This window comes from Salmo salar, chromosome ssa15, assembly GCF_905237065.1.
Source record: "Salmo salar chromosome ssa15, Ssal_v3.1, whole genome shotgun sequence".
Lineage (NCBI taxonomy): Eukaryota > Metazoa > Chordata > Actinopteri > Salmoniformes > Salmonidae > Salmo > Salmo salar.
Genome location: NC_059456.1, coordinates 5,343,595 through 5,631,952, shown reverse-complemented (window position 1 = coordinate 5,631,952; position 288,358 = coordinate 5,343,595). Strand labels below are relative to the sequence as shown.

The 288,358-nt window shown below is 44.3% G+C and overlaps 6 protein-coding genes and 1 pseudogene across 16 annotated transcripts; 4 read left to right on the top strand and 3 right to left on the bottom strand.

Annotated features, from left to right (window-relative positions):
• Nucleotides 1-9,356: 9,356 nt before the first annotated feature.
• On the top strand, nucleotides 9,357-27,612 carry areg (amphiregulin). Of its 2 annotated transcripts, none has more exons than XM_014143466.2 (6): nucleotides 9,357-9,484; nucleotides 11,607-11,786; nucleotides 13,163-13,430; nucleotides 13,680-13,850; nucleotides 25,095-25,201; nucleotides 27,190-27,612. In XM_014143466.2, the coding sequence occupies exons 1-5, from the start codon at nucleotides 9,448-9,450 to the stop codon at nucleotides 25,189-25,191; spliced, it is 753 nt and encodes a 250-aa protein (XP_013998941.1). In that variant the 5' UTR covers nucleotides 9,357-9,447; the 3' UTR covers nucleotides 25,192-25,201; nucleotides 27,190-27,612.
• A 50,729-nt stretch (nucleotides 27,613-78,341) lies between these two features.
• On the top strand, nucleotides 78,342-79,736 carry LOC106570900 (granzyme A-like; annotated as a pseudogene).
• A 7,414-nt stretch (nucleotides 79,737-87,150) lies between these two features.
• Nucleotides 87,151-89,384, bottom strand: LOC106570903 (granzyme A). Of its 2 annotated transcripts, none has more exons than XM_045695386.1 (5): nucleotides 89,229-89,383; nucleotides 88,989-89,136; nucleotides 88,673-88,811; nucleotides 88,310-88,585; nucleotides 87,151-87,649 (listed from the first exon to the last, which is right to left on the bottom strand). In XM_045695386.1, the coding sequence occupies exons 1-5, from the start codon at nucleotides 89,290-89,292 to the stop codon at nucleotides 87,488-87,490; spliced, it is 789 nt and encodes a 262-aa protein (XP_045551342.1). In that variant the 5' UTR covers nucleotides 89,293-89,383; the 3' UTR covers nucleotides 87,151-87,487. The 2 variants fall into 2 exon arrangements, with proteins under 2 accessions (XP_045551342.1, XP_045551343.1); XM_045695387.1 differs by lacking the exon at nucleotides 87,151-87,649 and adding an exon at nucleotides 87,667-87,881 and having other exon boundaries at nucleotides 89,229-89,384.
• Nucleotides 89,385-95,428: 6,044 nt separating this feature from the next.
• On the bottom strand, nucleotides 95,429-116,301 carry graa (Granzyme A). 4 transcript variants are annotated; one of them, XM_045695184.1, is made up of 6 exons: nucleotides 116,225-116,294; nucleotides 97,734-97,781; nucleotides 97,494-97,641; nucleotides 97,178-97,316; nucleotides 96,815-97,090; nucleotides 95,429-95,840 (listed from the first exon to the last, which is right to left on the bottom strand). In XM_045695184.1, exons 2-6 carry the CDS (start codon nucleotides 97,756-97,758, stop codon nucleotides 95,679-95,681), a joined length of 750 nt encoding a protein of 249 aa, XP_045551140.1. In that variant the 5' UTR covers nucleotides 97,759-97,781; nucleotides 116,225-116,294; the 3' UTR covers nucleotides 95,429-95,678.
• Nucleotides 116,302-125,221: 8,920 nt separating this feature from the next.
• Nucleotides 125,222-126,694, top strand: LOC106570901 (probable glutathione peroxidase 8). Its single transcript, XM_014143476.1, has 3 exons — nucleotides 125,222-125,582; nucleotides 125,731-125,992; nucleotides 126,531-126,694. Exons 1-3 carry the CDS (start codon nucleotides 125,361-125,363, stop codon nucleotides 126,692-126,694), a joined length of 648 nt encoding a protein of 215 aa, XP_013998951.1. The 5' UTR covers nucleotides 125,222-125,360.
• Nucleotides 126,695-161,501: 34,807 nt separating this feature from the next.
• LOC106570898 (BMP-2-inducible protein kinase) lies at nucleotides 161,502-266,389 on the top strand. Of its 2 annotated transcripts, none has more exons than XM_014143469.2 (16): nucleotides 161,502-162,612; nucleotides 204,834-204,952; nucleotides 219,394-219,499; nucleotides 219,782-219,924; nucleotides 222,408-222,529; nucleotides 223,312-223,393; nucleotides 224,547-224,679; nucleotides 228,612-228,715; nucleotides 228,841-228,920; nucleotides 229,074-229,291; nucleotides 229,513-229,652; nucleotides 232,902-233,054; nucleotides 236,429-236,658; nucleotides 237,672-237,850; nucleotides 239,720-239,848; nucleotides 262,427-266,389. In XM_014143469.2, the coding sequence occupies exons 1-16, from the start codon at nucleotides 162,468-162,470 to the stop codon at nucleotides 264,004-264,006; spliced, it is 3,663 nt and encodes a 1,220-aa protein (XP_013998944.2). In that variant the 5' UTR covers nucleotides 161,502-162,467; the 3' UTR covers nucleotides 264,007-266,389. The 2 variants fall into 2 exon arrangements, with proteins under 2 accessions (XP_013998944.2, XP_013998943.2); XM_014143468.2 differs by having other exon boundaries at nucleotides 237,669-237,850.
• A 160-nt stretch (nucleotides 266,390-266,549) lies between these two features.
• On the bottom strand, nucleotides 266,550-276,998 carry LOC106570899 (progestin and adipoQ receptor family member 3). 5 transcript variants are annotated; one of them, XM_014143471.2, is made up of 8 exons: nucleotides 276,816-276,995; nucleotides 275,336-275,371; nucleotides 274,688-274,925; nucleotides 274,071-274,233; nucleotides 273,493-273,648; nucleotides 269,103-269,300; nucleotides 268,742-268,832; nucleotides 266,550-268,485 (listed from the first exon to the last, which is right to left on the bottom strand). In XM_014143471.2, exons 3-8 carry the CDS (start codon nucleotides 274,873-274,875, stop codon nucleotides 268,343-268,345), a joined length of 939 nt encoding a protein of 312 aa, XP_013998946.1. In that variant the 5' UTR covers nucleotides 274,876-274,925; nucleotides 275,336-275,371; nucleotides 276,816-276,995; the 3' UTR covers nucleotides 266,550-268,342. The 5 variants fall into 5 exon arrangements, with proteins under 5 accessions (XP_013998946.1, XP_045551341.1, XP_013998949.1 ...); XM_045695385.1 differs by having other exon boundaries at nucleotides 275,284-275,371; nucleotides 276,816-276,987; XM_014143474.2 differs by having other exon boundaries at nucleotides 274,688-274,922; nucleotides 276,816-276,987.
• Nucleotides 276,999-288,358: the final 11,360 nt, after the last annotated feature.

Below are 288,358 nucleotides of genomic sequence, written 5' to 3'. Positions count from 1 at the left end.
TTCGGAGGGGAGCGAGATAGAGAGAGAGATTGATGTACAGTGCATTCGGAAAGTATTCAGACCCAATTACTTTTTCCACATTTTGTTACGTTACAGCCGTATTCTAAAATGGATTAAAACATTTTTTTTTTATCCCTCAATCTACGCACACTACCCCATAGTGACAAAAGCAAAAACTGTTTTTTAGACTGTTTTGCAAATGTATAAAAATATAAAAACAGAACTACCTTATTTGCGTAAGTATTCAGACCCTTTGCTATGAGGCTCAAAATTGAGCTCAGGTGCATCCTGTTTCCATTGATCATCCTTGAGATGTTTCTACAACTTAATTGGCGTCCACCTGTGGTAAATTAAATTGATTGGACATGATTTGGTAAGGCACACACCTGTCTATATAAGGTTTCACAGTTGACATTGCATGTCAGAGCAAAAACCAAGTCATGAGGTTGAAAGAATTGTCCGTAGAGCTCTGAGACAGGATTGTGTCGAGACACAGATCTGAGGAAGGGTACCAAAACATTTCTGCATCATTGAAGGTCCCCAAGAACAGTGGCCTCCATCATTCTTAAATGGAAGAAGTTTGGAACCACCAAGACTCTTCCTAGAGCTGGCCGCCCGGCCAAACTGAGCAATCACGAGAGAAGGGCCTTGGTCAGGGAGGTGACCAAGAACCCGATGGTCACTCTGACAGAGCTCCAGAGTTCCTCTGTGGAGATGGGAGAACCTTCCAGAAGGACAACCATCTCTGCAGCACTCCAATCAGGCCTTTATGGTAGAGTGACCAGACGGAAGCCACTCCTCAGTAAAAGGCACATGACAGCCCGCTTGGAGTTTGCCTAAAGGCACCTAAAGGTCTCAGACCATGAGAAACAAGATTCTCTGGTCTTATGAAACCAAGATTGAACTCTTTGGCCTGAATGCCAAGCGTCACGTCTGGAGGAAACCTGGCACCATCCCTACAGTGAAGCATGGTGGTGGCAGCATCATACTGTGGATATGTTTTTCAGTGGCAGGGAGAGGGAGACTAGTCAGGGTCGAGGGAAAGATGAACGGAGCAAAGTACAGAGAGATCCTTGATGAAAACCTGCTCCAGAGCGCTCAGGACCTCAGACTGGGGGGCGAAGGTTCACCTTCCAACAGGACAACGATCCTAAGCACACAGCCAAGACAACACAGGAGTGGCTTCGGGACAAGTCTCTGAATGTCCTTGAGTGGCCCAGCCAGAGCCCGGACTTGAACCCAATTGAACATCTCTGGAGAGACCTGAAAAGAGCTGTGCAGCGACGCTCCCCATCCAACCTGACAGAGCTTGAGAGGATCTGCAGAGAAGAATGGGAGAAACTCCCCAAATAAACAAATAACAACCCAAGGTCCTCTTCTCCGACAATTAATCCACAGATAAAACGGTACACCGAGTTCGTTTCGAGTAATCTCCTCCTCCTTCAGGCTTCTTCTTCGTTGGACTTTATATGTCGGTTGGAAACCAACTTTAAGGTGCATTACCACCACCAACTGGACTGGAGTGTGGACCTCAGTTCATCTTTCAATCACCCACGTGGGTATATGCATCAAGCATCACAAATGGAAAGTTCTAGCTCTAGTTTATCTTCTGTCTACGCCGACTCTCGTTGATGCACGCAAGCAGTGTGGGTGCAATGATTGAATAACATGTATGTGTACATTTATTTCGTAACGCGGGCGCGCGCGACGCGAACGGTGTGGTCAGCATGTAAGGCTGTAACGTAACAAAATGTGGAAAAAGTCAAGGGGTCTGAATACTTTAAGAAAGCACTGTATATAGAAAGTACAGAGTCTAAACTCAAGTATATTTCAAGGTGTGAAAAGTAAAAATAGCCTAATGTCCTAATCCTATTTGAATCCTATAACCTAAACGAATGCACTGAGGTACATGGGTGTATAGACTCATAGACGCCATAGGAGATTCTACATCCATGGTAAAGTGGTTGTATGATGTCATGCTTCCTCTTAGCCAGGACTTCCTGTAAGACATTCCGAGCTGACAAGGTAAAAATCTGTCGTTCTGCCCCTGAACAAGGCAGTTAACCCACTGTTCTTAGGCCGTCATTGTAAAATAAGAATTTGTTCTTAACTGACTTGCCTAGTTAAATAAAGGTTCAATAAAATAAAATAAAAACTGGTTAAAGAAACAACATTCAGAAGAAGGTTATTTATGTAGACACCCTGTTACATTAAACATTCCACTCAACCCAATGTGACTTCCAATGATTCTTTCTTCCCTGATGTTATTTCTAACCTCATAAAAACATACCTATCGTTAAAACACCTCTGTTTCTACTGGCATCATCAACACGACTGTGTGGAAAATAATGTGGCTGCCATGACCACAGACACAGGGAGAACAGGGTCATATTCACCTGTTGATTGGTTCTGCTTGTTTCGGGCTACTACGGTACAATATTTAGTTACCTGGTCACAATATGTCTGTCTGTCTGTCTGTCTGTCTGTCTGTCTGTCTGTCTGTCTGTCTGTCTGTCTGTCTGTCTGTCTGTCTGTCTGTCTGTCTGTCTGTCTGTCTGCCTGTCTGTCTGTCTGTCTGTCTGCCTGTCTGCCTGCCTGCCTGCCTGCCTGCCTGCCTGCCTGCCTGCCTGAGCTCTATTCCGTTCATGTTGCCTTGGAGATATAGATGTGAATTTGCCACTGATCACATGACCCCACGTCATTAAGCCCGTCTCTGACCCCACGTCATTAAGCCCGTCTCTGACCCCACGTCATTAAGCCCGTCTCTGAAATGTGGTGGTGAAAAGCAGAGTCCACCCCATCTGTTTGGCATGCTGAACAGTGTCAGTCTGACTGCCAGGCACATTCACAACATCCGCTCCTCTCCTCACATTGGATGGAATGACATGAATTTAACTCAATCCGTTTCATATCAATCTAAGTGCCAACGCTAAAAAGCTAGGAGAGAAAGCATTGGCAGAGACAACATATAATAGCCATGCAGTCTTGAAACTGACTCCATACAGAGAGTTACCCTGTCCTAGTCTCACCCTATCCCAGACCCCTGCTCTCTTCCTGGGACATTTGTTGGGGGAGTTTAGGGTTATTGAGGGTACAACTGCTTGGCTAAAAGGGTATCTGGGTGTGTGGAGGAGAGCACATATTGTAATGCACAGCTTTCCTGCAGGTCTATCTTGATATACATACTATAGATGTGCCCTCCACCACACACTCAGATCCAACCAGCTCCCCTTGCTCTATGTATTTATATAGGTTATTATATTTCCACAATCTAATTACAGACTGATGAACTGACTGGCTGACTGGTTGGCTGGCTAGCTGACTATCTGACTGACTGGCTGGCTGGCTGGCAAACTGACTGGCTAACTGACTGGCTGGCTGGCTAACTGACTGTCTGACTGGCTGGCTGGCTAACTGACTGGCTGACTGGTTGGCTGGCTAGCTGACTATCTGACTGACTGGCTGGCTGGCTGGCAAACTGACTGGCTAACTGACTGGCTGGCTGGCTAACTGACTGTCTGACTGGCTGGCTGGCTTGGCTGACTGGCTGGCTGGCTAACTGACTGGCTAACTGACTGGCTGGCTAACTGACTGGCTAACTGGCTGACTGACTGACTAACTGACTGGATGACTGGCTGGTTGACTGGCTGACTGGCTGGCTGACTGGCTGGCTAACTGACTAACTGACTGGCTGGTTGACTGGCTGACTAACTGGCTGACTGGCTAACTGACTGGCTGACTAACCGGCTGGCTGGCTAACTGACTGGCTGACTGGCTAACTGACTGGTTGGCTGACTAAGTGACTGACTGACTGACTGACTGGCTGATGGACTGACTGATGGACTCTCTGGCTGACTGGCTTACTGACTGGCTAACTGACTGGCTGGCTGGCTGGCTGGCTGGCTGATGGACTCTCTGGCTGACTGGCTTACTGACTGGCTAACTGACTGGCTGGCTGGCTGGCTGGCTGGCTGGCTGGCTGGCTAACTGACTGACTGGCTGGCTGACTGGCTGACCGACTGGCTGGCTAACTGACTGGCTGACTGGCTAACTGGCTGGCTGACCAACTGGCTGGTTGACTGGCTGACCGACTGGCTGGCTAACTGACTGGCTGACTGGTTGGCTGGCTGGTTGACTGGTTGACTGGCTAACTGACTGGCTGACTGTCTGGCTAACTGACTGGCTGGCTGACCGACTGGCTGACTAACTGACTGACTGGCAAACTGAATGGCTGACTGGCTGGCTGGCTGGTTGACTGGTTGACTGGCTAACTGACTGGCTGACTGTCTGGCTAACTGACTGGCTGACTGACTGGCTGGCTGAATGACTGGCTGATTGATGTTTTCTCCCATAGTGCTATCCCGTCTTTGTATGGAGAAGGTGACCCAGAAGTATGACTCGTCTGGAGACATACTGTTTGAACGGAGAATGTCTCCCACTGCTGGACATCAACGAATACCAAGACACACTACACCTTTAACTGTGAACCAAGGTGATTATAATAAACTAAAACTGAAAATAAAATACAAAATACAACTGGAAAAAATATTTCGTAAACTAAAACTGAAAATAAAATACAAAATACAATTGGAAAAAATATTTTGTAAACTAAAACTTTACAGAAACGATTTTTGACACCAAAACAAAATAAAATAAACCATCATAAATTATGTTCAGTTTTAGATTTTTTTTCATCTAAACTTTGGCCACAAATTAAATGGGGTTTCAAGATTTTTTTGTTGTTATGGGGTTATCGTTCTTTTGAATCTGACTGGTAAACGCTGCCAGTAGATGTTGATGTTTTAAATAGGCCTAGCTTGTGCATCACTGTGTAACGTCTGCTTCCAACGTACACTCTCAAACACATAGATCCCCTGAACACAGCTCACTCTCCAGATCCCAATCACCTGGATTCTGATCACCTGTATGTCATTATCACACTCTATTTAGTTCAGTTCTTTGCACCCCATCATTTGGAGGTATTGTTTGTTTTGATACACATTCTAGTCGGAGCGCTGTTCATGTCCGTATTAGTCCTCCTGTAGTACTAACAACGCCTTTTTGCCTGTTCTTGCTTGTACTTTTACCAATCAGATTACTGTCGTCAACCTCTTGTCTGATATCCCGGACTACGTTATTAGCCTTTTCCCTGGCTGTACTGTTGCCTTTTTGGACCCCCTTTGTATGACATTCTGCCCGCCCCTGGACCCAGCTACAAGCACGAAGCGTGACTAGGCCAAGCTAGAACAGCTCGTGGAGTTGCTGGAGCTCGTTTGTAATCCACACCAACCAACTTCAAACTGGCAGCCAGTCGGTGTCTGATGTGGTGTCGTCCCTTCTCAAGCTTAAGGCACACTTGCAGTCAACTACTGCTGCAAAACAGTTAGCGCAGGTCCTTTCAAAGTCACTGTGTGACCGCATCGCATGCATACTGAATCCTCTGGCAGCCGACTTCGATCCAACCCATGCAGCTCACCGTTAATCTGGTTTATGCCCCTGAATCCCAAGTGTTTGTGGAGAGAATATTCTCTCTGTGAATAACTGTCATCAACCTTGAGAAATTGAACTTCCACCTCTCTCGAACGCAGTCTTCTTGAAGATGAACCAGACATTCATGTTTGGTTGAACACACACACACCTGTACACACACACACACACACACACACACACACACACACACCTGTACACACACACACACACGTACACACACACCTGTACACACACACCTGTACACACACACACCTGTACACACACACACACACACACACACACACACACACACACACACACACACACACACACACACACACACACACCTGTACACACACACACACACACTTGTACGTACAAACAAACAAACACACCACACTTGTACAGACACCTGCATAATGTGAAGCACATTCATACATTTAAAAAAAAAATGGATTTGAAAACACATTGCTATGTCCTGTATGCAAAAGGTTTTCTTCATCCTAGTCTGATGGTGGGATGAGTACTGGAGTACTCTGGAATGCTGCAGCCCGGATCTAGATACGATATGACACATCAACGTGTGGGTGTGTTAAGTTTATGTCTCCCATACAATACAGGAAATGTGTCATATCTATTATTTGTAGATGTGTCACATCGTCGCAATAAATAACATGATTTATATAATGCACTGAACCCAGAACCCCTTGGAAAACGGTCAAGTTACCGAGTGGACTAACCTGGTTAAATAAAATACAAATACAAAAAGGTTGGAGTAATATTGTGAAATTGTGAAAATTATGATAATGTTTTTTTTTTTTGTGTGAGAGCTGTTTGAAAAGACTGTTTTGTTGGGATGGAGTTTATTTAGCCTTTCGTTGTGACATCACCTGGCAATAAATTAGATAAAAGAACAATTAAAAAGAAAGTTGCAAACCAATACTAACAGCAAGCTTTTTCAGTTCTCCCCATTCCACTCAGAACACTCCCAGACAGTCCTACCAAAAGAGAAATTGCTTTTTGCTAAGATGCAATTAATTTTTTTTATTTTTATTTTGACCAGTTTAATAAAAATAAAAAAATCACAGTAAGGTACTTAATGTTTACCCAGAAATGATTGGGCCTTTAAGATATTTATTTCTATGGTAACTTGTAGCTGAAGTACTTTCAGTATAAGAGTATACTGTTAAGATCTCTAGGTCTCTATTACAGGGTAGTACTGTAGCTAATAGTAGTATGTTATGCTGTTATAGTTTGTATTCTCCAGACTCCTGTCATATTTTCCACAAAGCAAGTGTCTCTGACCTTTCCCAAATGACATGCCAGGTATTCCTAACATTCCTTGGCGAAGGTTGGTGGATACTCTGTCAAGGCTCCCCTATAAACAAGCAACTATCCATGTCACCAACGAAACACTGTGGAAGGCAGACTGCATTACAAACATTCTCCAAGTTCTACAGTATACACCAGGATTCCATTGGACTCCACCGTGAAATTAAATGGTGGAAAACAGATGAGACAGACACAGGTAAAGGTAAAAAGTATTCACACCCTCTCTAGTTCCTGTATGTCACCATTTATCACGAAAAACCAAACCCAGCAGTATTCCCCTATATCAGCCCTGCCCTTAAAAGTCCTAACATTAAAATCTCATATTGTTACATGAACGTTCCAATAACATGTTGGGACCGCTTTGGAAAGGTATAACAATGTAACCGACAGAGGATGAAGAAACAACAAGGTAATTTATCCACACCCTCTCTGCAGGTCACATGAAAGAAAACTTCTTCATCATACTTACCAATGCACCAATTCGTAAGTCGCTCTGGATAAGAGCGTCTGCTAAATGACGTAAATGTAAATGTAAATGTACCAACTTTTGCACAAAACCCAGCTAACACATAACGTTCTGAGAACCTTAGAGCTTGGTGAGGGAATAGTGCTGGTAATGTTGTAGGAACGTTCTCCAACTGGTTTGACATTTGGAATTCTCTCAAATCGCTAAGAAATAACGTTCTGTGGGGATTTCGGTATAACTTTTCCTACAGGTTTCTTCATGGATCTATTTAGTCATGCTCTCAAATTGTTCAGAGAATGTTAAGAAAACGTTCCATAAAAAAAACATAATTAAACTTTAGTAACGCCCAGAGAACGTTCTAGGAATGCTATTTAAATACATATACATTCCATTCTCAGCATCAACAAAACTCTCTCTAAACTCTATCTTGTTAAGTGTGTTCAGCTGTGTTTTCCACACCCACTAATTGGTCACACCTGATCTTAATGAGTGGTTGTTTGCTTTGAAATGGGGTCCGTTTGAATTGACTAAAATGAACAGTTTTGTATGCGTTAAAACAGGACATGCTAGCTGGCGCAGTGGACTAATTCCATGGATAGAGAACACAAGATTATAAGCTTGAATCTCACTGATGCCGTGTCACAATAAAAAAGAAATGTGTTTGCATGATTAATACCTAAGGAAATTAATTTCTATGTGTGCTATTTGCACTTGGAGTAAAAAAAAAAGCTAAACCAAAAATAAGCTAGCAGTGTTATTAAAGGTCTTCTCTAAACATTCAGTGAAAACTTTAGGAAAGTTATTAAAAAAAACTAAAAAATAACCTAATAAAACCTCCTAGGAAAACGTTAAGGGAACCATAGTAAGACGTTCTCAGAACCTCCTTGCAACTATACAATTTAACATTCCCAGAACAGGTGAGGAACCGGTCAATGACCTTATGGCTTCGTTCCCAGAACCAATGGGAAACCAAAAACATACATCCCTACAACTTCCATGGAACCAACTGTGTTAAATGGGAATGTTCTGCAAAAGATCAACACCAAGTAAGGTGGAATATTGGGATATTGGGATATTGGAATACAATACATTCCTACTGAGTCATCAAACAACTTTCAGTAGTCCTAACAATACTACAACACTACGACTCTTCTCTGACCTCGACAACCGTAACTTCACCCTGGCAACCATGCTAGAGGTGTGCGTTGGGATCTGTGTGTCACAGCAGGGTGTGTGTGTGTTGTGTGTGTGTGTGCAAAGTTTATTCAGCGGTTGTTAAGTCTTTTACGGCTGTATTAACAGGGCCTGACCCTCAGCAAATATGAAGATCAAGGGAGAGGACCGGAGGTAGGAGCATTAATGAAAGTGCACAGTTTTTTTGTGTGCGTTAAGGACGTGTAGTGACTGGACAGAATACATCAATTAGTGTGTGTCCGTGTGTGTGTGTGTGTCCGTGTGTGTGTGTCCGTGTGTGTGTTAACCAACTAGGTTTCACAGTTAGACGTTTATCTGTGTTTCTCAAACGTCAAATTTCGAAGTGGTTGCAAAGTCAAATTTAGGCCTTAACCCTAACCTTAAAAGATTTGGTGTTAAGTTTTAGGCATTAACTCAGAATGGTTAAGGTTAGGGATAGGCTTAAAAAAAAAATAAAACGCAAAAAATAATTTTTCTAGTGCTGGGTTTGAACTTCCAACCTTTGGAATCAGAGGCAAACACCCTAGCCAAAGGTAACAGCGCTCACTGTTGCCCCTAGTGGCAGGTTTTCACATCATCTCCCGACGTCCTCAGGACTACTGACTTGTATCACAGGTGACCTGGTTGATGTTGACTGTTAGTGAACAAAATGTGAGGATCTTACTCATTATTATTATCGACAGAAGTGTCAAAGAATATAAGAACGTGACATGCATAAATACATCCCCCAAGGCTGGGCAAGTTAATCATTACACTACTGACACACACACACACACACACACACACACACACACACACACACACACACACACACACACACACACACACACACACACACACACACACACACACACACACACACACACACACACACACCCCGTCTACTGAGGCGTTGTCTATAAAAGCCGCCACCCAACCGCTGAAGAGGAAGCAGAGACAGAGCAGGACTAGTCACACTCAGAGCAGAATACACACAATATTAGGACATGAACACTCTCATCCTCTCCTCTCTGCTGTGTTTGGGTAAGTAGTCTGGGCTTGTACAATCATTTGATGTGTTTGTGTTGGGAAGTAGCCTACAGGGGACAGACAGGCAGAGAGATGTGTTTAGAGGGTAGTAGTCTACAGGGGACAGACAGGCAGAGAGATGTGTTTAGAGGGTAGTAGTCTACAGGGGACAGACAGGCAGAGAGATGTGTTTAGAGGGTAGTAGTCTACAGGGGACAGACAGGCAGAGAGATGTGTTTATGTGTTTAGAGGGTAGTAGCCTACAGGGACAGACAGGCAGAGAGATGTGTTTAGAGGGTAGTAGTCTACAGGGGACAGACAGGCAGAGAGATGTGTTTATGTGTTTAGAGGGTAGTAGCCTTCAGGGACAGACAGGCAGAGAGATGTGTTTAGAGGGTAGTAGTCTACAGGGGACAGACAGGCAGAGAGATGTGTTTAGAGGGTAGTAGTCTACAGGGGACAGACAGGCAGAGAGATGTGTTTATGTGTTTAGAGGGTAGTAGTCTACAGGGGACAGACAGGCAGAGAGATGTGTTTAGAGGGTAGTAGTCTACAGGGGACAGACAGGCAGAGAGATGTGTTTAGAGGGTAGTAGTCTACAGGGGACAGACAGGCAGAGAGATGTGTTTAGAGGGTAGTAGTCTACAGGGGACAGACAGGCAGAGAGATGTGTTTAGAGGGTAGTAGTCTACAGGGATGATGGAGTGGAGAGATAGATATTTAGGATTTATTAGAATCCCTATTATCCGACGCCAATAGCGGCAGTTAGTCTTACTTGGGTCCGACACGTAACAAAAAAATACATTACAGAAAAAAGACTTTACAATTTACATACATTTAAAAACATGAACATGTAGTGTGTCTGTGTGTATCTATCAGTACATACACACAGACAGTAGGTCACATGGTGGTGATAGATACACACAGACAGTAGGTCACATGGTGGTGATAGATACACACAGACAGTAGGTCACATGGTGGTGATAGATACACACAGACAGTAGGTCACATGGTGGTGATAGATACACACAGACAGTAGGTCACATGGTGGTGATAGATACACACAGACAGTAGGTCACATGGTGGTGATAGATACACACAGACAGTAGGTCACATGGTGGTGATAGATACACACAGACAGTAGGTCACATGGTGGTGAGTGCCCTGTTACTTTGTTTTTGTTCACTATATGAGATGAGATGAGAGAGACTGTTAATTAATTGCCCATCATTATAACACTGTAAATAGTCATAACATTACATTTTTAAATGTGTCTATTCATTTGAAACTTGTGAGAGTGTAATGTTTACTGTTCACTTTAGAGAGAGAGAGAGAGACAGAGAGAGAGACAGAGAGAGAGAGAGAGAGAGAGAGAGAGAGACAGAGAGACAGAGAGAGAGACAGAGAGAGAGACAGAGAGAGAGACAGAGAGAGAGAGAGAGAGAGAGAGAGAGAGAGAGAGAGAGAGAGACAGAGAGAGAGAGAGAGAGAGACAGAGAGAGAGACAGAAGAGAGAGAGAGACAGAGAGAGAGAGAGAGAGAGAGAGAGAGAGAGAGAGAGACAGAGAGAGAGACAGAGAGAGAGAGAGAGACAGAGAGAGAGACAGAGAGAGAGAGAGAGAGAGAGAGACAGAGAGAGAGACCAGAGAGAGAGAGAGATGTTTCACAACCTGTTATGACTTGTCAGAAACCAGCTGTGTGATGTACCATATGCTAATCTTATTGAAGTATTGAGTGCTCTAGTATTCTGTGTGTACTACTGGGTTGTAGTCTGCACTGCTCTGTGTGTGACCAGTTTGGTCTGTTTGCAGTCCTGATTGATATTTATGATTGGTGTGTTCTGGTTGTAGTTTTCAGTGCTCTGTGTTTGACTGGTGTGGTCTGGTTGTAGTTTTCAGTACTCTGTGTTTGACTGGTGTGGTCTGGTTGTAGTTTTCAGTGCTCTGTGTTTGACTGGTGTGGTCTGGTTGTAGTTTTCAGTGCTCTGTGTTTGACTGGTGTGGTCTGGTTGTAGTTTTCAGTGCTCTGTGTTTGACTGGTGTGGTCTGGTTGTAGTTTTCAGTGCTCTGTGTTTGACTGGTGTGGTCTGGTTGTAGTTTTCAGTGCTCTGTGTTTGACTGGTGTGGTCTGGTTGTAGTTGTTTGCGCTTTAGGTGTCCTGGGATCCGCGGTGACGTTATCGTCAGAGCTGAGCCATGTGACAGATGCGTCAGCCTTGGGGGAAGGGGAGGGGCTGCAGAGCTCTCTGGGTGATGAGGATGAGGAGGAACTGGATGAAGATATGTCAGGAGGTACACCTACAGATGGTTCACCCAAAGGTAGGACTGTCAGACAATCCCTCACCCCTAACCCCTTACCCCTTACCCCTTACCCCCTGGTCCCTAGTACCCCCTCGCACCTAAGCCTTTGCCCCTCACCCCCTACCCCCTAGTACTCCCAAGCCCCTAACCCCTAGCCCCCTCAATCTACACACAACACCCCATAATTACAAAATTATGATACCTGTCTATATAAGGTCTCACAGTTGACAGTGCATGTCAGAGCAAACACCAAGCCATGAAGTCGAAGGAATTGCCTGTAGAGCTCCGAGACAGGACTGTGTTGAGGCACAGATCTGGGGAAGGGTACCAAAACATTTCTGCAGCATTGAAGGTCACCAAGAACACAGTGGCCTCCATCATTCTTAAATGGAAGAAGTTTGGAACCACCAAGACTCTTACTAGAGCTGGCCGCCCGACCAAACAGAGCAATTGGGGGAGAAGGGCCTTGGTCAGGGAGGTGACCAAGAACCCGATGTGGACAGATAGGAAATAAGGTTCACTTTCCAACAGGACAGTGACCCTAAGCACACAACCAAGACAATGCAGGAGTGGCTTTTGGGCAAGTCTCTGAATGTCATTGAGTGGAGCAGCCAGAGCCCGGACTTGAACCTGATCGAACATCTCTGGAGAGACCTGAAAATAGCTGTGCAGCGACGCTCCCCATCCAACCTGACAGAGCTTGACATGATCTGCAGAGAAGAATGGGAGAAACTCCCCAAATACAGGTGTGCCAAGCTTGTAGCGTCATACCCAAGAAGACTCAAGGCTGTAATCGCTGCCAAAGGTGCTTCAACAAAGTACTGAGTAAAGGGCTTGAATACTTATGTAAATGTGATTTTTTAGTATTTATTTATTTTTATTAGTAAAAAAAACTGTTTTTGCTTTGTCATTATGGGGTATTGTGATGTCATTATGGGGTATTGTGATGTCATTATGGGGTATTGTGATGTCATTATGGGGTATTGTGTGTAGATTGATGAGGGAAAACAACTATTTAATCAATTTTAGAATAAGGCTGTAACGTAACAAAATGTGGAAAACGTCAAGGGGTCTGAATACTTTCAGAATACACTGTATCTCCATCTGTCCCCATCTGTCTCCATATATCTATTTCTGTCTCCATATGTCTCCATCTGTCTCCATCTGTCTATTTCTGTCTCCATATGTCTCCATCTGTCTCCATCTGTCTCCATCTGTCTCCATCTATCTCCATCTGTCTCCATCTGTCTCCATCTGTCTCCATCTGTCTCCATCTATCTCCATCTGTCTCCATCTGTCTCCATCTATCTCCATCTGTCTCCATCTGTCTCCATCTGTCTCCATCTGTCTCTAATAATCAGAAAATGAAAATAACTTATCTCGTTTCCCAGCAGTGGTGCGTCACAGTAAGAACAGAAAAGAAAAGGGGAAAGGTCAGAAAGGAAAAGTGAATCCAGGAAAGAGGAAGAACAAGAACAATAGCAAAAGCACCACGGCCTTCAACCCTGAACACACATCAGGACACACGTTGGAGTTCACGGCCGACCACCCACACCAGACGTCAGAACGTGTTACAGAGGACCCTTGTAGCTCCTCTCACCAGGCATATTGTATCCATGGAAGCTGCAAGTACATGGCGGACCTGAGAGAGCCAGTGTGTGTGTGAGTACAACACAAATCTACTTTTAGTACTGTGTGTGTGTGTGTGTGTGTGTGTGTGTGTGTGTGTGTGTGTGTGTGTGTGTGTGTGTGTGTGTGTGTGTGTGTGTGCCGATGGATGGAAAGGATCGATTGGATAGATAGACCAATTCATTGATTCATTAACTGTTTGGTTGACTAACTGACTTGTGTTTTGATTTATTGATTGATATATTAGCTGATTGATGAATTGATTTATCCTCTCCCCTGCAGCTGTGAGAAGGGTTACGATGGTGAGCGCTGTGGCATCCTGCTCCTACCTACAAGGACGGATGAAGATGAGGAGAGAAGCATCGCTGAGGTGGTTCAGACTGTCCTGGTCATCATAGCTGTGGTCCTCTCCAGCATCAGCTGCCTCGCCATACTGCTCATGACCTGCACACAGTGAGTATAGACCTAATACAACCATAACACAACATTAACACAACCATAACACAACATTAACAAAACCATAACACAACATTAATACAACCATTACACAACATGAATACAACCATAACACAACATTAATACAACCATTACACAGCCATAACACAGCCATAACACAACATTAATACAACGTTAATAAAACCATAACACAACCATAACACAACATTAATACAACCATTACACAGCCATAACACAGCCATAACACAACATTAATACAACCATAACACAACCATAACACAACATTAATAAAAACCATAACACAACGTTAATAAAACCATTACACAAACCATAAGACAACATTAATAAAACCATTACACAGCCATAACACAGCCATAACACAACCATAACACAACGTTAATAAAACCATAACACAACCATAACACAGCCATAACACAACGTTAATAAAACCATAACACAACCCAAACATACACACACATACACACAAAGCAAGGAAGCCTTCCCTTTCATCATATACAGATCTCTGATAGAGCTGGTGGAATGAACTCCAGTGATTTTCTTTTTAAAAGGAAATGGCAGACAGGGTGGCAGAGTGGAGAAACAGAAGAGTCATTGTCTTGTTCTTTTAAGTTTTGATGTTGACTCTCTGCCTGACAAAATGATGTTAGGATATTTCAGCTATTCTGTACGAGCTTATGTGCCAAATACATTACGTTGCTACAGGTGTCAAGCTTATGGGCATGTGGCAGCAGTGTATATAGGAAGGTGGTTTCTGGGTATGAGAAGTGTTCAGAAGAACATGAGACAAAGGAATGTATTTATTTTTTCCTTTATTTACCTAGAAAAGTCAGTTAAGAACAAATTCTTATTTTCAATGACAGCCTACTGGGGAACAGTGGGAATGACAATCTAGGAACAGTGGGGTTAACTGCCTTGTTCAGGGGCAGAAAGACAGATTTTTACCTTGTCAGATCAGGGATTCAATCTTGCAACCTTTCGGGTTACAAGTCCAACACTCTAACCACTAGGCTACCTGCCACCCCTGATGTGTAGCATTTGGGCTAGGTGATATGTGTTAATTGTAGGGGTGCCCATGGGGCTGGGAATCAGAAGGATCCGGTGCGAGAGAGAAGCACGTTGAGGTTACCGGGGTTAGAGTAGAACAGAGGGTGTTGTATTCTGAGGCAGTGAAGAAAGTAGAGGAAGATTGGTCAAGACAGGGAGGGAACATGAGAGGAGTGGTGTGAGTAATAGATCTCTATCAGTACAGAGGGATTGGCCGACGAGTGATATACTGTACGCTTCAATAAGATTATTTTTGATGTTGTTGGCGTTCATAGCAATGGTGAGTAAATGTACTGCTGGGATGGAACGTAAAGTCGCAGAAAATAGAGGTTGTGGTGGCAGCCGCTGAGAAATATTTGGGTGTACGAGATATGAGTGTTGATGTCCCGTCTCGTCCTTTCAGGATCTTGTCCTGAGGTAGGACTAGATAGGTTTAAATAGTGTTTTTAATGAGTATAGGGTTAGATGGCAGGGTATTTGTTGATTAATTTGACTTTTTTCAAGCAAAGCATAAGGTAGTTATACTCCAGTCTAGTTGGTGGCAGTAATGCCACATTTATTGGATGCCAACAGCCGTTAAACCTCATCAAGAAGTCTTCCCTTGCTAGTAGTAGCTAGCTGGCAGCCTGGATAGCTGCCTTTAGCCTGGTTAAAAACATAGCAAGCTGACAGCCTGGATAGCTGCCTTAAGCCTGGTTAAAAACATAGCAAGCTGACAGCCTGGATAGCTGCCATTAGCCTGGTTAAAAACATAGCAAGCTGACAGCCTGGATAGCTGCCATTAGCCTGGTTAAAAACATGGCAAGCTGACAGCCTGGATAGCTGCCTTTAGCCTGGTTAAAAACATAGCAAGCTGACAGCCTGGATAGCTGCCTTTAGCCTGGTTAAAAACATAGCAAGATGACAGCCTGGATAGCTGTCTTAAGCCTGGTTAAAAACATAGCAAGCTGACAGCCGCCTTTGGCCTGGTTAAAAACATGGCAAGCTGGCAGCCTGGATAGCTGCCTTAAGCCTGGTTAAAAACATAGCAAGCTGACAGCCTGGATAGCTGCCTTAAGCCTGGTTAAAAACATAGCAAGCTGATAGCCTGGATAGCTGCCTTAAGCCTGGTTAAAAACATAGCAAGCTGACAGCCTGGATAGCTGCCTTTAGCCTAGTTAAAAACATAGCAAGCTGACAGCCTGGATAGCTGCCATTAGCCTGGTTAAAAACATAGCAAGCTGACAGCCTGGATAGCTGCCATTAGCCTGGTTAAAAACATAGCAAGCTGACAGCCTGGATAGCTGCCTTTAGCCTGGTTAAAAACATAGCAAGCTGACAGCCTGGATAGCTGCCATTAGCCTGGTTAAAAACATAGCAAGCTGACAGCCTGGATAGCTGCCATTAGCCTGGTTAAAAACATAGCAAGCTGACAGCCTGGATAGCTGCCTTTAGCCTGGTTAAAAACATAGCAAGCTGACAGCCTGGATAGCTGCAATTAGCCTGGTTAAAAACATGGCAAGCTGACAGCCTGGATAGCTGCCTTTAGCCTGGTTAAAAACATAGCAAGCTGACAGCCTGGATAGCTGCCTTTAGCCTGGTTAAAAACATAGCAAGCTGACAGCCTGGATAGCTGTCTTAAGCCTGGTTAAAAACATAGCAAGCTGACAGCCTGGATAGCTGCCTTTAGCCTGGTTAAAAACATAGCAAGCTGACAGCCTGGATAGCTGCCTTAAGCCTGGTTAAAAACATAGCTAGCTGACAGCCTGGATAGCTACCTTAAGCCTGGTTAAAAACATAGCTAGCTGACAGCCTGGATAGCTGCCTTTAGCCTGGTTAAAAACATAGCAAGCTGACAGCCTGGATAGCTGCCTTTACCCTGGCTAGCTGCCATTACCCTGGATAGCTGCCTTTAGCCTGGATAGCTGCCATTACCCTGGATAGCTGCCATTAGCCTGGTTAAAAACATAGCAAGCTGACAGCCTGGATAGCTGCCTTTGGCCTGGTTAAAAACATGGCAAGCTGGCAGCCTGGATAGCTGCCTTAAGCCTGGTTAAAAACATAGCAAGCTGACAGCCTGGATAGCTGCCTTTAGCCTGGTTAAAAACATAGCAAGCTGACAGCCTGGATAGCTGCCTTTAGCCTGGTTAAAAACATAGCAAGCTGACAGCCTGGATAGCTGTCTTAAGCCTGGTTAAAAACATAGCAAGCTGACAGCCTGGATAGCTGCCTTTAGCCTGGTTAAAAACATAGCAAGCTGACAGCCTGGATAGCTGCCTTAAGCCTGGTTAAAAACATAGCTAGCTGACAGCCTGGATAGCTGCCTTAAGCCTGGTTAAAAACATAGCTAGCTGACAGCCTGGATAGCTGCCTTTAGCCTGGTTAAAAACATAGCAAGCTGACAGCCTGGATAGCTGCCTTAAGCCTGGTTAAAAACATAGCAAGCTGACAGCCTGGATAGCTGTCTTTAGCCTGGTTAAAAAAATAGCAAGCTGGCAGCCTGGATAGCTGCCTTTAGCCTGGTTAAAAACATAGCAAGCTGACAGCCTGGATAGCTGTCTTTAGCCTGGTTAAAAACATAGCAAGCTGACAGCCTGGATAGCTGCCTTTAGCCTGGATAGCTGCCATTACCCTGGATAGCTGCCATTAGCCTGGTTAAAAACATAGCAAGCTGACAGCCTGGATAGCTGCCTTTGGCCTGGTTAAAAACATGGCAAGCTGGCAGCCTGGATAGCTGCCTTAAGCCTGGTTAAAAACATAGCAAGCTGGCAGCCTGGATAGCTGCCTTAAGCCTGGTTAAAAACATAGCAAGCTGGCAGCCTGGATAGCTGCCTTTAGCCTGGTTAAAAACATAGCAAGCTGACAGCCTGGATAGCTGCCTTTGGCCTGGCTAGCTGCCATTAGCCTAGATAGCTGCCTTTAGCCTGGTTAAAAACATAGCAAGCTGACAGCCTGGATAGCTGTCTTTAGCCTGGCTAAAAACATAGCAAGCTGACAGCCTGGATAGCTGCCTTTAGCCTGGATAGCTGCCATTAGCCTGGATAGCTGCCATTAGCCTGGTTAAAAACATAGCAAGCTGGCAGCCTGGATAGCTGCCTTTAGCCTGGCTAGCTGCCATTAGCCTAGATAGCTGCCTTTGGCCTGGCTAAAAACATAGCAAGCTGACAGCCTGAATAGCTGCCTTAAGCCTGGTTTAAAAACATAGCTAGCTGACAGCCTGAATAGCTGCCTTAAGCCTGGTTAAAAACATAGCAAGCCGACAGCCTGGATAGCTGCCTTTAGCCTGGTTAAAAACATGGCAAGCTAGCTAGCCTTTTTAGCTTCCCACATCTTCATCTTAAATAATTCAGATTTATTAAAAAAAAGATATGCCCATGGCAAATATTGTTATACTTTAACAGTGTATCCTAAAACATCCTTCCAGTTTGATAACGCTGCTGTATTAATTCCCATATCAGCTAAAATAAAATAGAACGTCCTCATGTCTTGGTCACAGAGAAAAATAGCACATTGCTAGCTAGTTGGCTATAGCAGGTTCTACCATTTCACAATAGCCTGGAATCAGTAGTTATTACTTCAAAACAAAATACCTTTTTTGGGTGGATAATTGTTGTTTGTTACTCTTTGAACAGTTGCTGAGATTATATTAGGCTATCAATGAAAAATAGGCTACATTGGTAAATAGCCTATAGACCAGATCAAGGAAGCGGGTGACAACACTAACCCCAGGGCTGCGGAAGGAATTATACTGCATGTCTCAATATTAAGGTAGTATAAAAATATGTTGAATGCCGGTGACGAAAAACGGCGTTGCAACGCCGCACTACACTCTAAATCCTGCATCTCCGTAGAGCTTGTAGTAAAGCTTAACACAACCATAATGCAACGTTAATATAACCATAATACAACCATAATGCAACGTTAATATAACCATAACACAACCATAATACAACCCAACCGTACTGCACATGAACTACACGACAGTGAGTATATACCTAATACAACCATAACACAACGTTAATAACCATAACACAACCATAATACAACGTTAATATAACCATAACACAACCATAATGCAACCCAACCGTACTGCACATGAACTACACACAGTGAGTATATACCTAATACAACCATAACACAACGTTAACACAACCATAACACAACGTTAACACAACCGTAACACAATGTGTATTCAACCATAACGAAACGTTAATACAACGTTAATACAATGTTAATACGACCATAACGCAATGTTTGTACAACCATAGCACAATGTTTATACAACACAATGTTAATATAACCATAACTGCCATAACACAACCCAACCAAACTGCTCATGACCTGTGCACAATAAGTAACAATGACACGACGTTAACTCAATCCAAAAATACTGTTCACGATGCAACCATAACACAACATTAACACAATGTTGACACAACACGAGTACGACCATAACACACCTTTAACACAATGGTAGTGACACGAACACTCCAAAACGGCGCTTAAGTCAACGTAGCGCGTCATTAAAACCCCTGCACACAACCCCAACAAGCCCTTATAGACCCCCTCGCCCACGATGATATATGCCTTGATATTGCTCATGACTATATCAAGGCAATACCTTTTAATACTATAAGAATTCATATATTTACTTAGGACATAGCCTGATGAACACAAAGGTAGACTCAGCACACACACACACACACACACACACACACACACACACACACACACACACACACACACACACACACACACACACACACACACACACACACCTTATCAATCAGTAACCCCATTATGTAATTTACTAGAAATGTCTAAATGAGGGACAAAGTGCAAGTCAGAGCAGGTATAAAACATGGGCCTGGGATTCCTTATAATGGCCTGCAGTTTGTACTGTTCAGATAGCAGAGGGGCAGTGGTCTGGTTCAGACAGGAGAGGGGCAGTGGTCTGGTTCAGACAGGAGAGGGGCAGTGGTCTGGTTCAGACAGGAGAGGGGCAGTGGTCTGGTTCAGACAGGAGAGGGCAGTGGTCTGGTTCAGATAGGAGAGAGCAGTGGTCTGGTTCAGATAGGAGAGAGCAGTGGTCTGGTTCAGACAGGAGAGGGGCAGTGGTCTGGTTCAGATAGCGAGGGCAGTGGTCTGGTTCAGATAGCAGAGGGGCAGTGGTCTGGTTCAGACAGGAGAGGAGCAGTGGTCTGGTTCAGATAGGAGAGGGGCAGTGGTCTGGTTCAGATAGCAGAAGGGCAGTGGTCTGGTTCAGACAGGAGAGGGGCAGTGGTCTGGTTCAGACAGGAGAGGGGCAGTGGTCTGGTTCAGACAGGAGAGGGGCAGTGGTCTGGTTCAGACAGGAGAGGGGCAGTGGTCTGGTTCAGACAGGAGAGGGGCAGTGGTCTGGTTCAGACAGGAGAGGGGCAGTGGTCTGGTTCAGATAGCAGAGGGGCAGTGGTCTGGTTCAGACAGGAGAGAGCAGTGGTCTGGTTCAGATAGCAGAGGGGCAGTGGTCTGGTTCAGACAGGAGAGGGCAGTGGTCTGGTTCAGACAGGAGAGGGGCAGTGGTCTGGTTCAGACAGGAGAGGGGCAGTGGTCTGGTTCAGACAGGAGAGGGGCAGTGGTCTGGTTCAGATAGCAGAGGGGCAGTGGTCTGGTTCAGACAGGAGAGAGCAGTGGTCTGGTTCAGATAGGAGAGGAGCAGTGGTCTGGTTCAGACAGGAGAGGGGCAGTGGTCTGGTTCAGACAGGAGAGGAGCAGTGGTCTGGTTCAGATAGCAGAGGGGCAGTGGTCTGGTTCAGATAGCAGAGGGGCAGTGGTCTGGTTCAGACAGGAGAGAGCAGTGGTCTGGTTCAGACAGGAGAGGGGCAGTGGTCTGGTTCAGACAGGAGAGGGGCAGTGGTCTGGTTCAGACAGGAGAGGGGCAGTGGTCTGGTTCAGACAGGAGAGGGCAGTGGTCTGGTTCAGATAGGAGAGGGGCAGTGGTCTGGTTCAGACAGGAGAGGGGCAGTGGTCTGGTTCAGATAGGAGAGGGGCAGTGGTCTGGTTCAGACAGGAGAGGGGCAGTGGTCTGGTTCAGATAGCAGAGGGGCAGTGGTCTGGTTCAGATAGGAGAGGAGCAGTGGTCTGGTTCAGACAGGAGAGAGCAGTGGTCTGGTTCAGATAGCAGAGGGGCAGTGGTCTGGTTCAGATAGCAGAAGGGCAGTGGTCTGGTTCAGACAGGAGAGAGCAGTGGTCTGGTTCAGATAGCAGAGGGCAGTGGTCTGGTTCAGATAGCAGAGGGGCAGTGGTCTGGTTCAGACAGGAGAGAGCAGTGGTCTGGTTCAGATAGCAGAGGGGCAGCGGTCTGGTCACATCCTGGGTAAACGTATACATTATACAGTACTGCTTGCTCTGATTACATGACTTGTGCCTGACAAATGTTCTGGTGCTAGTTCATATTTTAAAGTTCTATTTTTAATGACTGGTATTCTGTTATCGACTGTGCTATTCAATCAAACTTAACACGTTTGACACAGTGTGTTTATCAAAACTATAAATCAATTTGTTTGTTTGCTCTGATTGTTGCCGTGGCAACGAGGAGCAAGCGCTATATCGTCCACAATGTTACCTGAGACTAATTAGTCTGACGATGCTGCTAACGACGTGATTGATAGCAGAGCCGTACACAGTTCAATCGAGTACAGGCTTAACTTAATGACAATAGAGACATGAGTACAATCTGGAATTGTATTGCATCGTTTGGGGTAGGCCTCGTCTCTGAGGAATTTTGCCACAAGGTTTGAGTTGACATACACTACATGACAAAAAGTATGTGGACACCTGCTCGTCAAACATCTCATTCCAAAATCATGGGCATTAATATGGAGTTGGTCCACCCTTTTGCTGCTATAACAGCCTCCACTCTTCTGGGAAGGCTTTCCACTAGATGTTGGAACATTGTTGCAGGGATTTGCATCCATTCAGCCACAAGAGCATTAGTGAGGTCAGGCACTGATGTTGGGTGATTAGGCCTGGCTCTCAGTCGGCGTTCCAATTCATCCCAAAGATGTTCGATGGAGTTGAGGTCAGGGCTCTGTGCAGACCAGTCAAGTTCTACCACACTGATCTCGACAAACCACTTAGTGCATTGGGGCATTGTCATGCTGAAACAGGAAAGGGCCTTCCCCAAACTGTTGCCACAAAGTTGGAAGCACAGAATTGTCTAGAATGTCATTGTGTGCTGTAGCGTTAAGATTTCCCTTCACTGGAACTAAGGGGCCCGAACCATGAAAAACAGACCCAGACCATTATTCCTCCTCCACCAAACTTTACAGTTGGCACTATGCATTGGGGCAGGTAGCGTTCTCCTGGCATCCGCCAAACCCAGATTCGTCTGTCGGACTGCAGGATGGTGAAGCATGATTCATCACTCCAGAGAACGCATTTTCACTCCTCCAGAGTCCAATGGCAGCGAGCTTTACACCACTCCAGCTGACGCTTGCCATTGCACATTGTGATCTTAGGCTTGTGTGCGGCTGCTTGGCCATGGAAACCCATTTCATGAAGCTCTCAACAAACAGTTACTGTGCTGAAGTTGCTTCCAGAGGCAGTTTGGAACTCGGTAGTGAGTGTTGCAACCAAGGACACTCGGCGGTCCCAATCTGTGAGCTTGTGTGGCCTACCACTTCACGGGTGAGACGTTGTTTCTCTTAAACGTTTCCACTTCACAATAACAGCACTTACAGTTGACCAGGGCAGCTCTAGCAGGGCAAAAAATGTGACAAACTGACTTGTTGGAAAGGTGGCATCCTATGATGGTGCCACGTTGAAAGTCACTGAGCTGTTCAGTAAGTCCATTCTACTGCCAATGTTTGTCTATGGAGATTGCATGACTGTGTGCTCGATTTTATACACCTGTCAGCAACGGGTGTGGTTGAAGAAAAAAAATTTAAAAAAAGTATTTAACCTTTATTTAACTAGGCAAGTCAGTTAAGAACAAATTCTTATTTAAAATGATGGCCTACCGGGGAACAAACCTTAATTTGAAGGGGTGTTCACATACTTTTGTAAATATAGTGTATACACACCAACCCCACCCTTCAAGCGTGAAAAACCCAGCAGCATTGCAGTTCTTGACACAAATCGGTGCACCTGGCACCTACTACCATACCCTGTTCAAAGGCACTTAAATATTTTGTCTTGCCCACTCACCCTCTGAATGGCACACATACACAATCCATGTCTCAAGGCTTAAAAATCCTGCTTTGACCTGTCTGCTCCCCTTCATCTACACTGATTGAAGTGGATTTAACAGGTGACAGCAATAAGGGATCATAGCTTTCACCTGGATTCACCTGGTCAGTCTGTGTCATGGAAAGAGCAGATGTTCTTAATGTGTTGTATACTCTGTATATATGATTTACTCAGTGTAAATACTCCCCTTAATTCATGCCCATTGATTGAAAGACAGGAAAGTAATTATTGCACGAGTGAGCCCATAGGTTCATCAGCAACCATGAAGGAATTGCCATGCTCATAGGCTGAGACGTGACGCTATGCTGATGAGGTAACATTATAGACACTACCATAGATACCTGTTATGCTGATGAGGTAACATTATAGACACTACCATAGATACCTGTTATGCTGATGAGGTAACATTATAGACACTACCATAGATACCTGCTATGCTGATGAGGTAACATTATAGACACTACCATAGATACCTGTTATGCTGATGAGGTAACATTATAGACACTACCATAGATACCTATTATGCTGATGAGGTAACATTATAGACACTACCCAAGATACCTGTTATGCTGATGAGGTAACATTATAGACACTACCATAGATACCTGTTATGCTGATGAGGTAACATTATAGACACTACCATAGATACCTGTTATGCTGATGAGGTAACATTATAGACACTACCATAGATACCTGCTATGCTGATGAGGTAACATTATACTGATGAGGTAACATTACACTGATGAGGTAACATTATACTGATGAGGTAACATTATGCTGATGAGGTAACATTATACTGATGAGGTAACATTATACTGATGAGGTAACATTATGCTGATGAGGTAACATTATGCTGATGAGGTAACATTATACTGATGAGGTAACATTATACTGATGAGGTAACATTATGCTGATGAGATAACATTATGCTGATGAGGTACCATTATGCTGATGAGGTAACATTATACTGATGAGGTACCATTATGCTGATGAGGTACCATTATACTGATGAGGTACCATTATGCTGATGAAGTAACATTATACTGATGAGGTAACATTATACTGATGAGGTACCATTATGCTGATGAGGTACCATTATACTGATGAGGTAACATTATGCTGATGAGGTAAGATTATACTGATGAGGTAACATTATACTGATGAGGTAACATTATACTGATGAGTGAGATAGGAAGCGATGTGAATTATATGAGTTTACTAGATTAATGACAAGTGACAATTCATTTCAGACCAGCTTTTACTGATTGAACTTGCATAATCTACGTTATGTTGTTACCTAAGACTAATTGGTTTGACAATGTTGCTAAAGACATGAGTGATAGCAGAGCCATATACAGTAGAAACCTATTTTATTACACAAAATGTAAACTAGCCATGGGTAATAATGAGTCCATGTTCATCTGAATTGATTTTACATTGAACTGTGTCGTGCTGGAATACTGGACTCTAATCGGTGTGAAAAGAACTCCAGTTAGAGGAATTGATTTCTGAATCCTGATAGGATGCTGTGGTAGTGTAGTGGATGTGAAACCAGCCCATGTTGTAACTGTAACTGAAAGGTTGATGGATCGAATCCCCCCCCGAGCTGACAAGGTAAAAATCTGTTGTTCTGCCCCTAAGCAAGCCAATGAACCCACTGTTCTCTGGTAGACTATCATTGTAAATAAGAATTTGTTCTTAACTGACTTATGTAGTTAAATGAAAACCATGCTGTGGTTAATATTCCCTGAGATCTAAAGCCAACTGAATGAAAGACTTGTCTCTTTTCAAACTTTGAATGCAGTTGTGCAATTCAAGCTCCATTTGTGGCAGAACGGATTACACGCCATAGGATTTAACTAACTAACGTCTCTCTCTCTCTCTCTCTCTCTCTCTCTCTCTCTCTCTCTCTCTCTCCTCTCTCTCTCTCTCTCTCTCTCTCTCTCTCTCTGTGTGTCTGTCTGCCAGTTACAGGACTCATAAGAATTTCCTGGTTGCCTACCTGGCCTCCGGCAGTGAGAAGGAACAGCTCCAGAAAACTACACCCTGTGACATCACGGTGTGACCATCAGCAGGTAGGACACACACCCCTCCTACACACACCCGCTAAGACTGCAACAAACCGCATTCAGGCACACGCGTGTGTGTATGTGTGTGTGTGTTTGAGTAGGTGGGTGGGAGTGTGAATTGCGTCATATGAGGAGGTGTAAGAATGCAGTATTAGACTGGATTACTGGTGATGTCTCATAACCACACACACACACACACACACACACACACACGTACGCTTGCCCACACACATGGTCTCTCGCTCTCGCACACATGAATCTCTAAGTCACTGTAACCTCACACACATAAATCCCTTCAGTTAATCAAACTGGCCTTTCAGCATTCTCCTCATACCTGTCTGTTAAAACATGAATTAAAGGCTCCGTCTTGCCTTCACATTCTTTACCCAGATTTTCCTGTTAGACCTGGATTCAAACTGGCGACCCTCAGGTTGCTGGTCCATCTCTCTAACCTCCTGGCTAACATACCTGGCTAACCTCCTGGCTAACATACCTGTCTAACCTCCTGGCTAACCTCCTGGCTAACATACCTGTCTAACCTCCTGGCTAACATACCTGTCTAACCTCCTGGCTAATCTCCTGGCTAACCTCCTGGCTAACATACCTGGCTAACCTCCTGGCTAACATACCTGTCTAACCTCCTGGCTAACCTCCTGGCTAACATACCTGTCTAACCTCCTGGCTAACATACCTGTCTAACCTCCTGGCTAACCTCCTGGCTAACATACCTGGCTAACCTCCTGGCTAACATACCTGTCTAACCTCCTGGCTAACCTCCTGGCTAACATACCTGTCTAACCTCCTGGCTAACATACCTGTCTAACCTCCTGGCTAACATACCTGTCTAACCTCCTGGCTAACCTCCTGGCTAACATACCTGTCTAACCTCCTGACTAACCTCCTGACTAACATACCTCTCTAACCTCCTGGCTAAACTCCTGGCTAACCTCATGACTAACATACCTGGCTAACCTCCTGTCTAACCTCCTGTCTAACCTCCTGTCTAACCTCCTGGCTAACCTCCTGGCTAACCTCCTGGCTAACCTCCTGTCTAACCTCCTGTCTAACCTCCCGGCTAACCTCCTGGCTAACCTCCTGGCTAACATACCTCTCTAACCTCCTGGCTAAACTTCTGGCTAACCTCATGGCTAACATACCTGTCTATCCTCCTGGCTCAACTCCTGGCTAACATACCGATCTAATCTCCAGGCTAAACTTCTGGCTAACATACCTGTCTAACCTCCTGGCTAATCTCCTGGCTAACATACCTGTCTAACCTCCTGGCTAACATACTTGTCTAACCTCCTGGCTAATCTCCTGGCTAACATACCTATCTAACCTCCTGGCTAAACTTCTGGCTAACATACCTGTCTAACCTCCTGGCTAACCTCCTGTCTAACCTCCTGGCTAACCTCCTTGCTAACATACCTGTCTAACCTCCTGGCTAACATACCTGGCTAACCTCCTGGATAACATACCTGTCTAACCTCCTGGCTAACATACCTGTCTATCCTCCTGGCTAACATACCTGTCTAACCTCCTGTCTAACCTCCTGGCTAACCTCCTGGCTAACCTCCTGGCTAACCTCCTGGCTAACCTCCTGGCTAACCTCCTGGCTAACATACCTGGCTAACATACCTGACTAACCTCCTGGCTAACATACCTGTCTAACCTCCTGGCTAACACACCTGTCTAACCTCCTGGCTAACACACCTGTCTAACCTCCTGGCTAACACACCTGGCTAACCTCTTGGCTAACATACCTGTCTAACCTCCTGGCTAACATACGGGTCTAACCTCCTGGCTAACATACCTGTCTAACCTCCTGGCTAACATACCTGTCTAACCTCCTGGCTAACATACCTGTCTAACCTCCTGGCTAACATACCTGTCTAACCTCCTGGCTAACATACCTGTTCCATGTCGCCTTTCTTTTCCTGGAAGTCTAACCCTAACCCTAAATACTGACAATTTGCTCTCTTCTCTTACCCTAGAGAACTTAAAGGTCTGGAACCATAATTTAGAACCATGAGAACCGAGACAATCAGAGGAGAACCTGTGCCGACTCCTGCCCAGCGGAGTGATCTACTGAACGGACGCTACAACTCCAGACAGTAGAGCGTTCTATAGAAGAACCAGCGTAGAACCGTCTTGAAGAACCGCATAGAACTGCCTTGTCGTTTATTTATTTAATTTGACTTATTTATTGAGGACAGAGCTTTGTTTTGACTGGTGTTGTGTTAGATGTGATTGGACCGTGATGTTGAGCATTCCGTCCAATCATTTCACTACTAAGTTATTGCTTATTTATTGCCATGCGTCTCCTAGGGAACAACAGAGAGATACAGCTATCGATAATCCTGGACATAGATGGAATCTATCGGTTCACTAATAAAGTCCTTCAGTGTTATGAGAAATGTCTTTATGTGTGTTTGTGTGTGCCTGCATGCGTGGGTGTATGTGGGTGAGTCCTCAGTCTTGGTTATGTGTTTCCATTCCCTAGTCTGATCGTGTCCAATACCCCTGCCATGTGCTCACACAAACAGAGCAGTCCTGTACGCAAACACAGACACACAGTAAAAGGGCAGAGGGAGAGAGAGAATAACTCGGACAAAGGACCTCAGCACATAGTTATAATATTTCATTCTCTCTCTTTGTCTCTCTCTCTGTGATGTCACAAAGGGATGGAATGCATTATTTATGACATCACCGAAGTAGGATTTTAAAATGGAATGGAAAACTCCGAAGCATCCGATAGGTTCCTCAAACCACGGCATCATAGTTCTCATACATTCTCCTGAGAGTGAATCTGGAAGAAAGTGACATGAGTTGAATTGAAAGGATTGGAACTATCATAAAGATACAAAAGAAAATGAAGCAATCTTGCGTAGGTCACTTTCCGTGCTCTTTTATGGCATATTAATCATGATCCTTTATCTCATTCTGGAGCCAATCGAAACTATGGAAGTTGAAATGATAGAGAAGAAGCATCATAATCATCAAGATAGTTTGATCTCTATGGTTCATAAACTCAGTTCATGTGTCATGCCATCATCCGCGAGGAGGTCAAATACTAAATTCATACATAAAGATACAAAAGAAAAGAAAAACATAAGTTGATTTGGGATCAATCTCCTTGTCCCTCCCTCCCTCCCTCCCTCCCTCCCTCCCTCCCTCGTTCCCTCGTTCCCTCTGTTTTCCTGTTCACGTACAGACCTCTCTGTTACCATGGTGCAGAGCTGTTTTGAATGGCAGAATAACGCCCATTACGGATTGCATGAATGAGCACAAATAGCTATGTGTGTTTGAGTTAGGAGAGAGGGAGTGACTGGGCTATTCTGAGCTACAACAATAAGCAGGTGAGACATGCTGGAGAGACACGTACACGCTGCGGTATATAAACAGAGAGGTGCCTCTAATTACAAGGCTAACATCAGCAGAGCTCAGAACAGACTAACCCTAAAATGTAGTTTAAACTTATCAAGCCCAGCCACTTCACTCAGAACAAAGACTAGCTATTAGTTGAAGTAACAAAGTTATGAATGTTCTCATAAAGGAGTTATGAAGTGGTTATGAAGTGGTTATGAATTTGTTACTAAGTCGAGTGATTCCCAAACTTGGGGGTCGGGACCCCATGAGAGGTCACCTGTAATTCAAATGTGGTCCCCTGAGAAAATCTATAATCTTATCAAACAAATTAAGAACATATTTTCTCTCCTCAGATGAGTATAACATACAACCTTTACGTGTCAACTAAGCCTTTTACACTATTAGAATGTTCTTTCTTGTCATTATTATCTGTTGAGACAGCCTGCAGGAGTAAATATGTTGAGTGAATATGTTGAGTGAATATGAACACACATGGTGTCCCCTGCATTTCCTAGTGTCAGTTTGAGGTTGTGTGCACTGTGCAGAAAAGGCTAGGGAACCCCTGTATGAAGCCTTATAAGGTTAATTAAACACTGCATCATCTCATGACTCATCACTGCTGTTTTATTGTGCTGTCTTTTACTGACCCATGTCACACAGTGTGCAAAATGTGTGTGTGTGTGTGTGTGTGTGTGTGTGTGTGTGTGTGTGATCTGGGTCTTATCTGGGGGAAAGGTGAGGTGAGTGTGGCTACAAGGAATTACTTGTTGGCCAGTCAGGCAGTCAGTCAAACAGTCAGCCAGTCTGTCAGTCAAACAGTCAGCCAGTCAGCTGTCAGTCATCCAGTCTGTCAGGCAGTCAGCCATTCAGTCAGCCAGTATGTCAGTCAGCCAGTCAGTCAGGTACTGTAAACATGGGACCACACACACATGTGCTTTTCCATGTGCTTTGTGCTACTTCTAGCCTGCTAGCCAAGATGTTAGCCAGTCATGCTAGCTCGTAATGTTGTATACCATGTGCCTCGTTTAGGATGGACTATATACACTGAACAAAAATATAAACGCAACATATAAAGTGTTGGTCCCATGTTTCATGAGCTGAAATAAAAGATTCCCAAAATGTTCCATCTGCACAAAAATTGTATTTCTCTCAAAATCTGGGCACAAATTTGTTTACATCCCTGTTAGTGAGCATTGCTCATTTACCAAGATAATCCATCCACCTGTCAGGTGTGGCATATCAATAGCTGATTAAACAGCATGATCATTACACAGGTGCACCTTGTGTTGGGGACAACAAATGCCACTCTAAAATGTGCCTTTTTGTCACACAACACATTGCCACAGATGCCTCAAGTTTTAAGGGAGCGTGCAACTGTCACGCCCATCTGGACAAGAGGAATACCTATGTAAGAATGCTGTTCGTCGACTACAGCTCAGCCTTCAACACCATAGTACCCTCCAAGCTCTTCATCATGCTAGATACCCTGGGTCTCGACCCCGCCCTGTGCAACTGGGTCCTGGACTTTCTGACGGGCCGCCCCAGGTGGTGAGGGTCGGAAACAACATCTCCACTTCGCTGATCCTCAACACTGGGGCCCCACAAGGGTGCGTTCTCAGCCCTCTCCAATACTCCCTGTTCACCCATGACTGCGTGGCCATGCACGCCTCCAACTTAATCATCAAGTTTGTAGACGACACTACAGTGGTAGGCTTGATTACCAACAATGACGAGACAGCCTACAGGGAGGAGGTGAGGGCCCTCGGAGTGTGGTGTCAGGAAAATAACCTCACACTCAATGTCAACAAAACAAAGGAGATGATCGTGGACTTCAGGAAACAGCAGAGGGAGCACCCCCCCCATCTACATCAAAGGGACAGCAGTGGAGAAGGTGGAAAGTATTAAGTTCTTCGGCGTACACATCACGGACAAACTGAAATGGTCCACCCACACAGACAGTGTGGTGAAGAAGGCGCAGCAGCGCATCTTCAACTTCAGGAGACTAAGTTGGAGTACTGAAGAAATTCGGCCTGTCACCAAAAGCACTAACAATCTTTTACAGATGCACAATCGAGAGCATCCTGTCAGGCTGTATCACCGCCTGGTACGGCAACTGCTCCGCCCATAACTGTAAGGCTCTCCAGAGGGTAGTGAGGTCTGCACAACGCATCACCGGGGGCAAACTACCTGCCCTCCAGGACACCTACACCACCCGATGTCACAGGAAGGCCAAAAAGATCGTCAAGAACAACAACCACCCGAGCCACTGCCTGTTCACCCCGTTATCATCCAGAAGGCGAGGTCAGTACAGGTGCATCAAAGCGGGGTCCAAGAGACTGAAAAACAGCTTCTGTCTCAAGGCCATCAGATTGTTAAACAGCCATCACTAACATCGAGTGGCTGCTGCCTACATACTCACTCAACTCCAGCCACTTTAATAATGAAAAATGTATGTAATACATGTATCACTAGCCACTTTAAACAATGCCACTTTATATAATGTTTACATACCCTGCAATATTCATCTCATATGTATATACTGTACTCTATACCATCTACTGCATCTTGCCTATGCCATTCGGTCATTGCTCATTCGTATATTTTTATGTACGTATTCTTATTCATTCTTTTACACTTGTGTGTATATGGTAGTCGTTGTGAAATTGTTAGGTTAGATTACTTGTTAGATATTACTGCATGGTCAGAACTACAAGCATTTCGCTACACTCGCATTAACATCTGCTAACCATGTGTATGTGACAAATAAAATGTGATTTGATTTGATTTGATACAGCCATTTTCAGGGCAATAGGAGCCACCAGAGCTCACCCTGGAGGAGCACCCTGCTACTGTGCTCCCTACTAAACTTTGCTTACCTTTTAATACGTTGAGAAATTGACCAAAAGGTTCTATATAGAAACCCTTTTTTTCTATCTAAGAGTGTATGTTTTTATTAAAGCCTATGTTTCACTTTAAAACCCCCCCCAAACAATAATGAATAGTGTGTATATGTATGGATCTGATATGTCACTTTCCGACATTGTAAATTGGAGATATAACCAATTATATACTTCTGGGCTGCAAGAGCACCATAACAATATGAAATAAAACATTGTCCAGGCTTGACATAGATTAAAGTGAATACTTTTGGAACGCTGAGCCATTGACTGCCTGGCTGCACCAGATGGCAGTTTGCGAGGGCGTTTCTTTTGACAATGAAGCACCGGACTACAGCCATATAGTTTTGAACCTAGAAGACCTATAGACGGGTAATGTTTAGTTGGTCAGAAAAGTATGACAAGGAGCTAGCTGAGTGTCCTTGGTAACTGCCTAGTTTGTTATCTAATTAGCTAGCTAGCTGCATTTTACACTTAGCTAAGTTAGGTAATTATCATAAACCATTATTATCTAACTAGCAACTGTAGTTAACTAGTATGGGCTATGTGGGACGCTAGCCAACAACAAAAATCTCATAATTCAAATTTCTCAAACATACAAGTATTATATACCACTTTAAAGATAAGATTCTCCTTAAACTAACCACAGTGTCCGATTTCAAAAAGGCTTCACGGCGAAAGCAAAACATTAGATTATGTTAGGACAGCGCCGAGACAAGAAAAACCACACAGCCATTTTCCAAGCAAGGAGAGGCGTCACAAAAACCAGAAATACAGCTAAAATGAATCACTAACCTTTGATGATCTTCATCCGATGACACTCCCAGGACTCAATGTTACAAAATACATGCATGTTTTGTTCGATAAAGTTCATATTTATATCCAAAAACCCCATTTTACATTGGCGCGTGATGTTCAGAAAATGTATTCCCACCAAAACCGCCGGTGAATGAGCACATCAATTTACAAAAATACTCATCATAAACGTTGATAAACTTTACAACAGTTATTGAAAGAATTATAGATATACTACTCCTTAATAACCTCTTACAGCTACTTAAGGATAGGGGGCAGTATTGACAATTTCGGAAAAAATATGTAAAATTTCAACCGGACGGTTCCTGTGTCTTGAAAAACGTTTTGGAATGGAGGATCCACCCTCATGAACGCGCGCCAAGAAGTGATGTCATTCCCTGCCTCACCAACTTCCCCACCTTCTCATTCGGTCTCTGTTCATCGTAGACGACTCAAACAACTTTGAAAAGACTGTTGACATCTAGTGGAAGCCGTAGGAAGTGCACAATTATTACTACGTCACTGTGTATTCAATAGGAAACGACTTGAAGAGAGCCCATGCATCCAGATTTCCACTTCCTGGTAGGATTTCTCTCAGGTTTTTGCCTGCCATATGTGTTCTGTTATACTCACAGACATCATTCAAACAGTTTTAGAAACTTCAGAGTGTTTTCTATCCAAATCTACTAATAACATGCACGTCATTCATCCGAATTTCCGAATACTGCCCCCTGTCACTAAAAAGTTAAATATCTGTCAGATGTAAATTAAGCAGAATAGTGGCATGCATGTGTTTGGTGTAAGCTTATCTTGGCCTGACGTTTTTGATAGCCGTGTAATTCTCTGTTGGACAAGTTGAGAATTTGCTGTCAAGAAGAGAGACACGGAAGACCAGCTAGGCATTTTTACATTTCAGTCCTTTAGCAGACGCTCTTATCCAGTGACTTACTGTAGTGAGTCATACATTTTTTTCCCCCGTACTGGTCCCCCGTGGGAATCGAACCAACAACCCTGGCATTGCAAACACCATGCTCTACCAACTGAGCCACAAAGGACCTGGGGCCTGGAAGATGATTGCTAGCTAGCTAGCCTAGCTAACCTATAGCCTGCAGGAGCTGTGTTAATTTTGCTTTATTCCGGGACAATGTGGACCGTCAGGACTTTCAATGTAGCAACTGTTTGCTTGCAGAGGACTACAGGGGCGAAGTGGCTACTCTTAGCAAACAAGTGGCGAACCTACACAAGCTACTGGGGAATCCACGCCCTTCTACTTTTATTTTCTCTTCTAACCCAGTAGCCAGACGCCACGCTGGCCTGGTGGAAGTGTCGCCGCCGTGTCAGCTCTCCACAGCCGACTGGCTGGTACTCTGCAGGGATCCTTCCCCAAAAGGGTCTCTCCCTTCCCTGGAGAATGGAGTTAGTAGGATGCTCCTAGTGACTTGGTGGATTTTCCTGTTTTCGATCCTACCAACCAGCTATGGAGATATGTCACTCGCCGTGGAAGTCGAAAACAGCAACCTTTGGCAATGGGGGCCTCCTTTGCGAAGGTAAGCCCAGACCGGATACTCACTAGAAACAACTTCGCTACCCTGGATCCAGAGGTTCCGGTGCATTACCCTGGGGGCTTCCGATTTGAGATTGGATCAGATCCTCAGAGTTCCTCAGAGTTCCCTGTGATGCCGGGCTATCTACTGAGAATATTGCAAAATGTGCTTTCACCGAAAAGCTATTTTAAAATCGGACATATCGAGTGCATAGAGGAGTTCTGTATCTATAATTCTTAAAATAATTGTTATGTTTTTTGTGAACGTTTATCGTGAGTAATTTAGTAAATTCACCGGCAGTGTTCGGTGGGAATGCTAGTCACATGCTAGTCACATGCTAATGTAAAAAGCTGGTTTTTGATATAAATATGAACTTGATTGAACAAAACATGCATGTATTGTATAACATAATGTCCTAGGGTTGTCATCTGATGAAGATCATCAAAGGTTAGTGCTGCATTTAGCTGTCTTCTGGGTTTATGTGACATTATATGCTAGCTTGAAAAATGGGTGTCTGATTATTTCTGGCTGGGTACTCTGCTGACATAATCTAATGTTTTGCTTTCGTTGTAAAGCCTTTTTGAAATCGGACAGTGTGGTTAGATTAACGAGAGTCTTGTCTTTAAAATGGTGTAAAATAGTCATATGTTTGAGAAATTGAAGTTTTTGCATTTTTGAGGTATTTGAATATCGCGCCACGGGATTACACTGGCTGTTGAGTAGCCCATAGAGGTTAACTGACTTACCTCGTTAAATGAAGGTAAAATAAAACTCCAGCCCATTCATCATCCATGATGGATACTACAGCTGGCTCAGGTCCATTGAGCCCCACTGCCCTTCAGTCCATGAGGGGTTTGGGAAACCACTTGAGGTGGAAGAATGTCATCACAGCTCTATTGTTAAGAAACATCTTGGGTTCCCAGGGCAAAAACCCTTTGCTATCCTGGAGCACGAGTACAGGACGTTACAATGCTGCTTTAGACCATTCTACAATAGCTGCCAGGTGCTGACGCTATCGTCAAATGAAATTAGGAGGGCTAGCTCGGAACTGCTGAAAATTGATTTTCTAGGGAGTTTTTCCTAGCCACCGTGCTTCTACACCTGCATTGCTTTCTCTTTGGGGTTTTAGGCAGGGTTTCCGTACAGCACTTTGTGACATCAGCTGATTTAAGAAGGGCTTTTGATCAATCAAATACATTTGATTGATTGATGAATGATTTTAAAAGAACTGATTCCAAAAAGCAGCCAATTATTTCAGGTCCGGCACCATAGTTAGGCCGCCGGTGTGAAAGATTCAGCAGGCTACTGGCATTATACACCTGGCTAAAAGATTACTGTAGCTCTGTTGGAATAACTTTTATAGATAACTTTGACACTTTCTGGAAAGAGAACATTCTCTACAGGAATAACGGAGGCCATCCAAATCATCTCAGCTCCAAGACTCTGTCCATGTAATCATGTGCCTATGAACCAGAGTCATAATGTTAGCACTGAGGCGGTGTGCCCTAGTAGGAAGTCCACTGTTAGCACTGAGGTGGTGTTCCCTAGTAGGAAGTCCACTGTTAGCACTGAGGCGGTGTGCCCTAGTAGGAAGTCCACTGTTAGCACTGAGGCGGTGTGCCCTAGTAGGAAGTCCACTGTTAGCACTGAGGCGGTGTGCCCTAGTAGGAAGTCCACTGTTAGCACTGAGGTGGTGTGCCCTAGTAGGAAGTCCACTGTTAGCACTGAGGCGGTGTGCCCTAGTAGGAAGTCCACTGTTAGCACTGAGGTGGTGTGTCCTAGTAGGAAGTCCACTGTTAGCACTGAGACGGTGTGCCCTAGTAGGATGTCCTTTGTGTGAAGCTCGCCCGCCCAAAAATATTTTGGGGTTACTACATGATTCCATATGTGTTATTTCATAGTTTTGATGTCTTCACTATTATTCTACAATGTAGAAAATAGTAAAATTAAAGAAAAACCCTGGAATGAGTAAGTGTCTAAACTTTTGACTATTACTGTATGTGACATCAATAGAGAAGTATATTTTCTGGGTGATTTAAACATTGACTGGCTTTCATCAAGCTGCCCACTCAAGAAAAAGCTTCAAATGCTAACCAGTATCAGTCAACCTACCAGGGTATTTACAAGCTGCACAGGAGTTATTATTTTTTAATTTAACTAGGCAAGTCAGTTAAGAACAAATTCTTATTTACAATGATGGCCTACCGGGGACCAGTGGGTTAACTGCCTTGTTCAGGGGGAGAATGACAGATTTGTACCTTGTCAGCTGAGGGATTCTATCCAGCAACCTTTCGGTTACTGGCCCAACCCTCTAACCACTAGCCTATCTGCCGCCCCTTAATCATCAAGAGGTATTGATCATCAACATGTATTGATCACATCTATACTAATGCTGCACAAATTGGCTTTAAAGCAGCATCCAAATCCATCGGATGTAGTGATCACAATATAGTAGCCATATCTAGGAAAAGCAAAGTACCAAAGGCTGGGCCTAATATGGTGTATAAGAGGTCATACAATACGTTTTGTGATGATTCCTATGTTGATGATGTAAATAATATTTGCTGGTCTGTGGTGTGTAATGAGGAGCAACCAGGCGCTGCACTTGGCACATTTATGAAAGTGTTCCAGTTACTAATAAGCATGCACCCATTAATGAAATGACAGTAAAAACTGTTAAATCCCTGTGGATTGACAAAGAATTTAAAAATGGTATGGTTGAGAGGGATGAGGTTAAAGGAATGGCAAATAAGTCTGGCTGCACAACCGATTGGCAAGTGTACTGCAAATTGAGAAATCAATCAGTGGTATTGTTAACAAATATATATATATATATAAAGAAAATGAGAATTGAAAACTGGTTTGACCGTGATCTTGCAGAGTTACTCCATCTCAAGAATTGCATTTGGCGAAAGCCTCGGCACACGCATACTCAGGCTGATTGGCTCTCGTTCAGGCAAATGAGAAATAAGTGCACTCAGGCTATCCGGAAGGCCAAAGTTAGTTACTTTAAGGAGCAGTTCTCTCTCTGTGGGTCTAACCCCAAGAAGTTCTGAAAAACGGTTAAAGACCTGAAGAATAAACACTCCTCCTCACAGCTGCCCATGTCCCTTAAAGTTGATGATGTGGTTGTTACTGACAAGAAGTACATGGCTGACCTCTTTAATCACCACTTCATTAAGTCAGGATTCCTATTTGACTCAGCCATGCCTCCTTACCCGTCCAACATTTCCTCATCTCCCACGTCTTCTAATGCGACTATCCTCAATGCTTCTCCCTCTTTTCCCCTGCCCCGCTACAAAGTTTCTCCCTGCAGGCAGTCACTGAGTCCGAGGTGCTAAAGGAGCTCCTGAAACTTGACCCCAAAAAACCATCTGGGTCAGATGGTTTAAACCATTTCTTCTTTACGGTTGCTGCTCCTATCATCGCCAAGCCTATCTCCGACCTTTTTAACCTGTCTCTCCTTTCTGGGGAGGTTCCCATTGCTTGGAAGGCAGCTACGGTGTGTCCTTTATTTAAAGGGGAAACTACATATTATAGGTTTAGCATTTCGTATTACATGGATTGTTTTGTTGAAAGTTGAATGAGTCGGATTTCATGACACAAGCTGTACAGAACATGGTTCGTGTTAGATTTTAAAAAAGGGATTTTATCAAACAAAACTATGCTACATTTTATCTCTTGGACACTCAGGATGACAAATCAGAGCAATATTACTGAATGAAAGCACATTATATACATTCAGATGTGAATGTATCAAAACTGTCCCTGTGATAAAAGTATTTTGTTGTTGTGCGATATGCTCAAATAATAGCATGGTATTTTTTCGCTGTAATAGCTACTGTAAATTACACTGGGAAATGGGGATACCTAGTCAGTTGTACAACAGAAAGGGAAAGGTGGATACCTAGTCAGTTATACAACAGAAAGGAAAGGGGGGATACCTAGTCAGTTATACAACAGAAAGGAAAGGGGGGATACCTAGTCAGTTATACTACTGAAAGGAAAGGGGGGATACCTAGTCAGTTATACAACAGAAAGGAAAGGGGGGATACCTAGTCAGTTATACAACAGAAAGGAAAGGGGGGATACCTAGTCAGTTATACTACTGAAAGGAAAGGGGGGATACCTAGTCAGTTATACAACAGAAAGGAAAGGGGGGATAACTAGTCAGTTATACAACAGAAAGGAAAGGGGGGATACCTAGTCAGTTGTACAACAGAAAGGAAAGGGGGATACCTAGTCAGTTGTACAACAGAAAGGAAAGGGGGATACCTAGTCAGTTGTACAACAGAAAGGAAAGGGGGATACCTAGTCAGTTATACAACAGAAAGGAAAGGGGGATACCTTGTCAGTTGTACAACTGAAAGGAAAGGGGGATACCTAGTCAGTTATACAACAGAAAGGAAAGGGGGATACCTAGTCAGTTGTACAACTGAAAGGAAAGGTGGATACCTAGGCAGTTGAACAACTGAAAGGGAAAGGGGGATACCTAGTCAGTTATACAACAGAAAGGAAAGGGGGATACCTAGTCAGTTGTACAACTGAAAGGAAAGGTGGATACCTAGTCAGTTATACAACAGAAAGGAAAGGGGGGTACCTAGTCAGTTGTACAACTGAAAGGAAAGGGGGATACCTAGTCAGTTATACAACAGAAAGGAAAGGGGGATACCTTGTCAGTTGTACAACTGAAAGGAAAGGGGGATACCTAGTCAGTTATACAACAGAAAGGAAAGGGGGGATACCTAGTCAGTTGTACAACTGAAAGGAAAGGGGGATACCTAGTCAGTTATACAACTGAAAGGAAAGGGAGATACCTAGTCAGTTGTACAACTGAAAGGAAAGGTGGATACCTAGGCAGTTGAACAACTGAAGGGGAAAGGGGGATACCTAGTCAGTTATACAACTGAAAGGAAAGGGGGATACCTAGTCAGTTGTACAACTGAAAGGAAAGGTGGATACCTAGGCAGTTGAACAACTGCAAGGAAAGGGGGATACCTAGTCAGTTATACAACAGAAAGGAAAGGGGGATACCTAGTCAGTTGTACAACTGAAAGGGAAAGGGGGTACCTAGTCAGTTGTACAACTGAAAGGAAAGGGGGGATACCTAGTCAGTTGTACAACTGAAAGGAAAGGGGGATACCTAGTCAGTTATACAACAGAAAGGAAAGGGGGATACCTAGTCAGTTGTACAACTGAAAGGGAAAGGGGGATACCTAGTCAGTTATACAACAGAAAGGAAAGGGGGATACCTAGTCAGTTGTACAACTGAAAGGAAAGGTGGATACCTAGTCAGTTATACAACAGAAAGGAAAGGGGGTACCTAGTCAGTTGTACAACTGAAAGGAAAGGGGGATACCTAGTCAGTTATACAACAGAAAGGAAAGGGGGATACCTTGTCAGTTGTACAACTGAAAGGAAAGGGGGATACCTAGTCAGTTATACAACAGAAAGGAAAGGGGGGATACCTAGTCAGTTGTACAACTGAAAGGAAAGGGGGATACCTAGTCAGTTATACAACTGAAAGGAAAGGGAGATACCTAGTCAGTTGTACAACTGAAAGGAAAGGTGGATACCTAGGCAGTTGAACAACTGAAGGGGAAAGGGGGATACCTAGTCAGTTATACAACTGAAAGGAAAGGGGGATACCTAGTCAGTTGTACAACTGAAAGGAAAGGTGGATACCTAGGCAGTTGAACAACTGCAAGGAAAGGGGGGATACCTAGTCAGTTATACAACAGAAAGGAAAGGGGGATACCTAGTCAGTTGTACAACTGAAAGGGAAAGGGGGGTACCTAGTCAGTTGTACAACTGAAAGGAAAGGGGGGATACCTAGTCAGTTGTACAACTGAAAGGAAAGGGGGATACCTAGTCAGTTATACAACAGAAAGGAAAGGGGGATACCTAGTCAGTTGTACAACTGAAAGGGAAAGGGGGATACCTAGTCAGTTGTACAACAGAAAGGAAAGGGGGGATACCTAGTCAGTTATACAACAGAAAGGAAAGGGGGATACCTAGTCAGTTATACAACTGAAAGGTAAATGGGGATACCTAGTCAGTTGAACAACTGAAAGGGAAAGGGGGATACCTAGTCAGTTGTACAAAAGAAAGGAAAGGGGGGATACCTAGTCAGATATACAACAGAAAGGGGGATACCTAGTCAGTTATACAACAGAAAGGGAAAGGGGGATACCTAGTCCGTTATACAACAGAAAGGAAAGGGTGATACCTAGTCAGTTGTACAACAGAAAGGAAAGGGGGATACCTAGTCAGTTGTACAACTGAAAGGGAAAGGGGGATACCTAGTCAGTTATACAACAGAAAGGAAAGGGGGGATACCTAGTCAGTTGTACAACAGAAAGGGGGATACCTAGTCAGTTGTACAACAGAAAGGAAAGGGGGATACCTAGTCAGTTATACAACAGAAAGGAAAGGGGGATACCTAGTCAGTTGTACAACTGAAAGGAAAGGTGGATACCTAGTCAGTTGTACAACTGAAAGGAAAGGGGGGATACCTATTCAGTTATACAACTGAAAGGAAAGGGGGATACCTAGTCAGTTATACAACAGAAAGGAAAGGGGGATACCTAGTCAGTTATACAACAGAAAGGAAAGGGGGGATACCTAGTCAGTTGTACAACAGAAAGGAAAGGGAGGATACCTAGTCAGTTATACAACTGAAAGGGAAAGGGGGGATACCTAGTCAGTTATACAACAGAAAGGAAAGGGGGATACCTAGTCAGTTATACAACAGAAAGGAAAGGGGGATACCTAGTCAGTTGTACAACTGAAAGGAAAGGTGGATACCTAGTCAGTTGTACAACTGAAAGGAAAGGGGGATACCTAGTCAGTTATACAACTGAAAGGGGGGATACCTAGTCAGTTATACAACTGAAAGGAAAGGGGGGATACCTAGTCAGTTGAACAACTGAAAGGGAAAGGGGGATACCTAGTCAGTTGTACAACAGAAAGGAAAGGGGGATACCTAGTCAGTTGTACAACAGAAAGGAAAGGGGGATACCTAGTCAGTTGTACAACAGAAAGGAAAGGGGGATACCTAGTCAGTTGTACAACTGAAAGGAAAGGGGGATACCTAGTCAGTTATACAACAGAAAGGAAAGGGGGGATACCTAGTCAGTTGAACAACTGAAAGGGAAAGGGGGATACCTAGTCAGTTGTACAACTGAAAGGAAAGGGGGGATACCTAGGCAGTTGTACAACAGAAAGGAAAGGGGGGATACCTAGTCAGTTATACAACAGAAAGGGGGATACCTAGACAGTTATACAACAGAAAGGGAAAAGGGGATACCTAGTCAGTTATAAAACAGAAAGGAAAGGGGGATACCTAGTCAGTTGTACAACAGAAAGGAAAGGGGGATACCTAGTCAGTTGTACAACAGAAAGGAAAGGGGGATACCTAGTCAGTTGTACAACTGAAAGGGAAAGGGGGATACCTAGTCAGTTATACAACTGAAAGGAAAGGGGGATACCTAGTCAGTTGTACAACTGAAAGGAAAGGGGGATACCTAGTCAGTTGTACAACTGAAAGGAAAGGGGGATACCTAGTCAGTTGTACAACTGAAAGGAAAGGGGGATACCTAGTCAGTTATACAACTGAAAGGGGGGATACCTAGTCAGTTATACAACAGAATCGAAAGGGGGATACCTAGTCAGTTATACAACAGAAAGGTAAAGGGGGGATACCTAGTCAGTTGTACAACAGAAAGGTAAAGGGGGATACCTAGTCAGTTGTACAACAGAAGGGAAAGGGGGATACCTAGTCAGTTGAACAACTGAAAGGGAAAGGGGGGATACCTAGTCAGTTGTACAACAGAAAGGAAAGGTGGATACCTAGTCAGTTGTACAACAGAAAGGAAAGGGGGGATACCTAGTCTGTTATACAACGGAAAGGAAAGGGGGGATACTTAGTCAGTTATACTACTGAAAGGAAAGGGGGGATACCTAGTCAGTTATACAACAGAAAGGAAAGGGGGTATACCTAGTCAGTTGTACAACAGAAAGGAAAGGTGGATACCTAGGCAGTTGAACAACTGAAAGGGAAAGGGGGATACCTAGTCAGTTATACAACAGAAAGGAAAGGTGGATACCTAGTCAGTTATACAACAGAAAGGAAAGGGGGGTACCTAGTCAGTTGTACAACTGAAAGGAAAGGGGGATACCTAGTCAGTTGTACAACTGAAAGGAAAGGGGGGATACCTAGTCAGTTGTACAACTGAAAGGTAAAGGGGGATACCTAGTCAGTTATACAACAGAAAGGAAAGGGGGGTACCTAGTCAGTTGTACAACTGAAAGGAAAGGGGGATACCTAGTCAGTTGTACAACTGAAAGGAAAGGGGGATACCTAGTCAGTTATACAACTGAAAGGAAAGGGGGGATACCTAGGCAGTTGAACAACTGAAAGGGAAAGGGGGATACCTAGTCAGTTATACAACAGAAAGGGAAGGTGGATACCTAGTCAGTTATACAACAGAAAGGAAAGGGGGTACCTAGTCAGTTGTACAACTGAAAGGAAAGGGGGATACCTAGTCAGTTGTACAACTGAAAGGAAAGGGGGATACCTAGTCAGTTATACAACTGAAAGGTAAAGGGGGATACCTAGTCAGATATACAACAGAAAGGGGGATACCTAGTCAGATATACAACAGAAAGGTGGATACCTAGTCAGTTATACAACAGAAAGGAAAGGGGGTACCTAGTCAGTTGTACAACTGAAAGGAAAGGGGGATACCTAGTCAGTTGTACAACTGAAAGGAAAGGGGGATACCTAGTCAGATATACAACAGAAAGTGGGATACCTAGTCAGATATATAACAGAAAGGGGGATACCTAGTCAGTTATACAACAGAAAGGGAAAGGGGGATACCTAGTCCGTTATACAACAGAAAGGAAAGGGGGATACCTAGTCAGTTGTACAACAGAAAGGAAAGGGGGATACCTAGTCAGTTGTACAACTGAAAGGGAAAGGGGGATACCTAGTCAGTTATACAACTGAAGGGGAAAGGGGGATACCTAGTCAGTTATACAACAGAAAGGAAAGGGGGATACCTGGTCAGTTATACAACAGAAAGGAAAGGGGGATACCTAGTCAGTTATACAACTGAAAGGAAAGGGGGATACCTAGTCAGTTGTACAACAGAAAGGAAAGGGGGATACCTAGTCAGTTGTACAACTGAAAGGGAAAGGGGGGATACCTAGTCAGTTATACAACAGAAAGGAAAGGGGGATACCTAGTCAGTTGTACAACTGAAAGGAAAGGGGGGGATACCTAGTCCGTTATACAACAGAAAGGCAAGGGGGGATACCTAGTCAGTTATACAACTGAAAGGAAAGGGGGATACCTAGTCAGTTGAACAACTGAAAGGGAAAGGGGGATACCTAGTCAGTTATACAACAGAAAGGAAAGGGGGATACCTAGTCAGTTATACAACTGAAAGGGAAAGGGGGATACCTAGTCAGTTATACAACTGAAAGGGAAAGGGGGATACCTAGTCAGTTATACAACTGAAAGGAAAGGGGGATACCTAGTCAGTTATACAACTGAAAGGAAAGGGGGATACCTAGTCAGTTATACAACTGAAAGGAAAGGGGGATACCTAGTCAGTTATACAACAGAAAGGCAAGGGGGGATACCTAGTCAGTTATACAACAGAAAGGAAAGGGGGGATACCTAGTCAGTTATACAACAGAAGGGAAAGGGGGATACCTAGTCAGTTGTACAACTGAAAGGAAAGGGGGATACCTAGTCAGTTGTACAACTGAAAGGAAAGGGGAATACCTAGTCAGTTGTACAACTGAAAGGAAAGGGGGGATACCTAGTCAGTTATACAACTGAAAGGGGGGATACCTAGTCAGTTGTACAACAGAAAGGAAAGCGGGATACCTAGTCAGTTATACAACAGAAAGGTAAAGGGGGATACCTAGTCAGTTGAACAACTGAAAGGGAAAGGGGGATACCTAGTCAGTTGAACAACTGAAAGGGAAAGGGGGATACCTAGTCAGTTGTACAACTGAAAGGAAAGGGGGATACCTAGTCAGTTGTACAACTGAAAGGAAAGGGGGATACCTAGTCAGTTGTACAACTGAAAGGAAAGGGGGATACCTAGTCAGTTGTGCAACTGAAAGGAAAGGGGGATACCTAGTCAGTTGTGCAACTGAAAGGAAAGGGGGATACCTAGTCAGTTGTGCAACTGAAAGGAAAGGGGGATACCTAGTCAGTTGTGCAACTGAAAGGAAAGGGGGTACCTAGTCAGTTGTACAACTGAAAGGAAAGGGGGATACCTAGTCAGTTGTACAACTGAAAGGAAAGGGGGATACCTAGTCAGTTATACAACTGAAAGGTAAAGGGGGATACCTAGTCAGATATACAACAGAAAGGGGGATACCTAGTCAGATATATAACAGAAAGGGGGATACCTAGTCAGTTATACAACAGAAAGGGAAAGGGGGATACCTAGTCCGTAATACAACAGAAAGGAAAGGGGGATACCTAGTCAGTTGTACAACAGAAAGGAAAGGGGGATACCTAGTCAGTTGTACAACTGAAAGGGAAAGGGGGATACCTAGTCAGTTATACAACTGAAGGGGAAAGGGGGGATACCTAGTCAGTTATACAACAGAAAGGAAAGGGGGGATACCTGGTCAGTTATACAACAGAAAGGAAAGGGGGATACCTAGTCAGTTATACAACTGAAAGGAAAGGGGGATACCTAGTCAGTTGTACAACAGAAAGGAAAGGGGGATACCTAGTCAGTTGTACAACTGAAAGGGAAAGGGGGGATACCTAGTCAGTTATACAACAGAAAGGAAAGGGGGATACCTAGTCAGTTGTACAACTGAAAGGAAAGGGGGGGATACCTAGTCCGTTATACAACAGAAAGGCAAGGGGGATACCTAGTCAGTTATACAACTGAAAGGAAAGGGGGATACCTAGTCAGTTGAACAACTGAAAGGGAAAGGGGGATACCTAGTCAGTTATACAACAGAAAGGAAAGGGGGATACCTAGTCAGTTGTACAACAGAAAGGAAAGGTGGATACCTAGTCAGTTATACAACTGAAAGGAAAGGGGGATACCTAGTCAGTTATACAACTGAAAGGAAAGGGGGATACCTAGTCAGTTATACAACTGAAAGGAAAGGGGGATACCTAGTCAGTTATACAACTGAAAGGAAAGGGGGATACCTAGTCAGTTATACAACTGAAAGGAAAGGGGGATACCTAGTCAGTTATACAACAGAAAGGCAAGGGGGGATACCTAGTCAGTTATACAACAGAAAGGAAAGGGGGGATACCTAGTCAGTTATACAACAGAAGGGAAAGGGGGATACCTAGTCAGTTGTACAACTGAAAGGAAAGGGGGATACCTAGTCAGTTATACAACAGAAAGGAAAGGGGGGATACCTAGTCAGTTGTACAACTGAAAGGAAAGGGGAATACCTAGTCAGTTGTACAACTGAAAGGAAAGGGGGGATACCTAGTCAGTTATACAACTGAAAGGGGGGATACCTAGTCAGTTGTACAACAGAAAGGAAAGCGGGATACCTAGTCAGTTATACAACAGAAAGGTAAAGGGGGATACCTAGTCAGTTGTGCAACTGAAAGGAAAGGGGGATACCTAGTCAGTTGTGCAACTGAAAGGAAAGGGGGATACCTAGTCAGTTATACAACTGAAAGGAAAGTGGGATACCTAGTCAGTTGTACAACTGAAAGGAAAGGGGGATACCTAGTCAGTTGTACAACTGAAAGGAAAGGGGGATACCTAGTCAGTTATACAACTGAAAGGAAAGTGGGATACCTAGTCAGTTGTACAACTGAAAGGAAAGGGGGATACCTAGTCAGTTGTACAACTGAAAGGAAAGGGGGATACCTAGTCAGTTATACAACTGAAAGGAAAGGGGGGAAACCTAGTCAGTTATACAACAGAAAGGAAAGGGGGATACCTAGTCAGTTATACAACTGAAAGGAAAGGGGGATACCTAGTCAGTTATACAACAGAAAGGAAAGGGGGGATAACTAGTCAGTTATACAACAGAAAGGAAAGGGGGGATAACTAGTCAGTTGTACAACTGAAAGGAAAGGGGGATACCTAGTCAGTTGTACAACTGAAAGGAAAGGGGGATACATAGTCAGTTATACAACTGAAAGGAAAGGGGGGTACCTAGTCAGTTATACAACAGAAAGGGAAAGGGGGATACCTAGTCAGTTATACATCTGAAAGGGGGGATACCTAGTCAGTTGTACAACTGAAAGGAAAGGTTGATACCTAGTCAGTTATACAACAGAAAGAAAAGGGGGGATACCTAGTCATATATACAACAGAAAGGAAAGGGGGATACCTAGTCAGTTATACAACTGAAAGGAAAGGTTGATACCTAGTCAGTTATACAACAGAAAGGAAAGGGGGATACCTAGTCATATATACAACAGAAAGGAAAGGGGGATACCTAGTCAGTTATACAACTGAAAGGAAAGGTCGATACCTAGTCAGTTGTACAACTGAAAGGAAAGGGGGATACCTAGTCAGTTGTACAACTGAAAGGGAAAGGGGGATACCTAGTCAGTTGTACAACTGAAAGGAAAGGGGGATACCTAGTCAGTTATACAACTGAAAGGAAAGGGGGATACCTAGTCAGTTGTACAACTGAAAGGAAAGGGGGATACCTAGTCAGTTGTACAACTGAAAGGAAAGGGGGATACCTAGTCAGTTATACAACTGAAAGGAAAGGGGGGGTACCTAGTCAGTTATCCAACAGAAACGGAAAGGGGGATACCTAGTCAGTTATACATCTGAAAGGGGGGATACCTAGTCAGTTGTACAACTGAAAGTAAAGGTGGATACCTAGTCAGTTATACAACAGAAAGAAAAGGGGGGATACCTAGTCATATACACAACAGAAAGGAAAGGGGGATACCTAGTCAGTTATACAACAGAAAGGAAAGGGGGGATACCTAGTCAGTTGTAGAACAGAAAGGGGGATACCTAGTCAGTTATACAACTGAAAGGAAAGGTGGATACCTAGTCAGTTATACAACAGAAAGGAAAGGGGGATACCTAGTCAGTTATACAACTGAAAGGAAAGGGGGGATACCTAGTCAGTTATACAACAGAAAGGAAAGGGGGATACCTAGTCAGTTGTACAACTGAAAGGAAAGGGGGGATACCTAGTCAGTTATACAACTGAAAGGAAAGGGGGATACCTAGTCAGTTGTACAACTGAAAGGAAAGGTGGATACCTAGGCAGTTGAACAACTGAAAGGGAAAGGGGGATACCTAGTCAGTTATACAACAGAAAGGAAAGGGGGATACCTAGTCAGTTATACAACAGAAAGGAAAGGGGGATACCTAGTCAGTTGAACAACTGAAAGGGAAGGGGGATACCTAGTCAGTTGTACAACTGAAAGGAAAGGTGGATACCTAGTCAGTTATACTACTGAAAGGGAAAGGGGGATACCTAGTCAGTTATACAACAGAAAGGAAATGGGGGTACCTAGTCAGTTGTACAACAGAAAGGAAAGGGGGGATACCTAGTCAGTTATACAACAGAAAGGGGGATACCTAGTCCGTTATACAACAGAAAGGAAAGGGGGATACCTAGTCAGTTATACAACAGAAAGGAAAGGGGGTACCTAGTCAGTTGTACAACTGAAAGGAAAGGGGGATACCTAGTCAGTTGTACAACTGAAAGGAAAGGGGGATACCTAGTCAGTTATACAACTGAAAGGTAAAGGGGGATACCTAGTCAGATATACAACAGAAAGGGGGATACCTAGTCAGATATACAACAGAAAGGGGGATACCTAGTCAGTTATACAACAGAAAGGAAAGGGGGGTCCCTAGTCAGTTGTACAAATGAAAGGAAAGGGGGATACCTAGTCAGTTGTACAACTGAAAGGAAAGGGGGATACCTAGTCAGTTATACAACTGAAAGGAAAGGGGGATACCTAGGCAGTTGAACAACTGAAAGGGAAAGGGGGATACCTAGTCAGTTATACAACAGAAAGGGAAGGTGGATACCTAGTCAGTTGTACAACTGAAAGGAAAGGGGGATACCTAGTCAGTTATACAACAGAAAGGAAAGGGGGTACCTAGTCAGTTGTACAACTGAAAGGAAAGGGGGATACCTAGTCAGTTGTACAACTGAAAGGAAAGGGGGATACCTAGTCAGTTATACAACTGAAAGGTAAAGGGGGATACCTAGTCAGATATACAACAGAAAGGGGGATACCTAGTCAGATATACAACAGAAAGGGGGATACCTAGTCAGTTGTACAACTGAAAGGAAAGGGGGATACATAGTCAGTTATACAACTGAAAGGAAAGGGGGGTACCTAGTCAGTTATACAACAGAAAGGGAAAGGGGGATACCTAGTCAGTTATACATCTGAAAGGGGGGATACCTAGTCAGTTGTACAACTGAAAGGAAAGGTTGATACCTAGTCAGTTATACAACAGAAAGAAAAGGGGGGATACCTAGTCATATATACAACAGAAAGGAAAGGGGGATACCTAGTCAGTTATACAACTGAAAGGAAAGGTTGATACCTAGTCAGTTATACAACAGAAAGGAAAGGGGGATACCTAGTCATATATACAACAGAAAGGAAAGGGGGATACCTAGTCAGTTATACAACTGAAAGGAAAGGTCGATACCTAGTCAGTTGTACAACTGAAAGGAAAGGGGGATACCTAGTCAGTTGTACAACTGAAAGGGAAAGGGGGATACCTAGTCAGTTGTACAACTGAAAGGAAAGGGGGATACCTAGTCAGTTATACAACTGAAAGGAAAGGGGGATACCTAGTCAGTTGTACAACTGAAAGGAAAGGGGGATACCTAGTCAGTTGTACAACTGAAAGGAAAGGGGGATACCTAGTCAGTTATACAACTGAAAGGAAAGGGGGGGTACCTAGTCAGTTATCCAACAGAAACGGAAAGGGGGGATACCTAGTCAGTTATACATCTGAAAGGGGGATACCTAGTCAGTTGTACAACTGAAAGTAAAGGTGGATACCTAGTCAGTTATACAACAGAAAGAAAAGGGGGGATACCTAGTCATATACACAACAGAAAGGAAAGGGGGATACCTAGTCAGTTATACAACAGAAAGGAAAGGGGGGATACCTAGTCAGTTGTAGAACAGAAAGGGGGATACCTAGTCAGTTATACAACTGAAAGGAAAGGTGGATACCTAGTCAGTTATACAACAGAAAGGAAAGGGGGATACCTAGTCAGTTATACAACTGAAAGGAAAGGGGGGATACCTAGTCAGTTATACAACAGAAAGGAAAGGGGGATACCTAGTCAGTTGTACAACTGAAAGGAAAGGGGGGATACCTAGTCAGTTATACAACTGAAAGGAAAGGGGGATACCTAGTCAGTTGTACAACTGAAAGGAAAGGTGGATACCTAGGCAGTTGAACAACTGAAAGGGAAAGGGGGATACCTAGTCAGTTATACAACAGAAAGGAAAGGGGGATACCTAGTCAGTTATACAACAGAAAGGAAAGGGGGATACCTAGTCAGTTGAACAACTGAAAGGGAAGGGGGATACCTAGTCAGTTGTACAACTGAAAGGAAAGGTGGATACCTAGTCAGTTATACTACTGAAAGGGAAAGGGGGATACCTAGTCAGTTATACAACAGAAAGGAAATGGGGGTACCTAGTCAGTTGTACAACAGAAAGGAAAGGGGGGATACCTAGTCAGTTATACAACAGAAAGGGGGATACCTAGTCCGTTATACAACAGAAAGGAAAGGGGGATACCTAGTCAGTTATACAACAGAAAGGAAAGGGGGTACCTAGTCAGTTGTACAACTGAAAGGAAAGGGGGATACCTAGTCAGTTGTACAACTGAAAGGAAAGGGGGATACCTAGTCAGTTATACAACTGAAAGGTAAAGGGGGATACCTAGTCAGATATACAACAGAAAGGGGGATACCTAGTCAGATATACAACAGAAAGGGGGATACCTAGTCAGTTATACAACAGAAAGGAAAGGGGGGTCCCTAGTCAGTTGTACAAATGAAAGGAAAGGGGGATACCTAGTCAGTTGTACAACTGAAAGGAAAGGGGGATACCTAGTCAGTTATACAACTGAAAGGAAAGGGGGGATACCTAGGCAGTTGAACAACTGAAAGGGAAAGGGGGATACCTAGTCAGTTATACAACAGAAAGGGAAGGTGGATACCTAGTCAGTTGTACAACTGAAAGGAAAGGGGGATACCTAGTCAGTTATACAACAGAAAGGAAAGGGGGTACCTAGTCAGTTGTACAACTGAAAGGAAAGGGGGATACCTAGTCAGTTGTACAACTGAAAGGAAAGGGGGATACCTAGTCAGTTATACAACTGAAAGGTAAAGGGGGATACCTAGTCAGATATACAACAGAAAGGGGGATACCTAGTCAGATATACAACAGAAAGGGGGGATACCTAGTCAGTTATACAACAGAAAGGGAAAGGGGGATACCTAGTCCGTTATACAACAGAAAGGAAAGGGGGATACCTAGTCAGTTATACAACAGAAAGGAAAGGGGGATACATAGTCAGTTGTACAACTGAAAGGAAAGGGGGGATACCTAGTCAGTTATACAACTGAAAGGAAAGGGGGATACCTAGTCAGTTGTACAACAGAAAGGAAAGGGGGATACCTAGTCAGTTATACAACAGAAAGGAAAGGGGGATACCTAGTCAGTTATACAACAGAAAGGAAAGGGGGTACCTAGTCAGTTGTACAACTGAAAGGGAAGGGGGATACCTAGTCAGTTGTACAACTGAAAGGAAAGGTGGATACCTAGTCAGTTGTACAACAGAAAGGAAAGGGGGGATACCTAGTCAGTTATACAACAGAAAGGGGGGATACCTAGTCCGTTATACAACAGAAAGGAAAGGGGGGATACCTAGTCAGTTATACAACAGAAAGGAAAGGGGGTACCTAGTCAGTTGTACAACTGAAAGGAAAGGGGGATACCTAGTCAGTTGTACAACTGAAAGGAAAGGGGGATACCTAGTCAGTTATACAACTGAAAGGTAAAGGGGGATACCTAGTCAGATATACAACAGAAAGGGGGATACCTAGTCAGATATACAACAGAAAGGGGGATACCTAGTCAGTTATACAACAGAAAGGAAAGGGGGGTACCTAGTCAGTTGTACAACTGAAAGGAAAGGGGGATACCTAGTCAGTTGTACAACTGAAAGGAAAGGGGGGATACCTAGTCAGTTATACAACAGAAAGGAAAGGGGGGGATACCTAGTCAGTTATACAACAGAAGGGAAAGGGGGATACCTAGTCAGTTGTACAACAGAAAGGAAAGGGGGATACCTAGTCAGTTATACAACTGAAAGGTAAAGGGGGATACCTAGTCAGATATACAACAGAAAGGGGGATACCTAGTCAGATATACAACAGAAAGGGGGGATACCTAGTCAGTTATACAACAGAAAGGGAAAGGGGGATACCTAGTCCGTTATACAACAGAAAGGAAAGGGGGGATACCTAGTCAGTTATACAACAGAAAGGAAAGGGGGATACCTAGTCAGTTGTACAACTGAAAGGAAAGGGGGGATACCTAGTCAGTTATACAACTGAAAGGTAAAGGGGGATACCTAGTCAGTTATACAACTGAAAGGAAAGGTGGATACCTAGGCAGTTGAACAACTGAAAGGGAAAGGGGGATACCTAGTCAGTTGTACAACAGAAAGGTAAATGGGGATACCTAGTCAGTTATACAACTGAAAGGAAAGGGGGATACCTAGTCAGTTGTACAACTGAAAGGAAAGGTGGATACCTAGGCAGTTATACAACAGAAAGGAAAGGGGGATACCTAGGCAGTTATACAACAGAAAGGAAAGGGGGATACCTAGTCAGTTATACAACAGAAAGGAAAGGGGGATACCTAGTCAGTTATACAACAGAAATGAAAGGGGGATACCTAGTCAGTTATACAACTGAAAGGAAAGGGGGATACCTAGTCAGTTATACAACAGAAAGGAAAGGGGGATACCTAGTCAGTTATACAACAGAAAGGAAAGGGGGATACCTAGTCAGTTGAACAACTGAAAGGAAAGGGGGATACCTAGTCAGTTGAACAACTGAAAGGGAAGGGGGATACCTAGTCAGTTGTACAACTGAAAGGAAAGGGGGATACCTAGTCAGTTGTACAACAGAAAGGAAAGGGGGGATACCTAGTCAGTTATACAACAGAAAGGGGGATACCTAGTCCGTTATACAACAGAAAGGAAAGGGGGATACCTAGTCAGTTATACAACAGAAAGGAAAGGGGGTACCTAGTCAGTTGTACAACTGAAAGGAAAGGGGGATACCTAGTCAGTTGTACAACTGAAAGGGAAAGGGGGATACCTAGTCAGATATACAACAGAAAGGGGGATACCTAGTCAGATATACAACAGAAAGGGGGATACCTAGTCAGTTATACAACAGAAAGGAAAGGGGGGGTACCTAGTCAGTTGTACAACTGAAAGGAAAGGGGGATACCTAGTCAGTTGTACAACTGAAAGGAAAGGGGGATACCTAGTCAGTTATACAACTGAAAGGAAAGGGGGGATACCTAGGCAGTTGTACAACTGAAAGGAAAGGGGGATACCTAGTCAGTTGTACAACTGAAAGGAAAGGGGGATACCTAGTCAGTTATACAACTGAAAGGTAAAGGGGATACCTAGTCAGATATACAACAGAAAGGGGGATACCTAGTCAGATATACAACAGAAAGGGGGATACCTAGTCAGTTATACAACAGAAAGGGAAAGGGGGATACCTAGTCCGTTATACAACAGAAAGGAAAGGGGGATACCTAGTCAGTTGTACAACAGAAAGGAAAGGGGGATACCTAGTCAGTTGTACAACTGAAAGGAAAGGGGGGATACCTAGTCAGTTATACAACAGAAAGGAAAGGGGGATACCTAGTCAGTTATACAACAGAAGGGAAAGGGGGATACCTAGTCAGTTGTACAACAGAAAGGAAAGGGGGATACCTAGTCAGTTATACAACTGAAAGGTAAAGGGGGGATACCTAGTCAGATATACAACAGAAAGGAAAGGGGGGATACCTAGTCAGTTGTACAACTGAAAGGAAAGGTGGATACCTAGTCAGTTGTACAACAGAAAGGAAAGGGGGGATACCTAGTCAGTTATACAACAGAAAGGGGGATACCTAGTCCGTTATACAACAGAAAGGAAAGGGGGATACCTAGTCAGTTATACAACAGAAAGGAAAGGGGGGTACCTAGTCAGTTGTACAACTGAAAGGAAAGGGGGATACCTAGTCAGTTGTACAACTGAAAGGAAAGGGGGATACCTAGTCAGTTATACAACTGAAAGGTAAAGGGGGATACCTAGTCAGATATACAACAGAAAGGGGGATACCTAGTCAGATATACAACAGAAAGGGGGATACCTAGTCAGTTATACAACAGAAAGGAAAGGGGGGTACCTAGTCAGTTGTACAACTGAAAGGAAAGGGGGATACCTAGTCAGTTGTACAACTGAAAGGAAAGGGGGATACCTAGTCAGTTATACAACTGAAAGGAAAGGGGGATACCTAGGCAGTTGTACAACTGAAAGGAAAGGGGGATACCTAGTCAGTTGTACAACTGAAAGGAAAGGGGGATACCTAGTCAGTTATACAACTGAAAGGTAAAGGGGGATACCTAGTCAGATATACAACAGAAAGGGGGATACCTAGTCAGTTATACAACAGAAAGGGAAAGGGGGATACCTAGTCCGTTATACAACAGAAAGGAAAGGGGGATACCTAGTCAGTTGTACAACAGAAAGGAAAGGGGGATACCTAGTCAGTTGTACAACAGAAAGGAAAGGGGGATACCTAGTCAGTTATACAACTGAAAGGAAAGGGGGGAAACCTAGTCAGTTATACAACAGAAAGGAAAGGGGGATACCTAGTCAGTTATACAACTGAAAGGAAAGGGGGATACCTAGTCAGTTATACAACAGAAAGGAAAGGGGGTACCTAGTCAGTTGTACAACTGAAAGGAAAGGGGGATACCTAGTCAGTTGTACAACTGAAAGGAAAGGGGGATACCTAGTCAGTTATACAACTGAAAGGTAAAGGGGGATACCTAGTCAGATATACAACAGAAAGGGGGATACCTAGTCAGATATATAACAGAAAGGGGGATACCTAGTCAGTTATACAACAGAAAGGGAAAGGGGGATACCTAGTCCGTAATACAACAGAAAGGAAAGGGGGATACCTAGTCAGTTGTACAACAGAAAGGAAAGGGGGATACCTAGTCAGTTGTACAACTGAAAGGGAAAGGGGGATACCTAGTCAGTTATACAACTGAAGGGGAAAGGGGGATACCTAGTCAGTTATACAACAGAAAGGAAAGGGGGATACCTGGTCAGTTATACAACAGAAAGGAAAGGGGGATACCTAGTCAGTTATACAACTGAAAGGAAAGGGGGATACCTAGTCAGTTTTACAACAGAAAGGAAAGGGGGATACCTAGTCAGTTGTACAACTGAAAGGGAAAGGGGGGATACCTAGTCAGTTATACAACAGAAAGGAAAGGGGGGATACCTAGTCAGTTGTACAACTGAAAGGAAAGGGGGGGATACCTAGTCCGTTATACAACAGAAAGGCAAGGGGGGATACCTAGTCAGTTATACAACTGAAAGGAAAGGGGGATACCTAGTCAGTTGAACAACTGAAAGGGAAAGGGGGATACCTAGTCAGTTATACAACAGAAAGGAAAGGGGGATACCTAGTCAGTTGTACAACAGAAAGGAAAGGTGGATACCTAGTCAGTTATACAACTGAAAGGAAAGGGGGATACCTAGTCAGTTATACAACTGAAAGGAAAGGGGGATACCTAGTCAGTTATACAACTGAAAGGAAAGGGGGATACCTAGTCAGTTATACAACTGAAAGGAAAGGGGGATACCTAGTCAGTTATACAACTGAAAGGAAAGGGGGATACCTAGTCAGTTATACAACAGAAAGGCAAGGGGGGATACCTAGTCAGTTATACAACAGAAAGGAAAGGGGGGATACCTAGTCAGTTATACAACAGAAGGGAAAGGGGGATACCTAGTCAGTTGTACAACTGAAAGGAAAGGGGGATACCTAGTCAGTTATACAACAGAAAGGAAAGGGGGATACCTAGTCAGTTGTACAACTGAAAGGAAAGGGGAATACCTAGTCAGTTGTACAACTGAAAGGAAAGGGGGATACCTAGTCAGTTATACAACTGAAAGGGGGGATACCTAGTCAGTTGTACAACAGAAAGGAAAGCGGGATACCTAGTCAGTTATACAACAGAAAGGTAAAGGGGGATACCTAGTCAGTTGTGCAACTGAAAGGAAAGGGGGATACCTAGTCAGTTGTGCAACTGAAAGGAAAGGGGGATACCTAGTCAGTTATACAACTGAAAGGAAAGTGGGATACCTAGTCAGTTGTACAACTGAAAGGAAAGGGGGATACCTAGTCAGTTGTACAACTGAAAGGAAAGGGGGATACCTAGTCAGTTATACAACTGAAAGGAAAGTGGGATACCTAGTCAGTTGTACAACTGAAAGGAAAGGGGGATACCTAGTCAGTTGTACAACTGAAAGGAAAGGGGGATACCTAGTCAGTTATACAACTGAAAGGAAAGGGGGGAAACCTAGTCAGTTATACAACAGAAAGGAAAGGGGGATACCTAGTCAGTTATACAACTGAAAGGAAAGGGGGATACCTAGTCAGTTATACAACAGAAAGGAAAGGGGGGATAACTAGTCAGTTATACAACAGAAAGGAAAGGGGGGATAACTAGTCAGTTGTACAACTGAAAGGAAAGGGGGATACCTAGTCAGTTGTACAACTGAAAGGAAAGGGGGATACATAGTCAGTTATACAACTGAAAGGAAAGGGGGGTACCTAGTCAGTTATACAACAGAAAGGGAAAAGGGGGGATACCTAGTCAGTTATACATCTGAAAGGGGGATACCTAGTCAGTTGTACAACTGAAAGGAAAGGTTGATACCTAGTCAGTTATACAACAGAAAGAAAAGGGGGGATACCTAGTCATATATACAACAGAAAGGAAAGGGGGATACCTAGTCAGTTATACAACTGAAAGGAAAGGTTGATACCTAGTCAGTTATACAACAGAAAGGAAAGGGGGATACCTAGTCATATATACAACAGAAAGGAAAGGGGGATACCTAGTCAGTTATACAACTGAAAGGAAAGGTCGATACCTAGTCAGTTGTACAACTGAAAGGAAAGGGGGATACCTAGTCAGTTGTACAACTGAAAGGGAAAGGGGGATACCTAGTCAGTTGTACAACTGAAAGGAAAGGGGGATACCTAGTCAGTTATACAACTGAAAGGAAAGGGGGATACCTAGTCAGTTGTACAACTGAAAGGAAAGGGGGATACCTAGTCAGTTGTACAACTGAAAGGAAAGGGGGATACCTAGTCAGTTATACAACTGAAAGGAAAGGGGGGTACCTAGTCAGTTATCCAACAGAAACGGAAAGGGGGATACCTAGTCAGTTATACATCTGAAAGGGGGGATACCTAGTCAGTTGTACAACTGAAAGTAAAGGTGGATACCTAGTCAGTTATACAACAGAAAGAAAAGGGGGGATACCTAGTCATATACACAACAGAAAGGAAAGGGGGATACCTAGTCAGTTATACAACAGAAAGGAAAGGGGGGATACCTAGTCAGTTGTAGAACAGAAAGGGGGATACCTAGTCAGTTATACAACTGAAAGGAAAGGTGGATACCTAGTCAGTTATACAACAGAAAGGAAAGGGGGATACCTAGTCAGTTATACAACTGAAAGGAAAGGGGGGATACCTAGTCAGTTATACAACAGAAAGGAAAGGGGGATACCTAGTCAGTTGTACAACTGAAAGGAAAGGGGGATACCTAGTCAGTTATACAACTGAAAGGAAAGGGGGATACCTAGTCAGTTGTACAACTGAAAGGAAAGGTGGATACCTAGGCAGTTGAACAACTGAAAGGGAAAGGGGGATACCTAGTCAGTTATACAACAGAAAGGAAAGGGGGATACCTAGTCAGTTATACAACAGAAAGGAAAGGGGGATACCTAGTCAGTTGAACAACTGAAAGGGAAGGGGGATACCTAGTCAGTTGTACAACTGAAAGGAAAGGTGGATACCTAGTCAGTTATACTACTGAAAGGGAAAGGGGGATACCTAGTCAGTTATACAACAGAAAGGAAATGGGGGTACCTAGTCAGTTGTACAACAGAAAGGAAAGGGGGGATACCTAGTCAGTTATACAACAGAAAGGGGGATACCTAGTCCGTTATACAACAGAAAGGAAAGGGGGATACCTAGTCAGTTATACAACAGAAAGGAAAGGGGGTACCTAGTCAGTTGTACAACTGAAAGGAAAGGGGGATACCTAGTCAGTTGTACAACTGAAAGGAAAGGGGGATACCTAGTCAGTTATACAACTGAAAGGTAAAGGGGGATACCTAGTCAGATATACAACAGAAAGGGGGATACCTAGTCAGATATACAACAGAAAGGGGGATACCTAGTCAGTTATACAACAGAAAGGAAAGGGGGTCCCTAGTCAGTTGTACAAATGAAAGGAAAGGGGGATACCTAGTCAGTTGTACAACTGAAAGGAAAGGGGGATACCTAGTCAGTTATACAACTGAAAGGAAAGGGGGGATACCTAGGCAGTTGAACAACTGAAAGGGAAAGGGGGATACCTAGTCAGTTATACAACAGAAAGGGAAGGTGGATACCTAGTCAGTTGTACAACTGAAAGGAAAGGGGGATACCTAGTCAGTTATACAACAGAAAGGAAAGGGGGTACCTAGTCAGTTGTACAACTGAAAGGAAAGGGGGATACCTAGTCAGTTGTACAACTGAAAGGAAAGGGGGATACCTAGTCAGTTATACAACTGAAAGGTAAAGGGGGATACCTAGTCAGATATACAACAGAAAGGGGGATACCTAGTCAGATATACAACAGAAAGGGGGATACCTAGTCAGTTATACAACAGAAAGGGAAAGGGGGATACCTAGTCCGTTATACAACAGAAAGGAAAGGGGGATACCTAGTCAGTTATACAACAGAAAGGAAAGGGGGATACATAGTCAGTTGTACAACTGAAAGGAAAGGGGGGATACCTAGTCAGTTATACAACTGAAAGGAAAGGGGGATACCTAGTCAGTTGTACAACAGAAAGGAAAGGGGGATACCTAGTCAGTTATACAACAGAAAGGAAAGGGGGATACCTAGTCAGTTGTACAACAGAAAGGAAAGGGGGATACCTAGTCAGTTGTACAACAGAAAGGAAAGGGGGATACCTAGTCAGTTATACAACAGAAAGGAAAGGGGGATACCTAGTCAGTTGTACAACAGAAAGGAAAGGGGGGATACCTAGTCAGTTATACAACAGAAAGGGGGATACCTAGTCCGTTATACAACAGAAAGGAAAGGGGGATACCTAGTCAGTTATACAACAGAAAGGAAAGGGGGTACCTAGTCAGTTGTACAACTGAAAGGAAAGGGGGATACCTAGTCAGTTGTACAACTGAAAGGAAAGGGGGATACCTAGTCAGTTATACAACTGAAAGGTAAAGGGGATACCTAGTCAGATATACAACAGAAAGGGGGATACCTAGTCAGATATACAACAGAAAGGGGGATACCTAGTCAGTTATACAACAGAAAGGAAAGGGGGGTACCTAGTCAGTTGTACAACTGAAAGGAAAGGGGGATACCTAGTCAGTTGTACAACTGAAAGGAAAGGGGGGATACCTAGTCAGTTATACAACAGAAAGGAAAGGGGGGATACCTAGTCAGTTATACAACAGAAGGGAAAGGGGGATACCTAGTCAGTTGTACAACAGAAAGGAAAGGGGGATACCTAGTCAGTTATACAACTGAAAGGTAAAGGGGGATACCTAGTCAGATATACAACAGAAAGGGGGATACCTAGTCAGATATACAACAGAAAGGGGGATACCTAGTCAGTTATACAACAGAAAGGGAAAGGGGGATACCTAGTCCGTTATACAACAGAAAGGAAAGGGGGATACCTAGTCAGTTATACAACAGAAAGGAAAGGGGGATACCTAGTCAGTTGTACAACTGAAAGGAAAGGGGGGATACCTAGTCAGTTATACAACTGAAAGGTAAAGGGGGATACCTAGTCGGTTATACAACTGAAAGGAAAGGTGGATACCTAGGCAGTTGAACAACTGAAAGGGAAAGGGGGATACCTAGTCAGTTGTACAACAGAAAGGTAAAGGGGGATACCTAGTCAGTTATACAACTGAAAGGAAAGGGGGATACCTAGTCAGTTGTACAACTGAAAGGAAAGGTGGATACCTAGGCAGTTATACAACAGAAAGGAAAGGGGGATACCTAGGCAGTTATACAACAGAAAGGAAAGGGGGATACCTAGTCAGTTATACAACAGAAAGGAAAGGGGGATACCTAGTCAGTTATACAACAGAAAGGAAAGGGGGATACCTAGTCAGTTATACAACTGAAAGGAAAGGGGGATACCTAGTCAGTTATACAACAGAAAGGAAAGGGGGATACCTAGTCAGTTATACAACAGAAAGGAAAGGGGGATACCTAGTCAGTTGAACAACTGAAAGGAAAGGGGGATACCTAGTCAGTTGAACAACTGAAAGGGAAGGGGGATACCTAGTCAGTTGTACAACTGAAAGGAAAGGGGGATACCTAGTCAGTTGTACAACAGAAAGGAAAGGGGGGGATACCTAGTCAGTTATACAACAGAAAGGGGGATACCTAGTCCGTTATACAACAGAAAGGAAAGGGGGATACCTAGTCAGTTATACAACAGAAAGGAAAGGGGGTACCTAGTCAGTTGTACAACTGAAAGGAAAGGGGGATACCTAGTCAGTTGTACAACTGAAAGGGAAAGGGGGATACCTAGTCAGATATACAACAGAAAGGGGGGATACCTAGTCAGATATACAACAGAAAGGGGGATACCTAGTCAGTTATACAACAGAAAGGAAAGGGGGGTACCTAGTCAGTTGTACAACTGAAAGGAAAGGGGGATACCTAGTCAGTTGTACAACTGAAAGGAAAGGGGGATACCTAGTCAGTTATACAACTGAAAGGAAAGGGGGGATACCTAGGCAGTTGTACAACTGAAAGGAAAGGGGGATACCTAGTCAGTTGTACAACTGAAAGGAAAGGGGGATACCTAGTCAGTTATACAACTGAAAGGTAAAGGGGGATACCTAGTCAGATATACAACAGAAAGGGGGATACCTAGTCAGATATACAACAGAAAGGGGGATACCTAGTCAGTTATACAACAGAAAGGGAAAGGGGGATACCTAGTCCGTTATACAACAGAAAGGAAAGGGGGATACCTAGTCAGTTGTACAACAGAAAGGAAAGGGGGATACCTAGTCAGTTGTACAACTGAAAGGAAAGGGGGGATACCTAGTCAGTTATACAACAGAAAGGAAAGGGGGGATACCTAGTCAGTTATACAACAGAAGGGAAAGGGGGATACCTAGTCAGTTGTACAACAGAAAGGAAAGGGGGATACCTAGTCAGTTATACAACTGAAAGGTAAAGGGGGATACCTAGTCAGATATACAACAGAAAGGAAAGGGGGGATACCTAGTCAGTTGTACAACTGAAAGGAAAGGTGGATACCTAGTCAGTTGTACAACAGAAAGGAAAGGGGGGATACCTAGTCAGTTATACAACAGAAAGGGGGATACCTAGTCCGTTATACAACAGAAAGGAAAGGGGGATACCTAGTCAGTTATACAACAGAAAGGAAAGGGGGTACCTAGTCAGTTGTACAACTGAAAGGAAAGGGGGATACCTAGTCAGTTGTACAACTGAAAGGAAAGGGGGATACCTAGTCAGTTATACAACTGAAAGGTAAAGGGGGATACCTAGTCAGATATACAACAGAAAGGGGGATACCTAGTCAGATATACAACAGAAAGGGGGATACCTAGTCAGTTATACAACAGAAAGGAAAGGGGGGTACCTAGTCAGTTGTACAACTGAAAGGAAAGGGGGATACCTAGTCAGTTGTACAACTGAAAGGAAAGGGGGATACCTAGTCAGTTATACAACTGAAAGGAAAGGGGGGATACCTAGGCAGTTGTACAACTGAAAGGAAAGGGGGATACCTAGTCAGTTGTACAACTGAAAGGAAAGGGGGATACCTAGTCAGTTATACAACTGAAAGGTAAAGGGGGATACCTAGTCAGATATACAACAGAAAGGGGGATACCTAGTCAGTTATACAACAGAAAGGGAAAGGGGGATACCTAGTCCGTTATACAACAGAAAGGAAAGGGGGATACCTAGTCAGTTGTACAACAGAAAGGAAAGGGGGATACCTAGTCAGTTGTACAACAGAAAGGAAAGGGGGATACCTAGTCAGTTGTACAACTGAAAGGGAAAGGGGGATACCTAGTCAGTTATACAACTGAAAGGGAAAGGGGGATACCTAGTCAGTTATACAACTGAAAGGAAAGGGGGGATACCTAGTCAGTTATACAACAGAAAGGAAAGGGGGATACCTAGTCAGTTATACAACTGAAAGGAAAGGGGGATACCTAGTCAGTTGTACAACAGAAAGGAAAGGGGGATACCTAGTCAGTTGTACAACTGAAAGGGAAAGGGGGGATACCTAGTCAGTTATACAACTGAAAGGAAAGGGGGATACCTAGTCAGTTGAACAACTGAAAGGGAAAGGGGGATACCTAGTCAGTTATACAACAGAAAGGCAAGGGGGGATACCTAGTCAGTTATACAACAGAAAGGAAAGGGGGGATACCTAGTCAGTTATACAACAGAAAGGAAAGGGGGGATACCTAGTCAGTTGTACAACTGAAAGGAAAGGGGAATACCTAGTCAGTTGTACAACTGAAAGGAAAGGGGGGATACCTAGTCAGTTATACAACTGAAAGGGGGGATACCTAGTCAGTTGTACAACAGAAAGGAAAGCGGGATACCTAGTCAGTTATACAACAGAAAGGTAAAGGGGGATACCTAGTCAGTTGAACAACTGAAAGGGAAAGGGGGATACCTAGTCAGTTGTACAACAGAAAGGGAAAGGGGGATACCTAGTCAGTTGTACAACAGAAAGGAAAGGGGGATACCTAGTCAGTTGTGCAACTGAAAGGAAAGGGGGATACCTAGTCAGTTGTGCAACTGAAAGGAAAGGGGGATACCTAGTCAGTTGTACAACTGAAAGGAAAGGGGGATACCTAGTCAGTTGTACAACTGAAAGGAAAGGGGGATACCTAGTCAGTTATACAACTGAAAGGAAAGGGGGGAAACCTAGTCAGTTATACAACAGAAAGGAAAGGGGGATACCTAGTCAGTTATACAACTGAAAGGAAAGGGGGATACCTAGTCAGTTGTACAACTGAAAGGAAAGGGGGATACCTAGTCAGTTGTACAACTGAAAGGAAAGGGGGATACCTAGTCAGTTATACAACTGAAAGGAAAGGGGGGTACCTAGTCAGTTATACAACAGAAAGGGAAAGGGGGATACCTAGTCAGTTATACATCTGAAAGGGGGGATACCTAGTCAGTTGTACAACTGAAAGGAAAGGTGGATACCTAGTCAGTTATACAACAGAAAGAAAAGGGGGGATACCTAGTCATATATACAACAGAAAGGAAAGGGGGATACCTAGTCAGTTATTCAACAGAAAGGAAAGGGGGGATACCTAGTCAGTTGTAGAACAGAAAGGGGGATACCTAGTCAGTTATACAACTGAAAGGAAAGGTGGATACCTAGTCAGTTGTACAACTGAAAGGAAAGGGGGGATACCTAGTCAGTTATACAACTGAAAGGAAAGGAGGATACCTAGTCAGTTGTACAACAGAAAGGAAAGGGGGATACCTAGTCAGTTATACAACTGAAAGGAAAGGGGGATACCTAGTCAGTTGTACAACAGAAAGGAAAGGGGTGATACCTAGTCAGTTATACAACAGAAAGGAAAGGGGGATACCTAGTCAGTTATACAACTGAAAGGAAAGGGGGGATACCTAGTCAGTTATTCAAATGAAAGGAAAGGGGGGATACCTAGTCAGTTGAACAACTGAAAGGGAAGGGGGAAACCTAGTCAGTTATACAACAGAAAGGGGGATACCTAGTCCGTTATACAACAGAAAGGAAAGGGGGATACCTAGTCAGTTGTACAACTGAAAGGAAAGGGGGATACCTAGTCAGTTGTACAACAGAAAGGAAAGGGGGATACCTAGTCAGTTATACAACAGAAAGGAAAGGGGGATACCTAGTCAGTTGTACAACTGAAAGGGAAAGGGGGATACCTAGTCAGTTCTACAACAGAAAGGAAAGGGGGATATCTAGTCAGTTGTACAACTGAAAGGAAAGGGGGGATACCTAGTCAGTTATACATCTGAAAGGAAAGGGGGATACCTAGTCAGTTATACAACTGAAAGGGGGGATACCTAGTCAGTTATACAACAGAAAGGAAAGGGGGATACCTAGTCCGTTATACAACAGAAAGGAAAGGGGGATACCTAGTCAGTTGTACAACAGAAAGGAAAGGGGGATACCTAGTCAGTTGTACAACAGAAAGGAAAGGGGGGATACCTAGTCAGTTATACAACAGAAAGGAAAGGGGGTACCTAGTCAGTTATACAACTGAAAGGGGGGATACCTAGTCAGTTATACAACAGAAAGGAAAGGGGGATACCTAGTCAGTTATACAACAGAAAGGTAAAGGGGGGATAACTAGTCAGTTGTACAACAGAAGGGAAAGGGGGATACCTAGTCAGTTGAACAACTGAAAGGGAAAGGGGGGATACCTAGTCAGTTGAACAACTGAAAGGGAAAGGGGGATACCTAGTCAGTTATACAACTGAAAGGGAAAGGGGGATACCTAGTCAGTTATACAACAGAAAGGGAAAGGGGGATACCTAGTCAGTTATACAACTGAAAGGAAAGGGGGGATACCTAGTCAGTTGAACAACTGAAAGGGAAGGGGGAAACCTAGTCAGTTATACAACAGAAAGGGGGATACCTAGTCCGTTATACAACAGAAAGGAAAGGGGGATACCTAGTCAGTTATACAACTGAAAGGAAAGGGGGGATACCTAGTCAGTTATACAACTGAAAGGAAAGGGGGATACCTAGTCAGTTATACAACAGAAAGGAAAGGTGGATACCTAGTCAGTTATACAACAGAAAGAAAAGGGGGGATACCTAGTCAGTTATACAACAGAAAGGAAAGGGGGATACCTAGTCAGTTGTACAACTGAAAGGGAAATGGGGATACCTAGTCAGTTATACATCTGAAAGGGGGGATACCTAGTCAGTTATACAACAGAAAGAAAAGGGGGGATACCTAGTCAGTTATACAACAGAAAGGAAAGGGGGATACCTAGTCAGTTATACAACAGAAAGGAAAGGGGGATACCTAGTCAGTTGTACAACTGAAAGGAAAGGTGGATACCTAGGCAGTTGAACAACTGAAAGGGAAAGGGGGATACCTAGTCAGTTATACAACAGAAAGGAAAGGTGGATACCTAGTCAGTTGTACAACTGAAAGGAAAGGGGGATACCTAGTCAGTTATACAACAGAAAGGAAAGGGGGATACCTAGTCAGTTGTACAACAGAAAGGGAAAGGGGGGATACCTAGTCAGTTATACAACAGAAAGGAAAGGGGGGTACCTAGTCAGTTTTACAACTTAATGCCTTCAACTGAAATGTGTCTTTCTCATTTAACCCAACCCCTCTGAATCAGAGAGGTGCGGGGGCTGTCTTCATCAACATTCCACGTCTTCGGCGCCCGTGGAACAGTGTTTTAACTGCCTTTCTCAGGGGCAGAACGATAGATGTTTACCTTGTCAGCTTGGAGATTTGACCCAGCAACATTTCAGTTACTGGCCCAATGCCCTAACCACTAGCCTACCTGCAGTTAGATTAGCTATAATTTAAACTTTCTGCGCCATATAAGACACGTATATGTCCCGGAAAATTGGTTGTTGTTTACAACGACGTTCTAGTCACATTATGCATATTGAGCAATAACTGTCCCGATTTTCTATCCATTTCGGGATACTGATCCAGTAGTTAAACTACTAGCACACAGCTTAGACACCCATATATACCCCACAAGACATGCCATCAGGGGTCTCTTCACAGTCCCCAAGTCCAGAACAGACTATGGGAGGCATACAGTACCACATAGAGCCATGACTACATGGAACTCTATTCCACATCAGGTAACTGATGCAAGCAGTAGAATCAAATGTTTTAAAAAATATATAAATCTACCTTTTGTAACATCGGGGACTGTGAAGAGACACACACACACACACACAGGCACAGACACATGCTTACACACACACATGATAGAATACCCAATATTGACACACTCACACATGGATTTTGTATTGTAGACATGTGATAGTAGAGTAGTGACCTGAAGGCACACACTTAATGTGTTGTGAAATCTGTTTTTAAATGTAATGTCATGTAATATTTTTTTGTTCTCGTATTTAACTGCCTTAATGTTGCTGGACCCCAGGAAGAGTAGCTGCTGCCTTGTCAGCAGCTAATGGGGATCTTTAATAAATACAAATTATACTATTTAAAGAGCTAATACTACACTCATATAAGAAGTGGAGAAGCACCATACAACGGTCTACTGCTGGAATAACTCCCTGTCAGAGAAACCAATTAGATGGTTGGGAAGGAGGCCCTGGGCCAGTGGAGACCGATTAGATGTTAGGCAGGAGGCCCTGGGTCAGTGGAGACTGATTAGATGTTAGGCAGGAGGCCCTGGGCCAGTGGAGACTGATTAGATGGTTAGGCATGAGGCCCTTTGACAATGAAGACTGATTAGAGGGTTAGCCAGGAGGCCCTGGGTCAGTGGAGACTGATTTGAGGGTTAGCTAGGAGGCCCTGGGCCAGTGGAGACCGATTCGAGGGTTAGGCAGGAGGCCCTTTGACAATGAAGACTGATTTGAGGGTTAGGCAGGAGGCCCTGGGCCAGTGGAGACTGATTAGATGTTAGGCAGGAGGCCCTGGGCCAGTGGAGACTGATTAGATGGTTAGGCATGAGGCCCTTTGACAATGAAGACTGATTTGAGGGTTAGCCAGGAGGCCCTGGGTCAGTGGAGACCGATTAGAGGGTTAGCTAGGAGGCCCTGGGTCAGTGGAGACCGATTAGAGGGTTAGCTAGGAGGCCCTGGGTCAGTGGAGACCGATTAGAGGGTTAGCTAGGAGGCCCTGGGCCAGTGGAGACCGATTAGAGGGTTAGGCAGGAGGCCCTTTGACAATGAAGACTGATTTGAGGGTTAGGCAGGAGGCCCTGGGCCAGTGGAGACCGATTAGAGGGTTAGGCAGGAGGCCCTGAGCCAGTGGAGACCGATTAGAGGGTTAGCCAGGAGGCCCTGGGCCAGTGGAGACTGATTAGAGGGTTAGCTAGGAGGCCCTGGGCCAGTGGAGACCGATTAGAGGGTTAGCTAGGAGGCCCTGGGTCAGTGGAGACCGATTAGAGGGTTAGGCAGGAGGACCTCAGCCAGTGGAGACCGATTAGAGGGTTAGCCAGGAGGCCCTGGGTCAGTGGAGACTGATTTGAGGGTTAGCTAGGAGGCCCTGGGCCAGTGGAGACCGATTAGAGGGTTAGCTAGGAGGACCTCAGCCAGTGGAGACTGATTTGAGGGTTAGCTAGGAGGCCCTGGGCCAGTGGAGACCGATTAGAGGGTTAGGCAGGAGGCCCTTTGACAATGAAGACTGATTTGAGGGTTAGGCAGGAGGCCCTGGGCCAGTGGAGACCGATTAGAGGGTTAGGCAGGAGGCCCTGGGCCAGTGGAGACCGATTAGAGGGTTAGGCAGGAGGCCCTTTGACAATGAAGACTGATTTGAGGGTTAGGCAGGAGGCCCTGGGCCAGTGGAGACCGATTAGAGGGTTAGCTAGGAGGCCCTGAGCCAGTGGAGACCGATTAGAGGGTTAGCCAGGAGGCCCTGGGCCAGTGGAGACCGATTAGAGGGTTAGCTAGGAGGCCCTGGGTCAGTGGAGACCGATTAGAGGGTTAGGCAGGAGGACCTCAGCCAGTGGAGACCGATTAGAGGGTTAGCCAGGAGGCCCTGGGTCAGTGGAGACTGATTTGAGGGTTAGCTAGGAGGCCCTGGGCCAGTGGAGACCGATTAGAGGGTTAGGCAGGAGGCCCTTTGACAATGAAGACTGATTTGAGGGTTAGGCAGGAGGCCCTGGGCCAGTGGAGACCGATTAGAGGGTTAGGCAGGAGGCCCTGAGCCAGTGGAGACCGATTAGAGGGTTAGCCAGGAGGCCCTGGGCCAGTGGAGACTGATTAGAGGGTTAGCTAGGAGGCCCTGGGCCAGTGGAGACCGATTAGAGGGTTAGCTAGGAGGCCCTGGGTCAGTGGAGACCGATTAGAGGGTTAGGCAGGAGGACCTCAGCCAGTGGAGACCGATTAGAGGGTTAGCCAGGAGGCCCTGGGTCAGTGGAGACTGATTTGAGGGTTAGCTAGGAGGCCCTGGGCCAGTGGAGACCGATTAGAGGGTTAGCTAGGAGGACCTCAGCCAGTGGAGACTGATTTGAGGGTTAGCTAGGAGGCCCTGGGCCAGTGGAGACCGATTAGAGGGTTAGGCAGGAGGCCCTTTGACAATGAAGACTGATTTGAGGGTTAGGCAGGAGGCCCTGGGCCAGTGGAGACCGATTAGAGGGTTAGGCAGGAGGCCCTGGGCCAGTGGAGACCGATTAGAGGGTTAGGCAGGAGGCCCTTTGACAATGAAGACTGATTTGAGGGTTAGGCAGGAGGCCCTGGGCCAGTGGAGACCGATTAGAGGGTTAGCTAGGAGGCCCTGAGCCAGTGGAGACCGATTAGAGGGTTAGCCAGGAGGCCCTGGGCCAGTGGAGACCGATTAGAGGGTTAGGCAGGAGGCCCTGGGTCAGTGGAGACCGATTAGAGGGTTAGCTAGGAGGCCCTGGGTCAGTGGAGACCGATTAGAGGGTTAGGCAGGAGGCCCTGGGCCAGTGGAGACTGATTAGAGGGTTAGCTAGGAGGCCCTGGGCCAGTGGAGACCGATTAGAGGGTTAGCTAGGAGGCCCTGAGCCAGTGGAGACCGATTAGAGGGTTAGCCAGGAGGCCCTGGGTCAGTGGAGACCGATTAGAGGGTTAGCTAGGAGGCCCTGGGTCAGTGGAGACCGATTAGAGGGTTAGGCAGGAGGCCCTGGGTCAGTGGAGACCGATTAGAGGGTTAGCTAGGAGGCCCTGGGCCAGTGGAGACCGATTAGAGGGTTAGCTAGGAGGCCCTGAGCCAGTGGAGACCGATTAGAGGGTTAGCCAGGAGGCCCTGGGCCAGTGGAGACCGATTAGAGGGTTAGCCAGGAGGCCCTGGGTCAGTGGAGACCGATTAGAGGGTTAGCTAGGAGGCCCTGGGTCAGTGGAGACCGATTAGAGGGTTAGGCAGGAGGCCCTGGGCCAGTGGAGACTGATTAGAGGGTTAGCTAGGAGGCCCTGGGCCAGTGGAGACCGATTAGAGGGTTAGGCAGGAGGCCCTGGGCCAGTGGGAGGTCAGGGGTGAAAGGTCTCTTTCAAGCACATCCACTACCTCCATCCATCTCTCTCCAGGTGCTACAGAGACTGACTGGTCCAAGGACTTCTAGAGCATTCTGACCCACTACCTCCATCCATCTCTCTCCAGGTGCTACAGAGACTGACTGGTCCAAGGACTTCTAGAGCATTCTGACCCACTACCTCCATCCATCTCTCTCCAGGTGCTACAGAGACTGACTGGTCCAAGGACTTCTAGACTTATCACATCTAACATGTGTCCATCCCTCTGTCCCCAGGTGAGTCTGCTGGGTTATGGAACTCCAGAGCAGCACATCAACAAACCTGTAACCCTGTTGTCAGCTATCCACAGACGTTCAACAGACACATTTTGGGGATGGCCAAATGCAAAAAAAAAAAAAAAAAATGTTTATTGTAAGATTACAAAACAATAACTTTTTCATAGCATGTTTATCATGTTGGTCTTCATTTTTGTTTTTTACGAACTTCTGGGATAACTTAAACACCAAGACAATTACAGAGGTAATGATTTACAAGGTCTAAAATAAATGCAATTCTCATGTCCAGAGTGAATATATTTTTATAAATGTATATCATACAAGTATCTCAACTAAAATATATATCCCAGACAACATTAAAGAATGGGACAAAGTTAATATAAATCTGTGCTTGCGTCTGTAACAGTTTATATGAATTACAGGGGTTATATACTATACATGTTGACAGAATGGCAGTGAGACAGAGAGACTGGTGCTGTACTCCCAGGTAAGGCCTTTACTTCTGGAACCACTGAAGAACCTAGTATTCAGTCAGGAAGCTTGAAGAAGATTTGTCACCATCCAAGTCCATGTCACAGCATGAAGTGGCCTGTTAGGGAGATGAAAATAGATGCATTATGTACCTTACATCATTGCACATGTAGCTGAACAATTCTACCTTTTTGTTTGTGTCATTGATATGGAAATTCACATAGGAATAGCATTGACTGTAATACCGCTAGGGTCCTGTGGTGAAAGACTGCTGTGCAAGGTGTTGGGCAACCGCTTTCTTCAAGGGCCAGGATTCACAAAGCGTCTTCAGAGTAGGAATACTGAACTAGGACCAGCTGCCAATGGAATCATTCATTATGATCTGAAAGGCTAAACTGATCCTAAATCAGAACTAGTCTGAGATGCTTTGTGAATATAGGCCCTGGTCTGTCTGCATGCTGCTTTCAAATGATCTAACTCTCTCTCAGTGGTCGATTTTAGCATGAACATCTTGGTGGGGCAAACAAACAAAAACAAATGTTGGGGATGCATGCCAGCAAAGCCACTAAACAACACAAAACAATACATTAATTACACTATAACAGTGACAAACGGTGCCCACAAACTGTTAGGCCCTACATAAAGCTGTCCCAACAGCAGAGTCCCAACACCTTACCACTGCTACACCTGGCTATCAGCAGAGCCTTGTCTTGCAGCGAAACAGTTAATTCAGCCTCTTTAAAAAAAAACTAGGCTGATATGGCTGACTTGCTTAAACAAATGTGGTTTCTACTGACAATTGAGATGTACAAACTATGGAATAAGGGGACGATAAATGGATAAGAGGCAATCTGTAATTTCGATTAACACATTGATAAGCGAGCTAGGACAAACGTAGTCAATATAACTATTTGTTCAGCACTTTTGAAATGTAGAGCGACAGAATTCAGAGCATGGGCCGTTCTTACAGTGTTCTCCCTGTACACCAAGTCAGAACCGTAGGATAAATAAAGGGGGCATATAAGCAGACAAGAAAGCTCTTACAATATTTGATGATTACATTTCTCTAAAACAGGTTATAGGCTACATGTGCACCTCCAAGTCAGAACAGTAGGTAAAATTAAGAGGGGGAAATATACCAAATTATTAGGGTGAGGCTACTAACAGCTTACTACACAACATACAACTAGTATTACTTTCTTAGCTACAGAATACATATCTCCCTGGCATATTACATATTTTATGCAGCAGCGTACAAGACATTTATGGACTCACCTTGTTGAGCTGGGGGTCACTTGATAAGGAAGGTGGCACGGCAGTCCTTCAAGGGCAAATTTTGTCATCAAACTCTGGCATTCTCTGGATTCATGGTGCTTTCAAGACAACTAGGAACTCGGGAAAAAAACAAGGTTGAATCATGATGACGTCACTGATCTTCTGGTCGTAGCTGTTGAAAGAGGCCTGAGTTCACAACTTACAATTCTGAGTAGGATGACCGTTCAAAACTTATTTTCCCAGTCGGAACACGTTGTCTTGAACTCACTGAAGTCAGATTTCCCATTTCCGAGTTAACAGTTGTTTTGAGCACGGCAGAAATCATGCTGCATTGACAGCATGGCCAATGTTGAATGTTTATAATTTTAAGCTTGGAAAAGAAACCCTTAAACCCAGACTTGGACCACACACCCACTCCACTGAATAGCAGGCTAGTGATTGCTTTGCAATGCTTTCAGTTAGACACTGATTCCTTCCAAACCACTCATTGTTGAATTTGCGATTTCCAACTTGTTGTGTAATGTTTATGTCCAATGGCTGATGAGCACTGATACATTTTATCTATAATTTCTCTTCCTATGACAAGGATTAAAAAGGATTTGCCAGTAGATTGTTGACCTGATTCATGATGATGACTGCTAGCTTGCTAGCTAAGATTTAGAAAGTATGATGTTGACATGGTCAGTCCAATCAAAGCACTGTAGATATAATGTGATTTGACCTCATTTTATCTGTGGCCAATGACCTTGAGACTTCTTGGATGGGCACATCTAATGTAACTATATGGCAGCACCCAAGGGGCTTGAATTTTCGAGCTCTACTCTTAGATTTGGCGTTGTCATAGTGTCCCCATGAGTGACAGACCCCTGAACCAATCACTGCGCAACTAGAGAACATTACCAACCGCTAGGCCCCACCACCACAGAAAGCACTGATCTGGGCTGAAAGACCTGCATTTTGGAGCTGCCTTTACTCAAGAAAGCAAAAAAGAGACCAAGTTTGTATACAGCTTCATTAACTCAATGTTTTTCAACTTATTTTTTACATTGTTTGCAAACTTATATGTGACACGTATTAATGTCAGAATAACATGCAAAACAGGCAACACCTCAAAACAGGTGTGGATCTACCGCACCTGCCCTGAATGACGGGTCGACTCTGCTCCCTCTTCATCTGAAATGAAACAAAAACCAAAAACATGACTAAGAATTAGCCTAGTCAGTCAACTTTTATCACTGTCCGATGATAGTCACCTTGTCCGAGAGAGATTTACACTGTTATCACGCCTATACGAAACACATCCCTTATTTGAAATCTTTCTAATATCCCCTGTGGGGAAAATGAATGGTGGAAAAACCATTAGAACCATTTCCTTGTTTGACCGCTAGGTGTTATGGCTATTATGACTCATCCTGTGGTACTCTATAGGCGCACGTTTTTAAGGACACACCAAATATTTCCACCCCTCCCACCTCAGTGCAAGCCAGCTGACGTTAGACAGGTAAATTGCCAAACCTGGCGTTAGGAAAATGCGGTTTTTACATGATGAAATGGCAAACTAACGTGCATCTGACACTTGCGCCTCCTTATCACCACCCGAAAATAGAGCCCAGAGACACAATCACTTACGGGGTGGCAGGTGGCCTAGTGGTTGTTCCACTGGATATCATAAGGTGAATGCACCAATTTGTAAGTCGCTCTGGATAAGAGCGTCTGCTAAATGACGTAAATGTAAATGTAATGGTTAAAGCGTTGGGCCTGTAACCGAAAGGTTGCTGAATCAAATCCCTGATCTGACAAGGTAAAAATCTGTCATTCTGCCCCTGAACAAGGCAGTTTACCCATTGTTCCCCAGTTGGCTGTCATTGTAAATAAGAATTTGTTCTTAACTGACTTCCTTAGTTAAATAAAGGTTTAATTTAATAATTTAAAAAAATGTAGGATGCAGTGTTGGTGAGGTGAGTGTCTCCATGGTGATTGATGGCATAGGGTCAGCCTGTTACCCTTGATGATATCTTGGACAAGTAAATAAATGACTGTGTTATTGGTATTTCCAGTGTCAACAGCTTCCAGGTATGTGTTGTTGTCAGTGTGCATCAAACACCACACTGTCTCTTAAGGCAATAGACATGAAAGTTTACTGATAGCACCACCTAGAGGAACTCAGGGAGAATGTACTGCAGTACAGAGATTCAGAGTTTTTAATAGAAACATGTAAAGTCAGTTGTACAACTGAAATGTGTCTTCTGCATTTAACCAAAATCAGAGAGGTGCAGGGGGCTGCCTTAATCAACATCCTTGTCTTTCAGCACCCGGGGAACAGTGGGTTAACTGCCTTGCTCAGGGGCAAAACAACGGACTTTCACATTGTCAGCTCGGGGAATCGATCCAGCAACCTTGTGGTTACTAGTCCAACGCTCTAACCACTAGGTTCAGGGTTGCAGGTGTGATTGCAGGCAACAGTGAAAATATTAGGCTCCGAGCTCCAACATGCAGGACAAAATGAAATAAAATAAGATGATAATTTTTTTTTAAATAACAAAAAAATAATAAACTCAGCTAAAAAAAAAACGCCCCTTTTTCAGTACTCTGTTTTTCAAAGATAATTCGTAAAAATCCAAATAACTTCAAAGATCTTCATTGTAAAGGGTTTAAACACTGTTTCCCATGATTGTTCAAGGAACCATAAACAATTAATGAACATGCACATGTGGAACGGTCGTTAAGACACTAACAGCTTACAGACGGTAGGCAATTAGGGTCACAGTTATAAAAACTTCGAACACTAAAGAGGCCTTTCTACTGACTCTGAAAAGACAGGACGGACAGCTGATCGTCCTCGCAGTGGGAGATCACGTGTAACAACACCTGCACAGGATCAGTACATCCGAACATCACACCTGCGGTACAGGTACAGGATGGCAACAACAACTGCCCAAGTTACACCAGGAACGCACAATCCCTCCATCAGTGCTCAGACTGGAGCGGGATCGATTTGGAGGTGGAGGGTCCGTCATGGTCTGGGGCGGTGTGTCATAGCATCATTGGACTGAGCTTGTTGTCATTGCAGGAAATCTCAATGCTGTGCGTTACAGGGAAGACATCCTCCTCCCTCATGTGGTACCCCTCCTGCAGGCTCATCCTGACATGACACTCCAGCATGACAATGCCACCAGCCATACTGCTCATTCTGTGTGTCATTTCCTACAAGACAGGAATGTCAGTGTTCTGCCATGGCCAGCGAAGAGCCCGGATCTCAATCCCATTGAGCACCTCTGGGACCTGTTGGATTGGAGGGTGAGGGCTAGGGCCATTCCCCCCAGAAATGTCTGGGAACTTGCAGGTGCCTTGGTGGAAGAGTGGGGTAACATCTCACAGCAAGAACTTGCAGATCTGGTGCAGTCAATGAGGAGGAGATGCACTGCAGTACTTAATGCAGCTGGTGGCCACACCAGATACTGACTGTTACTTTTGATTTTGACCCCCCCTTTGTTCAGGGACACATTATTCAAATTTTGTTAGTCATATTTCTGTGGAACTTGTTCAGTTTATGTCTCAGTTGTTGATTGTTGTTGTGTTCATACAAATATTTACATGTTAAGTTCGCTGAAAATTAACGCAGTTGACAGTGAGAGGACGTTTCTTTTTTTGCTGAGCTTATAAAGTAACACAATAAATAACAGTAATGGGACAATATACAGGGGGTACCGGTACCAAATCAATGTGCGGTGTTACAGGTTAGTTGAGGTAATTTGAACATGTAGGTAGGGGTAAAGTGAAAATGCGTAGACGATAAACAGCGAGTAGCAGCAGCGTAAAAAGAAAGGGGGGAGGGGGTGTCAATACAAATAGTCCGGGTGGCCATATGATTAATTGTTCACCAGTCTTATGGATTGGGGGTAGAAGCTGTTAACGAGCCTTTTGGACCAAGACTTGGCGCTCCGGTACCACTTGCCGTTTATTTATTAATCACTGTTACAGTTGTTATGGTGTATATAGTGATGTATATAGTGATGTATATAGTGGTGTATATAGTGATGTATATAGTGATGTATATAGGGATGGATATAGTGATGTATATAGTGATGTACAGTTGAAGTTTACATACACCTTAGCAAAATACATTTAAACTCAGTTTTTCACAATTCCTGACATTTCATCCTAGTAAAGATTCCCTGTCTTAGGTCAGTTAGGATCACCACTTTATTTTAAGAATGTGAAATGTCAGAATAATTGTAGAGAGAATGATTAATTTCAGCTTTTATTTCTTTCATCACATTCCCAGAGGGCCAGAAGTTTACATACACTCAATTAGTATTTGGTAGCATTGCCTTTAAATTGTTTACTTGGGTCAAACATTTCAGGTAGCCTTCCACAAGCTTCCCACAATAAGTTGGGTGAAATTTGGCCCATTCCTCCTGACAGAGCTGTTGTAACTGAGTCAGGTTTGTAGGCCTCCTTGCTTGCACACGCTTTTTCAGTTCTGCCCACAAATCTTTTATAGGCTTGAGGTCAGGGCTTTGTGATGGCCACTCCAATACCTTGACTTTGTTGTCCTTAAGCCATTGTGCCACAACTTTGTAAGTTTGCTTGGGGTCATTGTCCATTTGGGAGACCCATTTGCGACCAAGCTTTAACATCTTGACTGATATCTTGAGATGTTGCTTCAATATATCCACATAATTTTCTTGCCTCATGATGCCATCTATTTTGTGAAGTGCACCAGTCCCTCCTGCAGCAAAGCACCCCCACAACATGATGCTGCCACCCCCGTGCGTCACAGTTGGGATGGTGTTCTTCGGCTTGCAGCCTCCCCCTTTTTCCTCCAAATATAACAATGGTCATTATGGCAAAACAGTTATATTTTTGTTTCATCAGACCAGAGGACATTTTTCCAAAAAGTAAGATCTTTGTCACCATGTGCAGTTGCAAATCGTAGTCTGGCTTCTTTATGGCGAATTTGGAGAAGTGGTTTCTTCCTTGCTGAGCGGCCTTTCAGATTATGTCGATATAGGACTCGTTTTACTGTGGATATAGATACTTTTGTACCTGTTTCCTCCAGCAACTTCACAAGGTCCTTTGCTGTTGTTCTGGGATGGATTTGCACTTTTCGCACCAAAGTACATTCTTCTCTAGGAGACACAATTGTTGGAAAAATGACTTGTGTCATGCACAAAGTAGATGTCCTAACCGACTTGCCAAAACAATAGTTTGTTGACAAGAAATTTGTTGAGTGGTTGAAAAACGAGTTTTAATGACTCCAACCTAAGTATATGTAAACTTCCGACTTCAACTGTATAGGGTGATGTATATAGTGATGTATATAGTGGTGTATATAGTGATGTATATAGTGATGTATATAGTGGTGTATATAGTGATGTATATAGTGGTGTATATAGTGATGTATATAGTGGTGTATATAGTGGTGTATATAGTGATGTATATAGTGGTGTATATAGTGATGTATATAGTGATGTATATAGTGGTGTATATAGTGATGTATATAGTGCACACCACAGGCTGATCCAACTTTGATGTAATGTCCTTAAAACAAGTCAAAATGAGGCTCGTAGTGTGTGTGGCCTCCACGTGCCTGTATGACCTCCCTACAACGCCTGGGCATGCTCCTGATGAGGTGGCGGATGGTCTCCTGAGGGATCTCCTCCCAGACCTGGACAAAAGCATCCGCAAACTCCTGGACAGTCTGTGGTGCAACGTGGCGTTGGTGGATGGAGACATGATGTCCCAGATGTGCTCAATTGGATTCAGGTCTGGGGAACGGGCGGGCCAGTCCATAGCATCAATGCCTTCCTCTTGCAGGAACTGCTGACACACTCCAGCCACATGAGGTCTAGCATTGTCTTGAATTAGGAGGAACCCAGGGCCAACCGCACCAGCATATGGTCTCACAAAGGGTCTGAGGATCTCATCTCGGTACCTAATGGCAGTCAGGCTACCTCAGGCGAGCACATGGAGGGCTGTGCGGCCCCCCAAAGAAATGCCACCCCACACCATGACTGACCCACCGCCAAACCGGTCATGCTGGAGGATGTTGCAGGCAGCAGAACATTCTCCACGGCGTCTCCAGACTCTGTCACGTCTGTCACATGTGCTCAGTGTGAACCTGCTTTCATCTGTGAAGAGCACAGGGCGCCAGTGGCGAATTTGCCAATCTTGGTGTTCTCTGGCAAATGCCAAACGTCCTGCACGGTGTTGGGCTGTAAGCACAACCCCCTCCTGTGGACGTCGGGCCCTCATACCACCCTCATGGAGTTTCTGACCGTTTGAGCAGACACATGCACATTTGTGGCCTGCTGGAGGTCATTTTGCTGGGCTCTGGCAGTGCTCCTCCTGCTCCTCCTTGCACAAAGGCGGAGGTAGCGGTCCTGCTGCTGGGTTGTTGCCCTCCTACGGCCTCCTCCACGTCTCCTGATGTACTGGCCTGTCTCCTGGTAGCGCCTCCATGCTCTGGACACTACGCTGACAGACACAGCAAACCTTCTTGCCACAGCTCGCATTGATGTGCCATCCTGGATGAGCTGCACTACCTGAGCCACTTGTGTGGGTTGTAGACTCCGTCTCATGCTACCACTAGAGTGAAAGCACCGCCAGCATTCAAAAGTGACCAAAACATCAGCCAGGAAGCATAGGAACTGAGAAGTGGTCTGTGGTCACCACCTGCTGAACCACTCCTTTATTGGGGGTGTCTTGCTAATTGCGTATAATTTCCACCTGTTGTCTATTCCATTTGCACAACAGCATGTGAAATGTATTGTCAATCAGTGTTGCTTCCTAAGTGGACAGTTTGATTTCACAGAAGTGTGATTGACTTGGAGTTACATTGTGTTGTTTAAGTGTTCCCTTGATTGTTTTGAGCCGTGTATATAGTGGTGTATATAGTGATGTATATAGTGGTGTATATAGTGGTGTATATGGTGGTGTATATAGTGGTGTATATAGTAATGTATATAGTGGTGTATATAGTAATGTATATAGTGGTGTATATAGTGGTGTATACACGGATGTATATAGTGGTGTATATAGTGATGTATATAGTGGTGTATATAGTGGTGTATATAGTGGTGTATATAGTGATGTAGCTCCCTACTGAGGAATGCATTGTAGACCTGACTAGAACTGGTCCTAGATCAGTGGAGCTCCTTACTGAATAATGCAGTGTTGCTCTGGCATCCTGACTAGAACTGGTCCTTGATCAGTGGAGCTCCTTACTGAATAATGTAGTGTTGCTCTGGCATCCTGACTAGAACTGGTCCTAGATAAAGAATAGCAGCTCTATCTGCCAACTCTACCAGCTTTTCTTGATAGTATAAAGTTAAATGCAGAACATGAATACAAGCTGCTGACAGAATGTGTTATTAGTATTGATACACAGTTGATTTTTATCTCAAGACAAACCTGTATAAATATAAATGCAGGTTTTTAAAAAGTATTGATGAGTATTAAGAAATATTAAATATCTCCATTGAAAAATAGGTATGCTGACCTTATTATTAACGAAGAACGTAAACATTATAGACCACACATTGTCAGTCAGCATGATATTAATGCTTGGCATGGAAACAGTGCTCCTACCTGTCTGTCTAAGACAATAAATGTACGTGATTTTTTATCTAATAAAGTATGCATTTTATAATCACTAAACATAGTCTTCATCCCCAAATGGCACCCTACTCCCTACATAGTGCACTAGATTTGACCATGGTCCACAGGGAAGTAGTGCAATACTTTTGAATAGGGTACCATTTGTGACTAAAAGGGAAAATAACGAGTGAAAGGTGAAACCTCTGTAAATGATGTAACTTTCTTGTGTAACTGAGTCATTGGGTTTTCATACGAATGGAATTACTTTGTTGTTGGCATTCTGTGTCAGTGAACTCGCTGATAAAGTTGTAATATATTATTATTTCTCTAATTAATTACAGTTGGTGTTTTGTCCCTGCTCCTAGGTGACTGTGCAGAGATCATTGGTGGAAAGGAGGTGACGCCTCACTCCTTACCCTACATGGCTCTACTGGAGGACAACAAAGGAAACAAAATGTGTGGAGGAATCCTGATCCACCAGCAATGGGTCCTGACTGCAGCCCACTGTACTGAGTAGGTCCAATATCAGTGTTGTTGTCCATGTACAGATGCTGTCACTGTAATGGTTTGCTTAGCAAATCCGTCTCAAATGTTAGATTTTTTGGCGTTGTGCTTCTGAGATTGTGTCATTGTAGTTGTTGGGCTGCGTCCTTCAGCTGATCTAACAGAAGGTTGTGTTTCTGTCTGAAGCATCAACAAGGTGTTTCTAGGGGTCCACTCCATCAAACAGGAGGAGAAGGAGACTAGACAGGTCCGTAAGGTTAAAGGTCGCATCCCTCATCCCTGTTATGACCCCGAATTCAAAGTCAACGACATCATGCTGCTGAAGGTCAGTCACTACCGTGGTGTCAGCCATTCTTTAATTCTAGAGACAGTTGAAGGAGAATTGCCACAACCTTCTTCTTTCCAGTTGGATAAGAAAGAAACCTCTAGCGTTACCTGTCCCTGTGGCAGACGTCCAAGCAGGGACCAACTGCTCAGTGTCTGGATGGGGAGCCACCGAGTACAATGCTAAAACCATGTCTGACGTCCTGAAATCTACCATTGTCACCGTGATCGACAGGAGGAAGTGTAACTCTGCAGAATACTACAACATGTCCCCAATCATCACCTACAGCATGCTGTGTGCCGGCTCTGTGGACAACACCAGGGTGGACTCATGTCAGGTGTGTGTTCGTCTCAGAGGAGGCTGGTGGGAGGAGCTGTAGGAGGACGGACTCATTGTAACAGCTGGAATGGAATTATTGGAACGGTGTCCAACACATCAAACAGATGGAAACCACATGTTGGACTCTGTTCCATCGATGCCTTATCAGCCATTACAATGAGCCCATCCTCCTAAAACTCCTCCTACCAGCCTCCTGTGTGTGTGTCTGAGTGAGTGAGTGAGTGAGTGAGTGAGTGAGTGAGTGAGTGAGTGAGTGAGTGAGTGAGTGAGTGAGTGAGTGAGTGAGTGAGTGAGTGAGTGAGTGAGTGAGTGAGGGAGTGAGGGAGTGAGGGAGTGAGTGAGTGAGTGAGTGAGTGTGTCAGTGTACTCGCTGATAAAGTTGTAATATATTTTGCAGGGAGCCAATGATCAACCATTGATTAATGCGTTAAACGGTATATATTGTTTGTAAATGACAAAGTAATCACGTATGAATTGATGTGCTGTGTGTTTCAGGGAGACTCTGGTGGCCCGTTGGTGTGTGTTAAAGTAATATATGTGCTGTGTGTTTCAGGGAGACTGTAAGTGCTGTGTGTTTCAGGAGACTCTGGTGGCCCGTTGGTGTGTGGAGGTGAGCTAAGGGGAGTCGTGTCCTTCGGTATAAAATGTGGCATCAAGACCAAACCTGGAGTGTACACACTCATATCAAGAATGTACCTTGACTGGATCAACAAAACCATGCGGAAGTCATTGATTGACACCTGCTTTCTCAGGCTTTTCTCAATAATTGTGAAATGATTTAATATTTACTGAATTTGAATTATAGCTCATGTGCTGGAAGCTGTGAAGTATGTTTGAACTCTTGCCAATCTTTGTGTGAAGAAGTGCAGGAAGTGTCGCCTTTTAAAACATGAAATAACACCGTGAGAAACGTCTTTCATCTGAAAAACCACTCTTCCTGTCACCGTCTCAACCTTAACCACTCAACCTTGGTAGGCTATGTCGTGGAGTATTGCCTCAGAAATATAACACTCTTACGAGAACTTGAGAATTCAATATAGACTTTAATACAGATAATAATGGAAATGTAATCATAGTCATGAGTTTTTCTCCCACAGCTACAGAAACATAGACATTGAAAACAGCGCCCCCGTCAGTCATCTGTTGTTAACAAAATCGAAAAAACAAACCAAAAATATTTGTAGACAGCGTGAAATTGTTACTCACAAGCCCTTAACCAATAATGCAGTTAAAACCTCTTATGGACAGACGTTCCGCTAGCGGAACGCCTCACCAATATCCAATTATAGCGCCTGGCGCGAAATGCGAAAAACCTTAAAAATGCTATCATTTCAATTTCTCAAACATATGACTATTTTACACCATTTGAAAGATAAGACTCTCCTTTATCTAACCACATTGTCCGATTTCAAAAAGGCTTTACAACGAAAACAAAACATTAGATTATGTCAGGAGAGTACCCTCCCAAAAATAATCACGCAGCCATTTTCAAAGCATGCATATATGTCACAAAAACCAAAACCACAGCTAAATGCAGCACTAACCTTTGATGATCTTCATCAGATGACACTCCTAGGGGAGATTATGTTATACAATACATGCATGTTTTGTTCAATCAAGTTCATATTTATATCAAAACCCAGCTTTTCACATTAGCATGTTTTGTTCAGAACTAGCATACCCACCGCAAACTTCCGGCGAATTTACTAAATTACTCACGATTAACGTTCACAAAATACATAACAATTATTTTAAGAATTATAGATACAGAACTCCTTTATGCAATCGTGGTGTCAGATTTTAAGATAGCTTTTCGGTGAAAGCACATTTTGCAATATTCTGAGTAGATAGCCCGGCCATCACGGCTAGCTAATTTGACACCCACCACGTTTGGCCCTCACCAAACTCAGATTTACTATAAGAAAAATTGGATTACCTTTGCTGTTCTTCGTCAGAATGCACTCCCAGGACTTCTACTTCAACAACAAATGTTGTTTTGGTTCAAAATAATCCATAGTTATATCCAAATAGCTCCGTTTTGTTCGTGCTTTCAAGTCACTATCCGAAGGGTGACGTGCCGGCGCGTTTCGTGACAAAATATTTCTAAATATTCCATTACCGTACATTGAAGCATGTCAAACGCTGTTTAAAATAAATATTTATGCGATTTTTCTCATAAAATAGCGATAATATTGCAACCGCGCGACGTTGTATTCGTTCAAACAGTGAAAGAAAAAAATGGAGTCGTCCCGTGCACGCGCACACCAGTGTCATTGTTCCCAGAAGGACCACTCACAAAAAACCCTGCTGTTTTTCGCCCAGAGACTGGAGAGCTCTCATTCAACTTTCTGGCGCCTTCTGAGAGCCAATGAAAGCCTTAGAAAATGTCACGTTACAGCAGAGATGCTGTATTTTTGATAGAGATGCCCTAGAAGTAGAACAAATTGTCAGACAGGGCACTTCCTGTATAGAATCTTCTCAGATTTTGGCCTGCCATATGAGTTCTGTTATACTCACAGACACCATTCAAACAGTTTTAGAAACTTTAGAGTGTTTTCTATCCAAATCTACTAATTATATGCATATTCTAGTTTCTGGGCAGGAGTAGTAACCAGATTAAATCGGGTACGTTTTTATCCGGCCGTGAAAATACTGCCCCCTATCACAAACAGGTTAAAAAAATAAAGTTAAGAAAATATTTACTAAATAAAATGTAGTAAACATTTTTGTAATACTCAGCAAAAAAAGATACGCCCCTTTTTCTGTACTCTGTTTTTCAAAGATAATTCGTAAAAATCCAAATAACTTCACAGATCTTTATTGTAAAGGGTTTAAACACTGTTTCCAGTGCTTGTTCAATGAACCATAAACAATCAATGAACATGCACATGTGGAATGGTCGTTAAGCCACTAACAGCTTACAGACGGTAGGCAATTAAGGTCAGTTATGAAAATTTAGGACACTAAAGAGGCCTTTCTACGGACTCTGAAAAACACCAAAAGAAAGATGCCCAGGGTCCCTGCTCATCTGCGTGAACGTGCCTTGGGCATGCTGCAAGGAGGCATGAGGACTGCAGATGTGGCCAGGGCAATGAATTGCAATGTCTGTACTGTGAGACGCCTAAGACAGCGCTACAGGGAGACAGGACGGACAGCTGATCATCCTCGCAGTGGCAGATCACGTGTAACAACACCTGCACAGGATCAGTACATCCGAACATCACACCTGCGGGACAGGTACAGGATGGCAACAACAATTGCCCGAGTTACACCAGGAACGCACAATCCCTCCATCAGTGTTCAGACTGTCCGCAATAAGCTGAGAGATGCTGGACTGAGGGCTTGTAAGCCTTTTGTAAGGCAGGTCCTCACCAGACATCACTGGCAACAACGTCTCATGTGGGCACAAACCCACTGTCGCTGGACCAGGGGGGGGGTGATCATAGAGGGACTAGCATGACCATTGGGGGGTGACCATAGAGGGACTAGCGTGACCATGGGGGGGGTGACCATAGAGGGACTAGCATGACCATTGGGGGGGACCATAGAGGGACTAGCATGACCATTGGGGGGGTGGATGACCATAGAGGGACTAGCATGACCATTGGGGGGTGGATGACCATAGAGGGACTAGCATGACCATTGGGGGGGATGACCATAGAGGGACTAGCATGACCATTGGTGGGGTGACCATAGAGGGACTAGCATGACCAATGGGGGGAGGTGACCAAAGAGGGACTAGCATGACCCTTGGGGGGGAGGGGTTGACCATAGAGGGACTAGCATGACCATTGGGGGGTGACCATAGAGGGACTAGCATAACCATTGGGGGGGGTTTGACCATAGAGGGAATAGCATGACCATTGGGGGGGTGACCATAGAGGGACTAGCATGACCATGGGGGGGGGTGACCATAGAGGGACTAGCATGACCATTGGGGGGGTGACCATAGAGGGACTAGCATGACCATTGGGGGGACCATAGAGGGACTAGCATGACCATTGGGGGGTGGATGACCATAGAGGGACTAGCATGACCATTGGGGGGGTGGATGACCATAGAGGGACTAGCATGACCATTGGTGGGGTGACCATAGAGGGACTAGCATGACCAATGGGGGGAGGTGACCAAAGAGGGACTAGCATGACCCTTGGGGGGAGGGGTTGACCATAGAGGGACTAGCATGACCATTGGGGGGGTGACCATAGAGGGACTAGCATGACCATGGGGGGGGGTGACCATAGAGGGACTAGCATGACCATTGGTGGGGGACCATAGAGGGACTAGCATGACCATTGGGGGGTGACCATAGAGGGACTAGCATGACCATTGGGGGGGGGTGATCATAGAGGGACTAGCATGACCATTGGGGGGGTGACCATAGAGGGACTAGCATGACCATGGGGGGGGGGTGACCATAGAGGGACTAGCATGACCATTGGGGGGGACCATAGAGGGACTAGCATGACCATTGGGGGGGTGGATGACCATAGAGGGACTAGCATGACCATTGGGGGGTGGATGACCATAGAGGGACTAGCATGACCATTGGGGGGGATGACCATAGAGGGACTAGCATGACCATTGGTGGGGTGACCATAGAGGGACTAGCATGACCAATGGGGGGGAGGTGACCAAAGAGGGACTAGCATGACCATTGGGGGTGGGGGTGGATGACCATAGATGGACTAGCATGACCATTGGGGGGGTGACCATAGAGGGACTAGCATTACCATTGGGGGGGGGGGGGTGGATGACCATAGAGGGACTAGCATGACCATTGGGGGGGGTGATCATAGATGGACTAGCATGACCATTGGGGAGGGGGTGACCATTAACAGTAAGAATTATAATAAACATAGAATACAAGTATTTTCCAACAACTGATTTGATTTGATTTGACATCTGAAAATACATTACAATCCATCCATGTAGTTTCTGAGAAATGGGACAGTTTAGTTTTCATCTCAGATCTCATCACAATGACAGTCATGGTTGTAATGAACCCTGTGGTTTCACCGTATGGGGGTCTGTGGTGAGTCTGCCATCAAAGCATTTCATCATGTCAGCCATTTCTCTGAACTAGCTGGCACTAACCCTATCCCTGCAACCAAGTGCCAGAGATGCTAGCTAGTGGGAAGCTTGAGACACACTTCTTCAGGCCGTGGTTGTAAATAAGAATTTGTTTTTCATTGACCTACCTGTTAAATTAAAAGGTAAAAAAGGAATAAACGCTGGAGATAATTAAACCACCCTTGAATGACACAGAAGCGGCTTGTTTCATGGATGTGTTGTGTGCTTTCACATTTCATCAGTGAAGCTGGAAGCTGATTGATAGCTGACGATGTTTAGGTAATACAGATAACTCGTCTCAGTAAAACAGCAGCGTTTGTGTTAAAGCATGCTGGGGAACAGGAAGTTCAACAGGAAGCTACAAACGGCACCCTATTCCCTGTGTGCATTACTTGACCAGGGCCCATATGGATTGGGTGTCATTTGGGACACACTCCCCCGTTAGTGTGAGATACATCTGAAGAAAACCAGTGGTGTTTGCAGATGCAGATAGAGCCAGAAGGAAAGCCTGACTGTGTCTGTGGGTTAGTTTACTGACAGCCTGTCAGCTACAGGTGGGGGGATGTCAGAGAGCTGCACAATACAGGCAGGCAGTTATGCTGACTCAGTGTTTCAGGGTAGTTAGTGAGTTAGTGAACCACTGTGTGAGAGGAAACTAGCGAGATAGGGGCTGGGGAGGTGGTGGAGGTCTTCAGTTTCACAATCACTGACAGGCTTGGTGTTCCACTGAGTGTCTCACACCTCACTCTGCCCAGTGTTATGGGAATTGGTTATGATCACACAGTGTGTTTAATTGTATTATATGGATTTATACCATGGCATTGCTGAATTATTTCTGATTGGCTTGAAGGGCATTCTAGAATGTGCACTGCTTCCCTATAATGCATGGTAGAATTCAACGGCTATGACGTTAATTCTTACATGTTCTACGTTTGAGCTGCTTTTGAAAGCAAAAGTCGAAATTGAAAATATTATTGGTGTTGTTGGTTTTTCGATTTTCATAATAGCAAGCCAGCAGCACTGGTGAGCTAAGCTAGCAAGTCTGTTCGTTTGGTTACCAAGACAACTACTGTAGCTATCTGGTATACTTGCTAGCTAGTCTAACTACTCTACATAAGTGGATGTTGAACAAATTTCTAATGTATAATCAACTCAAACCTCTATGCATTCTCTAGGAAAATAAATGGAACTCCGTGGAAAGATAATGTTACGTGCTAGAGCGTCGTGGCATACCTTTCATGCATTATTTTCAACAGAGTGCATAGCCCTTTGTTGATTATCCTTTACAGAATGTATTAATGCATTAATAACTGAAACACTGCTGGTTTGGTAATGGCACCAGAGGGGATGGCTGCCATTTTACGGGCTCCTAACCAACTGTGCTATATTGTGTGTTTAATCTGCATTGTTTGTAACTTATTTTGTACGTAATGTTGTTGCTACTGTCTCTTTTGACCGAAAATAGCTTTTTGGATATCAGAAAAGCGTTACTCACCTCAAACTGGATGAAGATTTTTGTTTTTTTATGAGTCCGACGCAAAATATATACTGCTTCTCCGAGACCATGCCCAAATTCCCATCATTAGCGTGAAAAAAAAAGACGGAAATACATGGGGAAGTGATCGGGGTGCCTTGTGAGAATTCGTCAGCGAGTGGGTAATCTGCCCCTACAATCCGTTCAATTGACCAACGTGTATTCACTGGAAAATAAACTGGATGATCTCACCGAATGAGGAGTATACCACCTCAGTCACCGGCTTCATCAATAAGTACATGGACGACGTCGTCCCCACAGTGACAGTAAGTACATATCCCAACCAGAAGCCATGGATTACAGGCAACATCCGCACTGAGCTAAAGACTAGAGCTACCTCTTTCAAGGAGCGGGACACTAATCCGGACGCTTATAAGATATTCCGCTATGCCCTCCAACGAACCATCAAACAGGCAAAGAGCCAATACAGGACTACGATTGAATCCTACTACACCGGCTCTGAAGCTCGTCGCATCTGGCAGGGCTCGCAATCTATTACGGACTACAAAGGGAACCCCAGCCGTGAGCTGCCCAGTGATGCGAGCCTACCAGACGAGCTAAATGACATATGCTCCCTTCTATGCAAGCAACACTGAAGCATGCATGATAGCACCAACTGTTCCGGACGACTGTGTGATCACGCTCTCCGCAGCCGAAATGAGCAAGACCTTTAAACAGGTCAACATTCACAAGGCCGCGGTGTCAGACGGATAACCAGGACGTGTACTCAGAGCATGCGCGGACCAAATGGCAAGTGTCTTCAGTGACATTTTCAACCTGTCCCTGGCTGAGTTTGTAATACTTACATGTTTCAAGCAGACCGCCATAGTCCCTGTGTCCAAGGAAGCAAAGGTAACCTGCCAAAATGACTACAGCCCATAGCACTCATGTCAGTAGCCATGAAGTGCTTTGAAAGGCTGGTCATGGCTCACATCAACATCATCATCCCGGAGACCCGAGACCGACTCAAACTTGCATACTGTCTGAACAGACCTACAGATGGCGCAATCTAAATCGCACATTGATTCGGTACCGGTACCCCCTTGTACATTGTCCCATTACAAAAACTTTAGGGTGTTTTCTATCCAAATCAAACAATTATATGCATATTCTAGTTACTGGGCAGGAGTAGTAACCAGATTAAATCGGGTACATTTTTTATCCGGCCGTGCAAATACTGCCCCCTATCCCCAACAGGATAACAGTTTTTTTTTTTTTCGATGACTACGTTGGACCCTGAGGATGTTTATGTTTCTGTAGCCTACTAAGGTTGAGTGGTTAAGGTTGAGACGGTGACAGGAAGAGTGGTTTTTCAGATGAAAGACGTTTCTCACGGTGTTATTTTCAAGTTTAAAAAGACGATACTTCCAGTCTTTCACTATCGCATGTGATTTATTTACAACTAGTACAAGACTTGACATGTCAGGTTGAACACACAGTAGTCTATTTAAAAGGAGAGTAAAACACCTGAAATGTCTGTTTGTTTTCACATTTTAATATTTGTGAGCAATTTATTTATCTATATTTTGCCATTTTGTACCTACATCACATATTTAGGTTTACATTACATCACTGCACTTCTTCACACAAAGATTGGCAAGAGTTCAAACATACTTCACAGCTTCCAGCACATGAGCTATAATTCAAATTCAGTAAATATTAAATCATTTCACAATTATTGAGAAAAGCCTGAGAAAGCAGGTGTCAATCAGTCAATCAATGACTTCCGCATGGTTTTGTTGATCCAGTCAAGGTTCATTCTTGATATGAGTGTGTACACTCCAGGTTTGGTCTTGATGCCACATTTTATACCGAAGGACACGACTCCCCTTAGCTCACCTCCACACACCAACGGGCCACCAGAGTCTCCCTGAAACACACAGCACATATATTACTTTAACACACACCAACGGGCCACCAGAGTCTCCCTGAAACACACAGCACATATATTACTTTAACACACACCAACGGGCCACCAGAGTCTCCCTGAAACACACAGCACATATATTACTTTAACACACACCAACGGGCCACCAGAGTCTCCCTGAAACACACAGCACATATATTACTTTAACACACACCAACGGGCCACCAGAGTCTCCCTGAAACACACAGCACATCAATTCATACGTGATCACTTTGTCATTTACAAACAATATATACAGTTTAACGCATTAATCAATGGTTGATCATTGGCTCCCTGCAAAATATATTACAACTTTTATCAGCAGGTACACTGACACACACACACACACACACACACACACACACACACACACACACACACACACACACACACACACACACACACACACACACACACACACACACACAGGAGGCTGGTAGGAGGAGTTTTAGGAGGATGGGCTCATTGTAATGGCTGATAAGGCATCGATGGAACAGAGTACAACATGTGGTTTCCATCTGTTTGATGTGTTGGACACCGTTCCAATAATTCCATTCCAGCTGTTACAATGAGTCCGTCCTCCTACAGCTCCTCCCACCAGCCTCCTCTGAGACGAACACACACCTGACATGAGTCCACCCTGGTGTTGTCCACAGAGCCGGCACACAGCATGCTGTAGGTGATGATTGGGGACATGTTGTAGTATTCTGCAGAGTTACACTTCCTCCTGTCGATCACGGTGACAATGGTAGATTTCAGGACGTCAGACATGGTTTTAGCATTGTACTCGGTGGCTCCCCATCCAGACACTGAGCAGTTGGTCCCTGCTTGGACGTCTGCCACAGGGACAGGTAACGCTAGAGGTTTCACCGCCTTAGTCGGCTTTACTTTCTTATCCAACTGGAAAGAAGAAGAAGACAGTTGTGGCAATTCTCCTTCAACTGTCTCTAGAATTAAAGAATGGCTGACACCACGGTAGTGACTGACCTTCAGCAGCATGATGTCGTTGACTTTGAATTCGGGGTCATAACAGGGATGAGGGATGCGACCTTTAACCTTACGGACCTGTCTAGTCTCCTTCTCCTCCTGTTTGATGGAGTGGACCCCTAGAAACACCTTGTTGATGCTTCAGACAGAAACACAACCTTCTGTTAGATCAGCTGAAGGACGCAGCCCAACAACTACAATGACACAATCTCAGAAGCACAACGCCAAAAAATCTAACATTTGAGACGGATTTGCTAAGCAAACCATTACAGTGACAGCATCTGTACATGGACAACAACACTGATATTGGACCTACTCAGTACAGTGGGCTGCAGTCAGGACCCATTGCTGGTGGATCAGGATTCCTCCACACATTTTGTTTCCTTTGTTGTCCTCCAGTAGAGCCATGTAGGGTAAGGAGTGAGGCGTCACCTCCTTTCCACCAATGATCTCTGCACAGTCACCTAGGAGCAGGGACAAAACACCAACTGTAATTCATTAGAGAAATAATAATATATATTTGTTGGATAACATAAACACACACACACACCCCTACCTGAGTGCAGATATAGAAGGATCATGGTAGAGGTCCAGAAACTGGCTGCTGTAGAGAGGATCATGGTTATTTAACTCTGATGTAACCTCTGTAGTTCAGAGTCTATTGTGCTGTGATGCTCTCTGATCTCTCTCTTTATACTTATTATAGAGGATGTGGTCTGATGTTCACCTCAAAGTGGAAACACACAAGCATGTACACACCCACACACACACACACACACACTTTACTTAAATGTCACCATTCATCACCTTAAATCACAATTTCTTTAAAACAAGATGACTGAATGTGTAAAACAAGATGACAATGACAAAACAAATGATAAAAGGAGAAACAAGAGTATATAATTTACTCCAGTATTATTAGAGCTTTACACAATGACCCTCGATCCACAAAAAGTACTTTACTGTCTAGTTTAGTTTCTAGAATAGAAGTACATGGTTACACTGTTAGCCCACTCAGTCTGTTAAAGAAAATAATCTTTTCACCTGTTCGGGTGGCGGTCAAAGTCGCCGACCTTCTAGCCATCGCTGATCCTCTTTTCATTTTCCTTTGGTTTTGTCTTGTCTTCCATCACACCTGGTTCCAATCCCATTCATTACATGTTGTGTATTTAACCCTCTGGTCCACCCTCATTGTCCTTGTCGGTGATTGTTTATTTGTAAGTTATGTGCAAGATATGTTCTGGTGTGCGACGGGTTTTGTACCACTTGTATTATTTTGTATATTTTGGTTTTCTGAGTTTTTGAGCACTTATTAAACTGCTCCGTTTTATACCAAGTTCGATCTCTTACGCCTGACTTCCCTGCCACCAGCACGCACCCTGGTCAAAGGTAGTGCACTACTTCCCTATGGATCCTGGTCAAAAGTAGTGCACTACCTCCCTATGGACCCTGGTCAAAAGTAGTGCACTACTTCCCTATGGACCCTGGTCAAAAGTAGTGCACTACTTCTCTATGGACCCTGGTCAGAAGTAGTGCACTACTTCCCTATGGATTCTGGTCAGAAGTAGTGCACTACTTCCCTATGGATTCTGGTCAAAAGTAGTGCACAACTTCCCTATGGATCCTGGTCAAAAGTAGTGCAATACTTCCCTGTGGACCATGGTCAAATCTAGTGCACTATGTAGGGAGTAGGGTGCCATTTGGGGATGAAGACTATGTTTAGTGATTATAAAATGCATACTTTATTAGATAAAAAATCACGTACATTTATTGTCTTAGACAGACAGGTAGGAGCACTGTTTCCATGCCAAGCATTAATATCATGCTGACTGACAATGTGTGGTCTATAATGTTTACGTTCTTCGTTAATAATAAGGTCAGCATACCTATTTTTCAATGGAGACATGTCAAAAGCAGCAGCTTAAATATTTAATCATTCTAAATACTCATCAATACTTAAAAAAAACCTGCATTTATATTTATACAGGTTTGTCTTGAGATAAAAATCAACTGTGTATCAATACTAATAACACATTCTGTCAGCAGCTTGTATTCATGTTCTGCATTTAACTTTATACTATCAAGAAAAGCTGGTAGAGTTGGCAGATAGAGCTGCTATTCTTTATCTAGGACCAGTTCTAGTCAGGATGCCAGAGCAACACTGCATTATTCAGTAAGGAGCTCCACTGATCTAGGACCAGTTCTAGTCAGGATGCCAGAGCAACACTACATTATTCAGTAAGGAGCTCCACTGATCTAGGACCAGTTCTAATCAGGATGCCAGAGCAACACTACATTATTCAGTAAGGAGCTCCACTGATCTAGGACCAGTTCTAGTCAGGATGCCAGAGCAACACTGCATTATTCAGTAAGGAGCTCCACTGATCTAGGACCAGTTCTAATCAGGTCTATAATGCATTCCTCAGTAGGGAGCTATATACATCTCTATATATACCACTATATACATCACAATATACACCACTATATACACCACTATATACATCACTATATACACCACTATATACACCACTATATACACCACTATATATACCACTATATCCATTACTATATACACCACTATATACACCACTATATACATCTCTATATACACCACTATATACACCACTATATACACCACTATATCCATTACTATATACATCACTATATACACCACTATATACATCACTATATACATCACTATATACATCACTATATACATCACGATATAGACCACTATATTCACCACTATATACATATCTATATACATCATAACAACTGTAACAGTGATTAATAAATAAATGTCCATTGGGGTGAAGCCAGAGTAAAGACTGTTGAGGGGGTGGGGGGAATGATCGTAGAGGGACTAGCATGGCCATTGGGGGGGCGGTCTATGTATTTACCAACATACATCTGCCTGGTTATACGATGTACCGGCAGGATAGAACAGCTTCTGGTAAGACAAAGGGCGGCGGTCTATGTATTTCTGTAAGCAACAGTTGGTGCACGATATCTAAGGAAGTCTCGAGCTATTGCTCGCCTGAGATAGATCATCTCATGATAAGCTGTAGACCACACTACCTACCGAGAGAGTTCTCATCTGTATTCTTTGTAGCTATTTACATACCACCACAGTCAGAGTCTGGCACTAAGACAGCATTAAATGAGAACACGCTCACCCAGAGGCGGCTCTCCTAGTAGCCGGGGACTTTAATGCAGGTGAAACTTCGGTCCATTTTATCAACTTTCTATCAGCATGTTAAATGTTAAATGTGTGTGGACCACCTCTACTCCACACACAGAGACGCATACAAAGCTCTCACTCGCTCTCCATTTGGCAAATCTGACAATAATTCTATCCTTCTGATTGCTGCTTACAAGCAACAAATAAAGCAGGAAACACCAGTGACCAGATCAATAAAAAAGTGGTCAGATGAAGCAGATGCTAAACTACAGGACTGTTTCGCTAGCTCAGACTGGAACATGTTCCGGGATTCCTCCGATGGCATTGAGGTGTCGACCACATCAGTCATTGGCTTCATCAATAAGTGCATCGATGACGTCGTCCCCACAGTGACAGTAGTCCAGGATCCAGTATACACACACTGTGTGATCATAACCAATTCCCATAACACTGGGCAGAGTGAGGTGTGAGGCACTCAGTGGAACACCAAGTCTATCAGTGATTGTGAAACTGAAGACCTCCACCACCTCCCCAGCCCCTATCTCGCTAGTTTCCTCTCACACAGTGGTTCACTAACTCACTAACTACCCTGAAACACTGAGTCAGCATAACTGCCTGCCTGTATTGTGCAGCTCTCTGACATCCCCCCACCTGTAGCTGACAGGCTGTCAGTAAACTAACCCACAGACACAGTCAGGCTTTCCTTCTGGCTCTATCTGCATCTGCAAACACCACTGGTTTTCTTCAGATGTATCTCACACTAACAGGGGAGTGTGTCCCAAATGACACCCAATCCATATGGGCCCTGGTCAAGTAATGCACACAGGGAATAGGGTGCCGTTTGTAGCTTCCTGTTGAACTTCCTGTTCCCCAGCATGCTTTAACACAAACGCTGCTGTTTTACTGAGACGAGTTATCTGTATTACCTAAACATCGTCAGCTATCAATCAGCTTCCAGCTTCACTGATGAAATGTGAAAGCACACAACACATCCATGAAACAAGCCGCTTCTGTGTCATTCAAGGGTGGTTTAATTATCTCCAGCGTTTATTCCTTTTTTACCTTTTAATTTAACAGGTAGGTCAATGAAAAACAAATTCTTATTTACAACCACGGCCTGAAGAAGTGTGTCTCAAGCTTCCCACTAGCTAGCATCTCTGGCACTTGGTTGCAGGGATAGGGTTAGTGCCAGCTAGTTCAGAGAAATGGCTGACATGATGAAATGCTTTGATGGCAGACTCACCACAGACCCCCATACGGTGAAACCACAGGGTTCATGACAAACCATGACTGTCATTGTGATGAGATCTGAGATGAAAACTAAACTGTCCCATTTCTCAGAAACTACATGGATGGATTGTAATGTATGAACAGATGTCAAATCAAATCAAATCAAATTGTATTAGTCACATGCACCGAATACAGCAGGTGTAGACCTTACAGTGAAATGCTGAATACAACAGGTGCTTACTTACGAGCCCCTAACCAACAATGCAGTTTAAAAAAATACAGATAAGAATAAGAGATAAAAGTAACAAGTAATTAAAGAGCAGCAGTAAAATAACAGTAGCGAGACTATATACAGAGTGGGTACCAATACAGAGTCAATGTCCGGTGGCACCGGTTATTTGAGGTCGTATGTACATGTAGGTAGAGTTATTAAAGTGACTACGCATAGATGACAACAGAGAGTAGCAATGGTGTAATGAGGTGGTGAGAGGCACTGCAAATAGTCTGGGAAGCCATTTGACTAGATGTTCAGGAGTCTTATGGCTTGGGGGTAGAAGCTGTTTAGAAGCTTCTTGGACCTAGACTTGGCACTCCGGTACAGCTTGCCGTGCGGTAGCAGAGAGAACAGTCTATGACTAGGGTGGCTGGAGTCATTGAACATTTTTAGGGCCTTCCTCTGACACCGCCTGGTATAGAGGTCCTGGATGGCAGAAAGCTTGGTCCCAGTACACTACCCTTTGTAGTGCCTTGCGGTCAGAGGCCGAGCAGTTGCCATACCAGGCAGTGATGCAACCAGTCAGGATGCTCTCGATGGTGCAGTTGTAGAACCTTTTGAGGATCTGAGGACCCATGCCAAATCTTTTCAGTCTCCTGAGGGGGAATAGGTTTTGTCGTGCCCTCTTCACGACTGTCTTGGTGTGCTTGGACCATGTTAGTTTGTTGGTGATGTGGACACCAAGGAACTTGAAGCTCTCAACCTGCTCCACTGCAGCCCCGTCGATGAGAATGGGGTCGTGCTCGGTCCTCTTTTTCCTGTAGTCCACAATCATCTCCTTTGTCTTGATCACATTGAGGGAGAGGTTGTTGTCCTTGCACCACACGGTCAGGTCTCTGACCTCCTCCCTATAGGCTGTCTCATAATTGTCGGTGATCAGTCCCAGGGTCGGTAGCTGTTTAGGCAGGTTACCTTAGTGTTCTTGGGCACAGGGACTATGGTGGTCTGTTTAAAACATGTTGGTATTACAGACTTGGACAGGGAGCTGTTGAAAATGTCAGTGAAGACACTTGCCAGTTGGTCAGCGAAAGCGCGCAGTACATGTCCTGATAATTCATCTGGCCCTACGGCCTTGTGAACATTGACCTGTTTAAAGGTCTTACTCACATCAGAAGCGGAGAGCGTGATCACACAGTCTTCCAGAACAGCTGGTGCTCTCATCCATGTTTCAGTGTTATTTGCCTCGAAGCGAGCATAGAAGTAGTTTAGCTCGTCTGGTAGGCTCGTGTCACTGGGCAGCTCTCGGCTGTGCTCCCTTTGTAGTCTGTATTGGTTTGCAAGCCCTGCCACATCCGACGAGCGTTAGAGCCGGTGTAGTACGATTCGATCTTAGTCGGGTATTGAAGACCCAAAAAATTGTCAAAGACTCTAGTCACCAAAGTCATAGACCGTTCTCTCTCTTACATCATAGCAAGTGGTACCGGAGCGCCAAGTCTTGGTCCAAACGACTCCTTTACAGCTTCTACCCCCAATCCATAAGACTGGCGAGCAATTAATCATATGGCCACCCGGACTATTTGTATTGACACCCCCTCCCCCCTTAATTTTTACACTGCTGCTACTCGCTGTTTATTATCTATGCATAGTCACTTCACCCCTACCTACATGTACAAATTACCTCAACTAACCGCACATTGATTCGGTACCGGTACCCCCTGTATATAGCCTCGTTATTGTTATTTATTGTGTTACTTTATATAAAAAAAGTACTACATTTTATTTAGCAAATAATTTCTTAACTCTATTTCTTGAAATGCATTATTGGTTAAGGGCTTGTAAGTAAGAATTTCACGTTAAAGTCTACAACTGTTGTATGAGGCGCATGTGACAACTATTTTTTATTTGATTTTGTTTACACCAGATGACAGACAGGGGGGCGCTGTTTTCAAGCCACCGCAAAGCCATTTTTGATACTCCACTGTAAAAATATACTTTGGGGGCTATAGAAATGCATGTATTGAAGGTGCTACAAATAGGACATGTTTTTATTTTTGCGTTGTAATTTCTGAAAATGTCCATAATAGTTATTCACTGTGTTACTTTCATGTTTAAAAAGACGACACTTCCAGTCTTTCACTATCGCATGTGATTTATTTACAACTAGTACAAGACTTGACATGTCAGGTTGAACATATAACAACTAAAAGGAGAGTAAAACACCTGAAATGTCTGTTTGTTTTCACATTTTAATTTTAGAGAGCAAAGATTGTCAAGAGTTCAAACATACTTCACAGCTTCCAGCACATGAGCTATAATTCAAATTCAGTAAACATTAAATAATTTCACAATTATTGAGAAAAGCCTGAGAAAGCAGGTGTCAATCAGTCAATCAATGACTTCCGCATGGTTTTGTTGATCCAGTCAAGGTTCATTCTTGATATGAGTGTGTACACTCCAGGTTTGGTCTTGATGCCACATTTTATACCGAAGGACACGACTCCCCTTAGCTCACCTCCACACACCAACGGGCCACCAGAGTCTCCCTGAAACACACAGCACATATATTACTTTAACACACACCAACGGGCCACCAGAGTCTCCCTGAAACACACAGCACATATATTACTTTAACACACACCAACGGGCCACCAGAGTCTCCCTGAAACACACAGCACATATATTACTTTAACACACACCAACGGGCCACCAGAGTCTCCCTGAAACACACAGCACATATATTACTTTAACACACACCAACGGGCCACCAGAGTCTCCCTGAAACACACAGCACATATATTACTTTAACACACACCAACGGGCCACCAGAGTCTCCCTGAAACACACAGCACATATATTACTTTAACACACACCAACGGGCCACCAGAGTCTCCCTGAAACACACAGCACATATATTACTTTAACACACACCAACGGGCCACCAGAGTCTCCCTGAAACACACAGCACATATATTACTTTAACACACACCAACGGGCCACCAGAGTCTCCCTGAAACACACAGCACATATATTACTTTAACACACACCAACGGGCCACCAGAGTCTCCCTGAAACACACAGCACATATATTACTTTAACACACACCAACGGGCCACCAGAGTCTCCCTGAAACACACAGCACATCAATTCATACGTGATTACTTTGTCATTTACAAACAATATATACAGTTTAACGCATTAATCAATGCTTGATCATTGGCTCCCTGCAAAATATATTACAACTTTTATCAGCGGGTACACTGACACACACACACACACACACACTCAGACACACACTCAGACACACACACAGACACACACACAGGAGGCTGGTAGGAGGAGTTTTAGGAGGATGGGCTCATTGTAATGGCTGATAAGGCATCGATGGAACAGAGTCCAACATGTGGTTTCCATCTGTTTGATGTGTTGGACACCGTTCCAATAATTCCATTCCAGCTGTTACAATGAGTCCGTCCTCCTACAGCTCCTCCCACCAGCCTCCTCTGAGACGAACACACACCTGACATGAGTCCACCCTGGTGTTGTCCACAGAGCCGGCACACAGCATGCTGTAGGTGATGATTGGGGACATGTTGTAGTATTCTGCAGAGTTACACTTCCTCCTGTCGATCACGGTGACAATGGTAGATTTCAGGACGTCAGACATGGTTTTAGCATTGTTCTTGGTGGCTCCCCATCCAGACACTGAGCAGTTGGTCCCTGCTTGGACGTCTGCCACAGGGACAGGTAACGCTAGAGGTTTCACCGCCTTAGTCGGCTTTACTTTCTTATCCAACTGGAAAGAAGAAGAAGAAGTTTGTGGCAATTCTCCTTCAACTGTCTCTAGAATTAAAGAATGGCTGACACCACGGTAGTGACTGACCTTCAGCAGCATGATGTCGTTGACTTTGAATTCGGGGTCATAACAGGGATGAGGGATGCGACCTTTAACCTTACGGACCTGTCTAGTCTCCTTCTCCTCCTGTTTGATGGAGTGGACCCCTAGAAACACCTTGTTGATGCTTCAGACAGAAACACAACCTTCTGTTAGATCAGCTGAAGGACGCAGCCCAACAACTACAATGACACAATCTCAGAAGCACAACGCCAAAAAATCTAACATTTGAGACGGATTTGCTAAGCAAACCATTACAGTGACAGCATCTGTACATGGACAACAACACTGATATTGGACCTACTCAGTACAGTGGGCTGCAGTCAGGACCCATTGCTGGTGGATCAGGATTCCTCCACACATTTTGTTTCCTTTGTTGTCCTCCAGTAGAGCCATGTAGGGTAAGGAGTGAGGCGTCACCTCCTTTCCACCAATGATCTCTGCACAGTCACCTAGGAGCAGGGACAAAACACCAACTGTAATTCATTAGAGAAATAATAATATATATTTGTTGGATAACATAAACACACACACACACCCCTACCTGAGTGCAGATATAGAAGGATCATGGTAGAGGTCCAGAAACTGGCTGCTGTAGAGAGGATCATGGTTATTTAACTCTGATGTAACCTCTGTAGTTCAGAGTCTATTGTGCTGTGATGCTCTCTGATCTCTCTCTTTATACTTATTATAGAGGATGTGGTCTGATGTTCACCTCAAAGTGGAAACACACAAGCATATACACACACACACACACACACACACACACACACACCTTTACTTAAATGTCACCATTCATCACCTTAAATCACAATTTCTTTAAAACAAGATGACTGAATGTGTAAAACAAGATGACAATGACAAAACAAATGATAAAAGGAGAAACAAGAGTATATAATTTACTCCAGTATTATTAGAGCTTTACACAATGACCCTCGATCCACAAAAAGTAGTTTACTGTCTAGTTTAGTTGCTAGAATAGAAGTACATGGTTACACTGTTAGCCCACTCAGTCTGTTGAAGAAGAGAATCTTTTCACCAATAGTAGAGACAGAATGCCAACAACGAAGTCATTCCATTCGTATGAAAACCCAATGACTCAGTTACACAAGAAAGTTACATCATTTACAGAGGTTTCACCTTTCACTCGTTATTTTCCCTTTGAGTCACAAATGGCACCCTATTCACTACATAGTGCACTACTTCCCTGTGGACCCTGGTCAAAAGTAGTGCACTACTTACTATAAGGTCAGCATACCTATTTTTCAATGGAGATATTTAATATTTCTTAATACTCATCAATACTTTTTAAAAACTGCATTTATATTTATACAGGTTTGTCTTGAGATAAAAATGAACTGTGTATCAATACTAATAACACATTCTGTCAGCAGCTTGTATTCATGTTCTGCATTTAACTTTATACTATCAAGAAAAGCTGGTAGAGTTGGCAGATAGAGCTGCTATTCTTTATCTAGGACCAGTTCTAGTCAGGATGCCAGAGCAACACTGCATTATTCAGTGAGGAGCTCCACTGATCTAGGACCAGTTCTAGTCAGGATGCCAAAGCAACACTGCATTATTCAGTAAGGAGCTCCACTGATCTAGGACCAGTTCTAGTCAGGTCTACAATGCATTCCTCAGTAGGGAGTAATATCACTATATACACCACTATATACAACACTGCATTAGTCAGTCATTTTTATTTATATTTCCCCCTTTATTTAACCAGGTAGGCCAGTCGAGAACAAGTTCTCATTTACAACTGGCCAAGATAAAGCAAAGCAGTGCGACAAAAACAACAACACAGAGTTACACATGGAATAAACGTACAGTCAATAACACAATATAAACATCTATGTACAGTGTGTGCAAATGTAGAAGAGTAGGGAGGTAAGGCAATAAATAGCCCTTGGAGGCGAAATAATTACAATTTAGCATTAACACTGGAGTGATAGATGTGCAAGTAAAGATACTGGGGTGCAAAAGAGCAAGAGGATAAATAACAATATGGGGATGAGGTAATTGGGTGTGCTATTTACAGATTGGCTGTGTACAGGTACAGTGATCGGTAAGCTGCTCTGACAGCTGATGCTTAAAGTTAGAGAGGGAGATATAAGACTCTAGTTTCAGTGATTTGTGCAATTCGTTCCAGTCATTGGTAGCAGAGAACTGGAAGGAAAGGCGGCCAAAGGCAGTGTTGGCTTTGGGGGTGACCAGTGAAATATACCTGCTGGAGCGCATGCTACGGGTGGGTTTTGCTATCCTCAGTGCAGTGGGCAGCTGGGAGGAGGTGCTCTTATTCTCCATGGACTTTACAGTGTCCCAAAACGTTTTGGAATTAGTGCTACAAGATGAACATTTCTGTTTGAAAAAGCTAGCCTTAGCTTTCCTAACTGACTGAATACATTGGTTCCTGACTTCCCTGAAAAGTTGCCTATCGTGGGGCTATTCGACGCTAATGTAGAACATCACAGGATGTTTTTGTGCTGGTCAAGGGCAGTCAAGTCTGGGGTGAACCAAAATAGGTATTGTAGCCCAAGAAATTGGCAGATGGACCTCTTCAGCAGTTTTTTTGCTTCGGGACAGAGACGTTAGCCAGGAGCAGCCACTCGGATAGCATCTAGCTAGCTGCGATGATCCGCTGTCAAGGTTCAGAGCTTGCGATAGGAATCCGGAGATGTGGTAGAGAAAAAGCAGTCCTATATGCTCTGGGTTGATATCGCGCTGTGCAGACTGGCAGGAATTGACCGGGCTGAGACTGGCCGAGTTAACGGTTATGACCTCTAGCAGTGGCTAACTGACTACTAGCTAGTAGCTAGTTAGCTAGCTAGCTTCTCAAATCCAATCTAGTTTATTTGTCACGTGCGCCGAATACAACAGGTATAGACCTTACAGTGAAATGCTTACTTACAGGCTCTAACCAATTGTGTGAAAAAAAGGTATGTGTCTGTGTCTGTGTCTGTGTGTGTGTGTGTGTGGGTAAGTAAAGAAATAAAAACAACAGTAAAAATACATTTGAAAATAACAGTAGCAAGGCTATATACAGACACCGGTTAGTCAGGCTTATTGAGGTAGTATGTACATGTAGGTATGGTTAAAGTGACTATGCATATATGATGAACAGAGAGTAGCAGTAGCGTAAAAAGAGGAGTTGGCGGGTGGTGGGACACAATGCAGATAGCCCGGTTAGCCAATGTGCGGGAACACTGGTTGGTCGGGCCATTGAGGTAGTATGTACATGAACATATAGCTAAAGTGACCCTGCATATAAGATAAACAGAGAGTAGCAGCAGCGTAAAAGAGGGGTTGGGGGGGGGCACACAATGCAAATAGTCCGGGTAACCATTTGGTTACCTGTTTAGGAGTCTTATGGCTTGGGGGTAAAAACTGTTGAGAAGCCTATTTGTCCTAGACTTGGGACTCCGGTACCGCTTGCCATGCGGTAGTAGAGAGAACAGTCTATGACTGGGGTGGCTGGGGTTTTTGACAATTTTTAGGGCCTTCCTCTGGCACCGCCTGTTGTAGAGGTCCTGGATGGCAGGCAGCTTTGCCCCAGTGATGTACTGGGCCGTACGCACTACCCTCTGAAGTGCCTTGCAGTCGGAGGCCAAGCAATTGCCGTACCGGGCAGTGATGCAACCGGTCAGGATGCTCTCGATGTTGCAGCTGTAGAACCTTTTGAGGATCTCAGGACCCATGCCAAATCTTTTTAGTTTCCTGAGGGGGAATAGGCTTTGTCGTGCCCTCTTCACAACTGTCTTGATGTGTTTGGACCATTCTAATTTGTTGTTGATGTGGACACCAAGGAATTTGAAGCTCTCAACCTGCTCCACTACAGCCCTGTCGATGAGAATGGGGATGTGCTCCGTGCACCTTTTCCTGTAGTCCACAATCATCTCCTTAGTCTTGGTTACATTGAGGGATAGGTTGTTATTCTGGCACCACCCGGCCAGGTCTCTGACCTCCTCCCTGTAGGCTGTCTCGTCATTGTCGGTGATCAGACCTACCACTGTTGTGTCGTCTGCAAACTTAATGATGGTGTTGGACTCGTGCCTGGCCATGCAGTCGTGGGTGAACAGGGAGTACAGGAGGGGACTGAGCACGCACCCCTGGGGAGCTCCAGTGTTGAGGACCAGCGTGGCAGATGTGTTGCTACCTACCCTCACCACCTGGGGGCGGCCCGTCAGGAAGTCCAGGATCCAGTTGCAGAGGGAGGTGTTTAGTCCCAGGTTCCTTAGCTTAGTGATGAGCTTTGAGGGTACTATGGTGTTGAACGCTGAGCTGTAGTCTATGAATAGCATTCTCACATAGGTGTTCCTTTTGTCCAGGTGGGAAAGGGCAGTGTGGAGTGCAATAGAGATTGCATCATCTGTGGATCTGTTGGGGCAGTATGCAAATTGGAGTGGGTCTAGGGTTTCTGGGATAATGGTGTTGATGTGAGCCATTACCAGCCTTTCAAAGCACTTCATGGCTACGGACGTGAGTGCTACGGGTCTGTAGTCATTTAGGCATGTTGCCTTTGTGTTCTTGGGCACAGGGACTATGGTGGTCTGCTTGAAACATGTTGGTATTACAGACTCAATCAGGGACATGTTGAAAATGTCAGTGAAGACACCTGCCAGTTGGTCAGCACATGCCCGGAGCACACGTCCTGGTAATCCATCTGGCTCCGCAGCCTTATGTATGTTGACCTGTTTAAAGGTCTTACTCACATCATCTACGGAGAGCGTGATCACACAGTCGTCCGGAACAGCTGATGCTCTCATGCATGCCTCAGTGTTGCTTGCCTCGAAGCGAGCAAAGAAGTGATTTAGCTCATCTGGTAGGCTTGTGTCACTGGGCAGCTCGCGTCACTGGGCAGCTCGCGGCTGTGCTTCCCTTTGTAGTCTGTAATAGTTTGCAAGCCCTGCCACATCCGACGAGCGTCGGAGCCGGTGTAGTATGATTCAATCTTAGCCCTGTATTGATGCTTTGCCTGTTTGATGGTTCGTCGCAGGGCATAGCAGGATTTCTTGTAAGCTTCCGGGTTAGAGTCCTGCACCTTGAAAGCGGCAGCTCTACCCTTTAACTCAGTGCCAATGTTGCCTGTAATCCATGGCTTCTGGTTGGGGTAAGTACGTACAGTCACTGTGGGGACGACAGTGACTGATGTGGTGTATTCCTCAATGTTCCAGTCTCTGATAGCAAAACAGTCCTGTAGTTTAGCATCTGCTTCATCTGACCACTTTATTATAGACCGAGTCACTGGTGCTTCCTGTTCTAATTTTTGCTTGTAAGCAGGAATCAGGAGGATAGAGTTGTGGTCGGATTTACCAAATGGAGGGCGAGGGAGAGCTTTGTACGCGTCTCTGTGTGTGGAGTACAGGTGATCTAGAATTGTTTTCCCTCTGGTTGCACATTTAACATGTTGATAGAAATCTGGTAGAACTGATTTAAGTTTCCCTGCATTAAAGTCTCCGGCCACTAGGAGCGCCACCTCTGGGTGAGTGGTTTCCTGTTTGCTTATTTCCTTATACAGCTGACTGAGTGCGGTCTTAGTGCCCGTATCTGTTTGTGGTGGTAAATAAACAGCCACGAAAAGTATAGCTGAGAACTCTCTAGGCAAGTAGTGTGGCCTGCAATTTATCACAATATACTCTACTTCAGGCGAGCAAAATCTATAGAGACTTCCTTAGATTTCGTGCACCAGCTGTTGTTTACAAATATGCACAGACCGCCCCCCCTCGTCTTACCGGAGTGTGCTGTTCTATCCTGCCGGTGCAGCGTATATCCCACTTGCTGAATATCCATGTCGTCATTCAGCCACAATTCCGTGAAACATAGGATATTACAGTTTTTGATGTCCCGTTGGTAGGATATTCGTGATCGTACCTCGTCTAGTTTATTGTCCAATGATTGCACGTTGGCGCCTTCTGCGCCTTCTGCGGGTCCGGACGAGGCATCCGGCTCTTCGTCCTCTTCGTCCTGCTTGTTGTTGAAAAAAATCTTTGTCTAATCCGAGGTGAGTGATCGCTGTCCTGATATCCAGAAGCTATTTTGTGCCGTAAGATACGATTGCAGAAACATTACAAAATAATTTACAAATATCGCAAAAAAAAAAAAAAAACATAATAGCACAATTGGTTAGGAGACCGTAAAACGGCAGCCATTTCCTCCGGCGCCATCTTAGACCACATCACCCTTCTGTTGGGGGTTCCGGTTCTAAAGTGTAAAAAACAATTGCAGATCCATACCACATCGGGTGAGGCGGATTGAAAGAGAGTATGTTCAGTCCGTAGATGGGAATTGAGATTTTAAAAAAAAATATATGAAATATATACAAAGAAAAATATATATACATGGGACGGGACTAGACAACAGACGTCTGACTGCTACGCCATCTTGGATCAAGGTGAGGTGTTCTAGGAGGGTCAGGAAGGTGAGGTGGTCTAGGAAGGTGAGGTGGTCTAGGAGGGTGAGGGTTCTAGGAGGGTGAGGAAGGTGAGGTGTTCTAGGAGGGTGAGGTGGTCTAGGAGGGTGAGGAAGGTGAGGTGGTCTAGGAGGGTGAGGTGGTCTAGGAGGGTGAGGAAGGTGAGGTGGTCTAGGAGGGTGAGGTGGTCTAGGAGGGCGAGGTGGTCTAGGAGGGTGAGGAAGGTGAGGTGGTCTAGGAAGGTGAGGTGGTCTAGGAGGGTGAGGAAGGTGAGGTGGTTTAGCAAGGTGAGGTGTTCTAGGAGGGTGAGGTGGTCTAGGAAGGTGAGGTGGTCTAAGAGGGTGAGGAAGGTGACGTGGTCTAGGAGGGTGAGGTGTTCTAGGAGGGTGAGATGGTCTAGGAGGGTGAGGTGGTCTAGGAGGGTGAGGTGGTCTAGGAGGGTGAGGTGGTCTAGGAGGGTGAGGAGGGTGAGGTGGTCTAGGAAGGTGAGGTGGTCTAGGAAGGTGAGGAAGGTGTGGTGGTCTAGGAGGGTGAGGTGTTCTAGGAGGGTGAGGTGGTCTAGGAGGGTGAGGTGGTCTAGGAGGGTGAGGTGGTCTAGGAGGGTGAGGTGGTCTAGGAGGGTGAGGTGTTCTAGGAGGGTGAGGTGTTCTAGGAGGGTGAGGTGGTCTAGGAGGGTGAGGTGGTCTAGGAGGGTGAGGTAGGTGAGGTGTTCTAGGAGGGTGAGGTGTTCTAGGAGGGTGAGGTGTTCTAGGAGGGTGAGGTGGTCTAGGAGGGTGAGGAAGGTGAGGTGTTCTAGGAGGGTGAGGAAGGTGAGGTGTTCTAGGAGGGTGAGGAAGGTGAGAGGGTCTAGGAGGGTGAGGTGTTCTAGGAGGGTGAGGAAGGTGAGGTGTTCTAGGAGGGTGAGGTGTTCTAGGAGGGTGAGGTGTTCTAGGAGGGTGAGGAAGGTGAGTGGGTCTAGGAGGGTGAGGTGTTCTAGGAGGGTGAGGAGTTCTAGGAGGGTGAGGTGGTCTAGGAGGGTGAGGTGGTCTAGGAGGGTGAGGAAGGTGAGGTGGTCTAGGAGGGTGAGGTGTTCTAGGAGGGTGAGGAAGGTGAGGTGGTTTAGGAGGGTGAGGAAGGTGAGGTGGTCTAGGAGGGTGAGGTGTTCTAGGAGGGTGAGGAAGGTGAGGTGTTCTAGGAGGGTGAGGAAGGTGAGGTGGTCTAGGAGGGTGAGGTGGTCTAGGAGGGTGAGGTGGTCTAGGAGGGTGAGGTGGTCTAGGAGGGTGAGGTGTTCAAGGAGGGTGAGTTGGTCTAGGAGGGTGAGGAAGGTGAGGTGTTCTAGGAGGGTGAGGAAGGTGAGAGGGTCTAGGAGGGTGAGGTGTTCTAGGAGGGTGAGGAAGGTGAGTGGGTCTAGGAGGGTGAGGTGTTCTAGGAGGGTGAGGAAGGTGAGGTGGTCTAGGAGGGTGAGGTGGTCTAGGAGGGTGAGGTGGTCTAGGAGGGTGAGGTGGTCTAGGAGGGTGAGGAAGGTGAGGTGGTCTAGGAGGGTGAGGTGTTCTAGGAGGGTGAGGAAGGTGAGGTGGTTTAGGAGGGTGAGGAAGGTGAGGTGTTCTAGGAGGGTGAGGTGGTCTAGGAGGGTGAGGAAGGTGAGGTGGTCTAGGAGGGTGAGGTGTTCTAGGAGGGTTAGGAAGGTGAGGTGGTTTAGGAGGGTGAGGTGTCTAGGAGGGTGAGGTGTTCTAGGAGGGTGAGGTGTTCTAGGAGGGTGAGGAAGGTGAGGTGGTCTAGGAGGGTGAGGTGGTCTAGGAGGGTGAGGTGGTCTAGGAGGGTGAGGTGGTCTAGGAGGGTGAGGAAGGTGAGGTGTTCTAGGAGGGTGAGGTGGTCTAGGAGGGTGAGGAATGTGAGGTGTTCTAGGAGGGTGGGGAAGGTGAGGTGGTCTAGGAGGGTGAGGTGTTCTAGGAGGGTGAGGTGGTCTAGGAGGGTGAGGTGGTCTAGGAGGGTGAGGTGTTCAAGGAGGGTGAGTTGGTCTAGGAGGGTGAGGAAGGTGAGGTGTTCTAGGAGGGTGAGGAAGGTGAGAGGGTCTAGGAGGGTGAGGTGTTCTAGGAGGGTGAGGAAGGTGAGTGGGTCTAGGAGGGTGAGGTGTTCTAGGAGGGTGAGGAAGGTGAGGTGGTCTAGGAGGGTGAGGTGGTCTAGGAGGGTGAGCTGGTCTAGGAGGGTGAGGTGGTCTAGGAGGGTGAGGAAGGTGAGGTGGTCTAGGAGGGTGAGGTGTTCTAGGAGGGTGAGGAAGGTGAGGTGGTTTAGGAGGGTGAGGAAGGTGAGGTGTTCTAGGAGGGTGAGGTGGTCTAGGAGGGTGAGGAAGGTAAGGTGGTCTAGGAGGGTGAGGTGTTCTAGGAGGGTTAGGAAGGTGAGGTGGTTTAGGAGGGTGAGGTGTCTAGGAGGGTGAGGTGTTCTAGGAGGGTGAGGTGTTCTAGGAGGGTGAGGAAGGTGAGGTGGTCTAGGAGGGTGAGGTGGTCTAGGAGGGTGAGGTGGTCTAGGAGGGTGAGGTGGTCTAGGAGGGTGAGGAAGGTGAGGTGTTCTAGGAGGGTGAGGTGGTCTAGGAGGGTGAGGAATGTGAGGTGTTCTAGGAGGGTGGGGAAGGTGAGGTGGTCTAGGAGGGTGAGGTGTTCTAGGAGGGTGAGGAAGGTGAGGTGGTCTAGGAAGGTGAGGTGGTCTAGGAATTGCTCGTGAATCACACTCCAACCATAAACTGCTGTTAATTTCCAGCCCTTTTTACCCCACTCTTCTTTACCATCCTCCAGTCATTCTCACTAACTGTACTCGAGACAACAGATTCACACAATGCTTCCACCATTGCTCAATGTTCCATACTGCACTCACCTCCTTCTCAAAACCCGTTGGATGACAAAATTCCAATGGGTTTAGAGAAGGGAGAGAGGAAGTGAGGAGTGTGCAATTGAGATTTTCCACATGTGTTTAATCTATTCCTGGATCTATCACACCTGATTCAATTTATCAACTAATCATCAAGCCCTTGACTGTGTGAATCAGGTGAGCTGGTTCAGGGCTACAACAAAATTACTGATCTAGATCAAGGCTATTGAGTACCACAGTATGGAGTCATAAAACCCGGAAATGGTTCCAATCGTTTTTACACCAATCATTTTTTTCCATCAGGGATTTTAGAACTATAAGGTCTGTGTTTCGTGTAGGTGTGAATAAAAAGTGAAAATATAGAGTTTCCATCAACCTCGTGCGCAATGTAGATATCAAAGAGCACCGCAGTTCGCGGGTAGAGTAGTGGGTGAAACCATTCACTTCAAGAAAAGGTGTGATATAAATAAAAGTTTCGTTATGTGTTTGTTGAATTCATAAAAATATTTGCTGCCATTGTAGTAAGGTTGGCAATACGAGAGGTCTTCGGACTTACCATTTTCTTTGAAAGAACAACTAGTGGGTTTCGAGTGCTTCTCCCTTATTTGGAAAGTTGGTCTGCCTGCTGTTCAGTCTGAGAGAGATATTCTGAGAGCCTGTGGCTGTGACCGTCCTGTCAATGCCTGTCATCACTGTTTTATATCTTTTACTGCAGATAAAAAACAAGTCAACCTGAAATGTGGGTGTCTGTGTGGCTTTCTTCTGGGGGGCTATGTGAAGTTGGTTACATAGGCTTACCCTTGCAAATCTCTCTCGGACAAGGTCACTTTTTATCAATAATTATCATTGCGAATGTGAGAGTAAATTGAGGCGAATATATTGATAAAATGCACCTTGTCCAAGAGGGAATTACTACCAAAATGTAACGCCAAAGTAACAATTGATTGAATTTTTGGGGTAAAAATCCAAATGTGGAAAATGAACAGGGGGAAAAAAACCATTGGAACGATTTCCGTGTTTTTTAAAAGTAATACGATGCGTCCATTATTCAACTGCAGATGAAAGTCTTCAGGTTTTACTCTGTCCTTTTCATTAGGGAGCTGGGACACAAGGTGAGTGGGTCATTGACATAATTGGACCCCTGGAGGACAGTAGATGAATGATCTCGATAGGGGTTACACAAATATAAATCAGGGAGGGAATAAGCAAGACGTCTGGGAATACTCCACCCGGGATTCCTGTAAAAACAGGGAGTTTGGGGTTAAGTTACGGGAATTGTGTCACCCTGTCTCTAGATAACATACTATATCTCATAATAGATATCAGGGTTACATATCTCATAATGACGTGATGACGACTGCACCATGTAAATATCAACTAGATTAGGTAGCCTAGTGGTTAGAGCATTGGACTAGGAGGTAGCCTAGTGGTTAGAGCGTTGGACTAGCAGGTAGCCTAGTGGTTAGAGCGTTGGACTAGCAGGTAGTCTAGTGGCTAGAGCGTTGGACTAGCAGGTAGCCTAGTGGCTAGAGCGTTGGACTAGCAGGTAGCCTAGTGGCTAGAGCGTTGGACTAGCAGGTAGTCTAGTGGTTAGAGCGTTGGACTAGTAACCAGCAGGTAGCCTAGTGGTTAGAGCGTTGGACTAGCAGGTAGCCTAGTGGTTAGAGCGTTGGACTAGCAGGTAGCCTAGTGGTTAGAGCGTTGGACTAGCAGGTAGTCTAGTGGTTAGAGCGTTGGACTAGCAGGTAGTCTAGTGGTTAGAGTGTTGGACTAGCAGGTAGCCTAGTGGTTAGTGTTGGACTAGCAGGTAGTCTAGTGGTTAGAGCGTTGGACTAGCAGGTAGTCTAGTGGTTAGAGTGTTGGACTAGTAACCAGCAGGTAGCCTAGTGGTTAGAGTGTTGGACTAGCAGGTAGCCTAGTGGTTAGAGCGTTGGACTAGCAGGTAGCCTAGTGGTTAGAGCGTTGGACTAGCAGATAGCCTAGTGGTTAGAGCGTTGGACTAGCAGGTAGCCTAGTGGTTAGAGCGTTGGACTAGCAGGTAGTCTAGTGGTTAGAGCGTTGGACTAGCAGGTAGCCTAGTGGTTAGAGCGTTGGACTAGCAGGTAGTCTAGTGGTTAGAGCGTTGGACTAGCAGGTAGTCTAGTGGTTAGAGCGCTGGACTAGTAACCAGCAGGTAGCCTAGTGGTTAGAGCGTTGGACTAGCAGGTAGTCTAGTGGTTAGAACGTTGGACTAGCAGGTAGTCTAGTGGTTAGAGCGTTGGACTAGTAACCAGCAGGTAGCCTAGTGGTTAGAGCGTTGGACAAGTAACCAGCAGGTAGCCTAGTGGTTAGAGCGTTGGACTAGTAACCAGCAGGTAGCCTAGTGGTTAAAGCGTTGGACTAGCAGGTAGCCTAGTGGTTAGAGTGTTGGACAAGCAGGTAGTCTAGTGGTTAGAGCGTTGGACTAGCAGGTAGTCTAGTGGTTAGAGCGTTGGACTAGCAGGTAGTCTAGTGGTTAGAGCGTTGGACTAGCAGGTAGCCTAGTGGTTAGAGCGTTGGACTAGCAGGTAGTCTAGTGGTTAGAGCGTTGGACTAGTAACCAGCAGGTAGCCTAGTGGTTAGAGCGTTGGACTAGCAGGTAGTCTAGTGGTTAGAGCGTTGGACTAGCAGGTAGCCTAGTGGTTAGAGCGTTGGACTAGCAGGTAGCCTAGTGGTTAGAGCGTTGGACTAGCAGGTAGCCTAGTGGTTAGAGTGTTGGACTAGCAGGTAGCCTAGTGGTTAGAGCGTTGGACTAGCAGGTAGCCTAGTGGTTAGAGCGTTGGACTAGCAGGTAGCCTAGTGGTTAGAGCGTTGGACTAGCAAGTAGCCTAGTGGTTAGAGCGTTGGACTAGCAGGTAGCCTAGTGGTTAGAGCGTTGGACTAGTAACCAGCAGGTAACCTAGTGGTTAGAGTGTTGGACTAGCCTGTAGTCTAGTGGTTAGAGCGCTGGACTAGTAACCAGCAGGTAGCCTAGTGGTTAGAGCGTTGGACTAGTAACCAGCAGGTAGCCTAGTGGTTAGAGCGTTGGACTAGCAGGTAGCCTAGTGGTTAGAGCGTTGGACTAGCAGGTAGTCTAGTGGTTAGAGCGTTGGACTAGTAACCAGCAGGTAGCCTAGTGGTTAGAGCGTTGGACTAGTAACCAGCAGGTAGCCTAGTGGTTAGAGCGTTGGACTAGTAGGTAGCCTAGTGGTTAGAGTGTTGGACTAGCAGGTAGCCTAGTGGTTAGAGCGTTGGACTAGCAGGTAGCCTAGTGGTTAGAGCGTTGGACTAGTAACCAGCAGGTAGCCTAGTGGTTAGAGCGTTGGACTAGCAGGTAGACTAGTGGTTAGAGCGTTGGACTAGCAGGTAGTCTAGTGGTTAGAGCGTTGGACTAGCAGGTAGTCTAGTGGTTAGAGCGTTGGACTAGTAACTAGCAGGTAGTCTAGTGGTTACAGCGTTGGACTAGGAGGTAGTCTAGTGGTTAGAGTGTTGGACTAGCAGGTAGCCTAGTGGTTAGAGTGTTGGACTAGCAGGTAGCCTAGTGGTTAGAGTGTTGGACTAGTAACCAGCAGGTAGCCTAGTGGTTAGAGCGTTGGACTAGCAGGTAGCCTAGTGGTTAGAGCGTTGGACTAGTAGGTAGCCTAGTGGTTAGAGCGTTGGACTAGCAGGTAGCCTAGTGGTTAGAGCGTTGGACTAGCTGGTAGCCTAGTGGTTAGAGCGTTGGACTAGCAGGTAGCCTAGTGGTTAGAGTGTTGGACAAGTAACCAGCAGGTAGCCTAGTGGTTAGAGCGTTGGACTAGTAACCAGCAGGTAGCCTAGTGGTTAGAGCATTGGACTAGAAACCTGCAGGTAGCCTAGTGGTTAGAGCGTTGGACTAGTAACCAGCAGGTAGTCTAGTGGTTAGAGCGTTGGACTAGCAGGTAGCCTAGTGGTTAGAGCGTTGGACTAGCAAGTAGCCTAGTGGTTAGAGCGTTGGACTAGCAGGTAGCCTAGTGGTTAGAGCATTGGACTAGTAACCAGCAGGTAACCTAGTGGTTAGAGTGTTGGACTAGCAGGTAGTCTAGTGGTTAGAGCGCTGGACTAGTAACCAGCAGGTAGCCTAGTGGTTAGAGCGTTGGACTAGTAACCAGCAGGTAGCCTAGTGGTTAGAGCGTTGGACTAGTAACCAGCAGGTAGCCTAGTGGTTAGAGCGTTGGACTAGTAACCAGCAGGTAGCCTAGTGGTTAGAGCGTTGGACTAGTAACCAGCAGGTAGCCTAGTGGTTAGAGCGTTGGACTAGTAACCAGCAGGTAGCCTAGTGGTTAGAGCGTTGGACTAGTAACCAGCAGGTAGCCTAGTGGTTAGAGCGTTGGACAAGTAACCAGCAGGTAGCCTAGTGGTTAGAGCGTTGGACTAGTAACCAGCAGGTAGCCTAGTGGTTAGAGCGTTGGACTAGCAGGTAGCCTAGTGGTTAGAGCGTTGGACTAGCAGGTAGTCTAGTGGTTAGAACGTTGGACTAGCAGGTAGCCTAGTGGTTAGAGCGTTGGACTAGCAGGTAGCCTAGTGGTTAGAGCGTTGGACTAGCAGGTAGTCTAGTGGTTAGAGCGTTGGACTAGTAACCAGCAGGTAGCCTAGTGGTTAGAGCGTTGGACTAGTAACCAGCAGGTAGCCTAGTGGTTAGAGCGTTGGACTAGTAGGTAGCCTAGTGGTTAGAGTGTTGGACTAGCAGGTAGCCTAGTGGTTAGAGTGTTGGACTAGTAACCAGCAGGTAGCCTAGTGGTTAGAGCGTTGGACTAGCAGGTAGACTAGTGGTTAGAGCGTTGGACTAGCAGGTAGTCTAGTGGTTAGAGCGTTGGACTTGTAACTAGCAGGTAGTCTAGTGGTTACAGCGTTGGACTAGGAGGTAGTCTAGTGGTTAGAGTGTTGGACTAGCAGGTAGCCTAGTGGTTAGAGTGTTGGACTAGCAGGTAGCCTAGTGGTTAGAGTGTTGGACTAGTAACCAGCAGGTAGCCTAGTGGTTAGAGCGTTGGACTAGCAGGTAGCCTAGTGGTTAGAGCGTTGGACTAGCAGGTAGCCTAGTGGTTAGAGCGTTGGACTAGCAGGTAGCCTAGTGGTTAGAGCGTTGGACTAGCTGGTAGCCTAGTGGTTAGAGCGTTGGACTAGCTGGTAGCCTAGTGGTTAGAGTGTTGGACAAGTAACCAGCAGGTAGCCTAGTGGTTAGAGCGTTGGACTAGCAGGTAGTCTAGTGGTTAGAGCGTTGGACTAGCAGGTAGCCTAGTGGTTAGAGTGTTGGACAAGTAACCAGCAGGTAGCCTAGTGGTTAGAGCGTTGGACTAGCAGGTAGTCTAGTGGTTAGAGTGTTGGACTAGTAACCAGCAGGTAGCCTAGTGGTTAGAGTGTTGGACTAGTAACTGAAAGGTTGCTAGAACAAATCCCGAAGCTGACAAGGTAAAAATCTGTCGTTCTGCCCTGAACAATGCAGTTAACCCACTGTTCCTAGGCCGCCATTGAAAATAAGAATTTGTTCATAACTGACCTGCCTAGTTAAATAAATAAATAAAATATATATTTTTTTGTCTGCACTTCAGGTGAGTTATTTGGTTCTGCAGTTTGAGTTCGTTTGTGAAAAGTGCAATTGTGTTATTACCCAGGAAACCCAATTGCTGCAGGGGCGAGGGGTTAAAAAGGTTAATGTGTCAGTCTGATTGGTCCGTTGGGTAGGTGGGGTGTCTCTCATCTCCTCCTGACCCCCTGTGATGCGTTCAAAACAACTGGGAACTCGGAAGAATACGAGGTCAAATCATGACGTCAGTGATGTTCAGGTCGGAAAGTCGGTGCTCTAGAAAGAGGCCCAAATTCCAGAGTTGGATTTTTCCCATTCGAAGCTCATTTTCTTCCGAGTTCCCAATTGTTTTGAACGCACTGAAGTCGGAAATTTGAACGTGGCAGCACTCTCGGTCCGTTTCAATTCAATTCAAGGGGCTTTATTGGCATGGGAAACATATATGTTAACATTGCCAAAGCAAGTGAAGTAGGTAATAAACAAAAGTGAAATAAACAATAAAAGTTAACAGTAAACATTACACCGACAGAAGTTCCAAAAGAATAAAGACATTTCAAATGTCATTATGTACAGCAAATCAAATTTAATTTGTCACATACATGGTTAGCAGATGTTAATGTGAGTGTAGCAAAATTCTTGTGCTTCTGGTTCCGACAGTGCAGTAATATCTAACAAGTAATATAACAATTTCCCAACAACTACCTAATACACACAAATCTAAAGGGGTGAATGAGAATATGTACATATAAATATATGGATGAGCGATGGCATACAGTATATCCATATGATATTTTATTTAACTAGGCAAGTGAGTTAAGAACAAATTCTTATTTACAATGACAGCCTAGGAACAGTGGGTTAAACTGCCTTGTTCAGGGGCAGAACGACAGATTTTTACCTTGTCAGCTCGGGGATTCGATCTACCAACCTTTCGGTTATTAGTTCAATGCTCTAACCACTAGGCTACCTGCTGCCCAATATGAGTAATGTAAGATATGTAAACATTATTAAAGCGGCATTATTTAAAGTGGCATTATTTAAAGTGACTGTCTCAATGTAGGCAGCAGCCTCTCTGAGTTAGTAATTGCTATTTAACAGTCTGATGGCCTTGAGATAGAAGCTGTTTTTCAGTCTCTCGGACCCCGCTTTGATGCACCTGTACTGACCTCGCTTTCTGGATGATAGCGGGGTGAACAGGCAGTGGCTCGGGTGGTTGTTGTTCTTGACGATCTTTTTGGCCTTCCTGTGACATCGGGTGGTGTAGGTGTCCTGGAGGGCAGGTAGTTTGCCCCCGGTGATGTGTTGTGGAGACCTCACTACCCTGGAGAGCCTTCCGGTTATGGGCGGAGCAGCTGCCGTACCAGGCGGTGATACAGCCTGACAGGATGCTCTCGATTGTGCATCTGTAAAAGTTTGTCAGGGTTTTGGGTGACAAGCCAAATTTCTTCAGCTTCCTGATGTTGGAAGAGGTGCTGTTGCGCCTTCTTCACCACACTGTCTGTGTGGGTGGACCATTTCAGTTTGTCTGTGATGTGTACGCCCAGGAACTTAAAACTTTCCACCTTTTCCACTGCTGTCCCTTCGATATGGATAGGGGGGGTGCTCCCTCTGCTGTTTCCTGAAGTCGACAATCATCCACTTTGTTTTGTTGATGTTGAGTGAGAGGTTGTTTTCCTGACACCACACTCCGAGGGCCCTCACCTCCTCCCTGTAGGCCGTCTCGTCGTTGTTGGTAATCAAGCCCACTACTGTTGTGTCGTCTGCAAACTTGATGATTGAGTTGGAGGCATGCATGACCATGCAGTCGTGGGTGAACAGGGAGTACAGGACGAGGCTGAGCACGCACCCTTGTGGGGCCGCCGTGTTGAGGGTCAGCAAAGTGGAGATGTTGTTTCCTACCTTCACCACCTGGGGCCGGCCCGTCAGGAAGCCCAGGACCCAGTTGCACAGGGTGGGGTTGAGACCCAGGGCCTCCAGCTTGATGATGAGTATATATACAGTGTTGTAACAATGTGCAAATAGTGAAAGTACAAAAAATAAATCAACATAAATATGGGTTGTTTTTTTTACGTTTCTCTCACTTTCATTCTTTGTCTTTCTCACTGCAGAAGACGTGATGCTTGTAGGCAGGGCTTACAACAGGGCTGCATGCAGTATGTTTTTACGTTCTGAAACGTTCAATTGGACGGAAACGGGGCTGTACTGAATGACCAATTAAAAAAAAAAAAACTGGTTTGGTTGTGGGTTGGGGAACGCTGTCAGCATGACCACTGCCCTTTAAATACATCACTTGTTGCATTAAGTCACACGTCGCCACCCACCAAACAGGAGCAAACGGACTTCAGTCTGTTCTTTTATTTTTTCTGAACTTTTGGGGGAAACGTTCCGCAACATAGCAGACGTTCAAGGGAACTGAACGCACCTCTGGTGTTGTGATGGACGGGGCTTATAGCAGTTGATGTGGTACTAAAAGAATTAATATAACAATTGGAGTTTTACTTTTTTTTTTAATTGATTTTCAAATGAGGGAAAGTAAGCAATAATGTAAATTAAATTGTGGCGTTATATCACCCAATAATTCAGAGAACAATGTTATACTTTCACGACTTGACTGTTCACAACACGCTCATTTGATTATTGATTTTTATATGATATTAATTAATATTTAAGGAGAAAGACACTTTGTGTTTTCCAGTTACTCCATTTTTTTTTATATTAAATGGCATTTTTTTCTCACTGTATAGCAATGTTTTTCAGAATAGACAGTAGTTGACTAAATCAGCCAGCGGTTTGGATGGTTGTATTGATCCAGTCCTGGTATTTAGATATGACGACGACACACACATTAGTGGTGCGCAGGTCGGCTGTTTGGTCACCCGCCCGCAATTGCTAATAACCCATTCGAAACCGCCCGACTATATCTGATCATGTGAAAAATCTGAGGCCTGCACAAAACCCTAACCTGCAAATATAGAACATGCGCTATAGGCTACAGTCAAAGATGGCAGAACGGTGTGTTGACATGCGGTGCAGGATGTGTTTTATCTCACACGTTTTTTTTTACATTAATTATTCAAACTTTCTAATTTCAATAGGTCTTTGGTGTGACCTACTGGACTCAAACAAGGTTTCAGAATGTCCACTGAGTAGCCTTAAATGTAGCACAAACTTTCGTTTGTCCATTTTTCATTTCGGACGATTTTTACATGAATTTTTCAATATGTTAAATTTCAATAGCTCCTTGGTCATGTGACCTACTGACCTCAAACAAGGTTCAGAATGTCCACTCAGTGGGCCTACACATTGCACACTCTTTAGTTCATTTTCATCTCACACGATTTTACATGAATTTTTTTACTTTTGTAATTTCAATAGTTCCCTGGTCATGTGACCTACAACCCTCATACTACTTTCAGAATATCCACTGCCTGGCCTTATACATGTGTCACCTTGCATGTGTCCTAGTCATGCGAAAATGTTTGTCCATTTTCATCTCACGTTTTGACATCCATTTTTCAAGGTTCACCACAGCCGCTCTGTGATCAGACTGATGCCAGTAGTACACTTTCATCATTTAAAAAAAGTTTGTACTTTGTTTACGTTCCCTAACTAATTAAACTAGGAATACATTTCCACATGTTTATTAGCTTTGGAAAGCAAATGAATCCCCAAATCGTGAAAATAAGACCTGTGCAATGTTGCGCGCCATTTTTCCAACATAGTGACACTGATTTGGAGTCTGTGGTTTGAAAGCTATTGAGGTTTGAAAGCGCTAATATCCGTTGAATATCCAACTTGAAACTGTTTTTACCTCGGTCGTTTTGTGACTGTGGAATTTGTATAGCGCCTCACAATCACACATAACATAGACGGACGGCACTGCTATCATCCTCTTAACACTTCACCAATCTTTCCCAAATATTACTTTTCTGGCCCTCCCTTCTCTTTTTTAACTCTCCTTTCGCAGCTTTTGTCTTATTGAATTAAACTCCGACAATGTCACTTTTGCCTCCGTGGATTGACATTAACTTGGTCTGCCTGTTCCTATAAGCATGATTTGTTGATTGGCGTGTGGGCTATTTGGCGCATTTACGGTTAAACCCTTCGGTTAAGTTTAGGTTTATGTACTACTGCAAGAATAACCTCAAGGTAGCCTATAGATATAAACTGCACAATAAGTATACATGTATGGATATTTTAAAGATTGTTTTCGCTTTATTCAACCCGTCCTTCAGTCACTCACCTGCCTTTCTGCCACACAATACTGTAACGACCCGGTATTGTGTTCTGTGTTTGTGGGTGTGTTATGGTTCTCATGGCTACTAGCAGGGGTTAAATATGTCAGGACAGAGGGAAAGGTTGGGGGGGTATGATGGGTAATCCCGTGGGATTTGGAAATGCATAAATAGAGATTACTGTCTCATCTTCTCTCTCTTTTCTGTTCGGGGCCTTGATCTGTTCCTATGGGAGTAACCCTTAATTAGACTTGGTATAATTGTGTACGTTCGGCATTTAGCGGTGTGGGCTGTGGCCTGAACAATAGCCCAGTTTAGGAATAAACCTGTGTTCTGACCTGCACACCTAGAGTCTGTCTCTTTTTCCTTTATGACCCAGCCGGGTCATTACAATATTGACCCTAAACCCGTCTGCCCGGTGGATATAACCGCGGGGACTGCGGGTTATGAGTCAACAAGACTAGGACACATGCAAGGTGACACAAGTACATGCATCTTATTAGCTGATGTGTAGTGAACGTTCTGGTACAAACAATGGTAGCCCACATCTCCCAATTGGGTGCAACACATTGTCGGTGGTTGAGGTGAGTTTCCCCCTTACTATGTAAAACGCTTTGAGTACATCCGTAGGTAGAAAGGCGCTATTTATAAATCCAATCCATTATTTGTTGTTGTTGTTATTAGTGTGACGATCCTGGGATTATAAACGCGGAAGTCGACTCTGCAGTTTGAGCATGCTTTTGCGGTACAGTCGATAGCGCGCCAGACTTCGGGCTAGAAGGTCGAGGGTTCGAGACCTGCTCCCTGTCTGTTTCATTACAATACTAACAATTACTAATTAAAAACAACACTATTCTCAAATACATGTGGTGGGTCTCTCAATCTGTTTTCACAGCTAATTTTGAATGAGAAATATCATGGATTGTGTTTGGTGCAATTATTGTTTCTGAATTCTCCTGACCTGGAGCAGCATGATGTCGTGGCGGTGGTCCGCAGCATTGTAATAATAAGGAACGTGCTTCTCCACATCTCTGACCTGTCTGTAAGCCTTCTCAGTTTCGTTCACGGAGTGGATACCCAGATTGACCGTCTTTATTCTAAAGACATTATCCAAAATCCGATTCGTTAGACAATACATTCCTTAGAAAAATGTACATGGAGACGTGTTGGATACACTAGCAGCAGTGTAGGATCACAGATCGATGTTACACCACAAAATAAAGCATTGACATTCAGCACAATACAGTTTGACTTGATTCATTTCAGCTTGCATAATAAAAAATATATATTTTTATTAATACATATTTTCTCAGTAATGAAACAAAAACAATATTACAAAAGATGCATAAAAACATTTAGTATTGTGACAACCTACAAATGTGAGAACCAGCCCTTTTTTACTTTACAGTGGGCTGCAGTCAGGACCCATGACTGGTTGTTGAGGATTCCTCCACAGACTAGATCACCTTTACAGTTCTCCAATCGGGCCATGTTGGGTAAAGAGTGAGGCACCACCTCCACTCCACCAATGATCTCTGCACAATCACCTTGGAGGAAATATGAAAGTATACGTTTAAGTGGATCAGTGAAAGACAGGGAACATGGTACATACGTCCCGACAGACAATGAACATATACAGACACTGAGTACCAAGACAATGAACATATACAGACACTGAGTACCAAGACAATGGAGAAGATCAGATATGATGGTGTGTATGTACCCACACACACACAGGCACACAGAGACTCTTACCTGTGTGCATATACAACGGGAGAATAGTGACGACCCAGAAACAGATGACTATGATGTGTGTCATGGTCGTGTCCTTCAGAAGGCTCTGGTGTCGAGATGCTGTCTAATGTTGGTGTGAAGAAAGCTGTGAGGAGGTCTGGTCTCTCTGACTTTCGAAGCGCTGTTTTATGCTCAACTCAAAGGATGTGGTCATGGTAACAAGTCAGAAACGCACACAGACAGCCAACACCCTCAGTTTTCAGTTTTAACTCACAGTCACAATTCTTTGCCAGAGTCCGGACTTGAACCTTGATCAAACATGCCTGGAGAGACCTAAAAAATAGCTGTGCAGCGACGCTCCCCATCCAACCTGACAGAGCTTGAGAGGATCTGCAGAGAAGAATGGAAGAAACTCCCCAAATACAGGTGCCAAACTTGTATCGTCATACCCAAGAAGACTCGAGGTTGTAATCGCTGCCTAAGGTGCTTCAACAAAGTACTGAGTATATGCTCTGAAAACTTATGCAAATGAAATGTGTTTTTTATTTTTAATAAATTTGCTAAACATTTTTAAAACCTGTTTTTGCTTTCTCACCATGGGGTGTTGTGTGTAGATTGAGGAAAAACTTTTTTTTCATCAATTTTAGAATAAGGCTGTAACGGAACAAAATGTGGAAATAAGTCAAGGGGTCTGTCACGTCCTGACCAGTAAAGGGGTTATTTGTTATTATAGTTTGGTCAGGATGTGGCAGGGGGTATTTGTTTTATATGGTTTTGAGTGTGTGTTTATGTAGAGGGGCGTTTGATGTATGTATTCCAGGGTTTTTGGTTTAGTTCTATGTTGTATAGTTCTATGTCTGTTCTAGGGTATTTAGTTCTATGTTTAGGTAATTGGGATTGTGGCCTTCAATTGGAGGCAGCTGGTTATCGTTGCCTCTGATTGAAGGTCCTATATTTAGGAGTATGTTTGTTATGGGTATTGTGGGAGGTTGTTCTTAGCACTGCTGTAGTTAGCATGCAAGACTGTTAGTTCGTGGTCATGGTTTGTTTGTTTATTTAAGTGTTCACTAATAAAGTTAAGATGAGCACTCGACTCGCTGCGCCTTGGTCCATTCACTACGACGATCGTGACAGGGTCTGAATACTCTGCAGTTTAGAAAATGCTGTCATAATGCTGTGCTGATAAACATTTACAATACATGTTTAACTAATATATAAAATTGTAAACTAGCAGACACTTATCCTAAGTGACACATTTTTTGTACACAACATATGTTAAAAATCATTATTTAAAATGCATCAAAGGATGTGGCAAAATTATTTTGGTGCTTTCAAGACAACTGGGGGGGGTCCAATCATGATGTCAGTGATCTTCAGGTTGCAGTCGGAGCTCTAGAAAGATGCCAAAGTTTATGACTTGGATGCCCTTTCAAAATTATTTTTCCCTGTCTAACCTCTTTTTTTTCCCTCAGTTCCCAGTAGTTTTGAACGCGGAAACTTTGCTTCTTGAAAATCCTACAGTTGAAGTCAGAAGTTTACATACACTTAGGTTGGAGTCATTAAAACTCGTTCTTCAACCACTCCACAAATTTATTTTTGGAGCAGTGGCTTCTTCCTTGCTGAGTGGCCTTTCAGGTTATGTCGATATAGGACTCGTTTTACTATGGATATAGATACTTTTTTACATGTTTCTTCCCGCATCTTCACAAGGTCCTTTGCTGTTGTTCTGTTATTGATTTGCACTTTTCGCACCAAAGTATGTTCTCCTTCCGCTCAGGAAGGAGACAGAACGCGTCTCCTTCCTGAGCGGTATGATGGCTGCGTGGTCCCATGGTTTTAATACTTGCATACTATTGTTTGTACAGATGAACATGGTGCCTTCAGGTGTTTGGAAATTGCTCCCAAGGATGAACCAGACTTGTGGAGGTCTGCAATAATTAATTACAATAACAATCGTAATGGGAGTCGGTTGAAGCCTGGATAAAAGCATCGTTTGCCATAAGCCATTTCCAAGTGAAATATTTTGATGAGTAAAGGTTAAACCTGTAAACCTGTAAACCTGTAAAGGGTAAAGGTTTAACCTGTAAAGCTTAAAGGTTTAACCTGTAAAGGGTAAAGGTTAAACCTGTAAAGGGTAAAGGTTTAACCTGTAAAGTGTAAAGGTTTAACCTGTAAAGGTTTACCCTGTAAAGGGTAAAGGTTAAACATGTAAAGGTAAAGGTTTAACCTGTAAAGGGTAAAGGTTTAACCTGTAAAGGTTTAACCTGTAAAGGGTAAAGGTTTACCCTGTAAAGGGTAAAGGTTTAACCTGTAAAGGCAAAGGTTTAACCTGTAAAGTGTAAAGGTTTAACCTGTAAAGGGTAAAGGTTTAACCTGTAAAGTGTAAAGGTTTAACCTGTAAAGGGTAAAGGTTTAACCTATAAAGGGTAAAGGTTTAACCTGTAAAATGTAAAGGTTTAACCTGTAAAGGGTAAAGGTTAAACCTTATCCAACAGATAGACTTCCATTCTTTCGACCATTATAACACAATGGATAAGCACTCTGTTCAAAGTTATTTTGTGGAATTCACTCTCATGTCCATTGTTGACTCTCTTACACTCTCACACTCACACACTCACACACACACACACACACACACACACACACACACACACACACACACACACACACACACACACACACACACACACACACACACACACACACACACACACAGTAGTCAACCTCCAGTGAGGGAACTGCCAGAGCCAGCTATGGTATAGACTAGGTATATTCAGCACAGAGAACGGCTGCAGGACAGAATCACACACAGTGATACACAGTCAATCAAGAAACACAGTAGAAGGACACAAATACCCAGTCCTACACAGTTCACCTTAAATATACACAGTCCACCTTAAATATACACAGTCCACCTTAAATATACAGTCAACCCTAAAATATACAGTCAACCTAAAAATATAGTCAACCCATAGATATACAGTCAACCCATAGATATACAGTCAACCTTACAATATACAGTCAACCCATAGATACACAGTCAACCCATAGATACACAGTCAACCCATAGATATACAGTCAACCCATAAATTACAGTCAACCCATAGATATACAGTCAACCCATAGACACACAGTCAACCCATAGACACACAGTCAACCCATAGATATACAGTCAACCCATAGATATACAGTCAACCCATAGATATACAGTCAACCTTAAAATATAAAGTCAACCCATAGACACACAGTCAACCCATAGATACACAGTCAACCCATAGATACACAGTCAACACATAGATACACGGTCAACCCATAAATTACAGTCAACACATAGATATACAGTCAACCCATAGACACACAGTCAACCCATAGACACACAGTCAACCCATAGATACACAGTCAACCCATAGATATACAGTCAACCCATAGACACATAGTCAACCCATAGATATACAGTCAACCCATAGACACACAGTCAACCCATAGACACACAGTCAACCCATAGACACACAGTCAACCCATAGAAATACAGTCAACCCATAGACACATAGTCAACCCATAGATATACAGTCAACCCATAGACACACAGTCAACCCATAGACACACAGTCAACCCATAGACACACAGTCAACCCATAGTGTGACGACCCTCCCACTCTGTCTGCCGTATTCTCTCTCTTTGCTCTTGTTTCCTTATTAGGATGCCGGTGGGCGGAGTTGGGAGGGTGGTCAGCTACATGGGAAACACCTGGGCTCGGGTGTGTCCCAGGATAAATAGACCTCTTCCACAGTCATTGGGGAGACTCTCCATGCAGACACTTTTATTTGATGTCTGTTGTGGTAGTTTTGTGGCTTTTTGCTTATTTGCTTTGGCACCATTTCAACACCCTGCACTATTACATTCAGGCATGCAAAACACTCCCTTACACTACTGATTACACACACCATTGTTCATTGTTCTTAGTTTACTTTATTTAATAAATATATATTTTGATTTTCCTTGTCTCCACGTTGTCTCCCTTTTGTTGCGAACTCTGAGCCGGTTCGTTACAATAGATATACAGTCAACCCATAGATACACAGTCAACCCATAGACACAGTCAACACATAGATACACAGTCAACCCATAGATACACAGTCAACCCATAGACACATAGTCAAAACACAGATAGACAGTCAACACATAGACACACAGTCAACCCATAGATACACAGTCAACCCATAGACACAGTCACTCACAGATAGACAGTCAACCCATAGACACACATTCAAACCATAGATAGACAGTCAACCCATATTTTTACAGTCAACCCATAGACATACAGTCAACCCATAGACACACAGTCAACACATAGACAGACAGTCAACCCATAGACACACAGTCAACACATAGACAGACAGTCAACCCATAGATATACAGTCAACCCATAGACACACAGTCAACCCATAGACACACAGTCAACACATAGACAGACAGTCAACCCATAGATATACAGTCAACCCATAGACACACAGTCAACACATAGACAGACAGTCAACCCATAGACACACAGTCAACACATAGACAGACAGTCAACCCATAGATATACAGTCAACCCATAGACACACAGTCAACACATAGACAGACAGTCAACCCATTGACACACAGTCAACACATAGACAGACAGTCAACCCATAGATATACAGTCCTACAACAACAACACGTCCTGTTCTCTAGAATCAACTCATACCCAGTCCTACAACAACAACACGTCCTGTTCTCCAGAATCAACTCATACCCAGTCCTACAACAACAACACGTCCTGTTCTCTAGAATCAACTCATACCCAGTCCTACAACAACAACACGTCCTGTTCTCTAGAATCAGACCATACCCAGTCCTACAACAACACGTCCTGTTCTCTAGAATCAGATCATACCCAGTCCTACAACAACACGTCCTGTTCTCTAGAATCAGATCATACCCAGTCCTACAACAACACATCCTGTTCTCTAGAATCAGATCATACCCAGTCCTACAACAACACGTCCTGTTCTCTAGAATCAGATCATACCCAGTCCTACAACAACACGTCCTGTTCTCTAGAATCAGACCATACCCAGTCCTACAACAACAACACGTCCTGTTCTCTAGAATCAGACCATACCCAGTCCTACAACAACACGTCCTGTTCTCTAGAATCAGACCATACCCAGTCCTACAACAACAACACGTCCTGTTCTCTAGAATCAGACCATACCCAGTCCTACAACAACACGTCCTGTTCTCTAGAATCAGACCATACCCAGTCCTACAACAACAACACGTCCTGTTCTCTAGAATCAGATCATACCCAGTCCTACAACAACACGTCCTGTTCTCTAGAATCAGACCATACCCAGTCCTACAACAACACGTCCTGTTCTCTAGAATCAGATCATACCCAGTCCTACAACAACACGTCCTGTTCTCTAGAATCAGATCATACCCAGTCCTACAACAACACGTCCTGTTCTCTAGAATCAGACCATACCCAGTCCTACAACAACAACACGTCCTGTTCTCTAGAATCAGATCATACCCAGTCCTACAACAACACGTCCTGTTCTCTAGAATCAGACCATACCCAGTCCTACAACAACACGTCCTGTTCTCTAGAATCAGACCATACCCAGTCCTACAACAACACGTCCTGTTCTCTAGAATCAGACCATACCCAGTCCTACAACAACACATCCTGTTCTCTAGAATCAGACCATACCCAGTCCTACAACAACACGTCCTGTTCTCTAGAATCAGATCATACCCAGTCCTACAACAACACATCCTGTTCTCTAGAATCAGACCATACCCAGTCCTACAACAACACGTCCTGTTCTCTAGAATCAGACCATACCCAGTCCTACAACAACACATCCTGTTCTCTAGAATCAGACCATACCCAGTCCTACAACAACACGTCCTGTTCTCTAGAATCAGATCATACCCAGTCCTACAACAACACATCCACCAACACAAACAATTCTTGACACTTATAGTACAACGAGTGCATATATTTTCAGGAGGACAATTTTAGAACTTTTAACGCCAATCAAGAGTTTTGGGGGGGTGTGTTGTGATGCCCGTGTGTGTGTGTGTGTGTGTGTGTGTGTGTGTGTGTGTGTGTGTGTGTGTGTGTGTGTGTGTGATGCGTGTATGATGCTCGTGTGTGTGTGTGTGTGTGTGTGTGTGTGTGTGTGTGTGTGGTGTGATGCGTGCTTGTGTGTATGATGCTCATGTGTGTGTGTGTGTGTGTGTGTGTGTGTGTATGTGTGTGCATGTGTGTATGATGCTCGTGTGTGTATGTGTGTGGTGTGGTGTGGTGCGCGCATGTGTGTATGATGCTCGTGTGTGTGTGTGTGTGTGTGTGTGTGTGTGTGTGTGTGTGTGGTGTGATGCGCGCATGTGTGTATGATGCTCGTGTGCGTGTGTGTGTGTGCATGTACGGACAGACCTGGTTTGGCACATTCCTCCTGTAGGTGGTTGATGTTATGACAGATGTCATATTACTGTGTGACAGTCCGGCCTCCACCACTGTGTCTGACAGAGAAAGGTCACACCATCAGCTTGCATCATGGGTGTTTGTATACCTTTACAGTCTTTGGGGTGTAGAATAAGACCATAGATTTGGCCGTTTTGCACCTGACCAACAGTGTGTGATTTTGAGTGTGTGTAAACTTATTTGTCTTAGCAGTATTTACATTGCAAAGCAATTTCCCCAATTGGATATTAAAGTATTTATTGATTCATTCACTCAAACCTTGAAGACGTCTCTGTGCTCTCTTCTTGCGGTGAATGCAGAGACAGTCTCTGGCAGGGAGAATGGCGCCATCTGGTGGCTACGGGGATATTGGCTAAAGTCTGCTCTGCGCTCAGCCGCCCGCTCACCATCCCATTTAAAGCGCTTGTGAGATGATCAGGATGCCTCAATGCTTGTTTAAAGAAAAACAGAAAATACTATTTAGTTGACATTAGAATAATGTCTGATAAAAGATTACCTAGTAACTGAAAGCCATTGGATAAATTATCGGCCTATTTTTACATCATTTTCACTTTTATTTTTTTAAAGTAGGTTAGACTAAAGTAAACATTTCCAGATTTCAAGGTTTGTCTGCTTGACTCTCCATGTTCTTTTTTAAATGTTCTTTTTAATAATGATTACAGGTCTTAAACAAATTAGATTATGACATTAGAGTGCTGCTAAATCGCCCAAAAAACTCGGAATTCCCTAAGAGAAATCTGATCCCTAAAACGGAAGAGACCTCATCCTCCAAAACCGTTACCTCCTCAATCGAGAAACCCACTATGTTCCCGCCGCCCAGCCAGATTCAACCCAACCCCCGTTCCCAAACTCCTTCCCCTGCCTCAAATCTTCCTTAATCCCCCTCCAAGATGGAGGCGCTGGAGGTTTTGGGGGGCTACCCGACCAAGCCCTTAAACCCGAGAGCCCGAATGGTCAGGTTTCTACTGAGTATAATGGTGTGCATGGGATGTTTATTAATGCTACATAGTTTTCTCAACATCTCCAAGTCCAGGAAGCCGCAAGATTTCTATTCTTTTGAGGTGAAGGACGCCAACGGGAAAAGCGTTTCTTTGGAGAGATACCGAGGCAAAGTAAGTCCACATCAGCAAAACTCAACGAGTAGACTAACTCTGTGTACTGTAAAAGTCAGTCAGTTTATCTTAAAGGTTGATTATTGTTTCTAAGATGTAGCATGTTTACAATTCCCCGATATATATATATATTTTTCCCCTGGCGCAGGCGTCTCTGGTTGTCAACGTGGCGAGCCACAGCGAACACACTGAGAAGAACTATCGCTCTCTGCAGGAGCTGCACCGGGAATTGGGTACGTCCCATTTCAACGTCCTGGCTTTCCCCTGCGGCCAGTTTGGGGACACGGAGATGGGGGCCAGCCGGGAGATCGAGGCCTACGCCAAGAACACCTATAGCGTCACCTTCAACATCTTCAGTAAGGTCAAAATCATGGGGTCGGAGGCAGAGCCAGCCTTCAAATTCATAACAGGTAAGCACAGTAGGCTTATTATAAATCTGATATTTCATAAAATATAGTTTATACTATTTCTAAGGACATGAAAATCATTTTACATTTAAGTCATTTAGCAGACGCTCTTATCCAGAGCGACTTACAGTAGTGAATACATACATTTCATGGTACATAGCAACATTACATTTTAGTAATTTAGCAGATGCTCTTATCCAGAGCAACTTACAGTAGTGAGTGCATACATTTCGTTTTTTTCTGTACTGGTCCCCCGTGGGAACCGAACCCACAACCCTGGCATTGCAAACACCATGCTCTACCAACTGAGCCACACGGGACCTCGAGGGGTAGTTTATCACAGGTTAACAAAGCCTAGCCATACAGGCCTATCTTTAGTCTAACATTTAAAAAATACTTACAGTATTTTCTATTCTATTCAAGATAATATTTTTCATGAGCTCTGTGGGTGTGGGAGGAATTGCAGTTATTATGGCACATTGGCACACAACACAACAAAGACGTTGGGCCTAATAACCATTTGTTTCCATTCACCATACAGATTCTGTGAAGAAGGTTCCGAAGTGGAACTTCTGGAAGTTCCTGGTGAACCCTGAAGGCCAGGTGGTGAGGTTCTGGAAGGCAGAGGAGCCCGCCGAGAGCGTGCGTAAGGAGGCCAGAACCATGGTGCGCCAGATTATTCTAAAGAAAAGGACAGAGCTCTGACGAGATGGTGGGCTCTGAGATGGTGAGGAGTGGAGTAAGGACACCTCTGTTGTTTCCAGAGTTTCAGAGTTTGAATGAAAGGTGATGGGGGTATAAATTAAGATACAAAGTAAACTCTGTTGTTGAGTGGTGAGTGGTGACTTTAGGCCTAGTGCCTTGTGGTATGGGAAAGGATTTGCCATTCTTTTCTGAAGATGATGAAGACTGAAGATGATGACTATTGCAATAAGAGATTAAAGTGTGTGTGTGTGTGTGTGTGTGTGTGTGTGTGTGTGTGTGTGTGTGTGTGTGTGTGTGTGTGTGTGTGTGTGTGTGTGTGTGTGTGTGTGTGTGTGTGTTAATGGCCCTAATGCTATGGATATAATAAAGTGTTATGCCACTAAGAAGGTGGCACTGATATTTCCTGACAACAACCAGGTCCATTGTGAATTCCCTGACAACAACCAGGTCCATTGTGAATTCCCTGACAACAACCAGGTCCATTGTGAATTCCCTGACAACAACCAGGTCCATCGTGAATTCCCTGACAACAACCAGGTCCATCGTGAATTCCCTGACAACAACCAGGTCCATCGTGAATTCCCTGACAACAACCAGGTCCATCGTGAATTCCCTGACAACAACCAGGTCCATCGTGAATTCCCTGACAACAACCAGGTCCATCGTGAATTCCCTGACAACAACCAGGTCCATCGTGAATTCCCTGACAACAACCAGGTCCATAGTGAATTCCCTGACAACAACCAGGTCCATCGTGAATTCCCTGACAACAACCAGGTCCATAGTGAATTCCCTGACAACAACCAGGTCCATAGTGAATTCCCTGACAACAACCAGGTCCATAGTGAATTCCCTGACAACAACCAGGTCCATCGTGAATTCCCTGACAACAACCAGGTCCATAGTGAATTCCCTGACAACAACCAGGTCCATCGTGAATTCCCTGACAACAACCAGGTCCATAGTGATTGGGATATTCAAGAGGAAACCATTGGAAGGATTTCTTAAGCACATAATTTCCCATATCATGGCTTGCTAAACCAGCATAATAACCTCCACGAACCACTATTATGTGTAACATAGATGTGTGATTTAAAGCAAGTTGTTACTCCTTTTGTCATTGCCGTTGTCAGATTGAAAGACTGCCCTTTAAACATGTTAATCCACGTTTACAGTAATGTAGAACAATCATTCTGTCCTTAAACATGTTAATCCACGTTTACAGCAATGTAGAACAATCATTCTGTCCTTAAACATGTTAATCCACATTTACAGTAATGTAGAACAATCATTCTGTTCTTAAATATACTGCTCAAAAAAATAAAGGGAACACTTAAACAACACAATGTAACTCCAAGTCAATCACACTTCTGTGAAATCAAACTGTCCACTTAGGAAGCAACACTGATTGACAATAAATGTCACATGCTGTTGTGCAAATGGAATAGACAACAGGTGGAAATTATAGGCGATTAGCAAGACACCCCCAATAAAGGACTGGTTCTGCAGGTGGGTGTCCACAGACCACTTCTCAGTTCCTATGCTTCCTGGCTGATGTTTTGGTCACTTTTGAATGCTGGCGGTGCTTTCACTCTAGTGGTAGCATGAGACGGAGTCTACAACCCACACAAGTGGCTCAGGTAGTGCAGCTCATCCAGGATGGCACATCAATGCGAGCTGTGGCAAGAAGGTTTGCTGTATCTGTCAGCGTAGTGTCCAGAGCATGGAGGCGCTACCAGGAGACAGGCCAGTACATCTGGAGACGTGGAGGAGGCCGCAGGAGGAGCACTGCCAGAGCCCTGCAAAATGACCTCCAGCAGGCCACAAATGTGCATGTGTTTGCTCAAACGGTCAGAAACAGACTCCATGAGGGTGGTATGAGGGCCCGACGTCCCCAGGTGGGGGTTGTGCTTATAGCCCAACACCGTGCAGGACGTTTGGCATTTGCCAGAGAACACCAAGATTGGCAAATTCGCCACTGGCGCCCTGTGCTCTTCACAGATGAAAGCAGGTTCACACTGAGCACGTGACAGATGTGACCGAGTCTGGAGACGCTGTGGAGAATGTTCTGCTGCCTGCAACATCCTCCAGCATGACCGGTTTGGCGGTGGGTCAGTCATGGTGTGGGGTGGCATTTCTTTGGGGGGCTGCACAGCCCTTCATATGCTCGCCAGAGGTAGCCTGACTGCCATTAGGTACCGAGATGAGATCCTCAGACCCCTTGTGAGAGCATATGCTGGTGCGGTTGGCCCTGGGTTCCTCCTAATGCAAGACAATGCTAGACCTCATGTGGCTGGAGTGTGTCAGCAGTTCCTGCAAGAGGAAGGCATTGATGCTATGGACTGGCCCGCCCATTCCCCAGACCTGAATCCAATTGAGCACATCTGGGACATTATGTCTCGCTCCATCCACCAACGCCACGTTGCACCACAGACTGTCCAGGAGTTGGCGGATGCTTTAGTCCAGGTCTGGGAGGAGATCCCTCAGGAGACCAATTTCCATTGATTATTTTTGTGTGATTATGTTGTCAGCACATTCAACTATGTAAAGAAAAAAGTATTTAATAAGATTATTTCATTCATTCAGATCTAGGATGTGTTGTTTAAGTGTTCCCTTTATTTTTTTGAGCAGTGTATGTTAATCCACGTTTACAGTAATGTAGAACAATCATTCTGTCCTTAAAACATGTTAATCCACGTTTACAGTAATGTAGAACAATTATTCTGTCCTTAAACATGTTAATCCACGTTTACAGTAATGTAGAAAAATAATTGAATGTAAAACTTCTCTACCGGTACAGGATTTATAGATAAATGTTTACAAATGTTGGATTTCAAATATTCAGATGACACATGAATTAATTGATTTATAGAAGGAATAGACTCTCAAACGTTTATGCAAATGTAAATGTATTTATTTATCTTATTCCATCATGGTCAGGTAGTCAGTCACACGTGGTGACATGGAAGTATGTAACAACTGAAGTGAGAACAGTCAGCTAACACAGCACTGCATCATCGTGACACATGGTGGAAACAAAGCCGTGTCCACACAGACCATCTGTGAAAAGTGAGAGAAAAAAAAAAATCTGACAAACTCTGTTTTGTGGTTCTGTGATTTTTAAAATCTGAATTCAACTGACAACATTTGAACCAGTTGAGATGAGTCTAGATGTTCTCAGATGGTCTGTGTGGAATCAACACTTGGTAGCAGTACTTCATTGATCCTAATGAGGGAAATTGATTAGTGTAACGTTTCATTTCAACACCAGTGATGGTTTACATGGACAGCTAGAGGGCAGCAACAGGTAAACTGATAAAACAGACCATTCAGCTAACAAGACACTGCCTCCCAGACACCCAATCAGAACAGAGGAGAGGGAAGGGGCAGCCTAGCTAAACATAGCAGGCACGTGAGCAGCGTTTCCTTCTTTCAGCCCTGCTGTAACACCTAATTCAGCCTTGTTGTAACACCTAATTCAGCCCTGCTCTAACACCTAATTCAGCCCTGCTCTAACACCTAATTCAGCCCTGCTCTAACACCTAATTCAGCCCTGCTGTAACACCTAATTCAGCCCTGCTGTAACACCTAATTCAGCTCTGCTCTAACACCTAATTCAGCCCTGTTGTAACACCTAATTCAGCCCTGCTGTAACACCTAATTCAGCCCTGCTGTAACACCTAATTCAGCCCTGCTGTAACACCTAATTCAGCCCTGCTGTAACACCTAATTCAGCCCTGCTATAACACCTAATTCAGCCCTGCTCTAACACCTAATTCAGCCCTGCTCTAACACCTAATTCAGCCCTGCTGTAACACCTAATTCAGCCCTGCTGTAACACCTAATTCAGCCCTGCTCTAACACCTAATTCAGCCCTGTTGTAACACCTAATTCAGCCCTGCTCTAACACCTAATTCAGCCCTGCTCTAACACCTAATTCAGCCCTCCTCTAACACCTAATTCAGCCCTGCTCTAACACCTAATTCAGCTCTGCTCTAACACCTAATTAGGCTCTGCTCTAAACACCTAATTCAGCCCTGCTCTAACACCTAATTCATCCCTGCTCTAACACCTAATTCAGCCCTGCTCTAACACCTAATTCAGCCCTGCTCTAACACCTAATTCAGCTCTGCTCTAACACCTAATTAGGCTCTGCTCTAACACCTAATTCAGCCCTGCTCTAACACCTAATTCAGCCCTGCTGTAACACCTAATCCAGATAATCCAGCCCTGCTGTAACACCTAATCCAGATAATCCAGTCCTGCTGTAACACCTAATCCAGATAATCCAGCCCTGCTCTATCCCCTAATCCAGATAAGCCAGTCCTGCTCTAACCCCTAATCCAGATAATCCAGTCCTGCTTTAACCCCTAATCCAGATAATCCAGTCCTGCTCTAACCCCTAATTCAGATAATCCAGTCCTGCTTTAACCCCTAATCCAGATAATCCAGTCCTGCTCTAACCCCTAATCCAGATAATCCAGTCCTGCTTTAACCCCTAATCCAGATAATCCAGTCCTGCTCTAACCCTTAATTCAGATAATCCAGTCCTCAGCTGATTAAACTTAACTGAACAGCATGATTAGCTGATTAATAGGGTCAGGTGTGTTAGTGCAGGGTTGGAGAAAAACCCTGCATGCAGAGTTCACACCCAATTGGAGGCAGAGTTTCAGGTGAGAGTTTAGAGGGCAGCTGTAGCGTGAGCTGACGAATCAGATAACAGTCAGTTAACATTACACTGCCTACTAACCAATCACATATTACGTTACACTGCCTACTAACCAATCACATGCTACGTTACACTGCCTACTAACCAATCACATGTTACGTTACACTGCCTACTAACCAATCACATGCTACAGTTACACTGCCTACTAACCCTCCACTCCCCTGTAACTATGCCCCAGGTCGTTGCTGTAAATGGGAATGTGTTCTCAGTCAATTTACCTGGTAAAATAACATGTTAAAAAAACAATCATGTATCACAACTGTTTCTTAACCAATCACATCATACTGCATATTCATGGCCCCCTTTATTGACCAATCATATTGTGGGCTACTACTATTTATTAACCAGATACATTACATCAGAACCATGTAACTTACTGCACCTATTTGATTCAGCTCATCAGACTAACACCTATTTGATTCAGCTCATCAGACTAACATCTATTTGATTCAGCTCATCAGACTAACATCTATTTGATTCAGCTCAATGGAGTAACATCTATTTGATTCAGCTCAATGGAGTAACATCTATTTGATTCAGCTCAATAGACTAACATCTATTTGATTCAGCTCATCAGACTAACACCTATTTGATTCAGCTCATCAGACTAACACCTATTTGATTCAGCTCATCAGACTAACACCTATTTGATTCAGCTCATTAGACTAACACCTATTTGATTCAGCTCAATAGACTAACATCTATTTGATTCAGCTCAATAGACTAGCACCTATTTGATTCAGCTCATTAGACTAACATCTATTTGATTCAGCTCAATAGACTAACACCTATTTGATTCAGCTCAATAGACTAATACCTATTTGATTCAGCTCAATAGACTAACACCTATTTGATTCAGCTCAATAGACTAACACCTATTTGATTCAGCTCAATAGACGAACACCAGATGTCAAAGAAGCAGCTGGCAGAGACAGAACTACAAGTAGCGAAATGTCATAATTAGACATTATAATCTTGCTTGTCAAACTCATGGTGCTCAAAGCTAGACAGAGTAACACCAGAGGAGGCTGGTGGGAGGACTTATAGAAGAACAGGCTCATTGTAATGGCTGGAATAGAATAGATGGAATGGTATTGCACACATCAAACATATGGAAACCACATGTTTGGTTTTCAATTAGCCCGTCCTCCTATAGCTCCTCCCACCAGCCTCCTTTGAGTAACATATTGCTCAGATAGAGCTGTCTGTCTCCTATAGCTCCTCCCACCAGCCTCCTCTGAGTAACACATAGAGCTGTCTGTCTCCTATAGCTCCTCCCACCAGCCTCCTCTGAGTAACACATAGAGCTGTCTGTCTCCTATAGCTCCTTCCACCAGCCTCCTCTGAGTAACACATAGAGCTGTCTGTCTCCTATAGCTCCTTCCACCAGCCTCCTCTGATTAACACATAGAGCTGTCTGTCTCCTATAGCTCCTTCCACCAGCCTCCTCTGAGTAACACATAGAGCTGTCTGTCTCCTATAGCTCCTTCCACCAGCCTCCTCTGAGTAACACATAGAGCTGTCTGTCTCCTATAGCTCCTTCCACCAGCCTCCTCTGTGTAACACATAGAGCTGTCTGTCTCCTATAGCTCCTTCCACCAGCCTCCTCTGAGTAACACATAGAGCTGTCTGTCTGTCTGCCTGCTGTTAGAGGTGTAGGGCAGAGCTCCAGACCAAAAGCAGTGAGGAGTGTATAGGTGACAGTTGTCAATCACAGGAGCGCAGCCAGCAGAGGTGCACCGTTGCACTGTCACTATCCTCTTCTCTCTTTCCCCTTTCCCTCCATCTGTCTGAGAAGGTTCTGACTGCCAATGATGTCACTCTTTCTTCTAAATCTCTCTCTACGTGCCTCTCCTCCCATCCTCCCATCCTCCCTTCCTTCCTTCCTTCCTTCCTTCCTTCCTTCCTTCCTTCCTTCCTTCCTTCCTTCCTTCCTTCCTTCCTTCCTTCCTTCCTTCCTTCCTTCCTTCCTTCCTTCCTTCCTTCCTTCCTTCCTTCCTTCCTTCCTTCCTTCCATCCTTCCTTCCTTCCTTCCTTCCTTCCTTCCTTCCTTCCTTCCATCCTTCCTTCCTTCCTTCCATCCATGACTTACATTCCTGTTCTCCTCCTGGACATTTTCTTCCAAAGATGCATTTAACAAACTGGTTGAACCCTTCTTTATTTAACATATTTCTATAAGAATTGCACTATGACATCAAACGTAATATAATAATTGTTCCTATTATTACAATGTTGATAACACCTCCTTACCCTCTGGCTGGAGCAATGTCTCCTCTTCATTCTGAAATCCCCCAGCAATCTCCTCATGATGTTGTCCTGCCAGTTAGAAAGACATTAGTTTACATGACTTTAATGCTGACGGTATTAGGCAACAACACACAACTGTCCTCGGTATTAACTTTAAAATTAGAATATCTCTTTAACTTCAAGTCCATATTACTGAAATAATTTAGGTTACATTTTTACTGTCTGGTAGCAAGTAGTAACTTCAATTGACTGTCGCTGAATGTGCACCCGTGCCTGTTCTCTGCGCCTCATACAAATACACACAGAGGCGGTTGATGGAGCGGGAAGCCTGTTCCCCGGCTGGTCATTGGTGGATAGGAAGGTGTTCCTCAGTCACTGGCAGGATCCCCCTCAGTAGACGCGTCCTGGTTTCCCTGGTCAACGACATGAACTGCCACGGTGACCTGGTTTCCCTGGAGAACGACATGAACTGCCACAGTGACCTAAAGAGGCAACAGAGCCAAACGCAGCGAAGGGTGTGTTCGTAAATTCAGAGCGTTACGCTCTTGGAGCGTTCAGAGCGCACACTGACTGTTCTGACCCCACAACAGTAGTCAGGCACCCAAGCTAACTGGCTAAGGGTGGCTAGATACTTCCAGACACAAATAAGAGAGCACCTCACTCTGACCATTTTACACCTGCCAGCAGAGCTCGTTAGGCTGTTTTCATGTTATCTAGAGCGTTGGTGACTGGAACTGTCCCGCTGACAACAATTTAACGCTTTTTTTTGCCGACGTTTACTGACAACGGCCATATTTTTTATTCATTTTTTTTTTTATTTCACCTTTATTTAACCAGGTAGGCAAGTTGAGAACAAGTTCTCATTTACAATTGCGACCTGGCCAAGATAAAGCAAAGCAGTTTAACACATACAACAACAGAGTTACACATGGAGTAAAACAAACATACAGTCAATAATACAGTAGAAAAATAAGTCACTATACAATTTAACTGGTGTTGAGCGTTGGTAAATTCATCAGTTATTCTGCGCTCTGTTACACTCAGACGAGAACGCACCCAACGTTTTAATGGTCTTGGCGCAGTTATAGTTTTATCTCCATCTCTTAATTTAAAGACTCAATCATGGACACTCTTACTGACAGTTGTGACTGCTTTGCGTGATGTATTGTTGCTAGCATGTTGTTGTCATGTTGTGTTGCTACCATGCTGTGTTGTCATGTGTTGCTGCCTTGCTATGTTGTTGTCTTAGGTCTCTCTTTATGTAGTGTAGTGTTGTCCCTCTTGTCGTGATGTGTGTTTTGTCCTATATTTATATATATTTTATTTTTACTCCCAGCCCCCATTCCTGCAGGAGGCCTTTTTGCCTTTTGGTATGCCTCATTGTAAATAAGAATTTGTTCTTAACTGACTTGCCTAGTTAAATAAAGGTTAAATAAATAAATAATACATGTATTGTTGTCTCTACCTTCTTGCCTTTGTGCTGTTGTCTGTGCCCAATACGCTTCCTACCATGTTTTGTGCTGCCACCATGTTGTGCTGCTGCCGTGTGTTGCTATCATGTTGTTGTCATGTTGTGATGCTAACATGCTGTGTTTTCATGTGTTGCTGCCTTGCTATGTTGTTGTCTCATGTCTCTCTGTATGTAGTGTTGTGGTGTCTCTATTGTCTTGATGTCTGTTTTGTCCTATATTTTTATTTTATTTCTAATCCCAGCCCCCGTCCCTGCAGGAGGCCTTTTGCCTTTTGGTACGCCGTCATTGTAAATAAGAATGTGTTCTTAATTGACACATTTTTTTTTTTTAAATATAGTCTAATTGATTTCAAACTATCGGTCTCAGCCATAAACTGTAATTAACTGCATCAAACCAGCATAGTCCCTGTGCCCAAGAACACTAAGGCAACCTGCCTAAATGACTACCGACTTGGTGCACTCACGTCTGTAGCCATGAAGTGATTTGAAAGGCTGGTCATGGCTCACATAAACACCATCATCCCAGAAACCCTAGACCCACTCCAATTGGCATACTGCCCCAACAGATCCACAAATGATGCAATCTCTATTGCACTCCACACTGCCCTTTCCCACCTGGACAAAAGGAACACCTATGTGAGAATGCTATTCATTGACTACAGCTCAGCATTCAACACCATACTGCCCTCAAAGCTCATCACTAAGCTAAGGACCCTGGGACTAAACACCTCCCTCTGCAACTTGAACCTGGACTTCCTGACGGGCCGCCCCCAGGTGGTAAGGGTAGGTAACAACACATCACCAACAAACTATCATGGTCCAAGTATACCAAGACAGTTGTGAAGAGGGCACGACAATACCTATTCCCTCTCAGGAGACTGAAAAGATTTGGCATGGGTCCCCAGATCATCAAAAGGTTCTACAGCTGCACCATGGAGAGCATCCTGACTGGTTGCATCACTGTCTGGTATGACAACTGCTCAGCCTCTGACCGCAAGCCACTACAGAGGGTAGTGCGAATGGCCCAGTACATCACTGGGGCCAAGCTTCCTGCCATCCAGGACCTCTATACCAGGAAGGCTAGGAAGGCACTAAAAATTGTCAAAGACTCCAGCCACCCTAGTCATCGACTGTTCTCTCTGCTACCGCACGGCAAGCGGTACCGGAGAGCCAAGTCTAGGTGCAAAAGGCTTCTTAACAGCTTCTACCACCAATCCATAAGACTCCTGAACAGCAAATCAAATGGCTACCCAGACTATTTGCATTGCCCCCCCCTACGCCGCTGATACTCTCTGTTTATTATCTCTGCATAGTCACTTTACCTCTACCTACATGTACATATTAACTCAATTACCTCGACTAACCGGTGCCCCCGCACATTGACTCTGTACAGGCCTCGCTATTGTTATTTTACTGCTGCTCTTGAATTATTTGTTATTTTTCTTTCTTATTGTTTACTTGTCTATTTATTTATTTATTAAAAATGTGTTGTTGGTTAAAACCTGTTTAGGATAGGGGGCAGTATTTTCACTGCCGGATAAAAAACGTACCCGATTTAATCTGGTTATTACTCCTGCCCAGAAATATGCATATAATTGTTTGATTTGGATAGAAAACACCCTAAAGTTTCTAAAACTGTTTGAATGGTGTCTGTGAGTATAACAGAACTCATATGGCAGGCCAAAACCTGAGAAGATTCTAAACAGGAAGTGCCCTCTCTGACCATTTCTTGGCCTTCTATAACCTCTTTATCGAAAACAGAGGATCTCTGCTGTAACGTGACATTTTCTAAGGCTCCCATAGGCTCTCAGAAGGCGCCAGAACGGGGAATGATGACTCTGCAGTCCCTGGCTGAAAAACAGTAGCGCATTTGGATAGTGGTCGATCTGAGAACAATGAAACGGGTGCGCGTGTGCACGTGAAGAGTCCATTTTACATTTTCAGTCTTTGAACGAAAACGACGTCTCCCGGTCGGAATATTATCGCTATTTTACGAGAAAAATCGCATAAAATTTAAACAGCGTTTGATTTTAAACAGCGTTTGACATGCTTCGAAGTACGGTAATGGAATATTTAGAATTTTTTTTGTCACGATACGCGCCGGCGCATCACCCTTCGGATAGTGTCTTGAACGCAAGAACAAAACGCCGCTATTTGGATATAACTATGGATTATTTGGAACAAAAACAACATTGGTGTGGAAGTAGAAGTCCTGGGAGTGCATTCTGACGAAGAACAGCAAAGGTAATCCAATTTTTCTTATAGTAAATCTGAGTTTGGTGAGTGTCAAAATAGCTAGCCTGTGATGGCCGGGCTATCTACTCAGAATATTGCAAAATGTGCTTTCACCGAAAAGCGATTTTAAAATCGGACACCGCGATTGCATAAAGGAGTTCTGTATCTATAATTCTTAAAATAATTGTTATGTTTTTTGTGAACGTTTATCGTGAGTGTAACGACGGTTGTCAGGAATGGACCAAGGCACAGCGGGTTGAGTGCTCATAATTAACTTTTTAATGAAAACACTTATACAAACAAAACAAAACGATGGACGACGAATACAGACTTGAAGGCAAACAACAGCAATTCAAGTGACAACCTCCCACAAATTACAAACACAAACACACCCTAATATATAGGACTCTCAATCAAAGGCAACTAGACAACACCTGCCTTCAATTGAGAGTCCACACCCCAATTAACTAAACATAGAAACAGACTAACTAGAAAGAACATAGAAATAGACTAACATAGAGCAGTGACCAAAAAACCCCGGAATACATAAATCAACTACCCTCTACATAATACACACACCCCGAACCACATAAACCAAATACCCTCTGCCACGTCCTGACCAGCCTACACTAACAAAATAACCCTCATACTGGTCAGAACGTGACAGTGAGTAATTTAGTAAATTCACCGGAAGTTTTGGTGGGTATGCTAGTTCTGAACGTCACATGCTAATGTAAAAAGCTGGTTTTTGATATAAATATGACCTTGATTGAACAAAACATGCATGTATTGTATAACATAATGTCCTAGGAGTGTCATCTGATGAAGATCATCAAAGGTTAGTGCTGCATTTAGCTGTGGTTTTGGTTTTTGTGACATTATATGCTAGCTTGAAAAATGGGTGTCTGATTATTTCTGGCTGGCTACTCTGCTGACATAATCTAATGTTTTGCTGTCGTTGTAAAGCATTTTTGAAATCGGACAGTGTGGTTAGATAAAGGAGAGTCTTATCTTTCAAATGGTGTAAAATAGTCATATGTTTGAAAAATGGAAGTTTTTGGATTTTTGAGGAATTTGTAATTCGCGCCACGCCCAATCATTGGATATTGGAGCGGTGTTCCGCTAGCAGAACATCTAGATGTAAGAGGTTTTAAGGGCTTGTAAGTAAGCATTTCACTGTAAGGTCTACACCTGTTGTATTCGGAGCATGTGACTAATAACACTTGATTTGATCAGCAGGGGATATTTAGAGACAATCGAAAATGCTCTGCAATAATAATTATCTTTCGTTCACTCCTGTATGTTTTGTTGTAGCCCCAAAATAATCTCACTCTGTTCCAGGCGAATTACCTGATCCAAAAATATATTATTTCAGCTTTTCAGCTAAATGATAAAACTTCGACTAGTAAAAATGAAAATCGAATGGTTTGGGATTGAAAACAAAACAGACGATATATTCGTGTTATTACTAAGCAATAACATGTTGACCAATCAATTATGCATGTTATTATGAGGTTATTATCATTATTAATATGCTATTTCTATTAGACTATCATTGCCTAGGCCTACTAGACTATAGGCTACCATTTTTGTTCTTGCCATCTTTGTTGTAAAATTACACAAAGATAAAGTGGTCCTGATTGGCCATCAGAATGTGATCAACCCAGAAAGCCCTCCGTTGCTCGCCTGGCAATTTCCTTATGAATCAACATGACTGAACCGCGGAAGAGAGGGGGTTGATTTTAGAACTGCATCCCACTCCCATATGCCTCTTTTCCTCACACCCTGAGCCTCAGCCTCAGTCTGTCCTTGATGTGACAGGAGAGACAACAGATGCTTTCTATTAATGTCATTACAGAGAGAGAATGGATGTTTTCAGCAGGCATGTATTTGATCTAAATGTATGTTTTATTATTATCATCACCTTTGTCTTTATCATCCTTCACCGCTATCGTCATCATCCTTCTTCTTCTTCTTCTTAGTCTCCTCCTCCTCCTCCTCAGTGGCGGCATCAGTTACTGATTACATTTATAGGCCTATTTAGTCTACCATTTATTTCACCCGCTGAAATACTTCCTAATTCAGTTGCCTTGGAGACGCATTTTCTCTCCCGCAGTTTGGTACTAACTGCTAGACTTGTCAGCGGCACTTGTGCTGAACTGCCCGCTGTTCACTGTTCTGAGTGTTCATCAGCGAGAAAATCATTCGTTTTCTTGAAGAATGGCTAAAGCCACTCTTTGGCCATACAAGCTGACTCCGAAAGTAGTTTTTCAAAGGAGGAAGCCCATTATTTCTGACAGCAAGCGTCTTGTTTTTATTTACACCTATGAACATTTCAATATATATATATATATATAACCTTAAACTAAGATCAAAAAGCAAAATGTTGTTTTCATACATTTTAAGGATATAGACAGTTTTGACTTTCATCTAGTGGGGAAGTGTTATTGCTCAGAGGAGAGTAGATAGAAAGTTTCCTACTGTGCCTATTTGGAAAAACCTACATTCTGCGCCCTGCCTTTCTCAATTCCATCCCTGTTGTGTGTGTTTTTGAATGGTGACATCACAGGGGTCAGGGGCCAGGTGAGGAACCCCCCCCCCCCCTCACCACAAACACACACACACCTTCCCCCCTTCAGCACATGTCAACATTCCTATAATCAAATCAAACCCAGCAAACACCAAAGGCCTATCCAGTGGTTATGCGTTGGTGTGTGTGTGATGCGTGTGTGTGATGTGTGTGATGTGTGTGTGTGTGTGTGTGGTGTGTTTGAGTTTGAGTTTATTTCTTTTTACAGGGACAGTGCACATTAATCAACGTTTCAGTAAAAGTGACGGTTTTAGCCAGCCGGCTAATTTTCAACCGCAGTCCCTGGGCAGGTTATTAAAAACAATTACAATACAGACAATCAATGAGCAGTGAGCACACGCAGAGCAACATAGAACAAAAAGCAGCAAGTGTGTGTGCGCGTGTTTGAGAGCTTTGACTTTTGTGGTATTGGGAAAGTGTTGCAAATTATGTGGTCGGTGTTCTGATATGCTGAACAAATGTTTCTGTCTAATAATAAAGTAAAGTTTATGATGCAGGTATAAGAATTTGCCTGGTGGTTGCCTGGCTGTTTGCCTGGCTGTTTGCCTGCAAGTGTCGAATGGCACGCAGGACATCACTGATAAATGTTGTGATGTTTGATGATTCAGGAAGTAGACACACATAAAGAGACCAGGTCGTTAGGCTGAGGAAAATGGTTAAAATAGAAAAATAAAAAATGATTTAAAAACGTTATTTAACTACGCAAGTCAGTTCAGAACAAATTCTTATTTACAATGACAGCATACTGGGGAACAGTGGGTTAACTGCCTTGTTCAGGGGCAGAACGACAGATTTGAACCTTGTCAGCTCAGGGATTCCATCCAGCAACCTTTCAGTTACTAGTCCAACACTCTAACCACTAGACTACCTGCCGCCCCAATGGTGTCAAGACCCACTACCAGGGGAGTTTCCCATATGGCTATTGGTCTTCCATTGACTGGGGGGAGTCATTAACAGATGGCGATTGGTCTTCCATTGACTGGGGGGGAGTCATTAACAGATAGCGATTGGCAGTGGCGATTTTAGCATGTAAATCTTGTTTGGGCAAACTATTTTATTTATTTATTCTGGTATAAATTCCAGCAAAGCCACTCCACAACACTAAACAATACATTAATTGCCCAATAAAGGTGACAAACGGTGCCCACAAACTGTTAGAGCTTACATAAAGCTGTCCTAACAGCAGAGCTTTCTTTTCAGCACCATGGAGTGACTCCTTACCACCGTTACACCTGGCTGTCAGAGGAGCCTTGTCTGGCAGCGAAACAGTTAATTCAGCCTCATTTACAGCCTTTTTAAAAAACATAGCTGGTATGGCTGACTTACTTAAACAAATGTGGTTTCTACTGACAATTGAGATGTACAAACTATGGCATAAGGGAACAAAGAGCGGATAAGAGGCAATCCGTAATTTCGATTATGACATTAATGAGAGAGCTAGGAGACATTAATGAGTGAGCTAGGACAGACATAGTCAATATAACTATTTGTTCAGCACTTTTGAAATGTACAGCGACAGAATTGAGAACATGGGCCGTTCTTGCAGAATTCTTCCTGTACACCAAGTCAGAACTGTAGGAAAAATAAAGGGGGCATATAAGCAGACAATAAAAGCTCTTACAATATTCGATGATTACATTTCTTTAAACTAAGGTATGAGGGGGAAAGTGACCAAATTATTAGGGTGAGGCACATGGGCTACTAACAGCTTACTACATAAAATGCATTTAGTATTGCTTTGTATTTTCCCAGTGGGAGCTAGTTTTTTTTTGAGGTCCCAGTTGTTTTGAACTCACTGAAGTCTGAGATTTCCCAGTTACATGTTTCCAGTTTGTCACGTCCTGACCAGTAAAGGGGCTGTTTGTTATTGTAGTTTGGTCAGGGCGTGGCAGGGGGTGTTTGTTTAGGGTGTTTCGGGGTTGTTTGGGTTATGTTCTATGTTAGTGTATTTCTATGTTATTTCTAGTTGGTCTATTTCTATGTGGTGTTTATTGGGTTGACCTTCAATTGGAGGCAGCTGCTTCTCGTTGCCTCTGATTGAAGGTCCTATTTATAGGGGTATTTGTTCTATGGGGGTTTGTGGGTAGTTATTTCCTGGTTTAGTGTTTGTTGCACCTGACGGGACTGTTTGGAGTTGTTTGTTTTTGTATACATGTTTATTTTGTTTTTCCTTCTTCAAATAAAAAAAGATGATGAGTATACATTTTCCCGCTGCGTTTTGGTCCACTCCTTACGACAATCGTGACAGAACTACCCACCACAAACGGACCAAGCAGCGGAGGAAGGAGCAGCAGGAGGAATATAAGGATTCATGGACATGGGAGGAGACCCTGGACAGGGCAGGACGATGGCACAAGGCTGGGAAGTACCAGCGCCCTAAGGAGGAGCTGGAGGCAGCCAAGGCGGAAAGGCGCCATTACGTGGCGTTATACGCGCCGATTGGCAAGTGCGAGAGGCAGCCCCAATAAAAAAAAATTGGGGGGGGCACACGGGGAGAGTGGCTAGGTCAGGTGAATAGACCTAAGCCAACTCCCCGTGCTTATTATGGGGAGCAACGGATCATGAGAGCACCGGTGTATGCGGAAGTGTGCACGATCTCGCCCATGCACACGCACAGTCCGGTGCGAGCGATCCCAGCCCCTCGCATGTGCCGTGCTAGAGTGGGCATCCAGCCGGGTAGGAGTATGCCTGCACAGCACATCTGGCCACCAGTGCGCCTCCTAGGCCCAGGCTACCCTACGCCTGCTCTACGCACGGCAGCCATCAGGCCTCTGCACAGCCCAGTTCGCCCTGTGCCAGCACTCCGCTCATGCAGGGCTACTGTTACCATCCAGCCAGGACGGGTTGTGCAGGCGGTGCGCTCCAGACCGCCGGTGCCTACTCATGACCCAGTGTATCCAGTTCCCGCTCCTCACACTAGCCTTAAGGTGGGTGTTTCCAGTCTGGCGCCTCCAAAGCCAGCACCACGCACCAGGCCTCCAGTGCATCAGCCCAGTCCAGTACGTCCTGTTCCCGCTCCTCGCACTAGCCTTGGGGTGCGTGTCTCCAGTCTGGTACCTCCAGGACCAGCCCCACGCACTAGGCCTCCAGTGCGCCAGCCCAGTCCAGTTCGTCCTGCTCCTGCTCCTCGCACTAGCCCTGTGGTGCGTGTCCCTAGTCTGGCGCCTCCAAAGCCAGCCCCACGCATCAGGCCTTCAGCGTGCAGTCCCCGTTCAGAATTTCTGACGACAGTTCCCCGTCCAGAGCTTCCGGCGACAGTTCCCCGTCGAGAGCTTCCAGCGACAGTGCCCCGTCTAGAGACGGCCCACAGTCCAGAGCCTGCAGAGACGGCCCACAGTCCGGAGCCAGCAGAGACGGCCCACAGTCCGGAGCCAGCAGAGACGGCCCACAGTCCGGAGCCAGCAGAGACGGCCCACAGTCCGGAGCCAGCAGAGACGGCCCACAGTCCGGAGCCAGCAGAGACGGCCCACAGTCCGGAGCCAGCAGAGACGGCCCACAGTCCGGAGCCAGCAGAGACGGTCCACAGTCCGGAGCCTGCAGAGACGGCCCACAGTCCGGAGCCAGCAGAGACGGCCCACAGTCCGGAGCCAGCAGAGACGGCCCACAGTCCGGAGCCTGCAGAGACGGCCCACAGTCCGGAGCCTGCAGAGACGGCCCACAGTCCGGAGCCAGCAGAGACGGCCCACAGTCCGGAGCTCCCAGAGTCGGCCTCCAGTCCGGAGCTCCCAGAGTCGCCCTCCAGTCCGGAGCTCCCAGAGTCGCCCTCCAGTCCGGAGCTCCCAGAGTCGCCCTCCAGTCCGGAGCTCCCAGAGTCGCCCTCCAGTCCGGAGCTCCCAGAGTCGCCCTCCAGCCCGAGGTCTTCAGCGATGCGCCTTAGTCCAGAGACTTCGGGAGGGGTAAATAATAATAAGCAGTTAGCGGGGGTGGACAGATTAGGTTGGGGAGTAAGGTCAGAGCCTGAGCCACCTCCGTAGTAGGAGGTTGGGGAGGGGGGGGGTGTAGCATAAGAACCGTCGGTGACGGTGGCCACCCTCCCTTCCCTCCCTTTAGTTAGGGGATTCTTTTTGTGTTGGGGTTTATTTTTTTTTAATTTTTTTTTTGTTTAAGGTGCATCCGGGGTATGCACCTTTGGGGGGGGTACTGTCACGTCCTGACCAGTAAAGGGGCTGTTTGTTATTGTAGTTTGGTCAGGGCGTGGCAGGGGGTGTTTGTTTAGGGTGTTTCGGGGTTGTTTGGGTTATGTTCTATGTTAGTGTATTTCTATGTTATTTCTACTTGGTCTATTTCTATGTGGTGTTTATTGGGTTGACCTTCAATTGGAGGCAGCTGCTTCTCGTTGCCTCTGATTGAAGGTCCTATTTATAGGGGGGTTTGTTCTATGGGGGTTTGTGGGTAGTTATTTCCTGGTTTAGTGTTTGTTGCACCTGACGGGATTGTTTGGAGTCGTTTGTTTTTGTATACGTGTTTATTTTGTTTTTCCTTCTTCAAATAAAAAAAGATGATGAGTATACATTTTCCCGCGGCGTTTTGGTCCACTCCTTACGACAATCGTGACACAGTTGTTTTGAACGCGGCAGAAGTCATGCTGGATTGACAGCTTGGCCGATGTATTCAACTTTTTCTGGCCCATGGTGTGTTGCGAGTGAATGTGTTGGGAGTGAAAAATGGCACCGGAGGGAATGGCTGCTATTTTACGGGCTCCTAACCAACTGTGCTATTTTGTGTGTTTTTTTCGCATTGTTTGTAACTTATTTTGTACATAAAGTTGATGTTACCGTCTCTTATGACCGAAAAGAGCTTCTGGATATCAGAACAGTGATTACTCACCTCGAACTTGGCAAAGATTTTTTCTTTAATGAGTCCAATGCGAAGAATATACAGTCGTGGCCAAAAGATTTGAGAATGACACAAATATTAATTTTCACAAAGTTTGCTGCTTCAGTGTTTTTAGATATTTTTGTCAGATGTTACTATGGAATACTGAAGTATAATTACAAGCATTTCATAAGTGTCAAAGGCTTTTAGTGACAATTACATGAAGTTGATGCAAAGAGTCAATATTTGCAGTGTTGACCCTTCTTTTTCAAGACCTCTGCAATCCGCCCTGGCATGCTGTCAATTAACTTCTGGGCCACATCCTGACTGATGGCAGCCCATTCTTGCATAATTAATGCTTGGAGTTTGTCAGAATTTGTGGGTTTTTGTTTGTCCACCCGCCTCTTCAGGATTGACCACAAGTTCACAATGGGATTAAGGTCTGGGGAGTTTCCTGGACATGGACCCAAAATATCGATGTTTTGTTCCCCGAGCCACTTAGTTATCACTTTGGCCTTATGGCAAGGTGATCCATCATGCTGGAAAAGGCATTGTTTGTCACCAAACTGTCCCTGGATGGTTGGGAGAAGTTGCTCTCGGAGGATGTGTTGGTACCATTCTATATTCATGGCTGTGTTCTTAGGCAAAATTGTGAGTGAGCCCACTCCCTTGGCTGAGAAGAAAACCTATTTTCAGCTTGAGCTTCCTTATCAAGTTCTCTACATGCACAGTGAAGCTCAGTTTATCACTCAGCTCAGCTTATCACTATTAAGGACTACAAAGGAAACCCATTCTGTGAGCTGCCCAGTGACGCGAGCCTACCAGACGGGCTAAATGCCTTTCATGCCCACGTCGATGACGTATTTTCCCGGGGGTGTCCCCATGCTAAAACACCCGGGGGTGTCCACATGCTAAAACACCCGTGGGTGTCCCCATGCTAAAAACACCCGGGGGTGTCCCCATGCTAAAAACACCCGGGGGTGTCCCCATGCTAAAACACCCGGGGTGTCCCCATGCTAAAACACCTCGCCAACTGCAAACTTTTGTGCATCTGGAGTGTTGCCATAGCAACGGAGGCTGAGCGTGTGTGCTCTCCCACTCCCCCTGTTCAAGAAGGCTATGCAACAGATAGAACGAAGACAGATATTTCACCAGATGTATAAATGTGAAGCATCCGTTTGGCGTTTTCACTCACTACCAAATATGGTAGTGAGAGGAAGCCCAACGGCTGGCAGTGGGAGAAAATGGAAGGAAATGTATTTTGGCCAACATTCTGCACATTTTCTCATCAATGAAACATTTGATCTCAATACAGTTTTCTGTTCCCAAAACTAGAATATGTTATGATAAGACTGGACAAAGTTTTGTAGACTTTACCCTTTGCAAAAGTTTGTTTAGGAGGAGTTCAAAAACGAATTGATTTATTGCACACGTCACACTTCACAGAAGAGGTGTTCCGTAACGGAAATATGCAGATGTATGCTAGATTGAACCAATAGGATGTCGCTAGCTCGTGCTTGGCTCTGCCCATCCCTTGCTTGTTTTGCCCACTATGACTCATTTGTTCCCATTGGAAACAACAGACTGTGGTCTATCTGGGATAGTTATATAAATCTTTGGCTATGCCTTGCAATTAGTAGCCTAGACTAATAACTGGACTGACTGAATCACTCCTTTTTTTTTACATTAACAGGGCATTATTGAGAATGAACTACCCTAGATAGCTTATTCCACATTATTTGGGCAAGCATAAATCCAACATGTAAAATACCTTAATTATAAAGACCGGGCTATAAATTAAATGCTACAATATAAAAACAGAAGAAATGTAGTAGAGACAGGCATACATCATACATTATATAGGCCTAGCATTAATTCAATCATGCATCAATCTTTGACCTCAAAGCATCAGGAATGAATTAGGTATTCTGTTCCACAGCAGGGTCCCTAGTGGCCAGCACAGCAGCGGGTTATGGAAGGCCAGCGGCTGGGCTAGTGCCAAGCATGGCCTAAGTATTGGATCTCCCAAGGCAACCTGGTCTCAGAGCATATCGTATTAGTCTGTACGTAACTCCGGGCACTCCATTTAGTATGATATGTTACGTTTTGTATAGTATGTATTAATTTGTGGATGTCCATCACCAATTTTGTATGATATGTTACGAATTGCAATTCGTATTAAATGTTACACATTTGCAAAATGTACAATATGTTACAAATTCTAGCTAGGTTGCTAGGTGGCTAACTTTAGCTAGCTGGATAATGATAGCTAGGCTAGGGGTTAGGGGTTAGGATTAAGGTTAGGGTTAAGTTTCGGAGTAAGGTTAAAGGGTTAGGGTAAGGTTAGGGTTAAGTTTCGGAGTAAGGTTAAAGGGTTAAAGGGTTAGGGTTAGGGGAAGGGTTATCTAACATGCTAAGTACACTGAACAAAAATATAAATGCAACATGTAAAGTGTTGGTCCCATGTTTCATGAGCTGAATTAAAAGATCCCAGAAATGTTCCATACAAACAAAAAGATTTTTCTCTCAAATTTTGTGCACACATTTGATTACATCCATGTTAGTGAGCATTTCTCCTTTGCCAAGATAATCTATCCACCTGAAAGGTGTGGATAGATTAGACAGCATGATCATTACACAGGTGCACCTTGTGCTGGGGACAAAAAAGGCAGTTAGAAAGCTGCCTCCAACGTCGTTTTAGAGTATTTGGCAGTACGTCCAACAGGCCTCACAATCGCAGACCATGTGTAACCACGCCAGCCCAGGACCTCCACATCCGGCTTCTTCACCTGCAGGATCATCTGAGACCAGCCACCTGGACAGCTGATGAAACTGTGGGTTTGCACAAGCGAAGAATTTCTGCACAAACTGTCAGAAACCGACTCAGGGAAGCTCGTCTGTGTGGAGATGAGCTTCCCTGGGTCTTTGGGGGGGCAGAATTGGCATCCCCTCCTCTTGCCTGCCACAGCTGCAGCCTCAGGTGGATCAGGACAAGATTCAGCCCCCTGAACAGCTTTCACAAGCGCTGCGGAGGCTGCTGTGCGGGGGAGGCGCCCTCTTCTTTGAATGTGTGGGGTTACAAGTGCCTTTCCCAGCTTCTCCAGCTTCTCTCTTGTTCCGCTTATCAGGCATCCAGGTAGGGTTGATCTTGTTCCATATCACGAAGGCATTGTATGAGGACACATCAATGACGTTATGGAAGATGACCAGGGGCCAGTGGGCAGTCATCCTCCTGCAGCTGTAAGTTCCAATCACCTTGTCCAGGTTGTCCACACCTTCTTTGTTGTGGTTGTATTCAAGGATGATGGCTGACTTCCTGTCCTCACAATCACTGATTTCATCCGTTTTGTGCAGTGTGCTCAGGAGGACCACATTCTTGTTCCTCTTTGGGAGGTAAGAAACTAGAGTGGTGGTGGGGGGTGAAGGCAAACTTTGATGAGTAGGCCTCTCCCCCCCTTGTTGCGAGGAGTGCAGGGGGGAGCTCAGGCTTTTTCTTTCTAACTGTGCCAACCATGGTGATCTTCCTCTTCAGGAGCTGCTGGCTGAGTTCATAAGAGGTGAAGAAATTGTCACACGTGACATTGTTTCCCCTCAGCTTATCTGTCACATCAAGAAAAACCGCATCCCCTGGTTCTTCTCCGGGCTTCCACTGGTCGGCTTCCCTGTGTAGACTTGCATCTTCTAAACGTAGCTGGATTGTGCGTCACAGACCACCCATATCTTGATGCCATACTTTGCTGGCTTGCTGGGCATATACTGCCAGAAAGGACAACGATCTTTTGACAAATGAGATTACTATCAGTAATTAGTATCAGTGTCGAAGAAAACAATCACATAAATCAATGATAATACAGAAATGCATAATAAAATGAACAGTGAAAATCACTTACATTACAGATATGAAAATAAAAACATACCTCTGAATGGAACCAGTTGCTCATCCACTGTTACTTCAGGCCCAGGGTTGTAGAGGTATGGCCTCATCCACTGTTACTTCAGGCCCAGGGTTGTAGAGGTATGGCAGATGCTCCACCCACTTCTCCCAGACCTCTCTTATGGCCGCCAGTTTGTCTCTCACACGTCTTGCAGGTCTTGACTCAAGGTTAAAACCTACACTCGATCCCTCCGATGTCAACAACTACAGACCAGTATCCCTTCTTTCTTTTCTCTCCAAAACTCTTGAACGTGCCGTCCTTGGCCAGCTCTCCTGCTATCTCTCTCAGAATGACCTTCTTGATCCTAATCAGTCAGGTTTCAAGACTGGGCATTCAACTGAGACTGCTCTTCTCTGTGTCACGGAGGCTCTCCGCACTGCTAAAGCTAACTCTCTCTCCTCTGCTCTCATCCTTCTAGACCTATCTGCTGCCTTTGATACTGTGAACCATCAGATCCTCCTCTCCACCCTCTCCGAGTTGGGCATCTCCGGCGCGGCCCACGCTTGGATTGCGTCCTACCTGACAGGTCGCTCCTACCAGGTGGCGTGGCGAGAATCTGTCTCCGCACCATGCGCTCTCACCACTGGTGTCCCCCAGGGCTCTGTTCTAGGCCCTCTCCTATTCTCGCTATACACCAAGTCACTTGGCTCTGTCATATCCTCACATGGTCTCTCCTATCATTGCTATGCAGACGACACACAATTAATCTTCTCCTTTCCCCCTTCTGATAACCAGGCGGCGAATCGCATCTCTGCATGTCTGTCAGACATATCAGTGTGGATGACGGATCACCAGCTCAAGCTGAACCTCGGCAAGACGGAGCTGCTCTTCCTCCCGGGGAAGGACTGCCCGTTCCATGATCTCGCCATCACGGTTGACAACTCCCTTGTGTCCTCCTCCCAGAGTGCTAAGAACCTTGGCGTGATCCTGGACAACACCCTGTCGTTCTCCACTAACATCAAGGCGGTGACCCGATCCTGTAGGTTCATGCTCTACAATATTCGCAGAGTACGACCCTGCCTCACACAGGAAGCGGTGCAGGTCCTAATCCAGGCACTTGTCATCTCTCGTCTGGATTACTGCAACTCGCTGTTGGCTGGGCTCCCTGCCTGTGCCATTAAACCCCTACAACTCATCCAGAACGCCGCAGCCCGTCTGGTGTTCAACCTTCCCAAGTTCTCTCACGTCACCCCGCTCCTCCGCTCTCTCCACTGGCTTCCAGTTGAAGCTCGCATCCGCTACAAGACCATGGTGATTGCCTACGGAGCTGTGAAGGGAACGGCACCTCCATACCTTCAGGCTCTGATCAGGCCCTACACCCAAACAAGGGCACTGCGTTCATCCACCTCTGGCCTGCTGGCCCCCCTACCTCTGAGGAAGCACAGTTCCCGCTCAGCCCAGTCAAAACTGTTCGCTGCTCTGGCACCCCAATGGTGGAACAAGCTCCCTCACGACGCCAGGACAGCGGAGTCAATCACCACCTTCCGGAGACACCTGAAACCCCACCTCTTTAAGGAATACCTAGGATAGGATAAAGTAATCCTTCTAACCCCCCCCTTAAAAGATTTAGATGCACTATTGTAAAGTGGTTGTTCCACTGGATATCATAAGGTGAATGCACCAATTTGTAAGTCGCTCTGGATAAGAGCGTCTGCTAAATGACTTAAATGTAAATGTAAATGTAAATGTTACCAAATTGTAGCATTGTTGAGAAAGTATGAAAGACTTTCAGTGGCGTCGTGGCACGGAAAATCACCCTTCCACTCTCTGCATCCCAGAGACTACATGTAGCCTCGCCTCGGGACCTATACATACCCGCTAAGATTAGCAGCCCTATGTAGGCACGCTGGTCAATCTCATCCATCCTTTTCCAGTTGTCTCCATATTTACGGAAACCCTCCAAATTTGTCATCTCCAGGATGATTTTTTTTTTTTGATGGCTGGTGTGATGAACATGTAGAATGTAGAATGTTGAGGCGATGTCCTAGGCAACTGCATGTCATCCTTATGACTATTTGATGCATCGTGCTCTGGGTTGTAGCCTTCGCCCATCTTCTTCTTCAGATACCTCCTCCTCTTCCTCCTCTTCTAAATCATTGTTCTCTTGTTCCTCCTGGACATCTGAAAGAAATCAGATCTACAACCTGTTGGGCACTGAAACGTGCACTCATGGCTTCAGCAAAGAGAGAACTGTGGGGACTGTCATCTGCAGCACCTTTATAGCCTCTGACTGCATTCCCCATTAGTAAACAATGCTTTCAAGAAATGTTTATTTTGTCTGAAATTGTTTTTATTTTGTCTGTGAACTTGAGTCATGTGTGGGGTCGTGGAGGACTACAAATGCACAAGAACGTTTTAGTTTTGTCTGAGTTCAGTCAGTAGCACACATAATCTCAATTTCTCATTCTCTGTGTGTGTGTGTGTGTGTGTGTGTGTGTGTCTTTGTGTTTTTTTGTGGTGTGTAAATTATTTTTATAACTGCCGGGTCGAAAATGACCCTAAGACTATCTTTGTACCCTGGTGGTGTACAGCTTTCAGGGTAATATGAAAAAAGGCGATGTTTCACTTTTTCTAATGTTGGGGTCATTCTAGGAAAAGTCATCAAATTTCAAGTTGAAAAAATATAATTTAGTTTTTTTTTCTCTGCTGTTAACATAGTGGCGGGTCCTTTTTGACCCTTAAAAGACAACACATACCAAACTTAACGTACAATCTGATTTGATTGTTCCGAATTTACATTTTCTATGTTACGTCTGGGCTTGTCAGTTTGAATGACTTCATTTTATGTCCAGCAGGTGGCCACATGCCACATTGTCTTAGACTTAGAACCAGCACAAGGAAATCAAGCTCTTTTCAGGGAAAGGTGAGGGAGGGGGGTCTTTCACTGTTGTCCTTCAACTAGCTATAGCTCCTCTGCCTACCACTGCCAATGGACGAGAGAGAGAGAGAGAGAGAGAGAGAGACAGAGAGAGAGAAACAGAGAGAGAGAGAGAGAGAGACACAGAGAGAGAGAGAGAGAGACACAGAGAGAGAGAGAGAGAGAGAGGGAGAGACACACACACACACAGAGAGAGAGAGAGAGAGAGAGAGAGAGGGGAGAGAGAGAGACAGAGAGAGAGAAACAGAGAGAGAGAGAGAGAGACACAGAGAGAGAGAGAGAGAGGGAGAGACACACACACACAGAGAGAGAGAGAGAGAGAGAGAGAGAGAGAGGGAGAGAGAGGTCTGAATCTGCCATTAGGGAAGTGCAGGTAGAAAGATCTATGCAGCTCATTTACTGCAGCCTTGTGTTTAATGATGCTCCTCTGTGATGTCAGATGGCCTTGCGATGGGGAAAGACTGAGTGGGAGAGGGATAGAGAGAAATAGAGGGGTAGTGGATAGAGGAATCTGTACAGTGTACACCAACTGTGAATTCAATCAATGGACACATGGTTGAATTATACATGTTTCACCTTGGCCATTAACAGTAACCCAGCGTGCACAAAATTCATTATTTCAACGTTGTTGTTTTTTTCAAACGAAAATATTTATTTTCAACGTCTTATGTTTTGATAGGGAAATAGCTTACCTTAGGTATTGTATCTGTTCCAGTCAGAGGTGAAAATATTCTAAAAAGGTTTGAACTATTTTATTGAAATTATGAGAGAGGGTGCAACAACAACAAAAACATGTAGACCTCCACTGCCTGAAGGGAATATCAACCTCTTTCTTTAATGACATTACCAATGTAGTCTGCAGACTGCTTGGAGAAGCAAGGTGAAAATAGTGTCATGGAATCTAGACTTCAATAATGAAAGGTTATCTCATCCTTTGAATGACTGTGGTGCATAGGCACATTCAAGTAATAATTTACCTACATTTCCAAAGATTACCTAAAAATGATGGTAAATCTTTGGTAAATTACCTGTCGTTTTGCAGCCCTAGCTTTGGCCTACATAGCCTTTTTTTCCTCCACAATAATATGGTGCAGTTATTCAATGTTCTAGGGCAGAAGACCCTCTGATGCTGCTAGCGCTATGCCGTAAACCCACTGAGCTATTAAAAGCACAACAGTTGATATACACCCAATGACTACTAGGGCCCTATCATATTCCAATTCTCAGATGTCTAAGCGGCAGTCTCCAACATTCCTATATGTTCAAACTGCTCTCTCTCTCTCTCTCTCTCTCGCTGTCTCTCTCTCTGTCTCTCTCTCTCTCTCTCTCTCTCAGTCCTACTGCAATCTACTGTTATTGTGCTGTGGACTGGGTGTGGTTGTTATACTCTAAACACGTTCAGTTCCTTAACAAGCTGATAAGATGAGAGAGCTAGTCCTTTTGGAGAGCATGGTGCAGATAATTGCAGGGTAGTGGGTTCGATTCCTGGGACCAACCATGCACGACCGCAAGTCGCTTTAGATAAAAAGATAAAAGTATCTGCTAAATAGCAGATATTATATTAGTGTGATGAGGAGAGTAGGTTAGGCGCGTGCACACACACACACACACACACACACACACACACACACACACACACACACACACACACACACTAGTTAGAGCTTATTGAGGTGGAGGAAGGCAGAGAGACAGATCCTCATCAGAGCCATGCAATCACCCGGCAACCTTCAATCCTCTCCATCTCTACTCAGAGGAGAGGTGGAGAAGACCTGCTAACCCACATCTCTATCCTCACACGTACACAGCTCCCTCCCTACCCCCGTCCCTGTCACACCAGAGTGTGTGTGTATTCTCTCGAGCAAGCATGCCGTTAAGTGGATTGTTATTGTATCCATTCCCCTAATACCATTCTCTCTGGGTTAGATAGTGGGTTTAGTAGGACCATGACATACATAGGCAGCTTCCCTTTCATCCTATAGCCCAGTAGTAACTGAAAACTGCAACAGGGGGCAGCATATCCAGGCCGTATCACAACCGGCCGTGATTGGAAGTCCCATAGGGCGGCGCACAATTGGCCCAGCGTCGTCCAGGTTTGGCAGGTGTAGGCCGTCATTGTAACTAAGAATTTGTTCTTAACTGACTTGCCTAGTTAAATAAAGGTTAAATTAAAAAATAAATATAATTCCACAACACAGAATAATAACTGTGTCAATAGACAGAGAGACACAGAGACCCTCCTCTGAGACCCTATATGTGGCAGTGTGGAACGGGATCCCTCCTCCCTGTCCAGACATGGTAGAGTACTTTAGTTACCTCCTCATCTCATCGATATCTCTGCCATGTGCATCCTCTCCTTCCAAACCACTGGCTTAAACTACCCAATGACCTGAATATTATGATCAATCAATTAACATAAAACTTTGCAAATAGGTCACCTCAGAATATAATATTTAACTTGTAATGTGGGTCTGTAAGTAGCCTAGTCTAACAGAAACAGTAGCCTAGTCTAACAGAAACAGTAGTCTAGTCTAACAGAAACAGTAGCCTAGTCTAACAGAAACAGTAGCCTAGGCTAACAGAAACAGTAGCCTAGTCTAACAGAAACAGTAGCCTAGTCTAACAGAAACAGTAGTCTACTCTAACAGAAACAGTAGTCTACTCTAACAGAAACAGTAGTCTAGTCTAACAGAAACAGTAGCCTAGTCTAACAGAAACAGTAGCCTAGTCTAACAGAAACAGTAGCCTAGGCTAACAGAAACAGTAGCCTAGTCTAACAGAAACAGTAGCCTAGTCTAACAGAAACAGTAGTCTACTCTAACAGAAACAGTAGTCTAGTCTAACAGAAACAGTAGCCTAGTCTAACAGAAACAGTAGCCTAGTCTAACAGAAACAGTAGCCTAGTCTAACAGAAAACTGGATCCTGTAATTCTTAAAAATGTATAATCTTTCTTTCTAATGTTTATTTATTTTGTCCAGAATTATTTGTGTGTTCAGTTTTCATTGTAGACTTTTTTTTATTTTTTATATATATATATTAAGTAGTGCATTCGGAAAGTATTCAGACCCCTTGACTTTTTCCACATTATTACGTTACAGCCTTATTCTAAAATTGATAAAAAATATATATCCTCATCAATCTATACACAATACCCTATAATGACATCACAATACTGGTGTTCAACCTTCCCAAGTTCTCTCACGTCACCCCGCTCCTCCGCTCTCTCCACTGGCTTCCAGTTGAAGCTCGCATTCGCTACAAGACCATGGTGATTGCCTACGGAGCTGTGAAGGGAACGGCACCTCCATACCTTCAGGCTCTGATCAGGCCCTACACCCAAACAAGGGCACTGCGTTCATCCACCTCTGGCCTGCTGGCCCCCCTACCTCTGAGGAAGCACAGTTCCCGCTCAGCCCAGTCAAAACTGTTCGCTGCTCTGGCACCCCAATGGTGGAACAAGCTCCCTCACGACGCCAGGACAGCGGAGTCAATCACCACCTTCCGGAGACACCTGAAACCCCACCTCTTTAAGGAATACCTAGGATAGGATAAAGTAATCCTTCTAACCCCCCCCCCTTAAAAGATTTAGATGCACTATTGTAAAGTGGTTGTTCCACTGGATATCATAAGGTGAATGCACCAATTTGTAAGTCGCTCTGGATAAGAGCGTCTGCTAAATGACTTAAATGTAAATGTAATGTTCCGGAACTCCAATTTGAGCAGCAGCAGCTGAAAAATGAGCTCCTACAAATATTGAAATTTACATGGTTTTTAGAGTGAAGTACATCGGAAAAAAGCAAAAGAAAACTGCAAGACTGAATAGGAGAAAAAACAAGCAACAAACAAAGAAGATAGGCTTTTGAAAAATAACTATTTTTCATAAAATTGTAGTTATCTTAGCTAGCTGAATTGTTTACCAGTTGCTAAGCAGTTGCTAGGGACTCTTTTGGAAGAAGCTAGCTAGCTAACGAAGAACAACAAAGAATATCTAGTTAACAGAATAAAAGAAAGAGAAAATCAGGACAGAAGAAAAAGGATATCAAAGTGAAACAGTTCTCTAAAGACACAAGAGACAATAATACAAGAAACAACACTTCTGTAGCTTGTCAACTATGTGTCTGTCTATCCCTGTTCTCTCCTCTCTGCACAGGCCATACAAACGCTTCACACCGCGTGGCCGCTGCCACTCTAACCTGGTGGTCCCAGCGCGCACGACCCACGTGGAGTTCCAGGTCTCCGGCAGCCTCTGGAACTGCCGGTCTGCAGCCAACAAGGCTGAGTTCATCTCAGCCTATGCTACCCTCCAGTCCCTAGACTTCCTGGCGCTGACGGAAACATGGATTACCACAGATAACACTGCTACTCCTACTGCTCTCTCTTCGTCTGCCCACGTGTTCTCGCATACCCCTAGAGCATCGAGCCAGCGGGGTGGTGGCACTGGAATCCTCATCTCTCCCAAGTGGACATTCTCTCTTTCTCCCCTGACCTATCTGTCTATCTCCTCATTTGAATTCCATGCTGTCACAGTTACCAGCCCTTTCAAGCTTAACATCCTTATCATTTATCGCCCTCCAGGTTCCCTTGGAGAGTTCATCAATGAGCTTGACGCCTTGATAAGTTCCTTTCCTGAGGATGGCTCACCTCTCACAGTTCTGGGTGACTTTAACCTCCCCACGTCTACCTTTGACTCATTCCTCTCTGCCTCCTTCTTTCCACTCCTCTCCTCTTTTGACCTCACCCTCTCACCTTCCCCCCCTACTCACAAGGCAGGCAATACGCTTGACCTCATCTTTACTAGATGCTGTTCTTCCACTAATCTCATTGCAACTCCCCTCCAAATCTCCGACCACTACCTTGTATCCTTTTCCCTCTTGCTCTCATCCAACACTACTCACTCTGCCCCTACTCGGATGGTATTGCGCCGTCCCAACCTTCGCTCTCTCTCTCCCGCTACTCTCTCCTCTTCCATCCTATCATCTCTTCCCTCTGCTCAAACCTTCTCCAACCTATCTCCTGATTCTGCCTCCTCAACCCTCCTCTCCTCCCTTTCTGCATCCTTTGATTTTCTCTGTCCCCTATCCTCCAGGCCGGCTCGGTCCTCCCCTCCAGCTCCGTGGCTCGACGACTCACTACGAGCTCACAGAACAGGGCTCCGGGCAGCCGAGCGGAAATGGAGGAAAACTCGCCTCCCCTGCGGACCTGGCATCCTTTCACTCCCTCCTCTCTACATTCTCCTCTTCTGTCTCTGCTGCTAAAGCCACTTTCTACCACTCTAAATTCCAAGCATCTGCCTCTAACCCTAGAAAGCTCTTTGCTACCTTCTCCTCCCTCCTGAATCCTCCTCCCCCTCCCCCTCCTCCCTCTCTGCGGATGACTTCGTCAACCATTTTGAAAAGAAGGTTGACGATATCCGATCCTCGTTTGCTAAGTCAAACGACACCGCTGGTCCTGCTCACACTGCCCTACCCTGTGCTTTGACCTCTTTCTCCCGTCTCTCTCCAGATGAAATCTCGCGTCTTGTGACGGCCGGCCGCCCAACAACCTGCCCACTTGACCCTATCCCCTCCTCTCTTCTCCAGACCATTTCCGGAGACCTTCTCCCCTTCCTCACCTCGCTCATCAACTCATCCTTGACCGCTGGCTACGTCCCTTCCGTCTTCAAGAGAGCGAGAGTTGCACCCCTTCTGAAAAAACCTACACTCGATCCCTCCGATGTCAACAACTACAGACCAGTATCCCTTCTTTCTTTTCTCTCCAAAACTCTTGAACGTGCCGTCCTTGGCCAGCTCTCCTGCTATCTCTCTCAGAATGACCTTCTTGATCCTAATCAGTCAGGTTTCAAGACTGGGCATTCAACTGAGACTGCTCTTCTCTGTGTCACGGAGGCTCTCCGCACTGCTAAAGCTAACTCTCTCTCCTCTGCTCTCATCCTTCTAGACCTATCTGCTGCCTTTGATACTGTGAACCATCAGATCCTCCTCTCCACCCTCTCCGAGTTGGGCATCTCCGGCGCGGCCCACGCTTGGATTGCGTCCTACCTGACAGGTCGCTCCTACCAGGTGGTGTGGCGAGAATCTGTCTCCGCACCATGCGCTCTCACCACTGGTGTCCCCCAGGGCTCTGTTCTAGGCCCTCTCCTATTCTCGCTATACACCAAGTCACTTGGCTCTGTCATATCCTCACATGGTCTCTCCTATCATTGCTATGCAGACGACACACAATTAATCTTCTCCTTTCCCCCTTCTGATAACCAGGTGGCGAATCGCATCTCTGCATGTCTGTCAGACATATCAGTGTGGATGACGGATCACCAGCTCAAGCTGAACCTCGGCAAGACGGAGCTGCTCTTCCTCCCGGGGAAGGACTGCCCGTTCCATGATCTCGCCATCACGGTTGACAACTCCCTTGTGTCCTCCTCCCAGAGTGCTAAGAACCTTGGCGTGATCCTGGACAACACCCTGTCGTTCTCCACTAACATCAAGGCGGTGACCCGATCCTGTAGGTTCATGCTCTACAACATTCGCAGAGTACGACCCTGCCTCACACAGGAAGCGGCGCAGGTCCTAATCCAGGCACTTGTCATCTCCCGTCTGGATTACTGCAACTCGCTGTTGGCTGGGCTCCCTGCCTGTGCCATTAAACCCCTACAACTCATCCAGAACGCCGCAGCCCGTCTGGTGTTCAACCTTCCCAAGTTCTCTCACGTCACCCCGCTCCTCCGCTCTCTCCACTGGCTTCCAGTTGAAGCTCGCATCCGCTACAAGACCATGGTGATTGCCTACGGAGCTGTGAAGGGAACGGCACCTCCATACCTTCAGGCTCTGATCAGGCCCTACACCCAAACAAGGGCACTGCGTTCATCCACCTCTGACCTGCTGGCCCCCCTACCTCTGAGGAAGCACAGTTCCCGCTCAGCCCAGTCAAAACTGTTCGCTGCTCTGGCACCCCAATGGTGGAACAAGCTCCCTCACGATGCCAGGACAGCGGAGTCAATCACCACCTTCCGGAGACACCTGAAACCCCACCTCTTTAAGGAATACCTAGGATAGGATAAAGTAATCCTTCTAACCCCCCCCCTTAAAAGATTTAGATGCACTATTGTAAAGTGGTTGTTCCACTGGATATCATAAGGTGAATGCACCAATTTGTAAGTCGCTCTGGATAAGAGCGTCTGCTAAATGACTTAAATGTAAATGTAAATGTAATGTAATACCCTATAATGAAATCACAATACCCCATAATGACATCACAATACCCCATAATGACATGACAATACCCTATAATGACAATTTTTAGAAACAGAAATACATTATTAACATAAGTATTCAGACCCTTTGCTATGAGACTCGAAATTGAGCTCAGGTGCATCCTGTTTCCATTGATCATCCTTGAGATGTTTCTACAACTTGATTGGAGTCCACCTGTGCTAAATTCAATTGATTGGATATGATTTGGAAAGGCACACACCTGTTTATATAAGGTTTCACAGTTGACAGTGCATGTCAGAGCAAAAACCAAGCCATGAGGTTGAAGGAATTGTCCGTAGAGCTCAGAGACAGGATTGTGTCGAAGCACAGATCTGGGAAAGGGTACCAACACATTTCTGCATCATTGAAGGTCCCCAAGAACACAGTGGCCTCCATCATTCTTAAATGGAAGAAGTTTGGAACCACCAAGACTCTCCCTTGAGCTGGTCGCCCGACCAAACTGAGCAATAGAGGGAGAAGGGCCTTGGTCAGGGAGGTGACCAAGAACCCGATGGTCACTCTGACAGAGCTCCAGAGTTCCTCTGTGGAGATTGGAGAACCTTTCAGAAGGACAACCATCTCTGCAGCACTTCGCCAATCAGGCCTTTATGGTAGAGCAAAGTACAGAGAGATCCTTGATGAAAACCTGCTCCAGAGCACTTAGAACCTCAGACTGGGGTGAAGGTTCACCTTCCAACAGGACAACGACCCTAAGCACACAGGCAAGACAACACAGGAGTGGCTTCGGGACATGTCTCTGAATGTCTTTGAGTGGCCCAGCCAGTACCCGGACTTGAACCCGATCAAAGATCGCTGGAGAGACCTGAAAATAGCTGTGCAGCGATGCTCCCCATCCAACCTGACAAGCCAAGCTTGTAGCGTTAAACCCAAGAAGACTCTAGGTTGTAATCACTGCCAAAGATGTTTTAACAAACTACTGAGTAAAGGGTCTGAATACTACGTAAATGTTATAATTCTGTTTATTTTTTTTTAAATGTATGAATTTGCCAAAATTTCTAAAAACCTATTTTTGATTTGTCATTATGGTGTATTGTGTGCAGATTGATGAGGTGGAAAAAGAAAACAATTGAATCAATTTTATAATGAGGCTGTAACGTAACAAAATGTGGAAAAAGTCAAGGAGTCTGAATACTTTCTGAATGCACTGTATAAGTCTGGAATGTCAACATGTTAATGTTTTTGAATGTATGTCAATTGTATTTTTGTTGGTAATGTCTTTGTCATTATGTGTCGGACCCCAGTAAAACTAGTTGTCGCCATTGGTGTCGACTAATGGGGATCCTAAATAAAATCCAAAGGGGTCAACTGTTGTTTCTGCTATTCATGTACAAATACAGTACAATGAACATTACATAAGTAACCTACTAAAGTAACCATAAGTAGCCTATTCAGCAGACAGAAAATATTTCGCATGGGTCCTCGGATCCTCAAAATGTTCTACAGCTGCACCATCGAGAGCATCCTGACTGGTTGCATCACCACTTGGTATGGCAACTGTTCGGCCTCCGACCGCAATGTGCTGCAGAGAGTAGTGTGTATGGCCCAGTACATCACTGGGGCCAAGCTTCCTGCCAACCATAACCTTTTTACCAGGTGGTGTCAGAGGAAGGCCCTAAAAATTGTCAAAGACTCCAGACACCCAAGTCATAGACTGTTCTCTCTGCTACCGCATGGCAAGCGGTACTGGAGGACCATGTCTATGTCCAAAGGGCTTCTTAACAGCTTCTACCTCCAAGCCATAAGACTGCTGAACAGCTAATCCAATGGCTACCCAGACTATTTGCATTGACCCCCTTTTTTACGCTGCTGCTACTCAGTTTATTATCTATGCATAGTCACTTTACCCCTACCTACATGTAAGTATTACCTCAATTACCTGGACTAACCTGTACCCCCTGTACATAGCCTCGTTTTATATATATATATATATATATATATATATATATTTTTTTTTAGCAAACATTTTCTTACTTACTTAAAAAAAAACGGCATTGTTGGTTAAGGGCTTGTAAGCAAGCATTTCACTGTAAGGTATTCAGCTCATGTGACAAATACAATTTGATATGATTTATTGTAGCCTAATGTGATGTCAATGACTGCGTTTAGACAGGCAGACCAATTATTCTTTCCACTAATTGGTCTTGACCAATCACATCAGATCTTTTCCGTCAGATCTTTTTCAGAGCTGATCTCATTGGTCAACAGACCAATTAGTGAGAAAAAAAATCTGAATTGGGCTGCCTGTCTAAACGCAGCCAATGAGAGTCATGCCAAGTCACTTCCTCTAAACAAGGAAAACCCTATTCTCATGTGATTTGGACTGGCATTAGGAAACCACTTTGCTTTGTTATCTGTCCAGTTGATATAATCACAAACTCTGACATCGTGTTGAAGGAATCATACAAAAGATTTTGTCAAATAAGATGAGAAAGGCATGTTTCATAACGCATAACATGTAGACATTTTCTCAATGAGGATCACTATCTACTTGATAGGAAATATTATCAATCACAAATCATCCACAGTCAGTCCTATTTGAATCTGTTATGTGTGTTTGTCCCTGAACCGAACCGAGGAAAGGTGAGACGGTACAGACTCATCATTCCCGCCGCCCTGTACGTCTCTGCGCTCCGTTCACCACCAATCATAACAATAGGAGGGGACGGACAACGCTGCGTTAGGTTGTCAACTGTCTGATTGGGTAATAACAACCCCCCCCCGAAAAAAACCACACACATATTACTGCTGATCTGAGTCACGACAGAGTTGGAAGTTTACCGACGGGGCTTGGGACGAAGACACGATAAACTGAGTCGGACGCGACATTCATTCCACTGTGGAGTAAGGGAGGGTGGTGGTTACATGCGGTCCTAGCTAGTTTGATAGCAGCTAACGGTAGTGAAGCCAGTAGCTCGTTGACCACCAACCTTATTGGGAAGTACCGTGGACAAACCGGGGGCTGAGATAGTGGAAAGAAGAAGAAGAAGGGGTGTGTGTTTCTTTCTTCGATAATAGTCTGACAAAAAGGGGGCAAGTCAGACAGATTGTGGCTACTTATTAGCGAGACGGAAGCCACACAGACCGTGTTCAACACCGGTTAGCGTCCCGTTTGTTTCGTTGTTTTTGAAGCGTCTGCTAACTGTCCGTTAGACTCCTGGGTGTAGCAACGCCTGCATGGATGCTAGCTAGTTAGCCCCGGTAGCTAGCTAGCTAGCTGGTTTATATCATTACGTTTGCTTTAACGTTAGCCAGCACCGTGGAAAAAATCGCTTCAACGTCGAACTAAAACAACAACAACAACAAAAAAACAACAATAACGTTTTGTTGTCTTATTCCGAAACAACGCTGTTAAACACATAAGTAAACCGAGGTGAACTAGTGAAGAAGAGTAACATTTCCCTGTGATAGCTGACGCCTTGCTGTGTCATAACATTCAAAGTGTAAGTGAAGTCCTTTTCGAAGAGTATGCAGGACAAAGAAACGATTTGGGATAAGTATATAACAAAAGGACAAGGGGAAATCCTACATTGATTGAAGTTCGTATCGGTTACCCAAAAGGACTGCATTTTATTTGGAGATCAAGTGTGAAAGAAAGGAAACCAGAATGAAGAAGTTCTCCCGAATGCCGAAGTCTGAGAGTGGCGGGTTGGGAGGGGGCTCCGGGTCAGGCTCCGGACTCAGCAACTACTTCGGGAAAGTGTTCGCCGTGGGCCGGTTTCAAGTCACCGTGGAAGAACTCATAGCTGAAGGTATGTCTCTATAGGCCTATGTATGTATGTCGTTAGGCTATTGCACATACAGTACATGCATTGCATAACACACGAGTAAATACACAGCCAACCTTCCACTGGCTGTTTTATTCTTTTTCATTTGGTATTTATTTAACCTTTTTTTATTTAACTATGCTAGTCTTATTTACAATCACGGCCAAACCCTAACCTGGATGACGCTGGGCCAATTGTGTGCCACGCTATGGGACTCCCAATCACGGGCGGTTGTGATACAGCCTGGAATCGAACCAGAGTCTGTAGTGACTCCTGTAGCACTGAGATGCAGTGCTTTAGACTGCTGTGCCACTCGGGAGCCAAGTAAGGGGTGGCATTGATTATTACATTGACAATTACAGTACAGTATGTCAGAATTATAATGGAGCCTAAAAACAGTGCAAAATGTCAGTGGCATTGTTGTTCTATATAGTATATTTGCATCTGCAACTTTCCACACTGTTTGCATACTGAACACGCCCCTGTACTGTCTCACTAATTTCCCTGTCTCTCTCTGCATCTCGGTAGTCCTCACTTGACTTTAACATGAAAAATGCCCACGACCTGCTGAATGACCCGTCACCAGCTCACAAACTCTGAGGTAGCATCTAGCCCACCTGTCAAACTCATTCCACGGTGGGCTGAGTGACTGTGGGTTTTCGCTCTTCCCGTGTCCTTGATTGATGAATTAAGGTAACTAATTACTAAAGAACTTCCCTCACATGGTTGTCTAGGGATTAATTGAAAGGAGAAACCAAAAACCCACTGACACTAGGCTCTCCAGCCCTGATCTAGCCTTTTAACCTGCTCCCTAATTACACAGGTGTCCTGATCTCACATGTCAACAAGTCACTGACTAACCTGTTCTACCACTCCTTATTTTAAGACAGAAGCTGTCTGTGCACAGGAAAGTATGCTGTGTGTTTGTCTCCCTCTCAAACGGATACAAGGTCTTTCCTTTTCCAATGAGCTTTGAGAGGGAGGTGAGGGATTTTAGGCCGTAACAAGGACGTAGGAAGCAAGGATGACTGTTAGGAACATGTTCAGACGTGGTCCATGGTTTGGAAAGGACCCCACCATTTTAGAATTAGGGAAGTGAGGAGCGAATGAGGAAGCTCATTTTGTTTTTCTCTGAGGGCAAAACACTGTCTTCCCTTCCCCAGGCCTGTCATGCACCTCCACCATTAACACAGACGCTGACTGCAGTACACAATCATGATGCCTGATTCCATTTAGTTTTTTTCCTCCCATATTCTATTTATTTAGTTTTTCCGGGTTTCTGTTTTTTTCAATTTTTCCCGTTTCAATTTTTCCGCATTGTTGAATTCGGTTTTAATGTCTGTATTCCGTCTGTAGATTTTATAGGGCCCATCATTCCCCGTAAAAGCTCAGTAGCCTAATGATCCTTCTCTATATTAGAATAGAGCTTAAACTAAATTGTATTTGAAGTATGACTTAATGAAGATGCTTTACAATGACACCCGTAGACAGGGTAGCAGGATATATCCAATGTTATGCAACTTCCTTTGCGCCATGTCTCAAACACTTTTTGCATCCCGAATGGCAGCCTCTTCCATACATATTGCACTACTTTTGACCAGAGCCCTATGGACCATGGTCAAAAGTAGTGCACTACATAGGTAATAGGGTGTAATTTGGGTCGTAGACACTGACTTAAGGACGATCATGATGGCACCCAGCCTCAACCCATTGGACACAAACTGCACTATTCACACTATGGAAAAAAAATTACTGTAGTTGGTGTAATAGAACCCAATCAACTGATATGAATCACCACGGCGACGGAGTTCTGAATCACCACGACGACGGAGTTCTGAATCATCGTGATCCTACTGGAATAAAACGCCACTCTTTTACAGAAGAGGTTGTAAGCCCTGTGTCACAATGTAATCACATGAAGTGAATGAAATCTTCATTTAAGAAGTCCGTCCTCGTAGGATTGGTGGTTAAACAAGCACCATTCATTCATTCTTTCCTTCAGGAAACCATCAAGGAAATCCTCATTCTTCTCTAGAGGAAACCACGGATCCAACATGGCAAAAACAAGGATGTGGAAACCATGGGTGAATCTCAACTGTATTTCCTTGATTCCTAGCATCATCCTTCTCAAAAACCATTGGCGTAGAAAATCCAAGGGAAAGAACCTCCGGTCTTCTCCTCCAATGTGCTTTGAGAAGGAGATGAAAAGGGAAATGTGAGGAACCAAGTAAATATTACTGAGGTTCACCCTGGGACTTAGAATGGGGTCTCAGGCTAATCGCCCTGTGACGTCAGCATTGTAAAGGTATTGGAATGGGGCCTCAGGCTAGTCGCCCTGTGACTTCAGCATTGTAAAGGTATTGGACTGGGGCCTCAGGCTAGTCGCCCTGTGACTTCAGCATTGTAAAGGTATTGGACTGGGGCCTCAGGCTAGTCGCCCCGTGACTTCAGCATTGTAAAGGTATTGGACTGGGGCCTCAGGCTAGTCGCCCTGTGACTTCAGCATTGTAAAGGTATTGGAATGGGGCCTCAGGCTAGTCGCCCTGTGACTTCAGCATTGTAAAGGTATTGGACTGGGGCCTCAGGCTAGTCGCCCTGTGACTTCAGCATTGTAAAGGTATTGGACTGGGGCCTCAGGCTAGTCGCCCTGTGACTTCAGCATTGTGAAGGTATTGGAATGGGGCCTTTGGCTAGTCGCCCTGTGACTTCAGCATTGTAAAGGTATTGGACTGGGGCCTCAGGCTAGTCGCCCTGTGACTTCAGCATTGTAAAGGTATTGGACTGGGGCCTCAGGCTAGTCGCCCTGTGACTTCAGCATTGTAAAGGTATTGGACTGGGGCCTCAGGCTAGTCGCCCTGTGACTTCAGCATTGTGAAGGTATTGGAATGGGGCCTTTGGCTAGTCGCCCTGTGACTTCAGCATTGTAAAGGTATTGGACTGGGGCCTCAGGCTAGTCGCCCTGTGACTTCAGCATTGTAAAGGTATTGGACTGGGGCCTCAGGCTAGTTGCCCCGTGACTTCAGCATTGTAAAGGTATTGGACTGGGGCCTCAGGCTAGTCGCCCCGTGACTTCAGCATTGTGAAGGTATTGGACTGGGGCCTCAGGCTAGTCGCCCCGTGACTTCAGCATTGTAAAGGTATTGGACTGGGGCCTCAGGCTAGTCGCCCTGTGACGTCAGCATTGTAAAGGTATTGGACTGGGGCCTCAGGCTAGTCGCCCTGTGACTTCAGCATTGTAAAGGTATTGGACTGGGGCCTCAGGCTAGTCGCCCCGTGACTTCAGCATTGTGAAGGTATTGGACTGGGGCCTCAGGCTAGTCGCCCTGTGACTTCAGCATTGTAAAGGTATTGGACTGGGGCCTCAGGCTAGTCGCCCTGTGACTTCAGCATTGTGAAGGTATTGGACTGGGGCCTCAGGCTAGTCGCCCCGTGACTTCAGCATTGTGAAGGTATTGGACTGGGGCCTCAGGCTAGTCGCCCCGTGACTTCAGCATTGTAAAGGTATTGGAATGGGGCCTCAGGCTAGTCGCCCCGTGACTTCAGCATTGTAAAGGTATTGGACTGGGGCCTCAGGCTAGTCGCCCCGTGACTTCAGCATTGTAAAGGTATTGGACTGGGGCCTCAGGCTAGTCGCCCTGTGACTTCAGCATTGTAAAGGTATTGGACTGGGGCCTCAGGCTAGTCGCCCCGTGACTTCAGCATTGTGAAGGTATTGGAATGGGGCCTCAGGCTTGTTGGCGTTCCACCGAGGAGTTGAGGACACAAAGCAAGGGCAGAGACGCTCGGCTAATCTGAATGCTCGCCTCTCTCTGGCCCCCTCTTAAGACCGGCTGCCCTGCTTGTAGCCTGGTGGTGTCTGTCAAAGGGTCGTTGCTGGTGTGACTTTGCTCTCTTTCTGTCTCAGGAAACAACTCAATGAATCATGGAATGTTCCTCAGAGGGAGGCTCATCTCGCCACCCCCTCTCTCTTTTTCTCCTATCTTTATCTCTACCCCATTTTTCTCTTCTCTCTCGCTCTTCTCTCACTCCCTCTCTTTTGCCCCCCCCTCCATACTCCAACTGTGCCAGTTTAATGAAAAGCATGAGATTCCCTCAAAGCCCAACTTAACAGAGAATGTGGTCTGCTCTGCACAAAATGTCATAGGAGGAAGTAATGTGAATTGTGTGAGTAACCTAAGTTTCTAACCTGGGCGGTATCCTAAGCTTCTAACCTGGGCGGTATCCTGAGCTTCTAACCTGGGCGGTATCCTGAGCTTCTAACCTGGGCGGTATCCTGAGCTTCTAACCTGGGCGGTATCCTGAGCTTCTAACCTGGGCGGTATCCTGAGCTTCTAACCTGGGCGGTATCCTGAGCTTCTAACCTGGGCGGTATCCTGAGCTTCTAACCTGGGCGGTATCCTGAGCTTCTAACCTGGGCGGTATCCTGAGCTTCTAGACTATCCTTTTCAGGGCACTAAAGCTCCAACTTATTTTGAAGAGAGAACTTTTGTATTATTGACTTGAGTGGTCAAGTCAATATCTTTATTGTCCAAATTAGGATGTTTATGTGAAGGTTCAGCAAAACATGCTGTTTCAACTCCGCTCATTGGCCAGTGCTAAGCATCAGTCACAATAGAATCTAGCTATGAGCAGGAACACACACACACACACACCAGGGTTTCCTCAGGAGAATGTGGCACGGAACATTTGACTGGTAAATTATATTGAAATTTTCTGGACATATCAGAAATTTACTGGACTCATATTCATTGGGTGCGTAACCTGATTAGGGCATCCACCCACTTTGTTCAGAATGACAAAAATCACATATAGATTATGGTCATTCATTTTAACAGAACAGTCAACTCGAGGATGCAATGGCGTACGTCCTTAACGAATTCCGATGAGCAGATTTTAAGATTTTATAATAACTGTGCACACTTTTCCTTAGTCTACAAGACCAGTAATGAACAGCAAAATCACTAGCCTATGTCAATCTGCTAGTAGAAAAGTTAACCTATTCTATTGGTCAGCTTGTCTAGAAAGAAATAGCCTATTCCAAACAGACTTTGGGACAGTTGTGGGTCGATTAGAGCCCAAATTTATACAACCAGGAGGCCTAAGATGCATACAAAAAACGTTAAAAAAAGCAATGCAGCTGATGGAACAGATCAGAACATTCAGATTCAAATGTTGATACATTATTTCTATACATAAGCGCAGCAATGCGCACAAGGCGGTAGGCCACATGCAAATGTTGGTTCCGTAATGCAATTGGCGGGAAAATGCCATTGTCAAAAAGCGTACCGTACATGCCAGCGGTTTCATGAGATGTAGATGAAAATATCTGTTCGAAATGTAGAAAGAGGGGAGATCTAAAGATGCAACAACTAGCATGGGATGCTAGTGTGACTGGGATTATCATCAACTGGCATGGGATGCTAGTGTGACTGGGATTATCATCAACTGGCATGGGATGCTAGTGTGACTGGGATTATCATCAACTGGCATGGGATGCTAGTGTGACTGGGATTATCATCAACTGGCATGGGATGCTAGTGTGACTGGGATTATCATCAACTGGCATGGGATGCTAGTGTGACTGGGATTATCATCAACTGGCATGGGATGCTAGTGTGACTAGAAATTGTGCCTTTGGCTGATGGTCAATGAAAGAAAGTTGAATTGAAAACCTATAGAATACGAGCGAAATAGGCCACTGAAACTAGTAGCCTATTATGGAAGTCCTTTTAATTGCCTCCTCGTTTCTATGGTCTGATTTGGCTCGGCTACTTTGTAGCAAGGTAAGACGACATGCCTCATAACATGAACTAAAACGTTCAGGTTTCAAACAATGTTAAGTATATGTTTTCGTTTGATGCACTGAAGCCTGCCATTGCCCATTTAAATGTTTTTTTTTAATTTTATTTTTTTAAATGTAACCTTTATTTAACTAGGCAAGTCAGTTTAAGAACAAATTCTTATTTACAATGACGGCCTACCCCCGGCCAAACCTGGATTCAGGTTTGGCCGGTCATTTACAATGACAGCTCTTGCGCTGAGATGCAGTGTCACTCAGGAGCTCGAGTTTATGCACTTGAATGGCGAATGGTATGTACGGAATTTTTTTAATGAAATGTATGCATTCACTACTGTAAGTCGCTCTGGATAAGAGCGTCTGCTAAATGACTAAAATGTAAAAAAGGAATGGGAAGCGTGCTTCATTTACCAGTTGAGAAATAAAAATAGTAGCTATTTTTTTTGGTCTATCAAAACAGTTTTTAACACATGAATGCATTTTAGAATTGTTGTGCAATTATTAGGCTTATAAAAAAATAAAAATAATCACGTTTCACTCAAACGGCAAATTCTGAGCTGTTTGACAAACTGTAGCAGCTGCTCTCGTGCTGTCTGACTGATTTTTTTTTCCCGCTCAAACTAGGCTCTGTATCTGTATGCTGTTGGCTTGTGATAAATAAAATACATAACGACTAACGAAAATACACGCGCCAATTTAACTCCGCTAAGTTATGCAAATTGACCTGTAAAGCGATAAGCATGACCTTTCAAATGTATTTACATTCACTGGTAGGCTAAAAGGCATTATTTTGCAATGGGATTTTTTTCTTTTCTTGGCCCAGACACTTTGCCAGCGCCAATTTTATTTATCAACCAGAAGCCGGCTATTACCGGCTAACGGAAACCCTGACACACACACACACACACACACACACACACACTGCAGTGGTTTTATCTAGCGATAAACAAGAACGTAGTTATTTCCACTCTCCTCCCACCACATTGCTCTGTCTCTGAGGTCTGTCACTGTCTCAGAGATGGTTACAGAAATGACAAGATGGATCTAGTCACCCGTGGCCTATCTCTCTTCCTCGACCCATAGGCTATAGGTTGACTGCCTCACTGTCACCTGTACAGGATAGCAGACTTGAGTAGGTATGCTACTCTTGTCCTCGCGCCACAGGCAATAGTCTAAAACTCCTCTGCGTCTTGACTTTCACGTTATGTGATACGTAGTTGACAGTAAGTCCATACATAGTCAAATCAAATTTAGGCCTAATATATATAAAAGTTAATTAAAATTAGACTGATATAGAATGGTGGTGAGGGTAGGGTGGGGGGGAAAACAAGGTTCCTTTCTGGAGCCAGCCAACCCCCTCGGGCTGATTTTGTCTTTTGGTAGCGGACTGAGTGAGTAAGCAGGTATGGTCTGTGTCCCAAATTTGCACAGGGCACACAGGACACTATATAGGGTATAGGGCTCTGGTCTAAAGTAGGGCACTATATAGGGTATAGGGCTCTGGTCTATAGTAGGGCACTATATAGTGCTCTTCCCTGTGGCTCAGTTGGTAGAGCATGGTGTTTGCAACGCCAGGGTTGTGGGTTCGATTCCCACGGGAGGCCAGTACAAAAAAAAAAAATGCATGAAATGAAAATGAAATGTATGTGTTCACTACTGTAAGTCGCTATGGATAAGAGCGTCTGCTAAATGACTAAAATGTAAAATGTAAATGGTCTAAAGTAGTGCACTATATAGGGAAGATGGTGCAATTTGGAACACAAACATAAACTGTCTGATCCCTTCTCCAATACCGAACAGACACACACCCCCGTCCTTAAAGCTACCAGGCAGACAAGCTAGCCTACATCTGTTTATGTAACAGTGCTGGGCTTGCAAATGTCAGCTTGTATGTCGCACAGCCGACGAAGAGGAAGGTCTAGGAAATGTCTCTCTGCCCTTTTTTAGATTTTTTTGTTTTTTTTTTGTTTTTACCAATCCAACGACACCAGAAATTTCAGGTTGTCAGTATTACTGGTCTCAGTCAGTCACCCACCTGCGGTGTTAGTCCACAGTCACAGTAATGCGGTGTAAGTGCATCCCAAATGGCACCATATTTCCTGTATAGGGAACACACAGGGCTCTGGTCTAGTGCTCTATGTAGTGAAGCAGCTGAGCCTACTTTGCCCAGAGAAGTTCTTCTCTGTGTTTTTAAACTTGTTACTGTTCCCTGCTTTGCATGGGTGAAGTTGAGGCTTTATGGTGCTCAGTGGAATTTATTTCCTGTCTTTAGGAGCTTTTCTTCCAGCCCTAAAACAAATGTGATTTGAATTCCCTTTTTATAGTAAGATAATGTTTGTATATAGGAGATCAGCATTATTACCAAGTCTCTAAATGGACTACTACAAAACACAATGCATCCTGGGAAAGTCCTCTGCGTGTTTGTACAGTTGATGCATTTGAGAGAAAAAAGTGAAGTGAGCCTGTAGTTTCACTCACAGAACATGCTGATGGTGTCACTATTTAAATTTTATTTTCTGTCAGCAAAATTCAGAAACCAAGCCTGCCCTACACACTCACTCAGTTTGATCACAAAAACAGTCTAAACCTTGTTCTGTTGCGTAATCAGCTTTTTGTATCTTGACCAGAGGCCTTTGTTTTGAGAGATAAGAGCAAACAGAGAGAGGCTAGATCAGGGCTCTCCAACCCTGTTCCTGGAGAGATGCCGTCCTGTAGGTCTTCTCTTCAACCCTGTTCCTGGAGGTCTTCTCTCCAACCCTGTTCCTGGAGGTCTTCTCTCCAACCCTGTTCCTGGAGAGCTACCATCCTGTAGGTCTTCTCTCCAACCCTGTTCCCGGAGAGATACCATCCTGTAAGGTCTTCTCTCCAACCCTGTTCCTGGAGAGCTACCATCCCTAGTTTACCTGATTGTAATAATTTGGTTGATAAGCTGAATCAGGTTCGTTACAAGTGGGTTTGGATGGACAACCTCCAGTAACATGGTTGGAGAGCCCTGGGCTAGATGGTTCAAGTTGGCTGTAGAGAGCAGAGACTCCTGGACCTAGCAGAGCTACAGCTGGCCAGAGTCAGATTCAATGGGACCCACAATGGAAAACGTTTGCTACTGAAAGAGGAAAAAAAAGAGTTTCTTAGGATTTCTTCAAGTAGTTTTAGTCTTTCTTCCGTTTTGTTGTGACCCTAATGACCCTTATCATGTAAACATGGTTTCCATGTAGTTCCTCTTTGTTTTCAGTGTTTTCTTCCGTTTGTTTTCTAATGGTTTCCATGCACACAGCTGCTGTGGTCACAGTAAAACACAGGGCTTTGAACCATGTTTTTTGTCCCAAATGGTATCCTATCCCCTATGTAGTGCACTACTGTTGACCAGAGCTCTGGGTCTGGTTTAAAGTAGTCAGAAGTAGTGCACAACATAGGGGTTATGTTACCATTTTGGGACACTACTTGATGTCATTTTGCTACTTATCGTTGAGGTACAGGCAGGGGCGGAAATCCCGGGGGGGACTCGACCCCCCCCATCCTGGGAAAAATATGATTTGTCCCCCCCAATATATCACTGAAACATAACTATCTAATTTAAATAATATTAATAATACGCAATGAAAGCAATTGTGCTGATTATAGACACTTAATAGCGCGTTTTTAAGTTTCAAAAGATTGCGACCCCGCCCTTTGCCTCACAATGGTTTGATCCACTGCCAGTTCCTTAGCTTGCTACGTAACTGCCGTGAGGTTCATCCAGTCAATCGCGCCCACACACACTAGCTGAATATGCAGAGCTAGCGCGAAAATATTAACTATTAAGCTAGCTAGTACCTATTCCATTTATGTGGCGTCGTCAAAGATGGAATCAGCATGCAGATGATGTAAGTTAGTGCTTCAAAGTCCCTGTGATAAGGTTAGCGATAAACTGAAGTCCAAACTGAACAGAACTACACTCTCTTCTACCATTGTCTTAAATATATTTAATGGTCTCGTTGCAAAAGCTAAATTGTCGCAAGGGAACTTTTATTTATTTATTTTATTTCACCTTTATTTAACCTGGGTAGCAAAGATTATAGCAAACACCACTGAAACTGAATTGGTGCTCGCTAGCTTTGCAAATTCAGCTATTGTTGGAAGCCAGCCAATATGAAACAAACTATTAAAATTACAAAAGGTTGCAGCATATGTTGTGTAAATGGTGAACTCGTACAGCTGTCAACTCTTGTCATTTTAATCCGTTTCACATTTGCTAGCTACCTTTTAGATCGAAGCCCATATAGAATGATTGAAGATGATAGAAGCCCATCTCCTACTGTAAATAACCTACACACTGTGTGTGTAGCCAGCCAGCCAGGTAGAAAAATGGCAGAAAAATAAAAGACGGACATCAGAGTATTTTTCAGTACACCAAAACGCATAGTAAGAACCCTAGTAGCCTAATATCTCAAAGACTAGTTGATAAAATGTTCATAAGAAAGAAATGAAATTCTAATGGAAATGTTTCACAATGATGTCATTAGGCAGAGCAGGCAACAGATGGCACACAGACAGCAGAGTTGGGGACAGATATGCAGGGACAGACTGGCAGAGACAGGTAAGTTTGAGTCTTTGTTTGGCAACATTATGAAAGGTTCTCAATTTTTTTGACTTGTAAAATAGGAACATCATTGGAAAATGCCATGGATGCCCCCACTCTCAACTTTAACAAATCTTAGTTCAGTCACCAGTTTAAGGCAATGGTATTGCTGTTCTGATTAGTTGTGTAGTTTTGGGTACCGGTAGTTAGGAGTACGGCAAACACCTTATTTCTTTGGTTCCTCAATATACATTTACCATATTACAATGTAGGCTATGTGTTACAGCACTACTTTTGGTGTCCCCCTCAGGAATTGCTCTTGAGAAAATGTAATGTAATTGTCCCCTCCAAAGTGGATATCAGATTTTCGCCCCTGGGTACAGGTCACTGCGGGGTTATCGACCCAAGTATTGGTCACGGCCATTCTAGAAATGACAGAATGATGTAATCAATGCATAGAGTTGTGTCATTGTTGATTTTCTGTCCAGCACGTGGTAGACCTTTATTCTAGGTCTAATAAACGTTAAATGGATATGGACTTAACTTGGATTGGAAAGGCTTCAGTTGATTTGTTTTAATTTTTTATATATATATATATGAGTTATGAACTAGTTAGTTCTGCCATCATGTTCTGTGTTTAAGAACAAAATGTAGATTTCTGCCTAAATAGACATACACAACAGTAATACTTTTTCATGAGATGACCATAAACAATAACTAGTAATGCTGCATTGTTCTGGAACTCTCCTTTTCCAGGCACAAATAGTATTACAGTGCATTCGGAAAGTATTCAGACCCCTTGACTTTTTCCACATTTTGTTATGTTACAGCCTTATTCTAAAATGTATTAAATCATTTTTTCCCCTCATCAATCTACACACAATACCCCATTAATGACAAAGCAAAAACAGGTTTTTAGACATTTTTGTTAATTTATTACAAATATAAAGCTGATATCACATTTACATAAGTATTCAGACCCTTTACTCAGTACTTTTTGAAGCACCTTTTGGCAGCGATTACAGCGTTGAGTCTTCTTGGGTATGACGCTGCAAGCTTGGCACACCTGTATTTGGGGAGTTTCTCCCATTCTTCTCTGCATATCCTCTCAAGCTCTGTCAGTTTGGATGGGGAGCGTCGCTGCACAGTAATTTTCAGGTCTCTCCAGAGATGTTCAAGTCTGGGCTCTGGCTGGGCCACTCAAGGACATTCAGAGACTTGTCCCGAAGACACTCCTGCGTTGTCTTGGTTGTGTGCTTAAGGTGGTTGTCCCGTTGGAAGGTGAACCTTTGCCACAGTCTGAGGTCCTGAGCGCTCTGGAGCAGGTTTTCATCAAGGATGTCTCTGTATTTTACTCTGTTCATCTTTCCCTCGATCCTGACTATTCTCCCAGTCCCTGCTGCTGAAAAACATCCCCACAGCGTGATGCTGCCACCACCATGCTTCACTGTGGGGATGGTGTTCTCGGGTTGATGAGAGGTGTTGGGTTTGGCCAGACCTAGTGTTTTCCTTGATGGCCAAAAAGCTCAATTTTAGTCTCATCTGACCAGAGTACCTTCTTCCATATGTTTGGGGAGTCTCCCACATGCCTTTTGGCGAACACCAAACACGTTTGCTTATTTTTTTTTCTGGCCACTTTTCCGTTAAGCCCAGCTCTGTGGAGCGTACGGCTTAAAGGGGTCTTATGGACAGATACTCCAATCTCCACTGTGGAGCTTTGCAGCTCCTTCAGGCTTATCTTTGGTCTCTTTGTTGCCTCTCTGATTAATGCCCTCTTTGCCTGGTCTGAGTTTTGGTGGGCGGCCCTTTCTTGGCAGGTTTGTTGTCGTGCCATATTCTTTCAATTTTTTTAATAATGGGTTTAATGGTGCTCCGTGGGATGTTCAAAGTTTCGGATATTTTTTTATAACCCAAACCTGATCTGTACTTCTCCACAACTTTGTCCCTGATCTGTTTGGAGAGCTCCTTGGTCTTCATGGTGCTGCTTGCTTGGTCGTGCCCCTTGCTTAGTGGTGTTGCAGACTCTGGGGCCTTTCAGAACAGGTGTGTGTGTATATATACTGAGATCATGTGACACTTGCACACAGGTGGACTTTATTTAACTAATTATGTGACTTCTGAAGGTAATTGGTTGCCCCAGATCTTATTTAGGGGCTTCATAGCAAAGGGGGTGAATACATATGCACACACCACTTTTCTGTTTTGTTTAAAAAAAAATCTCTCAATTTGGACTATTTTGTGTATGTCCAATGCATGAAATCCAAATAAAAATGCATTTAAATTACAGGTTGTAAAGCAACAAAATAGAAAAAACGCCAAGGGGGCTGAATACTTTGGCAAGGCTGTGTGTGTGTGTGTGTGTGTGTGTGTGTGTGTGTGTAGATCGATGTATCTGTCCTCCTTTCTAAACATTACGTCTTTGCTGCTAGGCAGGAAATTAAGTGACGTGGGCAATAAACTGTTCCTTCTCCCTTAAGGTGACCTGACCCCCCCCCCCCACTCACTAAACCACATCTCTCCACCCATATCAGTGCCTGCCACATGCCCTTCCTTTACTCAATTCATTCACCCTTACAGATACCCGTTAACTTCTGGTGTAAAAACTAGACTATGCCATTCGATATTACAATAGGATACCTGATAATAACAATATTTCAAGTTTAGAACTCATCAATAGTTAAAATCAAATTATGAATCACTTTAGTATAAGACAATCACCTTTATAACTGTAAAATAAATATGATCCTATTTAGTACAAATCTGGCTCCAATTCATGTAACTGACGACAGAACATTTTCAACCGATTTTTGTCCTCTGAGCAACGCAGAAAGAACATTTAAATGTCTACGGACTCTTGACAACTTCAGCTTTACGCACAAAGTGATTTCGTTCCTCTGTGACCAAGACAGTGGTCGTGTTTCAATAGCGGAGGTGCATAAAGATGGAGGCAGACATGCACTTACCACAAATTCCTCGTTTTGTTAAGACCGCCATCCTTTTTTAAAATTGCATTTTTATTTTGTATGGTCATTAGCACAGTACACACAACCCCAATTTTTAGCTTCAAGATGCCGGCAATTTGAAAAACCGAAAAGGTAGATTGTGGTGATATTTTTTATTGTTAAAACAATGTCATTCTGCCTTATCCACGTACGCCATTCTACGAAATGATTTAGTATACTGCTCAAAAAAATAAAGGGAACACTTAAACAACACATCCTAGATCTGAATGAAAGAAATAATCTTATTAAATACTTTTTTCTTTACATAGTTGAATGTGCTGACAACAAAATCACACAAAAATAATCCAATGAAAATCCAATTTATCAACCCATGGAGGTCTGGATTTGGAGTCACACTCAATTGTGGAAAACCACACTACAGGCTGATCCAACTTTGATGTAATGTCCTTAAAACAAGTCAAAATGAGGCTCAGTAGTGTGTGTGGCCTCCACGTGCCTGTATGACCTCCCTACAACGCCTGGGCATGCTCCTGATGAGGTGGCGGATGGTCTCCTGAGGGATCTCCTCCCAGACCTGGACTAAAGCATCCGCCAACTCCTGGACAGTCTGGTGCAACGTGGCGTTGGTGGATGGAGCAAGACATGATGTCCCAGATGTGCTCAATTGGATTCAGGTCTGGGGAACGGGCAGGCCAGTCCATAGCATCAATGCCTTCCTCTTGCAGGAACTGCTGACATACTCCAGCCACATGAGGTCTAGCATTGTCTTGCATTAGGAGGAACCCAGGGCCAACCGCACCAGCATATGGTCTCACAAGGGGTCTGAGGATCTCATCTCGGTACCTAATGGCAGTCAGGCTACCTCTGGCGAGCACATGGAGGGCTGTGCGGCCCCCCCAAACAAATGCCACCCCACACCATGACTGACCCACCGCCAAACCGGTCATGTTGGAGGATGTTGCAGGCAGCAGAACGTGGTCCACGGCATCTCCAGACTCTGTCACGTCTGTCGCATGTGCTCAGTGTGAACCTGCTTTCATCTGTGAAGAGCACAGGGCGCCAGTGGCGAATTTGCCAATCTTGGTGTTCTCTGGCAAATGCGAAACGTCCTGCACGGTGTTGGGCTGTAAGCACAACCCCCACCTGTGGACGTCGGGCCCTCATACCACCCTCATGGAGTCTGTTTCTGACCGTTTGAGCAGACACATGCGCATTTGTGGCCTGCTGGAGGTCATTTTGCAGGGCTCTGGCAGTGCTTCTCCTGCTCCTCCTTGCACAAAGGCGGAGGTAGCGGTCCTGCTGCTGGGTTGTTGGCCTCCTACGGCCTCCTCCACGTCTCCTGATGTACTGGCCTGTCTCCTGGTAGTGCCTCCATGCTCTGGACACTACGCTGACAGACACAGCAAACCTTCTTGCCACAGCTCGCATTGATGTGCCATCCTGGATGAGCTGCACTACCTGAGCCACTTGTGTGGGTTGTAGACTCCGTCTCATGCTACCGCTAGCGTGAAAGCACCGCCAGCATTCAGAAGTGACCAAAACATCAGCCAGGAAGCATAGGAACTGAGAAGTGGTCTGTGGTCCCCACCTGCAGAACCACTCCTTTTATTGGGGGTGTCTTGCTAATTGCCTATAATTTCCACCTGTTGTCTATTCCATTTGCACAACAGCATGTGAAATGTATTGTCAGTGTTGCTTCGTAAGTGGACAGTTTGATTTCACAGAAGTGTGATTTACTTGGAGTTACATTGTGTTGTTTAAGTGTTCCCTTTATTTTTTTGAGCAGTGTATTTTGTCATGTTGAGCGCTCTAAATCTGTCAAATACCACAGTGAGATGAAACCACAATTTCTGGATTCACTAGACGGTCCCCCTTTTTATTTTATATTCAGTCTCCCAGGCTCCGTTGCTCACAGGCAGAAGAAATCAGTTCTTTGTCTGGATAGGCCAGAAAATGTGACACATCACTCACTATGCAAATGTGGAGAGTGAAACCTGACTTGAAATCAGCTCCACTGACGGAGTGGTAGCAGAGAGGAGACAGATGGGACTTTCTGCCACTATAAGGTACTGGACCCTGTGACGTTCAGAGTACTTTGTACACCAACATGTTGGCCAGAATTGGTCCAGAACCGCTCAAACATCTTAGGTTTAAAAAAAAAAAAAAAAAAAAAACGAACTAAGACCTAAAAGCAGCATAAGAATGGGGTGTATTGAATTGATCATTATTTATGAATGATGGCTAGTGACTACAGCCTTCATTTGCAAATATTAGTCCAAATGCTTTGACTCCATTTGATTTTTTTTGTCTTTGCTGAGACTAACTGTGGGTAAAATGCTGCCTGTTACCCATCCATCTACATTATTAGCATACTGTAATTGATAATGAATGGGTGGATTGTGGCTCCTTTGTCCTGCTCTTGTACCCTATAAAGAATGCTGCTGGTACGATGCAGCTCTCTCTCTCTCGCTCTCTCTTTCTCTCTCTGGGTCTCATGACGGAGCGATCTATCCTTTGTCCTGCTCTAGTACCCTATAAAGAAGCAGCTCTCTCTCTCTCTCTCTCTCTCTGGGTCTCATGACGGAGCGATCTATCCTTTGTGTTTGATCACTCAACCCTTCTCTATCCATCTCTCTATATAATCATCATTGTCTCTTTTTTGTGTTATTCCAAAAGAATTATTTTCTTACCAACCAACTTATTTATGGCATCCCAAATGGCACCCTATTCCGTACATAGTGTGCGACTTTTGACCCAGAGCACTATGGGCCATGGGCTGCAATTTGGCCTTTTGGGATGCCTCATTTAACATCCAATTGGGGTTTTGGGTGGGCAAGTTAACTTTGGCGCTTCGGGAAGACTAAAAGAGAAAAGATAGCTGGACTGTTGTGGATGAATTGATTTGCACAGAATAGTGTGTTTTGATAATTGCAGGCGAAAAAATTAGATGCCTCAAACGTTCTCATTCTTGGTCTTTCATTTTGTTTAACCTTTTAACTAGGCGAGTCATTTTAAGAACAAATTCTTATTTACAGACTGCCTACCAAAAGGCCTCCTACGGGGACAGGGGCTGGGATTAAAATTAAAAATATAGGACAAAACACACATCCCGACGAGAGAGACAACACTACAACATGAAGAGACCTAAGACGACAACATGGCAAGGCAGCAACACAAAACATGGTACAAACATTATTGGGCACAGACAACAGCACAAAGGGCAAGAAGGTAGAGATGATCTATAATGAGGACTGTCTGTTAACCTGGAGAGTCTGTGGCTAATCCTTCACATGTATTCCCTTATGAAGCCTAAAACTAGTGTTGAATTATAAATAATCCTGTAGCTACAGGAAGTGTGGATTATAATTAATGGACGTTTTTGTAGGGGTTGTTACATTTTTTTAGTTGGCGCAAATCAAGAGTGAAGTTTTTAATTGGAAATTATAAACTTCGGAAGCCTTTTTAAACTTTGAATTCACTACAAGTTTGCATTTAAATGACCTGCAACAGTGAGATCACATTACGATTATTGTATATATGTTGGGCTAAGTTTGCCATAGCTGACTTAACTAGCCTAAATGTTTGGAAGTGTTGCTCTGAAGTGGAAGTCGTGGCGCGAACAGACCATATCTTTGTCGAATCTAATGACTTGAGCGTTTTTTAAAAGGAAACGGACACATTGTTCCACTGACAAGTGAGAACAGACATAGTGTTGATCCCAATTTACACCCTATTCCCTATTATAGTGCACTACGTTTGACCAGACCCCTATTGGCCCCGGTCAAAAGTAGCGCTCCACTTTATATAGGGGATAGGGTGCTGATTGGGATGCAGACAGAGTATTATTATTTTTCTTCACAGCCAGTGTAGTTTATTTATCCTAGTGCTGACCCCATTTAGTTGATTATTTGGTTGATTGGCTGTGTTGTTGGACTTATTATTATTATTATTTTTTAAGAGCAGTTGCAAATTGATAAATCTTCATGACACCAGAGACACTTGTATGATTTTGTGCCTGTCTCAGTGGACTAATTCATTGTTGAGTCTGCCGGGCTCGGCCCAGTCCATCACTCTAACATGCTGACTAGACCGAGCGCGCTCGTGCACGTGTTGATTTTTGTCCATCCACACCAGACGCGATCAGGACACGCAGGTTGAAATATCAAAACCAACTCGGAGCCAAATATATTAATTTGGGGACAGGTTAAAAAGCATTCATGGTAATTTAGCTAGCTACCTTGCTGTTGCTAGCTAATATGTCCTGGGATATACACATTGAGTTGTTATTTTACCTGAAATGCGTAAGGTCCTCTACTCCAACAATTCATCTACAGATAAAACAGTAAACCAAGTTCGTTCTAGTAATCGCTCATCCTTCAGGCTTCTTCTTCTTTGGACTTTATTTGGTGGTTGGAAACCAACTTTAAGGTGCTTTACCACTACCAGCTGGAACGGAGTGTGGACCTCAGTTCATCTTTCAATCACCCACGTGGGTATATGCTCCTAAAAACTGATGGGAGAGGTGGGACTTGGAGCGTCAAGCGCCACAAATAGTTATATTTTAGCGCCTGGCTACGCGTATGATCTTCAGCAGTTTGGATGCAATGATTGAATAAACATGTACGCGTACATTTATTTTGCAACCCTTGTGCACTTAACACGAGCGGTGTGATCAGCATGTAAGACCGGCAACGTAAGGCATTATTTGCCTTGGCCTGTCAAGCAATTTTGATAACATTTATAAAAAAAAAAGATAAATTGCATTCGTTTCGAAATTGCGTTGGTTTTCTATAAATGGTGCCTGGTATGGACCTGATGCCGTTTGTGAGAGTATTCCTTAGGCCTACAATGGGTGTGAAAATAATATGTCTTGGGTATAATTAAAAAATGTTGAGTCAAGAAGAACGGGAGTGTTGCTAAGATGCATCATGTCTCTCTCCACAATGCGCTCTTTCCATAATTTTTTTTTTTTTTTAATATTAATATTAATTTATTTTTTAATTTTATTTAAGTCATGCTCATTCATTGTTCCATAACTTCATTGTGTGAATTGTTTGTCCTTTTTGTTTCTCCATTTACATATATCACCAGTAGTATGTTTACCGTTAGTTCCCATCATTTCTCATTTATAATGTTTGGTTATGGTAATTTGTTAACGCATTCAATATATAATTAGTCTTTTTACAGTCGTTTGTCGTTGTCGAAGTGGACGTGTTGTTTACAGAGCTCCAAACCTATGCTACACTTGGGTTTATTTCATTCCATTTATAATTTTTGCCAAGATATTCATGGTCTCTTGTTTTGGAGCGTTCCTGTCAATGTTGAGTAACATTGATTACACACCTGATTACACATAGAAGTAGGCTATCTGGCCTGCGCGCAAATGTATAATTGTGCCCATTTGTGGCTCTAATAGTATTTCTGATTGTCTTAACTCACCACCACTAATGAACTGTGGAGCATCTCAAATAAATGTTTTCTTCACCTCAAACAGCAAGTAAACAAAGTCTGTTTTTACATCCATTGAGAATTGCAAGAGTTCCTCAATGTATATGAAAAATATTTCCAGCCCTCTCCCTTTCAATATCCACTGAGCCTCGGTGTGAAAGGGGAAGATGTCATGCTCTTATCCAGTGGAAATGTCAGAAAATAACTGATTACTTTGTATCCCTTGTGCATATACAGCCCTCTGTCTAGAGCTTAAAGGTACAGGAAACTCCACTGCTCGCTGGTGCAAGAAACTCCACTGCTCGCTGGTGCAAGAAACTCCACTGCTCGCTGGTGCAAGAAACTCCACTGCTCGCTGGTGCAAGAAACTCCACTGCTCGCTGGTGCAAGAAACTCCACTGCTCGCTGGTGCAGGGCCCAGAATAGTTGATACAATATTGCAGGTTTGCTAGCTGATCTTCTGAGTGGACCCAGTTGATAGTTAATACAATGCTTCAAGTTTGTTGCAGACAGGCGGAGTACAGAGATGAACATGAGCAAATGTCCATGTGTAGCCAATGATATTTATTTTATCAGAATATTTTAAAACTGAAATGTTTTTATTTTTTGTGCAATAGAAGTTACTTGCATTGGTATATAGGCCCAATTCTGCGTTCTTTAGCTGCCAATGGCTCACGGTGTAGCCTATCATACAATGTCCATTTGGCCGAGGCAGACGCTCTTGCAATAGATTAATTACAACTTTTAGATTTTATTATTTGCATTTAGAATTTAGATGAACCAGAAGGCAATGGTTTTGATATACGAAGACATTTATTATAATTGAAATGAAACTGTTCTACAAAACATTTGCATATGAAATCATACCTGGCACGCAGATTGGTTAAAAATGGTAAGATAAATTGGCGCTCCAAATGGAAAAGGGTGCAAACATCTGGTGTAGCCTGTTACGGGCAACTTCAGGAGCGTAAACAATCAAATGTATTTATAAAGCCTTTTTTACATCAGCTGATGTCACAAAGTGCTTATACAGAAACCCAGCCTAAAACCCCAAACAGCAAGCAATGCAGATGTAGAAGCACGGTGGCCAGATGTAGAAGCACGGTGGCGAGGAAATACTCCCTAACAGCAGAATCTGTGAAAGACAGCAGCAGCGGGAGGAGGGTCCAACTGTTTTAATTTTTTGTTCTTCTGGTTACATTTTAGTCATTTAGCAGACGCTTTTATCCAGAGCGACTTACAGTAGTGAATGCATACATTTCATACATTTTTTTTTCTTCCCCCCCCGTACTGGTCCCCCGTGGGAATCGAACCCACAACCCTGGCGTTGCAAACACCATGCTCTACCAACTGAGCCACACGGGTTATCTTGACCTCTTGAGACATTTGTGTGTCTTTTTAATTATTTCATCAAACCGTGCGCTTAAAGCATCAGACAAGCTCAGTGCATATTATCCAAGATGGCGTAGCAGTCAGACGTCCTGTCATGTCCCTTGTATAGATCTTTTTACATCCTTTTCTTCTCATATTTTTTAAAAATATTTTCCTAAACCTTAACTTCTAAATACTCTCCTGCAACCCGCCTCACCCAATGTGGCGTGGATCTGTTTCTTTTTCTAAAGTATTTCTATTTACTTCGGATCTGGAATCCCTCAACTGAAGCTAGCCAGCTAACTACCTACCAGCTATCAGTCATCAAACCATTGCTAGCGGTCATCAGCTAACCTTTAGCTCGGAAAGCTCTCGCCAGTTCGAACAACGTGACTCAAACTAGAGTATAACGGACCTATTATTATTTTATATATATATCTCTCTCCCCGGATTCCTACCGCAAACTCTGAACATTTTCATCTGGATCTTCGCAACTAGCTAACCGCAATCCCGGGTGACTACTCCTGGCTAGCGTTTCCATCCCGGAGCAAGCACCAATTAGACTGAAGCTAGCTCGGCCAGAACTCCTGTGCTACCACCGAAGCCCACTCCTGGGCTACAATATCCAGACCCCTTCTACTGCCGGTACGGGGCACGGAACCCCGCCGATCCTCTACGACTGGAATACCGACATAATCTGCCCGAGGATTCCAACAGGCCCCTCAGGCATGACGTCCGCTGAAGGCCCATTCTGCTAACCAGCCTGCTAGCTATCTAGAGCTACTTGGAACCCTACTAATTCCACGACTGGTCTATCAACGGCACTGCACGAAGAGGCAAAAGCAGACTTACCCCCATCGCGGCGTCCCCCAAAGGCTAACTTGCTAGCCCCGGTCTGCTAACTGCTAGCTTGCCAGCCCCGGTCTGCTAACTGCTAGCTTGTTTAGCCCTGGCCTACTAACTGTTAGCTTGTTAGCATCAGCCTGCTAACTGTCTGAATCGCCGTGTCCCCAGTCAGCCCAACCACTCACTGGACCCATATGTTCACTTGGCTACGCATGCCTCTCTCTAATATCAATATGCCTCGGCCAGTTCGTATAGCCTTTAGCCGTACCCTTATCCTACTTCTCCTCTGATCCTCTGGTGATGTGGAAGTTAATCCAGGTCCTGCAGTGCCTAGCTCCACTCCCACCCCCCAGGTGCTCTCATTTGTTGACTTCTGTAATCGTAAAAGCCTTGGTTTCATGCATGTTAACATTTAGAAGCCTACTCCCTAAGTTTGTTTTACTCACTGCTTTAGCACACTCTGCCAACCCGGATGTCTTAGCCGTGTCTGAATCCTGGCTTAGGAAAACCACCAAAAACCCTGAAATCTCCATCGCTAACTATAACATTTTCCGCCAAGATAGAACTGCCAAAGGGGGCGGTGTTGCAATCTACTGCAAATTTAGCCTGCAGAGTTCTGTATTACTATCCAAGTCTGTACCCAAACAATTCGAGCTTCTACTTCTAAAAATGCACTTTTCCAGAAACAAGTCTCTCACTGTTGCCGCTTGCTATAGACCTCCCTCTGCCCCCAGCTGTGCCCTCGATACCATATGTGAATTGATTGCCCCCCAACTATCTTCTGAGCTCGTGCTACTAGGTGACCTAAACTGGGACATGCTTAGCACCCCGGCCATCCTACAATCTAAGCTTGATGCCCTCAATCTCACGCAAATTATCAATGAACCTACCAGGTACAACCCCAAATACGTAAACACGGGCACCCTCATAGATGTCATCCTAACTAACTCGCCCTCCAAATACACTTCTGCTGTTTTCAATCAAGATCTGAGCGATCACTGCCTCATTGCCTGCATCCGTAATGGGTCTGCGACCAAACGACCACCCCTCATCACTGTCAAATGCTCCCTAAAACACTTCTGCGAGCAAGCCTTTCTAATCGACCTGGCCGGGGTATCCTGGAATGACATTGACCTCATCCCATCGGTAGATGATGCCTGGCTATTCTTAAAGTGCCTTCCTCACCATCTTAACCTCTTACATCTAGACGTTCCGCTAGCGGAACACCTGCTCCAATATCCAATGATAGGCGTGGCGCAAATGACACATTCCTCTAAAATACAAAAACTTCCATTTTTCAAACATATGACTATTTCACAGCATTTTAAAGACAAGACTCTCCTTTATCTAACCACACTGTCCGATTTCAAAAAGGCTTTACAGCGAAAGCAAAACATTAGATTATGTCAGCAGAGTACCCAGCCAGAAATAATCAGACACCCATTTTTCAAGCTAGCATATAATGTCACAAAAAACAAAACCACAGCTAAATGCAGCACTAACCTTTGATCATCTTCATCAGATGACAACCCTAGGACATTATGTTATACAATACATGCATGTTTTGTTCAATCAAGTTCATATTTATATCAAAAACCAGCTTTTTACATTAGCATGTGACGTTCAGAACTAGCATACCCCCTGCAAACCTCCGGTGAATTTACCAATTTACTCACGATAAACGTTCACAAAAAACACAATTATTTTAAGAATTATAGATACAGAACTCCTTTGTGCAATCGAGGTGTCCTATTTTAAAATAGCTTTTCGGTGAAAGCACATTTTGCAATATTCTGAGTACATAGCCCAGCCATCACGGCTAGCTATTTAGACACCCACCAAGTTTAGCCCTGACCAAAGTCAGATTTACTATTAGAAAAGTTTGATTACCTTTGGTGTTCTTCGTCAGAATGCACTCCCAGGACTGCTACTTCAATAACAAATGTTGGTTTGGTTCAAAATAATCCATAGTTATATCCAAACAGCGGCGTTTTGTTCGTGCGTTCAAGACACTATCTGAAGTGTAAATAAGGGTCACGAGCATGGCGCATTTCGTGACAAAAGATTTCTAAATATTCCATTACCGTACTTCGAAGCATGTCAACCGCTGTTTAAAATAAATTTTTATGCCATTTTTCTCATAAAAAAGCGATAATATTCCGACCGGGAATCTGCGTTTAGGTAAACAGACGAAAGAAAACAAAGCATGGGGTCGACGCGAGCACGCGCCTGAGTCTCACAGTACTGTAACCAGCCACTATCCAAACGCGATACTTTTTTTCAGCCAGAGCCTGCAAAGCCACGATTCAGCTTTTTGCCGCCTTCTGAGAGCCCATGGGAGCCGTAGGAAGTGTCACGTAACAGCAGAGATCCTCTGTAATGGATAGAGATAATCAAGAAGGGCAAGAAATTGTCAGACAGGGCACTTCCTGCATGGAATCTTCTCAGGTTTTGGCCTGCCAAATGAGTTCTGTTATACACAGACACCATTCAAACAGTTTTAGAAACTTTGGAGTGTTTTCTATCCAAAGCTAATAATTATATGCATATTCTAGTTTCTGGGCAGGAGTAATAATCAGATTAAATCGGGTACGTTTTTTATCCGGCTGTGAAAATACTGCCCCCTAGCCATAACAGGTTAAATAAGCATGCCCCACTCAAAAAATGTAGAACTAGGAATAGATATAGTCCTTGGTTCACTCCAGACCTGTCTGCCCTTGACCAGCACAAAAACATCCTGTGGCGTTCTGCATTAGCATCGAATAGCCCCGGTGATATGCAACTTTTCAGGGAAGTTAGGAACAAATACACTCGGGCAGTTTGAAAAAGCTAGCCTTAGCTTTTCTAACAGAAATTTGCATCCTGTAGTACTAACTCAAAAGTTCTGGGACACTGTAAAGTCCATGGAGAATAAGAGCACATCCTCCCAGCTGCCCACTGCTCTGAGGCCAGGAAACACTGTTACCACCGATAAATCCACTATAATTGCGAATTTCAATAAGCATTTCTCTACGGCTGGCCATGCTTTCCACCTGGCTAACCCTACCCCGGTCAACTGCCAGGCACCCTCCACAGCAAACCGCCAAAGCCCCCACCATTTCTCCTTTACCCAAATCCAGATAGCTGATGTTCTGAAAGAGCGGCAAAATCTGGACTCATACAAATCAGCCGGGCTAGACAATCTGGACCCTCTCTTTCTAAAATGATCTGCTGAAATTGTTGCAACCTCTATTACTAGCCTGTTCAACCTCTCTTTCGTATCGTCTGAGATTCCCAAAGATTGGAAAGCTGCCGCGGTCATCCCCCTCTTCAAAGGGGTGGACACTCTAGACCCAAACTGCTACAGACCTATATCTATCCTACCCTGTCTTTCTAAGGTCTTCGAAACCCAAGTTAACCTCTCCCTGGTAGGGGGCAGTATTTGCACGGCCGGATAAAAAACGTACCCGATTTAATCTGGTTATTACTACTGCCCAGAAACTAGAATATGCATATAATTATTGGCTTTGGATAGAAAACACCCTAAAGTTTCTAAAACTGTTTGAATGGTGTCTGTGAGTATAACAGAACTCATATGGCAGGCGCAAACCTGAAGATTCCTTACAGGAAGTGCCCTCTCTGACCATTTCTTGGGCTTCTACACTCTCTTTATTGAATACTGAGGATCTCTGCTGTAACGTGACACTTCCTACGGCTCCCATAGGCTCTCAGAAGGCGGCAGAATGGGGAATGATGCCTTTGCAGGCCCTGGCTGAAAAACAGTAGCTCTTTTGGATAGTGGTCGATCAGAGAACAATGAGACTGGGGCGCGTGTACGAGGCGACACCATGTTTTTATTTTTTCGTCTTTGAACGCAAACACGGTTTCCCGGTCGGAATATTATCGCTTTTTTACGAGAAAAATCGCATAAAAATTGATTTTAAACAGCGGTTGACATGCTTCGAAGTACGGTAATGGAATATTTAGAAATGTTTTGTCACGAAACGCGTCGGGCGCGTCACCCTTCGTCACCCTTCGGATAGTGTCTTGAACGCACGAACAAAACAGAGGATATTTGAACATAACTATGGCTTATTTTTAACCAAACCAACATTTGTTATTGAAGTAGATGTCCTGGGAGTGCATTCTGACGAAGAACAGCAAAGGTAATCACATTTTTCTAATAGTAAATCTGAGTTTGGTTAGGGCCAAACTTGGTGGGTGTCAAAATAGCTAGCCCATGATGGCCGGGCTATCTACTCAGAATATTGCAAAATATGCTTATGCCGAAAAGCTATTTTAAAATCGGACATAGCGATTGCATAAAGGAGTTCTGTATCTATAATTCTTAAAATAATTTATGTTTTTTGTGAACGTTTATCGTGAGTAATTTAGTAAATTCACCGGAAGTTTGCGGTGGGTATACTAGTTCTGAACGTCACATGCTAATGTAAAAAGCTGGTTTTTTTATAAAAATATGAACCTGATTGAACAAAACATGCATGTATTGTATAACATAATGTCCTAGGAGTGTCATCTGATGAAGATCATCAAAGGTTAGTGCTGCATTTAGCTGTGGTTTGGGTTTATGTGAAATTATATGCTAGCTTGAAAAATGGGTGTCTGATTATTTCTGGCTGGGTACTCTGCTGACATAATCTAATGTTTTGCTTTCGTTGTAAAGCCTTTTTGAAATCGGACAGTGTGGTTAGATTAACGAGAGTCTTGTCTTTAAAATGGTGTAAAATACTCATATGTTTGAGAAATTGAAGTAATAGCATTTCTAAGGTATTTGAATAACGCGCCACGGGATTCCACTGGCTGAGTAGGTGGGACGATTTCGTCCCACATACCCTAGAGAGGTTAACAAACAGATTACCGACCTTTTCGAATCCCACCGTACCTTCTCCGCTATGCAATCTGGTTTCAGAGCTGGTCATGGGTGCCCCTCAGTCACGCTCAAGGTCCTAAACGACGACATAACTGCCATCGATAAGAGACATTACTGTGCAGCCATATTCATCGTCCTGGCCAAGGCTTTCGACTCAGTCAATCACCAGATTCTTATTGGCAGACTCGACAGCCTTGGTTTCTCAAATGATTGTCTCGCCTGGTTTACCAACTTGTTGTCCGGACCTATGGGTGTGCCACAGGGTTCAATTCTCGGGTCGACTCTCTTCTCTGTATACATCAATGATGTTGCTCTTGCTGCTGGTGATTCTCTGATCCACCTCTACGCAGACGACACCATTCTGTATACTTCTGGCCCCTCTTTGGACACTGTGTTAACTAACCTCCAGACGAGCTTCAATGCCATACAGCTCTCCTTCCGTGGCCTCCAACTGCTCTTAAACTCAAGTAAAACTAAATGCATGCTATTCAATCGATCACTGCCCGCAGCTGCTCGCCCGTCCAGCATCACTACTCTGGACGGCTCTGACTTAGAATACGTGGACAACTACAAATACCTGGGTGTCTGGTTAGACTGTAAACTCTCCTTCCAGACTCACATTAAGCATCTCCAATCCAAAATTAAATCTAGAATCGGCTTCCTATATCACAACAAAGCATCCTTCACTCATGCTGCCAAACACACCCTCGTAAAACTGACCATCCTCCCGATCCTCGACTTCGGTGATGTCATCTATAAAATAGCCTCCAACACTCTACTCAACAAATTGGATGCAGTCTATCACAGTGCCATCCGTTTTGTCACCAAAGCCCCATTCACTACCCACCATTGCGACCTGTACGCTCCCGTTGGTTGGCCCTCGCTTCATACTCGTTGCCAAACCCACTGGCTCCAGGTCATCTACAAGTCTCTGCTAGGTAAAGCCCCACCTTATCTCAGCTCACTGGTCACCATAGCAGCACCCACTCGTAGCATGCGCTCCAGCAGGTATATCTCACTGGTCACCCCCAAAGCCAATTACTCCTTTGGCCGCTTTTCCTTCCAGTTCTCTGCTGCCAATGACTGGAACGAACTGCAAAAATCTCTGAAGCTGGAGACTCATATCTCCCTCATTAACTTCAAGCACCAGCTGTCAGAGCAGCTCACAGATCACTGCACCTGTACATAGCCCATCTGTAAACAGCCCATCTATCTACCTACCTCATCCCCATACTGTATTTATTTATTTATCTTGCTCCTTTGCACCCCAGTATCTCTACTTGCACATTCATCTTCTGCACATCTACCATTCCAGTGTTTAATTGCTATATTGTAATTACTTCGCCACCATGGCCTATTTATTGCCTTAACTTACCTCATTTGCACTCACTGTATATAGACTTTTTGTTTTCTTTTGTTCTACTGTATTATTGACTGTATGTTTTGTTTATTCCATGTGTAACTCTGTGTTGTTGTATGTGTCAAATTGCTCCGCTTTATCTTGGCCAGGTCACAGTTGCAAATGAGAACTTGTTCTCAACTAGCCTACCTGGTTAAATAAAGGTAAAATAAAAAAATATAGTTGATTTTATTCAAACACAGGATGTGTCTATATGGAAAAATAGATGTTTAAAATGTCGAAAGAACAGATGACTCTTGGTTGACCAACAAAACATTTTTTTGGGGGGGCAGCCCTGATTTCTCCACAGCCACTCACTGAGCATGTGTTCCAAGAATGTCAACACTGACAAGCTCAAAGTCGGCAGGGTTCTTTCCTTATCTTTACACAAACAAGCAGTCCTTACTTCGACCAAGTTTTCTGTTTGATCTCTGGTTCAGGTTCATTTCACAGTAAAAGAGTGACACTGAGACTCATATTTTTCACTTTAAAATGTTTGTCAAACAAAAACCAGTGATTTGCAAAGTTAAACAAACCATACAACTCTATGCACAAGGACTACTTTACAAAATGTCTACAGAAAAATGTCACAAACACATTTACTTGAAGAACAGTTCATATTGCTAAGTTTGGTAACAGATTGACGGCACAAACCGTCAATCTGTTACCAAACTTGGCATCTGCAAAGCATCGACAAAGCATCTGCACTGTTAAAGAAAATATGGTTTGTTCAACTTTGCATTCATTGGCTTTTGTTGGACATTGTTAAAGTGAAAAATCTGAGTCTGTGTCACTCTGTCACAGGTGTGATTGAAGGGTACACAGAAAATCTTAGGCTCCCAGCGCAAACATGCAGGACTAAGTGAAATAAATAATGATAATCTTAAAGTTAGGTTTTAACCTCAGAAGGATTAAGGTTTGGGATAGGTTTGAGGAGTTAGTTACCTCGGTAGGCTTTGGTCAACTCGGGATAACCTGTACCACGAAAGTGGCTGGCCTTTTTTATCCAGGTAAGTTTCTATGGCAACAAATCCTTCAGAACTAACCTGCTCCGGGGGCAGGCTAAGTCTGAGTTAGCTGCGAGTTGAGGACCAATGAAATCGGATTCCCTCCCTCTCGCAAAGATTGCATCATCCCCTTCATTTGAGAAAGACAACTGATTTAAAATATTTTATGAATCAAAAGTTCTTTTTGTCTTTTTAATTATTAAAAATACTTACCACATTTAGTAAAGACAGAATGCATTTAACACTACACGCACAGTTGTACTTTAATGAGTTAATAATATAATGTTATCGATAGGAGTGTGACCCTCCATCAGGGTTTCTGTTAGAAAAATGTTATGCCGGACAACATGACTGGGAAGATTTAAAAATTTTACAGCAATTTTGCTAAATTAACCGGACACACATGCGTTGAGTGTATAACCCATTAGGGTCGTCCACCCACTTTGCTCAGAATGACGGATCACATTTTAGATTGTGATAATTAATCCTAACAGAACATGCAACTCCTGTAATGAAGCAGCCAAGAGAACCTAATTTTCAAACATTTGCTGGAAAAAGGGGGGACATCATTATAAACAGCGCGCATGATGAGAGCGGTGTGTGAGTGAGATGGAAAATCTCCTTTAGAAACTTAGAGGGTGAATCTAAAGATGTAACGACTAGGATGGGTTGCTATTATGACTGGGATTGTGCCTTTTGGCTTCTGGACAACGAAAGAAAGTTTCTGATATGAAAACCACTAAAACAGGGAAAAGAGGAAGTCTTTTTCATATGAAAAAATATATTGAGTATAATTTTATGATGTTCAGACAAGTAGGGGAGGTAGCCTATCGGTACGTCTCTCCAGAATCCACTCAGCTGTCTCCTGCGCAATTCTTGCGCATTCATTGTTTCTAGTGAATTGTTTGCTCTTTTGATTTGTTTATTTTGATTTAATTCTCCATTTACATATGTATCATAACTGCTGATCCCTGTCATTTGGTTAGTTAATTTCTGTTAATGCATTGCATTACTAATTAGGCCCACAGTCATTTACTCTTCTGATTCTCGGAATGGAAACATTGTTTGCAGAGTTCACAACCTGCTACACTTGTGAGAAACAAGTTTTGGTTTATTTCATAACCATTAATTTACATGTTAATTTTTTTCATTGTCTTTTGTTTGGAGTGCTCCATGTGAGAAATGAGCATGGGTCTGGTTTCTCTGTCTTGTTAATGAGCAATGTGCATGGGTGTGGTTTCTCTCTCCTGATAATGAGCATGGTTCTGGTTTCTCTTTCTTGTTAACCTCTCTGGGAAATGTGGGACGCTAGCGTGACACACTATTCAACAGCCAGTAAAATAGCAGGGCGCCAAATTCAAAACAACAATCTCATAATTCAAATTTCTCAAACATACAAGTATTTTACACCATTTTAAAGATACACTTCTCATTAATCCAACCACATTGTCCGATTTCAAAAAGGCTTTACGGCGAAAGCATAGCATTAGATTATGTTAGGACAACGCCGAGACAAGGAAAAACCACACAGCCATTTTCCAAGCAAGGAGAGGCGTCACAAAAACCAGAAATACAGCTAAAATGAATCACTAACCTTTGATGATTTTCATCAATGGCACTCATAGGACTTCATGTTACACAATACATGTATGTTTTGCTCGATAAAGTTCATATTTATATCCAAAAAATCCATTTTACTTTAGGTAAAGAGCAAAATATCATCGTAATCTGATGATCCCATATATCCAGTGGAATAGGCTAGTTGATACAGCTTCAGGATGGATCCAGTTGATTATTTCCTACAACGTTGCTCATCACTAGGGAACTCAAGTCAAGACCGATTTTAGAAAGGGATGAATGTGATGGACAGAAACCGACTTTTCATCAGTAGATATTTTTAGTTGTCGGCTTTTATGTAGGCTATTTTTACTTAGTTGACAAATCAAATTTTTATCAAATTTTATTTGTCACATACACATGATTAGCAGATGTTAATGAGAGTGTAGCGAAATGCTTGACAATGGAAGTTTATAGGCCAAACTGCTGCATTGGCCATCTATTTAGCCACCAATGATCACGTTGTATCATTGTGTCCATGTGGCAGGGGCTGGTGCTTTCACATTAGTTAATTTTTTTACATTTATTTCTATACTCGTATCATTTTAATAAAAATTCTGACTATGGTCAAATTTTCACGCAATGTAAGACGTGCCTCATAAGTTAAACATTCAGGTTTCAAACAATTTAGTAGGTTTTCAAAATGCATACTGCCTCCAGCTCACATTGTAAAGTGGTGGGTATACTGAAGAAAAATATAAACGCAACATGCAGCAATTAAAAAATATTTTACTGAGTTGCAGTTCATATAAGGAAATCAGTCAATAGGCCATATTCTCTAAAATGACATTGGAGGCAGCTTATGGTAGAGAAATTAACATTCAGTTCTCTGGCAACAGCTGTGGTGGACATTCCTGTAGTCACCATGCCAACTGCACACTCCCTCAAAGCTTGAGACATCTGTGGCATTGTGTTGTGTGACAAAACTGCACATTTCAGAGTGGCCTTTTATTGTCCCCAGCACAAGGTCCACATGTGTAATGATCATGCTGTTTAATCAGCTTCTTGATATGCCACACCTGTCAGGTGGATGGATTATCTTGGCAAAGGAGAAATTATCACTAACAGGGATGTAAACAAAATTTGTGCTCAAAATTTGGCGAGATACACTTTTTGTGCGTATGGATCATTTCTGGGATCTTTTATTTCAGCTCATGAAACATGGGACCAACACTATACATGTTGCGTTTTTGTATATTTTTGTTCAGTGTGTGTGTATATATGGATCATACAACGTCAGCAGAATAGGCTTTTTGTGGCATTAAAAAAAGATTCTGCTAATGTTTCCAGTTATATATATATATATATATATTGTAGAATTGCATAAAATGTGTTTTATTAAATGCCAATTAACTTTTCTGATCGGCCTACTCTACACCACTATGCACTCAGCCATGCATTGAACGGTCTTTTTATGTGAACAGTGATTGAGTTCGTGAAAGTATTCAAACGCCCTTGACTTTTTACACATTTGCTTCTTTCGTCATCAATCTACACAATACCCCATTATGACAACGCACTTTCTTTTTTCTTTTCTTTTTTAATGTACGCGTTTTAAAAATAAAATCACATTTTAGAGGATCGATGTTGTCCCTCGCTTTCACTTCTCTAAAAGGCTTTTAAACACGGAATCATCTGGCAGGAGAAGTAAAACACCGTTCTCCTGCGTTTCTACCGTCCTATACTGGGCCATGTGCCATGGATTACTAAGCATGCACAGTCTTGTCTAGTAGGTATTTCATCAAAAAAAAAAGTCATGATGTCCTAAAATTAACAGTCACTGTTAGGATCACAATTCTACTCGTCCAAGTGTGCTCAAGAAGTGTTTCACAAACCTCTTTCCGGAATGTTTTTAATGTATTTATTTATGATATTTTTTTTACATGGCCTTCTCAAACTCTATCAAGCTCTCACTAATGCACATCTGTTTAATATCTCATTGTTGCCAACAGCCAGGTGCTGACGACTCTGGCTCACTTGAATTTGAAAAATTGTTTTTGTTCATTTATTTATTTTTGTTCAAACAGTTCCTGGGGATTGAATGATTTGTTTGTTAGCTGATTGCCTCGAACTCTCTCTGAACCTAGCAATAATCTCAGGACAGATGCTAGTGCCATCCCAGAGCCGAAGACAGTGTCATCCTCTCTCTCTAGGTTTATAAATATCTGACCTAAAACCAACCACCTCCCTTTTATCTTCCAGTCATGGTCACTACCGACTTGGAGGGAAAGATGGGAGGAGTAGGGCTAAGCTACACTGTGGTAGTACTCCTGACTTGTTTCGGCTAATTTAAGGATCAAAGAGATGGTGAGCCTTTTTTTAAAACATTTTTTTTTTAAGTGCTCATAGTTTCCATCATTCTCAAACCTATCCTCGAGTACACCCAGCGAGCTAGGTCTACATGTTTGATCTATTCAGAACTAGCACACCTGATTCAACTAACGAAGGGCTTGATGATTAGTCCAACAAAAAAAAAAATGGTATCAAGTCTCCTTGTACTGGAATACATCAAGTGGAACTGGTTGGCTGGGAGTATCCTAGGAAAGGTTTGGAAACAATGGAATGAGTAAATATGTAGTCAAGTGTCGTAAACAATCAGTCATAGGTCTAGTTGTATGTAGTGATGTCATAAGGTCCCACCCCACACTTTGGGTCTTGTGACATTGGTCTAGAGCTCATTACTGCATGCCAGGGTTCCTATGGCAAATATCATTTCCTTGTAAAAGCATGGATGCTGCTGCTCGTTTTGAAGCAGTCTTACTCGTGGAAGTTAGAGAGCAGGGTCTGAATAACAGAAGGCTCTTTTAAAGCACGAGAGCCAGTGTCTTTTTCTAAACCCACAAACCACAAGGCCACAATGCGTTCCTCTCTTATTACATCATGTTTGACATCATTTTTAACAAATTAGCAATCTAGTGAAGTAGGCCATTTTTAAAATGTTGGCTAAACAAGATTTTATACAGAAGATATCTGAATAGTTTAATGAACAGGTGTTTTTTTTATTTCATTTTTTTTAAACAGAAGACAGAATTACCTACCCTGGTTTGTCAAACATGACAGAAAACAAAATAACTGAAAGAATGTTTCTCCTCATCAAAGGGCTTCTGTTGATTCTAGAACGCCTGGAAAGTTCCAGAGAGAATGACAAGTCAGCTCCATGCTCCTGGTGCAGAATCTCTCAACTGCACACCAAAAGCAAGCTGCGCTCTATTTTTAGACCGACAACCTAGTACGCAGATACATTTTGTGAACATCATTATGGTGTAACTTTGGTAGACTCGGGGGGGAAAGTGATTTTTAAGCTGTGTTCTTAACATATACTTACTAGCCTGAAGTGAAGTGGGCTACAGAGGAGTGCCTTGATGTTAGTAAGTGGGAAATAAATATCCACATCCGCACATGAAGGAGACCACAGGGTGGGTGGTGTAGATCCTAGACCTGTGTGTGTGTGTGTGTGACAGAAGTGAATGCAATCCAATACAAAGTGAAAGCTTAGTAATACACAGTAAACGCTGTACTGAGTAGGTTCGGTCAGTATCCAGATTCTCATACCGACCTTGTGCTGCTGTCCTGAAATATTTGATTAATACTGGCACTGAAAACAAGGGGAGCTATTTTCAAACACCACTGAGCCTCTGTTATCTGAAGGTTAGCAATGCTAACAAGTACATGTACAATCCCATAGAAAATGCTAGCTAAATGCTAACGAGCGCAGTGCTAACATTTTATACAGTCTCAGACACACAATGTCTGCAGGACAGACATTTCAGCTCATAAAGTTATACAAGTAACAAAAAAATTGCTACACACAGTTTGCGGTACGCGCAAAACAAATATTAGACAGCAAGGCTCTTGATCCAGGAGGCGAATCTCTGTTCTCTACCAATATAAACTTGATTTTGCAAGAAGCTAACCTCTAAATTAGCAAACCAAATGCACAACTGCAAAGTATTTATATCACATTTTAGACAGTTAACTCAATAGTTATAAGATAGAGCTGGCAAACATTTAGATCACGTGCTGGGGGGTGGGAGTACTGGGGGAGTGATGTAAGGGTGGGAGTAAAGTTTTACAGGTGGGGCGTCTGTTCTCTGATGAACCCTGAGAGTGGGAGGGAGGGGGAGTCTGTTCTCTGATGAACCCTGAGAGGGGGGGAGTCTGTTCTCTGATGAACCCTGAGAGGGGGGGGGGAGTCTGTTCTCTGATGAACCCTGAGAGAGAGGGGGGGGAGGGAGTCTGTTCTCTGATGAACCCTGAGAGAGGGAGGGAGGGAGGGGGAGTCTGTTCTCTGATAAACCCTGAGAGAGGGAGGGAGGGGGAGTCTGTTCTCTGATAAACCCTGAGAGGGGGAGGGAGGGGGAGTCTGTTCTCTGATGAACCCTGAGAGAGGGAGGGAGGGGGAGTCTGTTCTCTGATGAACCCTGAGAGAGGGAGGGAGGGAGGGGGAGTCTGTTCTCTGATGAACCCTGAGAGAGGGAGGGAGGGGGAGTCTGTTCTCTGATGAACCCTGAGAGTGGGAACTCCATAATAACAGAAAACACCATGTCATCATGAATGACATCATGCATCAGATGGATGAAACTATCTGCTTCATGCCTGAACAGAACCACACACACCATCTGTGTTTGTCCCTTTTATGAAGCTACTAAAGCCTTTTCCAATCCTCCTGTTTCCCCCCCATTTCCTTATTGAGTTTCTCTTTTCTACTCCTCCCCTTGCTTTGGCAGCCGTGACAGTCCGTTGGAATCGTAATCCAGTTGGTTGTATTCCGTTACACCTTCTGTGTGGGTGTTGTGAAGCAGGCCTGTGATTACTGGGGAATGTTCCCATCTGTGCTCTAGATTCAGGGACCGTGACCTCGCCCGGTCTCCACTAAAGCCCAGGCTGAGCCGTGACCTCGCCCGGCCTCCACTAAAGCCCAGGCTGAGCCGTGACCTCGCCCGGCCTCCACTAAAGCCCAGGCTGAGCCGTGACCTCTCCCGGCCTCCACTAAAGCCCAGGCTGAGCCGTGACCTCGCCCGGCCTCCTCTTCTTTCCTCTGGGCTTGACACACACACACACACACACACTTCCCCTGAGATTTTTTTTCTTCTTCATCAGCGCTGGCCAAGGTAACAGAGATTTTTTGTGACCTTCTCAGTTGTTGGACGTCTGGTGCCTTAAAATGACTTTCTACTTAAAAATGCATGAAGGAATAAAATGATTCTCCTCTCCCTTCACTCTGCTGCTGATTCTTTTAGAGGGCACTTTGCCTTGAACATGATCACATTGTTAATCTGGGTAAGATTATACAGTGCCTTCAGAGAGTTATCATACCCCTTGATTTATTCCACTATTTGTTCTTACAGCCTGAATTCAAAATGGATTAAATAAAAACAATTCTCACCCATCTACACACTACCCCATAACCACAGTGAGATTTTTGTTGTTGAAATTTATTGAAAATGAAATTTACTTAACTATTCACACCCCTGAGTCAATACATGTTAGAATCACCGTTGGCAGCGAGTACAGCTGTGTCTTTGCACACCTGGATTATACACATTAGTTGATTGTTTATCATTGCTAGACAGCCATTTTCAAGTATTGCAATAGATTTTCAAGCCAATTTAAGTCAAAAACTGTATCTACTTGTGAATATTCAATGTAGTCTTGGTAAGCAACTCCAGTGTATATTTGGCCTTGTGTTTTAGGTTATTGTCCTTCTGAAAGGTGAATTAGTCTCCCAGTGTCTGTTGGAAAGCAGACTGAACCTGGCTTTCCTCTAGGATTTTGCCTGTGCTTAGTTCTATTCAGTTTATTTTTATCCTAAAAAACTCCCTAGTTCTTGCCTATGACAAGCATATCCATAACATGATGCAGCCACCACATGCAGTGATTTTACTTTAGTGCCTTATTGTTAACAGGATTCATGTTTTGGTATATGTTTATTCTGTACATGCTTCCTTCTTTCACTGTCATTTAGGTTAGAATTGTGGAGTATCTACAATGTTGATCCATCCTCAGTTTTTCTCCTATCACAGCCATTAAACTCTGTATTTTAAAGTCACCATTGGCCTCATGGTGGAATTCCTGAACAGTTTCCTTCCTCTTCGGCAACTAAGCTAGGAAGGACGCCTTTATCTTTGTAGTGACTGGATGTATTGATACACCATCGAAAGTGTAATTAATAACTTAACCATTCTCAAAGGGATATTCGATGTCTGCTTTTTAAAAATAATTTATCTACCAATAGGTGCCCTTCTTTGCAAAGCTGTCAAGGCAAAGGGTGGCTGCTTTGAAGAATCTAAAATCAATTTTGAATCTAAAAAAATATTTTTTTGCTTACTACATAATTCCATATGTGTTGTTTCATAGTTTTTATGTCTTCATTATTATACAATGTAGAAAATAGTAAAAATTAAGAAAAACCCTTGAATGAGTAGCTGTGTCCAAACTTTTGACTCGTACTCTATATAGGAGCTACCGAATGTCATTTTTTTTGGTGAATTTGGACATCTACAAGCGAATGTGAACGAGAAACATTGTGCAAATAAACAAAGTTTTGACGCATGCTTGTCTGAAGGAAGAACAGTACTGGCTCTGGAGCAGCATGTGTACATGTTGTGTCTGTGTGGAGTCTGGAGTCACTAGGGCGACAGGCCTGCCTGCTCTGCTTAAAAAAAGATGGGGGAGGAGCGGACGTGCGCGAGAACAGTGGAGAAAAAAACCGCAAGAAAATGAAAGATTGCGGTGGCAGCTGTACAGAACTCATTCTAAGGGCTTTGACTTATCAAACATGATGGAAACCTAACACAATATGATGCCCCGTCACCGTATTAATTCAGCCACTTACTTAAATAACTTGCAAGTTAAACTTCATTTTTTTCCCACAGGAAAAAATAAAAGCATAAGAAATATCTTGCCGTTGTAAAATGCTTCTTATTGCTATTTCTGCTCGGCATCAGACTAATTTTGTCCTTCAGTTGCACTTCTCCATTTAATTTGTGAAGGGGCATTTTATCAGCAGACAGTGCTCTGACCTGTGTATAGCTCATTTTCTCTGGTACTTTCCTTGGTGTAGCTAGCCTAGTTTTCTTAGGTAAAATGCACGATGAACTTTAAGCAATACATTAGGAAATGATGGCCATGCATTGCTTTTGCAATGAAGACCTTGCTTTGTCATTGTAAGATCATTTAATACCAGCCAAATACAGTTGCTCTTCTGTTGTCATCTGATGAAAATTAAGATGATTTCTGCTGTGTAGCACAAATGTATTTTTTGAGAAATAAAAATATAGTTGCACGTTAATGATCACTCTAAAGCAAAAAAAACAACACTTGATTTTCAATATAAAACGTGACCCCCGGTACACAGCTTCTCCCGTTGTGCTATTTACAAACAAACACGTGACTGGCTCAGCTGTTCTGGGGAACTACGGTAAGCTTCATAATGTGACTGGCTCAGCTGTTCTGGGGAACTACGGGAAGCTTCATAATGTGACTGGCTCAGCTGTTCTGGGGAACTACGGGAAGCTTCATAATGTGACTGGCTCAGCTGTTCTGGGGAACTACGGTAAGCTTCATAATGTGACTGGCTCAGCTGTTCTGGGGAACTACGGGAAGCTTCATAACGTGACCGGTGAAATGAACGTGATCTGCTTTGCCTCCTGATGTATTGCACAAGTTGAATGCAGGTTACTTAAAAAGTAGCTACAAAAACTTAAAAGAACGTTATTCAACGGTATTAATAAAAACATCTCGTGGCAATTTCCAAATACCCCTGTATACGGTATACCGCCCAAGCCTAGTAGCCGGGGCCAATCTCCTGTACAGAGGCTTCCTTTTGTCCAGACACACACACACACACACATCTCTCCAGCAAATTGGTACGCAGGGTACAAAGCCCCCTAAGAAATCATCCGTCCTGAGGCACTCTGGGAGAATAATGGACTCTATAGCCGCTGCACTTCCGTGGTTGGCATGGCAGAGTGTGTGAACTAAAGCAACAGAGCTTTGATTTCAGTGAGAACCTGATCCTGAACCATATGGCTCCCGTCAGAGAGGGAGAGACCGGCAGGCTCAGTAGAGCGAGTGCGTTTTGGTTATTTAGTTAATTGGTTATTTTCTCGCTGTCAGAATTTGCAAATAATAGTCCTCTGTCCTTTTTTTTCTCTTTCATTTTCAATACTCCCTGATTTGACTAGTTTTCCTTTTCAGTGATTTATTAGTGAGCTGGACACGGTCAATAAACTGTGTGAATGTAGGTCCATTGTCATTGTACAGTTTTAATTTGGTTTGAGTCATTTTAAAGTATGTTGAGTTCGTCCGTCTGTCTTCCCCCCCCCATAACACACAAATATGTGACCCATTTCAGGTAACTAGGCCTATGTCGCAGGCCACTACTTCACAGGAGAGCCGTTTGAACATGAACTTTAAAAAAAATCAAAATTCGTTTTCAAACATGAACTTTCATGTGCCTTAATAACAGACTTCAATGCCATCTGTAAATACTAATAAAATGTGTTAAATTACGAGACTAGTTGGTTTAGCCACAGAAAAAGTCAGCAACCTTCCTGCTAGCTGATTGGCTGAGATGATAATGACTGGGCTGAACATGCCGAGAGATGAGTTTGAGCAGGTCAGTATGTCTAGGTAATCCTGTCTAATGTAGATTTAAAAAATAAATAAAAATGTGTTGCATAGTAAAACTACATTAGTGTTGCTCTCCAATTTCTGGAGGACCGAGTTTTGAAATCAGTGGAATTAGAGTATGATAGCTAAGGAGATAGAGAAAACGCCTGTCTCCGAATTACATCTTCAAACAAAGGGCAACCATGGCATCCGTCAGGAGACGCGCCCGTCAATGAATGATAGTCTAGCTAGCTACATTTTCAGATAGTGTTAGCCTACCTGCAGATTCATGCATGAGTTGGGATTATGGTTCATTGTTTAGCTAGCTAGCTACATGTCTTAACAAAAGACTCCACTATGCAAGTAACCATTTCGGGTGCATTCGTAAATTCAGTCTCTGCTCCGATTTCAGAGCACTCTCGTATTGAGTGTGACGGAGCGAAGAATAACTGATGAATTTACGAACGCTCAACACCAGTTGAATATGGCCGGTGTAAGTAAACGTCAGCAAAAAAGCATAATTAAGTTGTTGCCAGCAGCACAGTCAACAACACTCTAGATAACATGAAAACAGCCTAACCAGCTCTGCTAGGGGGAGTAAAATGGTCAATTTGGGTGGGGGCTAAAGCTTAAGAGGGTGTGAACGACACTGAATGGGTGTAGACAAAGAAGAGCTCTCTAGTAGGTACCAAAACATTCAAAGGCCATTTTCTCAAAAGTGAGGTAACAAGTTTATCAACATTCAAAGCAGCATTTCTTTCCCATTTGTTCCTCAAATGCAGTGTATGAGATAGCATTTTCTAGCTCTGTGTGTCTACTTTTTATCCAATATAAATAAAAAAAAACTAAATTTGCTTCATAAGACCGAAATCAAGGTGGTCGGTCACCATATTATATACAGTGTTTACCATATATGTCTCGATCTCTCTCTCTCTCTCTCTCTCTCTCTCTATAACTCGTTGTATTCAGGACAGAAAGTTAATTTCTTTGCCACATATTTCTTTACAGTTTTACTTTAGTCTTATTGCGAACAGGATGTATGTTTTTGAATATTTTGTATTCTGTACTGACTTCCTTCTTGACTGGGTGGTCTGATTAATAACTTCACCATGCTCAAAGGGATATTCTATCTGTTTTTTTTTTTTTTTTTTTACATATGGGTCCCCTTTTTTGCGAGGCATTGGAAAACCTCCCTGGTCTTTATGGTTGAATCTGTATTCACTACTCGACTGATGGACCTTTACAATTATCTGTATGTGTGGGGTACATAGATGAGGTAGTCATTAACAAAATCATGTTAAACACTATTATTGCACACACAGTGAATCCATGCAACTTATTATGTGACTTGTTAAGCACATTTTTACTCCTGAACTTATTTAAGCTTGCCATAACAAAGGGGTTGAAAACTTTATTCACTCAAGACATTTCAGCTTTTCATTTTTTATTAATTTGTAAAAACCAAATGTTTAATATTATGGGGTAATAAGTGTAGGCCAGTGACGCATCTCAATTGAATCTTAAAAAAAAATAAAAATGTATTCAGTCTGTAACACAACAAGATGTATAAGTGAAGGAGTGTGAACACTTTCTGAATGCACTGTAGTGCAGTACTTTGAACCAGAGCCTTATGGGTCTTGTTTAAAAGCAGTTCAGCTCATAGGGAATAGGATGCCATTTGAGACACACAACAGGTTGTTTTTGAGAAACCTTTAGGCCCAGTTGGTTATAACAGGCTGCGCCAGCAGAGCAAAGCAGTCAAAAATGAAAAAAGAAAAAACCTATGCCAACAAACCGGTTTGGTTTCTGCTGACTGACCTGTTGTTGGTAGTAAAGTACAGGAAAAGCACCTTTTAAAATGGAAAGAATCTGTAAGGTGTCTTTCCTGTAACCACTATGTATTGCTTTCGTTACTGCATGTGAAACTAGGCGTAAGTACTGTAACTGAAGTCACCCAGGCTTTTCTGGAACAAACACCATTATCCAAATAATCATGTCATACTGCGAAGAACAATGAAGCTGCTCATAAAAATAAAAACACTAGTTACCTTCACCCCAATACATCCTCTCTGTTCATATTCAGAACAGACGGTGACCACGAGATAGCGTACGTACTGACAGAGTTCAGATTTGATTAGTGTCGCTCTCGGGGTTGAACGGCGGTGTTTATTTGAGTTCTCACTCGGCACACTTTGAGTTGAAGAGGGCTGGTTAAAGTTTTGATGATTGCAATGGTCAGATTGCACTTTTGTATTGTATTGGACTGCAATGCATCTAGAATCAGAAACAAGAAGAGTTTTCCAACACTAATAATGATGGTGATAAGGCTCTAGCAGGCTGTGTTTAACGTTAAGTCAATTTTAATTTCACTTAGGCTAACTCGATTAACTTTAAGGTTGTTCCTCCCTGCTTTAAACCCTTTGTTGTCATGATGAGGTTAACCTGCTCTGTTGTTGTGGTGATCACGTTAACCTGCTCTGTTGTCATGGTGATTAGCCTATCCAGAGGGTATGTGAGGTGTGTCTGGCTTCTCCTCTAATGTATTAACCGCTGTTCTGGGGGGCTCTGGGTACCTGAACACGGTGGGGTGGAGCGGCGGCTCTGGGTACCTGATAACACAGTGGGGGGGGGGCTCATCCCCCTCTTTGTCAGAACAGGCCTTCATTATTTTATTAGCTTATCACTGCTTTATCATGTACAGATGGGTAGCAGTGGTGATTCTCCCTGAGCAGACTGTGTAATGAGTCAGTGGTGATTCTCCCTGAGCAGACTGTGTAATGAGTCAGTGGTGATTCCCCCTGAGCAGACTGTGTAATGAGTCAGTGGTGATTCTCCCTGAGCAGACTGTGTAATGAGTCAGTGGTGATTCTCCCTGAGCAGACTGTGTAATGAGTCAGTGGTGATTCCCCCTGAGCAGACTGTGTAATGAGTCAGTGGTGATTCCCCCTGAGCAGACTGTGTAATGAGTCAGTGGTGATTCTCCCTGAGCAGACTGTGTAATGAGTCAGTGGTGATTCTCCCTGAGCAGACTGTGTAATGAGTCAGTGGTGATTCCCCCTGAGCAGACTGTGTAATGAGTCAGTGGTGATTCTCCCTGAGCAGACTGTGTAATGAGTCAGTGGTGATTCTCCCTGAGCAGACTGTGTAATGAGTCAGTGGTGATTCTCCCTGAGCAGACTGTGTAATGAGTCAGTGGTGATTCCCCCTGAGCAGACTGTGTAATGAGTCAGTGGTGATTCCCCCTGAGCAGACTGTGTAATGAGTCAGTGGTGATTCCCCCTGAGCAGACTGTGTAATGAGTCAGTGGTGATTCTCCCTGAGCAGACTGTGTAATGAGTCAGTGGTGATTCCCCCTGAGCAGACTGTGTAATGAGTCAGTGGTGATTCTCCCTGCTGGCCCTGACTGGGGCCCTCTCCCTGCTGAGTCTGTGTGTGTGTGTGTGTGTGTGTGTGTGTGTTTCAGGCTCCTTGTTCCCGTCAGTCCACTTCAGGGAGCAGAGTTTGTTATGCAACAAGGAATGCCATAGTAGGGTACTTCTTTCTCCTGGCCCTGCATCAGATCAACAGGTCTTTTGAAACCTACTGCTCGGTCCACTAATGAGCGAGAGAGAGAGACACCCAGGAGCACGTGAACTCTGTTTGTGTGTGTGTGTGTGTTTTGTATGTACTCAACATGTGTATGATGCTAACTGTTCTCCTCCTGGCTCCTCTCTCCAGGTGGTTTCTCCGTGGTGTTTCTGGCCCGGACACAGAGTGGCATGCGCTGCGCTCTCAAGAGGATGTACGTCAACAACGTCCCAGACCTCAACATCTACAAGAGAGAGATCACTATAATGGTGGGCATATAGAGTGAGAGACTGTGTGTGTGTGTTTGCACCTTAACAATATTGCTTGATTTTTAGGTCTGTGACGGTCATTGAATTTTGGATGACTGTTATTGGCCTGCCAAATCAACGTTTTTATTTATAAAGCCCTTTTTTATTTTTTTTTCCCACATCAGTTGATGTCACAAAGTGTTTATACAGAAACCCAGACTAAAACCCACAAATGATCGTGGTCACTGTAATAACCGTTCAACGCACATCTTCTCCGCTCCTGACTGCTTGTGTTTCCATAGAAATATAATGAATAGAACAGGCGTCCCCATTCCAGTCAATGATGGCATAATGTGTCGGACTGGCGGACATCGTGAGTGTACCAATGGGAGCAAAGCAGGAAGTAAAAGCCAGTAGTGTAACCTTCAGTATGTGCTGTGATTTATTTATGAAACTTTTTTTTTTTATTCAAGTCAACGGACATTACAGGGACACATCAGTTAAAAGAAAATGTTTGAAACTTTTATTTAACTAGGCAAGTCGGTTAAGAACAAATTGTTATTTTTAAATTTTTTATTTACAATGACGGCCTACCCGGACGACGCTAGGCCAGTTGTTCCGCCACCCTATGGGACTCCCAAACACGGCCGGATGTGATGCAGCCTGGATTCGAAACAGGGACTGTAGTGATGCCTCTTGCACTGTGATGCAGTGCCTTAGACCCCTGCGCCACTCGGGAGCCCAGTTAGAGGTAGACTCAGAGAAATGACGTAGGTTCACAAAGTAAAGAGCATAGGGGAGCGATTTCCGCTACAACTAAAGAGCGTTGAAATGCGAGGCTCAATTTGTCCGCTGTTTTGGTCGCCGTACCTACCAACGCTCTTAACGGCGTGAAGAGAACCCGTGCAGATACTGTGTGAGAGCGAAGTCTTGCATCTCGCTCATCTCAATATCTGCGTTTCTGCTTGAAGCAACGTCATTTCGCTGAGTCTACCTTTTTTTTAATTTATTTTTTTACATTTGAATGAACATTCTACATTAGCATGGAACCTTGCTTGTTTCAGCGAAGGCGCAAACAAAGTTTCATCACGTTATGTCTTTTTTAGCGCAGAAAGGGACTCAACCGCATGAATGCCGTCAGCTGTTCGTTCCACAATTTATAATAAAAAAAAACATTTTTTTGACATTTTATTTTAATGATGGTCTTCATCCATAACCGTTGGTAATACAGTAATTGTGACAGCCCTAGTTTGAATTTGTCTTTGTAATGGTTTACGCCTTCCAGAAAATCCACTTGTTATATGAACTGAATTACCTCTAAGAGAGTAGATGAACATGTTTTTTTTACCCCTGTCTGTAACTCAACAGCTAGTTGTTTTCTGTGGGGTGTGCTGACCTTAAACCATGAGTAACATGTACACTACCGTTCAAAAGTTTTGGGGTCACTTAGAAATGTCCTTGTTTTTGAAAGAAAAGCGCTTATTTCTTTTTTTTCATTTTAAAATAACATTAAACTGATCAGAAATACAGTGTAGACATTGTAAATGACTATTGTAGCTGGAAACAGCTGATTATTATAATTTAAAAAAAATGGAATATCTACATAGGCGTACCCTTATCAGCAACCATCACTCCTGTGTTCCAATGGCACGTTGTGTTAGCTAATCCACGTTTATCATTTTAAAAGGCTAATTGATCATTAGAAAACCCTTTTGGAATTATGTTAGCACAGCTGAAAACTGTTGTGCTGATTAAAGAAGCAATAAAACTGGCCTTTAGACTAGTTGAGTATCTGGAGCATCAGCATTTGTGGGTTCGATTACATGCTCAAAATGTCCATAAACAAAGACCTTTCTTCTGAAACTCGTCAGTCTATTCTTGTTCTGAGAAATTAAGGCTATTTCATGCGAGAAATTGCCAAGAAACAGAAGATCTCGTGTAACGCTGTGAACTACTCCCTTCACAGAACAGCGCAAACTGGCTCTAACCAGAATAGAAAGAGTGGGAGGCCCCGATTTTTATTTATTTTACCTTTATTTAAATTGGCAAGTCAGTTAAGAACAAATTCTTATTTTCAATGACGGCCTAGGAACAGTGGGTTAACTGCCCTGTTCAGGGGCAGAACGACAGATTTGTACCTTGTCAGCTCAGGGATTCGAACTTGCAACCTTTCGGTTACTAGTCTAACGCTCTAAACACTAGGCTACGCTGCGGTGCACAACTGAGCAAGAGGACAAGTACATTAGAGTGTGTAGTTTGAGAAACAGATGCCTCACAAGTCCTCAACTGGCAGCTTCATCTCAATGTCAACAGTGAAGAGGTGACTCCGGGATGCTGGCTTTCTAGGCAGAGTTGCAAATAAAAAGCCATATCTCAGACTGGCTAATAAAAAGAAAAGATTAAGATGGGAAAAAGAACACACACTGGACAGAGGAAGATTGGGAAAAAAGTGTTATGTTTGAGGTGTAAGGATCACAAAGAAGAACATTTGTGAGACGAAGAAAAGATGCTGGAGGAGTGCTTGACGACGTCTGTCAAGCATGGTGGAGGCAATGTGATGGTCTCGGGGTGCTTTGGTGGTGGTAAAGTGGGAGATTTGTACAGGGTAAAAGGGATCTTGACGAAGGAAGGCTATCACTCCATTTTGCAACCCCATGCCATACTCTGTGGACAGCGCCTAATTGGAGCCAATTACCTCCTACAACAGGACAATGACCCAAAAGCACAGCTCCAAACTATGCAATAACTATTTAGGGAAGAAGCAGTCAGCTGGTGTTCTGTCTGTGCTGGCCACTCCATTATAGTCTCAGGTTCTCAACCTTATTGAGCTGTAGTGGGAGCAGCTTGACCGTATGGTACGTTGGAAGTGCCCATCAAGCCAATCCAACTTGTGGGAGGTGCTTCAGGAAGCATAGGGTTAAATCTCTACAGATTATCTCAACAAACTAGAATGCCAAAGGGTATGCATGGCTGTAATTGCTGCAAATGGGGGATTCTTTGATGAAAGCAAAGTTTGAAGGACACAATTATTATTTCAATAAAAAATTATTATTTATAACCTTGTCAGCGTCTTGACTATTTCCTATTCATTTTGGAACTCATTTCATGTAAGTTTTCATGGAAAACAAGGACATTTCTAAGTGGCCCCAAACTTTTGAACGGTAGTGTATGTGTGTGTGTGTGTGTGTGTGTGTGTGTGATATATGTAGACAGACAGACACTGTAGGTATATTAAGTGCCTCTCAAGTAAAATGGCGCTGACATAGATGGTCTCTTTGCGTTCCTAGGAAACTGCAGTATTTCGTTTTTTTTATGTATTATTCTTACGTTGTTACCCCAGGAAATCTTAGTTCTTCCCGGCTGTATGTAATAAGACTTATTGGATATAACAGCAACGTCAACTCACCAACGTTACGACCAGGAATACGACTTTCCCGAAGCGGATCCTCTGTTTGGACCACCATCCAGGACAATGGATCTGATCCCAGTAGGTGACCCAAAACAACAGCGCCACAGACGGAGCGGCCTCCTGGTCAGGCTCAGTAGACATGCACATCGCTCACCGCTCCAGAGTATACTACTCGCCAATGTCCAGTCTCTTGACAACAAGGTAGATGAAATTCGAGCAAGGGTTGCCTTCCAGAGAGACTTCAGAGATTGTAAAATTCTCTGTTTCACGGAAACATGGCTCTCTCGGGATATGTTGTTGGAATCGGTTCAGCCACCGGGCTTCTCCATGCATCCCGCCGACAGAGATAAACACCTCTCTGGGAAGAGGAAAGACAGGGGTGTATGCTTTATCATTAATGACACATAACATACAGGATCTCGAGTCCTTCTGCTCACTCGACCTAGAATTCATTACGATCAAATGGCGGCCATTTTAACTACGAAGAGAATTCTCGTCAGTTTTAGTCACAGCTGTGTATGTTACCCCTCAAGCGAACACCAAGACGGCCCTCAAGGAACTTCACTGGACTCTATGTAAACTGGAAACCATATATCCGGAGGCTGCATTTATTATAGCTGGGGATTTTAACAAAGCAAATTTGAGAACAAGGCTACCTAAATTCTAGCAGCATATTGATTGCATGACTTGCAGGGCTAATACTCTTGATCACTGCTACTCTTACTTTCGCGATGCATACAAAGCCCCCCCTTGCCCTCCCTTCGGCAAATCCGTCCACTACGCCATCTTACTCGTTCCGTCTTATAAGCAGAAACTCAAACAGGATGTACCAGTGACGAGAACCATTCAACGCTTAACCAATCGGAATCACGCGGACTGGAATATGGTCCGGTCAGCCTCGGCGAACAACATTGACCTATACGCTGACTCGGTGAGTGCGTTTATTAAGAAGTGCATTGGAGATGTTGTACCCACTGTGACTATTTAAAACCTACCCTAACCAGAAACCGTGGATTGATGGCGGCATTTGCGCAAACCTGAAAGCTCGATCCAATGCATTTAACCATGGAAAGAGGTCTGGAAATATGGCTGAATTTAAACGGTGTAGTTATTCCCTCCGCATGGCAATCAAACAAGCAAAATGCCGGTACAGGGACAAGGTGGAGTCGCAATTCAATGGCTCAGACACGAGACGCTTGTGGCAGGGTCTACAGGAAATAACGGACTACAAAAACAGCCACGTCACGGACACCGACGTCACGCTTCCAGACAAACTAAACACCTTCTCGCTTTGAGGATAATACAGTTTCACCGTCGCAACTCGCTAACAAAGACTGCATCCCTCCCTCTCCTTCTCCGTGACTGACGTGAGTAAAACATTTAAACTTGTTAACCCTCGCAGGGCTGCTGGCCCGGACGGCATCCCTAGCCGCGTCCTCAGAGCATGCGCAGACCAGCTGGCTGGTGTGTTTACGGACATATTCAATCAATCCTTATCCCAGTCTGTTGTCCCCACATGCTTCAAGATGGCTACCATTGTTCCTGTACCCAAGAAGGCAAAGATAACTGAACTAAATGACTACCGCCCCCGTAGCACTCACTTCTGTCATCATGAAGTGCTTTGAGAGGCTAGTCAAGGATCATATCACCGCCACCTTACCGGCCAGCCTAGACCCACTTCAGTTTGCATACTGCCCCAACAGGTCCACAGATGACACGATGGCCATCACACTGCCCTTTCCCATCTGGACAAAAATAATACCTATGTAAGAATGCTCTTCATTGACTACAGCTCAGCATTCAACACCATAGTACCCTCCAAGCTCATCATCAAGCTGGAGGCCCTGGGTCTCAACCCCGCCCTGTGCAACTGGGTCCTGGACTTTCTGACGGGCCGCCCCCAGGTGGTGAAGGTAGGAAACAACATCTCCACTTCGCTGACCTTCAACACTGGGGCCCCACAAGGGTGTGTGCTCAGCCCTCTCCTGTACTCTCTGTTCACCCATGACTGCGTGTTTGCTGACGACACAACAGTGGTGGAAGAAACAGTTTACAGGGAGAAGGTGAGGGCTCTCGAGTGTGGTGTCAGGAAAACAGCCTCTCACGCAACGTCAACAAAACAAAGGAGATGATCGTCGACTTCAGGAAACAGCAGAGGGAGCACCCCCCCCTATCCATATCGAAGGGACAGCAGTGGAAAAGGTGGAAAGTTTTAAGTTCCTGGGCGTACACATCACAGACAAACTGAAATGGTCCACACAGACAGTGTGGTGAAGATGGCGCAACAGCACCTCTTCCAACATCAGAAATTCGGCTTCTCACCCAAAACCCTGACAACAAACCTTTACAGATGCACAATTGAGAGCATCCTGTCGGGCTGTATCACAGTCTGGTACGGCAACTTCACCGCCCTCAACCGCAAGGCTCTCCAGAGGGTGGTGTGGTCTGCACAACCCATCACCGGGGGCAAACTACCTGCCCTCCAGGACACCTACAGCACCCAAGGACAACAACCACCCGAGCCACTGCCAGTTAGTTAACAACGCTATCATCCAGAAGGCGAGGTCAGTACAGGTTTATCAATGCTTGGACCCGAGAGATTGAAAAACAGCTTCTATCTCAAGGCCATCAGACTGTTAAACAGCAATCACGAACTCAGAGAGGCTGCTGCCTACATTGAGACCCAAACACTGGACACTTTAATGAATGGATCACTAGTCACTTTAAACAATGCCACTTTAAATAATGCCACTTTAATAATGTTTACATATCTTACATTACTCATATCACATGTATATACTGTATTTTATACCATCTACTGCACCTTGCCTATGCTACTCGGCCATCGCTCATCCATATACTTAAATGTACATATTCTCATTTACCCCTTTAGATATGTGTGTATTAGGTACTTGTTGGGGCATTGTTAGATTACTTGTTAAATATTACTGCACTGTTAGAACTAGAAGCACAAGCATTTTGCTACACTCACATTAACATCTGCTAACCATGTGTATGTGACCAATAAAATTTGATTTGATTTGCCTTCAGAAAGTATTCAGACCCCTTGACTTTTTCCACATTTTGTTAGGTTACAGCCTTATTCTAAAATGTATTTTTTTTTTATTCAAAAAATCTCAGCAATCAACACACAATACCCCATAATGACAAGGTGTAAACAGGTTTTTTGAAATGTTTGCTGAATTATATATGTATAATAAAATAAATCACATTTACATAAGTATTCAGACCCTTTACTCAGTACTTTGTTGAAGCACCTTTGGCAGCGATTACAGCCTCGAGTCTTCTTGGATATGACGCTACAAGCTTGGCACACCTATATTTGGAGTGTTTCTCCCATTCTTCTCTGCAGATCATCTCAAGCTCTGTCAGGTTGGATGGGGTGCGTCGCTGCACAGCTATTTTCAGGTCTCTCCAGAGATGTTCAAGTCCGGGTTCTGGCTTGTCCACTCAAGGACATTCGGAGACTTGTCCCGAAGCCACTCCTGCTTTGTGTTGGCTGTGTGCTTAGGGTTGTTGTCCTATTAGGTCAATCTGCACCCCAGTCTGAGGTCCTGAGCTCTCGGAAGCAGGTTTTCATCAAGGATGTCTGTGTACTTTGCTCTGTTCATCTTTCCCTCGATCCTGACTAGTGTCCCAGTCCCTGCCACTGAAAGCATCCCCACAGCATGATGTTGCAACCACCATGCTTCACCGTAGGGATTTTGCCAGGCTTCCTCCTGATGTGACGCTTTGCATTCAGGCCAGAGTTCAATCTTGGTTTCATCAGACCAGAGAATCTTGTTTCTCATAGTCAGAGTCCTTTCGGTGCCTTTTGGAAAACTCCAAGTTGGCTGTCGTGCCTTTTACTGAGGAGTGGCTTCCGTCCGGCCACTTTACCATAACGGCCTGATTGGTGGAGTAGTGCAGAGATGGTTGTCCTTCTGGAAGGTTCTCCCATCTCCACAGAGGAACTCCAGAGCTCTGTTAGTGACCATGGGGTTCTTGGTCACCTCCCTGACCAAGGCCCTTCTCCGATTGCTCAGTTTGGCCAGGTGGCCAGCTCTAGGAAGAGTCTAGGTGGTTCCAAACTTCTTCCAATGATTGAGGCCACTGTGTTCTTGGGGACCTTCCAATGCTGCAGATTTAAAAAAATGTGGTACCCTTCCCCAGATCTGTGCCTCGACAGAATCCTGTCTTGGCGCTCTACTGTCAATTCCTTCGACCTCATGGCTTGGTTTTTGCTCTGACATGCACTGTCAACCATGGGACCTTATATAGACAGGTGTGTGCCTTTCCAAATCATGTCCAATCAATTGAATTTACCACAGGCGGACTACAATCAAGTTGTAGAAACATCTCAAGGATGATCAATGGAAACAGGATGCACCTGAGCTCATTTTCGAGTCTCATAGCAAAGGAACTGATTTACTTATGTAAATAAGGTATTTCTGTTTTAATTTCTACAAAATGTGCAAAAAATTCGAAACATTTTTTCTTATGGGGTAGTATGTGAAGATTGAGGAAAACAATTTAATCCATTTTATTTTCCATTTTAGAATAAGGCTGTAACGTAACAAAATGTGGAAAAAGTCAAGGAGTCTGAATACTTTCAGAATGCACTGTACAGATATATATACACACACACACACACACGCGTGGCCACCTGGAACCCTGACAGTTGACCTGGTATGACTTCTTGACATGGACATGGCTGTAAAAGTACTGTAGATGTAGCAGTACGGTAGATGTGACGGGGCCGTACGGTAGATGTGACGGGGGCCGTACGGTAGATGTGACGGGGGCAGTAGGGTAGATGTGACGGGGCCGTAGGGTAGATGTGACGGGGCCGTAGGGTAGATGTGACGGGGCCGTAGGGTAGATGTGACGGGGCCGTAGGGTAGATGTGACGGGGCCGTAGGGTAGATGTGACGTGGCCGTGGCAGTACGGTAGATGTGACGGGGCCGTGGCAGTACGGTAGATGTGACGGGGCCGTACGGTAGATGTGACGGGGCCGTACGGTAGATGTGACGGGGCCGTGGCAGTACGGTAGATGTGACGGGGCCTTGCGGTAGATGTGACGTGGCCGTAGCAGTACGGTAGATGTGACGTGGCCGTAGCAGTACGGTAGATGTGACGGGGCCGTAGCAGTACGGTAGATGTGACGGGGCGGTGGCAGTACGGTAGATGTGACGGGGCCGGGGCAGTACGGTAGATGTGACGGGGCCGGGGCAGTACGGTAAATGTGACAGGGCCGTACGGTAGATGTGACTTGGCCGTAGCAGTACGGTAGATGTGACGGGGCGGTGGCAGTACGGTAGATGTGACGGGGCAGTACGGTAGATGTGACGGGGCAGTACGGTAGATGTGACGGGGCAGTACGGTAGATGTGACGGGGCCGTGGCAGTACGGTAGATGTGACGGGGCCGTGGCAGTGCGGTAGATGTGACGTGGCAGTACGGTAGATGTGACGGGGCCGTAGCAGTACGGTAGATGTGACGGGCCGTGGCAGTACGGTAGATGTGACGGGGCCGTGGCAGTACGGTAGATGTGACGGGGCCGTGGCAGTACGGTAGATGTGACGGGGCCGTAGCAGTACGGTAGATGTGATGGGGCCTTAGGGTAGATGTGACGGGGCCGTAGCAGTACGGTAGATGTGACGGGGCCGTGGCAGTACGGTAGATGTGACGTGGCCGTAGCAGTACGGTAGATGTGACGTGGCCGTAGCAGTACGGTAGATGTGACGGGGCCGTGACAGTACGGTAGATGTGACGTGGCCGTACGGTAGATGTGACGGGGCAGTAGGGTAGATGTGACGGGGCCGTAGGGTAGATGTGACGGGGCCGTAGGGTAGATGTGACGGGGCCGTGGCAGTACGGTAGATGTGACGGAGCAGTACGGTAGATGTGACGGAGCAGTACGGTAGATGTGACGTGGCAGTACGGTAGATGTGACGGGGCCGTAGCAGTACGGTAGATGTGACGGGGCCGTGGCAGTACGGTAGATGTGACGGGGGCCGTGGCAGTACGGTAGATGTGACGTGGCCGTGGCAGTACGGTAGATGTGACGTGGCCGTGGCAGTACGGTAGATGTGACGTGGCCGTACGGTAGATGTGACATGGCAGTAGGGTAGATGTGACGGGGCCGTAGGGTAGATGTGACGGAGCCGTAGGGTAGATGTGACGGGGCCGTGGCAGTACGGTAGATGTGACGGGGTCGTACGGTAGATGTGACGTGGCAGTACGGTAGATGTGACGGGGCCGTGGCAGTACGGTAGATGTGACGGGGTCGTACGGTAGATGTGACGGGGCAGTAGGGTAGATGTGACGGGGCCGTGGCAGTAGGGTAATTGTGACGGGGCAGTAGGGTAGATGTGACGGGGCGGTACGGTAGATGTGACGTGGCCGTAGCAGTACGGTAGATGTGACGGGGCCGTAGCAGTACGGTAGATGTGACGGGGCCGTGGCAGTACGGTAGATGTGACGGGGCCGTGGCAGTACGGTAGATGTGACGGGGCAGTAGGGTAGATGTGACGGGGCCGTGGCAGTACGGTAGATGTGACGGGGCAGTACGGTAGATGTGACGGGGCGGTACGGTAGATGTGACGTGGCCGTAGCAGTACGGTAGATGTGACGGGGCCGTAGCAGTACGGTAGATGTGACGGGGCCGTGGCAGTACGGTAGATGTGACGGGGCCGTGGCAGTACGGTAGATGTGACGGGGCCGTGGCAGTAAGGTAGATGTGACGGGGCAGTACGGTAGATGTGACGGGGCCGTGGCAGTACGGTAGATGTGACGGGGCCGTGGCAGTACGGTAGATGTGACGGGGCCGTGGCAGTAAGGTAGATGTGACGGGGCCGTGGCAGTACGGTAGATGTGACGGGGCGGTACGGTAGATGTGACGTGGCCGTAGCAGTACGCTAGATGTGACGGGGCCGGTGCAGTACGGTAGATGTGACGGGGCCGGTGCAGGACGGTAGATGTGACGGGGCCGTAGGGTAGATGTGACGGGGCCGTAGGGTAGATGTGACGGGGCCGTGGCAGTACGGTAGATGTGACGGGGCCGTAGATGTGACGGGGCCGTAGATGTGACGGGGCCGTACGGTAGATGTGACAGGGACGTACGGTAGATGTGACGGGGCAGTAGGGTAGATGTGACGGGGCAGTACGGCAGATGTGACGGGGCCGTGGCAGTATGGTAGATGTGACGGGGAAGTAGGGTAGATGTGACGGGGCAGTAGGGTAGAAGTGACGGGGCCGTGGCAGTACGGTAGATGTGACGGGGCCGTGGCAGAACGGTAGATGTGACGGGTCCGTGGCAGTACGGTAGATGTGACGGGGCCGTAGCAGTACGGTAGATGTGACGGGGCAGTACGGTAGATGTGACGGGCGGTACGGTAGATGTGACGTGGCCGTAGCAGTACGGTAGATGTGACGTGGCAGTACGGTAGATGTGACGGGGCCGTAGCAGTACGGTAGATGTGACGGGGCAGTACGGTAGATGTGACGGGGCAGTACGGTAGATGTGACGTGGCCGTAGCAGTACGGTAGATGTGACGTGGCCGTACGGTAGATGTGACGGGGCCGTACGGTAGATGTGACGTGGCCTTAGCAGTACGGTAGATGTGACGGGGCAGTACGGTAGATGTGACGGGGCCGTAGCAGTACGGTAGATGTGACGGGGCCGTGGCAGTACGGTAGATGTGACGGGGTCGTACGGTAGATGTGACGTGGCAGTACGGTAGATGTGACGGGGCCGTGGCAGTACGGTAGATGTGACGGGGTCGTACGGTAGATGTGACGGGGCAGTAGGGTAGATGTGACGGGGCCGTGGCAGTAGGGTAATTGTGACGGGGCAGTAGGGTAGATGTGACGGGGCGGTACGGTAGATGTGACGTGGCCGTAGCAGTACGGTAGATGTGACGGGGCCGTAGCAGTACGGTAGATGTGACGGGGCCGTGGCAGTACGGTAGATGTGACGGGGCCGTGGCAGTACGGTAGATGTGACGGGGCAGTAGGGTAGATGTGACGGGGCCGTGGCAGTACGGTAGATGTGACGGGGCAGTACGGTAGATGTGACGGGGCGGTACGGTAGATGTGACGTGGCCGTAGCAGTACGGTAGATGTGACGGGGCCGTAGCAGTACGGTAGATGTGACGGGGCCGTGGCAGTACGGTAGATGTGACGGGGCCGTGGCAGTACGGTAGATGTGACGGGGCCGTGGCAGTACGGTAGATGTGACGGGGCCGTGGCAGTACGGTAGATGTGACGGGGCCGTGGCAGTACGGTAGATGTGACGGGGCCGTGGCAGTACGGTAGATGTGACGGGGCCGTGGCAGTACGGTAGATGTGACGGGGCCGTGGCAGTAAGGTAGATGTGACGGGGCCGTGGCAGTACGGTAGATGTGACGGGCGGTACGGTAGATGTGACGTGGCCGTAGCAGTACGCTAGATGTGACGGGGCCGGTGCAGTACGGTAGATGTGACGGGGCCGGTGCAGGACGGTAGATGTGACGGGGCCGTAGGGTAGATGTGACGGGGCCGTAGGGTAGATGTGATGGGGCCGTGGCAGTACGGTAGATGTGACGGGGCCGTAGATGTGACGGGGCCGTAGATGTGACGGGGCCGTACCGTAGATGTGACAGGGACGTACGGTAGATGTGACGGGGCAGTAGGGTAGATGTGACGGGGCAGTACGGCAGATGTGACGGGGCCGTGGCAGTATGGTAGATGTGACGGGGAAGTAGGGTAGATGTGACGGGGCAGTAGGGTAGATGTGACGGGGCCGTGGCAGTACGGTAGATGTGACGGGGCCGTGGCAGAACGGTAGATGTGACGGGTCCGTGGCAGTACGGTAGATGTGACGGGGCCGTAGCAGTACGGTAGATGTGACGGGGCAGTACGGTAGATGTGACGGGGCGGTACGGTAGATGTGACGTGGCCGTAGCAGTACGGTAGATGTGACGTGGCAGTACGGTAGATGTGACGGGGCCGTAGCAGTACGGTAGATGTGACGGGGCAGTACGGTAGATGTGACGGGGCAGTACGGTAGATGTGACGTGGCCGTAGCAGTACGGTAGATGTGACGTGGCCGTACGGTAGATGTGACGGGGCCGTACGGTAGATGTGACGTGGCCTTAGCAGTACGGTAGATGTGACGGGGCAGTACGGTAGATGTGACGGGGCCGTAGCAGTACGGTAGATGTGACGGGGCGGTACGGTAGATGTGACGTGGCCGTGGCAGTACGGTAGACGTGACGTGGCCGTAGCAGTACGGTAGACGTGACGTGGCCGTAGCAGTACGGTAGACGTGACGGGGCCGTGGCAGTACGGTAGATGTGACGTGGCCGTAGCAGTACGGTAGATGTGACGGAGCTGTACGGTAGATGTGACGGAGCTGTACGGTAGATGTGACGGAGCAGTACGGTAGATGTGACGGTGGCAGTACGGTAGATGTGACGTGGCAGTACGGTAGATGTGACGGGGCCGTGGCAGTACGGTAGATGTGACGTGGCCGTAGCAGTACGGTAGATGTGACGGAGCTGTACGGTAGATGTGACGGAGCAGTACGGTAGATGTGACGGAGCAGTACGGTAGATGTGACGTGGCAGTACGGTAGATGTGACGTGGCAGTACGGTAGATGTGACGGGGCCGTGGCAGTACGGTAGATGTGACGGAGCTGTACGGTAGATGTGACGGGGCCGTGGCAGTACGGTAGATGTGACGGAGCTGTACGGTAGATGTGACGGAGCAGTACGGTAGATGTGACGTGGCCGTAGCAGTACGGTAGATGTGACGGAGCAGTACGGTAGATGTGACGGAGCAGTACGGTAGATGTGACGTGGCAGTACGGTAGATGTGACGTGGCAGTACGGTAGATGTGACGGGGCCGTGGCAGTACGGTAGATGTGACGGGGCCGTGGCAGTACGGTAGATGTGACGGGGCCGTACGGTAGATGTGACGGGGCAGTAGGGTAGATGTGACGGGGCCGTAGCAGTACGGTAGATGTGACGTCTGGCCCACTAACATATGTAACATGGAGCTCCAGATGAGTTTCCAAACCAACACAACTTTGAAGTAATCGCATAGTGCTTTATTCGTTTGTTTTTTTTACAAACAGAACTTAGTCTTAGACTAGTAACGTTGTCATACGCACTACGCTGGGACAGGAAGTGTACATAGACTACAAACAGAACTAAGTCTTAGACTAGTAACGTTGTCATACGCACTACGCTGGGACAGGAAGTGTACATAGACTACAAACAGAACTAAGTCTTAGACTAGTAACGTTGTCATACGCACTACGCTGGGACAGGAAGTGTACATAGACTACAAACAGAACTAAGTCTTAGACTAGTAACGTTGTCATACGCACTACGCTGGGACAGGAAGTGTACATAGACTACAAACAGAACTAAGTCTTAGACTAGTAACGTTGTCATACGCACTACGCTGGGACAGGAAGTGTACATAGACTACAAACAGAACTAAGTCTTAGACTAGTAACGTTGTCATACGCACTACGCTGGGACAGGAAGTGTACATAGACTACAAACAGAACTAAGTCTTAGACTAGTAACGTTGTCATACGCACTACGCTGGGACAGGAAGTGTACATAGACTACAAACAGAACTAAGTCTTAGACTAGTAACGTTGTCATACGCACTACGCTGGGACAGGAAGTGTACATAGACTACAAACAGAACTAAGTCTTAGACTAGTAACGTTGTCATACGCACTACGCTGGGACAGGAAGTGTACATAGACTACAAACAGAACTAAGTCTTAGACTAGTAACGTTGTCATACACCCTACGCTGGGACAGGAAGTGTACATAAAGAAACCTAGACTGATGACTGACTTAACTTCTATGAGGAGAATAAGCCACATGCCCAATGTCCTCCGTCTACAGTCGATTGAGGCAACACTAAACGATTCAATCCATTTTAGAATAAGGCTGTAACGTAACAAAATGTGGAATAAGTCAAGGGGTCTGAATACTTTCCGAATGCACTGTATCGATCTCTTAGAATGTCCTTCTTCTCTGCAGAAAGAGCTGTCGGGTCATAAGAACATAGTGAACTACCTGGACTCTACCATCAACTCAGTAGGGGACAGTGTCTGGGAGGTCCTTATCCTCATGGAGTACTGTAAAGGTAGGAGTTTTGGTCCCCCCCCTTCTATTTTAATACAATTGTTTGGTCCGGTGATGTACTTTTTTTTTTATTGAACGTAGAGATATGGGACAGATGTGCTTTACAGAGTTCAACAAACAGACCTGTGATTTTTTTTAACTTTTTTTATTATTGACCCTGGATTGTAACTTCAACATTCTCTCTCTCCTTCTCTCTCTCACTCACTACCTCATTCTCCCCCTCTTTTCACTCTCCTGTCCCTCCCCATCTCCTCTCTCCCCCTCTCCTTCTCTCCCCCCCAAGCTGGTCAGGTAGTGAAGCAGATGAACCAGCGTCTCCATATAGGGTTTACAGAGCCAGAGGTGTTGACCATCTTCACTGATACCTGTGAGGCTGTGGCCAGGCTGCATCAGTGTAGAACCCCTGTCATACACAGGGACCTGAAGGTAAGCCTGGAAACAGATATTCTTTCCTCTTCCTCTGTCCTTCTCGTTCCGCTCTATTCTCTCCTTGACCACATTATTTGTGTTTTCTCTGTTCTGTATATTTTTCCTTCTACTCATTGTCCACCTCTCAATGCTCCTCTTCCTCTGTCATATTCACTCTTCCTCTTCATCATTGACCTCTTCTTATCCCTCTCTTCTTATCGTCTGCCACAATGCTCGTATCCTTAATTCCTTCCCCCCCTCCTCTACCTCCACCTTTCTCCATCTTTCTTCATCCTCCTAACACTGGGGTCTCCCCAGCCTGTCCTAACACTGGGGTCTCCCCAGCCTGTCCTAACACTGGGGTCTGACTCACCCAGCTCTGTTAGGTCCCAGCCGAGGTTGTTATGGAACCGCAGAGGGACACAGAGACACAGAGGCCCAGTCACTCACTGATGGGTGAAGTGACACTGCAAAAAGCCTTGTCTGTCAGCTGCTCTGAGCTGTGTGTGGACGTGTCTAACTATTCTTGTAGAGACCAGAACTTCCCACAAGAATAGTAAACAAACTACATTTGACCAACTGGGGACATTTTGTTAGTCCCCACAAGGTCAAATGCTATTTCTAGGGGGTTTAGGGTTAAGGTTAGAATTAGTGTTAGGTTTAGGAGCTAGGGTTAGTTTTAGGGTAAGCGTACGGGTTAGGGTAAGAGTACGGGTTAGGGTAAGAGTACGGGTTAGGGTAAGAGTACGGGTTAGGGGTAAGAGTACGGGTTAGGGGTAAGAGTACGGGTTAGGGGTAAGAGTACGGGTTAGGGGTAAGAGTACGGGTTAGGGGTAAGAGTACGGGTTAGGGGTAAGAGTACGGGTTAGGGGTAAGAGTACGGGTTAAGGGTAAGAGTACGGGTTAAGGGTAAGAGTACGGGTTAAGGGTAAGAGTACGGGTTAGGGGTAAGAGTACGGGTTAGGGGTAAGAGTACGGGTTAGGGGTAAGAGTACGGGTTAAGGGTAAGAGTACGGGTTAGGGGTAAGAGTACGGGTTAGGGGTAAGAGTACGGGTTAGGGGTAAGAGTACGGGTTAAGGGTAAGAGTACGGGTTAAGGGTAAGAGTACGGGTTAGGGTAAGAGCACGGGTTAAGGGTAAGAGTACGGGTTGAGGGTAAGAGTACGGGTTGAGGGTAAGAGTACGGGTTGAGGGTAAGCGTACGGGTTAAGGGTAAGAGTACGGGTTAAGGGTAAGAGTACGGGTTAAGGGTAAGGGTACGGGTTAAGGGTAAGAGTACGGGTTAAGGTTAAGGTTAAGGGTACGGGTTAAGGTTAAGGTTAAGAGTACGGGTTAAGGGTACGGGTTAAGGTTAAGGGTACGGGTTAAGGTTAAGGTTAAGAGTACGGGTTAAGGGTAAGAGTACGGGTTAAGGTTAAGAGTACGGGTTAGGGGTAAGAGTACGGGTTAAGGTTAAGGTTAAGAGTACAGGTTAAGGTTAAGAGTACAGGTTAAGGTTAAGAGTACAGGTTAAGGTTAAGGTTAGGGGTTTGGGAAAATAGGATTCTGAATGGGACTGAATTCTGTGTCCCCACAAGGTTAGCTGTACAAGACTGGCTGTGTCATTCAGCTCTCTCTCCCCTTCTGTCCTTTGTGTCTCTGTCCCCCCCCCCCCCCCTTCTCCCATCATTTCACCCTTTGTGTCACTTTCAATCTAATATGCATCCTCTTTCTCTCTCGTTCCTCTCTCCCTCAGTAATGTTTTGTGTGTCTTGGCTTATCTCTCTGCTGTGGACTAAAATAGTCAACAAAACACAACCTCTCCAAGTCCTGTGAATAAACTCTATTTCTATTGGCCAGCTTTAGGAGTCCAGCTACCTCACCATCCACATTGTCACAGACTGCCCAAAGTACTCTCTCTCTCTTTCTTTCTCTCTTTCTTTCTTTCTTTCTTTCTTTCTTTCTTTCTTTCTTTCTTTCTTTCTCTTCTTTCTCTTCTTTCTCTTCTTTCTCTTCTTTCTCTTCTTTCTCTTCTTTCTCTTCTTTCTCTTCTTTCTTTCTTTCTTTCTTTTTTTCTCTCTCTCTGTCTCTCTCTCTCTCTCTCTCTGTCTCTCTGTCTCTCTCTCTCTCTCTGTCTCTCTCTCTCTCTCTGTCTCTCTCTCTCTCTCTCTCTGTCTCTCTCTCTTCTCTCTCTCTGTCTCTCTGTCTCTCTCTCTCTCTCTCTCTTTCTCTCTCTCTCTCTCTGTCTCTCTCTCTCTCTCTCTCTGTCTCTCTCTCTCTCTCTCTCTCTGTCTCTCTCTCTCTCTCTCTCTGTCTCTCTGTCTCTCTCTGTCTCTCTCTCTCTCTCTCTCTCTCTCTCTCTGTCTCTCTGTCTCTCTCTCTCTGTCTCTCTCTCTGTCTCTCTCTGTCTCTCTCCATCAATGTCTGTCACTTTCAATCATTCGTATGTCCTCTTTCTTCCACCTTCATCTCTCTCTTCTGTCCATCCCTTACTAATGTTTGGTGTCTCTCCTCTCCTCCAGGTAGAGAACATCCTCCTGAGTGATAATGGGAGTTATGTTCTGTGTGATTTTGGAAGTGCTACTCACAAGGTGCTGCTCCCACACAAAGATGGAGTGACCGCCGTGGAGGACGAAATCAAGAAGTGAGTGTATGACCTTTGAACAGCGTGTGTGTGTGTCTCACTTGTCATCTATGTGCATACATTTGTAGATGCACGTCATCACTGAGTCACGACTGTCCATTGGATTGGCTGTACGGGCTGTCTTGGGCGGTGTAATTTCTCACTAAAAGATGGGCATGCCATTGGTGGACATTCCATCAGTACCTGGTAACAGAATAAGCACAGAACACAGGATGGTTAAGGCAATATGAGTGTCTGAATAACTAACATTTATACGTGAGAGAAATGATTCATAAATGGTGAGTGTACTGTTTGTAAACGCCTTATAAAAGGTTTATAAACACCTTATGAATGGTTTATGAACGGACCCTTAAAATGAAGTGTTCTCCACTTCAGCCCTGCACTCTTACATTGCACTATGCAGTGTACTATATAGGGCTCTGGTCTATAGTAGTGTACTATATAGGGAATAGGGCTCTTGTATAAAGTAGTGTACTATATAGGGAACAGGGCTCTGGTCTATAGTAGTGTACACTATAGGGAATAGGGTCCTGGTCTATAGTAGTACCACTATATAGGGAATAGGGTTCTAGTCTATAGTAGTGCACTATATAGGGAATATGGCTCTGGTCTATAGTAGTGCACTATATAGGGAATATGGCTCTGGTCTATAGTAGTGCACTATATAGGGAATAGGGTATAATTTCAGCTACTTCATACTTGCATAACACCAGAACTGAAACGCACATGACTTTTGACGCTGAGCACTTACTGTGTGTGTGTGTGTGTGTGTGTGTGTGCAGGTACACGACCCTGTCTTATCGAGCTCCAGAGATGATTAACGTCTACGCAGGGAAGGCCATTACCACCAAGGCTGATATATGGGTATGTGGGTGTGGTGTGTGTGTACGGAAACGTAGGGGGGTGTGTGTACGGAAACGTAGGGGTGTGTGTGTCGAACGTAGGGGTTTGTGTCAGAAACGTAGGGGTGTGTGTTTACGGAAACGTAGGGGTGTGTGTGTACAGAAACGTAGGGGTGTGTGTGTGTGTATGGAAACGTAGGGGGGTGTGTGTGTGTGTGTGTGCAGAAACGTGTGTGTGTGTGTGTACATACGCGGAGGTGTGTGTGGACTCTAGCCAGTCAGTAACAGAAGAGCTTTAAGTGTGTGTGTGTCGTGAATGTACACAACATGGCCAAAACTGTCGACACCCCTTCAAATTAGCGGATTCGGCTATTTCAGCCACACCAGTTGCTGACAGGTGTATAAAATACAGCACACAGCCATGCAATCTCCATAGACAAAAACATTGGCAGTAAAATGGCTTTACTGAAGACCTCCGTGACTTTCAACAAGTCAGTTCGTCAAATTTCTGCCCTGCTACAGCTGCCCCGGTCAACTGTCAGTGCTGCTATTGTGAAGTGGAAACGTCTGGGAGCAACAACGGCTCAGCTGCCAAGTGGTAGGCCACACAAGCTCACAGAACGTAGCGTGTAAAAATAGTCTGTCCTCGGTTGCAACACTCACTACCGAGTTCCAAACTGTCTCTGGAAGCAACGTCAGCACAATAACTGTTTGTCGGGAGCTTCATGAAATTGGTTTCCATGGCCGAGCAGCCGCCCACAAGCCTAAGATCACCATGCGCAATGCCACACGTCGGCTGGAGTGGTGTAAAGCTCGCCGCCATTGGACTCTGGAGCAGTGGAAATGCATTCTCTGGAGTGATGAATCACGCTTCACCATCTGACAGTCCGATGGACGAATCTGGGTTTGGGGGGGGGGGGTTATTATAGGTGTGGAGAAACTGAATGGAGAAATGTACTGTCTTCATTTGTCTGACAGAGGTGAGAGCAGTCCATGTTATATAACATACTGTATATAGGCATGTATTGTAATATGGTTTATTATCATATATCATGTTGTACAAGCTGTGTGTTTCTGTGTTTCAGGCTCTTGGTTGCTTGTTGTACAAGCTGTGTGTTTCTGTGTTTCAGGCTCTTGGTTGCTTGTTGTACAAGCTGTGTGTTTCTGTGTTTCAGGCTCTTGGTTGCTTGTTGTACAAGCTGTGTTTCTTCTCGCTCCCGTTCGGGGAGAGTCAAGTCGCCATATGTGACGGAACCTTTATCGTTCCTGACAATTCCAAATTCTCCTTCAAGTTACACTGCTTAATCAGTGAGTACAACTGGGCCTTGTTCCTCAGCACCACACTCACCACAAAGCTGTCCATACATAGAACAATTAAACCACATTGAACATTTTCATGTGAATACATTTCTGATGTGTAAACATTTAACTTTCCAATTCATTTGCCCAAATCAAACGACCCATTCTTTGTTTACACGCCCACTGTAGGCCTTTAGTACAAATATTATCCAATAGCTCCACCTTGTGGTCAAATGTGAGTTAGGCATTTAATGCGTTGTACCAGGGTGAAAAATGTATTATAGCGAGGTAATAAATAGATTTTTCATACACAATTCACTTATTTATATTTTAAACCTGTGTAAAAGTATACACGCCTTCTCTTATGGAAAGTGGGGTTTCTCGGATTTGTCTGGGATGCTATAAAGTAATGTGTATTAAACTATATGTCCCCTCTTCTCCAGGGTATATTAAACTATATGTCCCCTCTACTCCATATTAAACTATATGTCCCCTCTACTCCAGGATATATTAAACTATATGTCCCCTCTTCTCCAGGGTATATTAAACTATATGTCCCCTCTTCTCCATATTAAACTATATGTCCCCTCTTCTCCAGGGTATATTAAACTAAATGTCCCCTCTACTCCAGGGTATATTAAACTATATGTCCCCTCTTCTCCAGGGTATATTAAACTATATGTCCCCTCTTCTCCAGGGTATATTAAACTATATGTCCCCTCTACTCCAGGGTATATTAAACTATATGTCCCCTCTACTCCATATTAAACTATATGTCCCCTCTACTCCAGGATATATTAAACTATATGTCCCCTCTTCTCCAGGGTATATTAAACTATATGTCCCCTCTTCTCCAGGGTATATTAAACTATATGTCCCCTCTTCTCCAGGGTATATTAAACTATATGTCCCCTCTACTCCAGGGTATATTAAACTATATGTCCCCTCTACTCCAGGGTATATTAAACTATATGTCCCCTCTTCTCCAGGGTATATTAAACTATATGTCCCCTCTTCTCCAGGGTATATTAAACTATATGTCCCCTCTTCTCCAGGATATATTAAACTATATGTCCCCTCTACTCCAGGGTATATTAAACTATATGTCCCCTCTTCTCCAGGATATATTAAACTATATGTCCCCTCTACTCCAGGGTATATTAAACTATATGTCCCCTCTTCTCCATATTAAACTATATGTCCCCTCTTCTCCATATTAAACTATATGTCCCCTCTACTCCAGGGTATATTAAACTATATGTCCCCTCTTCTCCATATTAAACTATATGTCCCCTCTTCTCCATATTAAACTATATGTCCCCTCTTCTCCATATTAAACTATATGTCCCCTCTTCTCCAGGATATATTAAACTATATGTCCCCTCTTCTCCAGGGTATATTAAACTATATGTCCCCTCTACTCCAGGGTATATTAAACTATATGTCCCCTCTACTCCAGGGTATATTAAACTATATGTCCCCTCTACTCCAGGGTATATTAAACTATATGTCCCCTCTTCTCCATATTAAACTATATGTCCCCTCTTCTCCAGGGTATATTAAACTATATGTCCCCTCTTCTCCAGGATATATGAAACTATATGTCCCCTCTTCTCCATATTAAACTATATTTTTCCCCTCTACTCCAGGGTATATTAAACTATATGTCCCCTCTTCTCCAGGATATATTAAACTATATGTCCCCTCTACTCCAGGGTATATTAAACTATATGTCCCCTCTTCTCCAGGATATATTAAACTATATGTCCCCTCTACTCCAGGGTATATTAAACTATATGTCCCCTCTTCTCCATATTAAACTATATGTCCCCTCTTCTCCAGGGTATATTAAACTATATGTCCCCTCTTCTCCAGGGTATATTAAACTATATGTCCCCTCTTCTCCATATTAAACTATATGTCCCCTCTTCTCCATATTAAACTATATGTCCCCTCTTCTCCATATTAAACTATATGTCCCCTCTTCTCCATATTAAACTATATGTCCCCTCTTCTCCATATTAAACTATATGTCCCCTCTTCTCCAGGGTATATTAAACTATATGTCCCCTCTTCTCCAGGGTATATTAAACTATATGTCCCCTCTTCTCCAGGGTATATTAAACTATATGTCCCCTCTACACCAGGGTATATTAAACTATATGTCCCCTCTTCTCCAGGGTATATTAAACTATATGTCCCCTCTTCTCCAGGGTATATTAAACTATATGTCCCCTCTTCTCCAGGGTATATTAAACTATATGTCCCCTCTACTCCAGGGTATATTAAACTATATGTCCCCTCTTCTCCAGGGTATATTAAACTATATGTCCCCTCTACTCCAGGGTATATTAAACTATATGTCCCCTCCACTCCAGGGTATATTAAACTATATGTCCCCTCTACTCCAGGGTATATTAAACTATATGTCCCCTCTTCTCCAGGGTATATTAAACTATATGTCCCCTCTTCTCCATATTAAACTATATGTCCCCTCTTCTCCAGGGTATATTAAACTATATGTCCCCTCTTCTCCAGGATATATTAAACTATATGTCCCCTCTATTCCAGGGTATATTAAACTATATGTCCCCTCTACTCCAGGGTATATTAAACTATATGTCCCCTCTACTCCAGGGTATATTAAACTATATGTCCCCTCTTCTCCAGGGTATATTAAACTATATGTCCCCTCTATTCCAGGGTATATTAAACTATATGTCCCCTCTACTCCAGGGTATATTAAACTATATGTCCCCTCTTCTCCATATTAAACTATATGTCCCCTCTTCTCCAGGGTATATTAAACTATATGTCCCCTCTTCTCCATATTAAACTATATGTCCCCTCTTCTCCAGGGTATATTAAACTATATGTCCCCTCTTCTCCATATTAAACTATATGTCCCCTCTTCTCCAGGGTATATTAAACTATATGTCCCCTCTTCTCCATGTTAAACTATATGTCCCCTCTTCTCCAGGGTATATTAAACTATATGTCCCCTCTTCTTCATATTAAACTATATATCCCCTCTTCTCCAGGGTATATTAAACTATATGTCCCCTCTTCTCCAGGATATATTAAACTATATGTCCCCTCTTCTCCATATTAAACTATATGTCCCCTCTTCTCCAGGGTATATTAAACTATATGTCCCCTCTTCTCCATATTAAACTATATGTCCCCTCTTCTCCAGGGTATATTAAACTATATGTCCCCTCTTCTCCATATTAAACTATATATCCCCTCTTCTCCAGGGTATATTAAACTATATGTCCCCTCTTCTCCAGGATATATTAAACTATATGTCCCCTCTTCTCCAGGGTATATTAAACTATATGTCCCCTCTTCTCCAGGATATATTAAACTATATGTCCCTCTTCTCCGGGGTATTATAAACTATATGTCCCCTCTTCTCCATATTAAACTATATGTCCCCTCTACTCCAGGATATATTAAACTATATGTCCCCTCTACTCCAGGGTATATTAAACTATATGTCCCCTCTTCTCCAGGGTATATTAAACTATATGTCCCCTCTACTCCAGGGTATATTAAACTATATGTCCCCTCTACTCCAGGGTATATTAAACTATATGTCCCCTCTTCTCCATATTAAACTACATGTCCCCTCTTCTCCATATTAAACTATATGTCCCCTCTATTCCAGGATATATTAAACTATATGTCCCCTCTACTCCAGGGTATATTAAACTATATGTCCCCTCTTCTCCAGGGTATATTAAACTATATGTCCCCTCTACTCCAGGATATATTAAACTATATGTCCCCTCTTCTCCAGGATATATTAAACTATATGTCCCCTCTTCTCCAGGATATATTAAACTATATGTCCCCTCTACTCCAGGGTATATTAAACTATATGTCCCCTCTTCTCCATATTAAACTATATGTCCCCTCTTCTCCCATGTCTTCTCCAGGATATATGCTTGAGCCTGACCATGAGAAGAGACCAGATATCTATCAAGTCTCCTACTTTGCCTTCAAGTTAGCTGGAAAGGAGTGTCCAGTGGCAAATCTCTTTGTAAGTCACTGTTCATTGATTGTGACAGATGTGTTTGTATTATAAGTGAAATGAAGATCAGTGTATGGAGAAGTTGGGTTTCTATATACCCAGCAACAGTGACGGTTGTATCGGCCCCTCTGCAGAGCTCCCCTCTCCCCACGTCACTTCCTGAGCCACTCACAGCCAGCGAGGTTGCTGCTAGGAAGAGCATGACAAAAGCCAGGTACAGTCACATATCACTGTGCTGTGGATATTTGTGAAAGAATACGAGTCGGGTCTTTTTTTTGTAAAAATAGATTTCATCTCCCAATGAGAATGTATAAATACATTTTAATAATGAAGTTTCCACTGTTCTGGTTGTTCCCTACTATTCCAGAATCACGGAGTCCGCGGGCCCGACAGCTACTTCCATCGCTCCGAGACAGAGACCCAAGGCTGCCAACAGTAACGTGATACCCATCCCTGTAGCAAACACAGCTGTCACCCCTATAGCTGTGCCCGTCGCTGCCACGCCCGCCGCTGCCACACCTATCACCGCCACGCCCATCACCCCTACAGCTGTGCCTTCTGTAGCCGTCAGCAATGGGCAGAAAGGTGAGAATGCAAAAATACTGTGTGTGTGTGTGTGTGTGTTTATCTGCCATTGTGCCCTTGAGCGAGACACTGAACCCCGTAAGCGGCTATCCCCCCAGGGGGCACTGCTCCGTGGCGGACCCTGTGCATCTCAACGGGTTTATCTGAGAGGGTTTGTATCGGCAGAAGACACATTCTCATTAAATAGACAATAAATGATCTCCTCTCCTCTTGTATCACAGCTCCAACACCTGGTAACAGCCAGCCGGTTGCTCCACAGCCCCAGACAGCCAACAGGGTCCTTCAGCAGCTGCAGCCTGGAGACCTTCGTCTGCAACAACAACTACATCCTGTCCATCCACAGCAGCTCCAATACCTTCAGGTACTGCTGAGAAACCCTCACGCTGTCTGACACCAGGGGTATATTAAAGGTACTACTGAGAAACCCTCACGCTGTCTGACACCAGGGGTATACTGCTGAGAAACCCTCACGCTGTCTGACACCAGGGGTATACTGCTGAGAAACCCTCACGCTGTCTGACACCAGGGGTATACTGCTGAGAAACCCTCACACTGTCTGACACCAGGGGTATACTGCTGATAAACCCTCACACTGTCTGACACCAGGGGTATACTGCTGAGAAACCCTCACACTGTCTGACACCAGGGGTATACTGCTGAGAAACCCTCACACTGTCTGACACCAGGGGTATACTGCTGATAAACCCTCACACTGTCTGACACCAGGGGTATATTAAAGGTACTGCTGATAAACCCTCACGCTGTCTGACACCAGGGGTATATTAAAGGTACTGCTGATAAACCCTCACGCTGTCTGACACCAGGGGTATATTAAAGGTACTGCTGATAAACCCTCACGCTGTCTGACACCAGGGGTATATTAAAGGTACTGCTGAGAAACCCTCACGCTGTCTGACACCAGGGGTATATTAAAGGTACTGCTGAGAAACCCTCACGCTGTCTGATACCAGGGGTATATTAAAGGTACTGCTGAGAAACCCTCACGCTGTCTGACACCAGGTGTATATTAAAGGTACTGCTGAGAAACCCTCACGCTGTCTGACACCAGGTGTATATTAAAGGTACTGCTGATAAACCCTCACGCTGTCTGACACCAGGGGTATACTGCTGATAAACCCTCACACTGTCTGACACCAGGGGTATATTAAAGGTACTGCTGATAAACCCTCACGCTGTCTGACACCAGGGGTATATTAAAGGTACTGCTGATAAACCCTCACGCTGTCTGACACCAGGGGTATATTAAAGGTACTGCTGATAAACCCTCACGCTGTCTGACACCAGGGGTATATTAAAGGTACTGCTGAGAAACCCTCACGCTGTCTGACACCAGGGGTATATTAAAGGTACTGCTGAGAAACCCTCACGCTGTCTGATACCAGGGGTATATTAAAGGTACTGCTGAGAAACCCTCACGCTGTCTGACACCAGGTGTATATTAAAGGTACTGCTGAGAAACCCTCACGCTGTCTGACACCAGGTGTATATTAAAGGTACTGCTGATAAACCCTCACGCTGTCTGACACCAGGGGTATACTGCTGATAAACCCTCACACTGTCTGACACCAGGGGTATATTAAAGGTACTGCTGATAAACCCTCACGCTGTCTGACACCAGGGGTATATTAAAGGTACTGCTGATAAACCCTCACGCTGTCTGACACCAGGGGTATATTAAAGGTACTGCTGATAAACCCTCACGCTGTCTGACACCAGGGGTATATTAAAGGTACTGCTGAGAAACCCTCACGCTGTCTGACACCAGGGGTATATTAAAGGTACTGCTGAGAAACCCTCACGCTGTCTGATACCAGGGGTATATTAAAGGTACTGCTGAGAAACCCTCACGCTGTCTGACACCAGGTGTATATTAAAGGTACTGCTGAGAAACCCTCACGCTGTCTGACACCAGGTGTATATTAAAGGTACTGCTGATAAACCCTCACGCTGTCTGACACCAAAGACACACTTTAGCAAAACCAAAATCAGTGTTGTAAACTCAGCAAAAAAAGAAACGTCCTCTCACTGTCAACTGTGTTTATTTTCAGAAAACTTAACATGTAAATATTTGTATGAACATAAGATTCAACAACTGAGACATAAACTGAACAAGTTCCACAGACATGTGACTAACAGAAATGGAATAATGTGTCCCTGAACAAAGGGGGGTTCAAAATCAAAAGTAACAGTCAGTATCTGGTGTTGCCACCAGCTGCATTAAGTACTGCAGTGCATCTCCTCCTCAAGGACTGCACCAGATTTGCCAGTTCTTGCTGTGAGATGTTACCCCACTCTTCCACCAAGGCACCTGCAAGTTCCCGGACTTGCAGGTGCATGCACCAATTTGTAAGTTACTCTGGATAAGAGCGTCTGTTAAATGACGTAAATGTAAATATAATCATTGCCCTGGCCACATCTGCAGACCTCATGCCTCCTTGCAGCATGTTCACACAGATGAGCAGGGACCCTGGGCATCTTTCTTTTGGTGTTTTTCAGAGTCAGTAGAAAGGCCTCTTTCGTGTCCTAAGTCTTTATAACTGTGACCTTAATTGCCTACCGTCTGTAAGCTGTTTGTCTTAACGACCGTTCCACAGGTGCATATTCATGAATTGTTTATGGTTCATTGAACAAGCATGGGAAACGGTGTTTAAACCCTTTACAATGAAGATCTTTGAAGTTATTTGGATTTTTACGAATTATCTTTGAATGACAGGGTCCTGAAAAAGGAACGTGTTTTGCTGTTTGCTTCCGTTTCGTGTCTAGTGAATACAACACAGGGATGTGTTCTGTAGGGCACACCGTAGCAAAAAGTTTTGCAACTCAAAGCGAAGATCTGTGTTCTTTATTGGACAAGTTGACTTAGTACTTCCCAATTTCAAAACGCTTGCCACACACAACCCTGCTCCCTGCACTACTCTTCTCTCCTTATTGAACACAACCCTGCTCCCTGCACTACTCTTCTCTCCTTATTGAACACAACCCTGCTCCCTGCACTACTCTTCTCTCCTTATTGAACACAACCCTGCTCCCTGCACTACTCTTCTCTCCTTATTGAACACAACCCTGCTCCCTGCACTACTCTTCTCTCCTTATTGAACACAACCCTGCTCCCTGCACTACTCTTCTCTCCTTATTGAACACAACCCTGCTCCCTGCACTACTCTTCTCTCCTTATTGAACACAACCCTGCTCCCTGCACTACTCTTCTCTCCTTATTGAACACAACCCTGCTCCCTGCACTACTCTTCTCTCCTTATTGAACACAACCCTACTATTTTCAATACCAGTCTAATCTGATAGGTGACAGATTGTCTGGTTGTCAGCGACTGTACATAATGATCTACCCGTCAATCTGTCTGTAAATAATCGATAGCAAACGGAGATGGTCTGTAAATAATCGGTAGCAAACGGAGATGGTCTGTAAATAATCGGTAGCAAACGGAGATGGTCTGTAAATAATCGGTAGCAAACGGAGATGGTCTGTAAATAATCGGTAGCAAACGGAGATGGTCTGTAAATAATCGATAGCAAACGGAGATGGTCTGTAAATAATCGATAGCAATCTGAGATGGTCTGCCTCTCCTCCCAGTACCAGCAGGCCCTTCAGCAGCAGGCCCTTCAGCAGCAGGCCCTTCAGCAGCAGGCCCTTCAGCAGCAGGCCCTTCAGCAGCAGATGCTGATACAGCCCATGTATCAGCAACAACAGGCCCAGGCCCACGCCCAGGCCCACTACGTAGCAATGGTAAGACTCACACACACAAGCCCACTACGCAGCCATGGTAAGACACACACACACACACACACACACACACCAGATGATTTAAACTGGATGAATGGTGAAGTCGATGTGCTTTGGTGTACATATCCTGGAAAAGTTGAGTGATCTTGAAACCTTGGAGAGGGAAAACACCTGTCCATTTCCAGGAAGATCAGCCTGATTTTTAATTCTCTAGTGACATCACAGGTCAAATATGTATTCATGGTTCTACCGACTCCAGGAAAATCTTTTTTCAAAATCATGAAAAAAAAAAAAATAGATTTCACTTTATTTGGAATGGCTAACCAGATAAAGTTAAACAAGCATATTTATGTAACGAACATGAGTTTGGACGGTTAAAATAATGAAATATTAAGCCATTTAATTAAACCTCTCTTAAAGCCCTTCCATTGGACTGAGATTTGATCTAAATCCAAACAGGTTTTCTATCAAGCTACTAAGAGAGGCCCAGCCTATGTTTAAAAATGGGCTCTTTGCCTTTTTCTTTCTAATTAAAACCTTGGTGGATTGACAATGGGAATAGAGGTAGAGCAGAGCGGGGGGGTAATAGGAGCAGAGCGGGGGGTAATAGGAGTAGAGCAGGGGGAATAGGAGTAGAGCGGGGGGAATAGGAGTAGAGCGGGGGGAATAGGAGCAGAGCGGGGGGTAATAGGAGCAGAGCGGGGGGAATAGGAGTAGAGCGGGGGGAATAGGAGCAGAGCGGGGGGAATAGGAGCAGAGCGGGGGTAATAGGAGCAGAGCGGGGGGAATAGGAGCAGAGCGGGGGGAATAGGAGCAGAGCGGGGGATAGGAGCAGAGCAGAGCGGGCGGATAGAAGCAGATTAGAGCGGGGATAATAGGAGTAGAGCGGGGGGAATAGGAGCAGAGCGGGGGGAATAGGAGCAGAGCGGGGGAATAGGAGCAGAGCGGGGGGAATAGGAGCAGAGCGGGGGGTAATAGGAGTAGAGCGGGGGTAATAGGAGTAGAGCGGGGGGTAATAGGAGTAGAGCGGGGGGTAATAGGAGCAGAGCGGGGGGATAATAGGAGCAGAGCGGGGGGATAATAGGAGCAGAGCGGGGGGATAATAGGAGCAGAGCGGGGGGAATAGGAGTAGAGCGGGGGGAATAGGTGTAGAGCGGGGGAATAGGAGTAGAGCGGGGGGTAATAGGAGCAGAGCGGGGGGTAATAGGAGCAGAGCGGGGGGTAATAGGAGCAGAGCGGGGGGTAATAGGAGCAGAGCGGGGGGAATAGGAGCAGAGCGGGGGGGAATAGGAGCAGAGCGGGGGGAATAGGAGCAGAGCGGGGGGAATAGGAGCAGAGCGGGGGGAATAGGAGCAGAGCGGGGGGGAATAGGAGCAGAGCGGGGGGGAATAGGAGCAGAGCGGGGGGAATAGGAGCAGAGCGGGGGGATAGGAGTAGAGCGGGGGGGTATACGAGTAGAGCGGGGGGAATAGGAGCAGAGCGGGGGGTAATAGGAGTAGAGCGGGGGGTAATAGGAGTAGAGCGGGGGGTAATAGGAGCAGAGCGGGGGGTAATAGGAGTAGAGCGGGGGGTAATAGGAGTAGAGCGGCGGGGGGTAATAGGAGTAGAGCGGGGGGGTAATAGGAGTAGAGCGGGGGGGTAATAGGAGTAGAGCGGGGGAATAGGAGTAGAGCGGGGGGAATGGGAGTAGAGCGGGGGGAATAGGAGCAGAGCGGAGCGGGGGTAATAGGAGTAGAGCGGGGGTAATAGGAGTAGAGCAGGGGGGAATAGGAGCGGAGCAGGGGGGGTAAGAGCAGAGCGGGGGGGTAGGAATAGAGCAGGGGGGGAATAGGAGTAGAGCGGGGGGGAATAGGAGTAGAGCGGGGGGAATAGGAGTAGTAGAGTGTGGGGGGAAGAATAGCAACAGAGTGGGGGATAGTTGAGGGAGGGGGGTAGAGTAGAGGGGGGATTTAAAAAAAAATACTACTCAGCCATGTAACATCAACAACAGGCCCAGGAACAGGCCCACTACTCAGCCATGTAACATCGACAACAGGCCCAGGAACAGGCCCCACTACTCAACCATGTAACATCAACAACAGGCCCAGGAACAGGCCCACTACTCAGCCATGTAACATCAACAACAGGCCCACTACTCAGCCATGTAACATCGACAACAGGCCCAGGAACAGGCCCCACTACTCAACCATGTAACATCAACAACAGGCCCAGGAACAGGCCCACTACTCAGCCATGTAACATCAACAGGCCCACTACTCAACCATGTAACATCAACAACAGGCCCAGGAACAGGCCCAATACTCAGCCATGTAACATCAACAACAGGCCCAGGAACAGGCCCACTACTCAGCCATGTAACATCAACAACAGGCCCACTACTCAGCCATGTAACATCAACAACAGGCCCACTACTCAACCATGTAACATCAACAACAGGCCCAGGAACAGGCCCACTACTCAGCCATGGTAAGAGCTGTAGTTTAGACGTGGTGAACACAAATCCAGTAAGCTGCAGATGAACTGCAGGGTTTAAAAATAAAAGATGGATTACCACACACTGAAACCTCCCCCAGTTTTATTTGATGCAGAAACGACAGGCAATAAGATATAAATGTACCTGGCTGAAACTATATTATACGTTGGACATAGGCGAGATAACGTTCAGTAGAGGGAAGCAAAACTCTCTTGTTTAGGAGTGCAAGAACATGCACAGTGTGACAGGATGCTGGAAACAGCTGGCTATTTCATTCTGTGTCAAATATATCCCAAAAAATGGCCTCTTTTAAAAATAAAAAAAAGTTTTACGTTCCTTCTCCAAACACTCACTGGCATCTCCCTCGCTGAACAGACCTCTGCCAAACGTATGGGGTGCAGAGCAGTGACTTCATCCAAAAATCTCCTACCCCTCATATTTACGTACCCCTCTGTGACAACCGTCGCCAACACCAGTCATCCAAATACGTACTGTAAAGGCAGAGTCGTTTTTAGCTTGTTTTCCATCGAATGGTCACCATCTGTTTTCATTTCAGCAGCAATCTGCTCCGTCCACACAGTTATCAGGGGAGAGGAGGAGGAGGGGGTAAACTCCACTGGTTCGCTGTGTGTGTGACTGTGTTAAATTGTGACATATGAAGCAATTACACAGAGGAAATCAGGCTCTCTCTCTCTCTCGTCCGTTGTAGTCACTTTAGGAAAGTGAGTGTTTTAGGAAATGTCACTTATCCATACATTTTGAGTTTCGTCACTGTCGAGCCATAATCAACCTTTTTTAATATAGGTCTCTATGACTGTCGGTCCTATTGTCTGGTCCTGTCCATCACAGATTCATTCAGTGTCTGTAATCATGTCACTGTTACCTCGTTCCCCTCCCCTGTCAGATGCACCAGTACCACCAGGCCTTTGCACAGCAGCATCAACTTCAGCAACTACAAGTCCATCAACAGCTTTCTACCCAGCAGCCCACTGTGACCTCCCCGCTAGAGTTCCAACTTCCTTTGGGCTCTTTTAACCCGGCTGGATCTGGGGTCAGCCCTGGGGTCGTGGCGATCGGGGCTGGTGCTGGAAATGTGACACCTTCCCCTGTTGAGGCTCTATACACTAACACCAGGTAACACCTTCACCTGTTGAGGCTCTATACACCAGGTAACACCTTCACCTGTTGAGGCTCTATACACCAGGTAACACCTTCCCCTGTTGAGGCTCTATACACCAGGTAACACCTTCCCCTGTTGAGGCTCTATACGCCAGGTAACACCTTCCCCTGTTGAGGCTCTATACACCAGGTAACACCTTCACCTGTTGAGGCTCTATACACCAGGTAACACCTTCCCCTGTTGAGGCTCTATACACCAGGTAACACCTTCCCCTGTTGAGGCTCTATACACCAGGTAACACCTTCACCTGTTGAGGCTCTATACACCAGGTAACACCTTCACCTGTTGAGGCTCTATACACCAGGTAACACCTTCCCCTGTTGAGGCTCTATACACCAGGTAACACCTTCCCCTGTTGAGGCTCTATACACCAGGTAACACCTTCACCTGTTGAGGCTCTATACACCAGGTAACACCTTCACCTGTTGAGGCTCTATACACCAGGTAACACCTTCCCCTGTTGAGGCTCTATACACCAGGTAACACCTTCACCTGTTGAGGCTCTATACACCAGGTAACACCTTCCCCTGTTGAGGCTCTATACACCAGGTAACACCTTCCCCTGTTGAGGCTCTATACGCCAGGTAACACCTTCCCCTGTTGAGGCTCTATACACCAGGTAACACCTTCCCCTGTTGAGGCTCTATACACCAGGTAACACCTTCACCTGTTGAGGCTCTATACACCAGGTAACACCTTCCCCTGTTGAGGCTCTATACGCCAGGTAACACCTTCCCCTGTTGAGGCTCTATACACCAGGTAACATCCCTCAGTCACCTCATACCCCAATATTTATTTGCCTGTAATGTCTGTCAGTAACAGACACCACATGTAATACAACACATCATACACATCTCAGTCTATGGTGATCATTAGCCTGCCCAGACCCACTTCATATCTTCCTCTCTCTTCCTCTCTCTTCCTCTCTCTTCCTCTCTCTTCCTCTCTCTTCCTCTCTCCCCAGTAGAAACCCTCTGGTGGACCTAAAGGTGACCACCCCTCCCTCCCGTACCAACCCCCAGACGCTGGTCACCCCCCAGAGTCACCCTCCTGACATGTCCCGCTGGAACCCCTTCGGAGAGGACAACTTCTCCAAACTAACAGAGGAGGAACTTCTGGACCGCGAGTTCGACCTCCTCAGAGCAAGCAAGTGCCCCATCTTTTACCGTCCCCCAGCAAGTTCCCCATCTTTTACCTTTCCCTAGCAAGTTCCCCATCTTTTACCTTTCCCCAGCAAGTTCCCCATCTTTTACCTTTCCTCAGCAAGTTCCCCATCTTTTACCTTTCCCCAGCAAGTTCCCCATCTTTTACCTTTCCCCAGCAAGTGCCCCATCTTTTACCGTCCCCCAGCAAGTTCCCCATCTTTTACCTTTCCCCAGCAAGTTCCCCATCTTTTACCTTTCCCCAGCAAGTTCCCCATCTTTTACCTTTCCCCAGCAAGTTCCCCATCTTTTACCTTTCCCCAGCAAGTTCCCCATCTTTTACCGTCCCCCAGCAAGTTCCCCATCTTTTACCTTTCCCCAGCAAGTTCCCCATCTTTTACCTTTCCCCAGCAAGTTCCCCATCTTTTACCTTTCCCCAGCAAGTTCCCCATCTTTTACCTTTCCCCAGCAAGTTCCCCATCTTTTACCTTTCCCCAGCAAGTGCCCCATCTTTTACCTTTCCCCGGCAAGTTCCGCATCTTTTACCGTCCCCCAGCAAGTTCCCCATCTTTTACCGTCCCCCAGCAAGTTCCCCATCTTTTACCTTTCCCCAGCAAGTTCCCCATCTTTTACCTTTCCCCAGCAAGTTCCCCATCTTTTACCTTTCCCCAGCAAGTTCCCCATCTTTTACCGTCCCCCAGCAAGTGCCCCATCTTTTACCGTCCCCCAGCAAGTGCCCCATCTTTTACCTTTCCCCAGCAAGTTCTCCATATTTTACCTTTCCCCAGCAAGTTCCCCATCTTTTACCTTTCCCCAGCAAGTGCCCCATCTTTTACCTTTCCCCAGCAAGTGCCCCATCTTTTACCTTTCCCCAGCAAGTTCCCCATCTTTTACCGTCCCCCAGCAAGTTCCCCATCTTTTACCGTCCCCCAGCAAGTGCCCCATCTTTTACCTTTCCCCAGCAAGTTCCCCATCTTTTACCTTTCCCCAGCAAGTTCCCCATCTTTTACCGTCCCCCAGCAAGTGCCCCATCTTTTACCTTTCCCCAGCAAGTTCCCCATCTTTTACCTTTCCCCAGCAAGTTCCCCATCTTTTACCGTCCCCCAGCAAGTTCCCCATCTTTTACCGTCCCCCAGCAAGTTCCCCATCTTTTACCTTTCCCCAGCAAGTGCCCCATCTTTTACCTTTCCCCAGCAAGTTCCCCATCTTTTACCTTTCCCCAGCAAGTGCCCCATCTTTTACCTTTCCCCAGCAAGTTCCCCATCTTTTACCGTCCCCCAGCAAGTTCCCCATCTTTTACCTTTCCCCAGCAAGTTCCCCATCTTTTACCTTTCCCCAGCAAGTGCCCCATCTTTTACCGTCCCCCAGCAAGTTCCCCATCTTTTACCTTTCCCCAGCAAGTTCCCCATCTTTTACCTTCCCCAGCAAGTTCCCCATCTTTTACCGTCCCCCAGCAAGTGCCCCATCTTTTACCGTCCCCCAGCAAGTGCCCCATCTTTTACCGTCCCCCAGCAAGTGCCCCAATCTTTTACCGTCCCCCAGCAAGTGCCCCAATATTTTACCTTTCCGTTACTGTTCCACCTGTGTTTGATTCCCACAGGGAAAATGTCTGGAGAAGAGCGTCTGCTAAATGACTCACATGTAAACATATATATTAATAGACAAAAGGTTCCTGCTCTTAGTTGCCATATGTCAATATATTTAATAATCTGTCTCGATTTGTTTCTTTTCTATCTGCAAACGTTCTTATATTTCACTAAATGCACTCCTGATTCCAAAGACAATTATTTATGTCTAATGTTAATTTGATGGCTAGTAAACCTTTTTGAATTAGAATTTCCTGTGTCTAACAATCCCCTATCTGCCTGAGCAGGTAAACCCGTGGAGAGAACCACTAGCATGGAGGCAGAGCGACCGCTGCAGCCAATCACCTCCGCCGCAACTGCCAAGCCCCTCCTCCCTGAATACCTGTTTGGCTCCGCCCCCTTCCTGGCTAGCGCAGGCAAGTCTTAATGGAGGCCCCTCCCCCCAACCCCGTCTCGCCACGCCCCAACAGGACCCAACACTTCAGTTTGGAACTCTCCTGTCTTCATTTCTCCCCCCCTTAAACCCCCCCCTTAAACCCCCAAACACACTCACTGTTCTACCCCCCTTTAAACCCCCAACCACACTCACTATTCTACCCCCCCTTAAACCCCCAACCACACTCACTGTTCTGACCCCCCCTTTAAACCCCCAACCACACTCACTGTTCTACCCCCCCTTAAACCCCCAACCACACTCACTGTTCTACCCCCCTTAAACCCCCAACCACACTCACTGTTCTACCCCCCTTAAACCCCCAACCACACTCACTGTTCTACCCCCCTTTAAACCCCCAACCACACTCACTGTTCTGACCCCCCTTTAAACCCCCAACCACACTCACTGTTCTACCCCCCCTTAAACCCCCAACCACACTCACTGTTCTGACCCCCCCTTTAAACCCCCAACCACACTCACTGTTCTGACCCCCCTTTAAACCCCCAACCACACTCACTGTTCTAACCCCCTTAAACCCCCAACCACACTCACTGTTCTACCCCCCTTAAACCCCCAACCACACTCACTATTCCCCCCCAACAACCTTAAACCCCAGAGGCTGTGTAGTGTCGGAGTAGCTGATCTAGGATCATGTCCCCTCTGACTATATAGCATTATTCATTTATTAATCTGAAAGGCTGAACTGATCCTAGATCAGCATTCCTACTCTGAGACGCTTTGTGAAATACATTACAGGCCCTGGTGAGTAACTGCAGTCTTTTTGATGTAACTGGTGATTTCAATGCTCAAATTGGAATAGGTCACTATTACCAGGCTAGACTTCAGAGAACAAAACAGCACGTCTCCTTAATGAACAGGATGATCTATAGTGGGGTCCCAAATTATAAAAAAAAAAAAATCTAACCAAATTAGGCAAGTCAGTTAAGAAAAATGCATATTTACAATGACGGGCTATTTACAAATGATTGACACTCTTGATTAAGATGAGAATTAATGACTATAAAATGAATAAATAATATTATTTTATTGTAATTCTGCCAGGAGGCTGAAACTTGGCCGTAAGTGGATCTTCCAGCGATACAATGACAGTACAGTAGTGATTCATAATTTAGTCACAAACCAGCAGTGAGAGAATGCGTGGTCGTTTATCGGTAAAAAAATGTTTTATTTGATTTTGCTTTATTGAGTCCATTTGAAACTAGTATATTGATATATTTATAAGTATCCTTAAATTTCAAAAGCCTCACCTTGGGCGTAATAAGTTTATTCCTGTTAAGAGATTTTCCAAAATGTCATGTCCCTTTTGGGTTGTACTGTGCACTTTACTACGGACAACTATTCTAGCTGCCGCCCACCCCCAAAATGATTCATTACTACAAGAATTGTATAACTAAAATGTATCTTAAGAATTATCGTAAGAATGTCACCATTTTTCTTTTTTTATGGTAGCTAAATTGACTTTTTTTTTGTGATGTATAAGTCAGCTGTGCCCATATATTAAAATATGTTAACTAGAGTATGACAATGAAAGCCCAGAATGACTTCAGTTAAGTGATTTATAGTAACTTATAGCAAACTGAAGTCTGACTAGAAGTCAGATGTTCTGCCTATATATGGAAATATGTATCCCATGTCTCACTAACTTAGTATATAACATTGTAGTTCAAGGTATAGCTGAGCTAAGGAACAACCAAAACAAAACTACGTGAAAGTACTTGACCACTGATTAGGTTATAGGACGCTCAGAAGGGACAGTCATTCTAGAAATGGAGCCCAACATGTGGTTGAAGTCATCCCAAAAGGCTGGAATAACAACATTTGGTGACAAATGTTCAAACAGCCTCATTTTATGCATGTATTTGTGCCATAGACAATTTATGTTTCATATTTTCTTTGGTAGTCTAGTTGTCCAAAGTCTGAAGGACTTTCAGGGGCTTTTGACAAATGTTCCAACCAATTCATCTCTAAGTTTGTTTGTATCTACTAACCATTCCAACGTGCTATCATTAAGATGCACATGAAGCTGCACCTATATTTGGGTGGTAATGTAGGGTTGTATGCTATAGTACATCTGGTCCTGCTGCCACTGCTAGGTCTACCAGCAGCAGGCCTGGAGTCTCCACTGCTGGGTCTGACAGCAGCAGGCCTGGAGTCTCCACTGCTGGGTCTGACAGCAGCAGGCCTGGAGTCTCCACTGCTGGGTCTGACAGCAGCAGGCCTGGAGTCTCCACTGCTGGGTCTGACAGCAGCAGGCCTGGAGTCTCCACTGCTGGGTCTGACAGCAGCAGGCCTGGAGTCTCCACTGCTGGGTCTGACAGCAGCAGGCCTGGAGTCTCCACTGCTGGGTCTGACAGCAGCAGGCCTGGAGTCTCCACTGCTAGGTCTACCAGCAGCAGGCCTGGAGTCTCCACTGCTGGGTCTGACAGCAGCAGGCCTGGAGTCTCCACTGCTGGGTCTGACAGCAGCAGGCCTGGAGTCTCCACTGCTGGGTCTGACAGCAGCAGGCCTGGAGTCTCCACTGCTCGGTCTGACAGCAGCAGGCCTGGAGTCTCCACTGCTGGGTCTGACAGCAGCAGGCTTCAGTTAAACACACTTGCCTATACAGTAATAAGCACTTCTTGCATTCCTTGATAACGCCTCCATATATTTAATTTATTTGCCAAAGGTAAGTTTAACCATTAACAAGGGAGAAGGGAATTACTGGATTCCTCAATAGCCCATTCATTCTGTTGCATTTCATTGTCAGTTTGAGAGCTCTGAACTCTTGACTATTTGGATAAATAATTGTGCACTTATTAATAGTTTAACTTGTGTTATTGTTTCCATGTTGTAATGCAAGACAGCCATACTCAGAAACATCTTGTTCAAATAGTGTATTGGTGGACAGATTTCTGATTCAACAGCCATAATGTTTCATCTGTTTTGTTCAATAAGAAAGAAAGAAAGAAAGAAAGAAAGAAAGAAAGAAAGAAAGAGAGAAAAAAAAGCCATTTAATTACAAGAATGACTTCAGCCATTAATTACACTGATGATCAAGACAAACAGGAAATGCTAGTGAAAAGTTTGGATGGTTAAGACCTCTCAGCAGCGTTCAAAAACAGTATTGAATATGTTGTGTTTACATTTGATATATTTTATTCTTATTTACAAATGTTAATTCTTTGATTTGGGTCATTGGTTTCACTTCCTAGCCCTTTGTTACTGTGGTGAAACAGCCTCAAACCTCCATCGTTTTATATTTAGTTGTTTTAAAACATTGTCATCAACATACAGATGTTCATAACAACTGTTTGTTCCTGTGAAACTTAACGCATCGGTTATTGTAATAATGTCAGAACTGTTGGTTAAGCAAGTTGTTTGTTGTGCTGTACTCCAGCAGCTGCCTGTCCTGGGAAAGGAAAGTATACTGCGGTAGATGCATAAGTTGTATATAAACAAAAATCTGTTTTTTAACAGACACAACTATGTAAATGATATTGTATCATACTGTGAATGTTTTTTTTGGTTTTTTTTTAATATACAAATGCTTAATGGTGATAAATAAAAACATTATTCAAAAGCAATTAACATTTTTTGGGGGTTTGTTTTATTGATGGCTTGTTCAATAGTAGAGGCCAAACGATGAGGTGTTTGTAGGTTTCTGAGTGGTATCATCTGCCCACCTTTACACCAAGATGTTTCTCAGATTAACATGGCTGTCTTTGTGGGTCTGCACCTCCTGAATGACTAACAAAAAAAGCGACAGACATTTGTTCTGATAATGAATTGAAGCAGCACATGCTTTGGGTATTGAGAATCCTTAACATGTTATACAGTGCCTTCGGGAAAGCATTCAGACCCCTTGACTTTTTCCAAATTTTTTTGTTACGTTACAGCCTGATTCTTAAAAAGTACTAAATTGATGAGGGAAAATGACAATCTACAGACAATACCCCATAATGACAAAGCAAAAACAGGTTTTTAGAAACTTTTTTGCTAATTTATTAAAAATAAAAAACAGATCACATTTACATAAGTATTCAGACCCTTTACTCAATATTTTGTTAAAAGCACCTTTGGCAGTGATTACAGCCTCGAGTCTTCTTGGGTTTAACGCTACAAGCTTGGCACACCTGTATTTGGGTAGGTTCTCCCATTCTTCTTTGCAGATCCTCTCAAGCTCTGTCAGGTTGGATGGGGTGCGTCGCTGCACAGCTATTTTCAGGTCTCCAGAGCTGTTAGATAGGGTTCAAGTCCGGGCTCTGGCTGGGCCACTCAAGGACTTGTCCCGAAGCCACTCCTGCGGCGTCTTGGCTGTGTGCTTAGGGTCGTTGTCCTGTTGGAAGGTGAACCTTTGCCCCAGTCTGAGTTCCTGAGCGCTCTGGAGCAGGTTTTCATCAATGATCTCTCTGTACTTTGCTCTGTTAATTTTTGCCTCGATCCTGACTAGTCTCCCAGTCCCTGCCACTGAAAAACATCCCCACAGCATGATGCTGCCACCACTATGCTTCACCGTAGGGATGGTGCCAGGTTTCCTCCGGACGTGACACTGACATTCGACCAAAGAGTTCAATCTTGGTTTCATCAGACCAGAGAATCTTGTTTCTCATAGTCTGAGAGTCTAGGTGCCTTTTGGCAAACTCCAAGTGGACTGTCATGTGCCTTTTACTGAGGAGTGGCTTCCGTCTGGCCACTCTACCATAAAGTCCTGATTGGTGGAGTGCTGCAGAGATAGTTGTCCTTCTGGAAGGTTCTCTCATCTCCACAGAGGAACTGTGGAGCTCTGTCAGTCACCTCCCTGACCAAGGCCCTTCTCCCTTGATTACTCAGTTTGGCCGGGCGGCCAGCACTAGGAAGAGTCTTGGTGGTTCCAAACTTCTTCCATTTAAGAATGATAGAGACCATTGTGTTCTTGGTGACCTTCAATGCTGCAGAAATGGTACCCTTCCCCAGATCTGTGCCTCGACACAATCCTGTCTCGGAGCTCTACGGACAATTCCTTCAAACCTCATGGCAATGTTTTTGCTCTGACATGCGCTGTCAACTGTGGGACCTTTATATAAACAGGTGTGTGCCTTTCCAAATCATGTCCAATTAATTGAATTTACCACAGGTGGACTCCAATCAAGTTGTAGAAACATCTCAAGGATGATCAATGGAAACAGGATGCACCTGAGCTCAATTTCAAGTATCATAGCAAAGGGTCTGAATACTTATGTAAATAAGGTATTTCTGGTTTTGTTTTTTATATACATTTGCAATAACTTCTTAACCTGTTTCTGCTTTGTCATAGTGGGGTATTGTGTGTAGATTGCTGAGGATTTTTATTTATTTAATACATTTTAGAATAAGACTGTAACATAACAAAATGTGGAAAAAGTCAAGGAGTCTTAATACTTTCCAAAGGCACTGTATATACAGTATTGTGCTTTGGGTATGGGGAATGCTTAACCAACATGTTATATAAACCGGACTGTGCTTTTCTGAAAAGGTAAAACAGGTGAATAAGATATTAAACCATAAGCAGCTCACTGTCTCTGCCTATCTGAAAAACCTCTGAGTGGAGAACATGTACGAGGTAAAGCCGAGCTTTGACGTTTAATCAGTTGTAGATGTAGCATGGCGGTTATGTCTCTTTTCAATCCAATCTGATTGTAAATATCCTAACACAGTCCTGCAAGATCAAACTGTGTTTACTGATGTCTGCATGACTAATATGTTTAATGCATGACTGTAACCAGGGGTTCAACTTTGGTTTTAGAAGTGGGGGGGGGGACATAAATGCATCCGGTCTGATAAACACTCCAAACGGGCCGCTCGGAGGCGTCCGCATGGTCCTAAAGCACACCGTTGCCTCTTTTTCTATCACATTCCAGTGAAAGATGCGCCCCTGACTGTAACATGCTTAATGCATGGAATTTAGTTTCTGTCCATACAACTTGTCTTTTTCTATGATTTGGCCTATTCACCAAAATTCACCTCAATCCCTACTAGATTTTGTGGTGGCTAATTAGATTTTATATAATATACTTTTTAAATGTGTTTTTGAGTAATTCCAGTACACCTTCAAACATAATTACATTCTAATAGACCTCTCTACCTCCTTTTCTTCCTGTCCTCTCCACCTCCCAGACCTTTTCTCAATTAGATGTGCTCACCTCCTCTCTCACCTTCTTTTTGGGGAAAAAAAAAAAAGGTCAAAGTTTATCAAGGAAACGCGGATGGGAAATGCTTGAAATAAGACGGTCTTTTCTCCACTCACGTGTCATTTAGGCTAATTACGTTTACAGTGTGGATCCCAAAACAAATGTATAAAGGGCTCTAACATTTTCTATATTGAATTAAAATATAAATGCAACATGTAACAATTTTAAAAGATTTTCCTGACTTACAGTTCATATAAGGAAATCAGTCAATGGAAATCCATTTATTAAGCCCTTATCTATGGATTGATTGGTCACAGATACCTTTTTTTTAAGGTATTAGAAACACCAGATACATGCAGCGCGACACATCTCCTTTGCAAAGAGTTGATTTAAGGCTGATGGTTGTGGGCTATGCGAAGTTGCTAGATATTGGTGGGAACTGGAACACGCTGTCGTACACGTCGACCCAAACCTGCTCAATGGGTGTCTGAGTATGCAGGCCACGGAAGAATTGGGACATTTTCAGCTTCTTGTCACGGTATGTCTGTGCATTCAAATTGCCTTTGATAAAATGCAATAAATTCCTTTTTTTTTTCAGTTGGTTAATGCCAGTGGCCTTCCTTTGGCCTCTAAATCCTATAACAATAGTATTAAATGTAAATGTTGTACATTTTGTGTACATTTAAGGCTCCCTTGAAAAAGAGGCTTTGGTCTCTGGCATTTCCCTGCTAAGATAAAGGTTAATAAAAATAAAATATTCAATTTAATTACGTCATAGATATCGTTAGGTGAGTGAGATGTATTATAGCAAAGATTGAAAATGTAAAGGACTGTGATGTCCGATTTGTAATACTGTGGGGGGGGGGGGGGGGTGTTCTCTTGTTTTGGCAAAAGTCAGTCGCAACGTGTTGGTCCCATTTTTCATGAGCTGAAGTAAAAGATGCCAGACATTTTCCATACGAACAAAAAAAAGCTAATTTCTCATTTTGTGCACAAATTTGTTTACATCACTGTTACTGAACACTTCTCCTTTGCCAAGATTATCCATCCACCTGACAGGTGTGGCATAGCATGATCATTACACAGGTGCACCTTGTGCTGGGGACAATTAAAGGCCGCTCTAAAATGTGCAGTTTTGTCACACAACACAGATGTCTCAAGTTTTGAGGGAGTGTGCAATTGGCATGCTGACTGCAGGAATGTCCACCAGAGCTGTTGCCAAATAATTGAATGAGAGAATAATTAGAGACTTTGGCAGTATGTACAACCGGCTGCACAACCGCAGATCATGTATATGGCTTCGTGTGGGCAAGCGGTTTGATGATGTCAACGTTGTGAACAGAGTGCCCCATGGTGGGGTTATGGTATGGGCAGGCATAAGCTACAGACAATGAACACAACTGCATTTCATCGATGGCAATTTGAATGCACGGAGATACCGTGACGAGATCCTGAGGCCCATTGTCGTGCCATTCATCCGCCTCCATCACCTCATGTTTCAGCATGATAATGCACAGCCCCATGTCGCAAGGATCTACATAATTACTGAAAGCTGAAAATGTCTCAGTTCTTCCATGGCCAAAATACTCACCAGACAGGTCACCCATTGAGCATGTTTGGGATGCTCTGGATCGACTTGTACGACAGCATGTTCCAGTTCCCGCCAATATCCAGAAACTTCACACAGCCATTGAAGAGGAGTGGGACAACATTCCACAGGCCACAATCAACAGCCTGATCAATTCTATGTGAAGGGGATGTGTCGCGGTGCATGAGACAAACGGTGGTCACACCAGATACTGACTGGTTTTCTGATCCACACCCCTACATTTTTTTTTAAAGGTATCTGTGACCAACAGATAAATATCTGTATTCCCAGTCATGTGAAATCCATAGATCCACTGATTTCCTTATGAACTGTAACTCAGTAAAATCTTTGAAATTGCTGCATTTAGTGATAGAATGCTAGCCTTCTAGGCAGAGTTGCAAAGAAAAAGCCATATCTCAGACTGGCCAATAAAAATAAAATATTAAGATGGCAAAAGAACACAGACACTGGACAGAGGAACTCTGCCTAGAAGGCCAGCATCCCGGAGTCGCCTCTTCACTGTTGACGTTCAGGCTTGTGTTTTGCGGGTACTATTTAACGAAGCTGCCAGTTGAGGACTTGTGAGCATCTGTTTCTCAAACTAGACACCCTACTGTACTTGTCCTCTTGCTCAGCTGTGCACCGGGGCCTCCCACTACTCTTTCTATTCTGGTTAGAGGCAGTTTGCGCTGTTCTGTGAAGGGAGTAGTACACAGCGTTGTACGAGATCTTCAGTTTCTTGGCAATTTCTCACATGGAATAGCCTTCATTTCTCAGAACAAGAATAGACTGACGAGTTTGAGAAGAAAGTGCTTTGTTTCTAGCCATTTTGAGCCTGTAATCGAACCCACAAATGCTGACGCTCCAGATACTCAACTAGTCTAAAGGCCAGTTGTATTGCTAATTTAATCAGCACAACAGTTTTCAGCTGTGCTAACATAAGGGTTTTCTAATGATCAATTAGCCTTCTAAAATGATCAACTTGGATTAGCTAACACAACGTGCCATTGGAACACAAGAGTGATGGTTGCTGATAATGGGCCTCTAGATATTCCATAAAAAAATCAGCCGTTTCCATCTACAATAGTCATTTACAACAATGTTTTTACACTGTATTTCTGATCAATTGAATGTTATTTTAATGGACAAAAAAAATGTGCTTTTCTTTCAGAAACATGTACATTTTTAAGTGACCCCAAACTTTTGAACGGGTGTGTGTATATAAAATCTTATAGACAACAAAACGATTAGGCCTAAGTATTATCCCCTGTCTTTGTTAGAAGGTGGAAACTGAGAGAGAGAGCAAACACTTTGGCCAGTTTATTAGGTACACCACCCTGTTCACGAAAATGATTAGCTTCTACAAACAGTGAGTCACATGGATGTGGCTTGCTGTATAAAGCAGGCAGACGAACATCGAGGCATTCAGTTACTGTTCGATTGAACGTTGGGTGAAACAAGAATGGGTGAAACGAGTGACCTAAGCAACTTTGAACATGGTATTATCTTCGATGCCAGTGTCTCCGAGTCAACCGCTCACTTCCTGTTTAGTGTTAATGGTACAGGTTGGTGGCCGTGGTTAAATGATATGGGGAATGTTTTCTTTGTACAAGTTAGGTCCCTTGATACCAATTGAGCAATGTCTCCATGCCCCGAAGAATTTAGGCTGTTCTGGAGGCATAGGGGGGTTCCGACCCGGTTCTTGATGGTCACTGAGTGTATGTAGCCCAGACAGTATTATCCCCGGTCACAGTGGCTTCTCTGTTAGAAGACAGTAAACATATGTAGCCCTGCCAAGGATACGTAATAATATGTGGTTGATTAGGCTGTTGTTTACTGTAGTAGGTTGATGGGACTAATCCCATTTTATGTTAGGTTGACCAACCAGACAGTGACAGACAGGGATTGTTACTGATATAGGTTGGAGTGCTAACCTGTCTCCTAGCAGTCTCTTCATTCTGATCTAAAAGGCTAAACTGATCCTGGGCCAGAAATCTGAGATGCTTTATAAACCCCCAGTTAACAAGACATTTTAACCCCATCATGTATTATTAAGTGAAAACTGCTTAAGTCCTTTAACCTCATTCTGAGATATGTGTTTTCATTACGTAGCACAGCAGGACAGCACAGCAGGGGCCTCTGGGAGATCCTAGGGAGAATCTGGTCGCTGGTTGTGTACATCGTAGTGGTGGTGAGACTCATTTGAGTCAAAATCTTTTTTTGCAAGAGAGATTTGTTCAAGGCAGTAGCAGTTATACACAAAAATACACATACAGGACATTACACATACAGGACATTATATTACACATACAGGGCATTACATTACACATACAGGCCATGACATTACACATACAGGGCATTACATTACACATACAGGCCATGACATTACACATACAGGCCATGACATTACACATACAGGCCATGACATTACACATACAGGACATGACATTACACATACAGGACATTACATTACACATACAGGACATGACATTACACATACAGGACATGACATTACACATACAGGACATGACATTACACATACAGGATATTACATTACACATACAGGATATTACATTACACATACAGGATATTACACATACAGGACATTACATTACACATACAGGACATTACACATACAGGATATTACAATACACATACAGGACATTACACATACAGGACATTACACATACAGGATATTACATTACACATACAGGACATTACACATACAGGATATTACATTACACATACAGGATATTACATTACACATACAGGACATTACACATACAGGATATTACATTACACATACAGGACATTACAATACACATACAGGATATTACAATACACATACAGGCCATGACATTACACATACAGGCCATGACATTACACATACAGGCCATGACATTACACATACAGGACATGACATTACACATACAGGACATTACATTACACATACAGGACATGACATTACACATACAGGACATTACATTACACATACAGGATATTACATTACACATACAGGATATTACACATACAGGACATTACATTACACATACAGGACATTACATTACACATACAGGACATTACACATACAGGATATTACAATACACATACAGGACATTACACATACAGGACATTACACATACAGGACATTACACATACAGGACATTACACATACAGGATATTACATTACACATACAGGATATTACATTACACATACAGGACATTACACATACAGGATATTACATTACACATACAGGATATTACATTACACATACAGGACATTACACATACAGGATATTACATTACACATACAGGACATTACAATACACATACAGGATATTACAATACACATACAGGACATTACATTACACATACAGGACATTACATTACACATACAGGACATTACATTACACATACAGGACATTACATTACACCTACAGGACATTACATTACACATACAGGACATTACACATACAGGATATTACATTACACATACAGGACATTACATTACACATACAGGACATTACATTACACATACAGGATATTACATTACACATACAGGACATTACAATACACATACAGGACATTACATTACACATACAGGATATTACATTACACATACAGGACATTACACATACAGGATATTACACATACAGAACATTACATTACACCTACAGGACATTACATTACACCTACAGGACATTACATTACACCTACAGGACATTACATTACACATACAGGACATTACACATACAGGATATTACATTACACATACAGGACATTACATTACACATACAGGATATTACATTACACATACAGGATATTACATTACACATACAGGACATTACAATACACATACAGGACATTACATTACACATACAGGACATTACATTACACATACAGGACATTACATTACACATACAGGATATTACATTACACATACAGGACATTACACATACAGGACATTACACATACAGGATATTACATTACACATACAGGACATTACATTACACATACAGGACATTACACATACAGGACATTACATTACACATACAGGACATTACACATACAGGACTTTACACATACAGGATATTACATTACACATACAGGACATTACATTACACATACAGGACATTACAATACACATACAGGACATTACAATACACATACAGGACATTACAATACACATACAGGACATTACAATACACATACAGGACATTACACATACAGGATATTACATTACACATACAGGACATTACATTACACATACAGGATATTACATTACACATACAGGACATTACATTACACATACAGGAATTACACATACAGGACATTACACATACAGGACTTTACACATACAGGATATTACATTACACATACAGGACATTACATTACACATACAGGACATTACATTACACATACAGGACATTACATTACACATACAGGACATTACATTACACATACAGGATATTACATTACACATACAGGACATTACATTACACATACAGGATATTACATTACACATACAGGATATTACATTACACATACAGAACATTACATTACACATACAGGACATTACACATACAGGATATTACAATACACATACAGGATATTACAATACACATACAGGATATTACATTACACATACAGGATATTACACATACAGGACATTACATTACAAATACAGGATATTACACATACAGGACATTACATTACACATACAGGATATTACATTACACATACAGGACATTACATTACACATACAGGACATTACATTACACATACAGGACATTACACATACAGGATATTACATTACACATACAGGACATTACATTACACATACAGGACATTACACTTACAGGATATTACATTACACATACAGGACATTACATTACACTTACAGGACATTACACATACAGGACATTACACATACAGGACATTACATTACACATACAGGACATTACACATACAGGATATGATATTACACATACAGGACATTACATTACACATACAGGACATTACAATACACATACAGGACATTACACATACAGGACATTACACATACAGGACATTACACATACAGGATATTACATTACACATACAGGATATTACATTACACATACAGGACATTACACATACATGACATTACATTACACATACAGGACATTACATTACACATACAGGATATTACATTACACATACAGGACATTACATTACACATACAGGACATTACATTACACATACAGGATATTACATTACACATACAGGACATTACACATACAGGACATTACACATACAGGATATTACATTACACATACAGGATATTACATTACACATACAGGACATTACATTACACATACAGGACATTACACATACAGGACATTACACATACAGGACTTTACACATACAGGTTATTACATTACACATACAGGACATTACATTACACATACAGGACATTACATTACACATACAGGACATTACACATACAGGATATTACATTACACATACAGGATATTACATTACACATACAGGATATTACATTACACATTCAGGACATTACATTACACATACAGGACATTACACATACAGGACTTTATACATACAGGATATTACATTACACATACAGGACATTACATTACACATACAGGACATTACATTACACATACAGGACATTACATTACACATACAGGACATTACATTACACATACAGGACATTATATTACACATACAGGACATTACATTAAACTTACAGGACATTACACATACAGGATATTACAATACACATACAGGATATTACACATACAGGACATTACATTACACATACAGGACATTACACATACAGGACATTACATTACACATACAGGATATTACACATACAGGATATTACATAACACATACAGGACATTACAATACACATACAGTACATTACATTACACATACAGGACATTACATTACACATACAGGACATTACAATACACATACAGGATATTACATTACACATACAGGATATTACATTACACATACAGGACATTACATTACACATACAGGACATTACACATACAGGATATTACATTACACATACAGGACATTACAATACACATACAGGATATTACATTACACATACAGGACATTACAATACACATACAGGACATTACAATACACATACAGGACATTACAATACACATACAGGACATTACAATACACATACAGGACATTACAATACACATACAGGATATTACAATACACATACAGGACATTACATTACACATACAGGACATTACACATACAGGATATTACATTACACATACAGGACATTACATTACACATACAGGATATTACACATACAGGACATTACATTACACCTACAGGACATTACATTACACCTACAGGACATTACACATACAGGACATTACACATACAGGATATTACATTACACATACAGGACATTACATTACACATACAGGATATTACAATACACATACAGGATATTACATTACACATACAGGACATTACAATACACATACAGGACATTACAATACACATACAGGATATTACAATACACATACAGGACATTACATTACACCTACAGGACATTACATTACACCTACAGGACATTACATTACACATTCAGGACATTACACATACAGGATATTACATTACACATACAGGACATTACATTACACATACAGGATATTACATTACACATACAGGATATTACAATACACATACAGGACATTACATTACACATACAGGACATTACATTACACATACAGGATATTACATTACACATACAGGACATTACATTACACATACAGGACATTACATTACACATACAGGATATTACATTACACATACAGGACATTACATTACACATACAGGACATTACACATACAGGACTTTACACATACAGGATATTACATTACACATACAGGATATTACATTACACATACAGGATATTACATTACACATACAGGACTTTACACATACAGGATATTACATTACACATACAGGACATTACATTACACATACAGGACATTACATTACACATACAGGACATTACATTACACATACAGGACATTACATTACACATACAGGACATTATATTACACATACAGGACATTACATTAAACTTACAGGACATTACAATACACATACAGGATATTACACATACAGGACATTACATTACACATACAGGACATTACACATACAGGACATTACATTACACATACAGGATATTACACATACAGGATATTACATAACACATACAGGACATTACAATACACATACAGGACATTACATTACACATCCATGATATTACATTACACATACAGGACATTACATTACACATACAGGATATTACATTACACATACAGGATATTACATTACACATACAGGACATTACAATACACATACAGGACATTACAATACACATACAGGACATTACAATACACATACAGGACATTACATTACACATACAGGACATTGCATTACACATACAGGACATTACATTACACATACAGGACATTACATTACACATACAGGACATTACACATACAGGATATTACACATACAGGATATTACATTACACATACAGGATATTACATTACACATACAGGATATTACATTACACATACAGGATATTACACATACAGGATATTACATATACAGGATATTACATTACACATACAGGACATTACATTACACATACAGGACATTACAATACACATACAGGACATTACATTACACATACAGGACATTACACATACAGGACATTACACATACAGGATATTACATTACACATACAGGATATTACATTACACATACAGGACATTACACATACAGGATATTACACATACAGGATATTACACATACAGGACATTACATTACACATACAGGACATTACAATACACATACAGGACATTACAATACACATACAGGACATTACAATACACATACAGGACATTACATTACACATACAGGATATTACATTACACATACAGGACATTACATTACACATACAGGATATTACACATACAGGACATTACATTACACATACAGGACATTACATTACACATACTTGATATTACATTACACATACAGGATATTACATTAAATCAAATCAAATTCATTTATATAGCCCTTCGTACATCAGCTGATATCTCAAAGTGCTGTACAGAAACCCAGCCTAAAACCCCAAACAGCAAGCAATGCATGTGAAAGAAGCACGGTGGCTAGGAAAAACTCCCTAGGAAAAAACTCCCTAGAAAGGCCAATAACCTAGAGAGGAACCAGGCTATGAGGGGTGGCCAGTCCTCTTCTGGCTGTGCAGGGTGGATATTATAACAGAACATGGTCAAGATGTTAAAATGTTCATAAATGACCAGCATGGTCAAATAATAATAATCATAGTAGTTGTCGAGGGTGCAACAAGCACGTCCAGTGAACAGGTCAGGGTTCCATAACCGCAGGCAGAACAGTTGAAACTGGAGCAGCAGCACGGCCAGGTGGACTGGGGACAGCAAGGAGTCATCATGCCAGGTAGTCCTGAGGCATGGTCCTAGGGCTCAGGTCCTCCGAGAGAAAGACAGAAAGAGAGAACAAGAGAATTAGAGAGAGCATATTTAAATTCACACAGGACACCGGATAAGACAAGAGAAATACTCCAGATGTAACAGACTGACCCTAGCCCCCCCGACACATAAACTACTGCAGCATAAATACTGGAGGCTGAGACAGGAGGGATCAGAAGATACTGTGGCCCCATCCGATGATACCCCCGGACAGGGCCAAACAGGCAGGATATAACCCCACCCACTTTGCCAAAGCACAGCCCCCACACCACTAGAGGGATGTCTCCAACCACCAACTTACCGTCCTAAGACAAGGCCGAGTATAGCCCACAACGATCTCCGCCATGGCACAACCCAAGGGGGGGGGGGGGGGGCGCGCCAACCCAGACAGGAAGACCACGTCAGTGACTCAACCCACTCAAGTGACACACCCCTCCCATGGACGGCATGGAAGAACACCAGTAAGCCAGTGACTCAGCCCCTGTAATAGGGTTAGAGGCAGAGAATCCCAGTGGAAAGAGGGGAACCGGCAAGGCAGAGACAGCAAGGGCGCTTCGTTGCTCCAGCCTTTCCGTTCACCTTCACACTCCTGGGCCAGACTATACTTAATCATAGGACCTACTGAAGAGATAAGTCTTCAGTAAAGACTTAAAGGTTGAGACTGAGTTTGCATCTCTCACATTGGTAGGCAGACCATTCCATAAAAATGGAGCTCTATAGGAGAAAGCCCTACCTCCAGCCGTTTGCTTAGAAATTCTAGGGACAATTAGGAGGCCTGCGTCTTGTGACCGTAGCGTACGTGTAGGTATGTACGGCAGGACCAAATCGGAAAGATAGGTAGGAGCAAGCCCATGTAATGCTTTGTAGGTTAGCAGTAAAACCTTGAAATCAGCCCTTGCCTTAACAGGAAGGCAGTGTAGAGAGGCTAGCACTGGAGTAATATGATCAAATTTTTGGGTTCTAGTCAGGATTCTAGCAGCCGTATTTAGAACTAACTGAAGTTTGTTTAGTACTTTATCCGGGTAGCCGGAAAGTAGAGCATTGCAGTAGTCCAGCCTAGAAGTAACAAAAGCATGGATTAATTTTTCTGCGTCATTTTTGGACAGAAAGTTTCTGATTTTTGCAATGTTACGTAGATGGAAAAAAGCTGTCCTTGAAACAGTCTTGATATGTTCTTCAAAAGAGAGATCAGGGTCCAGAGTAACGCCGAGGTCCTTCACAGTTTTATTTGAGACGACTGTACAACCATCCAGATTAATTGTCAGATTCAACAGAAGATCTCTTTGTTTCTTGGGACCTAGAACAAGCATCTCTGTTTTGTCCGAGTTTAAAAGTAGAAAGTTTGCAGCCATCCACTTCTTTGTCTAAAACACAGGCTTCTAGCGAGGGCAATTTTGGGGCTTCACCATGTTTCATTGAAATGTACAGCTGTGTGTCGTCCGCATAGCAGTGAAATTTAACATTATGTTTTCGAATGACATCCCCAAGAGGTAAAATATATAGTGAAAACAATAGTGGTCCTAAAACGGAACCTTGAGGAACACCGAAATGTACAATTGATTTGTCAGAGGACAAACCATTCACAGAGACAAACTGATATCTTTCCGACAGATAAGATCTAAACCAGGCCAGAACTTGTCCATGTAGACCAATTTGGGTTTGCAATCTCTCCAAAAGAATGTGGTGATCGATGGTATCAAAAGCGGCACTAAGATCTAGGAGCACGAGGACAGATGCAGAGCCTCGGTCTGACGTCATTAAAAGGTCATTTACCACCTTCACAAGTGCAGTCTCAGTGCTATGATGGGGTCTAAAACCAGACTGAAGCGTTTCGTATACATTGTTTGTCTTCAGAAAGGCAGTGAGTTGCTGTGCAACAGCTTTTTCAAATTTTTTTGAGAGGAATGGAAGATTCGATATAGGCCGATAGTTTTTCATAATTTCTGGGTCAAGATTCGGCTTTTTCAAGAGAGGCTTTATTACTGCCACTTTTAGTGAGCTTGGTACACATCCGGTGGATAGAGAGCCGTTTATTATGTTCAACATAGGAGGGCCAAGCACAGGAAGCAGCTCTTTCAGTAGTTTAGTTGGAATAGGGTCCAGTATGCAGCTTGAGGGTTTGGAGGCCATGATTATTTTCATCATTGTGTCAAGAGATATAGTACTAAAACACTTTAGTATCTCCCTTGATCCTAGGTCCTGGCAGAGTTGTGTAGACTCAGGACAATGGAGCTTTGGAGGAATACCCAGATTTAAAGAGGAGTCCGTAATTTGCTTTCTAATGATCATGATCTTTTCCTCAAAGAAGTTCATAAATTTATTACTGCTGAAGTGAAAGCCATCCTCCATTTGCGAATGCTGCTTTTTAGTTAGCTTTGCGACAGTATCAAAAAGAAATTTCGGATTGTTCTTATTTTCCTCAATTAAGTTGGAAAAATAGGATGATCGAGCAGCAGTGAGGGCTCTTCGATACTGCACGGTACTGTCTTTGATTCTCTCGTTAACACAGGTGTGAGTGTTGACGAGGACAAGGCTGGAGATCACTCTGTCATGCTGATTGAGTTCGAATAACAGACTGGAAGCTTCAAAAGGAGGGTGGTGCTTGGAATCATTGTTCTTCCTCTGTCAACCATGGTTTCCTGCAAGGAAACACGTGCCGTCATCATTGCTTTGCACAGAAAGGGCTTCACAGGCAAGGATATTCCTGCCAGTAAGATTGCACCTAAATCAACCATTTATCGGATCATCAAGAACTTCAAGGAGAGCGGTTCAAATGTTGTGAAGAAGGCTTCAGGGTGCCCAAGAAAGTCCAGCAAGCGCCAGGACCGTCTGCTAAAGTTGATTCAGCTGCGGGATCGGGGCACCACCTGAGCTTGCTCAGGAATGGCAGCAGGCAGGTGGGAGTGCATCTGCACGCACAATGAGGCGAAGACTTTTGGAGGATGGCCTGGTGTCAAGAAGGGCAGCAAAGAAGCCACTTCTCTCCAGGAAAAACATCAGGGACAGACTGATATTCTGCAAAGGTACAGGGATTGGACTGCTGAGGACTGGGGTAAAGTCATTTTCTCTGATGAATCCCCTTTCCGATTGTTTGGGGCATCCGGAAAAAAGCTTGTCCGGAGAAGACAAGGTGAGCGCTACCATCAGTCCTGTGTCATGCCAACAGTAAAGCATCCTGAGACCATTCATGTGTGGAGTTGCTTCTCAGCCAAGGGAGTGGGCTCACTCACAATTTTGCCTAAGAACACAGCCATGAATAAAGAATGGTACCAACACATCCTCCGAGAGCAACTTCTCCCAACCATTCAGGAACAGTTTGGTGACGAACAATGCCTTTTCCAGCATGATGGAGCAACTTGCCATGAGGCAAAAATGATAACTAACTGGCTCGGGGCACAAAACATCAATATTTTGGGTCCATGGTCAGGAAACTCCCCAGACCTTAATCCCATTGAGAACTTGTGGTCAATCCTCGAGGCGGGTGGACAAACAAAAACCCAGAAATTCTGACAAACTCCAAGCATTGATTATGCAAGAATGGGCTGCCATCAGTCAGGATGTGGCCCAGAAGTTAATTGACAGCATGCCAGGGCGGATTGCAGAGGTCTTGAAAAAGAAGGGTCAACACTGAAAATATTGACTCTTTGCATCAACTTCATGTAATTGTCAATAAAAGCCTTTGACACTTATGAAATGCTTGTAATTATACTTCAGTATTCCATAGTAACATCTGACAAAAATATCTAAAAACACTGAGGCAGCAGACTTTGTGGAAATTAATATTTGTGTCATTCTCAACTTTTGGCCACGACTGACTGTACACACAGGACGTGACATTACATACAGGACATTACATTAGAGGAAGGAGCAGATGCCATCCTCATGCGTGGTGGTGGTGTAAGATCGTGAGCAGAGGATGGAGCAGATGCCATCCCACGCCAGCCAGGAGAGAATTCTGGGTAATCCAGTGGGCGGCCATGTCCTGACGGTACCAGAATGGTCCTGAGTTCCCCCATCCTCACTCAGCCCACTGCCAGACTCATTTGATTTGATTTTCTTTTTTGGTGGGGTAAAATTAAATTAAAGTTAAAATACAAATCCTAGAGGATAACACATGCAAGCATTATAAGACACGTCTTTCTAAGGTTTGAATTAGACCCATCCCTAGCCACATATACAGTAGAGCTTGACCCTTGCTGCCCCTGATAAGCCTACATCAGTCATGTACATTGTTGTTAATGCCACTTTTAACAAGGTCTGTGTTTGGCCGTGTCATCTGCCTGTCTCTTCAGAAAATACATGTATTTCTCTCCAGGTTGCAATCTTTTTTTGTTGTTGGGGGGGGATTAAAAGATGTTCCGCTGAGGTGGGAGGTTAGATTAGGACATGTGATCACTATGTTGTCGTATAGCCAGATTTGTCCCAACAGATTCAGGTTTCCTCACTCACAAACACTCATGAATAAAGCCTGCAAGAAGAGTTTTTTTGTAACAGTTTAGAATAAAGTTACCTTTTTAAAAGGATTTACATACAGTTAAGTTATAGTTAGGATATTAACAGTTAATCATTTATTAAATACATTTATAAATCATTCAAGTTTGAAGCTCTTTGAAAATTAGTTTTACTCTCTCTGTTTCTACCCCCCTCCGCCCTCCCCCTTCTTTATCGTAGAACAATGGTTTTGGTTAATCCTCTATCTGTCATGTCCTGCCAGTTTGGAGATTTTCAGATGTTAACAGATTTCCATTTCTGTCTGCACAGCGGGGGGGGCTGCTATGTGCGGGGAGGGGGGGCTGCTATGTGAAGGGGGGGCTGCTATGTGAAGGGGGGCTGTTATGTGCGGAGAGGGGGGCTGCTATGTGCGGGAGGGGGGGCTGCTATGTGTGGGGAGGGGGGCTGCTATGAGGGGGGGCTGTTATGTGCAGAGGGGGGGGGGCTGCTATGTGCGGGGAGGGGGGGCTGCTATGTGTGGGGAGGGGGGGGGCTGCTATGTGGGGAGGGGGGGGCTGCTATGTGGGGAGAGGGGTGGGGCTGCTATGTGCGTGCGTTCTATTGCAACTAACTTATTCATAGTGAACAAATGCTATTCAGTTACCACTATTCTCTCTCATAAAGACACTTGGTTTCTATTAGGTGTTTGATCGTGTAGAAAAGAGTAATTGGCATTCAAAGATTGCAAAGGGTTGAAATGCGAAAGAAAGAGAATTCTTAAATTGCTCCATTTAATTATGGAGAGTTTAATAAAATAAAAAAAAGTAAACTATTTTTGTTGGTCTTAAAGACTTATAAGACATCTTGTTTGTCCTCCTGCTGCGCCTAAGCCTTCTGTTGTTAGTGGGGTCAAGTTAGGCCTCTGAGAGAGCAGCTTTTGCACCATATGAGTTTCTATAATTCTCCTCTGCTGTGCCTTCTGCTCCAATACAATGGAACAAACTGTTGGGATTTGCTTTCTCAAATCATCAAGGTTACCTCAGAAGAATCCCAAATAGAGCAGTCGGTTAATCCAGATTTGACTAATACTACATCCTAGTGATATTAGAAGAATTTACAAGTGCTAAGAAGCATTGTCCAGCTTCCTGTCCAGGGGGTGTACTTGTACAACAAGCTGCCTCACTCTACAGAAACGGGAGATAGGCTCCTGCTCCTATGAGCCCTTCCAGCTCGCAAAAGCTCATGCAAAGCTACGTAATAAGAAGCATCGTTACTCGATTTAGAACAAAAGCAATAATCATGTTTCAAGTCTTAAAAATGGCCCCTCCCGCTCCCCATCCCCTATTTACTCTGCGTGCTCTATTGTCATCTTAAACCCTTGTTGTATTAAGTCGTGGTCCATCTGTATCTCTCCGTTTTTTTTGGAACATAGGCTTCTTTGACATTTCATATTATTTTAATCTGAAAATCTGTTAAACTTGAAAGTAGGATTTTGTACTTTTATCTTTTTTTCTGTGTATGAAGTGCAATTTTCTGGGAATGGCAATGATGTACAATTACACAAACAAGGACATTGGCTGCGACTAGTATTAACAATGCAATATTTTCTAAATTGATCTTAATTCCGTGCACCAAATTCAATGTTACAGAAAATGTAGATAATACAATGTGTGTGTGTGTATATATATATATATATATATATATATATATATATATATGGTCACGTATAGCTTTGGGTGTAAAGGCTACCGGTAATTCTATAATTGACATCTTCAAGTTCTCCCGTCTTTAGTAACATTCTCTTGTCTGCTTCAATCCCACAGGTTCTAGTGTGATGATGACAGATCAGCCTATTGAAGAGCTCAGTATCCCAGTCGCTGGCCCTGTTGCAGTCACCGCTCCTGTCCCTGTGGGCCAGCCAGGCCTTGAGGAGCAGCTACAGCAACCTCTTGCCAAGGAGCACAAACCAAGCAGGAGGTCTGACGGCGGCTCACAGACGACCCGCAAACCACCGGGCGGCGAATCAGACAGCGACTTCGAGTCGGACCCTCCTTCCCCTAAGAGCAGCGAGGAGGAAGACGAAGGGCTGAACAGCGAGCAAGAGCATGGAGAGTTCTTCAACGAACTGGAAAATGTGGAGGAAATGGAGACGCTGGGCCAGAGGCCTCTGTTAATGGACTCGGAGGACGAGGCCGAGGAGGAGTACGACAAACACAGCTCCGACTCGGACTACGAGCCCAGGAAAGCTAAGGGAGGACGCTCAAAGAGGCTCCCAGGAGGTAAAGGAGGGGCAGTGGCTGCTGCAGTTACTGTCTCCCATGAGGGAAGTCCGAGAGGGGAGCCCGAGGCCACGCTGGTCATGATCACACCTTCCGAGTCACCCAGTGTGGCTGCCGTTAGAGCTCCCCCTAGTGGTGGTGGAATCAAGGACATATTTGGTGCCGATGTGTTTTGCACGGTGCCCTTCTTTCCTCCTGTCGCATCCCCCACAGAAAGCTCAGACATCTTCTCCGCGGCTCCCTTCAGGCAGGTGAGCCAGGAGGCCGTGGCCAGCCAAGCCATGGAGGAGTTTGATGTCTTTACAAAAGCTCCGTTCAGCCGGAACCTCTCCAAATCTGGCAAGACCGGCAGCAGCGATGTCTCCATGGGTCAGAACCAGCCTGTGTCCCCTGAGATCATCGACCCGTTCGGCTTCTCCCCCTTCCAGCCCGGCCCCACGGCCCCGCCACCAACCACCTCCAGGAGCGCCGAGGACATCTTCCATCCGGCCTTCGAGGATTTGGCCAGCCCCCAGCAGCAGAGGCTAAAGCAGCGCAGCCTTCAAAAGCTGTCTTCCCGGCAGAGGAAGCTCTCTGGCAGCACAGACGGCGGCAGCAACGGAAAGCGCCACCACGGTACGCCTACCGGCGGACGCAAGAGCAACAAGCCCAGCTTCCGAACCCCCGAGCGCGTCCGCCGGCACAAGAAGGTTGGCAGGAGGGACTCCCAGAGCTCCAACGAGTACCTCAGCACCTCAGACTCCAAGGAGAACATCAGCGTCGGCAGCGTAACGATGACCGACAAAGACAAAGGGTCTTCCCTACCTAGCGAGGTCGACCCCATCTTGGATCCCTTTGGTGCCAAACCTTTCGGTCCTCAAGATGGCAGCCGACTCAACCAGGGCCAGTACCAAGGTCTAATGGACGGCAAGACAGACATAGTTTCGGCCAATGGCAGGCCTCAGACCAGCTCCCTCCACGGGGCGCTGGGGGTTGGGAACATCATGGATGACTTTGGGGCGGTGCCCTTCACAGAACTGGTGGTTCACCCTGGACATCAGCAGCAGCAGCAGCAACAGCAGCAGCCGTCTCAGCTCGTGGAGTTGGATCCTTTTGGAGCTGCGCCTTTCCCCTCCAAACAGTGAATGTCTCACTCGTCTTCCCGCCACAAACACACTCGTGCTCTTGTCTTTCTCAATCACATCGCTGTGTTACGCCAAGCCTATGCAGTCCCCAGGGGGGTGAATTCCCATCCCAGCTTGATTGGTGGTGTGGTGGTTGATTATCTTTTCGGCCAAATGAAACTACCAGCAATGGCTCTAACGACTCTCCTCTAAGTGTTTCCAATGCTATTTTTTATTTTTTTTCCCCCTCAAAAATATTTTTAACACGCTAATAACTGGATTTTGGGATTAACAAACCAACGTAAACCTGTGGAGTATGGAGGATTTATTTCAGGTTCTGTATGTATCTACTTCTGCCTGTACCTGTTTTCTAACAAGCCTTTTATGCTGCATCGCAATGAGACATTTTAACAGGAGAGATTGGCGATTTGATAACGGTTTCACTCAAGATCACACTGTGACAAACAAGCTCGCTCAGTGTTCCGATTGGTCGAGTTGCTGCAAAAAAAACAATACTTTTATGTGTAGATAATGGCCTCCTTCAAGATCTACCAATAAGATTTGATTAATTTAGCACCAAGAAAGCCTTATATGGGCATGGCTCTGCCCTGCTGCACAGTACCTCGGAAACCATCGGCTAACATTACCCTTTTGTGTCAACAGAATGAGTCGTTTCAGAGTAGGCATTTACCACTGTAATATTTCACCCTACATAGACTTTTTCTATGCATATTTTTACATTTTAGTGTCTACTGAGACACATAGCGATAATTTCTTTGGTTTTGTAATTTTTATTGCATTCTCTAATACTAGAACGAAAGGGATTTTGGTTCTGTTTCAAGATTGCTTTTTTTTTTATGATTTAGGACCGTTTCAAATGTTAGGTTTGTTTCTATACTTTTAGCATTTCAACCGTGTCAGTAAATTAAGTTCTATTTTAAAGTGATGTTATTTTACCTTTAACCCAATTTTTGAACGAGAGGAAGAACACAACTGTTCTCCTACGTGGTGAAACTGAATCAACCGATATGACTACTTCCACTTCTTCTTAGTCCTGAAACACTCTCTCGTCGATTGGTAACACAAGCCATGCATTCATAAAGGGAAAGTGGGTCTAAAGTAGTACAACTTATTAGAATCAGGTCGTGTTTAAATTAAATGCACTTTCAGCATCAACTCTTCCGTTGTCTGGTAATTATAGAAAGAAAGATCTTTACCTATCATACATACTTAGGCAACTCCCAGCTGTTGTTTATGGAACCCATTGGTTAATATTTATTTGAACAAGTTTCCATAATTTTGTTGTCTAATGCAATAAAATGTTTTTGGATTAAAATGGCCTATAGTCATGTAGCATTTAGAGCCTTCTGTAATCCAATGTATTTTATTACTACAACTTGGAGTTAACATAGAAAGTAAGACCTACGACAAAATGGATTTTAGACACTTCCAGGGCCTGTATTCTTCCAGCGTCTCAGAGTAGGATTACAGATCAGGTTACAGATTACATGGACCAGCGAGACTTGATCCTAGATCAGCAGTCCTACTCGGAGATGCTTTATCAGTACACGCCCAGATCCCTGTGTGCCAACAGACAACCATCGCATGTATAAACCTGCTCATGGGTAGTACTGTAGTATTTATAAATATTGAGAAAAATACAAGCTTGTCATTCTACAACTTTAAGGTTAAATATTACACATTTACAAAACATTGTCATTGCACATAACCCTAGTAGGGTTTTCAATAGAAAGAACAGGCATACAACTAAAGACATGACTGACTGTAGCTTATCCTCTAAGGCAAACAGTGTTAAGCTACAGGTGACGTGGTCCCAGCAGTCTAACAGATCAGGAAAACAGACAACACAGTCAATTAGCACATCATATGAGCATTGTTTTGTTAGCCAGCTGAACTCCTAACTGTACAGCATAGGTTTATACATATTCCTACTGACAGTTAGACCCTAAGTGTCATTTGCTGTAATGCTTTCATAAGTCAGTGACTATCCCAAACAAAATCAATGCATAAAACGGTGACAAAAGGCTACAGTACAGTTGTCAATGACATTACAACATATATAGCCAAGTTAAAAAGGAGCGCACACATTCAGAGATTCTTATTTCCACTATTGCGAAACTTATGAACTCCTTTGAAAACCAAAAAGGTTACTTTTTATTTCACTTATTTTTCTTCAAACAAAGTCTAATTAGGCCTAGATTCATAACGAAAGGTCCATACAATGCCTTCAGAAAGCATTCACACCCCTTTGACTTTTTACACATTTGTTTTGTGTTACAGCCTGAATTAAAAATGAATAAAATTGAGATTGTGTCACTGGTCTATGCACAATACCCCCATAATATGGAATAATGTTTTTGAAATGTTTACAAATTAAAACAAAACATGAAAAGCTGAAATGTCTTGAGTCAATAAGTATTTAACCCCTTTGTTATGGCAAGCCTAAATAAGTTCAGGAGTATAAATTTGCTTAACATGTCACATAAGTTGCATGGACTTTGTGTGCAATAATTGTGTTTAACGTGATTTTTTAATGACTACCTCATCTCTGTACCCCCCACACACACAATTATCTGTAAGGGCCATCAGTCAATTTCAAACACAGATCGAACCACAAAGACCAGCAAGGTTTTCCAATGCCTCGCAAAGATGGGCACCTATTGGTAGATGGGTAAAAAAAAAGAAGACTTTGAATATCCCTTTGAGCATGTTGAAGTTATTAATTACACTTTGGATGGTGTATCAATACACCCAGTTACTACAAAGATACAGGCGTCCTTCCTAGCTTAGTTGCCGGACAGGAAGGAAATCGTTCAGGGATTTCACCATGAGGCCGTGTTTTAAACAGAGTTTAATGCCTGTGATGGGAGAAAACTGTGGATGGATCAACAACACTAACCTAAATTACAGCGTGAAAAGGACGCTTGTACAGAATAAAAAATATTCCAAAACATGCATCCTGTTTGCAATAAGGCACTAAAGTAAAACTGCTAAGAAATGTGGCAAAGAAATTAACTTTGTCCTGAATACAAAGCGTTGTTTAACAACATCACCAAGTACTACACTTTAGATTTTTAAGCATGGTAGTGGCTGCATCATGTTATGGGTATGTTTGTCATTGGCAAGGACTAGGGATTTTTCTTTAAGATAAAAAGAAACAGGATATAGCTTAACACAGACAAAATCCTAGAGGAAAACCTGGTTCAGTCTGTTTTCCAACAGAGACAAATTCACCTCTCAGCAGGAAAACACAATGCCAAATACACTACAGTTGCTTACCAAGACTAGATTAAATGTTCCTGAGTGGCCTAGTTAGTTTGGACTTAAAATCCATGGCAAGACTTGAACATGGCTGTCTAGCAATGATGAACAACCAAATTGACAGAACTTAGAAAATTTGTTAAAAAAAGTGCAAATATTGTGCATAAATCTTAGACTTACCCAGAAAGACTCACTGCTGTGATTCTAACATGTATTGACTCGGGGGTTTGAATATTTCTGTTTTTCACTTTTCAATAAATTAGCTAACATTTCCAAAAACATGTTTTCACTTTGTCATTATGGGGTATTGTGTGTAGATGGGTGACAGTATTAAATATATTTCAGGCTTTAACACAACATGTGGAATAAGGCAGGGGGTCTGAGTACATTCAGTGGGAACCACTTCAGCCAATATAAGCTCCACCATATCTTTGGTTTGATTCCAAACAGGATTGCTTTTAATCAAAGTTAAGTTGTCATATTTCTTCTTCTTCTTTCTCGGGAGTAGTGTATCGTATTGTTGTTCCCAATGCCAGCTTTCAGGCAGAGTCTGTGCGCTTGGTCAGCCTACACCTAGAACAAAGTAGTGTAACAAGATCCTGCAGCCAGTCACCCCAGTGTTTCATAATATATTCCATTTAGTAGATGCTATTATCCAAAGCGACTTAAAATTGACAAAGCATTTGAAAATGGTTGACTGGGTGGGATTTGACTTGTTGTGGTTGGTACTGCCATGGTCTGCCGCTCCATGGTGGCAGAAATGGGATCCCGAGCTTATTCTGGCTCCGTCCATCTGTCTTTGTAGCAGCAGCCCTTGAAGTAGTCATTTGTGTGGGGTGATGGGTAACGCTGCTTTGTGAGTGTTGTGCAGAAGGGTCTAGGTTCGAGCCCAGTGATGGGCCTGGACGAGGCCTACTCTGTTACACTGGGAGTAGCCTGGGCAGTCCTCGTCATAGTCTGCCTGGGGGTAGCCTGGGCAGTCAGTCTGCCTGGGGGTAGTTTACTCTGGGCAGTCCTAGGCGTGCACAGTGTAGTCTGGGCAGTCCTAGGCGTGCACAGTGTAGTCTGGGCAGTCCTAGGCGTGCACAGTGTAGTCTGGGCAGGGGTGGCTGTGGCGGTGGGTTAAGATGAAGAGGGCAGCCTGGTGCCACCAGTAGAACATCACAATGACCAGAACATGCCACAGCTGGTGGCTGGAGCCCAGGTAGTTCAACTGACCTGAGGGAGGACGAAAGCATGGTTACGGGTTTACAAACCAGGGTTCATCACCATAACAACAAGAGAACTGAAATGCCATCTATGCTCCATTGTTTTTCTGTGATTCCTTGCATCCCATCTCCCCACTTAATTCTCAACCATTTTAAAAGGAGACGGACTAAAGTCCACTCACAACTTCTCCAAATCATTTTCCCAAGAAAAAGGAGAGGCGAGAGGATGTAAGTAAAGTGAGAAAGAACTCAAGTCGCGAGCGTACCTGGGAAGTAGCGTTCAGGGACCTTCGAGACGTAGAAGGTGAAGGCTAAGGCAGCGATCACGTACATCCCCAGAACACGAGGAATAAAAGACTGGAGATAAGAAGAATATTAGATAATATATAGTTGCATTGGGTTTAGGCCGCTAGGGGGATGATTCAAGGAGCGACATTTAAATTTGTTTTAAAAAAAGGACCCGTAGGGTTAGTTTCCTAGACACAGTTTAGGCCTTATCCTGGGCTAAAATACAGATACTCCACTGAGCAGATGATGGTGTCCAGAACGAGGCTTAATCAGTGTCCGGGAAACCAGCCCTTAAAAGTTTAGAGTCCTTTGGAGACAGTAGGCTACTAGTTAGCTGACCTGTACGAGCCCCGAAGAGAAGCCCCCATTGAGCCAGACCCAGTGTACGGTGGGGATAAGGCCGTAGCCGGCCACGCTGCAGAAGAGGATGGAGCGGAGCCGCTGCCACTGCTTGCTGAGGTAGTGGGGGTGGATCTGGGCAAAGAACACCGCCAGGATCATAGCTAGCACCGTCACCAGGTACACCTGACGCCAGTACTGAAATGAGAAGGAATAGAACAGATATATTATTGTCCATTTTTACAATAGAAATGGATTGATTTGCTCAGGGGGGCTCCCGAGTGGCACAGTGGTCTCAGTGCTAGAGGCGTCACTACAGACCCGGGTTCGAATCCAGGCTGTATCACAACCGGCCCAGCATCGTCCGGGTTTGGCCGTCATTGTAAAGAAGAATTTGTTCTTAACTGACTTGCCTAATTAAATAAAATGTTACAAATATTTATACACCCAATGTCTCACACAAACGTCTGAAATATGTTGCACCTGTTAATTAACCTATATATTCTTCAAATGTTAATTTTTTTTTGCACTTTGTACTTTTCCAGGGGATTTATTCAGATACCCTCGCTTGCCAATTTGAGTGGAATTCACAGGGATTTCATTTTCACAAAGCGTGACTTTATTGTATTTGAGTTATGCTGCTAAAAATAAATGTTTCTTTTTTATACCCTGCCCTTTTTTCTTTGGGGACTCGGCTGAGTATTCACCCAGAGTGGAGAAGCCCAAGTCATGGTAGGCAGGGGAGGAGTGGAGATGGTTGTTTCCCCTATGTGTGACTGTCATATGGTGGGTAAACAGGAGTGACGGACCGCTCTATGAACGCAGCCATCTGGTTCTGACTGGAGCAGATTTCAGCCGCGTTCTGGGGGGCACAATAACACAGCACTTCCAATATGCGGGGGAAAGAGCTAACTGGCGGTGCCGCCAGAACTCTGACAGACACAAGTGAGGGGTGGCTGGAGAAGGAACCGATGGGACTTCCTTGGGCCACACTGCCAAGTCTAAGTGCTTATCTTTCAGCAGTACAGAGCAGCAATGAAATGAAACATTGATTCTTTTTGATGGGAACAATGAATTTCAAGTGTCACCATGTAGAAATGGTGAAAGTTGGCTCCACAACTACACTAGAGTCCTTGAGGAGTCAGACAGAACTGTTCAGAACAAAGATGCAGGGATGGAAAATGAAGCTAGCCCGCGGTTATTGAGGTTAGTAAAGCTAGCCCGAGGTCAGTGAAGCCAGCCCGCTAGCCCGCGGTTATTGAAGCTAGCCCGCTGGCCCGAGGTTAGTAAAGCTGGCCCGAGGTTAGTAAAGCTAGCCCGAGGTTAGTAAAGCTAGCCCGAGGTTAGTAAAGCTAGCCCGAGGTTAGTAAAGCTAGCCCGAGGTTAGTAAAGCTAGCCCGAGGTCAGTGAAGCCAGTTCCAGGGTCAGTAGCTATATACAGGCTCAGTAGCTATATACAGGCTCAGTTCCAGGGTCAGTAGCTATATACAGGCTCAGTAGCTATATACAGGCTCAGTTAATACAGGCTCAGTAGCTATATACAGGCTCAGTAGCTATATACAGGCTCAGTAGCTATATACAGGCTCAGTAGCTACAGTGCCTTGCGAAAGTATTCGGCCCCCTTGAACTTTAACCTTTTGCCACATTTCAGGCTTCAAACATAAAGATATAAAACTGTAATTTTTTGGGAAGAATCAACAACAAGTGGGACACAATCATGAAGTGGAACAACATTTATTGGATATTTCAAACTTTAACAAATAAAAAACTGAAAAATTGGGCGTGCAAAATTATTCAGCCCCCTTAAGTTACTACTTTGTAGCGCCACCTTTTGCTGCGATTACAGCTGTAAGTCGCTTGGGGTATGTCTCTATCAGTTTTGCACATCGAGAGACTGACATTTTTGCCCATTCCTCCTTGCAAAACAGCTCGAGCTCAGTGAGGTTGGATGGAGAGCGTTTGTGAACAGCAGTTTTCAGTTCTTTCCACAGATTCTCGATTGGATTCAGGTCTGGACTTTGACTTGGCCATTCTAACACCTGGATATGTTTATTTGTGAACCATTCCATTGTAGATTTTGCTTTATGTTTTGGATCATTGTCTTGTTGGAAGACAAATCTCCGTCCCAGTCTCAGGTCTTTTGCAGACTTTCTTCCAGAATGGTCCTGTATTTGGCTCCATCCATCTTCCCATCAATTTTAACCATCTTCCCTGCCCCTGCTGAAGAAAAGCAGGCCCAAACCATGATGCTGCCACCACTATGTTTGACAGTGGGGATGGTGTGTTCAGGGTGATGAGCTGTGTTGCTTTTACGCCAAACATAACGTTTTGCATTGTTGCCAAAAAGTTCGATTTTGGTTTCATCTGACCAGAGCACCTTCTTCCACATGTTTGGTGTGTCTCCCAGGTGGCTAGTGGCAAACTTTAAACGACACTTTTTATGGATATCTTTAAGAAATGGCTTTCTTCTTGCCACTCTTCCATAAAGGCCAGATTTGTGCAGTATACGACTGATTGTTGTCCTATGGACAGAGTCTCCCACCTCAGCTGTAGATCTCTGCAGTTCATCCAGAGTGATCATGGGCCTCTTGGCTGCATCTCTGATCAGTCTTCTCCTTGTATGAGCTGAAAGTTTAGAGGGACGGCCGGGTCTTCGTAGATTTACAGTGGTCTGATACACCTTCCATTTCAATATTATCGCTTGCACAGTGCTCCTTGGGATGTTTAAAGCTTGGGAAATCTTTTTGTATCCAAATCCAGCTTTAAACTTCTCCACAACAGTATCTCAGACCTGCCTGGTGTGTTTCTTCATGATGCTCTCTGCACTTTAAACGGACCTCTGAGACTATCACAGAGCAGGTGCATTTATACGGAGACTTCATTACACACAGGTGGATTCTATTTATCATCATTAGTCATTTAGGTCAACATTGGATCATTCAGAGATCCTCACTGACCTTCTGGAGAGAGTTTGCTGCACTGAAAGTAAAGGGGCTGAATAATTTTGCACGGCCAATTTTTCAGTTTTTTATTTGTTAAAAAAGTTTGAAATATCCAATAAATTTCTTTCCACTTCATAATTGTGTCCCACTTGTTGTTGATTCTTCACAAAAAAATACAGTTTTATATGTTTGAAGCCTGAAATGTGGCAAAAGGTCAAAGTTCAAGGGGGCCGAATACTTTCGCAAGGCACTGTATATACAGGCTCAGTTCCAGGGTCAGTAGCTATATACAGGCTCAGTTCCAGGGTCAGTAGCTATATACAATGTGCAAAAATAAAATAAGGGTCAAGTCAGAAAGCCTGTGTAGCCATTCTGTTATCTATTTAGCAGTCTAATGGCTTGGGGACAGAAGCTGTTCAGGAGCCTGTTGGTGTCAGACTTGATGTTCCGGTACGGCTTGCCATGCGGAGAGAGAGAACTGTCTATTGCTTGGGTGGATGGAGTCTAACAATTACCAACTAGCCCAACAGACCACTAAAATGTGGTATTTTCAAACATCGTATGGCACAGATATTGAACCCGGATGTTACCCAGGCTAGTAGAAATCACAGTCTACTAGCCCAGCTGGTCAGTTCCAGGAAATCTTTAAGTCTCTTCATTCCTAGTGACATTCTGTTTGTCCTTTTTTCACAATGGCAGCTCTTGTTCCATTTCTCCCGCGCAAGTGATGCCCTCAACAGAAGCAGGATATCAGCTGACGACTCCCCCCCTCCCTCAACAGAAGCAGGATATCAGCTGACGACTCCCCCCCTCCCTCAACAGAAGCAGGATATCAGCTGACGACTCCCCCCCCCTCCCTCAACAGAAGCAGGATACCAACTGACGACTCCCTCCCCTCCCTCAACAGAAGCAGGATACCAGCTGACGACTCCCTCCCTCAACAGAAGCAGGATACCAGCTGACGACTCCCTCCCTCAACAGAAGCAGGATAACAGCTGACGACTCCCTCCCTCAACAGAAGCAGGATACCAGCTGACGACTCCCTCCCTCAACAGAAGCAGGATACCAGCTGACGACTCCCTCCCTCAACAGAAGCAGGATACCAGCTGACGACTCCCTCCCTCAACAGAAGCAGGATACCAGCTGACGACTCCCTCCCTCAACAGAAGCAGGATATCATGTGTTGACTGAGGACTCCTTCAGAGGGTGCTGTTCAGGGCAGGTAAACAATCCCCACTGGATGGATTATATCGACTGCTATCAAACCTAAACCCATCATCGACTAACAGCACGCGAACAGTACTACACCTCACCTCGTACACAAAACCCTTTACATGTCAAGCTGTCCTGAAAGTTGGGATTTCATGCAAACTGAACTACAGCTGGGAAAGTCAAGTGAGGTAACAGCAAGGAAAAGCGTTTTACGTGGTTAGATGTTTGTTACATACGTTATTGCAGTAGAATGCGTAGAAGACCCCAGGTACGTAGCAGCCCAGGATGCCTATGGAGATGCCAGCGTAGTCCAGAGCCATCCAGCGGCGACTGGTCTTCTCTGAGCGGTGACAGCAGAACAGGTGGTATCCCACAGAGCACAGCATACAGAGCTGAACAGAGCGGAGACCATGTCATTAAACTATGTTAGGAGGAGCATACACAACAACTGGACAGAGAGAACAAAACTATTTCAGAGAAGAAATGCTTTGAATGAAAGCTACATTCCTCCTATTTTGGCTTGTCTAAGGTCATGGAACTCAGAATATGAATCTGTTTGGACTGGCTGATCAGACTGAGTGTCTGTCACCGCACAGAAAAGTGGTGTAGGCTATATCCTTGATTACTTGTGTATTCTCCTCATCTCCTTCTCAAAACAAATTGGAGAAAATATGAGGTTCCTCTCCTCTGACCTCCTCTTGCAATGAGTTGAGGACACGAATCAAGGAAATACAATTGAGATTCATCCTTTGTGCCATTTTGTAGAGCAGCATAGTGTCACTCACTACCCCACCGGGTACGGTCTAGTACCCACCTGGAAGCAGAAGAGTCCTATGGAATAGATGACGTAGTCCTCCCGGGAAGCCCCGGTGGCAGGCAGCACGGACACCATGTCGTAGATCCCCAGGGTGAAGAACAACAGGAAGCCCAGCAGGTGGCTCCAGATATTCACTGTCTCATTGGACAGGATGAACAGACTACAGGAAGTAAACACAGATATTCACCTTCTCATTTCAAGAGGAACAGACTACAGGAAGTAAACACAGATATACGCCGTCTCATTGGGCAGGATGAACAGACTACAGGAAGTGACACATGGTATAAGTGTTAGGCCTAGGTAGGATCTGTCTTAAAAGTGTACAATGTCAAATTCTTGATCCCTCAGTCCTTGTTCCCTCCATTTTACCCTCTGTGTGTGTGAGAGAGAGAGAGTATTGTGTGTAGGCCAGTGACACAAAATCTAAATTTGATACATTTTTTTAATTCACGCTGTAACCCAACAAAATGTGGAAAAAGTCAAGAGAGAGAGAATCAAGAGAGAGAGAATCAAGGATTTGATAGTTAAATGTGGCCCAGATCTGTATGAATTCAGCATACTGCACAGAGCAAGTTCCATGCATCTGTTATTTAGTTGTGTATGTTAAAACCCACCTTTTGATGCATAGCCTGGAGGGCAGGTAGGCTCTGTAGCCGTCTGTGATGTAAGGGTTATCCCTCAGGAACACTGGGATCTGTTCGTATGTGTACAGCCTTATCCCTCTGGGGACCAACACGGGCCAGTACTGGTATCTCCCTCCCAGCTCGATGTAGTGGGCACTCTTCATCAGCTTCTGAGGCATGGTGGAACTACAGGAACGTTTAGGTGTCACCGCTGCATCACAGTCATCTGCTGGAAGAGCGAGAGAGAGAGACATCTTTTAAGTCAGAAATCAGTCAGGTATTTAGACAACTAGTCCTAGCTAGTAGTTTGGAATGAAAGAGAGAGATAGTGCCTTCAGAAAGAATTCATACCAATTCACTTTTTCCACATTTTGTTGGGTTACAGCGTGAATTAAAAAAATGTATCAAATTTCGATTTTGTGTCACTGGCCTACACACAATACCCCATAATGTCAATGTGGAATTTTGTTATCTTGAGTCAATAAGTATTCAACCCATTTGTTATGGCATGACTAAATAAGTTCAGGAGTAACATGATTTGAACATGATTTTTCAATGACTACCTCATCTCTGTACCCAACACATACAATTAAATCGGTAAGGTCCCTCAGTCGAGCAGTGAACTTCAAACACAGATACCAGCAAGGTTTTCCAATGCCTCGCAACGATGGGCACCTATTGGTAGATGGGTAAAAAAAGAAGACATTGAATATCCATTTGAGCATGTTGAAGTTATTAACTACACTTTGGATGGTGTATCAATACACCCAGTCGCTACAAAGACACGGGCGTCCGTCCTAGCTTAGTTGCCGGAGAGGAAGGAAACCGTTCAGGGATTTCACCATGAGGCCAATGTTGAGTTTAAAATAGTTACAGAGTTTAATGGCTGTGAAAGGAGAAAACTGAGGATGGATCAACAACATTGTAGTTACTCCATAATACTAACCTAAATGACAGAGTGAAAAGAAGGAAGCTTGTACAGAATACAAATATTCCAAAACATGTATCCTGTTTGCAATAAGGCACTAAAGTAAAACTGCAAAAATGTGGCAAAGAAATGAACTCTGTCCTGAATACAAAGCGTTATGTAAGGATGGTGGTGACTGCATCCTCTTATGGGTTTGCTTGTCATCGACAAGGACAAGGGACTTTTTGAGGATAAAAAGAAATGGGATAGAGCTAAACACAGACAAAATCCTAGAGGAAAACCTGGTTCAGTCTGCTTTCCAACAGTCACTGGGAGACACATTCACCTTTCAGCAGGACACGAGTTGCTTAACAAGACAACGTTGAATGTTCTAGAGTGGTTTAGTTACAGTTTTGACTTAAAAATCAACTTGAAAATCTAAGGCGAGACTTGAAAATGGTGTCTAGCAATGATCAACAACCAACTTGACAAAGTTTGAAGAACTCTTAAGAGACCCAGAAAGACAGCTGTGATCGTTGCCAACGGTCATTCTAACTGACTTAGGGGTGTGAATACTTATGTAAATTCAATATTTCTCGATTTCATTTTCAATACATTTGCAAAAATGTCTAAAAACAAGTTTTCACTTTGTCATTATGTTGTATTGTGTGTAGATGGGTGAGAAAAAAAACAACATTTAAATCAATGTTTAATTCAGGCTGTAACAATGTGAAACAAGTCAAGGTGTATGAATACTTTCTGAAGGCACTGTATTATCAGTTGTTGAGGTCTGTTGGAATGGATACGTGATTATGTTTTCCTTGTTATTCACAGTGTAAAAACATACAATTAACTAAAATACAATGAATTGAACATAGCTAAAATGATAGTCAGGCCGCTAGCACGTACACCCTTGAGTATCGACAAGCCACGTCTTGCCTGACCGGTAGCTAGCTAAAATTCTAGCTAACTATCTGTGCTAATCACTGATCAGTCCATTAAAAAGCAATGTGTATTGCTTCAGTTAGCTAATGATTAAACGGGTGATGGTTTGCTACAACGTATAACGTACATCAGTTAGCTTTATAATCAGCAAACTAGCCAATAAACCTGCATTTGGCAATAACTAAGTAGATAGCTAGCAAGCTCTCATGCTAGCTAGCGACGTTGTTGCTATTTAGAGCTGGCTAAATCCCGATCAAAAGAGCTTACCTTTCAGTTTGGCGTACGCGTAGTTAGAGCCATTCACATTATTTCTTGTATGAATTACTGTACATTTATTTGGACCTCGTAATAGAGATTAGTTTACAACAAAAGTAGACGCATCAAAACACAAGCCGGTCCCATCTTCCAAATCACTCCTCTGACGTCATCAGCGATGGACCCAGTAAAGTTCGTTCGTCTGAGTTGCCTGAATAAAAAACAAAACTGTAGTGCTGAAATCAGTGCAGGTTTGCGTTTGCTTTTCTGTGGTCAGACCGCAGATAGTAACCTATCTTTCCACATGATAAAACAGCTAGTAGTTATCATGTCTAATTCTCATTAAATGGCTATCAATGAGCATAGAATATAATATAATCGAGCCTATCATTCAGTTATTATCTGAATTCAACAATCCTAGTCATTGATAAAATGTTGATTGATGATGCTAATAAATATTTTTCTAGCCTACGATAATATTTGGACAAATAAACAAGAAAGAAATATGATTTTATAATCTTATCGGAAACCTAAGAGGGCAGGCCTAGAACACAGGGAATGGCAGAGGCCTCTAGTGGCCAAAAGGATGAATTAGCATGGGCAGCGCCATTGAGGACATCTACCATTTTAATGTAATCAACTGGGTGGGACTTCCAACTTCATTGGCTGAATCGTCCTGGTGACCATGTTGGAGTCATATCCAACCGGGTCATAAGGAGGGATCAGACAGTTGTGAAGAAGAAAATGGACTACTTCAAAATTGAGATTTCCTCAATGGTGCTGCCCATGCTGTCACATACTCTATAATGGCACAGATACAAAGATGGGTCCTCTATCTATCTCTATGGCTTACAAAAAGGCAACTCAGCATATGCTACCTTACAGTTGACAATATTTGACTTAATTTGTGGTGGTGTGAGTTCACTGAGTTTGTGATCTTTCTTGGGTAGTATTTGAAAGACACACAGTTGTCAGAACACATTCCAATCGAGACGTTGTAATTCTCTCCAGACATTTCAGGTGTGAGCTATGGCCCTGCTGCTGTACAGTAGGACCTCTCAGGTGCAGAATCACACATTGTCACCCTCCTCTCCTCCTCCTCCATCCCGTCTTTACATTACACCCAGTCAGTTCATTCCTTTGTGGTAGTGTGTGTTCTTCATTAGCACTAATAATGTACCTCTCAGCATCTCCACTTCGACTAACTGTCAACTGTTATGCCAAGATAATAATGCATGCTATGTCAATGTTTAGGAAGTAAGCCTAGTGCCATAATCCAACCTGGTCTCATAGAATTTCGTATTATTCTGTATGTAAATCTGAAACACTCCAATTAGTGTGACATATTACATTTCGTAATGCATATATTAATTTGTGGATGTCCATCACCCATTTCGTATGATATGTTACAAATTACTATTCATCTTGTATATGAATTTGCAAAATGTAGAATCTGTTATGAATTTGCAAAATGTGAAATATGTTACTAATTTGCCAAACCGTATGATATGTTTTAGTTTCTCAGATTTACATCTACTATGTTACGTCTAGTCTACGAGACCAGACGGCATAAATCCTAAAAAATACCAAATCATCTCTGGTACTCCTTGGCCTAGATGTTTCTTGCTTTCTGTAACCCATTTTTCTGTCCGAGGTGATGTGTTCCACAAGTAGCTGGTAATGGAACATGAGGTGATGTGTTCCACAAGTAGCTGGTAATGGAACATGAGGTGATGTGTTCCACAAGTAGCTGGTTAATGGAACATGAGGTGATGTGTGCCACAAGTAGCTGGTAATGGAACATGAGGTGATGTGTTCCACAAGTAGCTGGTTAATGGAACATGAGGTGATGTGTGCCACAAGTAGCTGGTAATGGAACATGAGGTGATGTGTTCCACAAGTAGCTGGTAATGGAACATGAGGTGATGTGTTCCACAAGTAGCTGGTTAATGGAACATGAGGTGATGTGTGCCACAAGTAGCTGGTAATGGAACATGAGGTGATGTGTTCTACAAGTAGCTGGTTAATGGAACATGAGGTGATGTGTTCCACAAGTAGCTGGTTAATGGAACATGAGGTGATGTGTGCCACAAGTAGCTGGTAATGGAACATGAGGTGATGTGTGCCACAAGTAGCTGGTAATGGAACATGAGGTGATGTGTTCCACAAGTAGCTGGTAATGGAACATGAGGTGATGTGTGCCACAAGTAGCTGGTAATGGAACATGAGGTGATGTGTTCTACAAGTAGCTGGTTAATGGAACATGAGGTGATGTGTTCCACAAGTAGCTGGTAATGGAACATGAGGTGATGTGTTCCACAAGTAGCTGGTTAATGGAACATGAGAGGGGTCCCTTGTTTTTTGGTTTTTTTGTTTTAATAGAAATGTGTTCCTTCTGGGTCTGATTGACCCTCATTTTACTCTCAAGCTCAAACCAATCTTTCCCAATCCAACAGTCTGTGTCCTTCATTCCCTGTTACAGTAAGAATCTCAGTGAGGGGGGAGACAGTCCCTGCCTTGGTGCTCGCAAAATGTTAGCTCACCTAGCACCACTAACAGTGAGTGAGACTAGACACTGGCCCTGTCCAACCAGATTGCCAGGCTGCATGGCAGGGTAGCATATCTAACAGGTCCAATCCAACCAGACTGCCAGGCTGCATGGCAGGGTAGCATATCTAACAGGTCCCATCCAACCAGACTGCCAGGCTGCATGGCGGCATATTGGCGGCCCACTGGTCTCATCGGCTTTATTTATCGTGTGAATATGCCAGGAGACATCTGCTGCAGCTGTGGCTCCATCCCCCGTGTCCACACAGAGGAGCACGTCAGCCTCTCCTAGAAGATACATTAGGGTTAGGGAGGCGACCAGTCTGTCTGCGGCGAGAACAGGTGACAGGGGTTGCTGAGTCCCTTTATAGTATTTCTATCCAGGGCCCGTTGGGCCAACCCATAGTGCTCTGGTCAAAAGAAGTGCACTATATAGGGAATATGGTGCCATTTGAGACGCACCCTGGGAGGAGACTGCATTATGCCGCCTGCTGTCCAGCTGCATGTTGCTCCAATAGGATGGATGTCCTCTCAGATCGCCGTTCACCCAGCTCTGATTAACGCGATGGGAAGACAGAGGGAGGTTTCACAGCATGTTGCGTCTCCGGCGCTGGCCCTCATGTTTAGATGTTTACTGGATCTGAGAGCTGTTGTTTTGTTGTTTGGTGTCTGCAGTCTGCTCGCTGCTCGCTGCTGTATGTGGCTATTTTTGGGGCAATGAGGGTGCAGCTCTGCTCTGCAGCCATCTGATGTGGTCTGGCTGGTCTGTCTTTGCACTCTCTGTCTCTCTCCCTCTCTCTGTTTCTCCCTCTCTCTTTCTCTCTATTTTCTCTTAGAAAATTCAGACTTGATTTGTCCTAACAAAAAATGTATCAATCCGTACAAAAATATACATTAATTTTAATCCACATAATAATTTACCTGCTGTAGCCAACTGGCTCAAATTATTGTATTTTTGAATCCTACTAATTAAACTTAAATCTCTCTCTTTCACTCTCTCTCTGTCTCTTTATCTGTATATCTCTCTCTTTCTCTCTCTCTCCATCTTTCTCTCTCCCCTTCTCCCTCTCTTTCCACACCAGTAGGTCTCACTCTCTCGCTCTAACTGAGAGAGAGATAGATAGAGAGAGAGAGAGAAGTGAAAATGTCCTTTGTTTTACCTATTCCTGAAAAGAGTAACCAAGAAATACATTTCATCTTGACAAATATCCATGGTGCAATTTCCAGAATAAATTTGTAGCTTAGAATAGAATAAGTAGTGACTTATGTCCCAAAAAACGGTACATATTATTTTGAAATGTTATACAGCGTAGGCCTACGTCAATCTGCAAACCAACATTCACATGTTGTTGCCTTGTAGCATAGCATAACAATTTTAAACATTTTTTTTTTATTATTTTTTAAATCACATTACCCAAATCTGTTTCCCTGCAGTTCACTTTATAGTAAAATAATTCAACACACATTTCATTTGGGTCATAAAGCACCTTTACAGAATGAAATGTCTTCCTGACACTTTTTTTTTACAAAGTTTAATCCTAATAACAATATTGAAAAGAATTACATCTTCATTTTAGAGCTTCCTGCTTTTACAGATTTTTTTTGATCTCCTCAAAAAAAGAAAAAAGAAAGAAGTACATCTGTCTCTCAGTCTTATAATTCCCCTGAGGTCTGAAAGAAAAGAGAAAACCATTTCCACAATAAGCAAGAGATTAGGTTGGGGGGGGGGTATTGTGATTGTTTTACGGCATTTACCAGCCACTGGAACAAGATTAATATTCTCAATCAAACAATGGTATGGCGTGTGTTGCTTTTTCCTGCCTGAAAGGCTGCACTTCTGTGTGTGTGTGTGTGTGTGTGCGTGTGTGTGTGCGTGTGTGTGTGTGTGTGTGTGTGTGTGTGTGTGTGTGTGTGTGTGTGTGTGAGTCCTCAAATCATAAGCCCACCCATTCCACTGACTGAAGAAGCTTTTTGGCAGCAGGAGTAAACTGTAGCCTATTGGGTACTTATTCAACAATGCCCAAAATAAGCACTTTATTATAAAACATAATAGATTATGTGTATATATTCCTCTTTTGGACTTATCGTCTTCTTTCGTTCGGGGTTACAGGAAAGTAGATTGGTTGTTCATGGTTTTCAAAAGGAGCTTTAGAATAAAAAATCCAATTGTGTTTATTTTATTTTTTATTTTTATGAAGTATACAAAAGTAATATTTTTTGTATTGTTCCATATACTCGCTTGCCTTAACAAAACAGTCACAGGACAGTAAGAAGCTCATGTTAAAGAGAAATGACTCAGTTGGTAGAGCATGGTGTTTGCAACGCCAGGGTTGTGGGTTCGATTCCCACGGGGGACCGGTACGGAGAAAAAAAATGTATGAAATGTATGCATTCACTACTGTAAGTCGCTCTGGATAAGAGCGTCTGCTAAATGACTAAAATGTAAAATAACCTCCATAATGTATTTTTGGAGAGGAAAGCAAAATCAAAGAAACCAACAAGCATCATACATTTCTGTAAACATTTTGAAAAGAATAGACAATTAGGATTTTTATCCTATTATTTGTGATTTTTTTGTTAATGTGGCTTTTCATCCAATACATATGTACAAAACATTAGGAACACCTTCCTAATATTTAGTTTCACCCCCCTTTTGACTTCAGAACAGCCTCAATTCGTCGGGGAATGGACTCTACAAGATGTCGAAAGCGTTCCACAGGGATCCCGGCCCATGTTGACTCCAACGTTTCCCACAGTTGTGTCGAGTTGACTAGATGTCCTCTGGGTGGTGGACCATATCTTGATACACACAGGAAACTGTTGAGCATGAAAAACCCAGCAGCGTTGCAGTTCTTGACACTCTCAAACCGATGTGTCTGGCACCTACTATCATACCCCGTTCAAAGACACCTACTATCATACCCCGTTCAAAGGCCCTTAAAGGCACTTAAATCTTTTGTCTTGCCCATTCACCCTCTGAATGGCACACATACAATCCATGTCTCAATTGTCTCAAGGCTTAAAAATCCTTCTTTAACCTGTCTCCTCCCCTTCCTCTACACTGATCGAAGTGGATTTAACAAGTGACATCAATAAGGATCATAGTCTATGTCATAGAAAGAGAAGGTGTCCCTAATGTTTTATATATATATATATATATATATGTGTGTGTGTGTATATCTATGTATAACTTAAGGTTAATACCAATATCATACATCCATAGGATTAAATGCAATCATCTTCGTTTATGAGACTAGTTCAGTTGAATTATAGTGCATTAATATGGCTACTTCTCTTATTTGATCATAATAATAACTTTACTCCCATCAATTGTTGATAATAATTACAATTAAAAAAAATATATATATTCTCAATTCCTAATCTGAAACATCGATGACAGTGACAGTTTATAAGTGGAAAGGGTAGTATGCCAAGCGAAAGTTCCACTAGTCTCCTGTAGGTGTCACTCTGTATCTACACTGAATATCACAGACTGATGTGTGCATTGACCACTAGATGGCGCTGTGGCAGATGTAAACAGTCCGACAGAACTGAGGCATTGCTACTGTTTCTGGATTCACCCGTGTCATCATGTGTAATTATCAAAGCAAAGCAATGATGCACCACAGTCTCCCTCTAGCTCTTTCAGAAAGCCAATAATGTACTGATTTTTAATTTATTTGTCCTTCAACTTACACAGGGAAGTCACGTTGAGATTGACATCTCCATTTCAAGTGAGCCTTGATGCAGTGACGTTTTATCATGTGATTTATTTAGTAGTGAATCCATTACAAATACCAGGATAGAAAGAGGTTGTGATTAAGTGATTGACAGACCAGGGACCACTGAACTGAATATTAAAAATAGATGGAAAGATTTCATCTTGTGAACACTGTACACCAATATTTAAAGAGATCTGATTGGGATTTTAATACCAGTTTATTAGAGGTGGGATTATATATTGACATGTTCTAGTTATAAACCTTCTGCAAAGTGGATTTTTTTTTTCTCACAGGGTAAACACAATCCCCAAATAACCTTGGATAAAACTGATGGAACTCTGTTTTGAAAGGATTGCATTCACAGTACATATGCAATCCCGGAGCACTTACATGGATACTACTCCGACCCAATCCTATCAACGTAACGGCATATCATCATACCGACTGTCTGTCGGTGGGGAAGAGAGGAGCCTGCATTGTTGATTTCTTTGTTTCGCCAGATCTCTGTGAGTCGCCACACGTCTAGTAGTCCACATGCACTGTTGGATACAGAAACACAAACATTTCCCTGCACCTGCGATAACATCTGCAAATCTGTGTACGCGATCAATAGACTTAGATTTTTATTTTAATTTGATTTGATGCCAGGGAATATTACGGATCACTTAGTTGCTACAAAATGAATATGTGGGACGTTGGGATGCGTCTTACTGTTGGGATGAAATGATGGAAAGAGACGGGAGACTGTGAGTCACTGGTTCCCATCCAAGGCACTCCAAACTGGGGAGCGGCTTTGGCCATCAGCCACCTCTCACCAGGGTGGAGTGGACGTCTGTCTCACATAGAGATGAGTGGAGAAAGAGAAAGAGAGAGAGACTTTTGACTTTAATCCGTCTTTATTGAGACATCCTAATTTGACTTTAATCTGTCTTTATTGAGACATCCTAATTTGACTTTAATCCGTCTTTATTGAGACGTCCTAATTTGACTTTAATCTGTCTTTATTGAGACATCCTAATTTGACTTTAATCCGTCTTTATTGAGACATCCTACTTTGACTTTAATCTGTCTTTATTGAGACATCCTAATTTGACTTTAATCCGTCTTTATTGAGACGTCCTAATTTGACTTTAATCCGTCTTTATTGAGACATCCTAATTTGACTTTAATCTGTCTTTATTGAGACGTCCTAATTTGACTTTAATCTGTCTTTATTGAGACGTCCTAATTTGACTTTAATCTGTCTTTATTGAGACATCCTAATTTGACTTTAATCCGTCTTTATTGAGACATCCTAATTTGACTTTAATCTGTCTTTATTGAGACGTCCTAATTTGACTTTAATCTGTCTTTATTGAGACATCCTAATTTGACTTTAATCTGTCTTTATTGAGACGTCCTAATTTGACTTTAATCTGTCTTTATTGAGACGTCCTAATTTGACTTTAATCTGTCTTTATTGAGACATCCTAATTTGACTTTAATCTGTCTTTATTGAGACATCCTAATTTGCTTGAAAACACCTCCCCCCCACGCCTCATAAAAGAGGAGAAAAATAAAGACAGGAGAGAGAGAATGAGGAAGGAAGGAAAGAAGGAAGGAAGGGAGGGAGGGAGGGAGGGAGGGAGGGGGGGGGGGGTGGCACTGAACCTTGAACCCTCAGGAGCGCCTGGTGCCGGAGCTAGCTGTCTGTCTGGGGGATTGGCACTAATTCAGATGCCTCTCTCCTATCCTCGCCTCTCCTCAGCCCAGCGAGGACCCAGGGCAACTCCCCCTCACCATGGTTCTGCTGTTTCACCTAAAAGAGGAAATGGGGGTGGGAGACGACTGTGTGGGGGCGGGGGGGGGGGGACTCAAGGTCAACGCAAGAGCCATGAATTGGGGTGGAAGAGCTCTAATGAGATTTTCATTCTTTCTTTCTCTCTCTCTCTCTGCCCCACGCGCCATGCAGGTCCGGTAGCATCACCATCACCTTGCAGGCCTGTCAATCCCACCACCTTCCACCACCTTCACTACCTTCCACCACCTTCACTACCTTCCACCACCTTCACTACCATCACCTCATCATCCCCCTGTTTTAGAACGCAACGAAGGAACAAGGGACTGAGGGGTGGACGGAAGGGACGGAAGGGAGAGAAAAAAAAGGGAAAGCCTGTTTATTTCCCAGCAGGCCTGTTAATCTATGTGGACTGGGAGGTAATAGGACATTTGCATGAGGGGCTGAGGGAGGTGTCAGTGCTAACTACATGGTGGTGTCATCCCTTCCTAAATATGCTGAGCTTTCTCTAACCCCCTCATCAAACACCAGGATCTTTATGGGCTGTTTCATATTGTGCCGTAATGTGCTTTATTGTCCACAGAATAAGCTTTCTTTAAGGTAATTGGAAAGTGGGGGGAAACGGTCTCTCGCTATCGTCTCGATATTTAAATACATTATTTCTGAGATGTGCCCCGGCGTAATGACCCTGTCGGTGTAAAACGTGAGATTTATCTTGGCAGAGGAAATTGATCCATTTCACCTTTGTCTAATGGAAATGTTTTATCCTACCGGGTTATCTGGGGATATGTAAATGGTCCTGGAGACGGGGTGTGTGTGTGTTGGTGTGTGTGTGTGTGTGTGTGTGTGGTTATCTGCTCTGTGTAAATGAATGGCCCTGGGAGCCACTGTATAAAGAAGAGGAGAGGCCCTGGGAGTCACTGTATAAAGAAGAGGAGAGGAGGCCCTGGGAGTCACTGTATAAAGAAGAGGAGAGGAGGCCTTGGGAGTCACTGTATAAAGGAGAGTAGAGGAGGCCTTGGGAGTCACTGTAAAAAGAAGAGGAGAGGCCTTGGGAGTCACTGTATAAAGAAGAGGAGAGGCCCTGGGAGTCACTGTATAAAGAAGAGGAGAGGAGGCCATGGGAGTCACTGTAAAAAGAAGAGGAGAGGCCCTGGGAGTCACAGTATAAAGAAGAGGAGAGGAGGCCCTGGGAGTCACAGTATAAAGGAGAGGAGAGGAGGCCATGGGAGTCACTGTAAAAAGAAGAGGAGAGGCCTTGGGAGTCACTGTATAAAGAAGAGGAGAGGCCCTGGGAGTCACAGTATAAAGAAGAGGAGGCCCTGGGAGTCACTGCATAAAGGAGAGGAGAGGAGGCCCTGGGAGTCGCTGTATAAAGGAGAGGAGAGGAGGCCCTGTGAGTCACAGTATAAAGGAGAGGAGAGGAGGCCCTGGGAGTCATTGTATAAAGGACAAGAGAGGAGGCCCTGAGAGTCACTGTATAAAGAAGAGGAGAGGCCCTGGGAGTCACTGTTTAAAGGAGAGGAGGCCCTGGGAGTCACAGTATAAAGGAGAGGAGAGGAGGCCCTGGGAGTCACTGTATAAAGGAGAGGAGGCCCTGGGAATCACTGTATAAAGGAGAGGAGAGGAGGCCCTGGGAGTCAGAGTATAAAGGAGAGGAGCGGAGGCCCTGGGTGTCACAGTAAAAAGGAGAGGAGAGGAGGCCCTGGGAGTCACAGTATAAAGGAGAGGAGAGGAGGCCCTGGGAGTCACTGTATAAAGAAGAGGAGAGGAGGCCCTGGGAGTCATTGTATAAAGAACAAGAGAAGAGGCCCTGAGAGTCACTGTATAAAGGAGAGGAGGCCCTGGGAGTCACTGTATAAAGAAGAGGAGAGGCCCTGGGAGTCACTGTTTAAAGGAGAGGAGGCCCTGGGAGTCACAGTATAAAGGAGAGGAGAGGAGGCCCTGGGAGTCACAGTATAAAGGAGAGGAGAGGCCCTGGGAGTCACAGTATAAAGGAGAGGAGAGGAGGCCCTGGGAGTCACTGTTTAAATGAGAGGAGAGGAGGCCCTGGGAGTCACTGTTTAAAGGAGAGGAGAGGCCCTGGGAGTCACTGTTTAAAGGAGAGGAGGCCCTGGGAGTCACAGTATAAAGGAGAGGAGAGGAGGCCCTGGGAGTCACTGCATAAAGGAGAGGAGAGGAGGCCTTGGGAGTCACTGTATAAAGAAGAGGAGAAGCTCTATTAGCATGTTTTAACCACTCCTATAAAAATGGTATTTGTATTTATTAAAGCTCCCCATTAGTTCCTGCCAAGGCAGCAGCTACTCTTCCTGGCGTTTATTATGGATCCCCATGTGTTCCTGCCAAGGCAACAGCTACTCTTCCTGGGGTTTATTATGGATCCCCATTAGTTCCTGCCAAGGCATCAGCTACTCTTCCTGGGGTTTATTATGGATCCCCATTAGTTCTTGCCAAGGCATCAGCTACTCTTCCTGGGGTTTATTATGGATCCCCATTAGTTCCTGCCAAGGCATCAGCTACTCTTCCTGGGGTTTATTATGGATCCCCATTAGTTCCTGCCAAGGCAGCAGCTACTCTTCCTGAGGTTTATTATGGATCCCCATTAGTTCCTGCCAAGGCAGCAGCTACTCTTCCTGGGGTTTATTATGGATCCCCATTAGTTCCTGCCAAGGCAGCAGCTACTCTTCCTGGGGTTTGTTATGGTCCTCTAGTTCCTCACAGCACTACTCTTCCTGGGGTTTATTATGCATCCCCATTAGTTCCTGCCAAGTCTGCAGCTACTCTTCCTGGGGTCCAGCAAAATTCAGTTATATACAATTTAAATATTACTACATTACATTACATTTCATAACACTTTTCACAACACATTAAGTGTGTTCCCTCAGGCCACTACTCTACTATCACATATCTACAATACAAAATCCATGTGTACGTGTGTGTAGAGTGCGTGTCTTATCATGTGTATGTGTCTGTGCCCGTGTGTGTGACTCTTCACTGTCCTTGCTGTTCCATAAGGTGTGCTTTTATCTGTTTTTTAAAATCTGATTCTACTGATTGCATCAGTTACCTGATGTGGAATAGAGTTCCATGTAGTCATGGCTCTATGTAGTACTGTTCGCCTCCCATAGTCTGTTCTTGACTTGGGGATTGTGAATAGACCTCTGGTGGCATGTCTTGTGGGGTATACATGGGTGTCTGAGCTGTGTGCTAGTAGTTTAAACAGACCTCTGGTGGCATGTCTTGTGGGGTATGCATGGGTGTCTGAGCTGTGTTGCTAGTAGTTTAAACAGACCTCTGGTGGACTGTCTTGTGGGGTATGCATGGGTGTCTGAGCTGTGTGCTAGTAGTTTAAACAGACACCTGGGTGCATTCAGCGTGTCAACACTTCTTACAAAAACAAGTAGTGATGAAGTCAATTTCTACTCCACTTTGAGCCAGGAGAAATTTACATGCATATTATTAATGTTAGCTCTCCGTGTACATTTAAGGGCCAGTCGTGCTGCCCTGTT

Bases quoted from the DNA above. Each gene is read 5' to 3' on its own strand.
- areg (XM_014143466.2), top strand. From the start codon at position 9,448: ATGAACACTCTCATCCTCTCCTCTCTGCTGTGTTTGG. The intron at 11,787-13,162 runs GTAGGACTGTCA...GTTTCCCAGCAG, and splicing joins TACAGATGGTTCACCCAAAG to TGGTGCGTCACAGTAAGAAC. The intron at 13,431-13,679 runs GTGAGTACAACA...TCTCCCCTGCAG, and splicing joins CTGAGAGAGCCAGTGTGTGT to CTGTGAGAAGGGTTACGATG.
- LOC106570903 (XM_045695386.1), bottom strand. From the start codon at position 89,292: ATGATCCTCTCTACAGCAGCCAGTTTCTGGACCTCTACCATGATCCTT. The intron at 88,812-88,988 runs GTAGGTCCAATA...TTCTGTCTGAAG, and splicing joins ACTGCAGCCCACTGTACTGA to CATCAACAAGGTGTTTCTAG. The intron at 88,586-88,672 runs GTCAGTCACTAC...TCTTCTTTCCAG, and splicing joins ACGACATCATGCTGCTGAAG to TTGGATAAGAAAGTAAAGCC.
- graa (XM_045695183.1), bottom strand. From the start codon at position 97,797: ATGATCCTCTCTACAGCAGCCAGTTTCTGGACCTCTACCATGATCCTT. The intron at 97,317-97,493 runs GTAGGTCCAATA...TTCTGTCTGAAG, and splicing joins ACTGCAGCCCACTGTACTGA to CATCAACAAGGTGTTTCTAG. The intron at 97,091-97,177 runs GTCAGTCACTAC...TCTTCTTTCCAG, and splicing joins ACGACATCATGCTGCTGAAG to TTGGATAAGAAAGTAAAGCC.
- LOC106570901 (XM_014143476.1), top strand. From the start codon at position 125,361: ATGGAGGCGCTGGAGGTTTTGGGGGGCTACCCGACCAAGCCCTTAAAC. The intron at 125,583-125,730 runs GTAAGTCCACAT...CCCCTGGCGCAG, and splicing joins TGGAGAGATACCGAGGCAAA to GCGTCTCTGGTTGTCAACGT. The intron at 125,993-126,530 runs GTAAGCACAGTA...TTCACCATACAG, and splicing joins AGCCTTCAAATTCATAACAG to ATTCTGTGAAGAAGGTTCCG.
- LOC106570898 (XM_014143468.2), top strand. From the start codon at position 162,468: ATGAAGAAGTTCTCCCGAATGCCGAAGTCTGAGAGTGGCGGGTTGGGA. The intron at 204,953-219,393 runs GTGGGCATATAG...TCTTCTCTGCAG, and splicing joins AGAGAGAGATCACTATAATG to AAAGAGCTGTCGGGTCATAA. The intron at 224,680-228,611 runs GTGAGTACAACT...TGTCTTCTCCAG, and splicing joins CAAGTTACACTGCTTAATCA to GATATATGCTTGAGCCTGAC.
- LOC106570899 (XM_014143470.2), bottom strand. From the start codon at position 274,875: ATGCCTCAGAAGCTGATGAAGAGTGCCCACTACATCGAGCTGGGAGGG. The intron at 269,301-273,492 runs GTATGTAACAAA...TTCTCATTTCAG, and splicing joins ACGCATTCTACTGCAATAAC to TACTGGCGTCAGGTGTACCT. The intron at 268,486-268,741 runs GTACGCTCGCGA...GTCCTCCCTCAG, and splicing joins CCCTGAACGCTACTTCCCAG to GTCAGTTGAACTACCTGGGC.